The sequence below is a fragment of the Meles meles genome, chromosome 14 (assembly GCF_922984935.1).
Source record: "Meles meles chromosome 14, mMelMel3.1 paternal haplotype, whole genome shotgun sequence".
Taxonomy (NCBI): domain Eukaryota; kingdom Metazoa; phylum Chordata; class Mammalia; order Carnivora; family Mustelidae; genus Meles; species Meles meles.
In genome coordinates, this window is record NC_060079.1 from 12,417,119 (window position 1) to 12,705,476 (window position 288,358).

A 288,358-nucleotide genomic window follows, 5' to 3' on the forward strand; every position below is an offset into this window, starting at 1 on the left:
GTGTGTGACCAAAGCCACAGAAAACACACAGAAAAAATGTACACGGAATAAATGCCCCGAGCCAGCTCCTCCCCTCCTCTCTTCACGTGTGGAGAGGGAGAACAGTTCTCCCTGAGAGCCTGGTTGGGTGAAGGAAGCAGGCGAGGGACTGAGAGCGAACAGAAGCTTTTTATTAATGGAATTTACTTTGACAAGTCATTCCCACGAGATGTCCAGATAAGCAAGCTTGCCGCAAACAAGGATCTTTGATTCTGGGACCCAGAAAATGACTCCCTGAGATGTATATATTATGCACCCGGGGCCACCAGAAACAGATTTACCTTGAAGCTGATGAAAAGGAAGCTGCAAGCCTCTCACCCACGCAGGAGCCCCAGCAACACATTCATGACCATTTGCTTTTGTAAACTTGGCGGTGGTAAGAGACTCTGACCTTGATTGCTTTGATTGCCTAAGATCGCTGCCTCTTTCTACTCTGACTTCCTTTCGGCCACATTCCCCCTCCTTTTAGGTGACTCTGGAGCAGCCATAGGCATTTTGGGGATCAGGCTAATTAGAGCTGGAGTCAGAGATACCCTGACTTTGGGTTAGGAGAAATTCATAAATTTATAAACTATATTGACAGGTTACTCCTGGCTGTTCTCAAGTGGGGAAGGTTTCCAGCAATATTCCTATGGCCCACTGGGCTCACCCACCCGGCGTGAAGATAAAAAGGCTCAGATCCAGAGGTCATATCGAAACGATGAGTGTGCTCTGCCAAGTCTGGCACCAGAGGTAATGTGGGCCAGTGGAGGAAAATCAAGATGTGGGATAGACACAGCCAGAACAGATAATCAGAAGCTGGCCTGGGAAGAATTCTTCCAACCATCAAATTTGTACAAGTAACTATAGGCACATTTAAAATGGGTAACTGGTCAGGATGAGTTTGAGACCGCCTAAGAAACGTGTCCCCCAAAATAGAGGACAAAAAGGCTATTAGAAATGTGCTAAGCGAATATTATGTATTATTCTGAATTTGGGGATACTTTAACACCTAATTTTGTGTACGTAATTTTCTATCCTCTTCAAAAGGGTTTCTCGGGCCCTACAAAACCTGGGTCCATCCCTTAAAGTCACCTACTTTTATCTTTTTCAAGAAGGTAGAGTGGGGGAGGAGGTGAGAAGAGAGACACTGAACTCCCTAACAAACCAAATTTCCTGAGATAGTTGTATTTCAGTCAGAAGTGAGCCTAGAAAACTGGATATTCCTTCTGTATCTGTTCTTTCCGAAAAGATTAAAGTAAGTACGTAAGGCTCCACACTATACCAGTGGCTTCTCTCACCAGGCCAAGTCCGTATTGCGCCCTGTTTTGGGGAAAGTACCTTTTTTATCATGTGAAATAAAACACACCTAGCTTTAAAAAAAAAAAAAAAGGTCAGTTTCTGCCTGTCTTTTATCTGTACTTATCTATCCCTCCCCTCCAGCAGATTCTAAACCCTATTCCCGCTCAGTCTGGTGGCTTCTACACCCAAATCAAACCAACTCAGCTGGCTAATTAGTTTTTGAAAGCACAAAGTAACACTATACAAGTTGGGAGAAAGTGAAAGAAGTTCTTTCTAAATTCAAAGGACTGAACAAGGAAACATTCAGGTAGGCAGAGCCCTTGCAGTTCTGCTCTTAACCACATGAAGACTTAAAGGAACCACATTCCGGAGGCAGGTTTTCGTTTTAATGAAAACGCCAGGAAGAGCCCCCCAATTCCCCCTGCCCTTGACCGCCCCGCACCCCCCCCCACACACACCCGAACTCCGCCGACCCCTGGAAGCACGAATTGCACAAGGGAGAGCAAACGGAGCCTTGTGTTCATTTCAGAACTGTGTCCTCCATTTCGCAAATGCCCGGGCCCCGCGCCCAATCTGGCAGCCCCTCCCTCCGCGCGCCCCCGGGATGCTCGGCCCCGCGGCCCCTCCAGGTTGGGGAAAGGGGGTGACTCCGGGCAAGTTTGTGCAGTGAGAGCGGAACAACGCCGGTGAGGATCTGTTGGTTCTTTTCCTTTCCTTGGAAAGCCCTCAGCAAGCTCAAAACACTCCCACACACCGCGGACACCTTCTCTTCTAGGGCTGCGGGTTTTACAAAAACAGACCTCGGGTCTTTAAAACCCTGCATTTTCGCCCGGGGAGGAAGCATTAGTTAATGATTGCCAGCCGGTCGCTGGGTCTCGGCACCATGTGACCGGGCCACGTGACTTGGAGCCTGCTGCGGCTGTTCCTTGTATTTGAATAAAAAGATCAAGCTTATTATTGCACTAAAAGCCTGCGGATCTCGTCAGTGCAACGTGATTCCCAGGCGGGTTACACAACGCGCTGCAGCCCTGGGCTCCGGCTTCCAGCGCCCTCCCTGCCTGCCTGCCTGCCTCCGCCCGGCGCAGGGAGCTGTTTTCTAAGGGACGTGAAATAAACATGGTTTTATGTTTTCCCAAAGTGAGAGCCAATGTTCCCTTCGGAAAACGGAGAGAGACCCAGTTCCTCCGAGCCTTCCGAATTAGCACCAGGTTAGGAGCCCTACTGCACGCGCACAGATACAGAAAAAAAAAACAGGAGATCCAACGCCCTTTGCAACTGAAGATTTAAGATTGATTTGACCTTTGTTTCCCTGTCTCCCGGGCAAGCCTCCAAAATACACTTTTCTCCCTACAAAAAGCTGTAAACTAAAAATAACATTTTAAAAATTTAAAATGTAAATGGCACTTTTTTTTCATTTTGTAGGGCTTTTTCCCCCTTTAAGATTTCTAAAACATGGCAGTTAAATTTTGATTCAGCACATCCTCAAAGGAGAAAGCAGGAGGATTAGTCTTTATAGGTGGGGAGAGCTGGGTGTCCCTTTGTCCGTTAGGGTGTAGGTGGGCACAGGCATGCAAATATATGGAGATTTGCCTCAAAAAGGACCCCTCCTACTCAGAAGGTGACAGCCTTACTTAGTGCATTGACTCCCCCCCCCCCCCACCCTCCCCAGAGGCCACAGAAGCCCTGCCATATTTTGCTTTCTCCTGTCTCTAAGGATAGCCTTCAGTGATGACTCAGGAGCGGGAGAAGGACCAGGGAGGAACAATAACACTGGTTATCTCTAGTCCAAGGCCTTCTCTGAATGGAGCTGCAAAGCGCTGCTGCCCGGTGGCAGTCCCCTTTCCAGCAGTGTCTGTCTGCAGAACAGGAGGCTGGCCTATTCTCCAGCCCAGGCCAGATTTCAGCTGCGGATTCATTCATTCTGCAAATACTGACTGAGTGCCTCCCAGGCCTGGCACTGTTCCAGGTGCTGAGGAAGCAGCCGTGAACAAGGCAGCCGGATCCCTGCTGCCAAGGGGACTCACTCCAGAGAGGGAGAGGCATCTCCAAGGGGCCAAGGGCAGGAGGCCTGGCCTGGCCTGGCCAGCAGGCAGGCCTGGGGGCGGTGGGTAGAGTCAGTGGCACACTCCTCTGCCAGATGACAGGGCCACTGAAGACCAATTAATTTGCCAGTTGATGCTTTGAAAACAGAGGTAAATCTTTGCTGGCAGATACAGGTGTGACCTTGTTTCTGAGACACCTTCCAGTCAGCCCTGAGGAGTCCTTGCTCCCGGTTTCTGATCCTTTTCTGACAGACAAGAGTCTTTGTGTAGACGGCTGGCGACGGCCAGCGGCATGGCCGAAAATACAGCAGAGCTGCTTGGGCGGGTTCCCTTCTAGAGCTGTGACGACTCATTGCAAGATTTCCAGCGGGAGCATCTGTGCCTTCTGCCTCCCTGCTTCTCCACAGCCCCAACCCCTTTCTGAGGACACGGCAGCAACTTGGACATCAAGCCCCGAAAGGCCAGCCCATCCACAGAGCCAGAGGGGTGACGTACAACCTTGGGCAGACTTCCCAAGGACAGGATACCCATTCTGCTTCTGTTTCTCGATGATGGCTGGGTAGGGGGCCTGCCCTTCTTTGACAAGCCCTGATGTGAGGATCAGAGAGTGGACATGTGTTCTAGAACTGGCAGAGCTTTGGACATTCTGGATAAGAACCGACCAGGGCACGGGAAGGGAGAGACAGAGAGAAAGAATGGAGCTCTCACGTTCTGAATGAAATCGTGATTGGATTTCTGTGAACAATCATTCGGTGGATAGTCTTCTCTACAGAACTGTATGCCTCACCAAGGGAAAGGGAATGGCGCAAGTTGAAACAAAAGTCAGAAACACAGGCACAATGGTCTGGTGGCTGAGGATGGTCCTTTACACCAGGGCCTCAGAGAGGGTCCTTGATATCCATGTATGATAAGCAGGATATTGGACCCTGGCCACCCCAATCATCGCCACCGCTGACCTGTGCACGAGGAAGGAGGAGCAGCTCAAGCTGGAGAAAGGAAGGGCACGTCTGGCCCTAGAACTCAAGGCTTTTAAACCAAATTGCTTCTCCTAACCAATTTCAGTAATACTTCCCACAGTCCCTTGTTTTCCTGAGAGGAGCGGTAACCGCCATCTTCCTTCTGCCCGTGGGGAAAGCAAAAGCATAGCAACACCCCCCAGCATTAGAAAAATCAAAGATACTGGACACCTGGATCAAAGATAAGATTCAAGTCTTCCTCAGGTTTGCCTCCTATAAGGATCTATACTACCGAGATCATCTGAATAGTGCAGCCTCTTCAGAAAACCTTATGGCAGTTCCTCAAAAAATTAAGCATAGAATTATCATAGGACCCAGCAATTCTACTTCTGGGTCTATATCCAGAAGAACTGAAAGCAGGGACTCAAACAGATATTCATACACCCATGTTCATAGCGGCCAAAATGTGGAAACAGCTCAAGTGTCCTTGGATGAATGGATAAACAAAATATGCTGTACCCATACACTGGAATATTATTCTGCTTTAAAAAAAAAAAAAAGGAAGGAAATTCTGGAGCACGTGGGTGGCTCAGTGGGTTAAGCCTCTGCCTTTGGCTCAGGTCATGATCTCAGGGTCCTGGGATCGAGCCCTGCATCAGGCTTCCTGCTCAGGATGGGGAGCCTGCTTCCCTCTCTCTCTGCCTGCCTCTCTGTCGACTTGTGATCTCTCTCTGTCAAATAAATAAATAAATAAAATCCTTAAAAAGAAAAAAAGGAAATTCTGATGGGTCCTACAACATGGGTGAACCTTGGGGACATTAAGAAACCCATCATAAAATGACAAATACTGTATAATTCCAGTTACATGAGGCACCTAGAGGCATCAGATTCTTAGAGACAGAAAATAGAATAGTGGTTGTCAGGGGCGAGGTAGAGGGGAGAACGGTTGGTTAGTGTTTGCGGGGAACAGTTTCAGTTTGGGAAGAGGAAAAAATTCTGGAGATGGATGGTGGTGATTCACAAGATGGAAATGTAGTTAATGTCACTGAAGTACATACTTGCAAATTTCTTTTTTTTTTTTTTTTTTTAAAGATTTTATTTATTTATTTGACAGAGAGAGATACAAGTAGGCAGAGAGGCAGGCAGAGAGAGTGAGAGGGAAGCAGGCTCCCTGCCGAGCAGAGAGCCCGATGCGGGACTCGATCCCAGGACCCCGAGATCATGACCTGAGCCGAAGGCAGCGGCCTAAACCACTGAGCCACCCAGGCGCCCCCATACTTGCAAATTTCTAATGTTAAATTTGATGTGGTGTATATTTTGCCAAAATAAGATTTGAAGGGTATTCAGTATCACCTGCACGTTTTTAGAGCTTCATGTAGTCTCAGAAATCTTTGCCCTGTGTTGTGCCCTGTGGCTCCGCAGAATCCCTGGGAATTACCCACCAATCCTATCCCATTTCTGATGTCCAAGGGGATAAAATTATATGCATCGTCCTGCCATCTCTCTTGTCCTTTACCCTTGGTTCTGTGGTGTCCACAGCTCAGAGAAGCGAAGGCTCCGCCTCCATCAGACCAACCTCATCCTCTCCCAGCCACTTTAGCCCATTGATCTGATTTGCCAGGAAGAGACTTGACCACACGGAAGAAGAAAGACAAAGGATTAAACTCTGTTGCGCAACCCGTTTTCGCTGCCTCTGGGGAAAATGTTCAAGATTTGGGATCAACTTTTTTGCCTGCACTAGTTAAGTTTTTTCTCACCTATTAATAGACAGATTTTGCAGGTCACAGGAAATACCCGATGGAGAGTTAGCAAAACAGTTGGGCTTCGAGGGATATGAGAGAAGAATGAGGGGAGAGATTATAGACACCAAGCTTTTGAATGTTCTCTGCCCTGGCTTTATGACTTAACACACAATAGACTAGTGCATCTTGCTGGAAACCATAAAGAATATTTTATTCTTAAAATGGAAAACAAAAACAAAGAAGCATATTCTATTCTTACATAAAGCTTGTACTTCATAATTCCAAGTTTGAAACAAGGTCCATTGAACTTCTAGAAAAGAAGGATAATCCTCATTGGGGAAAGGCCCTAGGCCTCCTTGGAAGAATTAAAGCTGGTGGTTAGCACGGCCTCAAATTGTTGTCTGTATTAGCTGTTGATGGTCTCGACGGGCGATGCATAAACACAAAAACAGGTCTATATGGGGGACTTCTGGTGCACCTCTCCGGCAAACTTGGCCCCCGCCTCCTCCTTCATCAGGTCGGACCCATCCTGAGCCCACGGTTAAGAGCTTCAAGTTGGCTGAAAACTCTTTAGGAAAAATGTATGAATGACAAGGCCATAAATCAAGATACTGCCTAACGTCTCACAGACCTGGTCCCTTGGTGATCATTGCTACATGGAAGAGTGCTTACTTAGCTCTGTGCTTGGCACTTAACAAATGTTCACTTTATTGGGTGGCATTATTATGTTCTTATTGTTATTCTGGCTGTCCCACAGACACGGCAATCACATTTTTCAGGTCCCAAATTAAGAACTTTCGGTATAAGATTTGCACAGTATACTCAGGCAGAGCGCAAGTTAGGTTATTTCAATCCAAGGCCATCAGGGAAAATTCCAGGCTGCGTGTAGCCGGTCTCATGGGCTCCCTGTGGACAGACCACTCCAGCTAAACTATGAACTCTGTCCAGGTTCCCATATCTTTTGGGATCTACAAAGGTAGTTCAACCAACTACAAATCCTTGTTGTTGCCTTCAATTCAATTCACGAAAATACTTCGAGCGCCTTACTGTAAAATATTGATTGAGTTGAGTGCCACGAGGAATAAACAAATAAAAGAGATGGCCCTATCCTCCCAGAAGCTCAGGGACTTGAGGAGATGGGAAGGGCTGCCCTTGTGCTGAGCATGGGAGACTCAGGGGAGCTCTGATTCACTATTTTTAAAATTTTGCAATTGGAGTATCATTGACCTATGATTTGACAATTATATACATTATGAAATGCTCACCATGATAAGTACAGTTACCATCTATCTCCATCCGAAGTTATTACAATATTATTGACTATATTCCCTACGCCGTAACTTCCACACCTGTGACTTATTTACTTGGTAACTGGACTTTTGTACCTCTTAATCCCCTTCATCTCTGCGGCCTATTCTACACCCCTCCCCTCTGGCAACTGCCAGTTTACTCTCTACGTTTATGAATCTGTTTCTGCTGGTGGTGGTTGTTGTTTGTGTATTGGTTTGTTTGGTTTCTCAGGTTCCAAATACAAGTGAACTCACAAAGTATTTGTCTTTCTCTGTCTGACTTACTTCATTTCGTATAATGCCCTCTAGTTCCATCCATGTTATCATGAATGACAAATTTCAAGAGAAGAATGGATAAAGAGGTGTTATAGCTACACGATGGACTAGTACTTGACCATAGAAAAAGAATGAAATCTTGTCATTCGGATTCTCTGTTGGTCACTGAGAATACCTAACCAGTGCCTCCGAGGTTTTGATGGCATCTTAAGGTATCTACACTGATTAGGCCCCAGCAGATAGGCACAACTGCAGGGCAAAATGACAGAGGGAGAGCCTCACCGAGGCCTCCAACATGACCAAGAGAATGACCATGGTCCAAGCTCAGATTCTCATGCTGCCCAGAAGTTTCTATTCTTCCTGCACTTACAGATCGTTCGGGAGACTTCTACATGGTTAAAAGGGTCAAGAGCCTCCTACGGGAGATTTCCTGTCCTTGAGCAACAGATTTGTGCTCATGTGTTAGCACAAATAGTAGGTGAGGAGACACCTACTTCTATAAGCCCCTCTGACTTTGGATTTGGCGGCAGGCTGATGGAAGTCATCTCCTTTGCCTTCGCGCAGAGCTGCCTCTGAGGGAAAATTCTCTCCCTCATAGCTGTGTCTTGCGTAGCCACTAGCACGAGAGCATTCCTGCACCCCTTCAAAAGGCAGGCAGACAGCATCGTTGGGGCCCAAAGGTAGATGTGAGAGAACCGGCAGATGGAACATTCCACAAAGCTGATCCAGCTCAACTCCTGATCCCAAGGTGAGAAGCAACATCACTTCTTCAACACAGGAAAGTAGAACCTTCTTAGGTTTTTTTCTTTACCGCAGCCCTGGCCAAGTTTAAAACCAAAGACCTTAGTACCTACTTGGGGGTCCTTCTGACAGGACCAGAGCTGACAGAGGGGCTCATAGCATCAAAAATGGAGAGTTTGAAGAATCTGGAGCAACCTGGCAGAGTGGTGATGCTATGGGACAGGGTAGCTGGCCGCAGACATGGGCTTGCAGCATTTCTGGCTCCGCTCATCCCAGGCCTTCTATATTCACTAATTAATCTCCTGACTTGAATTGTTTCCCAAATAGGCTCTGTCAGAAAGAAAGAGTCATTCATTTATTCAACAACTATATTGATCCTGTACTATCAGCTAGAATGAATTAATAGTTTAGTGGGAAAGGTAGACCAAGCAATAGAAGAGGCCTCCATGCAGTGCGTGTTACGATGCAGGGAAGCCTGGGATATTATGGCAGCGTGGAGGGGACATCTCAATCAGAGGGCTGGGTCACCGAAAAATGACTGGATACTGAAGGAAAAGTGTAATTCTGGAGTCAAAGTGAAGAAAGGCAACCCAGGATGAGGGAATCCACATGAATTAAATTAATACATGGAGGCATAAAATTAAGATACTTCATTCCCCCTATCTCTGTGGGTTTGGGCTGCCCAAGATGGTCATCTTAGGACCAGATCCCCCATCCTAGTCTTGTTTCTAAGTCTCAAAGGTGCAGCCTAGAGGAAGTAGAAAACCAAACCTTGGAATTCTGAAATGTGGCCTCAACTGACCTTTTACCCACCTGGAATAAAAAAGGTACAGGCCATCTCATATAGCTGCAGGGTAGGAAACGGCAGGTACTAGATCTAGAAAGAAAAGTTGGATACTAATTCCATTCTTTCTTATTTATTTATTTTTAAGTGAGCTCTCTGCCCAGCGTGGGGCTTGAACTCATGCTCCTGGAGATCAAGCGTCAAATGCGCTACCAACTCAGCCAGCCAGGCAGGTTGGGGACTAATTCTGAAGGTCCTCCTCGGTCATGCCAACAGGCTGCCACATGTCTCATAAGCACAGAATCGTCTGTATGCTATCAACTTGTTCCATATTCAGCTTGAGCCACAAGGCCATATTTAAGCCAGAATGGACGCTGTTGAGAGCAGTGATATGCCAAGCATTCTTATCTTTAGGATAAGTGTGGGCTAGTGAATGGGGAGGTGGTGGGGTGGGGTGGCCATACTAGGATGGAAACCCTGCAGAAACGATAGATGGCTGGACTTGCCCTCATCAGCTTTCAGCTACATTAATGCAAAATGTCTCCTTACTCTTTACTCTTCAACTTGACTGCTGGCTCCCTTCTGTACCTGAGGCTGGAATCCCAGATGGGAGGTGATCTATCTTAAGCCACGTTCAAGGGAGGAACTTGCTTCCCAAGTCTCAATTCCAAGATAAATATGTCGTTCCTGCTATACACTTGGCTTCCAAAAACACGGCCATGAGTAAATGCTTCGTGCAGGGCAATGCCAGAGGTATAATTAAACTTCAAAGGGGTATCAATTGCATCATGTTCAAGAAAAGTGTAGAAAAAGAAAGGCATTACTGAAAGGCAGTCTCAAACACCCCACCACCTAAATTCATCTTTGGGAGAAGGAAAATAGACCGAAGTGATCTCTTGGGACACCCAGTTTGCTCAAGCAGGCCTTCCGTTGAAGTTGTGTTAGAAAAGGGAGTGTGTGTGCTCTCTCTCATCTACCCATTTTCAAATCTAATCTTCGTGAGAAGACACCTGCCAGGATTCCAGTTACCATCATGCCTCCTGAGCAAAAGAGGGAATCAATGCGAAGATAGCCTGAAACATTTCACAAACCAACCATATAATCATCACATGCTAATCTCACTCAGGTTTTTAAGATCATGTTTGTTGGGAAAAGTCAAGAGCAAGGCCCCTCAATGGCTTGTTGCAAATTCTAGGGAGTCTTTCTGTTCCATGAACTTGGGGAAAGTCCCTGACCTCTCCAAGCCTCAGGATCCTCAACTGGGATATAGAAACTCTAAGTAACACCTTGGTTGCGACTGGAGTTGCGACAAGGCTGAAATGAGTCACTCAACAGAAAAACCTGGGACTCAGGTAGGCACATACTAAATAACCAGGGACTGTGAACTTTTTTTTTTTTATTTTTAAGATTTTATTCATTTATTTATTTGACAGAGAGAGAGATCACAAGTAGGCAGAGAGGCAGACAAAGAGAGAGGAGGAAGCAGGCTCCCCGCAGAGCAGAGAGCCCGATGCGGGGCTCGATCCCAGGACCCTGAGATCATGACCTGAGCCAAAGGCAGCGGCTTAATCCACTGAGCCACCCAGGCGCCCCGGGACTGTGAACTCTTAATGTGGTTTTGATTACTCCCACCAGGAGGTCGGATCTCAGGCTCTGTCCACAACACACCAGTTAGTTGCTTTGCAAAGACAGACTCTGCCCCCCTGAATAAAATTTCTGCTTCTCCCCTCAGCCAACACCTTCAAAATGCCGATTTTGGAGGACCTAGACCAGAGTATATGGAACAGGCAGCTCATAAAAAAATTAAAGTCAGTGGCATCTTAGCCATTTACGAAAGGCAGTACTTGTATTATGAAATAATATGGATTTTTAAGGAAGAATCGCTCCAGGAGAGTCTCCATTCCAAACCTACTAAAAATATCAAACAGAGAAGCACCCTATATCATTATTAATCATCCCCAAAGTCATCCTTTGCCAAACAAAGCTCTAGGAAACTAAGGATGAGCTCGATACAATCTTTTAAAGACAGAAATCCTAGGGAAAATAAACAAACCTTAAAAAAAAAAACAACTTTACAAACGAAAGAAAGAACACCCAACCTGCTCTTCGTCTCCCGTCTACCTGTCTGTAGCTGCCCAGGCTTGTTTAACATTAAAATACTATTTCCAAAAAAAAAAGGCCAAGTCAGGTTACACAAACTGATGAGTGCATTTCATAAAAAGGCAATCGTTTGGTTTGTCAATTAGTTAGCAGCCTGACTTGTGATTTTAAGTTTTGCTTCCCTGAATTATTATTATAAAGCTTTAAAATGTAAGGAAATACCGAGGGAAAGTCTTGCCCTTAACTTGTCTTGGGCTCTTTTGTTTGCTTGAAGCGAGTCTCTACTTAATGCCTTCAGAATTCGCTCTTGCCTTGAAGCAACAGACAAGTTCTGTGCTGCTCTGTTCTAAATATGGGAACAGCGAGTACAAATACAAGATTGAAGACTTGCTTTGAAGCTCAGTGTTGCCAGTGCCGAGCCTCTCCCAAACGCCGGGAGCAGGCGGCAAGGCCCTGCAGAGGGAGAGCTCCCGGCTTCTAACGGCTAATATAATAATTCTGGGTGGTGTCTGGTGAGACTGCAGGATCACGAATCTGCTCTTGACCCTGGTACTAATGGCAATCCCGTGGGAATCCCCAGAGTGGCTGTAATAGTCCTAGTAATTAATGATGGCGATAACATCCTAGGTTTCTCGTTTTAGTGCTTATCGCCCAAAGATTTCAAATCACTTCAAGACCAATTGTTTCGCCCACTACGGACCTGTAAACCAACTTAGGCACAGAATATTGCCCTGTTGTCGAGAATACAGCCACCCCAAGCCTGTTTAAGCACGAACTGAAGAAAGATACCCATTGAAAATTAAAGTGTAAATTTTAGGTAGGCAGGTTATAATTATCCACTTGAAATGAAGCCAAGAAATGAAGTTTAATACCCTTCCTTTGTGAGAAGCAGCCAGGCAACGTTCCTAACCATAAACAGACCTCAGATCTTCATCTCCTCTAATTCAGGGTTTCTCAACTTTGGCACTATTGACATTCTGGATAATTCTGTGTTGTGGGGCAGCAGGGCTGTTTTGCGCACCATAGGATAGTTAGCACTATCTTTTTTTTTTTTTAAATAGATATTCTCTCTCTCTCTCTTTTTAATATTTTTAAAATTTATTTAACAGAGAGAGAGAGAGTGCGCGCACGCAAGCAGAGGGAGAAGCAGGCTCCCCGCTGAGCAAGGGAGTCAGATGCGGGACTCGATACCAGGACTGTGACCTAAGCCAAAGGCAGATGCTTAGCGACTGAGCCACCCAGATGCCCCAGTTAGCACTGCCCTGAGCCTCCCCACAAATGCCATCAGTGTGCGCGCGCGCACACACACGACGGTGACCACTGAAACCATCTCCAGACAATGCCAAATGCCAGAATATTCCGTTCCTCCAGGTTGCTTGAAATGTCCCCGGTGAAGGAGGGACAGTGAACTGCCTAGGGCTTTCAGGATTTCAGAGACGCTTTAATTATAGGTCTTCGATCATAACTCTGATTACGAAACATAGACTATGAAATTAGGTACTCCCCCCAACCCCCCAAAACTGAACAACAAAAACCCAAGAAATAACACAACCTTAGACCATCGAATGCCACCCTCCCCTGGATAGCAGGAGATCTTGTCTCTGGCACATTAACGCCCCGGCTACGTGGCTGTGGTGGGTGGTGACCGGATACTGCTATGAGAGCTTTACAGTCCACATTGTCTACCCACCTCTTAGGCTTCCTGAGGTCAGAATTGCTCTCCTTCTGGAAGCCACAGGATCCGTCCAGCAGAACTGAGGCCTGCATCTATCGCTTGTGCTCACTGTGATAAGCCCAGTCCCCTTTCTGACCATGACCTGCAGCTTCTCACCCTCCCAGATGCCAGGGGAACCTTCCAGGACCTCAGCTGCGCAAGCTTCCCCTCACTGCCTGGTGCACCTTCCCCCCACACCCCAGACACTGATTGTGGCTCTCAAACTTTTTTCACCAAGCGACCCTGAAATTTTATGTCGTGTCCCCTCCCCCGCCCAGTTCATAAATATGCAAATTTATTGTTTTTAAGCTGTGTTCTGAACTAATTCTGGACTTGCAAAAACGTTACAGAAATCCTGCAGAGGATTTCCATATATCCTTTGCTGTGGTCCAGAGGCTTGGGTCCCCCCAGAATTCCTAGGTTAGAATCCTCATGGGCAGGGCGCCTGGGTGGCTCAGTAGGTTAAGCCGCTGCCTTCGGCTCAGGTCATGATCTCGGGGTCCTGGGATGGAGTCCCGCATCGGGCTCTCTGCTGAGCAGGGGCCTGCTTCTCTCTCTCTCTCTCTGCCTGCCTCTCTATCTACTTGTGATCTCTCTCTGTCAAATAAATAAATAAAATCTTAAAAAAAAAAAAGAATCCTCATGGGCAAAGTGATGGTATCAGGGGGCGGGGCCTTGGGAGGTGACTAGATCATGAGGAGGGAGCTCTCATGAAAGGGATTCATGCCGTTACAAAGGAAGCTCCAGAGGTGTTCCCTGGACCCTTCCACCCCATGAGGACCCAGCAAAAAGGCACCATACCATCTGTGACAGAGGAAGTGGGCCCTCACCAGACACGGAATCTGCCAGCAATGATCTTGGACTTCCAGCCAACAGAACTATGAGACATAAATTCATTTTATAGGCCACCCAGTCTGTGGCATTTTGTTATAGTCACTGGAATAGACGAAGCTACCTCATCCCGCTTCCCCTAGTGCAATGGTCAAAACCGGGAAACGAACATTGGTGCTATACAAAAAACTGAACTAAAGACTCCAGCTTTCCACTAATGTCCCCTTTCTCTCCCAGGACCCAATTCAGTGTCTCACATGGCATTTCATTATTTCTCCTTATTCTCCGAATCAATGAAAGTTCATCAGCCCTTTTTTTGACTTTAATGACCTTGACACTTTTAAAGAGTATCGATCAGTTACTTTGTCAAATGTCGCTCCATCGCAGTTTGTCTGATATTTTTTTCAAGATCGCACTGAAGTTAGGCATTTTTAGCAAGAATGCCACAGAAATGATGTAAACCCCCCTCCGCCAAATATATCTTTTTTTAAATTGAAGGATAGTTGACACCAAAATATATCTTACACAGAAGTTTCATGAAACCGTATCCTTGCTATGTGAGATACAATCTGACATTTTCTGTTATTATATTAAATGCTGGCTTTACATCCATATTGCTTCACAGCCCTCTAATGGGTGAGAAAACACTGCCTGAGGCCAGCTGACATTGAACGTCTTCTCCCTCTGGCCTGTTCCTTCTTGAATCTCTTTCCTTTCTCTGCCTCAGTGGCACCACACTGATTTTTTTTTTCCCCTTCCTCTCTGACCACCCCTTCCCTGTAGGCTTTTGGACTCTCTGTCCTCCACTGTCTATCTGATCACAGCGACTGAACCCCTCTTTCATTTCCACTGTATACAGGAGACCCCATCCCTGCTCTCCCTGCCATGGCAGGCCCTGACTTCCAGCTGCTGTGAGGAATTTGGATGTGGCTCCCCTGCTTTCACACTAATCTCAACAGGCCCCAGATGATCTTTGCTTAGCATTCTCCCCCTCACAAACTGAATCCCTTGTCCCATATCCTGTATCTGTCAAAGGTATGCCTTTATCCCCATGGGGAGCTCACAGCCTTGCATCTGAGATGCCATCCAGTCGGCTCCTTTCTTCTCTATTTGCCAATCCAGGGGTTCCTGAACTCTAGAGAACATCAGAATCACCCACAGGGCTTGTAAAAGACTGATCATGAGGGCCCGCCCACAGAGACTTGATTCGGTAGGTCTAGGGATGGGCTCTCAAATTTGCATTGCTGACAGGTTCCCCAGTGAGGCTGAACTTCTGGGAGACAGACTGCTTCCACAGACGAATTCCAGAGGTTCCATGCACTTCCTGAACTGTGGAGAACCAGCAGTGGGAATATCCACATACCCTACTCAGCCACTAGCATCTCACCTTAAATCACTGTTTGTGACCCCGAAATGGAAAGCCCTGTTCATCTCGTCTTCCAAGGACTCAAATCTCCCTCCTTCTACAGGAATTCACTCCAGACCAGCAGCCCCCAGAAGACTTTCCCTTCTTCAGCCTTCATGGAGTTCTTTCTTGTGGTACTTGGTGGGCAATGAAAGTTGATGATTAGAATTTGCCAGGTAGTCTTTTCTTTCCCACTAGCCTGTGCAAAGTGAGTTATTTGTTCTTACTGCACTTCACTCCCTTCTTTTGTTGTGACTTCTAGCATATCCAGTTTTTACCTTGCATGCCCTTCCATACACACGCAGGAATGCAACACACACACAGACACACACACACACACATGAGCAAGCTCTGGTTTGGGGCTCAGCCTGAAGCTCACAGAGCCCATGCAAATGTTTCCCAGAGAGCAATCTGGCTAACCTATGTAGGTGAAGTTAAAAGAAGCCTAGCGAGGAGCGTCGGACCGGCTCGGTTGGAAAAAAAGCATGTGACTCTTGATCTCGGGGTTGTGAGTTCAAGCCCCAAGCGGGGTGCAGAGATTACCATTAAAATAAATAAATTAAAAAAAAAAAAAAAGCCTAGTGAGACTTTGCCCTCTCTTTCGAGGACCCGCTGATTGCAGAGGCCCGTTCTTGTATTGACTTGGCCCAGCAGCCCCGAGAACAGGTGTGGGGAGGCTGGCGGGCTGACGATGTCCAGAAGGGCCAAGGCAGGGAGACATCTGGGCTCCCCTATCGCTGAACATATGTCTGCTTTTCCAAGTCTTTTCGAAGAAGGTCCGGAGAAGAGATCGTGTTGCGTCCTTGGAAACGTTATCAAGAAATGGCTTGCCAAGGAGCCCCGTTCCGGGTTCTTCCAGGCGGGGCCCCCTCCCCGCGGGCCTCCCAGGGCCGGGCCTCCGGCGTGGCCTTCCGAGGGGCTCTCGGGGACCCGCACTGCCGCGTGCCGCCGGCAGGTGTCTCTCTCCTGGCTCTGCAGCCCACGGTGACCTCGCCAAATGGAGGCCCCGGGAGGCGGGGGCAGCACTGGGCCGGTGCACCGCCGCCCCGCCCTCTGCCCCAGCCGCATTTCTCCAGATCCTCACGTTTGAGACACCAGGTGGCCGCGCGGGAGCTGGCGGGAGCCAGAGCAGTTACCTAGCCGCCGGCGGGGGCGGGGGCCTGACGCTAGCCTTCCCGGCCTCCGAACCTGCCCGCTCTCCATTCTGGGACTCTTATGGTCTGATGAGCAAGGCCAGGGTGGGGAGGTGGGGTGTGAAACCGATCACCTCTGAAAGGCCATCGGTCAGTGCGGGACTAGGACCTGGGAAGTTTTGTCCCATGTTTGTGCTCACCTTTCCAGAAAGCAGTAGGAAAAAGGGCCTGCTGTCCTGACATCTTTTCCCTTTTGGGAAATTCAGTTTCCCAATATGTCGTGTTTTGAAAGAGGCCCATTTATTGGGTAATGTCAGCCGCCGGTAGCCAGTAGGTGCAAGTGGGGACATAAACGATTTCCTTCTTTCTTTCTTTTAATTTTTGTATTTTACTTATTTAACAAATGTTTACTGATCATTGATTGGGTGCTGGGCACCGTATGGGAGATTCCGTGGTGAGCAAGGACACAGACCCTGCCCTCACTACCCAGCCCATCAAAGAAATGAGTTTTCAGGGGACGAGAGGTATGAGGTGTCTCTTACTGGAGATTCCAAAACAATGTGGAGGAAGAAAACCGCGCTGACATACCAAAATACGCCATCGGTGCCGCTGGTTAGAAGGAGGTTAATGTGGGCATGCATTCCTTTGGACCTTTCCACTTCATTTAATTGTAACAAAAAACCTGAGGGCTGGGTTTGGTGCTGGGGCTGGACTAAGAGCTGGGGATATGATGTCCCAAGCCGCATCCCTGTCCTTAAGGAACTGCTCCGCCCTGCGTGCATTAGGCCAGTAAAGGATAGAGAACAATTGCAGTGAATTTCCAACCCTGGCTAGCTGTCTTGATTCCACTGTTTTACTCTGTCAGGCACCAGAGGCTCTAGGAGAGGCCCAGCCAGCAGCACTAGGTAGGACCCAAAAGCCAGCCCCGACAATCTAGAGTCCCATAAGAAGACGCTGACCAACTGCTGATGCCCAGGGGAAAACATCCAGTATTCCCCTCCCCAGGACAGAGGAATGGAAGCATCCCCATTTCTCATCTTGAGTCTGCTCTGGCTTCACGAACCCCATTTCTGGACAAATTCATTTCCTGGGAAGTTGCTAAGAGCAAGTTTCACACATCCGTATCCTTCCCTTCCCTTCTCACAAAACTATGTTCTAGAATCTGACTGACATTGGCAGAAAAAGAAGTTTGACCCCTGTGTCTGCCTTTATATAGCTCAGTAGTTGTTGTTTTAAGGTGCTGAAATTATGTTTGGGCTTTTTTGGTTTGCTTTCTGAAATAAGTTTTGCACATTTAGAATTTCAGGAAAGACTTTTTCTTTTTAGGTTAACAGAACACTAGCCGTGAGGTTCCAACCTCAGACATTTACAGACAGCAAAAAATCCCATCACGCAGCCAGAGAAACAGTCACAAATTCCCATGACATGCTTTCAAGCTCTATCTCTGTTTTGGCCTGCTTCGCGACTGTGGGAGTAAGTCAGTGCTAGAGATATTAGCTGGAAGACGCCTGGAGTCCCTCCACACTGATAATTTGTCCCTTTTTCCCCAAGTGAGAAACACAGAGTCCTCTGCAAGGCCTGTTCTGGTTTTTCTATTTGTTTTAATTTATAAAAATACACAGATCTCTGTGCTCAGCGTTCTCTGAGCTCTGTGTTAAACATTTAGTGCTGTTTTCCAAAAGAAAACTTTCACCTCATTGAAAAAGCATACCAAGGTCTTGTTTATTCTTCGTCTGCCTGTCCATACCAGGATAATTCCTGACTACCTAAATTGCCCCACTAGTCACAATGGGATAATTCATTTCCTTTCTTAGCTATTGCGTGCTAAAATCATTCTCCTTGGGATAGATGCCATGTCTTATCTAGAAAGATACTGAGAAAGCAACATTTGTGATTATTTATAAGGCTGGTGAGCACACTGGGTATGTGAATAAGAAAAATTAGGTACATTTTGATCACTTGGGGGATGTTGTCAGAGAATACAGAATGACGCACAATTCGCAGGAGATCCGTCTTTCTCCTCTAAATCTCACATATTCCAAACCATATTTCAGAAAATGGGCATCGTTTCTACAAATCGAATCCCATTATCACATTCAAAACATTGAAAATGTGTTCATATAGGAAAACTATTTCAGTAGACCAAATTCAGAAATGTTCCAACAGGAAAGAGGTGGCCTAACCTGTGATGATCTCATAAAATTTGTAACAGAAAAAAATCTAAGGTATCATTGAATTCATGTCCCACACAATGCCTCTGACAAGTGATTTTCTCACACCTGAGGAAACGCGCCCTGTGGCGGGGAGGTTCCAAGTGGCCCACACTTTCCAGCTTTTAGAAATATTTCTTTATATTGAGCCTGAGATTCCCCAAGTGCCTTGCCTTGAGCGCCTACTCATCATTCTAGCCCGGTCATGTGGGTGCAAGAGGCCTCTTCCATGAAATAGCTCCTCTAGTGTTTGGTGGAGCTCTCAGAGTCTACTGTGGGTTCGCAGTTGGTCTCTGAGTTCATCAAAATGGGCTCACCGGGAACCCAAAGTGTAACAAGGACCAAAGGATGGATCAGGGACACAAAAAGCTTCAGCCCACCTGCCAGTCCAATGGGGCTTACATTCTATTGATGAAGACAGAAAAGAAACAGTTAAGTAAATCCGTAACATAATGCTAGGTACTGATAAATATATTGAAGGAAAAGCAAGGTAAAGAGACTGGGAAAGGGGAGTATTTCTTTAGATTATGGGGTAAGGGAGGTCCAAATGAGGAAGTGACATTTGAGCAGAGATCTGACTGAACTGAGGGGGTGAATGATGGGAATATGTGGGGGGAAGAGCAAAGATCCTGCAGGGATAAATGTTTGATGTTTGAGAAATATCAAGGAGGCCAGCCATGCTGAAATGGAGAAGGGGAAAGAAGTCAGAAGGGAGTGTTAAGAGGTAGCCAGGAGTCATGTGGCCTCGAAGGTCAAGGGCCACACTTTGCAGTGTTGAGAGCAGGGACATCATTTCAAGACCTTTCCATATGAGTTGCTGTCTTCTCTACATATTCTAGCTGGTCAAAGTCTCCATAAAAGATAGTCATCCAGAATTGCCTCCAATATTCCAAGAAAGGCCTAATTGACAGAGTAGAGCCAGACCATTCCCTCCTCTACTCTGGACATAATATTTCTATTAATACAACCCAAGGCCTCTCATGTAGCATTTTAAGAAGTCATTTTTTTTTTCTTTTGTATATTGCACTCTTAAACCACACTCCCCACTGAGTTTCTTCTCCACTCTTACCTTCCTGTTCCCTGGACTAAAATCTACTGTTATCATGGAGCCTCGGGAAATATCCTAGATGCCAAGTGGTGGCCTACTCATAACAAAATTTTTACAGGTACATTTTTGTATTTGCCTAATCCTGCTTTCATTTAAATATGCCAGGTTCCAAACATCCTGAACTTGTTTGGATGATTTTTAGGTGCATAACTGTGGGATACTTCCCTATTAAATTCTATCGTATTAGACTTGACACATTGTTCCAATCTTTGAAAATATTTTTGGACCCTGGCTCTAGCATCTTAAAGTATAAGCTATTCTCCCGTATTTGTCACGATCAAATTTCTTCAGGATATCACTTATAGCAATATTGTACTGAGTGAGACTGAAGGTAGTTTTCCGGGGCAAGTCACTAGGGACCTCCATCAAAATTGAAATGGATCCATTTCAAGACTTTTGGGAAGTGATTGTTCAACCAACTACAAATCAGTCTAATTTGCCCTACATCTATCCTACATCTCTCCATGAATTGACAAGGACACTATAAAGATTTTTGTCTAATGCCATACTGAAATTTACATGCATTGCCTTGACCCTCCAGCCCAATCATGCTGTCAAACAAAAAAGTGAAGCTCTACTTACACTTCACAGTTCATATTTTCTTTGGCACCTCTCTTTTGCCAGTTCTGGACTTTTCCTCCTGGCCTGAGCCTCAACTATCATCACTTGCTGGCAATAACTAGAAGCTCACTTTCTCCTTATTTACTGTAACTGTACAATACAATTTCATCTTCCTAAATGTATTCTACATGTAACAGAAAAGTTGTGAATCAATTGTGCTGATGTGAATCAAATTTTAAGTATACAATGAACTGTTCATTCCATCAATAAGGTTATTGATCACTCCCTCTATAAGTCCAGTATAGTATTTCCAAAATGAAAAAGCTTTATTTAATGCAAGTATAATGCTTTCTAATGTAGATTTCTGTTTACCTACACTGAATTTTCTCAAAACATATCATACACCATAATAACAGACTAGGGCCGTTGTAACTTGAATCACCAGTAAATCAAATACCTGTCAAATGACGTCCTCCTACCAGGAAACTCTTCAACCTCAAGTCTTCAGACTCAGTAAAATAAATAGTATTTTTTAAAATTGGTAGTTTATGTGAATATAAACAAAAGCAGATTCCATCTGGTTTGACATTGATCCTGAATTTTCAAGGCATCATTTCTCCTTAGCAAACTGGATTGCAGATTTCCAGGAGGACAGGGATCTGTGTTTGTCTTACCTTTCCCTATCTTCCCAGAATAAGGAGCTCAATAAATATTTCATGAGAAGATAAAACGAGGAATAAAAAAAAGTACGTGTAAAAAATGATACTTCTTCTTCTGCTTATAAAGTGATTTTAGTTTTGCATGGGATCAAATGTAGCCATGACCAATGCCTTCTAGAAAGAAACTTTGGGGGCAAAAAAACTCACCATCTTGGATGCATAAATAATTATAACTCTTGATCAGCAGTTCTTGAACATTTGGTCTCAGAATCCCTTTACATTCTTAACAAATTGTTGAGAATCTGAGTTTTTTACTTATCTGGAATATATCCACAATGTGTAGCATACTAGAAATTAAAACAAAAAATAAATATTTTCTAATTCATTTAAAATAATAACAATAAATCCATAATATACCAACATAATTAATGTTTTGTGAAAATAGATTTCCAAAACAAAAATAAATGTGAGAAGAGTGACATTGTTTTAAATTTTTGCTAATCTCTTGCATGTCTGGCTTAGTAGAAGAGAGTCAGATTTGTTTATCTGCTTCTGCATGCTGTCTGTGGTAGTATTACAAGACATGTAGCTTCTAGAATACTCCACAGGGTACTCATGACAGAACAATGTCTCAGTGTTAGGAAGACAGTTTTGATCTGTGGACCCCAGAAAGGGTTTTGAGGACCACAATGGTCCCCGGACTGTATCTTGGGAATTATCCTAGAGGTTTACACTGTTTAAATAAGAGCAATTTGATTCATAACATTCTCTTGAATATTAGAAAGTTCAGAACTAGGTTTAGTAATCAGTTGAGGCCAAAAATTATAGCCTGTCCAACTTTTGTCACTCTGTTCAGCTGCAAGCTGTTTGCTAGATGGCTTTTCTTTTCTTTTTTTCTTTTTTTTTTTTTAAGTGTTAATGGCTTTTGGTCATATTTCTTCTGTGGTTTTTGTTTTTTTTTTTAATTTTTAATTTTTTTAATTTTAAAATATTTTATTTATTTGACAGAAATGACAAGCAGGCAGAGAGGTTGGGGGGGAAGCAGGCTCCCCACTGAGCAGAGAGCCCGATGTGGGGCTCGATCCCAGGACCCTGGGATCGTGACCTGAATTGAAGGCAGAAGCTTAACCCACTGGGCCACCCAGGCGCCCCTCTTCTGTGTTTTTAATTAGAAGTTGCTTCCAATCCTTTTTGGAAATAGGCTGGGTTTCTAAACACATATATATGTATTGCATATATGTATCTCAACACACACAAGTTGAAAACTGCACTTTTATCTCATGTTCTTATCTAGCTAGCTGGCACACGTCAACAGAATGAAAATAAATATGACAGTCACATAAAAGATTAAGATGTTTGTTTGATGGGCTTTCTTAATAGAGCCCAGAGGATAGGAGTTGAGTCGCCAGGAAACTGAGATTTAAAAAGATAGAGCTCTATGCCAGACAATTTATCACTCAAGAAATTAGGCTCCAGCATCTGAATTATCCCTCGAAACTGCCACCTGCGCCGTACATACCACTTTTCCTATATCTATAACTAATTTGATTGAAGCCTCAGATAGTCACACTTTATAAATGTCTGCCCACCGCACTTCATTCTTGTGTCTGGAAGGGCTGCCCTACCCGTCAGACACCCAGGAGATAGGGCACCTACCTGTGGCCACCTTGATTGTGCACCTGATCCAGGCTGGGCCACTCACACATTCTCTCTCGGGCCAGCCTGTGGCTAATCTCTTCCATGGAGTGATCAGCTTTAGCCCGGCTGTTAGCCCACAGAGGAAAAGAAAGGAAAACCGATTGCAGAGAGACCCGAAGCAGAGATAGAGGCTGGAGAAGGAATCCTGCCTTTTAGTAGCCATCTTGCCTTCTAGTAGCCATCTGTCCTTGGACTTCAGGGACACATTTCCCTTACTGCCTAACCCAGCTTGAGCTGATCACTTGCAAACAAGGTCTCAACCTTGTCTCAACCAAGGTCTTAACCTTGTCGCAACCAAGGTCTTAACCCAGGCAGAGAGAGAGCCAGAACTGTCTGTGAGGTATTTTTTCTCTACAACCCGGTCCCATAAAAGATCCTGGAGAGCTAGGTCCTAAACACACGTTTACTCTCTGAGGGTTTTCATCAGGCAAAAACATCTTTCCATCCAAGGCCAAGTAGATTAGGAAATCGCATTTCCTCCAGCTTTCCATCCCCAGAGGGTAAATGTACAGATGACTGGAGTTGGCAATTGACTCTGTGGGTTAGTATTTGCTGAGGGCACACACCCAGGGACTTGAATGACAGAAATCCCCAGGTGCCAGGGAGAAGACTGGCAATTACACTTCCAATCACCTGTCTGTTCTCTGCGCCTCCAAATCAGCACTCCCCAGAGCGCTGACCCTCAGTGACTGGCAGGGCGACCCACTTTTCACGGTGCCAATTTTTAGCAGCTGGAAACAATCAACGGAGAAGGAGGAGAAGATCCTGGAGGCCTGATTTCTCCTTAACCGTCTTCGAAAGTCAAAAGCTACCACCGCGCGACTAGCGACTAGCAGGAAGGCAAGGGCAAGGGCGCAGCGCGCCAGCAGCCCTGGGATGGCGGGTTGGTTCACACGCTTGCCTGGGCCTCAGGTTTCGCAGCTTCAGGCTGAGGCGATAGAACTAGATGGTCTTTTATATGCCTTTCATCTTCAACTTTCTACAATCTTTGTGAGCTGGAAAGATTTACACAGAACTTCATCTTGATTTTATTACTTGTAGTTCGTCTTCTTGTGACAGAGCCAGCAGCAGCCCGTGCGTGTGGAAGTAAGTGGCTTGCTCTCTGGGATGATTTAAGAGGCGCTGAAAGCCCAGAGTACCTCCCTCCTTGTTCTGCCACTGCGAAGGCCTGAAGCTCCCTGGCCCCAGAGCCAGACCTGGCATCCAAGCATTGTTTGTAGATGGTCGCAGTCAAATGGCAAACACATGCCCATGGTTTCTCATGGAGAACATTTCGCCTGGACTTGCCTCCGGATTCCCTAGGAATGATATCTGGAATGGCATCCAGCAGAGGCACAAGTGCCGGGAGGGGTCTGGGGCGCAGGGCCTCCTGGTGGCTGACTGGCCAGGCCAGTAGAGTCTGAGAGGAGACTCACAGGAGCAGAGGGCTCAGAGGGCCAGCTGACAGCCGAGTCAAGTCAACTGCATATGCGGGGAGGGAGGCGGCCTGTCAGCTTTGGTCACTGCCCTAGGCTTTGCTTCATTTCAACTTGCCCTGCTCCTCAGGGTGCCCTGTGGGAAGGCAAAGGTTCTTTGACCATGTTCCATGGTTCGGTCTTCAGTACTAGGAAAGCAGGACATTAGGCCCCTGTAGAAGGAGGAGGCCCTTAGAGGTAACGTCCGCTTCATCTTCTACCACATAGTCTGTGGTGATAAAAAGATTAGGGCTAGATAGCCACCCGGGAGAAAAGGGCCCGATTCTGTGGCAGAGCAGCGGCCTGGTGGGACCAGAGGCGCCTTCCAGATCAGGGATTCGTGACTCCTCCTCACAGAGCCGGCCCGTGGCACCGTTTCCTTCTTCAGTCTGTTGTCAGTCTAAGGAGCCACAGGCCTCCTGCCTCACGCGCGCACCACCAGAAACAAGGCTTGGGAGTCAGGTTGTATGCAGTGGGCCTCCTTTTGGTGGCTTCAGTTCTTAATCTCTAAAAATGGAGGAAGGATAAGCAGGAGGGTAAGTTCCCTGCGCTCCTGTAGGGGATCTATTTATCAATATGGAAGCTGTACGAGGTTTAGAAATAAATGAACCGTCAGATGGCACCCTGAGGTATTATTCCACGACGCAGCCTTTTAAACACCAATTCCCTCCGCACTCCATTGGAACATGTGTAGAACATTATATTGAAGAACCAGTCGTCCCACTGACTTTCTTGGAAGGCTGGGCTTGTCAAAACTGTATCTCATTTTTTGGGTGAGGATTAGGGTGTGTTCCAATGACATATGTCATATAGGTATCAACTAGTAATGAAAATACAACTGAAGCAAAAAACATCCTTCGTGGTATCTTGAAACCTAAAAAAAAAGAAAAAAGAAAAAAGAAAAGAAAACATCAGATGAACCTAACAAAAACAGGTGTGTTTCATATTTGCTGGGGATAAACAGGAAAGGAACACACATACATGCTGAACCACAAAGATCCATCACCCTCACCACCAAGCAAGCCTCTCCTCAGTCTCCAGAGTATGTCACCCCGTTGCCACAGTTACCACAGGAACAGAGAATTCCAGTTTTTCCCAAGGAGTTTTTCATAGTCCAGCAGAGATTTCTGACATGTGGCAAAGGCCCCATTAAACCCTCAAGTTTAACTTGCCTTGTTGTCTCCCCCTCCTGCTTTTTATTTCCTTTGTAGGAGATTGGGAATTTAGAGGATAGTTAAAAATCCTATTGGAGAGTCCAATAATTTTGCATTGGGATACCAGCCTAGGGCCTAAGAAATTTCCCTAATAAGCCAAAAGGAGATTTGGGTTAACTAGAGACAATGGTTCCATAAGTACCCACTCTGAAGAGGGCCTGGGAATTCAGAGATTCCCCCTAATGAAAGGCCTCAGGAATATCCTGGGGGGTTAAAAATGCCCTGATTATGACCCTTGTGAAACAGAAGTCCGGAGGAACTGTAAGCTCCAGTAACTGTAAGCTCTAAACTGTCCTCCAGACCACTCTTGTTTGAGCTGAACCTGGCAAACCTATGCTATCACTGGAAGTACCACAGTCCTTCCATGGGATTCTGCTGTCCCCACCACCTTACCTTTACATCTACCTACCCCTCCTCCTGCCCCCCAGGCTGGAGTACTGATAGAAGCTCCGCTCTAAAGGATCCCATCCAGCAGCACACCAGCGCCCATCTACTCCCCCGTTTTCTTGCCGCCTCTGGCCTCCCTCCCTCTCAGCCTCCTCTTGAGCCCTCATTTCCCTAACACAAAAAGTACCCGTGCGCTTTTATCTGTGCTAAACTTCAAGAGCAGAGTCAACGTTAAACTTCGAAGAAAAGCGGAGGGCACTGCCCTTCAGGCTGGGACAATCCGCCGGGATACAAGCGAGGCGACTTCGCGGCGCAGACGCGAAGGGGAGCCTAAACGCCACCTCCAGGGGCACCCCTGCCATGGACGTGCCAGTCAAGTTTTGTCAGCGGAATTCTTGACTGCCGGCCTCGAGGCCACGTTCAGCACAAATGTGCGTTCGCCCCGAAATGAAGGAGGGGCCGCTCGCCTGGGGGCACCGCGAGGGGGGAGGCGGCCTCCGTGGCAGGAGGTGGGAAACGCGGTGAAAGGTGGGGGAGGGGCGGAAGGGAGGATGGAAGTGGGGTAGGAGAAGATGGGAGGGGAAGTGAGGAAGCAGGTGGGAGACCTGGGGGTTTGGGAGAAGAGGTCAGGGAAGTAGGAAGGGGGGATGAGTAAGAAGAGGGGTAGAGACAGGTGGAGGAAGGAAGGGTTGGAGGCGGTGGGAGAGGGAAGAAGTTGGGAGGCACTGGTAGGAGAAGTGGAATAAAGTGGGAGGGTGGGAGGTCTGAGGAGGTGGGGGTAGGAAGAGATGGGAGGCAGGGAAAGTGGGGGAGGAGGGGGAAGAAGTGAGGGAAAAGGGGGGAGGAGGGCAAAGGGGAGAGAAGGTAGGGGAGGGAAGAAGTGAGGGAAAGGAGGTGTGGGGTGAGGAAGAGAGAGAGGGGGACAGGAAGAAGGGGTAAGAAAAGGGTGAGGGGCGGAGGGGGAGGAGGCAGTGGGAGGAGAAGAGCAGGGGAAGTAAAGGGGTGGGGGAGGAAGTGGGACTGGGAAGAAGTGAAGGAGGACGGGGGTCAGAGGTGGGGGAGGGGCGGAGGTGGAGGAAGAGGAGGTGGGAAGAGGCGACAGCAAGAAGGAGAGGGGAGATACGGAGGGGAGCTAGGGGGAGGGAGGGGCAGAAGTGGAGGAAGGAGGCGGTGGGGGTAGGGGGAGAAGGGCCAGGGCGGTCGGAGGAAGGGGTGAGTAAGAAGAGGGGGCGGGGCGGAGATGGGGGGGGGGACGGGAGCGGGGCTAGGGCGCAGAGCCAGCTCGGTGGCTGGAGCACCGGGAGCCGACTGCGAGCACCGCTGCTGGAAAATCTGGGCGTGCCCAGCAAGTTCTCTAGTTTTTCTAAAGCCCCGCAGCCGGCCGGCGGGATGGGGGAGTACCGCGGAGCTCCGGTGCGAGAGCAGAAAAAGCCTCCGCCCGCAGCAGCCCGCCGGCCCCGCCCAGCCCGGGGCAGCCCCCGCGGTAGCGGCCGCTGCCGGGGCGGTGACTGCAGGCGCGGGGCGGGCGGGGGCGCTTCCCTGTGGCCCGCGGCCGCGCGGCTCCGGGAACTCGACTCCGTCACACTTCCGGGAGAGGGGAGGCTTTTCTGCTCAGAAATCCGCCAGACTCCTCTGATGGCGCTTTGCTTTTATAGTGGAAAACTACAATTAACAATTAAAAAAAAAAAAGCCATGAAAATAAGTGAAATTAGAACCTGCCGACTTCACTTCCTGGAGGCTTTTTGTTGGGTCTTGAAACTAGGAATCTTTGCGGGTCATCCTTGTAAGTGCCTTTTTTCATCCGTTCACACAGATGCTCGTGCGTCTATGCTGCGTTTAACATCCTTAGACTGGTGACGTTGTGACATTGTACGAACTTGATTTAATGCCGATTTTCTGCCTGGGTCGGTGAACATCGCCTCACTCGATAACCTGAACTGAATGCATACACGTTGCAAACAGAAAAGCACCGAGGGAGGGGTATCTTTTTAACCCTGCCATAAAAGAGATAAGAAAATGTCCCCTAAGACAATGCCCGCATGAAAGGGTGGAATATTAAGACCGTGGATATGTTAGAAACGACAAAAACTCATTGGCTTGTTCATAGTCATTCATAAATTAACATTATAAAATCATTAATAATAGGGACGAGAACTCTTGCTGTAAAGTTGCCGTTTTAGAAAGTATATCCTATGTAGTAAATCACTCCTTACTAGGTCTGTATGGAGGAGAGAATTTCTGCTCTGAAACAGAGCAGCATCAGTGCTTGGGTACTGGAGAAGTTGAACTTAGGAAATCAACAAATGCGGTTGCCATAAAGCAAATGCAGTATGGGGTGCTTACTAAAACTGAAGGCTCTTCTCCCAGAGTTTACTTCATTGTCCTTTAAAATGAGCCGAAAAACCAGGGGATCGCGAATTTAAAATTGGCCAATGCCAACAGACGATCACTCCCAAACCCGGGATGATAAGGTTGTCATCCCTAGGATGGTAGGTTAATAGGTCCAATTACAAAACCTGGACCTTCGGGCCACATATGATATGCCCATATAAAATCAGAAGATGATGCAATGCACGTTTTATCACATTAAACCAGCAGTAGTGATAGCCAGGATGTAGCTTCTCGAAACATCCCTGATCTAAACCATTGCACACTATAACAATATCCCAGTTACTCTATGTAGCTTAACTCCCTGGGATTTGTATACTCTAGACTAGAGATTTTGTTTCCCAGACTGTTTGTTTGACCTGTGAGTTTTGGAAGTTTTTTAAATGTTTCAATTAGTTACCTGTATTTAAAAATCAGGAGAGTTCACATGCAAAGCTGAACATTTGGCTTTTCTTTGAAATATGAGACCTGGTCCCTGGGGAGGGGTCTGCTGGCTAAAGCCAAGCATATGTAAGAGATATATGTATGTATGACTTATGTACATATGCCAAGCATATGTAAGGGACAGTGTCCATCGCCCCTGCTGTCTACCCCTCCTCACCCCTGCCTTCCCTCTTCAGGTACTTATCTGCCCTGTGCACCTGAGTTCCTTCTGGTTCTTCCCCAGACAAACCACTTTACCCAGTGCTCACCTTTTTCTTGGGATTATTATAGTCATAGATAATTTAGTCATGCCTAAAGCTTGTATAAGTTAAAACCTCAAATCTTGATGTCCAGAAATTCATCTTGACAGATTCATCCAATCAGTAACTGATTCTATGTACATGTCTTGAAGACAAATCCTATACAGTGTCCCCGTTTCCTGGATCCTGAATTTCCAAAAGATGCAGCAAGACGACGTCAGGCAGCATATGATCTCAGGAATTAAATCTGGTCTGGAATCCCGCAGGTACTTTTGCAATGTTAGGAAAGTTATTTATTGTCCTTGAGCTGCTTTCTTTAAAAATAGATGTAATAACACTACTGCTTTGGGCTTTTGAATATTGAATTATACTATGTGACAGCATCTTGAATAGTACCTGGTTGACAGTAACCACCCAAAATACTAGTTTTCCTTGCCCTTGGGATTTCAGTTGCTAAAGTGGGTACTTGAGAGAGAATTCTTATTAGATCTTTTTACCTGCCTACAAAATCCTACTTTAGTGGAATCCAGATTTTGACATGTGGGAGACTTACCTGGATCTTTGGTTAAAATGCTAGTTTCTGGGTCCCCCACCCAGGATTGTGATTCAGGAAGTCCCCCCCCCCCCCCCCCCCGCCAAGGTGTTATTTATTTATTTATTTATTTATTTATTTATTTATTTTAAAGATTGTATCTATTTATTTGATAGAGAGATCACAAGTAGGCAGAGAGGCAGGCAGAGAGAGAGGGAGAAGCAGGCTACCTGCTGAGCAGAGAGCCCAAGAGCCCAATGCTGGCCTGGATCCCATAACCCTGAGATCATGACCTGAACCGAAGGCACAGGCTTAACCCACTCAGCCATCCAAGCACCCTGAAGATTTTATTTATTTATTTGACAGAGAGAAACACAGGGACACAGGGAACACAAGCAGGGGGAGTGGGAGAGGGAGAAGGAGGCTTCCCGCCAAGCAGGGAACCCAATGTGGGGCTTGATCCCAGGACTCTGGGATCATGACCTGAGCCCAAGGCAGAGGCTTAATGACTAACCCCCCAGGTGCTCCTGATTCAGGAAGTCTTAAATGGAGCCCTGGGGTTTCACATTTTGATATTTAATTCTAGGACTGGAGTTCTCAGACTTCACTCAGACCATCTGAGGTCTGGACTGGCTATGGTCATTCCAGTGAAGAAGGTGGAGGAACAAAGAGGGAACCCCTGGTGGATTCCCTGGCTGGGCCTGGCCAACATGCTGACGCTACAGCTAGATCACATACCCTCCCTGAGTCCATATTTCCTGCTCAGTCAATGCACAGACATTGTCTGAGCACCTGCTAGAACACTGAGCTAGCACGAGGTATGAGACAGTGGATACGGTCGATGACGTGGTTTCTGTGCAGGGGACAGAGCTCAGGGAACTGAGCACCGAGCCCGGGGCCTGGCACAGGTTTCAGCCTTTCCTACCAATGCCATTCTTTTTTTTTTTTTTTTAAGATTTTATTTATTTATTTGACAGACAGAGACCACAAGTAGGCAGAGAAGCAGGCCGAGAGAGAGGAGGAAGCAGGCTCCCTGCTGAGCAGAGAGCCCGATGCGGGGCTCGATCCCAGAAGCTGGGATCGAGCCCGATGCGGGGCTCGATCCCAGAAGCTGGGATCATGACCTGAGCCGAAGGCAGAGGCTTTAACCCACTGAGCCACCCAGGCGCCCCCAGTGCCATTCTTTCCAAAGACACTCCTTGATGCCATCACTGGCCTGTCCTCCCACGCGGCACTGTGCATTTTCATGTCCTATCAAGGTTCTGTATGTCAGTTACCACACGCGGACACTTCACATCGTACTGCTTAGGTACTCACTAGATATTTGTGGAATTTAATTTCCTTTGACAAAGATATCTTCGGCAACTTAGTTGATGTTCATTCAGTCATCAAATATTTGAGTCAGGAACTGTTCCAGAAGCTCGGGGTACGATTGTGAACAAAATTTAAAAATCCCTGTGTACGTGGAGTTTCTCTTCTAGGGGTGGTGGTGGGAAAGAGAGACCATATAAACAACCTGTTTGGACATCTTGTGTATTTGATGGCTGTCTGTAGCCTGAAATTTGCTGCAATCTTGTTTGTTCTGACTCTCACCTTAGCTCCCTGCCAGATGGACTTCTTGCCCAACCCTGGTCTGTCTACACAAGCCTTGCGCTGTGGCGTTGCTCTCTATGGCTAGAGAGCTCTCAGATACCCTATTGTATTTTGAATCAAAGTGTCTGCATCTCCTCTAGGCTTTAACCAAGATTAACCAAGATTGACCATTCAATTCCAAGACAGGCTAATTTTTTTTTTTTTTTTTAATGCAGCCTGTATATCCTCTTCTCAGGGAATATTAAGGACAGACTTGACAGAAGCGAAGTGACTCCCCAGTCTCTCATTTGTTTTGCTCTGTTGCAATATTGCTTTCCTTTTAAGCTTCTTACACCAAATATAAAAATAACTCTACTTAGCATGCATATTCCATAACTTATTTGGAGTAGTAATTTCAATAATTTATCAGTGAAAGATAACCTTACTTTTAAATATGTGCTTTTGGGGGGGACATATGTTTGCTGCATTCTTCCTGAGCTCTTCTCTGGGTCTAATACTGGCTTTAGAGGAATATAAGTCCAATTTTATCATAAAAATGAGAGGGGATTTCAGTTTTCCAAATACTGTGAAGCGCGTTATGTCTGAAAATTCAGGTAAAGAAGTTTAATTTTAATTTCTTCTCTGAAGAGGCAACTTTTTGTGAAAAATGCCCTCAAATATCTTATTCCTTTCTGTCTGTGTGGGTAGATGCATATATTTGACCTATGTTTGTTCTCATCTTCGGCTCTCTATTGCCTGTCTTTTGTCCTTTTTCAAGTCTATATGACTTCCTGTTGAGAACTATGAACTGGGTTAATGGAAATTCTTTGAGGAACAAATTAAGACACTGAGGATTTCACTTTTGGCTGTGAAGTACAAGATAAGCAATTTACTTTGGACATAGCTTTAGTCTTCAGTCATGCAACTGGTGAATATGCATGTAGTGTTAAAACGCGATGAACCAAGGTTGGTCACTCTAAGAAGCAGGCAAGTGGCTGTGCTGAGCACTCAAATTGCCATGTTAGAACTTAATTTGAGAGTCTGTGTATATGCACCACTGAAAGTGGCCATTACTAGGTGGAACTACCCATCAGAGCAGTTGGAGTTTTAAAAACCTCAAGCTCACGGCGCCTGGGTGGTTCCGTCGGTTAAGTGGTTCCGTCGGTTAAGCGGCGGCCTTCAGCTCAGGTCATAATTCCAGGGTCCTGGGATCGAGCCCCACATCAGGAGCTCTACTCGCAGGGAGCCTGCTTCTCCCTCTCCTCCCTGCTTATGCTCTCTCTCTCAAATAAATAAATAAAATCTTAAAAAAATAATAAAAAAAAGTAAAACCCTTAAGATCTGGCTACTCTGATACAAGGAGAATTCAGACATCATGATACTGACATGCCATCCACCAAAACCCAGGGTTTACTTAGAGAACCTGAAAGAAAAGAAATTACGTCCTCCATTCCTTTCTATTCCTGCCCCTCCACTGCGGGGTGAAGGTTGAGAGGGAATGTGGGGTAAAGGTGAAAAATCTGAACTTGGATCCGTGCCAGCCACAATAATTGTGAGAAATCCACTTTTGTTTTAACTGGATGTTTTCCCTCACTGAACTGACATTTAGCGATCGAGACACCTGGAATGCACACCGTAACTTGGTATCTATTTTAGGCCAAGGATTGAGGCAACTGAAGATGAGGCGCAAGGGGCTTGGAGGGCACTAGAAAAGGGAATGGAACAAATGCAAACTTCACAGACCAAAAAAAAAAAAAAAAAAAGTATGGGGCGCCTGGGTGGCTCAGTGGATTAAGCCGCTGCCTTCGGCTCAGGTCATGATCTCAGGGTCCTGGGATCGAGCCCCGCATCGGGCTCTCTGCTCCGCGGGGAGCCTGCTTCCTCCTCTCTCTCTCTCCTGCCTCTCTGCCTACTTGTGATCTCTCTCTCTGTGAAATAATAAATAAATAAAATCTTTAAAAAAAAAAAAAAAAGTAGTGTCTCCAGGTCCTCTGGCAAGGCTAGGCTGCTCTGAAATGCTGTATTTTTCTTTCTTTCTTTCTTTTTTTTAAAATCATGCCTAGGCTTTCATTCTCCTTAATGACATTTTCATGCTCCCCACCCGCCTTACCTCTCCAATAAGATCTTTAACAGGCACGCTGGGACTCCTGCCCTGCCCTTTAGTAATTGGCGATAAGATTTCTCCTGTAGTCCGGATACGTACAGATTTATTCCCTCTCCTGCTTTTATGATACTATTTTAAAAACTGAGCTGTTAAAGGTTGTGTTTAAACACATTTTCTGAACAAGAACTTTAATTAAGGCATCAAAAGGCTTACGCTCATGCTTTTTAATAACTGAAACCAGTATCTATAATTTTTCTTGTCTAAAATCTTTGGAAATCATTATCAGCCTCGCTTCTTTTACTTTCAACTTGTGAAGAAACTTTTCCTTCAAGCTCCATTTTTTTTTTTTTTAACATCCAGTAGAACCAGCTCCTGTGATTATCATCAGCTAAAGGAAATCCACACGTCTCAGTGAGCAACATTAAATTGCCAACGTTGCCAAGGACTCCAGAGATTTCTTCTCTGGTCATTGTCACAGCCAATTTCCTCTCAAAAGGCATGTTTTCATCTCATTGCCAGATTCGGTGGCTAGGAGTTTTCTGGTTATGTTACTAAACTTTTGACTATCTTAGACTTTAGTTTGCTCAGTAAATGGTCAAAGAAAGCCACAGATGACTACATGTACCAATACGTATGAAATAAATAACATATGCCAACTGGGAAAGGTGAGACACACCTCCTGTTAGTCTGGGAGAATGTGCGTGAGTTGCTTTGTTTTTGTTTTGGAGGGTGAGGGCCACTGGTGTGGGGAGATTTCCCAACTACCAAAGAGAACCCAGTCGGGAAGCTCACAGCAGTCCCAGAGAAGAGTTCTACAGGGGGCTGGAGAGGGAGCTAGGAAATGATTGGGTAACTGAGATTATTTGGCATGCAAAGAGCAAAGTGGAGACAGGAGAACTGTGCCCCACCTGAAGTGCAAATTCAGAGAAAACAGGAATTTTCAACCACAGCTGAACATAAAAGGGGAAACTTTAAATTTAGAACCAATAATTGCCATGACTTGACTTATGGACAAAAACTGGCCTAAAGGTGGTATCCCAAGCTACAGGAATGTGGAAGGAGGGTGTTCCGTTGCCTTCTCTGCGGCCCCTGGGTGGCTCAGTCGGTTAGGCATCTGCCTTCTGCTCGTGGTGGCTGCTCCTGCTCCCTCTCCTCCCTGCTTATGCTCTCTCTCTCAAATAAATAAATAAAATCTGAAAAAAAAAATAAAAAGAAGTAAAACCCTTAAGATCTGGCTACTCTGATACAACGAGAGTTCAGACATCATGATACTGACATGCCGTCCACCAGCCCGGCATCGGGCTGTCTGTTCGGTGGCAAGCCTTCTTCTGCCTCTCCCTCTGTGAACTCTCTCACTGTCCTGGGGAAGAAAAAAAAAATCTTTAAAAATAAATAAACAAATAGCCTTTTTGTTCTGTTAATTCTCTAACATTTTGTCCATAGTACAAGCATCTAGGAAAATGCCCAAAAAAAGTGACTACCAGATACTTGGAAAGTCAGTCGTAAGAAAAATGGTAAAATGTCAAGTGGTCCCAGATGTGGGTCTTACCTCTTGGGGTGTTTGGCTCACAGGGGCGCTGTTGGGATGGGGATGGGGCTGGTCATGAGCGTGCAGACCTACTCCCTGAAATCAACTTGTAAAGCTGGTGACATCTTTCAAATACTTTTCTAGCTTAATCATAAGATTTATCAGAAATCATAGATAAATCATAGATTTGTCATGAGAGAAACTTTCTACCAACTTTTTTGAATGTATTTTTAGTTTCACTTTGTCGACTTGGGGTAGTGAGTAAAAATGACGTGATTTCCCCCCACCCCAAACTAGATGGTGACCATTGAGAAACACAGCCTGAGAGGCTTCCAGAATGAGTAAATATCTCCTGCTGTTTAAATGGCCAGTCAGGCTGATTCCTTCCGAGAGTGCCCAGGCAGTCAGGTACTCTGAGTCACCGTGTGATTCTGGACATGTCCGCTGACCTCTCTCCAGGCTTTGGTGAAGTTAATGTTTTTCCTCCCATCAACTCACACTGGTGCCTTTTGGGATGGAAAAAATGAATGTGGCAAAGTCCAGGGCAGATTTTTTAAATGCCGCAGGAAAAATCAGGTAAAAAAGAAACCACTTCTTTTTTGTGAAATGCAGCTGCCGTGTGAAAGACACAGGGCATACAGGCTCCTTGGCTTGGGGACAAACATATCTCTCTTTCTGTAACTCCAAACCAGAGGTAGGAAAACACGGTGGAAGGTTTTAAGAGAGGAAGCGGAGTGTTCTTTTTAGGCCTATGAGGCAAGTCCTGTTCTTTTCTCACGTCTCTGGGAAAGAAAATGTGGTCAACATAAAGCTGTTTTATTGCCGATGCTTATGTAAAGAGACCTCAGTGTTCAAAATCTCAAAAACATGTTCTTTAGATGCCAATTTCACCTCTGAAAATGAGCAGAACTGAGCTTTCCCTAAAGGAGGGTTAGTGGTGTAATTATAGGGATTGGGAGGCTGCCCAGGCTATGTCTTTCGTCCGTTCTCAACTGTTGCTCCTTCCTTAAAACATACATATTCATGCCCTGGCGTGGTCTCTTGCCAGCGCTGACACACACATCGTCTGTGCTGGAATGTCTTTCCCGACGAGCAGGCCGCATGCACAAAATAGTGTCACAACACATGGTTGTCTGAATGGCCATCTTTCAAGTGGCATACACTGTGAAGTGTCTTCCTCCCCTTCATGGAGAAATTTACCCAGAAATCGGGCTGGCTGGGACTCTAATGACAGAGAGGCAAAGACTTCATTAAAGAGGAATTGTTTAATTCTTTTTTTAAAAAAAAGATTTGTTCATTTTGAGAGAGAGAGAGAGCACACGCACACAGGGGGAGGGGCAGAGGGAGAGAGAGTCCCAAGCAGAATCTGTGCCAAGCACGGAGCCCAATGTGGGGCTCAATCCCCCCGGCATGGAAATCAAGACCCAGGCCAAAACTAAGAGTTGATGTCTTAACCCACTGAGCCACCCAGACGCCCCAAAGAGGAACTGTTTAAAATGTCAGTAAGGAAACAAGTGTTCATTTCTTCTCCACGGGAATACCATACTATAAACACACCCACTAAGATGAGAAACTTGGATGTGGCCTTTGCCATAGTTCAGCCTGAAAAAGGTGAGGTGATTCCAGCAGCTGGCCAACTGGTCTCCATTGTGAACAGAAGACAGATGCCAGCCTTTTTGAATAGCATGGCATTCCGAAGGGGGTAGAGGCGTGCTGGGGTCCATTCCCAGGTCATCCACTAAAGTTCAAGGATACCCCTTTAGGCATGGAAATATGCTTGGAGTGTCTTCCAGAAGCAGATGGAAAAGTCTTAAAAGAGTGGTTTTCTGTTTGTCTGGTTGGTTGGTTTTTTGGTCTCACCAAATTATCCCCTAGCCCATCAGGCTTGGGAAACACAACTTCAGAAAGCGCCAATGCCTGCCCCCACATGAAACTACTCTTCTATTGCCATGGAAAATTTGGAAAATAAGAAATTTAATTTGCTTCTTCTTTCATTAATTTGTCCAACAAACTTTATTGAGCACTTACAATGTGCCAAGCACTGTGCATAGTGTTGGAGATATCACCATGAAGGAGACCCAAATCCTGCCTTTAGGAACCTCCAGCCCTTATTCCATTGTGGATTCTGCAAGTGTGATTTTAAGCTAATTTACCCCAACAGGACCATGCATTCTGAACATCGGAATCAGGGGTAAGTGATCTCTTCAGGTCATCAATAATTCTAAGAACATTGTGTCTAGGGGTGCCTTGGTGGCTCAGTCAGTTAAGCGTCTGACTCTCGATCTCAGCTCAGGTGTTGATTTCAGGGTCGTGAGTTCAGGCCCCCCAATGAGCTCTGTGCTGGGTATGGAACCTACTTAATAAAATTAAATTAAATATTTTAAAATGCTGTGTCTAGATATAAGAAAGAGATTTCTGTGACCTATTTCAAAGACCTCACATAAAAATATACTTGGAAAACAAAAGTAAAACTGTGGACATTTTAATTCTAAAGTGAGGTGATGTTACTGTGCACCCGTATATCCTGGATATCGACAACAGTAGATCAGAAAAGGTGAGGTTAAAAGGATACTTGTTGGGGCCCCTTCGGTTCAACAGTCTTACATCATAATCCGTGTTCTCCTTATCTGAGAGGCTTATAAGGTCATCACCCACAAGAGACCAAGGAGGCAAATCCAGCCGTAATGGCTTCACACAGACTCAGTGTAATCAGACAAGACTTGTTTTTGTTGTTGTTTTTCAAGGGAAGAAATGCCTTACAGATAATGAGAACCAGCAGACCCTGGATACAGAGGCAAGAGTCCACTGCTGGAACGACCCCTCTGAAACTGACCACGTGTTCTGGCCAGTCACCCTACTTCTTTGGGCCCCAGATTCTTCCCGTGTAAGAGGAAGGCATTGTGCTGGATGATATCTGATGGCCCTTCTTTTTTTTTCTTTTTTCTTTTTTTAATTTAAATTCTAGTTAGTTGACACACAGTTCAGTGTTGGTTTCATGAGTGGAGTTCAGTGGTTCATCATTTACATAGAACACCCAAGTGCCCTCCTGAATGCCCATCTCCCATCTAGCCCATCGCCCATCCGCATCCCTCCATCGACCCTCAGTCTGTGCTCTACAGTTGTGAGTCGTTCATGATTTGTTTCTAAAGGCCCTTCTGATCCTAATGTTTTATTATTCTGTGATAAAGGTGGCACTGGGCAGCATGTTCTGTGATTTTTAATTCATTAATTAGGTATTTCCTCAATGGCCAGAGTTGCTTCAATGCTCTGACTAGAATAATTGTGACTAGGCTTCTGGGTTAATAATTCACTGAAATAAATAAGCCATTTCACACCTCCTCTTGTGTTCTCCTTTCCAACTCTCAACACGAAAACAAACAGCAAACGGCAATGAATTAATTCACAAGCAAAGATTATTTTTGGCAGTTAGAAAAGCTAGGCACTTCTCTGTTTATACATACCCATTATATACATAAATCCATATGTACATTTATAAATATGTAGAGACGCACCACCATTTTTTATTAATTGTGAATATCCCAAATAATAAAGTTAAAATACCTAACATTATATTTATTGAGCACATATTATGTCCCAAGCACTGTTAAAGGCTTTATTTACATTATCAGCAACTTCTTTCAATTAATTTCTTCTATTTCCATCTTAACACCCACAATTGGGGTTCTCAAACTATGGAAGTTTATAAAGTTTATTGCAAACATCTTGTCTAGTAGGCATAACTGTTAGAGTGTGGGAAATAATATTTCAAAAAAAGCACCCTCAGTGTTTCTGATCTTTGGTTAAAGGCCTCTTTAAACATGAGGCGTTTGACCATGTTCAGATCTAGGGGTAGGGGCTGTGTCTCCAAAAAACTCTCCTCTTTTGGAGTGGGAGGGAAAATCTTGGAGTTTATGGAGGGTGGGAGACATGGCCATCTCGACTGGGATCAGGAAAAAAAGTGTCCATAAGGCTCCATTTAAATTTTCCTGGCACTGTAGGCTATATTTGATAAACCACTATGATATTTGAATCACGTGTTCTGGAAACAGTTATAGAATAACTTTTCACGTATCCGAGACAATTCAGGTGTGCTTCTTCCAGTCTGGGCCCTGCCAAAATGCACACAAGTACTGAAATGTCGTAGGATTCCTAATTTCCACATGTTTTGCTCATGCAGCGCTCCCAGTTATGAAACATTAAGTAGCAGAAGGGATGTGGTTCATGTTATGATGATTAAAATTCTTCTACATGTTTCCCTGAAATGTACAAATATAAAATATGCTGGGTTCTACTCATATGCTTGCATATGGAAAACAAATAAAAACTGTTTACTTTGGCTACAACAAATGTCCTTTTCTTGCCTGGTGGCTTTGGATATTCCTCAGCCAAACCAAACATGCAGCTTCTCAGGATACCAGTAGCTGTATTTAATGTAATAATGAGTTTCTCGTTCCCAGCTTCCCTTCTCGCTCCCTTTTTTTTAATGACTCCATTGTTAAATAAGAAATGGATAATGTCAGCCTTCCCAATAGCACCTGTAGTATTTGTTGCTGTTTCATAAGTAATTTAGGAAAGCGACTGAAGCATAAAGAAGCTAAATTATTTATTACTGTATTCTCCTCTACTGGATATCACTGTAATCTTCAATATTAATGCCTTCCTTACAAGTGTAAGGTTGGAAAATTGAAGTCAGGGGGTTAAATTGATAAACTAAACAATTATGAAGTGTTTTCAGGTGCATAGTTGATTCTGCTTTTATCATTAAATCAAAATAGTGCTTCACTTAATGCATGAGTTATCTAAATATTTGTCTAATATGCATTTACGTATTCTTTGTGTGTGTTTATGTATTCTTAATCGTTGTAATACCATCTTTAAATGATTCTCTTTTAGGGTCAGAAGCAGCTCGATTCAGCTGTCCTGAGTCAAGGGCAAGCTTACCGATCACCAATTCAGCGACTAGTGTGGCCAGGATTGAGCAACGCCCGAGTAATGGAAATCCGTTGCCAGAACCCACCCTTGCCAGAGCTGGTGATTCAGGCAGTTTATGGGTTAACTCCAAAGCCACGATTCGGAGAACCTAGTGTTCGTGGAGAAGCGTCCCATGTGCATGTTGTCTGCAAGTTTGTGTATGGGGCAGCCAAGGGAAGTCAGAGGAGACAATGGTTCTAATGCGTTTCTCTTGGGTCAAACACAAAAGAGTGTAGGCAGGGGCCATTAAGGAAATAAATGGACCTCCCCCCCAAAAAAAGAAGCAAGCATAAGGAACCCCTTTGCCAGACTCAGCTCTCATCTCTGTAAGGGTGCTCACTTTAGCAGCATTTATGTTACAATTGGAATGATACAGGGGAGATTAGCACGGCCCCTGCACAAGGATGATATGAAAATTCTCAATGCATTCTGTATTTATTAGAGCTTACTTTAAAAAAAAAAAAATCTGCACAGGAAGCCCTGATCTCTCACCTGCTTGCCCAGAGAACAGTTGTATTCAAAAGGCATGAAAATACCACAGGTTCTCAAGCTAAAACTTGAAGTCATCTTCATAAATGAGCATCCCCTCTTTCCCATTTTTCCGGAATTGGTCACACTACCGTCATCCTCCTGATTCCTGGGGATTGTTTTGGGACCCTGTCCTTTACTGCCCATTTCCACTGCCACACTGTGCCCCCGTCTCCTGGCTCCAGCTGCGCGGACACCAGTGGGACACCCTGCCTACAGCGGTATTTTGATCACTGTCCATGGTCTCCTGCTTGAGAACACACAGTGGCTTCTCTGTCTGCCGTAACAATTATATCCTCCTCAGGACCCTGAGCTGTCTCCAAAGGCTGAGCGCCTGCCTCTTCGCCTGCTGAACTAGCCCATGTCACAGCCTCTCAGCATGGCCTACCCTGAGCCCAAGCCTTCCCAGTTGCTCTCTGCCCCCCAAATTTACATCTCCTCCCCATCCCAGCCACTTCCTAAAGTCATGCCCGCTATTCCTTTTGCATTTGAGGATATGTTGGTTGTACACTTCTCCTCTTTGGGGCATATCTGTGTTTAGGGCATGGGGTATCGAACAACCTCATATATTTTCCCAGCCCACATTAAAAAGAAAAGGCTATATTGACCCCAATGAGTGTATCTGAAGTTTACATGGTGTGAGTGCAATAGGAATGCTTTTTTAAATGGTGTTTGGAAATAGAAGTTGAAAAGGCAATAGAGAAGTGAACATGACAAGGAAGGGATGTAAATTTGTGATGGGAGGGACGCCTGGGGTGTATGCCTTCGGCTTGGGTCAGGAATCCAGGGTCCTGGGATCGAATCCCTTGTCTTGTTCAGTGGGGCAGCCTGCTTCTCCCTCTGCCTCTCCTTGCCCCTTATGATCTCTCTCTGATAAATAAATAAATAAAATCTTTTAAAAAATAAAAAATAAATTCGTGATGGGAGATTCCATACTGCTCCTTCCCATAGCCACACGCTTCTGGGGAAGGATCAGAAAAGTCAGATTTGATCACTGGCAAATAGGCACGGCTAACTGCCCGATATACGGGTCCAAAGACAGCTTCCAACAGCCTGCGGGCCCTATCCCAATTAAAGTAACTTCCAGAAATAATTCTTCTTCAGAAATGCATTATCTCCGCAAAGGATTCTTTACAAAAAATCTGCATCAGGATTGGACAAAATATCCACTGGCCAAATCCTGCCCACCTCTGGTTTCAGTAACTAAAGTGTTCTTGGAAAGCCCTGCCTGTCTGTGTTTGTACTGTCTGTGGCTGCTCCCTGTTACAATGGAGGAGTTGAGTGGTTGTGACAAAGATCCTGTGACCCACAAAATTTAAAAAAGACCCTTCAGGAGGAACATTTGCTAACCTTTCACCCACATGATCTAAGGATATGATAATTTGTCTAGAAGTGCCATTAAGTTGGCAATATATTATGGTCAGATATATTATTTTCGGAAATAAGGGAGAGAGCCCTGGTGTTCCCAGGGGCAAGGGGCAGGGGCCGACTGATCTAGTCTGAGGGGTGGTTATAAAGATTAAAGGAGATTATGTGTAGAAAGAGCCCAGCACATAATAGGCACTTACTATATACAAAATACTCATTCCATCCTACCCTTTTGACCACTATGAATTTTCTTTTATTTACTCTTTAGCCAAAGTTCCTTTTTTCATAAAACTATCAGAAAGGAAATTTATTTATTTATATGATTAAAGATTTTATTTATTTATTTATTTGACACAGACAGAGAGAGAGAGAGAGAGAGAGAGAGAGAGCACAAGCAGGCAGAGCTGCAGAGGCAGAGGGAGAAGCAGGCCCACCCCCAGCCGGGAGCCCGAGGCAGGGCCCCAGGCTCCATCCCAGCACCCCAGGATCATGACCTGAACCAAAGGTAGACACTTAGCCAACTGAGCCACCCTGGGCCCCCCAAGAAAGGAAATTTTTAAAGACTTTTCTTATGTCCTTCATTTTCTAGTGATGTCATTCCCGAGAACTTTATCAATAAATGCTCTAACAAGCAAATACCTTGCTCTGCAGTGCGGGAAGGAGCCCATACACAACAAATTGCCTGATTTTTAACTTTTTAAATATAAATACTTGGAGGGCGCCTGGGTGGCTCAGTGGGTTAAGCCTCTGCCTTTCGGCTCAGGTCATGATCTCAGGGTCCTGGGATCGAGTCCCGCATCGGGCTCTCTGCCTGCCTCTCTGCCTACCTGTGATCTCTCTCTGTGTGTCAAATAAATAAATAAAATCTTAAAATGTATATATATATATATATATATATATATATATATATACGTATACATATACATATATAAATATAAATACTTGGAGACAAGTGATTTTTGAATTTGGTTTTGTCCAGCTGTGGGTACATCCCAGGGAGGTTTGGTCTGCCTAGCTATTTTGAAAGAGCATGATCCCCAGGTTCATGGCCAGACACAAAACTTCTGGGGTACGAGGTTCAGGGGCTTTTTTGAATCTAACATTTGGTACCTGTAACGGAAAATGTTGACAGGATGTTGACAGAGGCTGTGAGTGCTGCCCCACTCATGATTCATCAGATGGATCATTATGACCAAAGCACTAAGTGGACCAACACACTCATTAATTTTTTAAAGAGGTTAATAATACACAGACAGCAGTGTGCAAATCCAATAGCAACCTACATGTCTTCAAAGGCCCCCAGGACGAGATCAAAGGGATGAGACAACATTAATCTTGTTCCAACTATCAGCATTTTGATTTAACATCCACTTGGTTAGCAAATGTGCAGGATGGAATTAAATAATGTGTACTTCTGTAGGGATTTATATTCTAAATTACACTTAAAATCCTAGCTCGTTCCCAGCAAATCCAATTTTCTTTAGGCTATGGCTCCAGGAGTTTGAAAAATCAAATTTTTATTAAATGAATTGGCCAGATCAATGCAGAACTATCAGCATTTTTATTTAATATCCAGTATTTTAGCAAATATATAGAATGGAATTAAATAATGTGAACTTCTATGGTGATGTATCATCTAAAAGTTTCCAAATACCCTCTCAATCATAGCTGGTTCCCAGAAAATTCAATTTACTTGAGGCTATGGCCATATAATTATAATGAATCAAACTTTTTACTGAATTAATTCGTCAAATCTATCAAAACTTATGAATTCGGTGAAAAAATAAGTCGGATTGATGGGCTGATTTGAATGGCTAATGCAGCAAAATGAGTCACATTATTAGCTCAGAAGACATGCTGCTTTAATTTGATTTAGACTATGCATATCTCTTTGTCTTTTTGAGTAGAACCAACCAAAAAGCCCTGATTTCCAAACTTGGCTGTATGTTAGAGTCACTTGGGGGAGTTTCCAAAACTTCCAAAGCCCAGGCCACACCCAAGACCATTTAAGTCAGAATCTTGGGGGTGAGCAACAGGCATCCATACCTTTGTAAGCAACCCAAGTGATTGAGAAGGCCTGACATCAAGTTCAAATACTTAGGAATGAAGCCGCCACACTATGTTTGACCTCAGGGTGAAGCCCAAACTGGAGAAGGAGAACAAAATGGGACTAGGTAGTGATATAATAGTGGTTTTTTATAAACTAATAATTTGTTATATCATTTGTTATTATTATTTTAAAATATCATTTATTACTATTATTATATCATTTGTTATTCTTATTGTATCATTTATTTATTATATCATTGTTATTATTATATATTTGTTTTTGTTATTATTATTATTAAATAGCTAACTATTCACTGAGTTCTGAGTGTCAAGCACCGTGCTGGGGTATTACGTGATTCTTTTTTTTTTTTTTTTTTTAATCAGAGAGAGAGAGTATGTGAGAGCGAGCCCACGCAGTGGGGAGCAGCAGGCAGAGGGAGAAGCAGGCTCCCCGCTGGGTAAGGAGCCTGATGAGGGACTCAATCCCAGAACCCTGGGATCATGCACTGAGCCGGAAGGCAGATGCTCAACCGACTGAGCCACCCAGATGCCCCTACATGTATCCTTTTACGAAATTTTCACACGTGCTGGTGAAGCCTCATGAAATTGATATGATTATTATACCCATTTTACAAATGGGGAAACTGAGGCACAGGAGGTCAAATATTTGCCAGGAGTACCCAACTAGCACGTGGCCAAGTGCCGGCCGGCACTGTGCAGCATGTGACTCCGCTTGAATTGTTTTGTTTTTTCTTTAAACCAGTCCCTTAAAACTCTCTTTCTTTAGGTCTTTGGACGTCACTGTCTTAACTCTTTGGGGCATGGGGTTATTTCACTTTTCTTCGCTTCTGGATGCTGAGGCCTCTCCAAACAGCGCACCAAAGCAGTTTCTGACGGCCCTGGAAGAGAGGTAGGCCTGGCTCTATGGACATACCAGGCAGAAGAGTTCATGTTCCTGTTCCACATTGTGATTTCCCGCTCTCTCAGGGGCGTCTTGGGCAGACTTCATGCACTCTTAAGGCAGCCTGCGGAAACCTGAAACAAAACTCCCACTTGAAGGAAACAGATGTATTTGCTAAAGTGTGTTTAAAATTTAATTGAGAAAGAGTCCAAATGTAATGGGACTTCCCATTCATGGCCAATCTAGTTATTTCGTAGAAACTTCCATGGCGACCACTCAATCAGCATGGGTTTTTTTAAAAAGTTGTTTGGGGTTTGGTTTGGTTTGGTTTTTGAGGTAGGTGCCCTAAGGAACGTGTATTAAGTACCAGCAACTAAATGCTTAACGTTTAGATGATATACATCAGTGTTTTTTGTTGCATAATGAAAAACAAAACAAAAGGAAGAAAGAAAGATGAAAATGCAACACAGCGTCACGGTCATTCGCATCAGTTTCCTGTGACAATTACGGGGCTGTACACTCATTTCTGAATTATGTCTTATTTCTCCTTTTCACATTAAAACAGAGAGAGGAGCTAAAATTGCCCTCAGAAGCTCCCCCAGGACCAAGGCCAACTGTCAGAGCAGAATCTGGGCCAATCTCTCAGTCCTGGTGCTTTTTCTTTAGTCCACTGACCTCAGGAGAGCAGGATTTCTCCTTTGGAGGCAGCCCGCACCCCACTATGCCACTGCCCAAACCAGCCTGGGGGGACAGCACACACCCTGGGCTCCTGCCACCCTGCCAAGGCATCTGAGCCTCAAAAGGGACTGGCACTCCCCTCCAGCACCAGGCAGGGTCTCAGAGGAAGTGGTCCATGTCCTCACCGAAGGGTAGGTCCCACACTGGTCAGTGCTCCTGTTTTGGGGCAGAGCTACATACCTGTGCAAATGTGCCCCAGCCTTGGAGAAAGTCAAGCCCCTGGGCAGGTACCCATGATGCTCCGCTTCCCAGTGTCCCCTCTCCCACTTTCCTGTGGGGCAGGCCGACTGGGGCTGTGCATGACTGGGCCCGTCTCTACTCTGACTGCGTGTGGCAGACCAAGGGGGTCTATTTTCATTTCCTTTTGCACTTCCTTCTTTAAAGACAAATTTCCCATGATGCCTTATAAATCATACTTAGATTTTTGAGTTTAGGAATATGGCGAGGGGAGAACGTGAGTCTTGAAACTTGTGGAGAACTCAGGTGGAAAATATTTTAAGGTGATAATGTAGACAGACTGGACGAATCCTGAGGAGAAGACCACGCACCAAGAACACAGAGGGTTGGATTTGATCCCCGGGTCCCTGTGAATCGTCTCTCCTCAGACCTGTCCCCCTCCACCTTGTACAAAAGCTGTCATCATTGGTGCTGAGCCACCTCTGAGTCTGTGTTGAAGATAAACAGAAATCGTTTCAGGGCACACATTCCTTTTCTCCTTCGCCTGCCTTCCATCATCACGCGTGCACAAATTGGAAAATGAAAGCCATAATCTGCGCTAGTGGATTGGCCGCCATCCTGATGGGTTCTGCTAGGCTGCCCACAAGGGCGAGAGGAGGCCCTTGGCCGGCCCGGTGGGCTTCCTGGCAGCTACCTCCAAAGGCCGCTGTGCGTGCTCTTTGTAGCTCTCCACATCCTGAGAGCTGGATACCGAGCCCTCTCCTCTGAGGGAGTAAGACGCACAAGCAGACATTGGGCAGGGGGGGGCTGGAAAAACTGGGAGGACCGGTAGGGCCCTCCTGGGCCAGGGAAAGGCCTGGTGAAGTTGGGAATCAGGGACCTGCGAGTCCTGACGGCCTGCCCCCACGGGCCACCGAGCACCTCCAGACAACTGAAGAACTACTAACAGCAGTTTGGAAAATAAATGAATTGACCTCCTGCTACCATATCCCCAGAGACCCTTCTAGACTCCTAGGGAGCCAGCTGTCTCATTCACCCTCTGCCACGGTCCCCTGTTTTACTGTCTTCATGACTCTTAGCGGCATCTGAAATTATCTCTCTTGTCTATTAGAGTTTGTTTGTTGGTTGTCTGTCTTCTCTGTGAAACTCTAAGCTCACAGACATGTGGTGAGGGAGACCCTGGGTCTGTTTGTCTCCTGCCAAACCCAGTGCCTGGCTCGTTTGTAAATGAATGAACAGGGCCAGAAGGAGCCCGCTGCCTACTAATCCACAAAGGAGTTGAATTTCTCCACTGCCCACCCTCCAAGGGGAGGTGTTGTCAGAAACCTCCGGAGAGAAACTGGATTTATTGGGGGTAAAAAAAGAAAAAATTGGTTCTTCGTGGACCTACATATTTTCCAAACCATTGAGTGGGATCTGACTAAATAGTAGTGGTCTTTCCCGTGTCTTTACGTGAGGGGTGCCACTTGTCACTCTTTCATGTAATCGTGTCATTTTTAAAAGTTTACATTCTACGGTGACTAGAAAGTGACACTAATATAATCCTGAAACTTTTTTTAAAAGAGTCCTTAAACAGATACTTGACTGATGTAGTTAGCCAAGTGGAACCAGGAGGGAGAAGACTGTGCCCCTCAAGACCCCTGGCAACCCACGGGCAGTAGAAAATTGCATATATACTTTTTTGGGGGGGCAATCATTGAGAGGAAGACTTTCACCTAAAACTTGATTAAAATAAAATTGAGAACGACTCAGTTCAATCCAATTCAACAAATTTGACTTAGTGACAGATTCAACACTGTCTGTTGTATTTAATAAGAATTCAGCCCATGAAGGAAGATTTAATGACATTAACGAAATTACCTTCATTCATTAATGGAACCGAAGGAGTCTTAACACTGAAAGCAAATGTTCTCTAAACTTAAATATTTTACGCTCAAGAAGAAAATCAGCTGAGAAGAGAAGGCTTGTCAAAAGTGACAGTTATATGGAATGATGATATCCACAGTCTGGAGACACTGTGAAAAATTATGTGCAGTGGACGTATTAGTGTCCGTTCTTCTCAAGATCTCAGAGTTCACCACCCATTCCTCTATAATGACAATGACTTGTCCCCATTTTTTGCAATCCTCCTCCCAAATCCTTCCAGGCAACTGAATGGCAGGTTATGTCAACCTGTTTCTAGAAGGGACTTGTGTCTTGTTCAGTATTAGCCCCCAAATATTAGAGTTTGTAGTTTGCCACGGAGTAGAAAATAGTGTTTCTTCATGTAGATGCTCTTATTTATGACCTACACGGGTAAGCCAGCCGTCTGCAAGACAGGAACCATCCCAGCCCTCCTGAAAATGACAGCCTTGTTGAAAATGTAACCACACCTCTGAACAAGGTCACAATCAACTAAGTATTGGAATTGCATTTTTGACTCCCTCCTTGGTTTCTCATGAAAACTAGAAAATAGAAATCTTGTGCCCAAGGACTTTGGCCTGAAGGTAATGTGCCTAGAGATAGGGAATCCAACACCACTGCCTACAGATTTTTGGAGTCCAGAAGTCGGGGCGGGGTGAGGGCAGGGTGGCTATCACGGCTGTTGACGCCATTGGAGAATTCCGTGGGATGTGCACAGGCCCTAGAGGTGCCTGAGGTTCTCACCAGCTCCCTCAGTGCCCACGGACACCTGTTGCTCTGGAGATTTGTGTCAGGGGAGGAAGGATCTGGAGGGATCAGCGGAACCATACTGAGTGGAAAGGAGAGACCAGAGTCAGCCTCCTCACAGAATTCACAGATCAGGCGACGTTCTTTCATACCTCAGACTTCCTCTCAAGGAAAAGACGTTTGATTGTTTGCCCTGTTTCTACCGTGTTTTGTTAGAAATCATGCCAGGCCTGTTTGAGTTAGCAAGAGGACACCTCCATAGAGTAAAATCACACAGGCTGATGGTGCCGCATATGCACTTAAAGCGGCCATATTTTGGTGAATAGAATTTTTTGATCTCTTTATGAAAAATGGAAAGACTTCTTCGGATTCGGTGTGAACTAAGATTGCAACCAAAATTTTGGTCGGCTTTATTATGAAGCTATTTTGCTAGTTTCTCTCTTAAAAGTTCTCTTCAGGCTTTCTCCTCTTAACGCTCTGGAGTGATGCTACTGGGTTTTATTTGACATTTTTGGCTAAAATTGGGTCCTGGAAAAGAATCGAGGTAATGACAGTTGTCTGACAATTTCTGTTACTTACCTGCCTGCCTTCCTCCCAGGAATTAAAGAGACCAGAAATTATGGAGACCCACATTCCCGAGCCCTCAGGAGGAAGAATAACAGTTGTAGGAATTTCTTTGTATTTCTGAAAACCAGTAGAAGCTACTCTGGGAAGTCTATTGTGGTGAAATCACAACGTACTGAACCTAGCGGCAGGTTGCCTACCTCTAGCAAACCTGATTCCAGATATTCTTTTCCTGGAGCTCCAAAGGGGCTGTTCCATCTTAAAGGAAGAGCTTTGACGGGACGCTCAGTAAGTCTCATCCATCAAGGAAATGCTAACAGTTGTCCTAAAGGTGAGAAAAAGTTAGATTTGGCCTAACAATGAAGACATAGCAAAAAATAATAATAAAGAAACTGTATCTCCCCCTCTCTCTCTCTCTCTTTTTTTCCTGGTTAGTTGATCTTAACTGCAATTCTTTAAAAACCCTTAGGACCTTACTGTTTAATTAAAAAAAAAAAAAAACTACTTCAAGTATTATATTTACAATGGAGGTACTGTACAGTAGCATATCTCTAATTTTTAAAAATAAAATTAATTTATTTCTGATGGTCCATTATAATTACCTGTAGAAGAAGCTCAGTGCATAAAAATTCATGACATAAAGTTTTAGAATGTTGATCTCTAAATTTTAGTTTTTTTTGTTTTGTTTTGTTTTGTTTTGTATTTTACAAGTAGGCAGAGAGGCAGGCAAAGAGAGAGAGAGAGGAGGAAGGAGGAGAGAGGAGCTCAGGCCCGCTGAGCAGAGAGCCGGATGCGGAACTCGATCCCAGGACCCAGAGATCATGACCCGAGCCCAAGGCAGAGGCTTTAACCCACTGAGCCACCCAAAGTGTTCTTTTATTTTAATAATTCTTTTATTATGTTATGTTAGCCACCATATAGTACATCATTAGATTTTTTAAAAAAATATTTTATTTATTTGACAGAGAGAAATCACAACTAGGCAGGCAGAGAGAGAGGAGGAAACAGGCTCCCCGTGGAGCAGAGAACCCGATGTGGGGCTCGATCCCAGGACCCTGGGATCATGACCTGAGCTGAAGGCAGAGGCTTTAACCCACTGAGTCACCCAGGCGCCCCATCATTAGATTTTGATGTAGTGTTCCATGATTCATTGTTTGCCTGTAACATCCAGTGCTTCATGCAAAATGTGCCCTCCTTAATACCCTTAAAAGAAACATGAAAACTATATTATTTTTCAGGTTTGAGCTATATAGTGTAAAGTCCAATACTCCTCAGTGTATGAAATGGATTCCGATGGGATTGACTAGAAGATGCACTTTTTTTTTTTTTAAGATTTTATTTATTTGACAAACAGAGATCACAAGTAGGCAGAGAGGCAGGCGGAGAGAGAGAGGGAGGGAGGAGGAAGCAGGCTCCCTGCTGAGGAGAAAGCCTGATGCAGAACTCTATCCCAGGTCCCTGAGATCATGACCTGAGCCGAAGGCAGAGGCTTTAACCCATTGAGTCACTCAGGCGCCCCGAAGATGCACTTTTTAAAATTAATCCAATTTTGTGTTAACCTGTTGGCCACCATTCAGTAAGACATGGACTTCCCAGAAAAACTGTTGATCTATATGTTGGTCTTAAATCATGTGGGAAAATACAGTTTGCCTTATTTAATGAAAAGAATTCTGATACAAATGATTAATTAATATGTTTTGGAAATTATGTCGATTATGTTAAAGAACAGTGATACAATGAAATATAAAAGCAAGAAAGCGGGGCGCCTGGGTGGCTCAGTGGGTTAAAGCCTCTGCCTTCAGCTCAGGTCATGATCCCAGGGTCCTGGGTTCGAGCCCCGCATCTGGCTCTCTGCTCAGCGGGGAACCTGCTTCCTCCTCTCTCTCTGCCTGCCTCTCTGCCTACTTGTGGTCTGTGCCTGTCAAAAAAAAAAAAAGCAAGAAAGCTCTAGTGCTTTTGTGAAATTTTCAGTTTTTTCACATATTCCAACTGCTCCACACATTCTCTTTTTGCAGTCCTGCAATTACTTGAATATAAAAGCTCTTTCTGTTAATCTTCAACCTGAAAAGTAGTAAAATAACAGAAGTGTAAGGGGGAATGGACATTTCAACCCAATGCCTTGCCAGGCTTTTGAGGCTTTTTATCTGCTGGCTTTTGAAGGTTTACCCCTTTCACAGTTTTCCCCATGGCTGTAGGCTTGAACTTTTATAAAACCTTAGAAACCATACTCTGTATCCCTTATATGTAAAAACTGTCTGAATAGCCTTTTTAAAAAGTTATTACATTTGGGTGAAAACTTTCCTAAGGGAGCTCGGTAAAGTCCCCCAAATTGGACTCACGCTTTGATTCAGTAATTTCACTTTGAGGAATAGGTTTAGGACCCAGAAAATTATCACAGGCACTAAGGTACAGGTATAAGGGAAGGATAGACATCTTAGCCTTTTTCAGGACAGTAAACAATCGGAAATGACACAGGAGTCTAAGAATATGGGATGAACTGTATCATTTATGGGTATTTTGCATTCATTTGGTGGGATACCATGCAGTCATTAAAATAATGCAGTACAGAATAAGAATATATGATGACATAAACGTTTGTTTAATAAGACTGTTATGCTCAAAAAGTAGTTTATAAATAGAATGCTTGCAAACATAGCACCATTTCTGTAAAACAGAAAAATAACTGTAACAACCAAAAGATGACCAAATATAAAAATTGGCAAGGGACTTGAATTAGATGGTTTTCCAAAGAAGGTGTACAAATGGCTAACAAGCAATGAAGAGATGCTCAACATCATTAATAATTAGGAAAATAGGAATCCAAGCCTCAATGATATCACTTCACACCCACTAGGATGGTTATTGTTATTAAGGGAGGAAGGAAAGAAGGAAGGAAGGAAGGAAGGGAGGGAGGGGGGGAGGAGGGAGGGAGGGAGGGAGGAAGGGAGGAAGGAAGAATCAGACCAACCAAAACGTAGGAAGTGTTGATGAGGTTGTTTAGAAATTGCAACACTTGCACATTGTTATAGGGAATGAAAAAATGGCTCAGTTACTGTGGAAGGTTTGGTGGGCCCTGTTAAGTTAAACCTAGAGTTACTGTATGATCCAACAGCTCCACTCCTAGCTATATACACCAAAGAGTTAAAAATAGAGATTCAAGCAAATACGTGTCCACGTATGCTCATAGCAGCACTAGTCACAATAGCTAAACGGGGACAACAGGCCAAGTGTCCATCACTGGATGAATGGACAAATGAATTGTGATACATACACACCAAGGAATATTATTCAGCTGTAAAAAGGAATGGAATACTGACACATACTGCAATGTGGACAAATCTTGAAAACATTATGCTAAGTGACAGAAGCAAGACACAGAGGCCATGTGTGATTGAATTTATATGATATATCCAGAATAGGTAAAACCATAAGGATGATGAAGATCGGTTTCTGCCAAGGGCTCAAGGGGAGGGAGGAATGAATAGGTAGGAGATCTCTTTTTGGGGTGATGAAAATGTTTGGACCTAGACTCAGGTGGTGGCCACACAATATTTTGAATGTACTGAATGCCATTGATTCATTCACTTCAAAAGCGTTAATTTTATGTCACATAAGACTCACCTTAGTTTGTAAAATTACATATAATTATATATATTAAATCTATTCATACCGTGTTATATATATTAAAATCTAGAAGGGCACATAGTATAATAGTCTGACTAGTAGAACTGTACATTTTTATTTTCTTGCTTATTTGTTATCTTTCGTGAAGGCCAATTTCATTTATAAGGGTAAACAGTTTTTCGGAAGTTATCGTACTATGTAGTGTATTGCAATCCTTTCTCCTACTCGTGTTTAAGTTCATGCTGCAATTCCAAGGACACACCAGCAGAACACATTCTTCTGATGCTTCCTGGCTCTTTTGAATCAGGTAGCCTATAACTTCCTATGATTGGCAAGATTTTTGTTTTGCTTCATCTGCAAGTGTTCTGAGTCCCAGTAAACAGGAGGAGGTCCTGAGAAGAACCACAGTGGTGGCCAAAAGTGCTCTCACTGTGCTTGCATATTAACTCTAGCCATGGCAGGAGAACCCAGGCATGAAAGGAAGAAGTAGGGACGAAGTCTTCCAGCTGCTTCCTGCGGTCCTTAAAGGAAAGGGGAAGGAGCTCACAATTTTTTTTGCACCTACGATGAACTTGGCACTGCTAGATCATTTGGATGCTGCTTTTGGTCCTTGGTCCTTGAGCAAGCCGCGGAATCTCTACGGGCCTCTTTGGCATTCCTTCGCAAAAATGCCCAGGGACCATGGGAGCCCTGGGAGCCTTTTACCACTCATGTGCTCTGAGCCTGCCCTGGTGCTCTGCTTTATTTGGTTGAAGGCCCCCAAAGCAATGGCAACTCTGGGTCCTCTTGTGATAAGGGGCTCTTCTCTGGTCTGCCTCCCCACTTCTTAGCCTGAGCATGCCTAGCCCTTCTCCGTGCCCAAATCCCAGGAAAGCCGACTCCAACGGACGGAGCAGGGCCCGAGTCTCCCTGAAGTTCAGATTGGGGAGTTGAGGAGGGCTCTGGATGTCCTGGCTCAGAGTAGCCTTTAATCTTAACTCTACAACTTTCTGGGCATTACACTGGCACCTGAGGGTGTGTAGTAATTAAGCTTCCTGTTTTTAATTTTAGTAGTAGTATTCTCGCATACCGAATAGTTACTTCGTTTTAGGACTTTTATTCTCTTAACTGGTTTGGTTCAGAACCCTTTATAAGATGATCTCTAATTGAAAGCCAATGAACAAAAATATGGTGAAGCCTGTAATGAGAGTCTATGTAACTCTAAGGGTGTAAGTTTAATTCCACTTTAAAGCCTCTTAATACACTTGCATTTATAAATGCATTTGGAGTATGACCTTCTTCCTAAAGTACCCTCTCCAGCAAGGAGGTGAAGCAGTGGTCAAGTTTATTCCATTTAAGGCAGATTCTCAATATCCATTTCACTTTTCGAAATAGCAGGTCATCCTTCTAATGCTCAGGACCTGGTCCACGTGATTCTTGACTAAGTTTGTTGCAGACTCTTTGCTTCCCAAAGCTGCTGACTGCAGCTTTTGCAGACTGATGCACCATCAAAAAAAAAAAAAAAAAAAAAAAAAAAAAAAAAGCCCCCTTATCAAACGTTCAGATACTTCCATTTAGGATGAAGGGCACCAAAATGTAAGGAAGTTTCTCATCTTCACCCAATGGAGAACTTACTTTTGCAGTAACTTTCAAGAGAAATTACTTTGTTCAGTAGTTTAATAATCAATAGCTAACCCAAGAGTCTTTCAGTTCTGATTCTGCCTTCTTGTATTTGGGTGGCTCTGAATAAATGACAGTATTTCAGTATTTGAAGTTCTCATCTTTAAAAGATGGGTAGTATTTCATGGACCCAAAGAATAACCAGTCAAAATCGTAATTTATCATAGCAATTGTTAAGATGTTTCATGCTAAGTATAACTTTTGAGGGAGGCAACTTGTCAGTATCTGCCAAAAAAATTTTTTTTTCCTTAAATATTTTTTATTTATTTATCTGACAGAGGGCACAAGTAGGCAAAAAGGCAGGCAGAGAGCAGAGGAAGCAGGCTCCCTGCTGAGCAGAGAGCCCGATGGGGGGCCTGATCCCAGGACCCTGAGATCATGACCTGAACAGAAGGCAGAGGCTTTAACCCACTGAGCCACCCAGGTGCCCCAGTATCTGCCAAAAATTTTATTTTTTTGACGTTTTTATTTATTAGTCAAAGACAGAGAAAGTGCACACACAAGCAGGGGCACTGGCCGGCAGAGGGAGAAGCAGGCTCCCTGCTGAGCAAGGAGCTGATATGGGACTTGAGCTGAGCTGAAGGCAGATGCTTCTTCCACTGAGCCCACAAGGTGTCCCCTGCCAAAAATTTTAAACACACCTATCTTTTGAGTTAGCAATTCTACTTAGAGGTGTCTAGACTTACCCATGCCTAACGGTAATGTACACAGATGCTTGCTGCAGTACTGTTATAAACAGCAAAAAGAAACATGAATATCAATAATGATCAAATAGATTATGGGGCATCATACTATGCAGTCACTTATATGTCTGAATTGTGTAACTGAAGAGTAAAAGTACATCATTTACAAGGATCTCTAATCCCTTTTCACTGATTTTCTGGCCACTACTGGCTTTCAGCCTCCACACTGGGCCCCTGCTGACCATTCTTCCTGCGGCCACTTAACAGGTCTATGGTGAGTCCTCCTGTCATTCCAGATCTCTATCAGTACTTCCTCTTTTTCAGTGGGTGGCCAATAAACCCGGCTTACATAGAAGGTCCGAACCAATGGACACGCCTGGACACGCCTAGAGACCGAAGTGCTTACACTTCCTCCTGGCTGATATGATCTCCTTCAGACTGGATATGGGCATTATATATTTGGTGTGGCATTTATTTCTACACCATGGTGCATGGTTTAACAGCAGCATTCCTACAACAGAGCAACATCTTTGCCTCTTAACTCCAGGCAACTTGGCTTACAACCAGGGAATTTCCCAAGTTGTGGCAAGTGTTAGCACGGCTGTTCAGTCTTTGCTATTAGAATACAAGAGAATGAACCAGCCTGCATCTTTTGTTGCATAGGTATCCAGACCATTTGCTGGCTTTTATGTAGTTTTAAGAGGCATTTCAGGCCCTTTGAAAATAAAAAAAAAAAAAGTGAAAAAAGCTTTAGCTTACTATGATCTCTAATTAAGTACCCTAATAACTAGCCAAGAGTTCACACTTGAGCAACAGGTAATGCCAGGATATAGGCCATTATTTACTTATGCACATTTGTAGTGATACCATCATATGTAAAAAGTGCCTGGCTGGTACTGAAAAAGAGCTACTTCAGGCCCTTTCAGAAAGCGCTGACCTTTATCTGAACTTTATCACAGATTATGTGATGCCAAGCAAGCAAGTTGGCTCCATTTTTCATTCAGAAAAATAGCTATCTTGTCTCTCCAGTGTAGTTTTCAATAGAGCTAGTTGCTACCCTAACATCTGAGCAATACTTACAATTTTCTTGGCAGTGAGGGAAATATTTGTCAAATGGCACTGTCTCACGAGTACTTCTCATCTTTATAATTTATCATCCCTGTGGCGCTCAGGACACACAAAATATTTTTTTTTCCAGACTTTACTCTAAGAAAATTAATAAATATGGCGAATGTATCAACACCTCGACAATTACCAGAACAATTACAACAACCTGTCACAGTGCCCAAACTTTAAAAGGGAAAAGTTAGGGAGCAGATTAGTTAGGTTTTAATCCATACTGATTTTTTAAGTGCCCCAAACTTAATACTCAACTTTATACTGGTTTTCTTAAGAAAATCTTTATGCCCATAGTGCTGTAACTATCTCTAAACATTAAAATAGTTCCTGTCCATTAACTTTAAAACAAATCATCCCAATTATATCAAGGCTTTACACTGAACTACCTAAAAATTTCAAGCCCTAGGGATACTGCTGAACACTGAACAGAACTTTATTAGCTTCACCAAATTGGTTTTTGTCTTTTTCCTGTCAAGATCTGAAGCCAGTTAACACAAACACTTGTTCCCATTCTCAGCATCCTATGAGACTGGTAGTTGTCATGACACACCCACTGAAGTTACAAGTTTCCTTGCGGCAGAATTCACTTTTAATTGGATCACTTACTAGCAACAGATGTTGACAGTTGTCATGCTGCAGCCATAAGGGGAAACATCCAGGTAAGGATACGGACTTGTTCCTCTTGACTAAAAACGTCCATTTTTACAATCATGGCCTTTCTATTGAGGTCCTCCATCTGACTTAGAAAACTGATAAATTTAGATTTATGATCACTTTAACTGCATGTGCCTTGCTTTGAAAAACTATCTTGTTCAACCCAACATTCTGGAAGTAAGCTCAGTTTTTCTGCACTTATATATACAACATCCCCTGAGAACACTGTTCAACAAAAACTTGCTTTTATCAAATCATTAACCTATTTATAAACAAAGTAATTTTAAAGGGAAAAACTCTGCCAGACTTTAGATTTGTTTAAATGGTGTTGCTAAGTTACTACTGGAAAGATTAAAATATGTATGTAACAAAATCTTAAGTGAAAGCCATTTAACTAATATTTAAAACCTCTGCAATTATTAGTTTATTAGTATCATCCAGGACTCAGATGTTCAGTATTCCTCCTGAAATTACATAAACAAATGCAAATGGAAAGAATCCAAGTCAAAATTATATAACAAAACAGCACTCCATCACAAAAGCGTGTAAAATTACAAGAACGCTATTTTAAAACACTGGCACTTTAAGAGAACGATAATCTCAAAAAACCACAAAATTGCCAAATTGTTCCCTAAACTGCTATGTAGATAAACATGAGTCTAATGAATGGGTTAGGGTTTTGTAACGAGAAATCAAAATTCAAATCAGGTAACTCATACTGAAATACAAAGTTTTAAGTGTCTTCTTCCCTCAGGTCTATTTGACTTACATAAAGGAGCAAACTATAATGTAGGAAAATACACCTGATTTTAAATGTGGCATACATTTTATAAGTTGGCCCAATTAATTAAAAATACCTTTAATGAAAGTCAGGTTTCCTAAGAAATCTATATTCAGATAAATAGGAGAAGACATTTACAGCCAGCCCTTTTTTTTTTTCCAGAGCCTTTGCTGGGACTAATGTCAACAAAAAATTTAATATGGCAGTCTTGTATTTTAAGCTCACGCTTTTGGGGATACATTCTCAGGTCTTCTTTAATGTGGGAACTGCAAATATAACTGCCATTACATGGTAATGGGAGTTAAAGAATGTAGAGTCCTCAAGTAAAGATTAGAACATACTTTTCTCTTAGTCCTTCAAGGACAGACTTTTCAAAATGTTTGATTCTACTAATCCCATGCTGTGACTAGACTGGTTACTCTTCACTTTATAAACGTGACTGGGCTATGTGAGATCTGGTATCAATCGATCAAGATTTGAGTTTCAGTTATGGATGAAAACTGTCTCAATTCAACTTTTATTACCCTCATCATGAGTATGCAGGGTGCAGACAAAAGCTTTTTTATCAGCTAACTATATGAAAAGATAAACACTGTAATAATCCATGTGATCCAAAATGGGCAAAAGCAAAAGACTAGCTTCCCCTCAAGAAGAAAAATTTCAGACCTATGAAAAGGACAACAATACTAATAAAAAAAATTGTATTTACTTAGAAGCATTCAGAATGTCAACAAAACAGCTGCAACTTTTTTTTTTTTTTTTTGCAATTACAGAGTGGTATTCAGTTAACAGAACAACAATTATTTCGTAGAAGCTGCATCAGAGACAACTGAAGATGAAAAACTACCATCCCCATATATAACTAATTTGTGCTGTGCACCAACAAGAACCTGCTTTAAGTTTCCATGCCAATTTACAACCCCCATACTGTACCAGGCAAGGTTAGTGGCTATTGAAAATACCACCAGGACAGGGCTATCTAAAGACACATTCGGTAGTGTGTTAACTATACAAAAAAAGACACTGTACAGTTTAAAAACAAATCTTACACAGCCTTACATTTCAATTTTTTTCTTTAAAAGGAGTGAGTTGTGTACAGGGGGGTTAAATGCTTTATAGACAAGAAAAAAAAAAAACTGCGCTAGAACCAACTTATTCATCATCATCATCTTCTTCTTCATCTTCATCTTCTTCATCTTCCTCCTCCTCTTCATCCTCTTCATCTTCCTCATCCTCCTCCTCTTCCTTCTTTTTCTTGCTCTTTTCAGCCTTGACAACTCCCTTTTTTGCCGCATCAGGCTTTCCTTTAGCTCGGTATGCAGCAATATCCTTCCAAAATAACAGCAGGAGAAAGTGAAAGAAAAGACAAAACAGTTAAGTAAAGGGAGAACTAAAAGTAACACTGAACTTGACCAAAACTTCATGAAAACGTCAAGACCCCAGTTACATGAAAATACTACATATCTAGACTCACCCTGACTTCATATATAAGGAGGACTGAAGAATATGCATATAAAAACACTAGGAAATAACTACAATTAATAATGCATAACCTACAGAATGACATGATCTAATATCTGCAATATTATGCCTCACTGAAATACAATTATGTACCACATCTTAACTTTAGCTTTATTAAAACTAGAATGCAGTCTTTGATTAAAGGGTAGACACTGCCACCTTCTGAATGCAAAACAGCATTCTACAGGTTTCTATCAGACCCTAATCCATAGTAGAAAATTTTGTCTTAAAAACAACAAAAAAGGTAATTTGCTAATAAGCATGCAGTCAGGTTAAGAAACATCTAGCAACCAACATTTTCCCAGACACCTAAATAAGCTAAAATTCAACTTAATACTCCAATTCAAAGTATAGGAGCCAAAATTTTTAATCAATTTATACAGATCAAGAGACTTCCAACTTTTTTTTTTTTTTTTAACTAAGTTGGGATTTTTTGTTATCTAAGGAGGCAATAAAAATGTTTCAGGGTAGCTTTACGAAGGATATAGTCTTTATTACTTTCCCCAGACTGTTTATAAATGTGTCTGATCATTTAAAGTAATCATTTGACTCAAAGGGACTACCAAAATCTCCACAAATTTGGAGGTATCAGGAGTAATAAAAGCTGCTTAAGTGTACGGCCTTTGCACCCAAGTGTTAAAAAGAAAAAAAAAAAAGTTTAACAATTTATTTGATCTTCTGTACTCTTTGAATGATGGAAAAGAATTAAGACTATAGCCAGCCAATGGCACACTGAATGTAGCTGTACCCCAAACTTTTAGAAAACTACAAGAAAATAGGAAACTGAGATGAGGTACCAACTATAATCTAACATCTGGCATACCCTTTCATCGTTACACTGAGCAAATCCATACTTCTTACCTTTTCATATTTTTCCTTCAGCTTAGCAGCCTTCTTTTCATAAGGCTGCTTGTCATCTGCAGCAGTGTTATTCCACATTTCTCCCAGTTTCTTTGCAACATCACCAATGGATAGGCCTGGATGTTCTCCTTTGATTTTTGGGCGATACTCAGAACAAAACAAGAAAAAGGCCGAACTAAAAAGATAAATTTAATTTTAGGATTTTAAGTTGACTATCAAATGTGTGTTGTACTATTACATAAAAGCTGCTTCTAATTTCTACCAGATACTAGACAGGGTGCAAATGTTATATCTAAACAGTCTTCATAACCAAAGCTTAACTTAGAGCTATTTAAACTTATGGCACTACTAGTTGAAGATGCACTAAATCACCCCAAAGTATTTCGGGTAATTGGTGTTTCTCAAAAAAATAAAATAAAGTTACATTTAGGAGTTGTATCAAGTGAAGGAGGCAAGAGTCTTAATTCAAATGCTCTGGCTAAACCTCCCATTTGATAGGAATTTTACTTACAATATTCAAATATACCAATGTGAACTACTTACCAGCTAAGGAACTTTGATCATACACTCCAAACCCACAAGGTGGCTTGCTTAACTTCTGAGACTACTACAAAACCCTCCCTGAAAATAAAAACAGGCGAGATACTTACGGAGGCCTCTTGGGTGCATTGGGATCCTTGAACTTCTTTTTTGTTTCCCCTTTAGGGGGAATATAAGTTTTCATTTCTCTTTCATAACGGGCCTTGTCAGCCTTTGCCATGTCTTCAAATTTTCCTTTCTCTTTAGCAGACATGGTCTACAAAAGAATTATTTGTAAACTTAAGTCGACAGAAAATTTTAGTAAATTGTCCTCAAAGTATTAAAATGACTAAAATTGGTATTCTTTATTATTTATTCAGCAGTCTGTTCTAATACCACTACTCATGCAAATAGCACCGATGCTTTTTTAAAATCTTAATTTCGATTTAACCTTTAAAAGAATCTCCTCAGTAATTTCCAAGCCCCCTTACCTTCCACCTTTCTGAGCACTTCTTAGAAAACTCTGAGAAGTTGACTGAAGCATCTGGGTGCTTCTTCTTGTGCTCCTCTCGGCAAGTTTGCACAAAGAATGCATATGATGACATTTTGCCTCTCGGCTTCTTAGGATCTCCTTTGCCCATGTTTAATTATTTTCTAAAAAGAGATAAAGTAAATGTTTGATGTTAGCAATGAAATTATAGCATTTTCAGAGCACTTTAACTTCCTGGGGGTGTGAATGAAAACCCAAGCATTGGTTATTTAACGGTAGTGACTTTAACCTCCTCTAACACTAAACTAGAAAATGGCAGTGATAGCCAATTCCTACAAGAGGCTATGCCAAGCAAACAAAACAGAACAAAACAAAAAACCCCAACAAACACCCAAAACGGTCCTTCAGGGAACTCAGGAAAGTGTAGACACAATGGTATCCTCATACAGTATTCTTTACTCATCTGCTTGTATCTGTTCTGAATGAATACCTAACCGGTCATTTTTAAAAACTTTTTAAATGTACAAAACCATTTTTAATCAACGAAGCCAAAGCCCACAAAACCAATGCTACCAATTCGTGGATCTGCCAACACATAAAAAATAAATAGGTAACAGCCCAAGTGAGCAGTCTCACTCCAAATTACGGGCCTAAATCACCGTCTACCTCAAGTTTTCCCAATGAGGGCTTTAAAAATACTCTATCTGCACAAAACTTTGCTGGGAGGAGTAGAAAGCTCCAGCGCTCCGACCCAGGCTGGGGGGTGGCGGTGGTATTTGTACGGCTGCCACCGCGAGGCAGCCTCGTTTCCTATCGGTTTGGCCCCGAGATGTATTTCAGTTCTGACTAAACACGTCCGGTCTGAAGTTTCTTCGAGTAAACAAGGATGAGGGACAAAAGCCACTCCTGCTCGTTGCTCTGCCTGCCCCCCCAACCAGGGGAGTATTTTTTTTTTTTTTTTAATTTGTGAAAGTCGGGGCGCCGCGCGAGGCGGGCTCCGCACACCTTCCCGCCACTCGGCCCCCACCCCCAGAACTTCGGTAGCGGCGGGGCGGCCGAAGAAACGCGGGACCACGGCCCGGCCTCCAGGCCCCGGCCAGCCCGTGCCGGGCCGCCACGTGCGTCCGCCCGCCCGGGCGCCCGGCCGCCGGCGCAGGCCCCGCAGGCCTCCCCCATTTTGTCAGCTCCGCGGAGGGAGAAGCCCCGCTCGAAATGGGGGCTGGCTCCGCCCGCGGCCGCCGGGGCCGGCGCGCACGGAATGGCCGCTGCGCGTCTTCCCCGCCTGCGCCGCCGCCGCCGCCGCCGCCGCGAGGGCGAGCGCGAGCGCGAGCGAGAATATGGCTCCTTCCCTTTGTGTGTGTATGTGTGTGAGTGTGTGTGTGAGTGTGAGCGCAGGCGGGCGGGGTGCGCGCCGCGCTCTGGCGCACACACTCGGCCATTACAGCCGGGGGGGAGGGGCGGGGGGCGCGCGGGCCCGGACCCTCCCCCCTCCCGGCCCGCGGGGGAGGGGGCCGCCCCGGGAGGCGCCCACCGGCCCGCCGCTCCCCGTTCCCCTCCGCGCGGGCCCGCGCGCCCCGGCCGCCCCCGCACGGAGAACGCGGGGCTGGGAAGAGAGGAAAAAAAAAGTTGCCTCGGAACTGCTGCGCCCAGCTCCCCCGCCCGCTCCCGCCCGCCTTGTTTTCTCTCCAGCCAGCAGCGCCGGGCCGAGTCAGCCATGTTCCAGCGAGCGCAGCGGCGCCGCTCCCCCCGCCGCCGAGCCGCCGCCGCCGCCGCCGCCGCCGCGCCCGGGCACAGGCCGGCGGGCCCGGCCCCGCGCCGCCGCCCCCGGCCCACCGCGCCGCCTCGCCCGCAGCGCCCGTCCGCCCGCGCTCGCCGCCGGCGCCCGTCTCTCTGCGGCGGCCAATGCAGCCCGTGAAGCGCCGCCGCCTGCCCGCCTGCCCGGCCGCCCGCCTGCCCTCCCGCCGCCGGCCCCGCCGCCCGCCGCCCCCCGCGCACGCCGGCCGCCCGAACATTGGGCCCGGGGGCTGAAAACACGTTAAAAATTTTTTTTTAATTAAAAAAAATTTTTTTTGCGCCAGTCAGCGCGGACGCCGCCGGGGGTGGAAACTCGCGGGGCTCGGGGTTCGCAGCGCCTCAGGCAGCCTGTGGGCCGGGGTTCCGGCGCGGGGCAGGGCTCCCGGCGCCCGAGAAGAGGCTCGCTCCGTGCGCAGTTCCCCCCACGGTCCCCCCTCATTTGCCTTTGTGTGGATCCTGACCCGCCGGCTCCCGGCCGCGGGGATCCGGCCACCGCGCGGGGTGGGGAGCTGCCGGAGGCGCTCTCCCCGCCGCGGCGCTGCCCCAGACTCACCCTCAGCGAGGCACAGAGTCGCCCAGTGCCCGTCTGGCTCTCACTTGCCCCGGCGCTGTCTCTATGGAGCTCAATGTACTGCAATGGCTGTGAGAGCGGGAGCCAGACGCAGCCTCCTCACTCTCTCCGCTCTGTAACATTACTCTCCAGCCAGCGCGGCTCCTATTGGCTACCGCCAACTCACGGGGCTCGATCATTGGCCCGATACCTCCCATTGTCCTGACCAGAGCCCGTTTGCTATTGGCTGTCTCCGGGGACACGTCATCAAGGATTGAAACAGCGCGCAAATCTGAATGTGTGTGTATGCCGGGCAAAGAGGCTGAGGCGGGAGAGGCAGAGGCAGAGGCAGCAGCTGCTACGGGAAAGCAGAGCTCTATGGTGTATGTGTGCATGTGTCTAACCCAAGCCAGCCCCACACCGGAGCGGCCGCCGGAGCGAAAAGGGCCTGACTTTTCCACAAGTGTCTCCAACTCCTCAGGCAAAAGAGACACTCACAGGCCTCCCCCCCCCTTCTTACCCCAAACTCACTTCCAAAGCCATTGAGATAAGAGACCCCAGAATTTTAACAGACCTTCAAAAGTGAGGGCGACAGTATGAGATCACGTCCCCTGAAAACTGGGGTATGGGCTAGTGCAGAGGGGCGAAGACAGCCAAGATTCGAGCCCCTCAACAGCATACGGTTGCATTACACTTTAGATCTCTGGAAAGGCAGGGCTTTTCCTATAACAAAGTGACACGATCCAGTCAGCCGGTTTTAAAATACCCCTTTTCTGGGGTCATAACCCATAACGTCAAGCTTGCTGAGCAGCTGAAATCTTGACTCACTGAGGAGGCATTCAGTTTCACTCTTTTTCTTGGTTTGATCGAGTTTCACAGCATGTCTAGAACTTTTTATTTAAATACAAAGCACTGTCTTAACTTCCTGGAAATCAAATAATTATTCCATGTAATTAAAGCACAGCTACTTGGTCTTGATATGGGGTACTCTAGCAGGAAATGTTTGTGAGGGCCTGCTAGAATTAGCAAATTCATTAGAGACCACATTTTTAACTGTTTGGCTATTTTATTTGACTTGGTGTGGATTACTGTTATAATCAAACGAATCCTTGTGATGCTATCTTTCCCTCCCATCACACCACTTAGTGCATCCATGTAACTGCTCTAGGATTACAGCAGTTGTAGGTATATTGTTACCCCGAGGATTAGATGCAGGCAGAGAGTGCATATGCCCAAATCCACAGGCTGTGGTTTCTCTAACTCACCAAGCTGGCTGGTATTAATAGGCATACTTATTAAGTCTGTAAAGAAAAAGTACTAGCTATAATGGCCAGTTCTGAAGACTATAGCTCTATCAGTCTTTTATGAACCTATTATCTATTCCTCCTTAGCCTAAGCAGACCACACCCCTATTCAGTTATAACAGACTTCCCCTTTTTCACTCTCTACTGGTGTGTTTATACACTTCTAAGTCCACCAGCCAATTCCTCCCAGTGTAATAGATCAAAGTTAAAATAAATCATTTTATTATGCTAATTTCATTTCTTATAGCCACTTCAAGCATCCATAACCTAATGTATTTGCTCCCATTTATTAAGCTGTTTGAGAATAGGGTTAGATAACCTTTCCTGACCTATGGTTTTAATGCTTACTCCTTTTCTTAAAAAAAAATACATGACTGGGCCCAGGGATTATAGTCTCTTTGAATGGACAGTGCGTGACACCTGCATGTGAAAATGAGTATAATATTAAAGAATATATAAACTAGTATAATGTACGTGCAGTAATTAAAAAGTAACCATCTAAAGTTAACTTTTCTACTGTTATTTTCAAACATATTTACTCTTGTCTACTTCCTCTACGAATCAAATTTTGCTCTCTATTCAAATCTAGACATTTACTTCAATTCTGCTTTACATTCTCAGTGCCTATATTGCAAAATAGTCATAAAAATTGTTGACATTTTAAATGGCATCGAAATTTGACTATTATTTGAAGATAGCATCATCAATATTTTTCAGGAGCAATGTTGGATTTGCACTGTCCCAACCACACACTTTTACCAGTTTTCTAAAACAGCTTACTCCTGCCAGGCTAAGTTCATGGTGACAGAACCACAGGAAAGCAATGGGCCCACACAGGTTTCCACTTAAGCAGAGTGGTATAGTAAGTAATAGGCACTGGATTTAAATAGACCTGGGTTCAAATCCCAGCTATGCTACTCAGCTGTATAATTCTGGGTTTTTTAACCACTTTGTGCTTCAAGTCGCTCAACTATAAAATGGAGGTGATTACTGGGTTGTTGTAAAGATTAAACTTTTTTTTCAAAGGTTCCAATGTCATGTTGATCCCTTCAAACCCATGACTTAGAAAAACATCAAGTGCAATTAAACTTGAGCTTTTCTTGATTATTTTAATTTTATTTTTTTTTTAAAGATTTATTTATTTGACAGAGAGAACTCACAAGAGAGGCAGGCAGAGAGAGAGGAAGGGAAGCAGGCTCTCCGCTGAGCAGAGAGCCCGATGTGGGACTCGATCCCAGGACCCCGAGATCATGACCTGAGCTGAAGGCAGCGGCTTAACCCACTGAGCCACCCAGGCGCCCCGATTATTTTAATTTTATATGAGGGCAGTGGTTGCAAATATAATTAAGCTTTTTTTTTTTTAAAAGACTCAACACTAATTTTCATCCATTCTAGTGATGATGCCTTTATATACTCCCAAGTGTAACAGAGGCCATGTCAGAGAGAAGAATATAAAAAGCTCCACTTAGGCACAACATTTCTCATATTTGTTTTTCCACAACTTAGGGAGGGTAAAACATAAAAAGGAAGGAAACTTTTAAATAAACCTACAAACTTCTAGCTCTAGTTCTGTGACTTTGATGTTCACTTATTCATGATGTTAGACCCCTTCCTTCTTCAACATGAGTCATTGGCCAGAAATTAGCATATATTTTACTTTAGAGTTATTGGGTGTTTTATTCTAAATTACAAAGATAACTAATTCTAAAATCCTGAACACTCTCTCCCTACCTGATTTAGCTAATTGACTTACAGATTTTCATTAATATAGTTTACATCCTTCCTGAAGCCTGCCTCGATCTATAGGATAGATGAAATGCTTCTTTTCTGTGACCCCATACTATTCTGTACATTAATTACCGTGCTCACAAGTGTACTATCCCATTCTGTGTCTGCTTGTCCTACTGTACTGCATCCCTTAAAAGCAGGGACCCTAGCTTATCTTTGAATCCCAAGCACCTAGCAAGCACTAAATAAAGTCTGTGGAATAAATGAATTAACAGCTGAAAGAGTACTTACTGCAAATTATTGTTTTAATCTTCCTCTTCCATCTTTGGAGATAAGCATTTGGGTGTCTCTAAATCAAAAGGCAGGAAAATAGAATAGTAAGTAGTAAGTAAACGTTAGGATACTAAGATGAGGATAGGTGCCAAAATTGCATCTTATTCTTATAACTTAAAAGGGGGAAGGTGGGGTTGGGGGACTGGAGGGGATCTTGAATTTACGCAGACACATACATTTTTAGCATTTATAGCAGTTTCCAACTAGGCCAAGGTCATTCCTTGTTGGATACCGTGAACTATGGCAAGCCAAATAAGAATTTATCACAGAAAACTGCAAGAATGTCTACCCAAAGGTTGCTTCTAACAGGCCTTTGAAGCTTAACTCTAATGTAAATATATATATATTTATATATAAGAAATATATAAATATATATTATACATATTACATTTTATAATATATTTATATATTATATTTATATCATTATTCTTATATATAAAGATATTTTATTATATATTTATATACAAATATATATTTTAATTATATATTTATATATAATTAAATATATATATAAATATATATTTATATAATCACTACAAATATATGTGTATATTTATAAATATAAAAATATATTTATATAAATATGTTTATATAAATATGTGTATAATAATATATATAAATTTTATAAATATATATAATTATATATAATTTAATTATATATATAATTATATATATAATATATAAAAATAATATATAATTATATATATGTGTGTGTGTATGTGTATATATATATATATATATATATATATATATATATAATGCAGATGGGGCTGCTAAGTTTTTGGCTGAAGGATACTGATTCCTTCCCAATGGAATAAGTCCTAAATTCAAGCTAGGTGAATCTCTTGTCTCTCCTTCTTGAAAAGGGTCATGTTCTGAAAAAGAGTAGAAATAGTAAACCAAAATGTCTGATGAGGTCAACCACACTACAGATCATACATACTTAAAGCCTTTTTTGTTCCCCCCAAGGGTGCTACAAATAAAGGAGAGAGGAATTCAGGAAAAGAAAAGACAGGTTTGTGAAGTCTGGACCACAAGTTAGGACACTGAGTTCCAAGCCTCCCAATCCCCCATGCAGGGACTTCTAGGTAGCCCCTGAGGTCTGTGCTCCATTTCCACAACTCTGGGGACTAGTGATACCGTATCCAAGAGAGACAAAAACACGTCCAACACAAAAACTTGCACATAAACATTCATGTTCATTTTGTAAGAATCAAAAAGTGGAAACAACCAAACTCCCCTCAACTGGTGAGTGGATAAATGAAATGTGGTCATCTATACGGCTCAATATTACCAGCGACAGAGCGGAACGAAGGCCCGACTCGTGCTACAGCATGGGGGAACCTTGGAAACATGAGGCTAAGTGAAAAAAGCCAGTGACCAAAGGCCACATATTGTACAACTCCATTCACATGAAACATCCAGAATGCAGAAATTTTATAAAGATGGAAAGTAGATTAGTGGTAGCCAGGAGTTGGGAGTTGGAGGGAAGGGGAGTGATTGTTAATGGTTATGGGGACAAAAATGTTCTAAAATCAGATTATAGTAATGGTTGCATAACCCTGTGAATATACCATCCATCACCGAATTGTGAGTTATAGCTCCATAAAGCTATTTTTTTTAAAAAAGGAATAAACATTTTAGGAGTGGGTTTGGTTAACCAAACAAACGTAGATGGGATGACAATATTACCTACTAGCTAATTTTGCCGGGTCCTTCCCTGCTGCCCCCACTATCGAACACCTTGTGAAAATGGTGGCCTTCCTCTTCAGTAGGTGGACATTTCATCTATTATTGGAGTTACAGATTATGTGCTTACCGTATTTTTGCCACAAAATAATGTTAAGAGCACTTTCCAGGGATACCTTGGGAGGTTTTTTTCTTGAGAGCCTGGGGTGACTGAAATAAGTCATGTGAGCCGTAAAGGTTAGGTCAGAGGGAAAACTGGCCGGCCTCTGGCCTCTGGCCTCATCAGATACACGGATGTTTCATTCAGCCAACACAGTGTTTATTAAGAGTTGGATTTTTTCACATTGTAGAAGTCCAGATATTTGGCTTCTTTTGTAAAATCAGAGATCTGATAAGGTTTGCATCCACACTTCGACAGGGTGACAATCTTGCAACATGAATCATGGCTGCCTCCCTCGAAGGGGGTGTCCCTCCTGTGGTAGGGACACAATCCCCACCACTACCTAAGCTTTCTACTTGACTCCTCCTCGACTCACGCTTCCTGCCTGGCAGGTGACCAGGGTTAGACACTTGAGCTTGCAAGTCCTGAGTTAGGTCCTTATTATTTTATGGCTAGGAGCTGTGATTCTGAAATTTTTTTGATGAACAATTCCTTTCGTAGGAAACACTTATTATCACGACAAACCACACAGAGAGCAGGAGACTGAAGTAGAGGGGTCCCTCGGGTGAGAAACAGAACCATTTTTGGTGATGTCATGGGTAGCATGTGTTCTTGCCGAGGAATGAGGAGTCTGACTGTGCTGTATAGAAGACTAGAAAAATAAGCTTTATTTATCACATGTCTCCTGTGTGGGGAGCGCTATACACCAGTCTTTCATTTAACCCTCCACAGTGATCCTACAGGCCAGGATGCTTATTGCTTTTTTTACAAGTCATGACAAGGAGGCTCAGAGAGATTCCTTACGTCGCCCGAGGTCACACAGCTAGAGAGAAAGGAACAACACTGACCAACTTCTGACCCCCAAGCTCAAGTTTTCTCCATTAAGTCACATGACCTTCCAGTTATTAGCTTAGCTAATGAAATTTTTGAGAAGATCACACTTTCCCACTTAAGTATACCTCATAACCTCACAGGAATCCTGACCTGAGTTTACAGCCTTGGCTTTTAAGTTTTTGAATAGGGCCAATACAGTTTGTATATATAACATTTGAGGAAAGGTTTCATGAGACAATACCTACCACTGCTGTGATAGAGTCTGATTTTTTTTTCCTAAAATCCTAAATTTACTTCCCAGCCCATCAAGGAGCCCCACAGTTGTTAAACCCCGCATTAGAACTATAGTAAATGAGCCCCGTTTCCCATCAAGGGTACCAGCAGCTCTAGGTGACAAGTGCAGGTGCTGCAGGCTGACTGAACAGGGACTGAAGGGGGGTGGGCAGACCAGGAGACATGCCCAGCATCCACCACCTGCAGCCAGAGTCCCCTCTGCCCCCAAAGGAGTTTGGCACCAAGACTATGGGACTGTCCCAAGCCCAGAGAAAGACTCTGGGGACAAGAAAGGGGAGTGCTTTGCTCTGCCAGGGAGGCCCAAGACAAAAACTAGTGCTCCAGGCCAGAGGCCTCTGGGAAATGCCAAGGAGATGCTTGCACATCATCAGACCCTAGAAGAGCCATCCAAGCAGCCCAGATAAATGTCATCCTCACCTGGGTGAGGTCCCCCACCTTGGATTTGCCTCTAATGACAGTCAGAGGCCAGAAGCACAGGAGTCCCTTTGCCAAGCAGGAGCTGGACTAGGAGGGAAGATGGTTTCATCTCCCCAGGGAACTAGGCCTTTTTGTTTAAAAAACACTAAGCCCCCAGAATGGCTTGTGGGGCTCCACAGAAGTTGATTGTGACCCATACCTGCAGCTCATGAAGATGTTAATTAAAAAAAAAAAAAGACTGACAAAAATACATGTATGCTTTTTCTGAAGGGCTGCTGTTGATCTTTGCTCTAAGGTTTTGTTTTGATTTGCGAGAATGGGGATAAGGAAGTAGGAAGGAGATAACCCGATTTAGCATATTCTAAGGTAAGTACTACCAGCAAATTGATACCACACTCAGAAGTGGAACTGATTTGGAAACATTCATGGTTTACGACCAGGCATTTTGCTTCTAGGAAATATTTAGCGAATAATCAGAAAGAAGTAAAAAGTACAAAGTTTGATTAAGAATAGGAACTGCAGCATTATCTAAAATGTGGTAACAACCTACATACGCATGACAGGGGCTTGGTGAAATAAATTCTGGTCCACCCTTATGACAGATTACCATGATGCCACTCACTATCCAACTGTTATGAATACTAAATTCAATGCCACGGAGAAATATTCATAATATCTTAGGAAGGATCCCTGGTTTGGAAAAAAGCGTGTATGTAAATCCAAAAGAGAACAGAAGGATATACTAACAAATGTTAATAGTGTTTATTTCTGGTGAAAGGTTATCTTTGTTTCCTTCTTATTCCCTCCAGTATTTCCCCAGTTTTCTATAATCAATTTCTATATCTTCTGTAATTAGAAACAAAAGCCCCAGTTTTTTAAAAGAAGAAATTTGCTAATAAAGGACTCAAAGATTCAGATCATTTTGAAAAATTCAGACCTCATTACTCCAGAAACACTTCCCTATAAGAAAATATACCAAATATATATAATTATATATTATTATACATATAATATACCATATATACTATATATAATATAGTATTTTGTATAAAATATACCATACATAGTGTATTATATGTATATAGTACATTGTACTGTATACACATAAGTCATGCACATTTATCATAGCCTTGAAGTAAAGGCGTCTCCACTGTTATCAAAAGGGGACCATCGCGATAATGCAAATCAGAATTAGGTAACAGGTGGAAAGAAAAGTTATCAGCATCTACTTGAAACACCTTTTACCTCTCATCTCTACTGATTTGTCTCCTTTAGTGGATATTCCTTCTTTCCCCTTAAGTCAGTCCCCAGTCGACTTTCTGCTTCTCTGCTTAGAGACCTAGGCAAGCCCCACAGTTTAGTCCTACGCTCTATCTATCTCTTTGTAAATGACCCTAAACTTCCCTTTCAGCCTAAGGCTCTCTCCTGGACCCCACCACTTACCAATTTCTCAAGTTCACCTACCTGTTCTCTAGGGTATGCCTCTTTCAGATTTCCCCCCTCACTCTGACTTCCCACGTTAGCTCCAACTCTGGGAATCTGTGATTCCCCCGCTAGCTCTTTCCTCACATTAAATTCTATAACATCTATGTCACAATGCTTTAAATCATTTCCTTTCTTATTTTTTTCCATTTTTATCAGCCCCAAATCTAGTTCTGGCATTTGCTATTTTGTGGTTCAGAAAGGAGAGTTTGGAACCAGACCCCACTGTTTAAAATCCTGACCCCGGCACTAACTAGCTGCGTCACCTTGGACCAAGTGAATTAACCTCTCTGAGCCTCAATACTCCTGTAAAATGGATAATACTCCCCTTTCCAAAGGGGAATTGTGAGTTTGAATTAACTCATATACCGAAAGAGCTGAGCCTAGTATGTAAATTGCTTAGAACACTATAGATGATCAACAGATGTTGGCTGTTTATTTTAGGTCATTTTAAAAACTGGTATTATTAGTATTTTCCTAATGCATATAACATCACTGCTTAAAAAGTTTCCACTTAATTACAACATTTTCATCCAAATTAACTACATAGACCTCACCTGACCTCCCTAGTAAGGCACATTTCTCTCTGCTTCCCCTTCCGCTGCTCGCCTATTTTCCAATCCACCTGGACCTTGTACTCTCCTACTTTGGAGCTTCTGATCACGTTGGTTCTTTTGCTGGCAGTGTCCTTCCCCCACCTCTACTGCTATGATCCAACCAGTCCTTTAAAACTTTCCCAACCTTTTGTACTTCTTAACTCGGTGGAGCTTTTTTTCATTTTTGAGTTCTGCCTTTCCAATGGTTCTATAGTGTTGTACATAGAACATATGTATATATGGTCATATATTTTGTAACCTATATAAATATATTACATATTATGCTCTCTGTCTGTTTCTCCAGCCCTTTGTTCATCACAGGTACTCAATGTCCGCTGAATGTAAAGGTGAGGTTTGACTTTCTGTCCATACCTACCACGTTGTTCATCCTCAATTTTAAGAAATGATGTCTAGAATTCCCTTCCCTTCATAGATCAAATTACATTCTAGTATGTTGACTTTAGGGACATGCAGGAAAATATTGTCATGTTGTCATTTTTGTTGGTCAAAGCCGGTTGATTGAACAGCTTCGTGTTCAATTCTGTTCAGGGTGGGCCCTCTCTTCATCATTTGGGGCAATGATTTTATGAACCGCTGTTTTAACGGATTTTCTATTCTGCTTTTTACTGTGTGAGGTATTGTTATAGCTCGTAAGCATGTAAATCTATTCATATTTTGATTCACGTAGTTTATTAAAAATCTTTTAAGTCCAAACAGTAACGCCAGGTTTCGAAATGGTGAGCTTGTGTGGCAACAAAGATGATTTCTGAGGTTAACACACATTTTTTCCCTCACACAGGGCCAAGATACCACAAAAGTTCATAAACTCCCTTAAAGTGTTATCATTGCTCTTGTGCAGAACATCTACTTTGACACCAAAGCGTGTGCTCACTGAATTCAAGGAATTTAATCTAGATTTCATATTTGGAACAACAGCAACAACAAACCAGTTTAGATTTGCCTGAAAGTACCCAAATGTAACAGGAGCAGCGGATTCCACCCCCCACCTTCACTGGTGGTGGTAGGAAGAGGGCTTTCGAGGTCTCTGGAAGGAGCTTCTCTCTCTAGATTTTGGCCTCCTCCACCCAGTGCCCCGTTCCCTGTATGGTCACTCTTCCTCTCCCTCCCTGCCTCAGTCCCTTTCTCTCCCCTCCATCCCCACCCCCACTCCCGCCGGCTCTCCTCTGCCCCCACCCACCCCCTGTTTCTCTCCCAACAATAGTTGCTGCTTCACAAACACAGTGCTTGAAGCACCTAGTTCCTGGGATTTACACTTGCCAAGTGGCTTTGGGGAACAAGCTTTTCTCAAGCCTAGGCATCAAAAGGCACTTATTTCAACACTTCAGGGAAAAATAGTAACTAAGGAAATTAATAATCTCATCCCACGCAGAAGAATAGATTTTGAAGAGGCTATGTCTCTGGTTTCCAGCCTCTCTTTTTAATAGAGGTAGAATATTAGTCTCTTCAATCTTTTTCCTTTTGTGTTTTCTTACCTTACCTACAGAAATGTAGACTTCTGGCAGTTAGAAACTGTGTCCTGGGGCGCCTGAGTGGCTCAGTGGGTTAGGCCTCTGCCTTTAGCTTGGGTCATGATCTCAGGGTCCTGGGATCCAGCCCTGGGCTCTCTGCTCAGCGGGGGACCTGCTTCCCCCTCCCCCTCCACCTGTCTCTGCCTACTTGTGATATCTCTCTGTCAAATAAATAAATAAACCCTTAAAAAAAAAAGAAAATGTGCCGATGTAAGCAGTATATGGTGGCAAATGGTTTTCATAAGCTATATGTTCATTAATGTCAGAAGACGCAAAGAACATTTTATGTAGCTCTTAAAATCTTCAGTGGCTCAAAGTGCACAATCTTTCTCAAAGGTTTTTTGTTTGTTTATTTGTTTATTTTGGAGCAAAATAATGCAAATGAGATTAGAAGAGGAACTGCTAGGACAACAGAAGAAAAGAATGCCACGGAGGGGTAGGGGAAAGCTGTGGATGGGGAAGGCAGTGCCAGAGTGTTCCACTCAGAAATGTTCCCTAAATCCATCCAACATCTAAGAAAGGTGGCCTGAGGGAGTCCGTGAGCCATAAATGCCAGGGGTAGATGCTATCTATATCCAGGAAGAGCAATCAGAAAGAATTTACATCCGTATCTCCGAAAGCTGAACCATTTGGAGTGGACTCAAGGCAGGAGACCTGCATTTTTCGAAACCGAGATGCCAATTGCAACAGAGCCGCAAAGAGTGTTGGGGCAGAGTCCGCCTACGAAAGGAGAAAAGCTACCGTCTCACCCAGGAGCCAAACATTCCAGCTTCATTCAAGTGTTTTTAGTCTTGAGTGTGCTACCATAGACACCCATGATTGTCACAAAGCCGCAGGTTAACTGATGTCAGTCGCTGGAAGGAACTCTTTCAGGCAAAACTTCCGTTCACTTAGAAAAGCGGCTAAATTGGATTTGGATCCCTTCCCCTATTCTCTCCTCTCCCTCCTTCTCTCCATTGTCTACGAAATTAAAAGCAAGGACAACAGCAAACCAGTTATCGGCAGGATGGTAAAGTTCAGAGCAGCACGGAGCTTCCCTGATCAGAGTGAGAAGGCGGTGCTGTTGGGAGTGTAAGGGCCCATGGATGGGGGTGGGGGAGGCAGAAACTAAGATTTATCGGGCACCTACCATCAGCTGGGCGCCATGCATGCTTGATTTCCTGATAACTCTTGCAGCAAGTCCTTGGAGTTGGGGCGACTTTCCTTGTTTTACAGAGGACGGAACTATCAGGGCTGCTGAAGGCTTACCCAGTTGGGTGTGTCCGGCTCCCAAGTCCTGACCACCCTGTAAGGATGTCTCCTTATATTCTCTGCTTTGGCACTAAAACCCAACAATCACCAAGAGAGATGTTGCAAAGGCAGAAAGATGACAGCTGTAGCAAAAGGGGAACAGCACTGCCTCCTTCCAGGGTCTCTGTGGGACATGAGGAAACTGACTGTTCTTCAACAGCTATTGAGGAGGAATCATAATGGACCAGAGGAGGGTGGGTCAGAGCCAGGGGGTAGCGGCTTGAGGCCGCTCCAAAGGTAAGTGGGCCAAGTAGGCACAGAAAACCCACTTCATTCTTAGACTCCTCCCTCATCCTTCCAGGTGCGCCATGACTTAGAAACTCCATAATGCTTGAGGGTAACCCTGAGAGTCAGGATTTCACTCGCCTCTGCGCTCCCCATGAACACCCGCTCGTGGTGCTTTCCAGCTCAGTCGCCCTGGCCCCCCAGCCCACTCGTTTCGTCACTGATTCCTTTCCTTAACCCCCAACAATCAACAAACCATCAAGTCCTGTGGATCCTGCCTCTTTCATTTATGATCTACCCACTTCCTTCCATTTCCAAGGCCACCCTCCTAGCTGACCCCACTGTCTCTTGCTTGGTCTACTCTAACAATTTCAAATTCTCTCTCTCTCTCTCTCTCTTTTTTAAAGATTTTATTTATCCATGAGAGAGAAAGAGAGAGAGTGAGAGAGAGAAAGGATGTGAATGGGAGGAGGGGCAGAGGCAGAGGGAGAAGCAGACTCCCCACTTATCAGAGAGACTCCATCCCGGGACCCCAGGATCAAGACCTGAGCCAAAGGTAGAGGCTTAACGGACTGACCCACCCAGGTGCCCCATTTTCTAACTATCGAATGTCCTTGGGCCTTGGATTTAGAAAATTCCAGGTGGCTTTTCTTTTAAAGTAAATAGGATAATATGATCATAAGATTTCCCTACTTTAAAAAATCCCTCCAGGACTTCCCGTTGTCTGCGGAATGTTCAAGCTCCTTAGCAGAGCATTCTAGGCCTTTCATGGTCGGCACCTGCTTCTCCCTCTAGCCCTACACTCTGTGCCCCCCGCCATTTTGAACCACTGGGAGGTCCTGGGAGACACATGCTTCCTCAGCCACTTTCAAGTTCTGCAGTTAGGATAATCGTCCACCTGTGCAACTCCTGCTTGTCCTTCAGCTTTGAAGGACACTGCTCCCAAAAACCTCCCTTGACCCCTGGGATCTGAGCCCAGCCCTGGGTGTGGCACTCCCTGCAAAGCTCTTATTGTACGCTGAGCCCCTTCCTATCTCAGCTCTCACTTAGGCCTGCAACTGCCCACCTTCCAGTGTGTAAGTCCTTCTGGGGCTGGGCATGCTTTATTCACCATTTTCCTCAGCATTTAGCCTAGAAACCAGCCTCTAGGAGTCACTTGGGTCATGAATAAACACTTACAGAAAAGAAAGTGGAGAAAGTAATGAAGAGATGTGAGTCTAATCATGACTTTGCCACCAACTACTACATAACCTGCTAGTAAAATCCATCGTAAAATGAAATGCTGTTTTCTCATCCTTCAAGAAGGATCTTCACCTCTTCCTCATTCACATCCTCTACCAACTGCTACCCTCTCCCAGAGATCAGGATGAGTAGGAGAGTTTATTTTTAATTTTTAATTTTAGTTATTAGAGGGGGGAGGGACAGGGGCAGAGGGACAGAATCTTTTTTTTTTTTTTTTTAAGATTTTATTTATTTGAGAGAGAGACAGAGAGAGCACAAGGCAGGGAGGGGCAGAGGGGAGACAGGGAAGCAGACAGGGCTCAGTGAGGGGCTGGGTCCCAACACCCTGGCTTAGGTCATGGTCTGAGTTGAAGGTAGGCAGACAGACCCTTGACCAACTGAGCCATCCAGGTGCCCTGAATCTTTTTATTTTATTTTTTTTAAGATTTTATTTATTTATTTGGGAGAGGGAGAGCACGAGGGAAGGAGCAGAGGGGAAGGGAGAGGGACAAGCAGACTGCACTGAACACGATGCCTGACTTGGAACTCCATCTCATGATCATGGTCCTGATCATAGTCAGGACCATGACCTCAGCTGAAATCAGAAGTCGGAGGCCTAACCAACCGAGTCACCCAGGTGCTCTGAGAGTTTATCCTTTTAACCCGCCCCACCCCACCCCACCCCACCCCACCCCCCCCCCACCCCCGCCCCCAGCCAGCATTTAAGAAAATGACATGCAAGTGGTAATACACAGAGGAGGGAGCCTTCCATTCTGTAGATGATTCTTCAAGGTGACAATGGGCCAAGGGGATAAACAGCCGAAAGATCTCTCGAAGCTCTGGGAATGGACAAAAAGTGGAAGATGGCTCTTCATGGGGCAAAGAGTAAAGTGTCTGGGCAGCAAGATTCCAGACAGACGTTTAGAAGATGATGGACTGTGAGCTCCTGTGTATAGTACAGGAAAGGCATCTTGGGATACAGGGTCTGTAGCCCCAAAAGTCCCCACCTTGGGGCGTGGCTGCCATCACAAGGCCTCCAGACCGGAGCACCATGAAGAAACAAATGGAAAACACCATTAACCTGGCCTTCGGTCCACACTGCTTTCTTCGGGGCTGGGTGTCTAGAGATGGGTAGCAAAGACACTTGAGCCCTTTCCTTCTATCGACTTCTAAATAAAAGTCGATTTACGAAGACGAAAAATAAAAGACAACAGATCTGCAGTCAGTAAAGCTGAGGAGAAAGAGGGAACCCGAGGAAGTTAATTCAGTCATGAAGAGACTGAACAGGCAGGCGAACCTAGAAGACTAGAAATCGCATTGCTCCTCAGAGTGCGACCACAGTAACAGGGACAATAGTGAGGGAAATGACTAACTTATGGGAGTGTTTTAAACACTCTTGTCCATCTACTATACTATTTAGTAGCAGTTTAAAGAAGATTCGTGGACTTTTAGAACATGGTTGTAATCAAAGTCAGCTGCTCCCCCCGCCCCACCCCGCAATCATGTTCTACATGAAGGAAGTAGGCCCAGGGAACTCGGAACCAGGCCTTGCCAGGGGTCACCCTCTGGCAGAGCGAGAGAGCAAACCCAAAGCTTCTCGCCCCTCGCCTAATGAGTGCTCTTTCCTTTCGATTATTTAATATAAAAACACGGCAACAGATGACGGAGACCAAAATAGAAAAGTTGGAGGAGAGGCCAGACAAATAATGTATCGGGAAAGAAAGCCAGAATGTTGTGTGCAGTGACCTTAACAGTTTGGGGGCTGGCATGGGAGAGAGCAAGTGTTTTCTCTCAAAATACCCCTTCAGGCCAGGCTCAGAGGCAGGAGACTAGCCTGGGTGACCTGCGGATCTATAAACCGATCTGAGATTCTCCCTCAGAGCGCCTATTCCCTAGACTGCAGGATCCACACTGTCCACAGGGGCCGAGCGTAACAGGCTGGTTCACTGGGCCGCATTCCCTTCAAGGTTGGATGTCCAAGCCAACTGCAGCCACTCTAGGAATGTTGAGGTCAATGGAATTCTACCAACACTTGCAGGGTGGGGAGGGGAGACAGCTGCCAGTGGCAGTGGATGGAGGATGGGAGGGCCGTCCACCCCAGAAAATTCTGCTGCTGCCTCTGCCCAGAGTCTGGCTGTCAGAATGCTTAGTACCCAGGGAGACTGAGAGTGGGAAATATCTTAAGTATTCCAGTCCTCCTCTCTTGGCACTGCAGAAGCAAGAGAGAATAAAGCAGAGGAACCTGTCGGACGAGACGGTCAAGGTCGCTTCTCTTGTTGTTGGAGGCCTCCACCTGGTAGACAGGCCTGAAGAGAAGAGCAGCAGAGAAGTGAGCCTGGGCTGGAGAGACCCGAGTGAGCGGGATGCCATTTGCCAAGATCTCCAAGGAAGTGCTGGGAAACACTCCCGAGCATGCTCGAGCTTCGCATTCTGTGCTGGGGGGTGGTGGCGGGGGCTGGACACAGATGCCTTAACAATGTGATCCTGAGGAGAAAAGGAGGCTGCTCAGACAGACAGACAGACACGGGCTGCCATAGATGTGTGCAGCTGAGGCCTCCAATTCCCAAGTCTGGCCCTGGAGGGGAAAAGAGCCCAGTTTCCCCTTCTTCATGCTGGTCTTTCCTCCCATGGCTCATTTTCTTTTCATGAAAAGATGGCTGTAATTGGGAGGAAAAAGGGATATGAGGGCTATGAGAGTGAGAGAGCCCGGCCTGGAGCTTGCCGGGCAGAGGTAAGTGCAGGTGAGTGGGGGATGTGTGTGTGCCTGTTTTGGGGACAGGTCTGGGTGTCCTTTCCTCGGACACCTTGCAGAATGAGGAAGGGGCTGTTTTCAACTATCAACAGCGTCTCCACACCGTCAGCCTTGACTCGGAGGTGGCCAGGGCCTGCCCGCCTGCTGCACCCGGAGGCTTCTGCCTTGAGCACTTTGCCTGGTGTCCCTATCTGCAAGGGAAGAGAGTAAGTGTTTGGCACAGAGCAGACTGCGGGAGATGGCTTCGTAGGACACAGTTCTTGAAGGGGTGACCTAATGGCGATGCTCTTTCCCACGTTTTTCTCAGAAAGAGGCTGGAACTCATTTGTCTGTATGCAGAAATTTGCAGGAAAGAGGAGTATCTGAATTGAATTCTGACTTCGTGATTCCGACCAACCTATACATAAACCTCATAGAACTCGGTATCTAAGACATATGCTATTTATCTTTTCGTTGAAAGGAAGAAGCTAAATGACTACCCACCCCCCTTGCCACTCTCCCTTCTCTTTCAAAAAGCTGCCATATCTAGTTTATTTTACAGTCTAAAAAAGGTTGCATCACATTTGGTATTCCCTAAAAGGGAAATGGGAAAAAATTATTAAAAAGTGAAGAAAAACAGTACTTGCTTGCTTAGAAAATAAGATGTATGAACCCTTAAGAATGGGAAGACACCAGCTACTATGGCAGGGAGAAGACATTTTGCCAGATTTAGAACCCACTTGAAAATCACGGGCTCTAAGTTTAGAACTGAACTAAAAAACTTGAGCTCACATTGCATTTGGCATTGGTTAAAAAAAAATCCAAGATACTAATTAAAGGGGAAAAAATTTATACTCTTAGTAGTTCTAAAAGCTGGGAATTATTTTCAAACAAATTCTTTATTGGCTCAATGGAGGGGCCTGCACTTAGAAGGAACCATTTTTTTCCTAATTAGATTTCCTCACAAAATCATGATTTACAATTGAGGGAAGAAACATGTTGCCAAAGTCTTTCAAGAGTTACGGAATTGTTGTGTAACCTTTGGACCCCAGCGCACCCACCAGGTGGTCTGCAAACTTGATGTTTAATACATTAAATGGTGTCCAAAATGGAAGCAATTATATCCTACTACTGGCAAACTTGAAATAATAAAAATGCAATCGAAAACTATCATTCTAAAGAAAACAAAAACAAACTACTACCAGCATTAGTTTTATTTTCTAATTTAGATGCTAAGATAGTTATTGCAACATCATGAAGAAATGGATTAAAACTGCTATGGAAATAAACTACAAAAAGTTTCAGATTCAGAGTATGCAAAGTAGGAAGTCATGAACTATCGTGAGTAAACAGTGCTTACAAAACATCCACTGGCTCACCGGCATTCAAGGCAGCGAATGACTTTTGCAATTATAGAAACTTAAAGATACCTATAAAATTTCTGCACACCTAATACACACACACACACACACACACACGATAGCCTAAGCAGAGGATCTGAATTCCAATAATTAAACAAAAGGTTAAACATGAACATTCAGTGCAAATATTCACCACAGCCCATATTCAAAAACATAAACGTTGGGGAAAAAATTTTTTTTTCCTTTCTTTTTACGGCCTATGAGTTTTACTACGTTTTCGAGGACCTTTAAGGGATCAGGCTTAGCAAATGGTGGATTTGACCCTCTTCAGAAAATCATTAACAGTTCCAAACCCTGTAACTTTAATTTCCAGGCACCTCGAAAACCTCTTGCTGAAGGCTATAAAATTAATTCCCAAGTTGACTGACTTTTTCTGCCAAGAAGATGTGATTGTAGTCGTGGAAAGAGGGTCAAAATTTAAAGTGTGAAGGCAAAAAAACACTGCATGTGTAAGTGGAAAAGATTTGTCTAGAATATATTTCTAAATTTACTTGCCATTAAATAAGCATACTGAAGAATCATCGTGTCCTGCTCCTAATAATAGCATTTGTAGCTCTCATTAAGAGAAGGGAGAGAGGTTAACCTTTCTAAGATGGGTGCCCAAGTCAGAATACAAACTTAGACTCTCTGGGTCCCCAGGCCCCATGCTTCTGAACGCACGTTCTTCAACATACTCTTCTATCCCTTTAAATGATCCGCTAAAATTGAACTTCAAATTTAGTCTCTTCCACCCTTATGTCCTCAAAACTGCTCTCGTATTTATTTCAAACTCTTACTTATATTAACTTGGACTAGTGTCCTTCTTTCCTCAGGCCATTATACCCAGATAAATGGAGGGAAATAAGGAGACCCTTGATAGGAACAAAAAGTATTTCTTGAACCACCATGACATGGGATGAGCACTATTCTTGGATGGTGGTTGAATTCACTTCTGCCAAGCACTTGCTTCTCTGGGGCTCTAGAGACAGAAGGGCCCACACATCTACACCAATGCCAGGGAAACACGGCCAGGGATCCTGGTGCCCTGAAAGACGACTTTTTGAGGCATGAATTGGAATAAGAAAAGGCTGGGTAGTTTGCCAACGTCCAGATTCCTGATTGTCTTTGCAGAGAAAGTTTCCCAGATCCTTGAGCTGTTTTCAGGCATTTTCGGTTCTTTAACCTGTAAATTTGTCCACAGAAATAATACATGAGTAAATTTAGTGTTGTAAACCACGAGGTCTCCCAAATACCTTGTGACATGGTGCATTTGACCAAGTCTACATCCAAGTTTTCATGTTTTCCTTTGCCTTATAGTTGTAGGTCTTACCTTTAATGTCAGCCCATGAGAAATATGCATTTCACTCGAGAATTTAAGAATTGACAAGCAAATTTGACAGTGGTAAATAAAGATGCTTTTCTCCAGGGGCTGGGCAGAGATACACCGGTAGTGTTCAGCAAAAAAAGTATCTCTAATTCCTTTTTTCAATCATCTCATTAGATACCTCCACATGGAACAGAATAGAGACTCCAGAAATAGACCCACACATAAATGGTCAACTGATTTTCAACAAAGGTGGTTAGACAACTCAATGGAGAAAAGGAAAATCTTTTTAATAAATTCTGCTGGACAACTACATAGTCATATTGGGGTGAGGGGATGAACACTGACCCTTACTTCATTTAGAAGAATTAGCCAATAATTTTTTAAAAAGATTTTATTTATTTAAGAGAGAAATAGAGCATGAGCCAGGGGAGGGGGAGAGGGAGAAGCAGACTCCTTGCCAAGCGGGGAGCCCAATGCAGGGCTCTCTTCCAGGACCCTGGGGTCATGACCTGAGCCGAATTCAGAGGCTTAACCTACTGAGCCACCTAGGCAGCCCTAACTAAAAATTAATGATAGACCTAAATGCAAAACCTGAAACTAGATGGCCCCTAGGGCTAAACAGAGGAGAAAATCTATTCAATATTGAAGACCAAAAAATCCAAACTTTCATAAAGGAGAAAATTGATAAACTGAACTTTATCAAAATTTTAAAGTTCGCTTTCAGAAAGAAACTCTTAAGAAAATGAAAAGATAGGCATAGAATGGGAAAAGATTTGCAATACATAAAGGTGATAAGGGACTGGTCTCCAGAATATATAAAGATCATAGCTCAATAGGAGGGACACAACCCATGCAATATTTTAAGTGGGCAAGGATTTGAACAGACATTTCACAAAATAAAGTTAGGATGAGTGGCTGATAGCACATGAAGAAATAGTCAATATAATTAGTCATAGGGAAAATTGCTAATGAAGACCACACGAGATACCAACACATACCAATTAGAATGGCTAAAGTTAAAAAGCTGACAATACCAAGCACTGCCAAAGGTATGGAACCTGGTGAGAAAGTAAGATAGCACAAACACTTTGGAAAACAAACAGTTTCCTTAAAAAGTGAGAAGTACACCTACCATTCAACCTGTTCTTTCTTTTTTTTTTTTTTTTTTGTTTTGTTTTTTTAAAGATTTTATTTATTTATTTGACAGAGAGAGATACAAGTAGGCAGAGAGGCAGGCAGAGAGAGTGAGAGGGAAGCAGACTCCCTGCCGAGCAGAGAGCCCGATGCGGGACTCGATCCCAGGACCCTGAGATCATGACCTGAGCCGAAGGCAGCGGCTTAAACCACTGAGCCACCCAGGCGCCCCAACCTGTTCTTTCTACTCCTGGGTATTTACCCAAGAGAAATGAACATTGGACATGTACCCAAACACATTACAGAATGTTGATAGTAGCTTTATTTGTAATAGCCAAAAACTAGAAATAAACCAAATGCCCAATGAGAGACATAGGCATGGACAACCCATTCATGCTGATAGTAGACTATTAGTCAGTAATAAAAAGGACTGAAGCACTGAAAGGCGTAACAACATGATGGTTGTCGAAATCATTACGATGAGAGAAATAAGTCAGACACACAAAAAGTAGGTGTTGTATGATTGATTCCATTCATATAAAATCCTAAAACAATGTAAACTAATCTATAAATGGCAGAAAGCAGCAAATCAGTCATTGTCTGGGGCAGGAAAGGAAGAGGGACCAGGGAGGCCAGAAAACTTTTGAGATGATAGAAATGTTAGGTATCTTGTTGTGATAGATACCTGGGTGCATGCATTCATCAAAAGTCTTTTGAGTTGTACCCTCTAGAGGCAATTTACATTGTATAAACTCCACAGAGTTTTAAAAATCTCCACGAATGGTCTTCATGCCACTCCAATTTCATGTTTCTAAAAACAAGCTCATAGCCCCTCCCAAGTCTGGTTCTCTCTCTCTCTCTCTGTGTCTCTCTCTCTCGGCTAATGATCTCTTTCTTGACTAATGGCCCCACCTCTACCCAGTCAGCTCAGCTAGACAGCATGGCAACCACACATTCATTCCTCCCTCACACCTTGACCGTCATTCTCAAATGTATCTCTCTTTTAAAATAATTCAGAACAGTGTATTTTAAAAATTGTGCATAACATAAAACTGACCATTTTAACCATTTTGAAGTGTACAATTCAGTGACATTAAGTCTGCTCACATTGTTAGGCAACCATCACTACCATCCATCTCCAGAGCCTTTTCTCCCCAAACTGAAACTCTGTCCCCGTTAAACAAGGATACCCCATTCTCTTCCCCTCCCCAGACCCTGGCAACCACCACTCTCCTTTCTGTCTCTATGAATTTGACTCCTCAAGATACCTTTATAAGTGGAATCATACAATATTTGTCCTTCGTAACTGGTTTTATTTGACTTCAATGTTCATCCATGTTGTAGCATGTGTCAAAATTTATTTCCTTTTTAAGGCTGTGGAATATTCCATTGCATGTACACAGCACGAGTTGATGATCCAGTCATCTGTTGTTGGACATGTAGGTCATCTAACTCTGAGTGCCCAATGCTACTACCCCAGTTTCAGGTCTCATCAGCTCTCGCCTGGATTATTTCAATGGTCTGCTAATTGGCTCTCACTGCCTTCTTCTCTCATGCCTCTTATAACCCTACTGCCAGCATCATTTTGCTAAAGCAACAATCTGGTCCCTCCATTACTCAGAAGACCTTGGGGCACAAGTTCAAACTAAAATGGAATCCAATGTCTTGTGCCATTCTGAAACGGCATAATTTTTTTCCCATTCCACTTTTTTTTTTAAATTTTATTTATTTATTTATTTGAAAGATGGAGATCACAAGAAGGCTGAGGGGCAGGCAGAGAGAGAAATTTTTTTCCCATTCCACTTTTTTAAAAAAATTTTATTTATTTATTGATTTGAAAGACGGAGATCACAAGAAGGCAGAGGGGCAGGCAGAGAGAGAGAGGGGAAGCAGGGTCCCCGCTGAGCAGAGAGCCCGATGTGGGGCTCGATCCCAGGATTCTGGGATTATGACCTGAGCCGAAGGCAGAGGCTTAACCCACTGAGCCACCCAGGCGCCCCTTTCCCATTCCACTTTTGAATGACTCTGATCAGTACAATTTTTTCTTATTTTAATCCAGTACATATTTCCTCATCAATTCCTTCCATTGCTCCTAGTTCTGCCCTCCAGAGTGACACTGAATAACACTACTTCTCTCTTCCCCATGGCAGACAACTCATGAGATACCTGAAGACGGCCACGGGGCCCTCCTTATCCAAGCCTTTGCTCATTCCTCAGATAACATGGCGGCCCTAGCGATTCTTCTCTGATTGTGACCCAAGTGGGTCAGGGTCCCTCTCAAAACGGGATGCCTAAGACAATATAATCCCACAGACGGAAGGTGGGACCACCGTCTCCTTTCTTCCACTGGTTTACTACTGAAATGCAGCCTAACATACCATGAGCATTTTTTATCTCCAAAACTGATGCTATACTAACCTGCAGTAAATTCAAACATTTAGTCTTTTTTCCCCCAAACAAATTTTGATGGCGCCATTGGGCACCTGAAGAAAGGGGTAGGCAAAGGAAGGAAGACAGTGAGAGCTGAGATAGGAGAGAATTTTGTCCTCACCAGTTTTGCATATTTATTTAATGTTTACTGCTCCTGATAGCAAATGCAGGTCACCACCACACCCTTCAGGCCTCCTTCAGGCCTTCTATCGGTTCCTTACCAAACTCCAGCCCCTAGTAACTGTCTTTTCAACAATCTACCAACACATACAATCTTACACATGGGCCTCCTCCTCACACCGTCAGTGCTGTCCCTGATAGCTACTGGGCATTTGTGGCAAGTGATTAGAAGCAGAAATTGGTTGGCAACGACCATGAAACATACATATTCTGGAAATACATTACGCAAAATACTGGAAGTTCAGACACTGCGTCTAATAAAGGCCTTACCAAAAAATATGCAGAGGGATGGACCAATCAACCAGTCTCCTGGCTTGCTCTCTCTGTGTAGTTAAAAAGCTAGGCTATCAGGGGGAGAAGATTCTTTGGGAGCATTGCTTATTTTTGTTGGATTTTCAATAGTAAAGTAAAACATATTTCAACAGGTGAAAAGAAGGCTTGCTTTTCCAGGCAATTTCCTTGAAACTCTGAGTTAAGAGGAGAGACAGTGGAACAAAGTTTTGGCACATTTCCCCCTTCATGGTCAACCTCAGGCTGATGGCCGTTTGTTCTTCCACAAAGACATGCCTTCCACCCTCCTCAGACACACACCACCAATCGATTCATCATTCCCCGAGTCTTGTACGTAACGTCCCTTCTACTCTTATAAATTCAGTGCTAATATTCCCCTACACAGGAAAACCATTCCTTCTCCTCCTTGGCCTTCCTTCCTTTCAATCCTGAAGAGAGTCCATAAGCTCCTCGGTCACCTCTTTTTCCAAAATTATCCCCTAGCTCTATCCATTGGCTCTTTCCTCTTCCCCTTGAAATATAACCAGGACTCTCCAGTGTGGAAGAGGTATTTCAGTTCAAATGCACCCATCTCTCTCTTTTCACTTGCTGAACACTTCAAATGATTATCTAACGTTCATTCCCGCATTGGATTCACCACTTAAACTCTGTTTTCACTAACCTACAAAAACAGATTTCCTAAGGTCGATAAGGACCTTTGGTTGGACCAAATCAATGGTCTTTTGGAATTTATCTGCTCATTATACTTTTGCTTATTCTGTTAAGATCCAGCAGGATGGGAAAGACTTGAGAGGAGTAATAGCTGCTGGGGGTATGAGTTTGTTATTCTCTGAAGATTATCATTTTTCACTCTTTCCCCTTAGGGTTCCCCCGCCCTTCATTACGGAGCAGATACAATTCCAATAATTTTGCTCCAAATGCCACAAATCTAGAGAAATTTTTTAGTGTAGGAACTCAACAAATTATTTGCCCTAAAGACGGTGTCAGTTATTCTCTAACCCCTTCCATTCCCTGCTAACAGAAGAAATGAGACCCACGCTTGGGACTGTGATGGGCCCATTGAATCTCTCATCTCTAGATTGGGTGGTCTTTACCAGAATGTCTCTGGATCATCAGTTCAAGAATTGCTGCTCTCACCCGTCCTTGATCCTTAATCCAGTGCCTTCCCTGGTTTTCTTTTTCTTTGTTCTGAACTGAGTTTTTCTCTGTATCATTGTCTTTCATGAAACCTCCTGGTCAGTCCCAACATGGACTTTTCCATTATCATGAGCATTCCCCAAACCACTTTTTTTTTTTTTAAAGATTTTATTTATTTATTTGACAGACAGAGATCACAAGTAGGCAGAGAGGCAGGCAGAGAGAGAGGGAGAAGCAGGGTCCCCGCTGAGCAGAGAGCCCGATGCGGGCCTCGATCCCAGGATCCTGGGATCATGACCTGAGCCGAAGGCAGAGGCTTTAACCCACTGAGCCACTCAGGTGCCCCCCCAAACCACTTTTAAAAGCCACGATACCCCTCTCTTGTTCACACAGGAGCACAAAGTATGAGAAATAACCTTTCATTAATTGTAGGTTCCCTCTTCTTTCAAAACTAGAGTTGCTAGTTTTGAACTTCTTAGGATCATAAGACCAAAAAAAATCTTGAGAAGCCAAGTCTTTAGTTATATTATCTTTAAATAATTATGTAATGACTATCCGGAGAGTTCAGAAAACAACTGAATTCACTTAAACATAATTAAATTCTGTCTGAAACCACTGGGCTTTGGTTAATGTGAATGTGAAGTCCACCTGCTAATCACCCTAGAGTCACCTGGGTAGCTCATATCTGGAGAAGTGAGTATGATATTCTAATCAAGGAATTTTTAACTTGAAGGGTCACAGGTTAAAGATGAAAGTCACCATCAATACAAAAGCTAGGAGCCTCAGTTAAATTACATGCTTTTAAGTTAAATGTACATATAAATGTATAAATGGAAACTATGGGTGTGAAGAAATCTATGGATACTTCCATGCATTTGAATGATTTAGAACAGGAGTTATTAACCTGGGGTGTGGACCATCTTCAAACGTGTACATTTTTCTACTGCAAAAGTTCATCACTTCTCTCAGATCCTTAAGGGGTTTACGGCCTCCAAAAGCTTTAAGAAATTTTGTTTTAGAGAAACGGCAAGGGTAAATTCAAGACATTATTTTATATACTTACGAAGGCAATAAGATAGCAAAAAAACTTCCATTTTAGCAAACAAGATAAAACATTTCAGATACTGTAAATTATCATAACACGATCAGTCACCATGTTTAAACAGTAATACAGACATATTATTCCAGCATAAACCAAATTTTTCTGGGAAGGGAAAGTTCAAATACATATTTTAGCCTAGACTGAAAACTACTGATAAGTGTATTTTCACTATTGCCTAATGTCCACGAAATACTCTAATCAAGTAATTCAAAAGTAATATTTCATACAAAGACAATCGCATCTTTTCCTCAGTTACAGCATTTCATCTTCCTGTATTAGATAAGAAAAATTATTTTTCATGCTTTATAACAGATTGATTAAAAGACATACTGTGGAAACTCCTTTCATAGCCAAATTTCACAGCCAAAAATCAAATTCAGAGCCTGAATTTTTTAAACCAGGATCCATTCAGAGTAGTCCAAGAATAGTTCTCAAATTGCTGGAAAGCACCACTTCCATAAATCTATCTTGGAAATGGATTTTAAAAATTAGCAGGTTTGCGTCAGCCATACACAAACCTATCAAGTTATCGTGCACACTATTCGGTTTCCACATTCATAATGTAATTTACTTATCCACTCATTTGACAAACATTTATTGATCCTCCGTTATATGCAGGCACTGATCTAGGTGCTAAAGTAACAGCAGTGAACAAAACAGATGAAAAATATATAAAAATACATAAATATAGGCTCATTATAAAACATTCAGATACAGAAATACATAGAATAAAAAAATCAAAGTTGTCTTCCAGAAGGCCCGCCCCATCTCAGTTCTTCCCTTTATAACTGTTATAATAATATATATATAAATAATACTGTTAACAGTTCAATGTATTTTCTGCTGGATTTTTTTTTTAAAAAGATTTTATTTATTTATTTGACACAGAGAGAGAGATCACAAGTAGGCAGAGAGGCAGGTTGGGGTGGGGGAAGCAGGCTCCCAGCTGAGCAGAGAGCCGGATGAGGGCCTCGATCCCAGGACCCTGAGATCATGACCTGAGCCGAAGGCAGAGGCTTAATCCACTGAGCCACCCAGGCGCCCCACGTTTTGTTTCTTTACAAAGAATTTCTTACACAGGATTTTAAGACCGGCTCTATTGTGATGCAATGTACATACTGTATATGTATACACAGTCTATAAAATTCACTTGTGTCAAGCATACAATTCAATGATTTTCAGCAAATCTGTAGGTCTGTGCAACCATCATCAAGATCCGGTAAGTGGGTTTGAAAATTTTAAATATATGATATTGTATACGTAATTTATTAAAATACAGTTATCTGGATTATGGTGGTACGTGGATATACATGGATACAGAACTTTCATTTTCCAGTTAGTACTAAACCTTGAAGATGTTCTCTCAATGTCGCCATGTATAGATTTGTGATTACCTTCTAAAAAGAGAGGCTATCTTCCTTGTCAGTTTCCTTAGAAAAAGAATGCTCAAAGACTGCAATTAGATAGGATTGCTTTTGGTAATCCTATGATTTCAATAGACAGAGAAGCCAGTTGATTTAAATGGTCTTAAGAGTCCAAAAATGAACTGGAAAATGGGGGAAGAACGGGGCAGAGAATATATTTTAAAACACACACACACAAAATAGCAATTTTGAGTATGTATCTTGAATTACTAATATGAACAGCCGACAGTTACATAACCTTGACTGTGGGCAAGACGCTGTTCTAAAACCTTAACGTACAGGTCCTGACAACTGTGAAAGTTCTTACAATTCCACTAAGTCTTTACTGTTATTGTACCCATTTTTACAGACATGGAAAGTAAGGCACAAGAGGTCAGGTAATTTGTCTACTAAAGTATTAAGCTAGAAAGAGGCAGACTGGGCTTCAAACCCAGGCGGACTGGCTTCAGAGCCCACATTCTTAACTGATTGGATGGAATGTGGGGGTGTAGGTGGATGGAGGAGAGGGAGTAGTTCAGGATAAAAGTACTTGAGGTGAAGTAGGCTAAGTGTTTTTGCACAACGGCTGGCTCCTAGTAAGCACACCATAAACGTGAATAAAACAAAACAAAATAATTACATTATGTCACTTATTTTAGGGTGAATGTTCTCTCCTATTAGAAAAATAATATTTGTTTCTACCCTAAGGATTTGTTTAATAAGCTGTCTTCATTTGGAGCCTCTACCTTTCTGTAGGGTAACTGATGCTACTGGGCTTTTTGGGGAAACCTGGTAGGTGCCAAATACGGGTGCTATGAAGGTAACCAAGACTAAACCTGAGCCCAAATGAAGGATTTTGATCAAAGCTTGGAAGCACCAGCGGAGCAATCAGTATGATTTCAAGGCGTCAAGAAGGGCTTCGGGAAGAAAAGCTACAGATGCAAGGGGACAGATAGATAGAGTCCGATCTCCAGGAATCTGATATGCCCTTTATCCTAAAGAAAATGCAGAGCCATTTAGGCAGTGGAATGGAATAGGGTAGTCTTGGACAGAAGGACAATTAGAAGGCTGAATGTGAGTGACTCTGCCCCAGCCCACGACACAGGCTCCACCCAAAACATCTGCCGTTCTTGCTAGTCGGTTCCTTATCTTTTGACTCATAAAGTTACTTGCTTTCAAGTTTCTCAATCACAATGTGGTCTCAACTGAAAATTATCTTTTATACCTGAAATTTGTTTTGCATGCTTAATATCATTAAGCATCTTTCCAGTGTTGGAGAACTTCTAGACCCTTCTTTTTTAAGATGTCAGAGACCTGTGAAAAAGCTGGACAAGTAAGGTTTAATTTCAAGACGCCCAAGGGGACAGTCATTGAAAAACAAGTGGGGCAGCCAGCAACTCCCCATCACATCAATTACATGATTGATGAAGCAAATGTTTATTGAGACTTTACCTAGAACCAAGCCCTTCTTTAAACCAACCTGTAGTCACACCCACCCTCACTTCTTGTCCTCCACCCTCTCCAGAGCCTGCGCTCCTCTTTGCTCCTGGCCAGCACGTCTACTTTTGGCTTTCCTGGTGTCCTCCCACCTCCTCCAGGGCCCTGCTCCGTGGGGTCACCCTGCACTCACTCTGCCATGCACCCGAGTACCACGCATGCGCATGCTCTCCAGCTCCTGTCCTCCCTCCCTTTGCTGCACCGCCTTTCTCCTCTCTACCAATGCTTCCCCTGCTCTCCTTTGCCTTGCTGGACTGCTCATTCTCCAAAGCCTCACCTTCTGCAGGAGACCCACGACTCGCATGCATCCTTTCCCAGGGAAAGTCCAGGGCGCTCCCCCGGGCCCCTGCCACACCTGAATGCTTGGGATTTGAACCCCTACCCCACCAACCACGTCCTGCTGATCCTTGAAGCCGTGGATTTCTGTTAACCACTCGTGTGAAGTATGCCCTGATCCTAACCCTGGTATTGTCTTCTCCTCTAGCCTGGAAGGTCCCTAAGAGCAAAGACTTCCTCTGTGTATTTCGAGCAATCAGCATGATGTCTGGGCAGACAAACACCTCAGTAGATGCTGGAGGAGGATATCAAGTATCTAGTTCCTTCACTTTCTGTCATTGCAGAAACACAAATAAGCCAACACTTACATGCTCACTTCTGTGGTCTGAGGAAGACAGATATCACAGTTTGAGTATCTGAGGTCTCAGAAATTAAAATCTCAGGAAACTACCCACGGCGATTTGGTGGCAGTGGAGTAAGCACATTTCTAGCACACAGGGTCCCATCTTCCTTCCCCTGCGGAACATCAGAGACAGAGTGCTCGCTGCACCGTAGACCGACGTGCCCAGGCCCTCGGTCATCAGTCAACAAAAGCCAGAAAACTCCATGGCACGGAGCCACTGCTCTCATACCACACAGTATAAAAAATTAAAAACTGGGTGAAAATGTGTTCCTAAATATACCCGGTCAGGTTCCAATCCATATAGTTAGTTCATCTAAAACTCACTTGATCATCTGAAAAATGAAGAAAGTTGTTTTTATTTTTTTTAAGATTTTATTTATTTATTTGACTGAGATCACAAGTAGGCAGAGAGGCGGGTGGGGGGTGTGGGGGAAGCAGGCTCCCTGCTAAGCAGAGAGCTGATGTGGGGCTTGATCCCAGGACCCTGGGATCATGACCTGAGCCGAAGGCAGAGGCTTAACCCACTGAGCCATCCAGGAGCCCAAGAAAGTTGTTTTTAAACTGTAGTCTTACAGAGCTGAAAATGGCAGAAATAAAATAAAATAAAATAAAATAAAATATAAAAAGCAGATCTTTAAAGAAATCACCTATTTCATCCTGCACTCAATCAAAACAGGACTCCTAAATTTAGTCTCCTCCAAATTTGCTTTGAGTATTTTTTCTAAAGGTATCCTGGCTTTCCCCCTGGCTTTCACTTTGACAGTCAGGGGGTTTCCTGATCATAACTTGAATTTTCCTCTCAAACGTCTCTAAATTTCCCCTCTTCCTTGCTCTTCGATAGTCAGAATATTTGAAAGTATTTCTTGCCTATTAATTATTCATTACTTGTGTTTTTAGAAATCCAGCTGAACAAAAGTACAACCTTCTGCTTTGCATTATCTTCCTGTCTTTGTTCCTCCTCGGACACATCTCTCATCTCTAGAATATATTTATGAATTAGTCTAGTATTCTTAATTTCCATTCAAAGCCAAAATATCCAGACCTGTTCATATTTAGCTCTTGACCTCTGCCTGGAGGTGTGACGATAGTAAGATAGCAGAGGGCGATTAGTGCAAAATTTGGTCGTCTTCTTCCTTTTTTTTAAGATTGATTGATTGATTGATTTGACAGAGCTAGCACAAGCGGGGGAGTGGCAGGCAGAGTGAGAAGCAGACCCCCTGCTGAGCAGGGAGCCCAATGTGGGACTTGATCCCAGGACCCTGGGATCGTGATCTGAGCTGAAGGCAGACACTTAGCTGACTGAGCCACCCAGGCGTCTCGGAATTTGGTCTTCTTAAAGAAATTTCCTCAGCTGTTTGGTTAGAGAAGGTGCTGATACTATAGTAATGAAATATCAGTGATAATATCTTTAGTGTCTCTAATGTTGTGCTATTTTCCAGGCCCACTCACGTTCATCCGATCGAAGATGCTCTGTATGGAGTATTGTCTCCACCTCTCACAGAAGGAAGCTGAAAGCTCAGAATCATTAAATATTTTAACCAGTATCTCACCAGGTCACCTAACCCACTCTGTTGTTTTTTTTTTTTAAAGATTTTATTTATTTATTTGATAGAGAGATCACAAGTAGGCAGAGAGTCAGGCAGAGAGAGACGGGGAAGCAGGTTCCCTGCTGAGCAGACAGCCCTATGCGGGGCTCCATCCCAGGACCCTTGGACCATGATCTGAGCTGAAGGCAGAGGCTTTAACCCACTGAGCCACCCAGGCGCCCCCCTCCACTCTGCTTTTAACACTCACCTAGAGGCTAATGATTTCCAAATCCTTATCACATCCCAGCCCTCTTTCCTGAAAAAATCAAACTTTTTTATAAAATCACCTACTTGCCAGTTTCACCTGGGTGTCCCATGGCAGCCCGAATTCACAGGATGGAAATCCGAAGGACAATCGGGGATCAGGCATTCCCTCTTCACTGCTGTCTGCGGCAGGCAAGGGCTCTCTAACCCACCTGGTAACCCCAGGCAGGAATCTGGAAACCCAGCAAGAGAGCGTACAGCGGACACGTAATAGACCCCCCGAGAAGTCCTTGTACGTAGAACTGATTTAATGAGTGAATGAGTGAGTGGGTGGGAGCGGGTCATCCTTGGCTCGTCCTTCACCCTCAACCTGAAGATTAATTGGTCATAAAATCCTGCTGTTTCTACAGCATAAATCTCTCCCAAATTCTTTCCCCCTTTATAATCCCTACCTTGCCTCCCTTGCTGGATTGTGTCGAGGCTAAAATGAGATTAATACACATAAAAAAGTGTTCTGTAAAGAATAAACCTCTGGGGAGTTGGGGGTGGGGTGAAGAAGATAAATCCCTCCGGAATCTGTTACTAAACTTACCAGCCCTAGTTTGCCTACTCCTTTCAAGCTAGGATTTTTTGTCCTCCTAACCTTGTTGTTTTCTCTGCTGTGGCTTCCAGAGGCCGGTCACTCGGCCTGCAGGTAAATACGGCTAATCTCCGTGCACGGTTTAGGGGCTCAGTTGTAGGCTCTTTTATGTTGCTTGCTTCTGGTTCTTTCTTTTTTAAGATTTTATTTATTTATTTATTTGACCGACAGAGATCACGAGGAAGCAGAGAGGCCAGCAGAGAGAGAGGAGGAAGCAGGCTCCCCACTAAGCAGAGAGCCCGATGCGGGGCTCGATCCCAGGACTCTGGGATCATGACCTGAGCCGAAGGCAGAGGCTTTAACCCACTGAGCCATCCAGGCACACAGGCACCCCTCCAGCTTCTGGTTATTTCTTATAGTAGGATCTGGCTCCAGAGAAGGCATTAAGCTCTTAGGAAAAGGAGCTGTTACTACCCTCACACCACCTTAGGCATCTAGTAAGTGCCTAATAAACGCTCACGGAATGATTCTTTCTCCTCACCCCCACCCTCCCCTTCTCCACTAGCCTGAGTTTCTCTCGGAATTCTATTCCTTATTCTTCCGAACCTACTGCTTATGCTCAGAACGTTTCCTCCTAAGAGATCTGAGAAATGAAAACAGTCTAGATTAGCCTACAGGTTGGAGGGTTTTGCTTTTTTAAAAAAATATTTTATTTATTTATTTGACAGAGAGAGAGAGAGAGAGATCACAAGTAGGCAGAGAGAAAGGGGGGAAAGCAGGCTGAGCAGAAAGCCCGATGCGGGGCTCGATCCCAGGACCCTGAGACCATAACCAAAGGTAGAAGCTTAACCCACTGAGCCACCCAGGTGCACCTAGAGTTTTGTGGGTTTTTTTTTTTTTTAAATTGCTCATTCCATTCAATGTCCTAAGTAAACCAGGGTGGCAGGGCCAGACTCTGACAGACTGTTGGTCACACTGAAACCACAGTTTTACATACACAGTGCTTATAAACAGACACCTCAAACGAGTTGAGTTAAGCACCCGAAACATTGCCAGTAACAATCATACAATTCAAGACATTAGTATTACCAGGGTCTTCCTCTTTTTTATTCTCCCTAGCCCTTCCGTCCCCAAGTCTTGTTGCTTCTGTCTTTGCAATGACAATTCAACGTGGCATTTCCTTTCCATACCTTGTCACTGTTTTGGTCCTGGCCTTGCATATTTCATCTCAGTGTGTTGTCTCAGCTTCCTAGCTGGGCTCTTGGCTTTTGGTTTCTCCTTATTTGAATGCAGCTTACTGCCAGCCCCAGATCAACTTCCCTCCAACATGGATTTCATCAAGCCATCCAAGCGCCCCCATCCCCATCTCCAGGGGCTTCCTTGTGTTCCAGAGGACAAGGGACACACCCTTTAGCCCGATACTCAAGGACTTTTAAATCTAAGCCCGCGCTCATGGTCACAGCTCTCTGTCTCTTCTTTACAGGGGAGTGACTGTGGACTGTCCTGTGAGTCCCGGGAAGCTGTTATCATGATTAACCTGGATAAAGCTCCACACAATGGATATAACCAGCAGAAGTGAACTGAAAGAATGCCTCCTCCATAAATGAGTGACTGCGGAGCTGGGGATAATGCCAAACTCCAATCAAAACCTGGGAGTCATAGCATGGAAGTAGGAAGGAAAAGCTATTGTCATTTGGCAAGCAGAAGCAAACAACGCGCCTGGGTTAGAGAAAGAGTGTGACTAAAAGAGCTGGCAAAGGGAGCCTAAGGAGTAAGAAGTGGGCAACGCCTGTTAGGTTAACCAGAACGTGGTTACTCTGGCTCTGACATAGTGAGCACTGGGGTCACCTAGCGATCCTCTTCTCTAGCCCACGGCCCCAGAGCAAGCTCCTAGCAGACTGGCTTCCCGTGGACTGGGTTCTGGTCAGCTCGGCAGACAGACGACTATAGCTCCCCGCTGCAAGCATGCCACTTCCACTCCGGCAACAATAATAATTCACAAATAAAATAAACCCAATTTCTGAGCCTGAGGAAGAGCTCCAGGACCACAGGGAACTAACCAAGGTAAATGCGTTCAGGGAAGGCCTCAAAGCAGAGTCTGCTCACCATCCGGGCACAATGTCTGCATCAGTCCATGCTGAGTGCACCCCGGGAAAACCACACCAGAAAACAGAAGAGTCTCTATCGGGATCCCATCTGCTCTCCGGCTACCCCATTTCTGGCTCTCTAGTCACTGTTCACTTGCTCACAGAAGATCCCTGCTGGTCTTCTCTCCTGGTTTTACTTCTGTCTCCCTGGAATCACCTGTTTTAGGAAGTCGCTGCCCACAAACGTTCTCGTATGCTGTGCACGTACCCATCTGGACACTACGACATCCACACGTGCGTTTGGATGTCTCTGCTTGGGTGTGATACAGATAACCCAGACTTACATGAGCTGGTGCTGAATTTACTTTTCCCTCCTTAGGCCGGTTAATGGTACCATCCTCCAAAGACCGTGCTAAATCAGACCCAGGAGTCATCCTAAAACCCCTTTCTTATTCATGGCCCACTTCTCCTCAGCCACTAAACCTCATCTACCCATTGCCCCTTCACATTCCTCTGTTCTACCTCTTAACCTCAGGCCCTTGATGTTGCTCCTCAAGACTATGATGGTCATCTTCTAACTGGTCTCCCTGCTCTACTCTTGTTCTTAAACCATCCTCCGCATGAGCGCTAAAATTATCATTTGGGGGTACAACACTATCCACGTTACTCTCCTATTTAAAACAACCCAACAGATTCCCACCTATGGGGTAAATCCCAACTGGCGATTATGGCACGCAAGTCCCTGTATGATCGGACTCCTGGCCTCCTTTCCAGCCTCATCTGTCCTTCCCCGTTCTCCGAGGTCAGGCCATACAGAACCACCAGGTACATGAGCATTTCTCTAAATGGGCCACATGGTTTCATTCTTCCATGCCTTTGCTCCTATCTGGAATTTTCCCTCCTCCATCCCAATGCTCCACGTTCTCCTAGAAAACTATTCATCTTTGGAGGTAGCTCAAGAGCCCCCGCTCTGAGAAGCCCTTCACGACCCATTCAAGTGGAGTCGATCATTCCTTGTTTTGTGATGCCATTGTACTGGACACATGCTCTTTCACCGTGTTTACCATACCCTAGGGGGATGATTTGTTTCCCTGACCCTCTCTCTCTCTCACTGTGAAGTCCTGAGGACTGGAAGCGTAGTTTACTTTTGTATTAAAGACCCCTAGCAGAGTGCCTAGCACGGGGTGTAAAGACCTACCCAAAGTCTGTCGCACTGAATGGTGACAAGGAGCAACGGACTTGGCACCGTTCCCGGTTCTGCCACTTGTCGGTGCTTTTACCTCCCTAAGCTTCTGGTTCTTTGACTTTCAAACAGGGATCATTGTAGTTGGACTTTGTAAAGATCCAATGAGATAATACACATAAACAGCACAGTCCCCAGGGCTCATAACTCAATAAATGTTGGCCATTCCAACTATTATCCCGTAGGGTCGAGTGTAGTTTCTTTTTAAACTCTATCTGACCTTTCTTAACCAACCGATTCCACTGATGTCGCCCTTCTATGAACTACTGCTGTACTAATTGTAATATTTATTTAAAAATGTATATTCTGCTCCTGTTTATATATCTACGTACTAATTTTTAAAGGTTGGATAACTGGCACATGTCTCCTACTTTGTGGTAGGCAGAATTCTGTGATGACCCCACATCCTCCCTCTTACTTGTGGAATCCCCTCCCCTTAGAATGTGGTGGCACCTGTGAATGTGAGATCATTCTCACAATTAGGTTATGGCAGAGAGCACAGCTGACTTCAAGAAAGGGAGAGAGGTGGGCCAGACCTCATTACATGAGGTCATTAAAAGCAGAGCGTTTTCTCTGACTAGAGGCAGTAGAGGAAGTCAGAGATTCAAAGCACAGGAAGGACTTGGGCATGCTCTTGTGGGCTTGAAGATGGAGAGGGCCACACAGAAAGGACCTGAAAGCAGCCTTTAGGACCAGGGAGCTATGCTCTAAGACAATCAAGAAGAAAATGGTGACCTCCGTTGTGGAGGAGCAAGGAAGCAGAATCTAACAATAACCTGAATGAGCTTGGAAATGGGTTTTTCCCAATGCCTCCAGACAGGAGCTCAGTTTGGCCAACATCTTGATTTCAGCTTCTTGATACCAGGAGCAGAAAACCTGGCTATGTCTAGCTGGATTTAACACCTGCAGAACTTCGAACTGATCGGTGGGGGTCGTTTGAAGCTTCTTTTTGTGATAATCTTTGTTATGTAGCAATAGAAGACTAATACTTCTTTCCTAATGTTTTAATTATTAACACATTATTTAACAGTACAGTCGACATATATTCATTGAGAAAACATTAATACCTGAAATAACTTTACCTTATCACCAGTAATGTCAAAATGTCAACTACTCTTCTCTATTAAAATTTTTTTTAAATTTAGCAAAGATTTTAATTTGAGCAATATCTGTCATGTTCGTTTTATATTTATTAAATTGCTTGGACACATTATCCCAGAAGTGATGTTTTTATAAAACATAGAAAGGAATTACTTAAAGTGGAGAGGGCCCCTAGATACACATTTCATACACCCAGGAGCTATATTTTAGTTTCAGGACACCAAGAGTCCGCTAGCAAAATATTTTACAAACTAAGGTAATCATCAAAGGAATTTATAGGTAAAATTTCTTTGCATAAATTACCATTAGAAAGGATTCCACGGAACAATTCTATTTGCATGTCATTGCAGAAGATCCTTAGAAACAATGCTTTGTTGGTTTCCAAAAAAAAATTCTTTTTAAGAGATGTTATTTATTTGAGAGAGAGAGAGTGAGAGAGAGCATGAGAGGGGAGAAGGTCAGAGGGAGAAACTGGGAGCCCAATGCAGGACTCGATCCCGGAACTCCAGGATCACAACCTGAGCCAAAGGCAGTGGCTTAACCAACTGAGTCACCCAGGTGCCCCTCCAGAAATTTTTATTTGAAAAAACCTGGCAAGGGCTGTGTGCTACACACCCTTTTGGAGAGTTACACCACATATTACCACACTAAGAATTCAAAGAAGTCATGAAGTGAATCTACTTAATTTTTTTAAACACAGCATTTCCTAGATATATTTACCACAGAATCTTTGCTTTGAGACATGACTTGACATCTTGACACCACTCGGGAAATGCCGACCTAAACAAATTCTTCACTTCCCCAGACCAAATATCAAGTCAAAATTTTAGTAGGGAAAGAAATGTTTCAGAAGCTGAACTGATTAAAGATATTCAGGGGTCGGGAAAGTGTCCCCCCTTTTTTCCCTATTGGCTATAGCAACTTCTCACTATTTTTTTTTTCTTGCGGTGAAAAATTGGAAAAATGATTTTTTAACAACTGTATTAATAAAATACCTATATAGCCAAATGGATTTCCCAAGGAATTTTCTAGAATAGTTTTAGTGATATCATACTTATTTGTGCATCTCTGAAATGGGTATGTTTCAAATACAAGTGGAACAAGGTGATTTCTGTCATCTAATACTTTATAACTGAATGCAGAAAACACATCAGACTACAGAACTTTTTAAGAAAAGGTACTTTTGGTCAGTGTTAATTGTCAAGTCGAGGAGGCCCCAAGGAGGAGAGTAGGAGAAAAAGATCAGAATTTTAGGCTAGGATTCTTGTGCTTTTAAATATTCCAAATTCTAAAAAAGATTTCATGTATAAAATATGAAAACAAATATTTTTTTTAAACTGAATTTGAAATAGAGCCGCAATGTACTTCAAAAAGGAGGAAAAACCTTAGAGTCCTACCCACATTTTTGCTCTAGGTCAGTGGTTCTCATACTTCAGGAGGCTTCAGGAACCACTGGAAGACTTCGTAAAGCACGGATCATTGGGCCACAGCCCCAGAGCCTCTGATCCACAGCTCTGGGGTGGGACGGGAGAATCTGCATTTCTAATAGGTTCCCTGGTGATGCTGAAGTTGTTGGTCCAGGGTATTTTGAGAACCACTGAGAATCTAGTTCTTATCCCAATTCCCTTGAGATTCTCACTCAACAGGTCTGGGAAAAGCCGAATAGGTGGTTTTGATGTGTGCCGATCTCTGAGATCCCACGTAGCTCTAAAGCTCCGTGTTTGGGGATTTTGTTATAAGATATGCTTGTTCGGGCTCTGCACTTCAAACCCTTTGCAGTTCTCTCCACGGGCGTTTCAGCACACAAAAGCAAAACCAGAATGTTCAGAGAATGAAGGTGGAAGACAGAAACTTAATTAGTTTTAACAGCTGATCGGCCGAACTTACAGAAAGAGAAAGTTGGAACCTTTAACTACAGATTCTTATTTCTCTTGCTAGAACATGGGAAATGCAGTGTTGGCCTCTCTGACCATTAGAGTAATTACAGAATGCCCAGAAGTCTGCAACTACCATATAACTTCTGTGTCCATTTGCTTCCTTGTCTGTGATTTTAAGATTCAATTTAAAATCAGCCACAAATGTGTTCTGGCACAGCCATCAAAAGCATGATCTTTTTGGTCAAATGGATTCAACTCCTATCATCTGTTGCTGAACGACAACAAATAAATAAATAATAATGATGATAATGATAATAATATTGCCAAACCTCAGTTTCCTTTACCGTAAAACAGGAAATAGTACTACCTTCTAAACATCGTTGTTGTTAGGCACCAATGAGAAAACGCAGGAAAAGCGAGCAGCATAGTATAGCATACGGCGCACTCACAGCGGCGTAAGGGCTTACAAACAGCAAACAACTCTCACTACTAACAAAAATTCTGTGAAAGTCCTAGAACAGGTGTCCATTTTAATGCTTGAGAAGCTAGAATTATACTATATATTTATTTGTTTCTTTTTTTTCCCAAGATTTTATTTATTTATTTGAGAGAGAGTGAGAGTGAGTGAGGGCTTGTGTGCATAGTGGGGGGGCGGGGGAGGCAGAAGGAGAGGGAGAAGCAGGCTTCCCGCTGAGCAGGGAGCTGGATGGGCTGGATCCCAGGACCCTGAGATCATGGCCTGGGCCAAAGGCAGAGGCTTAACTAACTGAGCCACCCAGGCACCCCTTGCTTTCTCTTCCTGATGGATGCCCAGGTGGGCAGGGCTGGCCTGGTACCACTATAATATTTTTCAGTGCAACAGCTAGAGACGTTACCTTCAACTTAGAGGTTCCCACCACCCTCGTGAACGACCTTTAGTAAGTACCAAATATTATCAAATATAAGACCTCTGATTCTAAGATGCAACGTTATATTATGTAGCACTTAGAAAAAATGTTGCCAATTAATTAAACTATCAGATGATGCTCTCTTATCACTTACGACTTTCATTGCATACATTATGAAGCTGCTCTTTCAAACTCTGATTTTTAAAAAGGAAACCATAAAAAGGAAAGCACGGGTAAAATAAATTGATTTAAAATATTTCTTTGGGTGGATGGGAGGATGTGGTAACTGGGTAATGGGCATTAAGGAGGGCACGTGATAAGATGAGCACTGGGGGTTATATGCAACTGATGAACTACTGAATGCTACGTCTGAAACTAATGATATACTATACGTTGGCTAATTCATTCAATTAAAATAAAATAAAATAAAATGGAAAAAATATTCCTACATTGTCTTCACATTCAGAGTCTTTGTCTTCCAGATCATTTGTTTGACTCAGAGTCCATGTCCCTGTTTATTTACTCATTTTCACCCTCGGTACCGCTGGGGGCATTGGAGAAGCAGCATTTCTTAAAAGAATCCTAAAGTACGAAAAGCTCTTGGGGCTGGGCTCTTTGCTTGCCTATTTTTGATTCCTGCTTTAAGAATACTGCCAAGCATGTGATGATTTATCACTTTCCCCACTCCCTCTTTCATAAACATTTGATTCTTGGGATTTAAAGAGTGCTTCACTCTTTCTTCTGGGAGTTAACTGCAAGCAACGGACACCCATTTCCCAAGTTTGGACACTGGTGCATTTGAAGGTCACGGCCATGTAGGTCATGACAGCTGTGGCCTGGTCAACACACTGGGAGGCATCTTCGATTATAAGATGCATCTTGACCTCACAAATGCTGGTAATAAGTCAACAAGGCCCTGAACAGATCTTCAACTGAGGTTCAACTGTTTGGTAATTGCAGGAAACACAGTATTACTATGAATGGCCTTTGCATTACACTTAATTTTTTTTCCATAACAGCTTTATTGAGCTGAAGTTCAAATACCATATAAAATTCTATGGTTTTTAGTATATTTGCAGTGTATACCAACACATCAATTTTAGAACAACTCATCACCCCAAAAAGAAATCCGGGACCCATTAGTAGCCACAACCCATTCTCCCCCCAACTCCCAGCCCTCCAAGAGTTCAGCTACCTTTCACCTCTATGGATTTGCCAATTCTGGATATTTTACAGAAATGGAATCACAATATGTGGCCTTCTGTGACTGGCTTCTTTCATTTTGCATAATGTCAAGATTCATCCATGTCAGTTCTGTGTCCCCCTCCCTCGTTGAACAATACGAGGTATATGGATACACCACATTTGATTCATCCGCTCGTGAGCTGATGGACACTTGGGTTGTTTCCACTTTTGGGCTAGGAAACGCTGCTACGAACATTCACGTGTGCGTTTTTGTGTGGATGTCTGTTTTCATTTCTCCTGGGCACATCCCCAGGAGTGGAACTGCTGGGTCTTACGGTGACTTTGTGTTTAACTGTTTGAGGAACTGCCAGACTGTTTTCCAAAGCAGCTGTACCATTTCACAATCCAGCTGGCAAAATACGAGGGTTCCAATTTCCCCACATCCTTGTCAACATTTGTCATTATCTTGCCTTGTCGCTTACTGCCGTCCTAGTGGGTGTGAAGGAGTATCTCATTGTGGCCGCTGCATTTATTTTTAAAAGCATTTTCCCTTGCATTTTCCCATCTGATCTGCAGAACATCTGTCACCATTCCTTACCCACAGTCAAGGAAGTAAACACGAAGACTGATTCACTGACTTGCTCAAGATAGCTCAGTTCGGGACAGCACGTGAACTAACACGCTTCTAGATTCTGGGACTATTGCTCCTCCTCCACACCCGGCTACTGGAACCACAGGAGAGCTACCTGCTTCAGAGTGCCGGCAGGACTGACGGTGGAGCCCAGGTGAGCTGGGGGGCTGGGCGGTGGGGCGGCGTATGCTGGTGGTGGGGCGGTGGGGGCAGGACAGAGTTCTGCGCCTCCTCGAGAGTGGCTGTGATGTCGCTGCTGGCCTTCATGAGGCAGCAACAACTAGTAAACTATGTTGGCCAGCAACAGCTCATGAACAGGAGTCTGATTTGGGGAAATGGCCCAGCTGTAGCTTGGGAAGTCTAGAGGCAACCAGAGTCTACAACTTGCAGGGAACGTCTCTGCCGTGGCCTTCACAGCTTGTACTAAAAGGCTGTACAGTCCGGGTTAGTCTCTTTGGGGGACATCTGTTCTTGGACTTATGACACTGAGGAAGAATACTATTCTAGTTCTGCCCACCCCCCCAGTATGAATAGCAGATGTCAGCCTCCATTGGTAAAGCTGGATTCATTACTTTTCGTGTTCACGAACGGAGATAAAGAAGGAATTTTTGCTTATGCTTACATTTTCTATTCATGAACTATCTCCTTTATGTGCAAAAAAAAAAAAATCAATATTTTATGAAATAATCTCCTCGGAGGTTAAGCGCTACAGCACCACTCTTCTCTAGTCAAAGAAAATCCACATGTTACTAAACCCCGGCTGAGCAAGGGAAAAGGCCTTTAAACAGAGAGCTCCCTTCCTCCCTAGGAAAGTCCGCTTCTCCGCATTGGACCATGACATTTTACTGGGTTTACGGAGTCCAACAGTTGATTAGCATGCGGTATAGATCTACTGAAACCAAAAAAATAAAAATTGTTTTTCGGGATTTCGTCCCAAAGATGTGTTCTGTTCTTAGTGTAAGAACAACAAAGCGATGTCATTGATAGGGCGCACTCTGCATGTGCTGGTGTGGTAAAAAGGACTAGAATCCTTTTTGTATCTGATACCTGCGAAGGCGATTGCTATCACGCTGACAACAGCTGCTACATGTAGCCCCTGGCATGGCCTTTGTTTTTGTTTTTGTTTTTTTAATTGGAAGGCAGTATATAACAACATGAAAGAACCTATGTCTAACAACTTCTCATTATTCCATTTTGTTTCCAAGTCCTTGTCTACGCTTTAATTTGTATAGTTGTGATGAATGTACACACCTGCAAGTTTGCATTTTGCTTCATTGATCCGACATAATATTGTAAACACTCTCCATTTGATATTTTTCTCATAAATATTTTAGTGGCTACGTAACATTCTGTCATAATCTGTTAAACCCTTTCCTATTTTTGGACATGAAGGTGGCTTCCACCAGACCCATAAGTGAAGGGATGGAAAAAGACAGTCCATGCAAATGGAAACCAAGAGAGTGCTGGGGCAGTTATCCTTACATCAGACAAAACTTGAAGACAAAGACTGTAATAAAAGACAAGGAAGGGCACTACACAATGACAAAGGGGGTCAATCCAACAGGAGGATATCACGTCTGTAAATATTAATGCGTCTAACACAGGAGCACCTAAATATGTAAAGCAAATATTAACAGACCTAAAGAGAGACGGTGGCTTCCAGGTTACGTCCTTATACATAAGGAAGATCTTCTGCTTCTTCTTTTTTTTTTTCTTAAAGATTTTATTTATTTATTTGACAGAGAGAGAGATCACAAGTAGGCAGAGAGAGAGGCAGAGAGAGAGGAAGGGAAGCAGGCTCCCTGCCTAGCAGAGAGCCCGATGCGGGGCTCAATCCCAGGACCCTGGGATCATGACCTGAGCCGAAGGCAGAGGCCCCAACCCACTGAGTCACCCAGGCGCCCCTCTTCTGCTCCTTCTTATTATTTCATTAGGATCTGTCCTCATAGAAGAAAGTTTACATTTACTGAACAGCTCTTGTAGACCACCGACTCGAGGGAAACTATTCCTTATTCCTCCAGCTCTATAAGATAGTATTTCTGTACTCCCATTTTGCAGATAAGAAGGTACCTAACACCACTTGGCATGGACTAAGTCCTAAATACATGTAAAAAGGCAAAAACTACTAATGCAGTCCTATTGCCACCATCACTATTAAGGCACCTGTCCCAGGACAGAGACCAGAAGGGGGCCTGGTCTATCAGATGCCACAGCACCTGCTTTTCCCCACTGTAGCACTCTGCCTTGCTGTGGCAGGGCTAGGTCAAAGGACTGACCGTCTTCATTCTCTTGCTATTGTTCACAATCGTCCGAGTGATTTAGAAATACTCAGTGCCGTTTTGTCTCAGCTTCTCAGATCACAATCAGCCTGAAGTCTTTGCTCCCACGAGCCACTCATTTCTTATCTGTGTTTTCAACACATCCTACTGATGGTCTTTCTCTTTGCATTCCACAGCCATGCAGGCTTCTGGGCCAGGTAGGTCACGAAGGGGGCTGGGAGCCTGCACTTCTGCAAGTAGCCTGGGTACTGGCAGCTCAGGCATCCTCCCCAGGGCAGGGTCTGCGGTGGCTGTGTGTCAGGCTCTGAGCTTCCTTGCTCTCCCGGGAGGTAGGAGAGAAAGCTGGAAGGAGGACTTAAAGCTGGAAGGAGGACTTACTTCAGAAAGGGGACAGGACTCTGCCTGGGGAGGCTGTTGCTGGAACCAGGACGTAGGTCCCTGCGGTCCTGTTTGCCAGGACCGAAGCTTCGATTCTAAGAGAGACTTCAGGGAGAGAAAGTGTTGGCCATAGGCAGGACGATGGACAGAATTCTCAATCAGCTCTCACCTGGCCCTTCTACCAATCCCGGGAAGTGCGGCTTCCCCTTCCCTACAGGGAATGACCGGGCCACATCTGCGCTGGAGGTGCGTCCTGGTGAGTCATGCCTGACTATGATGAGAGCTTCCTTGGCTGAGCCTCTTCTGACCTTCCTCAGAGGTCCTCCAGTCTGTGGTGGTTCAGGGGACTTCCTTCTATGGGCAAAATAGCACCACCTGTCTGCTACCCACTCCTGCCCTCATGGACCATCACTTCCGCACTCAGCATCATCCCATAGCATCCAGGGTCCCTTAAATACACACCAACTAGATGGCTCTGATCCCAAGTGACACACAAAGAAATGGGAAGGGAGACAGGCAAGCGATCCCTCACTGAGCCTGGACCTGTGCCGGGCACTAGGCTGTGCCGTTTCATATTTATTTATTATTCACAACAAGACCGCGAGGCAGTAGTATTCCCACTCACAGAGAAGCAAATTAAGGCTTCAAAGTAACTTTCCCAAGGTCACAGAGCCAAATACTTGGTGAAGCCAGGGTTCAAAGTCAAATGTACGTAATCACGAAAAACTTGTGTTCTTTTCTTACAGTGCCTTCCATAACCCCTAAATCCACACACTTCCCACACTCTACACCTCACACATCAAACTTAAAAAAAAAAAAAAAAAGCGAACCAGGTGTTAATTATTTTTAAATTGCATTGAAAGTTGAGAACGACTGTTTAGAGAAAACTGTCAGTGGATTTATGGACTCTGGTAAAACTGAACTGGAAGAGGCAGACACTTTTACAGCATCTCATCCTCACGTGGTCTTAACAACCTGATCCCAGACAGGGAACTCCGTGTGCTCCAGCGCCCGTGACCGGGCCACTCACTTCCGAGGCTGTTTTCTATGTAAAACCTTCCACTCGGACCTTCCGTTGCCAGCAAAATGTAAAATGTTCTTTTTGCGGGTGCACGGGTGAGGTGGGTGATCTTGAACCACGTACCCTCTCACGTGGCCAACCGTAAATGACTTAGGAAAGTCAGAGGGGTGGGATAAAGGAAATTCGTACCATGTAGAAGGGGTAACTTAAGGCATTCTCAGCCCAGAATCTTTCCCTTTTCAGGAAAACAAGGAAGGTAACTACTGTGGTGGGGGGAGGGTAAGATCATATTTACCCACAAAAATCCTAACATAGCGCCTTCCCTTGCCTTTGACTGAGTCTACATCAACTCGTGAGGTAACGCTGGTCGCCACAGGTTGGCCCGATGTCCTGTGCGCAGTTGTATACACATCTGCTTGACTTAAGAAAAAAAAATGAACTAGTTGTGAATGCAGTGTGTTTGGAAGACATGCAAGCTCAAGACATGAAGTCCACAGGGGAAAGTTGATAGGTGTAAACACAGGTGAGAACCATTAGGCTTATCTCGGGGAAGCTACAAAAAAAAAAGAAAAAAAAAATCCAAAACAGGGAAATTTTCTTACCTGAGGTTTGTGTGAGATTAAAATGCCTGCTTGCTTGCTTGCTTGCTTTCTTTATTTCTTTCTTTTTTAAAGAGAGGGAACAAGAGCTTGAGTGGGGGCGTGGAGGGCCAGAGGGAGAGGCGAGAGGAAATCCCAAGCAGGCTCCATGCTTAGTGCAGAGCCTAACGCTGGGCTCGATCCCATGATCTTGAGATTATGACCTGAGCCCAAATAAAGAGTTGGACACAACCGACTGAGCCAGTCAGGTGCCCCGAGGTTGAAATGCTTTTGGAGGGCTGGAGTATTCAGAAAGAATCAATTCCTTTTATAAGTAGGTGTCTCTGGATCCTAAGATGGCAAAACCAATAAATATGTCCTAACTGGTGAACAAGATTGTGGTGGCCATGAGTTCCTTCTCTGGTCCCATCACAGTGTGCCCAGAGGCCAGTCTTTACCTGTCCCCCTCCCCTTAGTGATGTCCCTGCTCAGACAGGCTTTCACTTGAACCAAGGCTGCTCGTTCTGAAAGGCGGAAATAATGTGTACAGGGACAAACTTAATAGTTCACCTCTGCTGGGCAATACAGGCCTTGTCTAGCATTGACAGCTAAGGAGATAAGAAGTGACAGAGTTATCACCAAAAATCTGATTGTAAAGATATCTGAATGCTTTTTTTTTAAAAGATTTTATTTATTTATTTGACAGACAGAGATCACAAGCAGACAGAGAGGGAAGCAGAGAGAGAGGGAGAAGTAGGCTCCCCACTGAGCAGAGAGCCCGATGAGGGGCTCGATTCCAGGACCCTGGGATCATGACCTGAGCTGAAGGCAGAGGCTTTAACCCACTGAGCCACCCAAGCACCCCCTGAACGCTCTGCTTCGAAGGCTCTGCCTACATTTTGCCACACTGACAAGGCTCTTTACAGAGGTTTAAAACGTGACCATTTCAAGGCAGTAATTTCAATGAAGTCTTATGAAATCCCTTAGGCATATGAGACACCGCTAGCCGAAGCATGCAGGCTTGATAAACTGATATTGGCTCTTCCAGATGCTGAATCAATAGCATGTCAGATTCAGTGGGAAAAGGTACATAGAGAATAATGGACAAGATTTACGTAGTTTCAAAAAAAAGTTGAACTGGAATAAATGACCTATTTTCAGTTAGGTGAGCAACTCAGGATTGCTGAATCAGCAGCCATACAATAATTGATTTCTATGCATAGAAATAGGCCATCATCCAACCTGCCCCCCATCCCTGCCATGGAAGTCCAAATATGAAACCATGACTACACTAGATTGTACTGTCTGCTCTGACTATTCTTCCTAATATTCTAGTCTGGACCGTGTTTCTAAGGATTCTTTCTCTTTTCTTTTTTTTTTTTTTTTAAATAGAGAAGTAGGAAAGGAGTTTATTTCAATGAGGCCAACATCGGGAAGACTGCAGACTAGCGTCTCAAAGTTTGTCTCTCCCCATTTCTAAGCATATTAATATATCCCTACCACCATTTAACCAAGACTGCAAGCCAGCCTTCCCACTGGATCTGCAGACACGCATAACATTTCCAAATAGATGTGGCAACAAAGGGATGTTTATCTTCAATCAAAGAAAATTCAAAATAAATGAAAGGATCCATTTTACATATATCAGAGTTTAAAATAACAACAATTACAATCTAGGTGAAGGGGTGTGTGTATGGGGAAAAGGAACTGATACGGTCACTGCTGGTAGAATAAATTAGTGCGACACGGTAATTATTATTTGTGTAGGTATCCTCTGAACAACATTAATTCCACTTGTAAGAATTTATCCTACAGATGTGCTCACTGAAGTGGGCAATCATATGTGTAAAAATATTTGGGGGGGTCTGTTAGCAAAAGCAAGAACTGTAACAATAGAGGGAGTGGTGAAATCAATTATGGACTATTATGCAGTTCTTATAAAGGATGCACTGTATCTAAATCTATAATATGGGAAGACATTTACTGGCATACATGACATGGTCTTATTTGTATAACAGAAATATACACACAGACATTTGCATACGCACAGACGTTTTAAAGACCATACACTGAACCGTCTCCATTCTGGGGTAGTGGGAATGAAGGGCAGGGGTGAGAATGGGGACTTTCAGTTTTTACCTGATAAACTTCAGTAATGTTTGAATATTTAAGAGGAGCTTACATTGTTATTATAATTTTAAAAATGAAATGAATGATGGCATGCCCTATGAAGGGTGCCCTGGGCCCACTGACTAAAAGGGAAAAGAGAACAGGCCTCAACTATAATAACTGGGAAAGAAAAATAGGTACATTTTTACACAGAAACGCCAGGTACAATGGTCCCTCTGCTACAGAAATATTCCATTTAAAGATGCAGAGCACCCATGCTGAAAGTGAATACTTGTAAATAACCACTCACTACCAAGAGGGTCTAATTACTGTGCTAACGCGAGCATGTACATGCATACATGTACCTCAGCTAATTTTTTTTCTGAATATAAGATTCACATACGTCCACCATAAAAACAGAAAAATGGACAAAACAGAAATTTAAAGTCCCTTGTAATTCTGACTTCCAGAGATCACTACAATACCCATCTTTAGGCTACTGTAACATTTCTTTATGCATATCCAAAAAATCTATGTATTTTTTAAAATGGGGGGGCGCCTGGAGTGGCTCAGTCAGTTAAGGGTCTGCCTTTGGCTCAGGCCATGATCTCAGGGTTCTGGGTTTGAGCCCCCCATCACTGGGCTCCCTGCTAGGGGGAAATTGGCTTCTCCCTCTCCCTCTGGCCTTCCCACCACTGGTGTGGCCGCACGCACGCTCTCTCTCTCACACAAATAAAATCTTTAAAAATAGATAAATAAATAAATAATTATGGGATCATGGCTTTACAAGTTGTTTTTTTCCACTTAATAGTGTTGGAAATAGGAGGCACCTGACTGGCTCAGTCAGTTAAGGGTCTGCCTTTGGCTCATCATGATCCCAGGATCCTGGGATCAAGCCCTGCATCCGGGCTCTCTGCTCAGCAGGAAGCCTGCCTCTCCCCCTCTCTCTGCCTACGTGTGATCTCTCTGTCAAATAAACAAATAAAATCTTAAAAAAAAAAGTTTTGGGGGGTGCCTGGGTGGCTCAGTGGGTTAAAGCCTCTGCCTTTGGCTCAGGTCATGATCCCAGGATCCTGGGATCAAGCCCTGCATCTGGGCTCTCTGCTCAGTGGGGAGCCTGCTTCTGCCTCTCTTCCCTGCTCATGCATGTGAGCTCTCTCTATCTTAATTTTCTTTTTAAAGATTTTGTTGATTTATTTGTCAGAGAGAGAGAGAGAGCACAACCAAGCAGAGGGGCAGGGAGAGGCAGAGAGAGAAGCAGGCTTCCTGCTGAGCCAGGAGCCTGATGTGGTACTCCATCCCAGGATTCTGGGATCATGACTTGAGCTGAAGGCAGCCGCTTAACTGACTGAGCCACTCAGGTGTCCCTCTCTGTATCTTAAATAAATAAATAAAATCTTTAAAAAAATAGTGTTGCATGTACCTTCCATATCAGTGTACACCTCATTCTTTTTAATAGCTACACAGTATTGCAATTTACTGATATATCATAATTTTAAAAAAATCAATCCCCTATTAAGGATTTACGTGCTTCTAAAGTTTTGGTTCCGTAAGTAAGATTGCAAGACTGCAATCAACCACCCACATATATGAATGTTGGCCCATGAGTACTTACATAGATACACTCCTAGAAGTGAAATACATTTAGTTTGTTTGAAGGGGAGATCAAATTGTCACTACGACTCTCTCTCTCTAGGTGTTATCTCCCTCCATTTTTACTGAAGAGGCAACTGACGCTCCGAGTGGCTTCACAGCTCTATTAGTGAGTGACCGAGCTAGCTTCAAGCCCAGATTCCCTGAGTCTAAGGCAGGTACTCTTCCCACTACATACTACGTGGATTCACATTCAGGAAGCGAAAGCAAAGCATTCATCAGAAGTAAGGAGTGGGGCTGAGCCAAGGGTCTTGAAGCCAGTACCGCTTGCAATGTCCCTGCTGGGAGGAGCTGGGATTGGACAGATGGGGGGACGTGTGTACCACAGCCCAGAGACTCCACAGTACTGCGCTGTGCTCTCACGTGGTTCAACATGAGGGCTTCCCATTTTAATCTCTACCAGAACCACAGAATCTCTTCTACACCCGTGTTTTTCCAACTTTTCGATTGCATTTCACCCTGTCACCCAGCACGTACACACACACAACTGCAGCAATACTTCTACTGGCTATCTGCAAAGCATTGTGAAATTTTCTCTTTCATAAAAAAAAAAAACAGTGCTGGTCAAAACCCCGAGTTTGAAAACTCTCCACTATACCCCAGAAGAGGCTATCTTGATCTCTCCCCAGGCAGGCAGGTGGGCATGTAAAAAAGATGAAGGTCCATCTGAATTCCTCATTCTGGTTTGCTTTCCTGAGCTGGTCCCCTTTCAGCTTTCCATTCCTGGCCACCTTCCACATCCTCGCTCAAGCCACATCCTCTGGCCCAGGCCAGGGTCAGTCCTGCCTGTCATTTTAGCCTTACAAGCCTCCCCCCTTTGAGGGAAAGCTCTGTTTTATCTACCCTCTGTGGCTATCAATCCAAACAGTAACATTCCTTGGACATCCAGTCCAAGTGCAACCTGTCCTGGACCTTCTGTCCATGTTGTTCTCTTCCTTTTCTATCTCCCAGAGCTTAATACGTGCTTCTGCACGTGGCAATGCAGATTCGGTCTTGCCTTGTTGCACGTGTGAGGCTGTGCCTCTGCAATGAGATCGCCATCATTCCAGCGGCTGTGAGTGATGGGCTGCCTTGTTCTATCCATAGAGGATCTAGGGCCCTTCACAATAAGAGCACGGACCACAGCATACTAATAAAAAAGGAATAGGAATCAAGAATCTGGACGAGGAAAAACTTAAATAAGAGACAAAGTTCAAGGCCATGGCAAGAAAAAAAGAGAATATCAACTTTCACATCATGAAGGGCCACATCAATGTTATCGTTGAGTTCTGAATTCAGCTGGGAAGCTTCCTGGCCATCAAAGGTAAAAGGGGATTAAAGATAGATATATAGACCAATGGAATAGAATAGAGAGCCCAGAAATAAATCCTTGAATATATGGTCAAATGATTTTCAACAAGGGAGCCAAGATCATTCAATGGGGGAAAGGACAGTCTTTTCAACAAATGGTGCTGGGAAAACTGGATATCCACATGCAACGAAACAAAATTGGAAGTTACCTTACACCATATATAAAAATTAACTCCACAGGAATAAATACCTAAAACTGTAAAATTCCTAGAAAAAACGGGGGGTGGGGGGAGCTTTGCAACTTTGCATTCGACAATTATTTTTAAAAAAGCACAGACAAGAAATCAAAATAGACAAAATGGGACCTCAAACGTATCAAAATCTGTGCATCCAAGGACACAATCAACAGGGTGAAAAAGCAATCCACATAAAGGTGAAGATATTTGCAAATCATATCTGCTAAGGGGTTAATATCCAGAATATATAAAGAAATCCCACAACTCAAGAACAACAAAAACAACCTGACTTAAAAATGGGCAAGAAACTTCGATATTTCTCCGAAGATAATATACAAATGGCCAAAAGCGTATGAAAAGATGCTGAACATCACTCATCATCAAAGAAATGCAAATCAAAACCACAATGAAATTCCACCTCACACCCATTAAGACGGGTACTATAAAAAAACACAGAAAATAACAAGTGTTGGCAAGGATGTGGAGAAATTGCACCCTGTGCATTGTTGATAGCCACGGTGCAAAATGGTATAGTGGTTCCTGAAAAAACCAAAAATAAATTCACAAAAGAACTCAGCAATCCCACGCTGGATATAGGTCCGAAAGAGCTGAAAGCAGTAGCTCAAAGAGATATTTTTACACCATGTTCATAAAAGAATGCTTCATCTTAGTCGAAAGATGGAAGCAACCCAAATATCCAGAAGCAGAAAGTGGCATATCCACACAACAGAATATTATTTAGCCTTCAAAAGGAAGGAAATTCTTTCACTTGCTACACCACCGATGAACCTTGGGGACATTATGATTGGTGAAATAAGCCAGTCCCCAAAAGACAACTACTGTAAGATTCCACCTACATGAGAAATCTAAAGTAGTCAAACTCATAGAAACAGAAAGTAGAAGGGTGGTTGCCAGGAGCAGGGGTTTGGGGGGAAATGGCTGCTGTTGTTTACACAGAGTTTAAGGAGTTTCAGTTTTGCAAAATGAGAAAGTTCTCGAGATCCCCATCTCGAGATGTAATGTGAACATACTTAACATTAAAGTATACTTGTACTTTATTAGTACTAAACTGTACATTTAAAAATGGTTAAGATGATAAATTTTATGTGTACTTTACCACAATTTAAGACAAAAGGTAAAAGGGAGACAATCACATAATTTTATTAGAGAAGAATCATATGCTTACCCCCAGGGTCTAGGGTTTTGCCTATGTTTTCAAAGAATCTTAAGTACTGAGCTGTATTCCCGTCCCATCTAGTCTAGGGCCACGGCCACCCCTAGTGAAAATAACTGTAGTTATCCTCCTGGCTGAGGAGATTGCTCTAGTTTCTGCCTCCAACACTTTGTGAAACCTCTGTACTCTTCTTTGGGCCTCCTCTTCTGTCCCCTTGGCTTTGTAGTGCATTCACCCTTCTCTCTTGGCCCTAGAGCCTGTGATATGCACCCCTGCATTCAACCCAGGCTTTCCAGTTAGTGCACCTCGGGGCAAGGTGTCTACATCCGGGGCCCTACGTAAACCGGGTGGGAGGGGATTGGAGGCAGGGAGTAGATTTCACAAAAATGATGGAGAAATCAATGTTCTAAACTGTCTTCCTACAGCAAATGCACTTAGAATTTAATTATATATGTAAAATTTATTTCTTACAATGCCAGTTAATAAAAGCATTCATTAAAGGGCAGAACATCAAAATGCAAACAGTGAAGACAAAATAATATTCAAAGAGTTGTATTTGGAAGCAGCTTTTTTTTTTTTTAACAATTTTATTTATTTGAGAGACAGAGAGCACACTAGCAGTGGGGGAGGGGCAAAGGGAAAGAGAAGCAGACTGCCCACCAAGCACAGAGTCTGAAGCAGGGCTCCATCCCAGGACCTGAGATCACCATCCAAACTGAAGGCAGGCTTTTAACTGGTTGACTGAGCCACCCAGGTGCCCGAAGTCCCTCTCTTCCAAAGAAAATACTTCCTCTGTGCACTCAGATAATCTTGTCTTCTGTGCCAACTATGTACATTTTACCAAGTGCTTGCATTGTGGTGATTTGCATCATTTTGCTTTCCCTGTTAGAGTGTGAGCTGTATGAAGGCAGGAAATGTATCTTACTCATCCCTGTATCTCTCATGTTTAGTACAAAACTATGTTTAGTGTTGGCTGTGCTTTAATCTATAGAAAGGTGTTAAATATTATAGGCTATACTATGTGTTCTTTAAATATACACATCAATCAATATGAAAAATAATAGAAACACTTACAAAATAACACATTTTAAAAGCACTCTAGGAGATCCTTATATCCAAAAAACAGACACCAGAAAATGTCATATAAATGAATTCACTTAGTGGCGCCCGGGTGGCTCAGTTGGTTAAGCATCTGACTTCTGCTCAGGTCATGATCCCCCTGGGTCCTGGGACTTGGCCCGTTGGGCTCTCTGCTCAGCAGGGAGTCTGCTTCTCCCTCTCCCTCTGCTCCTCCCCACCTCCCCTGCCCCTCCCAGCACGCCCCAACCCCCTCATATAAATAAACAAAATCTTTTAAAAAATGAATTCACTTAAATCATGGCTAAATTTTGTAAATAAATCTTTTTTTGGCAGATAAGACTCGATTGATGAAACTTAATATTATGAAAATGTTGACTTCTTTTTATGTTGATCAAAATTTAGATATTATTGCTATCTCATGCTAGTTCTCAGAATGAACAAAGTGAGTAAATTACTGACTTCAGGGGATACATTTCATCTGACAACAACATATGCGGGCACAATGTAATAACCCTTCACTTCAGGTTTGCGTTGTACAGCTTGATTACTAAAATGATTGTTTTTCCCCAAAAATATTAAAGGAAAGGCTCCTCAATTTTCCAAAGACCTCCCCCAAATTTAAAAAAATTCACATCATCCTTTTTGATGCATCTCTCATGGTATTATCCTTAGTGATTCTTTTTTCTGTGAATCTCTTTCCTGTGATTTAGGCGGTTTTTGAACATCACTTTCAAGGACTCCGTGGGATCTTCCATCTTTTTGAAGATTTGCATTTTCACCCTGCTACCAGTTCGGTTTGCGCTGTCTCCTGTTCACAACACTGGAGAGACTGGCCAATGGCTGGCATAGATGATGAGACGGAATGTGAATGAGCCCAGATTTCCCAAGTCTGCGTCGTGTTATTTGGATTTTCTGTGGGGCCCCTGATCATGACAGCTTGGATGAGAAGGCTCCTTTTCAGAGCCTCCCCCCATCGGGGCTTTCTCTGTCTGCCCCCTCACAAAGTGATCACAAACCCCAAACCCTGTGTTGACAAGCCTCCAACGCAAACGGAGGGAGTTCATCAGAAGCTCTGTTTTGTCAGCCCTCCGAGAAGATAAGGGGGAACTTCCATACTTGCTCAGTTCATTCTGAAGTTTCATAATTGTCAAGATTTGGAAAAAATAAATTGCTTCTCATGAAAATGATAGAGAACTTCTTGAGAAATTCACCATTCTGGGGGGAATCAAAGACTTCATTGAAACTTGTGTGTGCATGCCTGTGTATGTTGCTACTTTCTTAAAGCCAAAAGGACGAGTAATGCTAGTGAGGAGGAAAAGCATCTTTTCCCACCAGGCCCATTTTAACCACCTGGGCCTTGGAAAAAAGATAGTTTCTAGGATTAACTACCTTAGCAGGAACACTGCAAAGATGTCAGGTGCTGTGCTTACTAAATTTTATTATTCCACTTATTTGAACTAATGTACACCCCCCCCCATTTCCCTACACAGTTGTGAAAGGAATACACTCTAAGCAAAAGCTAGGCAACACACTCAAATAATGTAAGTCCACTTTTGTAATTATTACAAAGAACATTAACTCAGAAAACAGAAGCATGTTTTAAATTTGATTTTCTAACATTGTACTCTAAATTTGATTTTCAAACATTTACAGAACTGGACAAAAACACTGAGGGGCACTTTATGATCAAGAAATAGAAAACTTTAGGGGCGCCTGGGTGGCTCAGTGGGTTAAAGCCTCTGCCTTCGGCTCAGGTCATGATCTCAGGGTCCTGGGATCGAGCCCCGCATCAGGCTCTCTGCTGACCAGGGAGCCTGCTTCTTCCTCTCTCTCTGCCTGCCTCTCTACTTATGATCTCTGTCTGTCAAATAAATAAATAAAATATTAAAAAAAAAAGAAAAGCTTTAAAAAAAAAAGAAATGGAAAACTTTATTTTCTCGAATTAAACAGAAGTTACTGCAAGAAACAATTGTCATTGTGTTGCAGATGGACCAATTATTTTTTCTTCTGATGATTACTGTTTTGCAAAAATTAATTATTGAAGGATTATACACACAGTATACATAGAAAGACCTCCTTTCATAGCCTATTAGGACTCAGACCTTGTTCCTAACTTCTTTCTCATGACACAATGCACTTTTCTTTTCCCCTTAATTTCCTAATAGGAAGGTTTAAAAAAATTAAGTCATTTTTCAACACTTATAATACGTAAATATTGCTCACTGTAGTGTACCACCAAGACATTTCCCTCCCTGTACATCCTTGTTTTCCTATAGTCAGTAATTATCTTTTCTGTTTTCATTTGCTTACGTTTCTATGCGCTCACCACCATTGATCACCCGGCTCTACAAGAGACCTAGTTGTTAACCTCCTCCCACACCTCAGACTACTTTTTGGCAGTGCTGCTTCTAGAGCCCTGTTCTCCTGCCGTAAGCCACACAGATGCTTGACTAGCCTGTTGCAGGATGGTAGTTTGGGGTTTCTTTTTACCACCATTTTGGAGATTCTCTGTCTTTTCTGCTTCCTGGATCCTGTCTTCCCTGTTCTCTTACTTTCGTGAAGTACCATCTTCTAGAAACCACCTGTGAAAGGATGCACGGGTGCACATTTTTTGAGACTGTGTTTCATGAAATGTCTTTCTATCACCTCCTCACCTGACAAAGTTGGAAATAATAATCCCCTGGGAATGTTTCAGGCACTCCTCCCTTGCCTTGTAGTTTCCAACATCACTTTTAAGAAGTCTTAAGTTATCTTCTGTCTTCACCCTTTCATCTCCCCACCCCCACCCAGTCACACTGGAGGCTTTTATCTCCGGTTCTAAATTTCACTATGCTGTGCTTGGGTATGGAACGTTCAGAAATGTCAGCTTTTTACTGAGGAGTAATATACTTGCAGAAGACAGCACGAATCATAAGTATCAACTTGATGAATTTTTTACAAAATTCACACATGCTGCAGAACTAGTACCTAGAGGAAGAAACAGAGGACTCCCAAGATCCTGCTTCCAGCCCCTGCCTGCCCCTAGTGGTAACCGCTATTCTAATTTGTAAGGCCATAGATCCAGAGTGTGCCTGTTTCGGGATTTTTGTAGAAATGAAGTCATACAATATGTATTCTTTTACTACTGGTCTCTTTCACTCACCATGAAGTTTGTGAGATTCAGTTGTGTCTCCTGTATGTAGTGGTCATTCATTCGTTCTTGTTCATTAGAGGAACACACTGCGATGAATTTCACCCAACGCTCATGCTGATGGGCTTTTCATTGTTTTCAGTCGGTGGTGCCATAAACATTTCTGTACACGGCCTTTGCTGAAGAGATGTATGCATTTCTGTGGGCTGGCGTGACACTTTCCCCCATTTTCTTGGCTGGGGACTCAGCCTTTTCAATCTGAATACTTACTTTTTTCATTTTAGAGAAAATTTCTCGAACGGCTTCTTTTTCTTCCATTTTTTTTTCCAGCTCTTCTTTCTGTCCTTCTGGAACTCTAACGCTCATAACTTTCTTCATAACTTAACTTTCCTTTCCTATTTATTTTGGGCTTATTTTCTCAGAGGACATCTCAATTCTACCTTCCAATATTTCTACTGTGTTTTTGTCTTAGTATTTTTTTCATCTCCAAGAGATTTAAAATTTTTTCTGATTTTTAAATAGCATCCTGATCTTGTTTCATTGTTTCAACGTCTTCTCTTCTCTAAGAAATTAAAAAAAATTTTTGTTCTTACGCTCTCTGTAGTATCTTGTGTTCAGCTCCTGTTTTTGGTTTATTTGTCTTTCTGTGACTGGGCAAGCTTTCCTCAAATGTGTGGTGATCTTTGGCTGCCTCAACATGTTTAAGAGTGAGGAATTTAAAAATGGGTTTGGAACTCTAAGGGGTGTGTGTGTGTGTGTGTGTGTGTGTGTTGCGGGGCGGGGGGTGGTAGTGGTGCCTGCCACACCATGGGGGCATGGGGGATACAGAACTTTCCTCTCTGGCAGGTTGATTTCCTCAGGCAGGAATCCTCCAACCGGGGCCCCGACCAGTAGAAAGGGTTGAGAGATCTTACTAGTCACCATGAAGGATTTTACTTAATTTCCATTACTCAGTAAGATAATCCATCCCTGTTCTCAGCAGAGCCTGGTTGTCCCTGGGTCTAGAGCAGCGGCCCTGCTCGGTAGCTGCCAGCCACGTGCCGCCATTTGAATTTAAATTAATTAAGATTAAATTAAATACTTAGTTCTTTAGTCACACTAGCCGTACTGACTGTTGAGCCACGTGATGATGGGCAATGCTGGTATCAAACATTTCCTTCATCCCAGAACTTTTTTAGTGCTTGAGACTTAACCTCACATTTTATGCTTTGGGAGAAGTGGTTTCTTTAACTGTATTGCTGGATAAAGGGATCTGAAAGTTTGATGTCTTTTTTTTTTTTTTTTAAGATTTTATTGAGAGAGCGAGAGCAAGAGAGAGAGAGAGAGAGAGAGAGCACGAGCGCAGGGAGGGGCAGGGGAGAGGGAGAAACAGATTCTCAGCTGAGCAGGGAGCTCAACGATTCGAGGCTCGATCCCAGGACCCCGAGATCACGACCTGAACTGAAGGCAGATGCTTAACCAACTGAGCCACTCAGGGACCCCTTGGTGACTTTATAATTTTTTTAAAAAGATTTTTTTTTTATTTATTTGATAGAGGTCACAAGTAGGCAGAGAGACCCGCAGAGAGAGGGGAAGGGAAGCAGGCCCCCTGCCGAGCAGAGAGCCAGATGTGGGGCTTGATCCCAGGACCCTGAGATCATGACCTGAGCCGAAAGCAAAGGCTTTAAACCACTGAGCCACCCAGGCACCCTGACTTTGTATATAATTTTTTTAAAGGTTTATTTATTTATTGGACAGACAGAGATCACAAGTAGGCAGAGAGGCAGGCAGAGAAAGAGGAGGAAGCAGGCTCCCCGCTGAGCAGAGAGCTCGATGTGGGGCTCCATCCCAGGACCCTGGGATCATGACCTGAGCCGAAGGCAGAGGCTTTAACCCACCAGGCCACCCAGGCGCCCCTGTATGTAATTTTTAAAATTAATTCTTTAGCTTTCAATCTTGCCCCAAACCTAACCTCACAGGTACTTTAAGGCTTCCATTTTTGAAATTTGACTTAACCTCTTCCCACTCGAACGAACACTCCTGAAGGCAGGTTTTGGCTTTCTGCTGTTCGTTGCCACTTGTCCATCTGTCTTCCACCTTTCAAAATGTGTTCATGCCCATTTTACTCATTTATTATCCTTTTCCTGGGTTTTAGGCAGGGAGCAGAGATACACATGTTCACTTGGCCACCTTAGACCTGTGATCCTCCAGAGAATGTTTTGAACATAACTAACAGCAAAGTGAATGGTACAAAGTGATTCGCTGCTTTGCTATGTTGAGCAGAATTTCCCCAGGCTTTCTCTTAAGTGTTGTAGTTGTCAGAAAAGTTTTTCATTTTTGAGTTTTTTAATGCTCCATTCCTTTATATTTTTTCAAATATTATTCATTTATTATAGAGTAAGGCATTGCTCTGGTTACAAGTTTTCGTACTTTATCCTTTCATTTCATAAAATACTGTTGCTAAACACTGTCAGTGAAAGTTTAATAATAATGTATGGTGATAAAACCTAATGAACATCATATAGGGGAAGGTTATTTTCATTTGACTAAATATTAGTGTCCTTTCCCACAGCCTGAAGGAGAGCAACCCAGCTGAGCCCATCCTATATAAACTACCCTTGATCAGACCCCTGAGTATGAGAATAAATACATATTAATGTAAACCACTGTGTTTGGGGTAACTTGCATTATTGTTGCAACAGCTGTCTAGTAACTTGGGATAAGGGTCTTTACCAACAGGCCTTCAGCATTAAATAAATAAAATAAAGGTCTGCGTTAGTCACTTATGTTTAGGAGAAAATAAAAATAAATAAAAATTCTCACCTTATAATGGAAAGCCCTTTCTCATCCTTTTTTTTTTTTTTTTTTTGCATTTTCTCTAATGGTGTTTTCTTATGAGAACTTGCCATAAGAAGTATTTCATGTTTTTAAACAGGGACATAAGCATCTGTTATGGGAAACTCTGAAATCACTAATATTTTTTCCCTTTAACTAAAAAGGATATTTAATTAATAAGCAGTGACTAGTATACAAATTACATCAAGATCTGTGTGCTTCTTTCCCAAAAAATGTATTATATGCATGTAACAAAATTAGAGAATTAGAGAATATGAATTGTTTGCAAAAATTTTATGAGAGTTCTTTGCCCAGAATTATGCTTGCCTGCTTTTCAGTGTTTCCACTGAGTGATGATGTCACTCAGGACCTACCGTTGTTGCTCTAGGGGACATATAAAAGAGTCAGAACATGTCTCCCGTGGAAGCAGTTGCCCACAAAGCCGTGCTGTGAGTTGTGAACTAACTCCCCAGAGTCTGTCCCTAAGATCAATCGGGCATGCTGGCCTTGGACAGCATTGTGCAGAGAGCGGGAAACAGTCACTATTAACAGTGTCCCTGATAGTAAATAAAGGGACAGTGTGAGCTCCTTTGACTGCTTTCTCACTTGGTGTCCTGATGTTTTATTTTTTTTTTAATCAAAAGAATCAGAGAAAGGTCTGGCCCTGCATCTGAAAGGTCTGGGGTGACAGCCCTGTATTTGGCAGATCCTGAAATAACACTTTAAGTAATAAATACTAATTTTTAAAGCACACGAGCTTAGATTTTTTTACAAGTTAATTTTCACATTTACTAGAAGAACCTGAATGGAATGTGTCTGTGTGTGTACTACTAAAAAAAACCTGTTTTCTTTAAAACACTAAATTGAAACCCATAACAAAGCAAGGGTTAATCCTGTTTTGACTCTTGGGAGCTGTGATCCTTTTAGGAAGTCATGTATGTGCCTTTGTCCATTATGTTGATTCATACACGTAAAAACTCTGGGGCACTGACCTTGTGCTAGGCACCCTATTAAATGCTAGAGACACAAAGGTGGATGGCTTCCATAGCACTTACGTAAAGTCAAAGGGGAAAAGCAGGCAATTATCAACTATTGTAACAAGTGTGAAAAGTCTGTGGCTGGGCGGGATGGGAGCACATGGTCTCCTGAATGAGGGATGTCAAGAGCAGAAAATCTAAATTGAGGCCTGACATCTTCAGTGTTTCCCTGACTTAGGGAGTCTCTCTCTGTAACAATCTACGATTTACTTGTCTTCTGTGTTCGGCTCACCACCCACCAAAGGAATTGCTCCTATCCCTAGGGATCATCTGACGACAACCCCACCTCTTTTGCCAGGGTATCTGCAATGTCTAAATGAGCTTGGCTTCAGCACCATATCTGTTCTTTCACTGCTTCAAGCACAGGAATCACGACCGGTAGGAAATTATTCCATTTGAACATTGATGTTATACGAAATAGAAAGTTTCCTACTTTGCAAAATCTGTAAATGCACACTTCACATATCAAGTTTACTAAGATACAGAAATATCTGTACTTTTTAAACTGAGACAATCAACTAACTGATCGAAGGCAAAGTTAATTCTAGATACATCTGATAGATTTAAAAAGTGCAGGTGCTTTAAGTGGCCCTATCCTGGCATGTGTTCATTGTAGACTGCATGTAAACCAGTCCAACAGGTGTCTGGAGACGGATGTTCACCAAATGCTTAACCCTCGGGGAGAAAACATTAACAAAATACAGAGCATATTTCCCCTGAGTATCAGCAACTGAAGGAAGCTCGTTACTATCCAGTACCGTGATTTATAGAAAGAATTAAAAAAAAATTATTGAATGCCTACGATGTGCCAAGCAATACCAGATACGGAGATGAAAGAGAAGTAAACCTCTGATGTATAAACCAATCTCCTTAATTTATCAGTTGTGGCTAGAGAAGCTCGACAATTTTATCCCTCCACAAGTCTTCCTTTTCCTTTGGGTTTCAAAGAGTCATCAACAGAACTGAACCATGTCAGCCTTCTTCCTCACCGAGTGAACTTGAAGGTCAAGTCCTGTTGATTCTTCTGCCGTATCTAGTTGCCAACGTGTCTTCTCCACTTGATCTTTGGCACCATTTTCCTCTAGGCCTACAGAATTTGTCCCTGGAACTACTGTAATGTCCTATGAACCAATCCTTCCACCACGATTTTGCCTCTTTCTAATCTGGTCTTGATAAACTCCTGCTGATGTGACCAACCTAAAACACAAAAGATGCGTGGAACCCTTCAGTGTCACCAGAGGCCTTCAGGACGCAGCCTTGACACGCGTGCACACTCACCGCCTTCTCTCGCTTCACTTTTGCCATTCTCCCACCATCAGCTGTCTCTGGTCTGGTCATACCCAACCACTCGCCATTTCTGAAAAGCCCCAAGCTTCCTCCGGCTTCGGTGCCTGTCACCATCCCACTCTAGACCGCTCCTCCTCACCTTTCTCAACCCCTACCCATGCCGCCCAATTAATTTTTTCCTCTAGTTTTCTTATCTTGGAAAATTTCCCAAGTTGTAAGATCGGTGCATAAACACTCTTTAGCCTGTCACCTATATATATCAGTTGTGAACATTTTGCCACATTTGTGTTCATTTGCTCTCCCCTCGCTGCCACACATGTATTTGCTTTTGCTGAATCATTTGAGTAAGTTGCAGACATTATGACACTTTACTCTTAAATTCTTCAGCACGTATCTCCTAAAAATAGGACATTCTCTTACATAACCACAACACAATGATCTCACTTGGGAAATGTAATATTAAAATGTTAAAATTTAATTGGAACATACAATTGATAGGTAAATTCCTCCCCAATTCCCCAACTGGCGACTACTATGTGTTTTAAGACCAAGCTTGAGGAAAATGACATGACATTCTAAACATACACACACTCACACACACACACACACACACACACACGCACACTATGTTAGGTGTCTGTCTCCTGTATTTTTATTCTTTCGTATTCTTCTCCTGAAGCACTTACCACGCTCTACCATATTGTCTATTTCCTTTTTCGTTCGTATCTGAAACTCAGCTCCACTCACTTCAATTTCTCTTACACTTCACATACTACTTGGTACAGCTGATGGCTGAACGGACGAAGGAATGGTGACATCTGAGACTCCCATTTCACATTCTCATTCTAACCGGTCAATATGTCTCAGAGCCTTCTGGGCATCACTCTTGTCTTCTCATTTTCACCTCTCATTTCAAAAGCTGTCACTGGTACCCAGTCCCGCATAGGCCTCGATCAGGCTTGTGTAGATGCAGCCTGACAGCACCTGGCTTTAAGCCTGTGCTGGGAACTCTTGTTTCTGGGCCCAGGGCTACACTAGTGCATGGCAAAGCATTTCCATGGAACCAGCAGGCCCTGAGGCATGCACAATCTGGAAACCAGGCAGTTAGGGACTCTAGGGCCATCCTTGACCACTGAGGGACAGAAGCTCATGCAAAATGCCTCCCCACTTTTGGATCCCCAGGGTGGCCAATTCTGAGACGCATTTTGGGGGTTCCTCAGAAGCTGCTGCAGGATCAAGTAGTGGATGTTCATAATGGTTGCCAACTTAGAAAGGATCCTTGAATTGGCTTCCCCCCTTCCTGGGGTCATCCCTCTGTTTCTCCCAGCTTATTCTCTGAGGTCACATTCCCAAACTAGCTATCTGATGGAGAGCCCAGACTAACACAGTATAGTAGAGTGAACAGAACACAGGCTTGGGCATCAGGCAGACTTGAATTTGAATCTAAGTTCAGTTGTTCACTACCTGTGATCTTGGGCTGCTAATTTAACCTCTCAGCCTCACTCTCCCCAGCTCATAAGAAGATAATAATACTTTGCAGTACTGTGATAATTAGAATTAGAAATTTCCTACAAACACACACACACACACACACACACACACACACACACACACACACATTCCTAGAATAATACTTGACTATAATAAAACACACTGGATGTCTGCCCAGCTAAGGGTGATCTTCCCCCTTTTTATTTCTCTTACAGCTTACTAGTCCCCCCGTCAGTTCCCTGGAAGTGGGCTCATGTGTCCACATTTTTCCTAGGGGACTTTGTCATCCTCCCCCTCAAGCCATAGCTAATTAAACTATGAGTAGATTCTTTATCTGGGGAAATTGAATTTGAGATCAAGAAAGAGGCACCTCTCATATGGCTTTAGCTGTAAAATTAAATCCAGGATCATGGAGAGGGCCGGTCAGACGGCATGTGAATGAAGCAGCACAAACATCTGATTTATAGAAAGAAGCAAAGATAAAGCCCCATACTTCATTATGATACTTCATGAGGAAGCAGAGACAATAGACAGGATGTGAGAAAGGACTTCTTGGAGTTCTGATGGCTTCTAGTTCCAGGGGCCATTCCCTTCTTGAGGCCCAGCTGTATTCTTGGACCTTTATCCCTTTTTTGTACTGGCTAATTTTAGTCAGCCACTTTTATTAGCAACCAAAGTTCTAACGAATGCACTGAATACACTAATACCCTAACAAATAATGTCCAGAATTATTTTTTTAAATAATCATCCTAGGGGTACCTGGGTGGCTCAGTTGGTAAGTGTCTGACTCTTGATTTTGGCTCAGGTCATGATCTCAGGATCATGAGACTGATCCCTGCATTAGGCCCCATGCTGAGTGTGGAGCCCAGTTGGGATTCTCTCTCTCTCCATCTTCCTCTGCCCCTCTTCACACCACCCTCCCCACCACGGGCTCGCATGCAATCTCTCTTAAAAAAAAAAAATCCTAAATTTAGGAAAAGACAAACTATATTTCACAATACAGTGTGATATAATAAATCTACATTTCAGGAAGAAAGTCTCAATCTTTAAGTGAGAAACTTAAGAAAACTGGTATGACATCAATATCTCATAGGAACATGTTGTCTTATTTCCATCTACGATTTTTGAAGCTTTGGAACCTCAAAAGTCGTCTTAATTCAAAACCTTCCACCCATGACCATAATCTCCAGTCAAACTAGGATGTATAAGGATTACGGTGCTTAAATTAAAAAATTAACCCATATGGATCTCACAAAATACTCTAGGTTGTTTACACACTTAGTAGGAAATGGGAATTACTCAAAAGAAAGAATCTACTTTCTCAATGGGAGAAGTGTCAGAAAGCCACAAAGACCTCAGAAAAAAGCAGCTGCTGGAAGCTGCTGGCATGGCGGCCAATAAGCAGGACACACCAGCGAGTATTTAGAAAGAATTCATTAAAACAACGTATTAGATTCTTAAGACAGCAAAATTAATTTACTTACATAACAAATTAAAGACAGATTATTTCTTATTCTTTTTTTTAACATTATAGCTTTTTATGATTTTAGGTAAATATTTCAGATGTGTATGGGGGAAGAATAATACTGTATAAGATGTTTTTTATAGGCTAAAAAATTTGCCCTAAATTTCACATTTTTTTACAGTTACCTTTCTCCCTGTTTTCACCTTTACTTTTATAACAAGCAGGGTTCTAATGGAAATAAATCCCCCAATTCTAATATTTAAAAAAAAATCCCTTGGTTGCTACGTATCAGTCTAAATAATGTAGCCTCTAAGATTCAAGTCCAAACATCCTCGTAGTGATCCTTAACACAAGTTCAAGGGTTGAAAACTAATGAATTATTTGGCACTGTTGTTCATTTTTGTGTGTGTATATACGTATATACCTCTTGAAGGTAAAGACTATGCTTTGGGGCGCCTGGGTGGCTCAGTGGGTTAAGCTGCTGCCTTCGGCTCAGGTCATGATCTCAGGGTCCTGGGATCGAGTCCCACATCGGGCTCTCTGCTCAGCAGGGAGCCTGCTTCTCCCTCTCTCTCTCTCTCTCTCTGCCTGCCTCTCTGCCTACTTGTGATCTCTCTCTGCCAAATAAATGAATAAAATCTTTAAAAAAAAAAAAAATAAAGACTATGCTTTATGTCTCTTGTGTATGCCCAGTGCTGGCACAATGCTCTGTCCACGGCTGTGCTCCAGTGAATGCTAAGCAAAGAATCCTAGAGTTAGTGATTCACCTTGGAGTTAGAAGGCCTTTGGAGGTCATCTAACCCAATTTTCCAGCTACCACCCTACGCCATGAACAGCCAGTCTCTGCAAAAATACATCCAGGGAAAAGAATGCCTCTGTGCCCAATTTCATTAACTGCAACAGAGCTAATTGTCACATCATCATCAAATGGAGTTAAATCTTGCCTCTTTTTAATCTTTTGTCCATTGGTTCTAGATCTCACCTTGGGGATCGTATCGATACAGTTGTGGACAGAGCAGGGAATCTCAGGGAGAGAGGCAGGAAGGAACATTACCCCTCCATATTCAGAGATGGACTTGAACCACAGGTCCATCAATTGAAGTGGCTTTTGAGTTTGGAATATTGTTATACCAGTGCCCCCGAGGTTCCTGTGCTTGGCTCCCTCCCCTTTTCACATGTCTGGCATATCTTGTCTGTGCGGGGAAGGATCCATGCTAAAACTGTAATGACATATATACCGGAATTAGCATCACACAACTTCCAAAAATCGAGTCTATGCAAAAGCTATTAAAAAAAGGATAATGAAGGGAACAAGAATTTGAGTTGCTGCTTCTTGCCTTTCCCTTGGAGCAGATATGAAACGGAGAGCTTTTCCTGTCAATTCTGACTTGTGGCAATCTGGCAACTTAACCCTTGCTAGCTTGAGATTTGCTACCTTGATTGCCTGACTACATTCTTCAATGAAAAGGTAAAAATGATAAAATAAAATATTCTAGATACTGTGTTCTCTGTAATTTGATGCAATTCAGTTTATGTTCACTTGGCAAAACTGAGCACTGCTGAATTTTAAGAACGAGTGTCTATATCTTGCATTGCATTGTTAGCCAAAATTGTGGAGTTTAAAACCATTTGCTCACCAAGACCTCAGGAGAAATATATAAAAAGATAATTGAAATGAACACGTAACTCACATAAAAAAGAGATAACACTTTAAGATGAAAAAATGTTCAACCTTGCTGGCTATGGACAACTATAAATTAAAACAGCTGGGCTTTTAGCAAGAATACTAGTTCTCAGTGAAACACCAAGTCTATCTTTAGCAGCCATGGGCTATGAAATCTTCCTTCTTCCAAAAGACATTCTGACAGATAAAATCAAATCTTTCAAGTGTCCACAATTACTGCAAATGTTAATCCTCAAAATCTGTTTTAGCTCAGCTGCCATAACGAATTGCCACAGACTGGGAGGCTTAAACAACAAACATTTATTTCTCACCGTCGTGGAGGCTGGATGCCAGCCTGATAAATTCCTGGCAAAAGCCCTCTTCCTGGTTTCCAGGTGGCCATCTTCTTACGTATCCTCACCAGGCAAATAGCAGAGACAGAGGAAAGAAGCTCTCCCCCAACTCTTCTTCTAAGGCATTAACTGTACCATCATGACCTACAGTTAATCACCTCCCAAAGGCCTTCCCCTAATACTGTTACACTGGGGGGTTAAGATTCCAACCTATGAATTTGAGGGCAGGAGGACACAGACATGCAGTTCATAACAAACCACAGGTGTCTGAACAACTTAGTGCAATGGTTCTCAAAGTGTTATTCTGGACCGGCTTCATTGGCACTCCTTGGGAACTTGTTAGAAAAAATGCAAATTCTTGGGTCCCACCCCAGACCCACCTGGGAGGCAGAAACTGGTGGTGAGGGGCAGCAATTGATTTTAACAAGCCTCTAGGAGATTTTGATGCACTTTAAAGTTTAAAGACTACCACTGCAGACTGGATTATGCCCTTGCCCTATGCCCTTGCCCTCTGACCAAAGCTTGCTGAGTTGAAACCCTGGCACATGGCTCCCAGTTGAATGACTGGCCTCCACATTTTCCCCAGAAAACTCTGAATCTATGTTCTTTAAAATTAAAAATACCTTTTGAGTACTTCACTAGAAATAAGTGAAATCTGGTTCTTGCATCTACTTTTGGTCGAGTCACTAAATTATTACATTTCCATTAATCCTTAGATTAGGATTTTTCAACCTTGATATATATATATTTTTTCTTCTGCCTTGGTATTTTGGACCAGATCAATTCTTTGTTGTGGGAGTGTGTCTCCTGTCTTGTATGTTTAGCAACATTCTTGGCCTCTACCTCTACACCAAGATGCCAATAGCAGTCAGGAGAATCAAAAATGTTCCCATGCACTCCCAAACGTACCCAGTGGTGGGGAGCAAAATCCTCCCTGTTGAGAACCATTGCTTTAGATCATTCCTTACCAGCATAGATTAGACACCTGCCTCTCTCCAAGACTAGCTGTTTTCCCTGCTTTCTCAGAACAGATAGGATAGCGGAGAGCAAAGCCCACCAGGGGAAAACTGCCTTCTAGTCACAACAATGATCATTTACAAAAGAATGGACTATCTTACATGTTAAATCCCCAATCTCAGTCAGGATGCCAGAGTCTTAATGCTGACTTTCAGTGCTTCCTTGAGTCACAAATTCAAGTAATTTGTCAAAATTATGAAATAATGCACGTCAGACTCAAACCAACTGTGTACTCCGTCCAAACCTCTTCAACAATACGGCATACTAAAAAGGAGTGTTCTAGATGTGAGTGTAGTAGGCTGCCCACTCTCACGCATGAGATTTAAATTTAGAAAGCTACATGTGGAAAAACCACTTTTTAAGACAGAGGATGGAGTTCCCGTTTCAAATAGATGGGCACCTAGAATGCTGCGGAGTTGTTGCTGCTCAGGCATGGCATAAGCGAGTTGAAGAGAATTTATGAAAATGTATTTAAGCTCAAGTCTCTACATAACTACTAATAGGCTGAGGAGACTGTACATAAAAAGGCTAAAAATATCTCCATTTGGAAACAGCAGATTGTGAGAGAGTACGTGACTGACAGTTATTAAATAATTAAGGGTATGACTAAGATGAATATGCATTCATTCACCAAAATCTCATATTGAAAAAGTAAGAAAAGTAGTACAGTATGATGGGCGATGTCTATAATGCTTCAACTTTCAGGTGCACTAAGACTAGATCAGGCCCCAATTTGCATTCTTCACATGCTCTCACAGCACTTACCAAAACTCATAATGATTTCTAGTTATCTGTCTGATTATTCAATTGTCTCTCACTCCTTGTATCCTATAAACACCATGAAGGTAGGGATTATATCCTATTTGTCATTGGAGCTCCAAGGGCTAGCTCAATAGATATCTGCTAAATCAATAAATGAATAAAGAGGAGCCCCAAAGAGGCTGCAAAGGAAAAAGCAAGAAAGATGGGAGAAGTACCAGAGAAAAGCAGGATCAGGTAAATCAAAGGAGAAACAACTTTCGAGGAGGGGTGGTCAGCAGTGTCTAATATTACAAAGGTATGATGTAAGGTAAAGCTAAAAAGCTGCCCATCAGTTTGGCAAACATGAAGCTTACTGGCAAGTTGGCAAGAACCATTTCATCAGCGTTTTAGGAACAGAACCTAATGGCAATGGGCTGGGGAATCAAACAGGCATAAGGAAATGGGGATAACCAATTATAGGCCATTCTTGTAAGAAACTAGATTCTGAAGGGAAGCAGAGCTAGGTCAGTAGCTAGAAGGAAATACGGAGTCAAGGGATTTTTCTTTTCCAAGGAGTATTAGAATATAATATTGGACCAAACTACTTGAGACAAAAGCCGGTATCGACAGAGAAGTTAGAACACATTCTTGAAAAGTTGGGAAGGGACTGGATTAGGTTTCAAGAAGTAGGGACGTCTGGGTGGCTCAGTGGATTAAAACCTCTGCCTTTCGCTCAGGTCATGATCCCAGGGTCCTAGGATCGAGCCCCGCATTGGGCTCTCTACTTAGCGGGTAGCCTGCTTCCTCCTCTTGCTCTCTGCCTACTTGTGATCTCTATCAAATAAATAAATAAAATCTTAAAAAAAAAAAAAGTAGAAGCACATTTTTTACCCTGGGACCAAAAGTAAGGAAGAAAGGGTAGATTCCCATGGAGGTAAATTTCTAAGTATTAAGGAGGAGGAGGAAGATGAACAAATTCTGGTCTGATGGCTGGAGAAGTCTGAAAATCACTGAATTTATCATTTATACTGAATACATATCAGTGAAATGTTCTAAGTAGGAAAGTGACTGATTTAAGAAGACTGAAGAATATTTGCGCACCCCCCCCCCCCCATAGGAAGCAAACCAAGGCAAATTGAATAATCAGACAAATATTCTGGAATCAGGAAAGCCCATAGGAAGAGAGTATTTTCACAAAGGTGGGGATGTCAATGACTTCCTTGTCTGGAGCTCCCAACGAGGAGGCAACTCTATCTGACGGTATTAAAGTCATAGCTGAGATTGCCCAGCCTGGGAGTGCTGAAGGAAAGGAAAAAAGGAACGGAGAAGCCCCCGAGGAACACACACTTTAAATACGGCAGAGTTGTGGGAATACGGGAGAGGCTCGCAAAGGACACTGAGCAACTGTCAACAGGGAGGTAGGATGTGGCCTCAGGGAAGCCGAGGGGAGATGTTTCCAAAAGCTAGGATGAGTGAATAACAGCGAGACTGCTGTCAAATATCAACCCACTGGTCACGAGGAAATCTCTGAAGACCCTGCTGAGAGCAAAGTCAGTGAAGTGGTGGGAGAGCAGGCAGATGACATTGGGTTGAGGAGTGGGGAGAGAGTGAGAAGTGTGTGAGTAGAAACACAGTACAGACCACTCTCCTAAGGCATTTGAGAAGTGCAGTTATGCAAGAAAGAGGAGTAGCAGACAGGAACATGTGGCTGAGAAAGATGATTATTTTTTTAGTGAGATAGAGGAGACTTAAGCACGTTTAAATGTTGGTGGGATAGAATTCATAGGTGCTGCAGACAGACCTCATTCTTGGAGACACTGGGGTCAGGACTGGCCAACACATCTGAAGATGGAGGCCGCGTCCCCAGGTTGGCTGGAGGAGGTACTACTACCCAATGGCAGGGGCGTGGCCTCCACCACCGGGAACAAATCAAGAGGAAAGATTTGGTTTTAAACTAGAGGATTCCCAAAACGTAATGGTTAAGATGGTTTATAGAAGGCATAAGAGCAGTAAACCATAAGATTTGCTCAAGAAGAGAAAAGGGAGTAGATTAAGCATCAATGACTGTATCAATGACATGTTCAAGGTAGAAGTGGAATGCATGTTCTACACAACTCGGGCTATATATAAGTGTACAGTCCTTAAGATCCCATGAAGCAGTCATAGCACGAAGCCTGCTGGCCTTGCATGCTAAGGGCAGTTCTCAAGCAAATTTTACTAAGAAAGATTTGTTTCAAGGTCAAAATAGATTCCTGCATTGACAGAAGCATTCTAAAAGTTTTCTTGTTAAAGAATAGGGGGAAAATCCCCACAAATTTAATTTCTAACATGGTGTCCCTCTACCACTACCTGGCCAATATTAGTAATATTGCCTGGGTATTAATAACAAAATATTTCCTTTCATTTAGTACATTATAGCCAGGTGCTTCAAAGTCTAGTAGAGCTATTTTTCTGCAAATCTACATTGAGATTCTAGCCAAAAGGAATATAGGGCCTTCGTGTTAGAGGTGTCTCTGACACAAATGTTGCATGGGAGAAATGTATTAATCAACTGAGAATAAAGATACCTCTCTGCTAATGAGACATGGTTTGAGGATTTTTTGTATCCAGTTCATTTATAAAAAACTTCCTTAAGCTTTATTAGCTGGTTTTCTACTCTGTAAGTGCGTTCCTCTTTAATTTACAAGGCAATAAAGATTAAAATAGTAACTGGAAAACCTACCTTGCTTTTCAATAAAGAGTTTATTTTAATAACTTCAGGGGCACTGTGCCCAAAACATTTTAGCTATGGAAATAAATTTGACTCACATTTTTAAAGGATTGATTTTATTGAGGTGATAGATTCTCAAGGGAAATGGAGACAAGTGATCAGGACAGTACACACTCAACATACTAACCACTGCCTATGCTTGCAAAGATCTGTTCTTTAGTTCTGAAGATCGTTGGAAATAAATTTTCATAGGTTTATGATAACGAAGAGTAATCATCTCTGTCCTGCAGAAAGGTTCTGCTGAGATTTTTCTATTGTAGTCAGTAGTGGCAATATTCCAGAAGTCATATTTAAAGAATACACTTAGTACACTCAGCAGTTTTTCAAACAGGTACTTTTAGCCCTCTAATATTCATGATTGCAATTTATCAAATTGACCTGATGGTAAAAACAGCTGTACTCTCTGTGCCTCATGGTGACAGAAACTGGAGGCAAAAGTAGAAACTGAATGTCTAAGTATCTGTAATCCCAAAACTCAGCATGAGTTGTAACAATTCTACCGTAAAATGAGTGAGCAAGCACTAACACTTTGGTTAAATAAATCATGAAGTACCATTGTCTCCTAATGCTACAAATTAAAACAAATAATGATCGCCATAATTGCTGGCTGGTGGTATCTTCTTCACAGAGATTCCCTCTCATATTATTAACCCCATTTTACAGCTGAGAAAATTTTGGCTCAGGAAGGTTATATATACATTATAGAAAAATCACAAAATAGGCGGCAGATCTGGAACTTTAATCCAGCTTTGACTGGCATCATATTAAACTTGTATTTCATAATTTCTAATTGGCCAGTCATTCACCTTTGGCCCTGTGACCTACACATGCAAGGCATCACTTACTTACTAATAAGCCCCTGCTCTCCCTCCCTACCCACTTTCACTGTAGGGACTCCGGGTGGTGCACTGTCATGGGAAATGCTACAATTTTGGAGCTTTCAGATCTGAGGGTTTAAGAAAGAAAAATACCAAAAAGCAGGCCTAGCTTAGGTGAGGACATTCCCAGATAGAGCTGGCATTTTTATGTCACCTCCCAGGGCCAAAAATGCATGCCCCCAAATTGTCTATTTGCTTTCACTTCACAATATCGCCTGAAATCCTGCCAAATTATAACTTTATTTGGATCTCATCTCAATTTTTAATGCACATACCCTAATCACCTGGAGATCTTGTTAAAATGTGAATCTGATTCAGTAGGTCTGGGGATGGGCCTGTGGGGTGGCCTTTCTACCACACTCCCAGGTGAGGCCCAGTGATGCCTGGTCTTTGCTTAGAGTAGCAAAGGTGTAGAAGGCATCTGATTTATATCCTCTAGCTGCCTAGCATGGCCTCCCATTTGGGGGAAATTTTCTCTTTTTGCATCATCCTGGGAGGGATGGGTTGAAAATTAGCGAATTAGAATGAGTACCTGACTCTCCCATATCCTGACAATGAGGTTTGGGGATGTGGTCTAGGTCTGGCCAACCAGAAACCTCCTTTCCAGGGCCACACTCTTTAAGGCTACATCGCAGAGATGCAAGGACAATTTAGAAATCATTCCCAGCGCCGGTGGCATTCAGAGTTCAATGTCAGTGGTTCCAGAGGCAGTGATCTGTTCAGATAATTTCTTGGCTTGCCTGCCTAGCAATATTTGACCAGTTTTTGAACACTGCGGAACGTCTGCCCACCTTACAAGTGCCTACACACTCTTCTTTCAGCCCGCAGGAGGGAAGCTTGGCAGCCCTGTGATACAATGACCTGAAGTCAAACTACGAAGTGAGGAACAAACTCAAGTTCTTAATATTCTCAAGTTCAAAAAATCAGCATTTTGATAGACACAGCACTACAGCAGATAATGACAGAATGCAAGATTCCTTCTGTAAAAGGTCAGAGAGTCAATGTTTTGGGCTTTCTGGGCCACATATGGTCTCTACTCCAACTACTCAACTTTGCCACTGAGGGCAAAGGTAGCCATAGACAATATAGAAATGAATGAGCTATGTTCCAATAGAACTTTATCTGTGGACCCTGGAATTTCTGGATTTCAGACTTTCCACGTGTCATGAAATCTTCTGATCTTTGTCCAACTGTTTAAAAAGGTAACAACCATTTTTAGCCTGCAAGCTATACAAAATTAGGCAGTGAGCTGGGTTTGGCCCACAGGCCATCGACTTTGCCAACACTTGTTCTGAAGTAATACCTTGATCTAATTTGTACCAACCAATACATTCTCTCCTTGAAACCATGCATTTTTCTTCTTCTTACCAAGTCAACAGGAAGTTATTGTGAAAAATGAAGAGTCTGTACTTACTCAATCCAGCGTTTAGATCATGTCATTTACTTTCTCAATATTTTGATCTTTATGGAAATCAATCATAGCAACTTAAAAGATGAGCAGCAATGGAATATACATGTCCTAAACAGGCACTGAAGTAGGAACCACAGATGCAAAAAAGGAACAAGGTACTAATTAACTTTGAGGATGCCTTGGTCAAGAGATCTGACAAACAAATGATTTTTGATTTTAAACATTTGTGCAAGGCTTACTCTTTTTATGGGCAGTTTGCTATACATACTGGTAGAAAATTTTTTAAGAGAGTTACAACTCTCTGTAGTCTGGGTTTTCTTGAACTACTGCTCTAAACCATTTTAGGTAGAGGTACAAGGACTCTTAAGTATTCAAATTCTAAGTCTCAGGCAAAGGGTCCTCGTATGGGCACACTACTGTGGTGAAAAAAATTGGTGATTTCCTATCTTTCCTTATCCAGAACCGGGAGACAATTCCAGTGCTCCATTCAGAGCAAAATCCAAAATGTCAAAAATACTCATCTCCACTCATCTGTTGCTAACCAAATTTCCAAATATGCCTGCCTGAGGCAAGGTAAGTTCCTGCTGAAAAGGGGAGATTGAGGTCAAGTGACTAAGGGGCCAACAAGTAGAGAAAGCTATTGATATCTTCTTCAGCTGGTGTTTCCTAGAACATTCCATCATGGCTTTCAAGCCCAAACCACATGCAAGTATTTCTAGCTCCACTGCTTGTTCTTTTCCCAAATATGGTTAATGGGCTCCAGAAACTACAGCACTGACATACTTGAAAAAGAAAACTGGATTTCCCTTCATCTTCAACAATCCCACAGTTGAAGATGAAGACCTGCCCATTGGGCAGACATTTAATTTTAACTAGAAAACTGACCTTTAGGGGTTCCCTGACAATGCTGAAAATGAAGCTCCAGTATGTCCACTGGGTGGAATCTTCAGGAAGTACAGTTTTCCTTTACCAGGTCATTCTCTTTTTCACCTGAGATTCTGGTTCTTTTCCTTACACTGTGGTCTCTCATACAGTGGTTGAATGGCCGTCCTCCCAAAAAATATGTGCACGTCCTAACACTGGAACTCGTGTCTTTATTTGGAAAAACGGTCTTTGCAGATACAATTAAATTGAGGATCTTGAATGAGATCACCTTGGATTTAGAGTGGGCACTAAATTCAAAGGGAGAACTGAGATGGCCCCCAATGGGAAGGCCGTGTGAAAAGAGAAACAGATTGGAGGAATGCAGCTACCAGCCAAGGAATGGCAGCAACACTACAGGCTGTTGTCTAGGAGCTAGGAGAGATGCATGAGACAGTCTCTCCCTCAGAGCCTCCGAAAGGATCCAACCCTGCTGACACCTCGATCGTGGACTTCTGGACTCTAGAACTCTGAAGAATGAATTTGTGTTGTTGTAGGCCACTAAGTTAGTGGCTAATTTGTTATGGCAGCATTAGAAAACTAATTCACAGTATAAAAAAGTAAAAATGGTTCATCCTAGGATCTAGCCAGGTTTTAAGCAGCAAAAGGGGTTAATCAAGGGCTCCAGTTTTGTATCAGCAAAATAGGCATGAGATTACAACTACAGGGTTGCTGGGATAAGTTCTTTTAAAACAAAGCCTTTTCCACCAATTGTGTGGGATTCCTAATTTCATATTTGGAGATTATGTCATTGTACCCTGTTCAAAAGGTGCATTTTTTTGGAGGCAACATATTACAAGTTAAATGTATGAGTCTTCCTGTAAACAAGTCTAGTTCCGTTTTCATGTTTAGTTATTTAGGCTGCATTTCTATAACTCTTGGCAGTATACAGAGCACTTGAAATATACTACCTTGTTTAATCTCTACAGGATTCTGTGAGGTAGGCATTCTACCTATTTTAAGGATGAGAATACTGAGAAAGTAATGTCATTAAATGCCTCACTCGTTTGAGAGGATATACTTACTATGCAGCAGAACCAGGTCATAAGATACTCTGATCTGATTCCCAAAGCCTCCATTCTTTTTTATCTTTTTAAAAAAGATTATTTATTTATTTTGAGAGACAGAAAGAGGGCGTGAGACAGAGAGAGAGAGCGAGCATGAGAAGGGGTAGGAGTAGAGAGAGAAGCAGACTCCTCACTGAGCAGGGAGCCTGATGAAGGACTAATCCCAGGACCCCAGGATCACAACTTGAGCTGAAGGCCTAACTGACTGAGCCACCCAGGTGCCCTGCAAAACCTCTGTTCTTAATGAACATTATGCCTTTTCTATATTGCCTTCAGAGAGTGGGCTTTGATGGAGGAAGAACATAAGCATGAGTCATGAGATGGGGGCTAGGGGAGGAAAAGAAAATGAAAAAATGAAAAAGGCTTGAAGACAACAAAAACCAAATGCGTATACAACTTGAATCAGTTCTTGTGCTAATGAGGCCAAGGGCCATGCATTTCATCTCTGTATGTTGTTCATCCTTGCTTAAGTCTGGAGAAAACTAAGATGGGTCTAGGCAGAGCCCAGCCATCCACAGTTCTCTAACCTGCCAAGAAGTTTATAAATGCATGGGCTTAATTAGAAGGAAGACTGGGTAAAGCAGAACATATGATTGCAAATTCAGGACATTCCCTGATCCTGATGATGGGTGTTTGTGTGTTCCCCCAAACCCCCAACCCAATTCATAGGTTGAAGCCCAGTTCTCCAATGTGATGATTTTTGGAGGTGGGACCTTTGGGAGCTAATTATATCATGAGCATGGAGCCCTCATGAATGGGATTAGTGCCCTTCTAAGAAAAGACAGGAGACAAATGACACAGATATAGAGATTTGAGGATACAGAACTGAGAAGACAACAGCCTGTAAGCCAGGAAGAGAGCCTTCACCAGAACTTGATCATGCTGCCACTCATCTCAAACTTCCAGCCTTCAGAACTGTGAGAAATAAATGTGTGTTATTTAAGCCACCCAGTCTATGGTAATTTGTTACAGCAGACTAGGCTGACTAAGACAATGGGTCAACAGCATTTTCTTTGTATGCGAAGGACAGGACATTGGTCTTGATGACTCACAAGCAGAGAGTGGGAGTGAAAAAGAAGTCTGAGGCACTGCACAGAAGCAACTCTTCTGCTTAAACAAGTACACTAATAAAGAAAGCATCAAATGATTCAAATTCTCATTCTTCAAAAAACTCACTCGCACATTTCTAGAGGTCAGTGAAAACTTTTACATGTTGCAAAATTGCCTTAGTGCCTTTTTGGGTTCTCATTTTACTCTTCAGGTTAAGGTACAACTTTTTCACTCTGAACTTCGGTACTTAATTTTATGATCACTTAAGCTTTCAAAAAGTAATTTTAGTAAGTGCCTAACTCAATCAATTTGTGTGCAGACACTGATTCATGGGACTCTACTTACATATCCTTCATATGACTGGGCCCCCATAAATCTTGATCTTTCCATATGGTATACTTCTGATTTTGTGTGCAGCCTTCTTGTTGAAGCACTGTATTAAATGTTCTGCTTCCTACACTTTTAGGGACAATAGGAATAAAAGCAGTTTTGGTTACCTCTTTATATCAAAAGAAGTTCATCTCCTGATTACTAAAAGCTTTTATTAAATTATGTCCATCTTTTCCTGCTACTGTGGTAGGTACTCTACCAAGATGCATCAAATAGTGAAGGCCCATGCTCTGTAGAGATGATTATATATTCCATATTTTCTGGGGGAGTTCTGATTTCATGTATTTCTCTCTTCCTAAATAAATTTTCATTTTCATATCCTCATATGATTTTAATATAAATTAATTCTCAAAATTTAGTATCATAGGCATTTTACAAATGGTTGTGTTCAAAAGTCATTCTCACGGCATGAAGCGTGTATGTGATATAAATTATATTTTCATAAATTCAATCTTAAAAGAGTAAGAATAGTAGGAAGGTGGTAGAAAAATCATATTGTGACTAGAAATGCACAACCATAAGGAAATTTTTGACATAGACAGACATTTTATTCTGCATTGTTTTATTTTTGATTGGCAGGCAAAAAATGATGTAGGAAGTCTGACAACTTATAGAAGTAGTAGAAATGTAGAAAAGCATCTTTCTAGGATTAGCAAAAAATGAGTATATTCTGTTTTGGACAATTAAGCTCAAGAATAAAACTCCACTTATAATAGATGGCATAGTATTTTGTGGTTTTGAAGCCACAGACAGGGTAATGAAAAGCATTTAAATCTATTCAAGTCTAGAGAAAACTAGGGTTGTCTAAACAGAAAGAAAACAGTTTAAGATTAGTAAGAAAAATTAATACATTCAAGTATATTCTGCAGTTATAAATATTTTATATTGTTTTAAATATGATAATGATACTAGCTAATATTTATATTCGAACACTTCTTATGAGTTATATGTATATTTTTAAATAATTTAATGGAAAACTGCTTATACTTGCTCTCAGTAAATTTAACATGCCATCGTCTAGCTATAGGGACTGTGAGACTACACCTGTGTCTGTATTGATATGAACTGAATAGCAGGTGTCGCTTGGGAGGAAATAAAGTAGCTTCAGGCAAAGTTTCACAAGCTTCTGACTTGGGAGTAACGTGACTTCAAAGAGCTGACTCTGAGTTAAAACTTAAAAGGACAAAAGTGATGTCATCGTGTATGGAACAATTCCTGGACTACTCATGAGTACGGGGGGGTAAGTGGTGCAGATAAATACTCCAGTGAGAAGGGAACTTTCTCTTCTCTCTCTCTTTTTAAAAGATTTTATTTATTTAATACAGAGAGCGAGCATGCATGAGAGCACAGGCAGGGGGAGTGGTTGAGGGAGAAGCGCTGAGCAGGGAGCCCCACATAGGGATCAATCCCAGGACCCCAGGATCATGACCTAAGCCAAAGGCAGACACTTAACTGACTGAGCCACCCAGGTGCCCAGTAACTTTATTTTCTCGTATGCATTAGCAACAGACTGCAAAGACACACTAAAGTGTTCATCTTGGCCTTTAGACACTGTTCAGTTACATTTTGTAAAGGCATATGAATTTATTTAATTTTGAAGTCCACTCTAAATGCAAACTCTCCATTTTATTGATAGAAACTGGGCTGTGCGTTTATTATAAAATTTTTTAAAATTAAGTAAAATATATTCACATTTACACTAGCAAAAGCAAAATTAGAATTCAAGACTTCACAATCATGGTGAGATGATTTTAATGCATCTCCGTTCATTAACTGTAATTTCCTCTCATTCACATCTGCCTTTGATTTCTTTAAAACATTTTTCTAGTATTTCACCAGAACAAGGTATCGGCTGGGTAAAATCTCATATTGATGAAATTTGGTAATTCTTCGTAACTCTGGCATAAAGTTTAAGGAGAAAGTGAATGAAATTCTCATATACTTCTGCTTTCTCTAACTCCTAAGACTACTGTAGAAAATAAGTATTTATAGCTTTATTATTTAAAAATTTGGAGTAAAAGAGACCATGATTACGTTTCATGGATTTTAACAGAACTTAAATGGTTTCATTAGAAAAGCACGGAGACCTCCCACTCCGTTGGTTTAATCTCACAATTACCTAGATATCTATCAACAGAACTCTTAAGTAGGTTTGTTAACTCTGGATGCCAAGAGCTGACAGTTTCACTTTCAGCTTTCAGAATATCTATTGTTTCAGTGGTGTAAGAACGTTATCAGAGCCTCTACAAAATAATTTGTTATAATTGTAACTTGTATTAGAGTTAGTGCCAGAGAAATGTGGAAGACACAATTCATTAATTATGGGAATTTCACTAACAATTCTTCTGGGGGGGAGGGTGTCTGAATTTTAAATGGAGGCATCTTTGCCAGTCAGACTCAACTCCTCATTACTCTGTGATGCAGGCTCCTCCAAATGGCAGCAGAAATGTACTACTCTCTAGAAATTCTACAGTAGTGCTAAAATTTTATGGTTTCGGAGATAGGCACAAATTTAAAAATATATATATTCTTAGAAGAATAGCTTATATAAAATAAAAACACTTCTGTGACTGTAAACCAGGATAGATTTTCTATAATAGTAAGCTCTTTACAATTTTCTGTACATTGTTTTTAGATAAAACTGTATTTTTTTCAATGTGGAAAAAAGTGGATTGTTTGAAAATATGACTTTTTATGTATGATTTAATAAAATTTAAAATGTGTAATTATACATGATACCCTCACATATTTTTGCTAAGCTTCTGATTATACACAAAGTATGTCTATTGTAAAAAACCATCAATTAGTCAAAACTTCATGTAACCATAGTGACCAAATTTATACTGGAGGGGAAAAACACAGAATCCAATGATTTTAGCACTTCCCCAAAAGGAAGTCTCCAGGCCAGGGCTGTATCAGTAATCACGTTCAAGACCAAGATGATCAGACAAGTAGATCTACAACAGACGGGTGGAAGGGAAAAACAATGAAGATACCAAATGACCCGGCGGATCTGAGACGCCCAAGATCAAAAGTCACCTCCCCTGTGAAATCTTGTCAAATACTCCTATCTCCAACTGGAATTAACTTCTCTTGTGAGCTCACACAAGACTTTCTTGGTATTTTGATGATCACATAACTATATTTTGTTTATAGATATTTCTTACTGTTGCATTGCTATTTTATAGTTGTTTTCATATTTCTCCTGTAGAGTCAACCATCTTTATCATATCTGGCTACAAGTGTTCCCCCCAATACCACTGCTTGAAGGCGTGTCATACTCATTTTCGTATTCCTAGTGCCAACACAGTCAGCATCCACACATAGATGATGTCCAATAAACGGATGCTAAATAAATCTTATGATAAGAGCAGTATGTTGATATATAATCCCCAGCCAAAATTTCTTACTGTTTTACTTAATAAACAGAACATATTCATTTAATAAACATTTACCAAAAACCTGCTAATTTCCACACACTGCTCTAGGATGGGAATATTAAGATAATTATGGTAAGCTCCTCTTTCTACTCAAAGTCTCAATGGTGCAGCATTATGGGTCAAACTTCCCATGAAATACCTTCAGATTTCGTATTTGGAATACCACATATTACCAGTCAGGCGAAGATTCTGCTATGCTCCGAAGCTATGCTTTACCTATTTCATAATTTTGTGAAGGGCCCTCCCTGATGCAGAAACTTACCACACATGAAAATTCTTTTGATGATGCTAACTATGTGCTATCTAGTTCTTCCATATGAATAGCTTATGCATACCAAGTTTGCTTTATTTTCCATATAATGTACTCCTTGTAATATGCTTGCACCACATAAAAATCCTGTTAATGGCCTAGTACCAAAGTGTGTCTGTTAGTGAACCGGTTATTACTCTAGATAATTCTATCTCTGTCAATATATTAAAATCAAAAATATAAGTACAAAGCAAGAGTATCTTTATGGTATACATATACTTATTATTTTAAGTGTTTTCTTATACATATGAAACTACAGTTATAAAATGGAAAAAATAGTGCTATTAAGTCAAATTCATATTAATAAGTCAAATTCATCTTTGCTTACTTGGTAACAAACAAGAAAGCAATTCATACACAAGGCAAGTTGGTTGCTAAACCTGTTTTCATTTTTGTTTTTTAAAATTTGGGAGTGATAAATATAAGCCAGAGTGAGCTCACGTATTTCCCATCATCAGTACCAAAGAGTACATCCTAGCACTCTTGACTACACTGATTCCATTAAAATATTTGTGAATCTAAAGGTTCACATGACATTGTTCCTACGCAACAGGTTCTACTGGTCTTACAGAGGGATGCTATTCAATTCATTAATACAACCTGAAGTGCTTAACCCAGTGCTTTACTTACAGTACATACTCAAAAATACTTCACTAACTGATTTACAAGACAAACTATTCATGGACAGAAGTCTTCACTGAGGGGGTTCTATATGGCTGAAGGCAACTCTGAAATCCTGTAGAGAAGAGAACCACTCTTCCATAAGTAACGAAGTCTGTCAGTTTCAAGGCCCTACGAAGATACTGACTTAAAATTAATTTTCTAATAACACAATATCATTCTGTATCTAATATGGGGTTAGTAATAGGAAAAAACATAAGGAGTCACATTTGAAAACACGTGCCCCCCCAAACCAAACACAACACCACAACAAACGAACGTGGGTGCCCAGAGCATTTGAGGCGCCCCTGGCCATGTGCCATTTTCACTCACAATGTAGCAGGGACAGTCCGTCTCCAAGCCCTCTTCCACCACAAGTCAATTCTCTTATCACTATCCAAGGCCAACATTATCAATCTCTCGTATATCAATGTTGTGATGCTTCTTTCTCGACTTTATTCAGTGGCTTTTTTTTTTTTTTTTTTTTTTACAACTTAGACCTAATTTTCAAACGCCACAGTGATGAATTCCACTTCATATATTGTGAAAAGCACTGGACTGACGTCAGAGGCTTGGGAACGAAATTCTAGTTCTGCCTATGCCATGAAAGAGACAAATAACTATGCTTTGCCAGGCTTCAGCTTCCTTGTTTGTAGAGTGAGAGGATTATAAAATCATCTCGCTGGTCCTATTAGGCAATGAAATGCTGTGGTTCTACAACTGTTTCCTTTTTTCACTAAGAATACAAATCTGACACACAAGAGGCTACAGAATCTGAGTGTCAAAGTCTCTGTTGTTTGAAATCCTCTCTTGCTTTGGATTTAGCCATAAAGGGTTCATATTCCTTAAGTCTCTCTTTGCTGTTCTCTTGTGTACCTGGCACATATTTTTCCCTCCTTTTTACCCTACATATTTTCTCTACATGATGTGCCCGCCTGTGGCTTCCCCAGCCATCCAGTGCCTCCCCTCACATCAGCACTGCCAGCTAGCTCCTGGACACTTCCAGGCCCTCCTGAGTTCCTATAACCACAACTGAACTATCTTCCCCAACCGCCCCTACCTGCTCTGATTTGCTCCTTTTTCTGTGTCCACCCCCCACTTTTTTCTTTTTTAAAGATTTATTTGAGACACAGAGACAGACGGACAACAGGTTCGATCTCACAACCCGGAGATCATGACCTGAAGCCGAACTAAGAACCAGCTGCTTAACCTACTAAGCCACCAAGGCGCCCCTTTCTGTGTCCTTTGTGAGAAATCTGAGTCACCCTAAACTCTTCCTTCTCTCTCACTTTCCACATCAAACCAATCACCAGCTTGTGCTGATTTTATCTTCTAAATGGTTTCTGGAATGCGGGTATTATGGACTGGATATTTGTATCCTCAGCCCCTCATTCATGTTGGAGCCCTGACTCCCCACGAGACTGTATTTGGAGATGCAAAGCCTCTAAGGAAGCAATTAAGGTGAAATGAGGTCCTAAGGGTGGGGCCCTGATTTGACAAGATTAGAGTCCTCAGGAGAGACCCTGGAGAGTCTGTCACAAGCATACACAGAGGAAAGGCTATGTGAGGGCACAGCAAAAAGGCGACCTGTCTACAAGCCAGAAAAAGATCCAGAACCCAATCCAGACAGCACCCTCATCTTGAACTTCTAGTCCCCAGAGCTGTGAGGAAATAAACCTCTGTTGTGAGGCCACCCAGTAATTTATGATGGCAGCTCAGGCCAACTTCTCTCCTTCAGGACCGCCTCTCTGGGGCAACCCTCCTCATCCCTCCCCCACAGTCTGGTCACACCGTCATCTCACTTCCCTAATGACTGCATCCCACTGTGGATTAGTCGGGTCACTGGTGACCGAGTCCCTGCTCCGCCACTGACTCTGTACTCTGGGCCAGCTACTGAATCTGGGTGCCAGTGACCTCCCTGGAAAATGAGGCTGTGGATAGGAGGGCCGTTTCAACAAGGTGGCTCGGTGAAATGCTGAGAATACTGCTTGGCACATTACTAGCATCCAGGGAAAGTCGGCTGTCATCACCATCTATGTGACCAGAACAAGCCGTCTGAACCACAGAGCTGCCCATGCCATCCTCAGGTTTTAAAATTCTTCACTGGGCTCCCTGCCACCAACAGCATGAAGTCCAGGCTGGTCAGCATGACTCGGGGCTCTACAGGAAACTGCAAGTTCCACAGCAGGAACTCATATTCCCCTTCCATTCCTCCTCTGGCCTCATTTGTACCACTCTTCACCCACACTCTGCTCCAGCAATACTAAACTCCACGGAGGACCCAGCTGTTACATAATGCTCATGCTGCTTCCCTGTGCCCTCTGCCTGGTACACTCTTTGTCCTTTGTTTCACCTGGCCAATTCCTACTCATCCTTCTAGATTCCACTTGGATGTTTCCTTCTGAGGAAATGTCCCTGACCCTCTCTCAGTCTCCGTTATGAAACCCTCACCTTTGCTCTTTTCATACTTTATACAAGCCTTTATTATAACACTTAACCATTATAATAATGAAGTGATCTATTTTCCTGCCTTCATTTCTCTCTAGACAGAAAACTTCTTTAGATCAGAGACCATTTTTTTTAAAATTTTTTATATCACAGCATTTAACAACCTGACATACAGTCAGGACTCAGTAAGTATTTGACAAACTGGAATTGAGCTCTGGGATCTCGACGGTCCTTTCCATGCCCACCGCTGCTGTTTCAGTTCAAGTCTTAACTTCTCATGGGAAGCAACACAAGGATCTCCTGCCTCTAACCTTTCTCTTCTCCATACTTTCCTTTAAGCAGCTGTCAGAACTGTTTTTCTTTTCTTTTCTTTTCTTTTTTTAAGATTCCATTTATTTGACAGACAGAAATCACAAGTAGGCAGAGAGGCAGGCACAGAGAGAGGAGGAAGCAGGCCCCCTGCCGAGCAGAGAGCCCGATGCAGGGCTCGATCCCAGGACCCTGGGATCATGACCTGAGCCGAAGGCAGAGGCTTTAACCCACTGAGCCACCCAGGTGCCCTCAGAACTGTTTTTTCTAAAGGCACAAATATCTTATCTTACATAGCCTGGATTGAAAACCTCTCTGGGTTTCTCCCTGCACAAGAAGAATCTAAACTCTTTAATAAGGCACACAGGTCCTTCAACACACCCCTCTGTCTCACCCCTCTTCGTGCTGCTTCTTGCTACACTAAATTTCTTACTGTTGCTGGAACGTGTCCAGCCTTTCAAACCTCCCTGCCCATGCATACACAGGTCCTTTTGACACGAATGCCCTGCTTTCTTACACCTGGAAAATCCTCATTCATTCTACATGACCTATTTTCATTAAGTCACCTCCCTCATCAAGCCTTTCTTGAATTTCGGCTGGGAAAGTTAGTTGCTTGCTCCTCTGTTCCCATAACACATAGTTCATATTGATATTATAATACAGGGGACCTTTGGACAACACAGTTTTGAACTGTGCGGGTCACCTTGTACATGGATTTTTTTTTTTATATAAATACTGTACAGTGCTCTAAATGTATTTTCTCTTTCTTATGATTTTCTTAGTATATTCTTTTCTGTAGCTTACTTAATTGTAAGAATACAGTATATAATATATGTAACATACAAAATAGGTGTTAATCCCTGTTTATGTTATTGGTAAGGCATCTAGTCAACAGTAGAGTACTAGTAATTGAGCCATATGTCAGAAGTTATATGAAAAATCAGAGGTTATACAAAGATTTTCTTTTTTTTTTTTTTAAGATTTTATTTATTTGAGAGAGAAAGAGAAAGAGAGAACCAGCAGGGAGAAGAGGGAGAAGCAGGCTCCCCGCTGAACAGGGCGCTCAAAGCAGGGCTCGATCCAGGATCATAGGATCATGACCTGAGCTGAAGGCAGACTCTTAACCGAACGAGCCATCCAGGTGCCCTTATATGAAGATTTTCAGTTGCACAGAGGGTTATTGCCACTAGCCTCCTCCCTGTTCAAGAGCCATCTGGAATTAATAAAAGTCATTGTAATTGTTGTGTATCTTAATTTGAGTTCAAAGGCATGGACTGAATCATACTCACCTTTGTAGATCCTGGGACCTAGAATTGCATCTGACATGTAGTAAGTGCTCAAATATGTATAAACATATTTTGAGATAAATTTATGAAGAGAATAGCTAAAAAAAGAAGAGAGGAAACTCAGGCTTATTACCCTACTCTCATAATAGGAGTACACCCTCAGTAGACGCCCATTAAATCACTACTTTTCAAACCGTAGGTCCCAATCCATTATAAAAAATAATTGGAATAACAGAAAAACTCAGAGGGCATCACATATAGCAAAGTCGGGCATTAGTTTGCACAATTTTTGTTTCAGCTCCGTGTGTGTATGTGCACTGGGTTGAAATGTAAAATTCTTATCCCACAACGGGGTGTGATTTTTTTTAAAAAGCTTGCGAAACATGGCCTATGGTCATTTCTTAGTTTATTAGTTTTTCTAATGACCTGAACTATAATACAATGTTCACCGTGTAGAGTTTTGGGAACATTCAATGAGATGTGAAAACTGGTGGGAAAGACTGCATCCACTGCATAGATCATTGGGGCAGCTTCTGAAACTTACTTCTTTCTTTCACCTTACCCATAGTTTTCAGTTTCCTCATCAAAATCACCCAGAGAGTGCTGCCTGGGTGGCTCAGTTGGTTGAGTGTCTGCCTTGGGCTCAGGTAATGATTCCATGGTCCTGAGGTCAAACCCTGTATCAGATTCCCTGCTCCGTGGACAGCCTGCTTCTCCCTCTGCCTGCTGCTCCGCCTCCTTGTGCACTCTCTCTCTCTCACTCTCATTCTATCTCAAATAAATAAATAAAATCTTAAAAAAAAAAAAAAAGAAAAGAAAATCACCCAAGGACAGTAAGAGATAATGGAGTGGAGATAATGGGATACTGTATGTAAATGTATGTAAAGGCCCCAAGTACCAAGCACCATGCCTTTTTTTTTTTTTTTTAAAGATCTTATTTTTTTACTTGACAGAAAGAGAGATCACAAGTAGGCAGAGAGGCAGAAAGAGAGAGAGGAAGGGAAACAGGCTCCCCACCGAGCAGAGAGCCCAATTCGGGGCTTGATCCCAGGACCCTGGGATCACGACCTGAGCCGAAGGTAGCGGCTTAGCCCACTGAGCCACCCAGGTGCCCCAGCACCATGCTTTTTATTCAATAAATCTTAGCAATGGTGATGATGATGATGATGATGGCATAGTGGCACCTAAGACATTAAAAAAAATGTTAGTTCCTTCCTTTGATCAAATAAACTTAAATTGACTGTGGGTACTAAATTAGGCAGGAGGTCATTGTTGGCATCTAGGAAAGGTAGATTAAAATTAAAAATGACTACTGTAGGGGTGTCTGGGTGGTTCAGTTGCTTAAGTGTCTGACTCTTGATTTTGGTTCAGGTCATGATCTCAGGGTCCTGAGATTGAGCCCCTCATTAGGCTCCGAGCTGGGCATAGAGCTTGCTTGAGATTCTCTCTCTCCCTCTCCCCCTACTTCTCCTTCCCCCGCCCTTAAAAAAAAATGACTACTGTATAAAAGTAGTGAATACTTATTAACAAAGCTAGTTCACCTGGAAGATAGTGGAGTGACTCAATTAGAAAGAAGAGGAAAATAATGCAAGTAAATATATAACCTTACATATGACAAAAGAAATAAAACATCAGACTATCAGTCTCCTAGACCAAACCTTTACCTCCAACACAAAGAGACAGCAAGAAAAGAGGGCTTCTCTCAAATAAATGACTTTATCTCTCTCGGATTCAGTTTTTCATTAGTAAGAACACAGAACTACAATTTCACAGAATTTTTCATTAAAAACAAACAAAAAAGTCCTAGTACAAGAAACCAGAACTTAGTAGGTGTTCAAAAAGAACTATTAGCTTTGCTTTATTAGTCAGCAGATATCCACCTGGTTCTAACTCCCAAATTAGCTCTTACTTCTTTTCCTAAAGAAGTCCACTGTATTTATTTAATTCAATCACTTCCCTTTACGTATTTCAGTGCAGTATAAGAGATATTTCAGTAATCTTGTTAAAATAGACATCTTCAGGCTATTTGGAATCACCCTGGGTTCATGGTTGGACATTAGCTGTGGCTTGTTTTACTTATCAATTCATCCACTGATTCATATTAATTGAATCCATTAGAGAGTGATTTACAAATAATACCAATCTATTGATTTATAATAGGAGATATTAATTCAGCCACAAATATTTTTTGAGCATCTCCTACATACCAAGGAACGAACTCTTTATGTTGGAAAGCAGATACTAATAGGTATTTCTTCCTAATAAAAAAATATTCTCAGGAGACATTGCCGAACATTATGCCTTGCACATAACAGACATTTAACAACTATTAGTTGAGTAAGATTAGAGACTAGAATGACACCCAACAGTCAAGAAAGAGTCAAGCTGGCTTGTTGAGAATTTCTTATCATGTTTTGCTCTTGACGTTGTCTTCCTAAAGACAACCAAAGTTTGCCTTTATCTATTCTCCATGGTTTTCCATTTAGCTAATCACCACTGGTTATTATAATTAAGACACCCTCTCCCTAGGAACTATGGCTAAATAAGGACATTCGTCCTCTTCAGCATTTCTGTCACAGAAGATGCAGACCTACAGCTGCATGTCTACCTGCCTAACACCAAAAGGAAAAAAAAAATTTAATGAACAAAAGAAACAATCAAATCCGAGAACTGAATCTTAGAATTTGGATGACTTACAGGAGTGGATCTATGATGGCACCTTCTAATTTTATTCCATAAATAGCACACCCAGGTTTTGATAACGGATGAAGAGTGTACCAGTTTGTCTAACAAAGGCCTAGAAACAAGGGTTCAGCAAACAGTGGTTTGTGGGCCAAATCCTGCCTGCTGCTGGTTTTTGTAAATAAAGTTTTAGTAGAACACAGCTATGCCCCACTCATTTCTGTATTGTCAGTGGCTGTTTCCAAGCAGCGGAACTAGGTAGTTGTACCAGAGGCCATATTTATCACGTTCAAGCCTGTATTAGACAGCTTGGGCTGCTGTAACAAAATACCATAAATTGGGTGGCTTATAAACAACAGAAATTTATTTCTCATAGTTCTGGAGGCTGTAAGTCTAAGACTGAGATGCCAGCAGGAGTCAGGTTCTGGTGAGAGCCCTCTTCCAGGTAGCAGACTGCCAACTCCTTTCTGTTTCCTCCCATACCGTAGAGTAGACACAGGAAGCAAGCTTTTGACTAAGTAATTAGGATTAAGCAGGTGATAAAGACACTAAGCCCATTCATGAGGGCTCCACCCTCATAACCTCATCTAATTCTCATTATTTTGCAAAGGCTCTGCCTCCTAATACCATCACATTGCAAGGCAGGGCTTCAACGTATGAATTTGGGGACAGAGAAACATTCAGTCCATAATAGACCCTTTACAGAAAGTCTGCTGATCCTTGGAGAGGACACGTATTCTATGTTGCTGATTAAGAACCAAACTACATGTATCAGAGGCCAGACAAGTAGGTGATAAGGCTAATACTCCATAACAGAAACTAAGGTTCCTAATTAGGGCCTCTTGCTTTGATAGAAGGTTATCTTAATGAGAAGGGAGACACATACAGGCAAAGTCAGAATTTTCTGCTGGAAGAAGTTCTGAGTCCATTTTAACATGTGAACAAGTGCTCAGCTGTATTTAATTTGTTGGCTGTGCTTCTACAGATGGTTCACCTTAGCAGAGATTGCTTTCTTCAGTAGGCTCCAAGACTTCCTGGGATGTGGGCACCTGGGTGGCTAAGTGGTTAAGCAGCTGCTTTCGGCTCAGGTCATGGTCCCAGGGGCCTGGGATTGAGGCCCACACTGGGCTCCCTGCTGAGGGAGAAGCCTGCTTCTCCCTCTCCCACTCCCCCTGCTTGTGTTCCCTCTCTTGCTGTGTCTCTCTGTCAAATAAATTAATAAAATCTTAAAAAAGAAAAACCTCCTGGGATGTGGGGAAGATGGGTTAAAAAGTGTCTCAGGACTTACTAAAGGGAGTGTTTCATGATTTTCAACAAAATCACCATCTCATGCCAGAATAAATGGGCACCCAAACTGGAGCCAACAGCAAGGAGGGAAAGCAAAACAAGACAGGAGGAGTAAGAGAGATGGCGTGGTTTAGAACTGTCTGTGGAAGCTTTTATGTTGTGGTGTGTTTCAGTGTGCTAGGAACTGGACACTTGAACAAGAAGACATACATTGGAATGTTGACAAAACAATGGCCTCTATTGGAATTGGCACAATTTCTCTTTGTTTCTTTGTTTTTGCAATCAAAACCTTTAAAATTGCTTGAAATAACATTTTTTTCAAGTAGCAAGAAAACTAATATTATACAGTCATTTAAGTGTTTAAAAAAAACAACCACCAACAAAGCACCAAAATGGGAAGAAGCATGAGGAATTACTATCCAAGAAGGAAGGGATATAGCTGCTCAAATCAATTTGTATATTTGTTATCTAACATGACACCACATCAGGACAGGTACTTAAGTCTCTGTTGAACATGACAATTCTCTTTCCCTTGTGGTTCCCATCCAGTCCACCTGTGCATCCTAAATTTAACCATTCTCTGCCATCTCCAGGTTTACAGCTCAGGAGGAAGTATCATAATCTTACTGGCCTGGCAGAGATGCTTCATAGTGAGTCTGTTCCACAGGGCACTCAGATTGATCTTTCCAAGCGTAAATCTAAACTTGTCCCTTCCCTGATTAAAACCTTTTCAGGTCATTGGTTCAGTGTCCCACTCTTCATTTCAGCTTAGGTCATGATCTTAAGAGTCATGAGACTGAGCCCGTGCTAAGCTCAGTCATGAAGCTTGTGAAACCTGCCTAAGATTTTTTCTCTCCTTCTCCCTCTACTCTTCTCCCCAGCTCCTATGTGCACAAGTGCTCTCTTTCTCTCCAAACAAACAAAAACACATTTCAATGGATTCCTATTAAGGAAAAAACCCAAACCCAAGTTCCTTGTCCTAAACAACAAAACTCAAATAATCCCAATGAACTCTCTGAAGATCTACCATTCTACCTTAGATGATTCCATATCCCAGGCACATCAGCCCTCTCATCTCCCCGTTACCAGTCCAATACAATCCTGCTTCAAGACATTTGTACTTGAACATCCTTCACCCATTATTCAATCTTAACTCAAAGGTCACCTCCGAGAGGCTTTTCTTGACTACTTAGCAAAAGTTGTCATCCCAGTCACTCACTACTACATTATTCCATTTTATTTTATTCATAGTTCATAGCACTTGCTAATACTAAGTACTGAGTAGTTTCATATTAAGTACCAAGTATTTTGTACTATACTAAGTAGTATGTGCTTTTTGTCTTCCTTCCATCTCCTAAAGTGTAAGCATTTCTGGGAAGCAGAGACCTTTTCACTCCTGTATTAACAGCAACTAAAACAGTGCCTGGAATATAGCAGTCATTGAAAAAAATTTATTTATTGAGTAATTATGAAACATTCTACTTAATTTCATTTTCTCAGCAAAACATATATGCATTGAAAGGTAATTAATTAAATATTGGTATTTTTGCAGGTATGTTCCAATTATTTAAATAAAATATTACCATTTTGGTCAGCTAGATACATTACATAGTAAAGTCTTTTAGCAGATGGATAGCTTCTAAAAATGCTTACATTAACACAAGTTTTTCTAGAAACATGTATTCGTGACTGGACAAAATACATTGGATTTTTTTTGTAAGTTTGGACAGAATACAGTGAACTTTTTTTCATTTATAAAAAGCAATGCAGGAGTGCCTGGGTGGCTCAGTGGTTTAAAGTCTCTGCCTTCGGCTCAGGTCATGATCCCAGGGTTCTGGGATCGAGCCCTGCATGTGGCTCTCTGCTCAGCAGGGAGCCTGCTTCCTCCTTTCTCTCTGCCTACCTCTCTGCCTCCTTGTGATTTCTCTCTGTCAAATAAATAAATAAAATCTTAAAAAAAAAAAAGGCAATGCTATGTGGAAACTCTAAGTCCAGTATGTGTGTATGTGTGTGTATATATATATATATATATGTACATACATATATATACATATGTATATATGTATGTATATATACATATATATACATATATATATATATAATATGTACACAGTTGATTCTGCAAGGACTTTTTTTTTTTTAAAGATTTATTTATTTCACAGATAGAGATTACAAGTAGGCAGAGAGGCAGGCAGAGAGAGAGGAGGAAGCAGGCTCCCCGCTGAGCAGAGAGCCCGATGCGGGGCTCGATCCCAGGACCCTGGGATCATGACCTGAGCTGAAGGCAGAGGCTTTAACCCGCTGAGCCACCCAGGCGCCCCTGTAAGGACCTTTTTTGTTTTAAATTTTAAATTCTTATTTATTTTTAAGTAATCTCTACACCCAACATGGAGCTTGAACTCTCAACCCCAAGATCAAGAGCTGCACTCTCCACTGACTAAGCCAGTCAGGTGCCCCATTCTGCAGGGACTTTTAAAGTGTAAATACTTCTTTTAATACCAACACAAAGCTCCAGTATCTATAGATTTAAAACTGACTGCTAGTTCATTCCCATCAAAATGCTATCCTTCTTACCTCTGTCTACTTACTTCTTACCTCTGTCTACTCTTTTTCACAGCAAAACTTAGGATAATTGTTTCCTCCTAATCCACTCACTTTCCTTTAGCCCACTTCAATATGGCATCAGTTCTTAGTACTCCTCCACTAAAGCTGCTTTTATGAAGGCCACCATCAATCATGTCTATGTTGCCAAATCCAGTGGACATTTCCTGTTCTCATCTTACCCAATCTCACAGAAGCATTTGACATAGCTGATAATTCCCTCCTTAGAACACTCTCTTCCTGACTTCTAAAAATATCCAATTCTACTTTTTCCCCCAGCATGCCCTACTCTTCTATTGACTTTTCTTTCTCTGACCTCTAAATATTAAGAACAACTCAAGGACTGGACCTACTTCCTTTTCCCTCTGTGTGTTTCTCCTGCGTGATCTCATTCATTCCATGCCTTGAATACTACCTATAGGCTGAAAAAACACTGTTATATCCTGATTTTTTTCCCCTAGACTCTCTTAAAATAATTGATCTACCTGACATACCCACTTGGACTTTTTTTTTTTTTTTTAAGATTTATTTATTTTAGAGGTGGGGGTGTAGGCAGAGGGAGAGAGACTATAAAGCAGACTCCATGCTGAGCCCAGAGCCTTATGCGGGGCTTGATCTCATGATCCTGAGATCACGACCCAAGCCAAAACAGAGTCGGACATGTCACTCAACTGCGCCCCCCAGATGCCCCTCTCTTGGATATTTAATAGGCCACTGAAACTTAATGTGTTCAACAAACCAACTTGACTTTGTCTCCTAAATCTATCCCTACTTCCTTTAATAAATAACATTACCATTCCGTATTCATATACTGAACAAATGCTTGTTCCATAAGTATATGCTGTTGTAAAATTACTAAAAATTCTTTTCTCCGAGGGTGCCTAAGTGGCTCAGTCAACTAAGCATCTGCTTTTGGCTCAGGTCATGATCCCAGGGTCCTGGGATCAAGCCCTATGTCAGGCTCCCTGCTCAGCAGGAAGCCTGCTGATTCTCCCTCTCCCACTCCCCCTGTTTGTGCTCTCTCTCTCTTTCTGTCAAATAAAATCTTTAAAAAAAAGATTAAAAAATTCTTTTCTCTGTAGTTATCGTGATTAATAAATATTTTATATAAATAAATATTCATTATTATTATTTTATCTAAAAACTTCACGCATAGGATGATGATGATGATGATGATGATGATTTTAGTAGGCTCCACATCAGTGTGGAACCCAATTCAGGGCTTGAACTCATAACTCTGAGATCAAGACCTGAGCTGAGATCATGAGTCAGACACTTAACCGACTGAGTCACACGGGCACCTCCTAGGATTATTTTTTTATTTTTTTTAAGATTTTATTTATTTATTTCACAGAGAGTGGGCACAAGTAGGGGGAGCAGCAGGCAGAGGGAGAAGGAGAAGCAGGCTCTTCACTGAGTGGGGAGCCTGACATGGGGCTTGATCCTGAGCCGGAGGCAGACATTTAACGACTGAGTCACCGAGGCGTCCCTAGGATTATTTTTTTAAACAGAGATCAGGGGCGCCTGGGTGGCTCAGTGGGTTAAAGCCTCTGCCTTCGGCTCAGGTCATGATCTCAGGGTCCTGGGATTGAGCCCCGCATCGGGCTCTCTGCTCAGCAGGAAGCCTGCTTCCTCCTCTCTCTCTACCTGCCTCTCTGCCTACTTGTGATCTCTCTGTGTGTGTGAAATAAATTTAAAAATCTTTAAAAAAAAAATTAAAAAAAATTTAAACAGAGATCAACATTAAGTAATATAACTTTTCTACTTTGTTAAACTCGGTTTTCTCTTTGTGTCCACTTAGTATTTCTTTGTAAAAACAATGAACCAAACCAACAGTGGTGTCAAAAAACTCACAATCTTACAACGAGCATCGTGTGTAGCAACGGATTTTGCCATCTTATATTACAATAAAATTTTTTCTTGAACACTGGCAATCGAAATATGGACTGCTGAAGATAAGACTGCATTTTCCAGCTTCCCTTGCAGCTAAGGGTACTGCTATATGAACAAGTTCTAGCAAATGACATGTAAATAGAAATGTCATGTGATATCTTCAGGATGCCTACTCAAAGGAGAGAGAACACATGCATGACTTTTCCTTTATTTTCATAACTTTACCCTGATACCTAGAATGCAAATGCCAACATCTTCAACTATGAGTTTGAGGCCAAATACAGCGTGGCAACAAGCCAGAAGTTTAGTTCCTTGATATCTTAGGATGTTATACTAATCTTAGATCCCGTATGCAATCTTACATGGTCAAAGAAATAAACTTCCAACTTGCTAAGCCATTGAAATTTAGGGTTTTCTGCCATTCAGAACTGAATCTATTTCTAAATAATTAGCCACAATATCTACGTTCATGCTCTACTGTGGTGTTTTCCATAGACACATCGTATAAGTCTAACAACCACCTTAGGGCAGTTATCCTTTTCCCCATTTTACAAATAAAGGAAACTAATGCTCAGACTGAGGAACTTGCCCAAAGTCAGCCAGCTCTTCATGAGAGAAGAGTTACTAGAAATTAGTCTTAGACCAAAGCCCATGCCCGTTATCCATATGGCATCAGACACAACTCTTGTTACTTCCTACTTCAAAATGATCATATAGGTAATACTAAATGAATATAGTTTATGCCAAATTTCCGTATTTCTATTATATATACCATATTGTTTTATACAACATACAATGTAAGTAAAAACTAGGAGACAGGACTGAGCATGGCATATTAATGGGACAGTAAAAAAGATCTGCCTCTGTAGTAAAAAAAGAATAATAGGAAGTTAGTTGGTTAAAAGATTTGACACTTAAGGTAGACTGAGGATACTAAAGGTCTTGATGTTGAGGCAAAAAGGTACAATGATAACACAGGAAATAGAAGGTTAAAAAAATAAGACAAGGTGGGGCACTGGGTGGGGGGGGGTGGCTCAGTCAGTTAAGTGTCCAACTCTTAGTTTTAGCTCACATTGTGGTCTCAGCATCCTGAGATTGAGCCCTACTCTGCTCAGAGCAGAGTCTGCTTGTCCCTCTCCCTCTGCTCCTCTCCCCTCCACTGCCCCTCCCCCTCCTTTCTCTCTCTCAAATAAAATCTTTTTAAAAAATGGAGAGAAAAGGGAGTAACAAAGATTTGTAAATGTGGCATAAAGGATGGATTAAAACAGGGAGGGCCTGGAGTTGGGGAAGTTAGCTAGAAGGTTACATAGTAAGGAGGGCTTGGATGAAGAAGGTAGCAGTAGACATTCAAGAGGAAATGTTGGATACATGGTTGGTGATATCAGCTGTGAAGTACATGTTTGGTAGAAGTACATTCTGAAATTTTCACAATGCAAATGGGTACCTGTCTAGGCCCAGAAGTTCTTCATTAGAGAGTCTCTCTTTCTATAAAACTCAAAGAACTGAGGAGGCTGGATGTGTAATTGTTTAGAAACAATTAATTTAATAAAAATTCATTATTTAAAAATAAATGAGAAAGCAGGAAAAAAATAGGTCATACTACTTAATTATGTGCTTTCCCCTCCTATGCTGCATTTTTCTTTTTCTAATTATATATATTTATCTATATCTTATATATATATATATATCTTTTCTAATTATATATATTTATGACCTCTGTCTTAGTTCATGTGCTATGACAGAATACCACAGACTGGCTGGGGGGCCTTATAAACAAGAGAAATTCATTGCTCAGAGTTCTAGAGGCTGGAAGTTCAGCATCAAAGTGCATGGTTGGGTTCTGGTGAGAGCCCTCTTTTGGTTGGACTGTTATTTTCTTGTTGTATCCTCCCCTGGTGGAACGAGCTCTCTGAGGTCTCTTTTATTAGGAAGCTAATTCCATTCCTGAGGGCTACACCCTCCTGACCTAATTACTTTCCAAAGGCCTCCCCTCCTAATAAGACCACATTGGGTGTTAGGATGTCAACAAGGGAATTTTGGAATTTTGGAGGGACACAAACACTCAGTCCATAACAACCTTCAATCATAAAGTTGAAGTTTACCATTTCTATTTTATACATGAGTAAAGTAAGGCTGGACAAGATTAAAGCTAAGATCACAAAGGTAGTCAAGGGAAGGGCCCAGGATTTAAAATGAGATCTCTTTGATTCCTAAGACTATACTGTTTCCGCTATATTTAGTGTGAAATAGATGGACTCAAGAAATGTTTAAAAGGTGGAATTTGAAAAGTGTCCAGTCTAGAAGGGAAGACATACATGATATAAACTTAAATTTTAAATAGTAAAGTGCCTTAATAATGCAGGCAAAATGTTAAAGGAGAAATCTAACCCAGACATTGGGAATGAACACGACTGGCCAGAAATGTTTCTTGCATTAATGATACACAATATGAATCCTGAAGGAAAAGTAGGTTTTAAATGGACAAGGAAAAAAATAGATGGACAAGGAAGAAGAGAGAGCTGTAGTGGGCAGAGTATGGAACAAAAGGCTCTAAGGACACTGGCCAGTAGGACTTTCTGTGGTGATGGAAATATCTGCTATCTGTACTGTCCAGTAAGGTTGCTACTAGTCACACGTGGCTTTGAGTTTCTCATACATGGCTCGTGCAACAGGAACTGGAGTTTTAACTTAATTTTGGTGCATTTAAATTTAAATTTAAATGGCTACATGCAGGTAGTGGCTATCAGAGCGGACAGTGCAACTCTAAACTGGAAGTTAGATGCAAGCACAGAAATGACAAGCTGTTTCATGTTGCTAGGAGATGAAGTTCAAGGTGGGCTGAGGCAGAAGAGGAGGCCAGAGAGGGAGGCAGAAGCCATGTTACAAAGAAACCCATTTTAAGGTTGAATCACATAAAATTTCCAATATTCAACTAGCTTTCATTTTAAAAAGGATCACCTGGCAATCTTATAGCACACTATCTGTGCTTAGCAATTTAAAACACTTTGCATTCTGCTCTCTAAGCTCTGTGCAAAGCAGCAGGGATTTTTAAATTTAAGGTAACCTAGTCAGTTCTTAATCAATATTAACAATATAAATAAGAAATAACTTCTATGTAATTTACATTCCATATAATCAGATTCAGAGCTTACCTTATGCTTCACAATACAGTCCTACTGTGGGAAGCCCAACAACTAAGGTAGTTTGAAAGATCAATTATATTTATAAACTATAGTTAATCGCATTTAAACTACATAAGTTAAAAATATCTGTGCCCCTTTCCTCTCAACGTTAATAAAAGGAAGACTGTCAAAATTAGCTTCTTTGAAAGTCTTACCAGGGAATTATTTTGACTAAAATATATATTTATCAATAAAATATTTCTCTTTGTCAGTATTTACCGACATAGGATATATACAGCCACTTAAAAAAAAATCTTTTCCAATCTTACATTAGATTTACAGATTCCTGAATTCTTGAATTCCTTTCTGTTCTCTGGGTGCCTTTTAAAGTCATATTCCTGACAGTATAAAACCACAGATCCTCTGCTTCAGCCTGGTGTTTAGTTACTGTGTTAACAAAATATAACATAGAATCTTAAATAAATCACATTTTCTTCATTCTTATATTGAGAATTCCATGAAAACATCACTCTCTCCAGGTAATTGCCTAAGACACTGTCACACGAAGAGTTAAAAATAAAGCAGTAACTATGATCACAGCATCAGAAGATAAAAAACTGTTTTCTCTTCAGACTTAAAAAAATTTTTTTTTCACCTTAAAATAATGTTGAACCATTCACCTGTGATACTTGGAAATGATGCATAAATAAATAGAAATACAATTAAAAATTTAGTGCTATTATTTTTTTACAAGTGAATTCCTGGATATTCATATATACAAAACAACTGACAATTCAGGAATTCAAGCATTAAAAGAAATTATCTTTCCTGCCGTCTTTTAAAGGACCGCCTGCACTAAACTATTCAATGTGACTTAGTCATTTTCAAAGCACTGGCACAGGTTAAAAATGCCATGCAGCAGCAAGCTTAGGTTTTTCTTGAAATGGATGTGACTATTGTAAGAGCAACAGGGATTCCTCCTGGGCAGAAAGGAGCACCCCGCACAGTTAAAGACTATCCCCAGGAGCAGGCTCCTGTCCTCTCTGGCGTACCAGCCTCTCTGGGGGTCTTTTCAATACAGTGTGGCATAGGAAATCTGTGTCACATTCTTCTTTGCTTTGTATCCCCACAATCCACTCCAGTCACTGAGAGATGGTAAGAACTTCACAGGTCCATTGAAAATACAGCTATAGCTTGAAGAAAATCCTTTGTTTCCATAGAAAGATATCCTGGGCTTTTTGGGGTAGCTAAGTTCATCATGAAGCTAAGTAAAACTACTTAAGGTCATCCCAATGCCAAGACATTTCTTGACTTTTAAAAATCCAGTTTTTGGGCCAATAAATACTACTTATAGTAACATGAAAGACTGAAAATGCTCTTATTCTAAACATTTTCTAAGAAGTTGATTCTATAACAGGTTTTGGGTTTCCATTTCAATTTCCAATAATTCTTTCAAACTAAGCATGACCTAAATTTTTCTTTAAATTGATCCTCGGAATGGAATACTGTTTTCTCATTTTAGAATATTTAAGAGGATACTGAATCCTTCCAAATAAGCCCCAAATGAGGAACACTCAACCAAAAAAGTGTGTGTGGTGGGAACATGTGTTCTTCCAAAATGCCAGTGCCATAAAAGATGAAGTCTGTGGAAAGATTAGTTTAAAGGAGACCAAGGAGAGACTAAATGCATAACCCCATACTAGGTCCTGTACTGGGAAGGGGGAAGATGGCAAAAAGGACATTAATGGATCAACTGATAATTGGATTACAAACAGCAAAGTATCACTGTTCAATTTAATCCAAGTTTGTTAACTATAATTCCTAGGAACTAAACACGTAAGAATTATATATACGTGAGCTACTCTGAAATGATTTAGAAAAAATATTGTGTATGTAGATAAATATATATACATAGACGTACACACATACCTATACATGCACATACACATACACACCTACAAACACATCACTGAGAGCAAGAGGACACAGGAACATAAATGATAAAGCTAATGAGGCAAGATCTTAATAGGTGAACCTAGGTAGAAGGTATACAGGTGTTCTTCATGTTTTTTTCAACTTATCCATATCTGAACTGAAAAAAGGAGCTTCTTTTTCTCAGGAAATGTTTTAAGCAGGACCAACTTTAACAGCTCTTCCTGGTTCTGAGATTTTCCCTCTGTTTGTTTAGATAATTGTTAAAATATTAAGTCCCATATAAATAACTATTTTGGTTTCACTTGCATCTTTTAAATGCTCCAACTTCTTTTTAAGGAAACCTATTTAAAATACCACATTTACTTCCAAATAAAATACTAAAGATAATTTACATCTTTCTAGCAAAAGCCATAGGTACAACTCAGGTGTTCTAGCCTTTATATAAGTCAATCACATTGAATTAAATACTTTCAGAGCCCTCTAATAACCTCGGTTAGGGCATATAAAAGTGAGTTAAGACATGAACTCTGTCCTTCAGTAGATAAAGATATAAACAGTGATCTGAAAATAGGAGAAAAATTAACTAGGGTGGTATTGTTACCTATTTTTGCATAATATGTTTGCCCCAAACATAGTAGCTTACAACAACAAACATTTATTATTAATGTTTCTGCAGCCAAGAATCCAGGAGGACTTAGCTCTAAATATGGCTCAGTAGCAGACAAGATGTTGGCTGGGCTGTGGTCCTTTGAGTGTTTGACAAGGGCTGCACAAGCCACTTCCCAGGTGGCTCCTTCATCTGCCAGGCAAAGATAGCGCTGCTTGTTCAGAGGAGGGCTTATTGCCTCATCACTTGGACCTCTCCACAGGGCTGCTTGTGTCTTTATGACATGGCAGCTGAATTTCATAAAGTGAGTGATTCAAGAGAGCAAACTGGAAGCTAAAGTATCTTTTAAGACCTAGCCTCAGAAGTCACACACTGTTATTTCCACAGTATCCCACTAGCATAGGTAAGTCCTATTTGGTACGGGAGGGGACCTCTCAAGGAAAGGAATAACCAGGGGCCATCTTGGAGGGTGACTCCCACAAAAGGCTGTAGGAGAGGTAAGTAATACCAAGAGTGCAAAGGAGGTGCAATCAAACTCTGTTCCTTGGGATGCCAATGTTAAGACATACTAGGTTATCTCTGGGCTATAACCTTTTATTTTTTTTTAAGGATTTATATATTTATTTTAGAGACAGAGTGTGTGTGGGGGGCATGCATGCACACACACACAGGGGTAGGAGCAGAGGGAAGAACCTGCAAACAGACTCCCTGCTGAGCACGGAGCACCATGAAGGGCTTGATCTCACAACACATGAGATCATGACCTGAGCTGAAACTAAGAGTCAGACGCTTAATGGACTGAGACATCCAGGCACTCCTGGGGTATAGCCTTTAAAGTTAGTTCTTCACTCAGGAATCTGGCCCATAACGGAAAATACGACAGTACAGCAATATTCCTCCCACTTGTAATCTAGCGTGTCTTTGGAAACACTAGAGTGTATCCAAAGAGAACTTCACGAAGTTTTTATAATCAAATACTGGGCCCCACAATTAATGCTCATCCAACTACTCGAGATTGGCTAGATAAGTCTTAATCTATATAGAGATTTACCATGTACTCTTTAGTACAAAATTAACTGTATTGTCCCTAACCAACTGATACCCCAAATGCAAGAGAGTCTCATACATTCACAGAATTAGAATCTTGGAATCCTAGACATACAAGGCACTTTTGAAGACCTTATCCCTTCTTTTAAAGAAACGGGAATTAAGGCTTAACGTGATTTGTCACAGGCAAAAAATGAGTCTTGAATCTTAGAACCTGTAGCAGAGTTGTGACTAGAACCTCTGAATGAGCCACCTGCCCATAAATGATATTGAAACAGGCAAAGCACAGCTCTAAACCAATGCACACTCTCTACAAGTTTTCAACAACTACTACTATACTGTATGTATACGCTTATTCTCTAGTAACAAAAGACCTTCAGTAAGTTCTTTGTTAACTAAATATAGAAAGATTTTCTAAAAATTTAATTCCAGTATAGTTAACATACAGTGTTACTTCAGTTTCAGGTATACAATGTTTAACTTCAGTAATTCCATACATTACTCAGCCCTCATAATAGTAAGTATATTCTTAATCCCCTCCACTTATCTCAGCCATCCCCTCATCTACCCTCCCCTCTGGCAACCATCTGTTTGCTCTCTATAGTTAAGAGTCTGTTTTCTGGTTTGTCTCTTTTTTTCCTTGTTCATTTGTTTCTTAAACTCCACATGAATGCAATCATATGGCATTTGTCTTTCTTTGACTGACTTATTTCATTAAGCATTATACAAAGTTGGTTTTAACCTAAAATTAGTACATGATGTGTTTATTTCTGTAATGGAAATGATGGATGAAGTCTAATCCATCTATAATTTATTATTCTTCTGTGATTATTAGAAGGCACATCAAAGATGACTGGAATAATGCAACCAGTACAAGCAAGTACTACACTCAATTTGAACCTCATTATTCTATTATCAATTGTGTATTATGGTTTAAAGCATGTAGGTGAACAAGTAGTGGACCAGTCAGAGGATCTACATTTTAATACTAGTTCTGCTCCTAGATAGCTATAGGACCTGAATGACTTCTTTGCACTTTCTCAGTTTCAGTGTTCTTATCTGCACAACAAAGGCTTACAAAATGTTGTGGGTTGATTCGTGTTCTCCAAAAAAGATGCTGAGGTCCTAAGCCCCAGTACCTATGAATGTGACCCTATATGGAAATGGGGTTTCAGCAGATCATAAAGTTAGGATGAGATCACTAAGGTGGGCCCTACGCCAATATGATTTTATCCATGCAAAAGGGGGGAAATTTGGACATAGAGACAGAAACAGAAGGAGAACACCATGTGAACATGAAGACAGAGATCAGGGTGATATGTCTACAAGCCAAGGAAGAGATGTGGAACCTCATGGCCCTCACAATGAACCATCCATACTGACACACTGATTTTGGACATGAGCCTCCAGAACTGTGGGACGATGTATTTCTTTTTTTTTTTTAATTTTTGTTTAAGATTTTTATTTATTTCACAGAGAGAGACACAGTGAGAGGGGAAACGCAAGCACATGGAAGGGGAGAGGGAGAAGCAGGCTTCCTACTGAACAGGGAGTCAATGTGGGGCTCGATACCAGGACCCTGGGATCATGACCTGAGCTGAACGCAGACTCTTAATAACTGGCCTATAACTGGCCTATATTTATGTTCTTTAAGCCACTCAGTTTGTGGCACTTTGTTACAGCAGTCTTGTAAACTAATACATGAAAGATGATTTCTCAACTTTCTATAGGGTCTAAAATTGACTAATTCTATGAAATACTACAAGTGTTCAGAAAAAATTCTCATATTCAACTCTTTACAAAATACCACCAGTCTTTCAACAGAAAACACAAAACAGATCCTCTATAATGATATGCAAGGAATGATAAACTTTCTGCAGAGACAGATAGTAAATATTTTTGGCTTTGTGGGCCATATAAAGTCTTCATCATATTCTTATTTTTAAACAACTCTTTAAAAATGTAAAATTCATTGTTGGGCCAAGGGACATAAAAAAACAGGCTTCAGTCCAAACTGAACCCAAAGGTCATAGTTTGCTGAACCCTGATGTGTACAGGGCTACTAAGTAAGCTTCTTTACCCTTAGGCTCCTTTCCTTCAGAATCCCAAGTCCAAGGAAACCATTTCAAATTTTTTTAACAACTAGGTGGAAGACATTTTACACAAAACCAAGCATGCTTCCAATGTCCTTAGAGCTAATTGCCCCTTCTTGACTATTATAACTATTATAACTATCATAGATAGCATTTTTCCTCCTGTTACTCTCCATTAAGAAAGGGGCATGCACATGAAAATTAATTATGACTGCCAGCAACATACTCTCAGAAGCACTAGCACTCCCATGCTATTTCCAGGGCCATGCCCCAAAGGTACCACAAGGATATGCAGCTTTCATATCTCACAAAGGGATTTACATTTAGAGATTTCAATAGTTAAGGTACTTTTCAGAACCATCAGTTATTGTGGATCTGATAATGGCAGAGCTAAGTATATAGAAACTAGGGCAATGGCCAGAGACTCAAAGTTCCAAAGTGATGTCACAAGTCTATTACTGTTGCTTTTCCTTCTCCTTTTCTAAACTGGGCCATTGCTGTTCTCTCACTGAAGTGTATGGTTTATGTAAAGTGAATAACACTGTACCTAGCATAAAGCAGGTGCTCCATAAATGTTAAGTCTCTCTCCTTCTTCAACTGGGCTACTCCAGTGTTTATTCTAGAGAGTAAAGGCAGAGAAACAACATAAATAATTTTCTTGTTATTTAGAAAATAACTAAAGCTTGTTAAGAGAATATATCTGGAAATATAAGGACTGAAGGCAAAAGAGTCAGCTACCTAGTATGCAAGTGTGTTGGATAGGGTGGTGTAGGGTAGGGTGAAAGGCTAAAGAAATAGAAGGAAAAAGTTATAGCCATGGTGGTAGGCTAAAGGGTAAGAAGACACTTCTAATCTGTTCTATTTCAAATGCTAGATCATAATTTGGCTACTTTGTAAGAAAAGGTTCCTATAATCCATTCCTGATTTCTGCTCCTATAACAAGAAGTTTTGGTTTCCAAAGAATTCCAACTATTAAATACCATGTGTAAGGGTGGAAAATAGCCTGGTCCCTGTATTAGTTTGCATGGGCTGTTGTTACAAAATACCACAGACTGAGTGGCTTATATAACTGAAATTTATTACTATTATTTTTAAAGATTTTAAGTACTCTCTACACCCAACATGGGGCTCAAACTCATGAGCCCAAAATGAGTTGCATTCCCCACTAAGCCAGCCAGTCAAACCCAGAAATTTATTGCTGAAGGTTAAAGTCCAAGATCAAGGTGTCAGCAGGTTTGGTTTCTTCTGAGGTCTTTCTCCTGGGTTTGTAGATGGGCACTTTCTTGCAGTATTCTTGTGCGGTCTTCCCTCTGTATGTGTGCAGGTCTGTGTCCTAATTCGTTTCCTCATAAAAACACCAGTCATAATGGATTAGGGCTCAACCTAAAGATTTAATTTTAACTTAATCACCCTTTTAAAAACCTTACCTCTAAATATAGTAACATTCTGAGGCATGGGGAATTAAAGCTTCAATGTATGAAATTTGGGAGGGGACACAATTCACCCCATAACAGGCCCAAATCTTAATCTGTCAGCACTGTAGTTGGCATTTATAGTGTAGTGATTGCATCTGTGTTTACCTAAATGTCACACTTGCAAGTGAAATAATACTGCATGGCAATCTGAATTCATTAAAAGGAATCTCTCCTTTTTCTCTATACAAACCCAAATCTATGAATTGTATATATGACTGACTTGATCAATTGCCAGAGCTGGCTCATGGAGGTAGGCAGACCGCAAAGAACACCACTGAGAAATCTCTCTTTCCTCCTCTCACTTCTCAAGTCTCCTCACTGGCTTGTCAGAAAACCTAAAATTGTTTTATTCTATTCATTCATTGGGATTGTAGTACCTCTGAAAATGTAAATAATGTCTGGAAGAGTGATATATTAAGTGATCATCATCCATTAACACCTTAGGGTAGAACAGCTAAGACTGCAATCTTATAACTAATTCCATCAGAGGGAATTTATTACTGACCTACTATTAGAATGCTAATGATGGTCTCCTTTAATAATAATAATTCTAGTCTGGGTCACTGAAATTTTTTCTAAAGATAACAAATAAAATAAATAAAAACATTTCCTAATAAGGAAATCTGAGAAGAGTATGAGAAAGGTGATGAAATTAACATTTTTGAGTACCCGGTTTGAATCATGCACTCTACTAAGTGCTTATTTTCATTATTTTTTAAACTGAGGTATAATTGGCAATACAACACTTATTAGTTTCAGGTGTACAAAATAATGATTTGGTATTTGAATACACTGGGAAATGATCACCACAATAAGTTTAGTTACCATCTGTTACCATACAATAATAAGAAAATTTTTTTCTTGTGAAACTTTTGAGATTTCTTTTAGCAATTTTCAAATATGCAATACAATATTATTGATAATAGTGACCATGCTGTACGTTACCTCCCATGACCTACTCTACCTGCAAATGAAGTCTGCACTTCTTATAACTGGAAGTGACCCCCTTCATACCCATTTTGCCCATTTCCCAAAACCCATCCTCTCTGGCAACCTACAATCTGTTCTCTGTATCTATGATTTTTGTTTTGTTATGTTTTAGATCCCACATTTAAGAGAAGTCATACAGTATTTGTCTTTCTCTGATTTTGCTTAATTTCCTCAAGGTCCATCCATATTGTCACAAATGGCAAGATTTCCTTCTTTTTATGACCAAGCGGTATTCCATTGTGTGTGCGTGTGTGTCTGACACTTGTTTCTGTATCTTGGCTGCTGTAAAAAAATGCTGCAATAAGTATAGGGATGCATCTATCTTTTCAAATTACTGTTTTCACTTTCTTCAGATAAATACCCAGAAGTGTAATTTCTGCATCATATGGTAGTTCTATTTGTAAGTTTTTGAGGAACCTCCATACTGTTTTCCATAGTGGCTGCACCAATTTACATGCCCACCAGAAGTGCACATGGGTTCCTATTTCTCCACATCCGCAACACTCGTTATTTCATCTTTTTGAAAACAGTCATTAGTCACAGGTGTGACATGATATTGCACTGTGGTTTTGATTTGCATTTCTGTAATGACTGTGATGTTGAGCACCTTTTCAGGTGCCTGTTGGTCACCTGTATGTCTTCTTTGGAAAAACCTCTCTTCAGATTCTCTGCCCACTTTTTAATTGGATTGCTTGTTTTCTGCTATTGAGTCGGATGAGTTCTTTATGTATTTTGGATATTAACCCCTTACTGGATATGTGATTTGCAAATATCTTTTTCCCATTCAGTAGGGTGCCTTTTCATTTTGTTGGTTTTCTTTGCTGTGCAGAAGCTTTTTAGTTTGATGTCCCATTATTTATTTTTGCTTTTGTTGCCTTTGCCTTTGGGAATCAAATCCAAAAAAAATCACTGTCAAGACTGAAGTCAAGGAGCTTACCACCTAATGTTTTCTTCTAGGAGTTTTATAGTCTTAACACTTAAGTCTTACATTTCACATCTTACATTTAAGTCTGTCATCCATTTTGAGTTAATTATTATTTATGGTATAAGACAGCACATTACTTTCATTCTTTTGCACATGATTGTTCAGTTTTCCCAGCATCATTTATTGAAGTGACTCTCCCTTCCCCACTGTATATCCTTGGCTTGTCATAAACTAATTGATCATATGGTCTTTATTACTTTGAGGTATGTCACCTCTATACCCAGTTTGTTGGGAGTTTTTATCCTAAATGGGTGTTAAATTTGTCAAGTGCTTTTTTTGCGTCTATTAGGTGATGAGATGATTTTTACTCTTCGTCTTGTTAATGTGGTGTAGCATGTTGACTGATTTGCAGATGTTTAGCCATCCTTGCATCACTGGAATAAATTCCACTTGATTATGCTATGTGCTATATGATCCTTTTAGTGCATGTTGAGTTTGGTTTGCCAATACCTGGTTGAGGATTTTTGCATTTACATTCATCAGGGTTACTCGCCTTTAATTTTCTTTTTTTGTGGTGTCTTTTCTGGTTTGGTATTAAGGTAATGCTAACCCTGTAAAATGAGTTTGTAAGTGTCCCCTCTTTTTCAATTTTTTTTAAAGCATTTGAGGGGGATAGATATTAAATCTTCTTTGAATGTTTGGTTGAATTCACGAGTGAAGCTGTCTGTCCTGGACTTTTGCTTGTTGGGAGGTTTTTTGATTACTATTTTAATCTTCTTGCTAGTAACTGGTCTATTCAGATTTTCCGTTTCTTCATTATTCAGTCTTGGAAGATTTTATGCCTCTAGGAATTTGTCCATTTCTTATAGGTCATCCAATGTGTTGGCATATAATCATTCATAGTAGTCCCTTATGGTTCTTTTCATTTCTTTGGTATTAGCTGTTAACTTTTCCCTTTTCACTTCTGATTTTATTTGAGCCCTCTCTCTTTTTTCTTAGTCTGAAAGTCAGTTTTATTTTTTGAAAAGATATCAAAAGATAGCTTTTCTTTGTCTAAAAGAAATCTAACTAGCCCAGCTTTCTTCTGATTTCCATTTGCATCAAACATCTTTTTCATCCTTTTCTTTGCAGTCTGTGTGTGCAACCTTACACCTCAAGTCTCTTGTAGCAGCATGTATAATTATTGATAGGTATGTATTTATTGCCATTTTGTTAATTCTCTCCTGGCTGTTTTGTAGCTCCTCTCTGTTGCTTTATTCTTCTCTTGCTGTCTTCCCTTACGGTTTGATGAGTTTGTAACATTATATGTAGATTCTTTTCTCATTATCTTTTGTGTAACTTACATGTTTCTGTACTATGGTTACCATGAGGTTTACCTTTAACATATACATATTATATCTAACAGTCTAAGTGGATAGCAAGTTAAGTTTGAACACACCCTAAAACTCTACATTTTTATTCCCCTGCCCATGTTTAATTTGATACATTTTGTATCTTCTAATTTTGTGTATTCCTAAACTATTAGTTTTAGTTACTTTTACTACTTTTGTTTTTTAACCTTCATACTACGTTTTAAGTAATTAATCCACTACTTTTACCGTATGTTTTTACCTTTACCAGGGAGATTTTTGCTTTTATAAGATTCTCTTAGTGTCCTTTCTTTTCAGCTTAAAGAAGTTCCTTTAATATTTCTTTGTTTGTTTTTAAAATTTCATCCATTTTATTATACTGTTTTCAGGTGGTACAGGAAAATTTTAAATTACACATGTGATTCAAATCATATTTCTCCAGGGTAGGGTCCGTTGAAGGTCTACGGCAGTCACGGGGTGGAGAGAGGGGAATGGTCAGAGCTTCTCTGAATTCCAGGAGTCCTTCTTGTCCGTAGTGGGCAGGTCAGACTGAGCACAGAATTAAGTGGTGGTCACTTCTCCAGAACCCTCTCCAAACCTCCCCGGCAGGCAGGAAGACTGGATTAGGGGCTACAAGAAGAATCTCCATGCAGGCATGAGGCTTGGTCCTTTTGGGCGATGACAGTCTTAGGAAACTGCCCTTTGGTTCACCTCACTCCACTGTGAACACAGAAGAATGTGCTAGGTGTCACCAGGGAGCCATCCTGGGTGGGCAGGCAGCCAAAGGGTCAGCTTCTCCCAAACTCAGGGATTATGGTCCTTCCTTTCTCCCTCCTTCTTTCCTTCCTTTCTTCCTTCTTTTTGTTCTTCTTCCTTTCTTTTCTTCTTTCCTTCCTTTCTCTTAGTAATGTTGCTCCCCATCTCATCGAAGGACTCATCTCATCATCCAGGGGCTTGAGGGTCCCAATCCAGCCACGAACAAAATGATCGTCCTAGCTCTGCGCATAGAAGCATCTTCATAAGGGCCCGGGCACACCCTCATCATCTGTGTTTGTCAAGGAGGAAGAAAAGGAGGTATAAGAGGGCAACCTCAGGCTAGTGGCCATGTGAGATCTCTCCCAATTGTGACTTGCTACATTGGAGTTGGGGTTTTTAGTGAGACCACACCTCTGCCTCTTCCACCAGTCTCTATGTAGTCTTTTTACAGGTACTGTTGCAGAGGAACCGTTGTTAATTTTCAGGTCTTTTCCAAAGGCAACTGTTCCATATGTAGCTGTAGATTTGGTGTGTCTGTGGGAGGAAAAGACTTTTGGATTTTCCTGTGCTACCATCCTGAACGGCTTCTGCTAGTTACTTCAGAAAGCAAATCATTCAATCCTGAAAATAAAGAAGTATTACTTTCATTTTACAGATGAGGAGTCAGGCTCAGATAAATCAACATTACAAAGTTTGCTGATTGGTAAGGAGAGACTGAAACAATGTTTGGTTCTATGGCTTGCCCATTTGGTGCCTGTGATCAAACTACTAGTGCTGAGCTTTAGTTTCCTCACTTTAAAAATAAGAATATTAACAGTACCTACTTTTTGTAGCACTGTTGTGAGGTTTAAATGAGAATCTGCTTACATAATCATGGTAGGATGCAACAGAGCTGATCTTATGCAACTTCTGAGACTAGGTATTAAGAAGCCTTGTAGGCTTCTGGTTTTGCTCTCTTGGAATATTTCTGGTGCCATCTTACAAAACCCAAGGGAAGTTATGAATGAGGAGACCCTGCTTGCAGACAGAGAGAGATGCCCAGCTGATAGGGAGCACTTTGGCCTTAGACATGTCAGTGCGGCCATCCCTAGACCATTGAGTCCCAGGCCAACCTGCCAACTGACTGCATCTACATGAGTGAGATGAGGTGAGACCAGCAGAAGAACTTTACAGAATTATGAGAAATAATCATTTTTTAAAGCCACCAGATTTTGGAGTAGTTTGCTGTATAAAAGATGGCTATCCTTTAGACTAAAACATGCTCGTTTTCTATCCCAAGTTAAAAGTATAAGAATGAGATGAAGAGAACACTTCACTATCCACACTTTAAAGATTTTCCATCCCCAAATTTCCACATTTGGAAAACTGATTTTTCTAAGGCATAAAAATTAAAGAGTCTTGGTACCTATGACTAGTCATAACCAGCAGGCTCTGTTTGCCTGATGTAATCAAAACTTTGATAAACCCTGAGGAAGAACAATTATTCAGTTTAAACCAGACTGAAGTAAAGGAAAAAGTTCTAAAGTATGACCAACTGACCCTATCTCATTTGTTTCCCTTGTCTTAGAGAAGTATCAGGAATCTCTTACTTTTTCTCCCCTACATTTTCCCCTGTGGCATATGATTAAGGAATTTCTGTAGGTTACCAGACTACGTTTCAGCCTATCCTTCCAATTATGACATGTAAACATTCTATCATTTCTGCCTATTTAATGATTATTCCCAAATCTGTATCTCCAACCCAAATGTATCTCTTGAGATCAAGATTCATCTCTCTTAACTACATGATGGAATAATCTCATGGAGGGACCCTGGAGTCAGTTCAAAACAGAACTAATCATTTGCTCCCCTCTTTCTCTCCTCCCTCTACTATTAAATACATTTCTCTCTTTCTATATTACCAGACTACATCCTATTTAGGCATCATTTCTTCTGAAAGATCTTTTAAGAATCTCTGAGCTAGGTTAGGTGCTAAGACTTTCTTTAAATTTCAGCACATATCTTAGCACATCATTACAATCGTATCTATTATTAAAACTCTAGACTTTGTATATGTTATTACACTTATACTTCTAATTTTACTGATCACTTAATATATAAACTGATAAATGTTGTAGTAAAGAAAAATAAAGTAGGGTAAGTGGCTCCATCTACTTAGTAAAAGGGGTGTCCTTTCCAATTTGCATAAAGAGAAAAAGCTTTGAACAATAGGAATAACCTGCTTTTCAACAGGGGTGTGTATGTATGTGTGTGTGTGTGTTTAGGGAAGGAATCTCATTGTGCCTAATGAGATGGGAAGCTAATGGAATGTTTTGAGCAAAGGAATGACATGATCTTACTGATACGTTTACATGATACACTGGTTGCTAGATGGAGAATAAATTGTGGGGAGGCAAGGAAGTAGACACAACAGGAAGTTATTGCTATCATCCAATGGTCCTCAACTGGAGGCAATTTGGCCCCCCAGGGGACATTTTAGTGATGTCTGTTGACATTTTTGGTTATCAAAACTATGGGAGAAGCAGTTGCTATTTGCATCCAGTCGTAATTGCTAGGGACACTGCTAAGCATCCCACAATGCACAGGACTGCCCATCCCCTCAAAGAACTCCTGGCCCCAAATGCCAAAAGTGCTGGAGTTGAGAAACTCTGCTATAATGTGTTGTAGAATGGTGGCTTGGATTAAGATGGCAGTGGTGAGTTGAAGAAGTACTTAGTTCTAGATATTTTTTAAAAGTAGAGCTGAGTGTTACGTGCTACAGGATTAAATATATAGTGTGAAGGGGAAAAAAGGAGTCAGAGACGACACTAAGCTTTCTCACCTGACCAGTTAGGAAAATGAAGTGTCTAGTACTGAGATGAGGAAGAATGTGGGAGTGGTAGGTAGTGAACAGGTACTCTGTTTTGTTTTGGAGTGAGCAGATATGACTGATGAGACTCAGCCATGGTTCTAGACATAGTAAATTTGAATTTGTCTATTTAGTTGGCATCAAATGGATATATGTGATAAGCAGACTGATATGTGAGCCTGAAGTTCTGGGGAGAAGTTGGGGCTGGAGACAGAAACTCGGAAGTCTTGGGATCTATATAGTACTAACAGCTACGGGACAAGGTAAGATTAGTTAGGGAATGAATGAAAACTGAGAAGAGATTTGAGTTCTGAGCCATTCCAACACTTACACAGAGGAGGGGAACCAGCACAAAATACTAAAAAGGCAAAGGAGAAGACTTGGAGAGTACCAACAGTAAGAGAGAATCAACAACTGTGTCAAATGCTGCTGAGAGGTTAAAGGAAAATGAGGACTGAGAAATGACTATGAGATCTGGCAACCTGGATGTCAAAGCTGATGTGGAAATGAACAGCGCTGGTGGGGAGGCAGGAACTGAAGCTTGACTGGCCTGGATGCCAAAGAGTAAACAGAAGAAGGTAAAGACAATAGTCTACAAAATGATACACTCCCTTGAGGCCTTTGTAAAGTTGAGTAAGAAAACAGAATTAATATCTGGAAGGAGATTTTTTTCTCCCAACTTCTTATAATACATGTTCAAACATCCAGAAAACCAAACTATGGCAACACTCTGCCCAGTATATCTACCAGAAATTCAACATTTAACACTACACACGTTAACACATGTTGTTTTTCCTATTTGTACATATGTATACACACACACACACCCTCTGAACACTTCTAAATATTTTTCAGATACAGTTTCTTAAAAAAAAAAAAGGGCAATTCTCCTACATAATCATAACAACCATTAACACAAGTACAAAAGTAAAAAATACACTCACCAACATATTCTATAGCTAGACATATTAAAATTCCCCCCAAACATATTTTGCAGCAGTTTTTCTCAAACCAGCATTTAATAAAAGTCTATGCACTACATTTGGTTATCACGGTTCTTTGGTGTCTCTTAATGAGTTTTTGAAAAGACCTGTCTTACAGAATGGATCTTGGTGAAGCCACTTAACTTGTTCTTCTGTCTTGGAAGAGACTTTCTGAAAGTCGTAAATATATTCATTATTCCTGATACAATATCCTAAAATTAACACTTCCCAACTCTCCTGTATCTCTCTGCCCTTTTATTTTCAGAAAATTGTCAATTTATTCTAGGTTTTTTGTTTTGTTTTGTTTTTTTTTTCATTTAACTGCCACTTCATTTAACTCTGAGGACTTAACTGAAAAACATTCAGGGTTTATATAATCCATAGTCAGAGAAAATATACTACCACTTCTCATTTACTGTAAGAATCATGGGCGATCTCATCCTAAAGCTAATCAGTACCCAAACCAAACATTTTATTGATTAAGCACCACAAACTACATTTGGAAAATAAAATGAATTCTCTGAAATTTCTTTCCTGCCAAGTAAAATAATAACTGAGGGTGAAAGCTGCTGTCAAATATGCCTACATGACTGGAAATTACAAGAGCCAAATGAGTGCACTGGGTCTTGTGCTAGTCTGCTCCATACACGCCTCTACGTAGTAAACAGCTTAAATATAGATGAAAGATTTGCTTATACTTGTACTTGGGCTTCTATAACTGGTCGTTGACACATAAATTCTTTAAACAACTTAATGGATGTTCTTTAAGGAACTTAAAATGCAAACTTAGCCAACAATGTTTATGACTAGAATTCTAAAGAACATTTAGGCATTGTCAATTTATCTTAAACCATTTTCTGCCACAATATTCAAATTATCTTTTCCACAATGTTGGAAAACCTTAAAAACAGTATGATTTTTACATAAATGATTTTGTGCAAATGAACTTTATACTGTTTAATTCAGTAAATATTTCAAATTTCTCAACTTATATTGCTATTTGTTTTGCTCTCTTACTAAACCTGCAATTAGCATATTATTTTACAAATTATGATAAAAGTTCATTTATGAGTTCATAATGAAATAAAACGGTTCACCTCACATGGTGAAATAAATGACTAAAATGAAATGGTTGATCACTTTTTTCCCAAAGATTTTATTTTTAAGTAATCTCAACACCCCACATGGGGTTTGAACTCATAACCCCAAGATTAAGAATCACACACTTTACTAAGCCAGCCAGGAGCCCCAAAATGATGAATGATTTTAAACCATTTCATTTCACTAACTTGGACTTGTTTAGTGCTTTGGCATTAGGATTTTAATCAAACCAATGATGCTTATTTAAAGTGGTGTTTTTTAACTCCTTAGGGCCTATCACACCACCTTCTTGCTAACTCCTCCTTAGAGCAGGAGGGAGTAACTGGTCTGGTAAGTCTGAAAGAAAAAATTCTGAGGCTCAGCCACTTTCTCTTCCTTTTCCATTTGGGATTTGTCTAACCGAAGAGAGCCATTTGTTCTGGGCTGTTCTCTATCGCACAGTAAACATAGTGGAACAAGCTCCATTCTTGTAGACAGAGAAACTTAAGGTTTAAATCAGCCTAATTCTGGAATGCAACACTAGGAAGTTCACTGTTGATGCAAACCTCAACCGCATTTCCCCCAAACAACTTTTTCGGTAATTAAACTTGTATATGATTCTTCATCTACATGATTTCTGCATCTTATTTCTTAACTGGATCTATACTTCAGCAGGAAAAATCGTGGGGCATTACTATCAACATCTAAACTAAGTACATAGCACTATTATGAGTATTTTGTGCCCATATGAGGTGTAGGGTATATTTGTTGTGTAAAATAAGACAACCTAAAGGTTAAATAGTAATGTAATAATTACTTAGCAAATATAAACTGTAAGAAGCATATAATTATTAATAAGTGAGAAATTATGATCACTGGTAAGCATCAGAAAATCTGAAGGAGAAAGGCAAAAATCAGAGATGCCCAGATCCCAAGCCAAACCCACAGAATCAGGAATAGGACCCAAGCAATTGCATTTTTTAAAAAAAGATTATTTATTTATTTATTTGACAGAGAGAGAGAAAGATCACAAGTAGGTAGAGAGGCAGAAAGAGAGAGAAGGCGGGGGGGGGGGGGGGAGAAGCAGGCTCCCCACTGAGCAGAGAGCCCCATGAGGGACTCAATCCCAGGACCCTGAGATCACGACCTGAGCTAAAAGCAGAGGCTTAACTCACTGAGCCACCCAGGCGCCCCTAACAATTGCATTTTTAATAAGTTCCCAATATAATGCTGATCCATACAAATTTAAGAACCAAGGTATACACAGTGAGTGCAAAAAAAGAGACTGCTGTGAACTATCAAAGGAAAGATTATAGCAAACAGAACTTGAAGCAAATTTTCAAAGACATGCAGGGTTTGGATGAGATTGAAGATAATGGAGGGAAACCAACATTTGCTGAAGGCGTATTAACTGTCAGGCACTGTTCTACGTATCACCTCATTTAAGATAATTTCATTTCATACATGGGAAAACTGAGGATCAGACAGATTAAATAATTTACCTCAGGTCACAAAACTAGTTAAATGACACAGTGGGATTAGTGGATATTTTCATCATATGGATGAAATTGAGCCTCAGGGAAGTTAAGTATTTTGTTGGAAGAAACAAAACTGAAAGTAGCAGAACTGTGATTAGTAAGTGGACAAGCTGAAATCAGGTCTGTGAATCTAAAGACTTTCTTTTTTTTCCTTTTTAAGGAAAAGGGGAGGAGAGAGTCTATTGCTCAGGAAAACACACAAGAATAGGAAAGCAACAGTAAAGAAGAAATCAAATTAGACCATCAAAAAATAGTCTACATTTTAATTCATGGTTGGTCAAAGAATCACACATTAAAGACCACAATGGCTTAAAAATCACTTTAAAAAAAAAGAGTTAAGGGGCGCCTGGGTGGCTCAGTGGGTTAAAGCCTCTGCCTTCGGCTCAGGTCCTGGTCCCAGGGTCCTGGGATTGAACCCCACATCGGGTTCACTGCTTAGCGGGAAGCCTGTTTCCTCCTCTCTCTCTGCCTGCCTCTCTGCCTACTTGTGATCTCTATCTGTCGAGTGAATAAATGAAATCTTAAAAAAAAAAAAAAAAGTTAAAAATGATCATTCAGGGGTGCCTGGGTGGCTCAGTAGGTTAAAGCCTCTGCCTTTGGCTCAGGTCATGATCCCAGGGTCCTGGGAGCGAACCCGGCATCGGGCTCTCTGCTCGGCAGGGAGCCTTGCTTCTCCCTCTCTCTCTGCCTGCCTCTGCCTACTTGTGATCTCTGTCAAATTTAAAAAAAAAAAAAAAAAATCATTTGACAGTTTTGTCTGAATTGATCAGTTTACTAAATAATTACTAACTGCAATTAGCAATCAGAATCTAATTATTAGATTGAACTGATGACTTAGCACCTTGCTGGAAACCACCAACCTAGTCAAAATAGTCAAATTAATTTTAAAGTTAGTCTCAATTTAGAAGTATGATGCTTAAGGTGACAGTAATTTTATTTATTACTGAAATTTTTAATGATTGCCTTATGACAATGTTTTGTAAGAGTTCTTTGTGATAAACATTACTATTTTAAAGACTTTCTAAAAAGGGAAGCTGAACATTTATTCATCCCTATTCACCTCAACTATTTCTCTATCTTTAAGACCAAAGTGAAAATTCAATTCTGTGAGGCTCTTCCTGTAATTAAAATTAAGCAGTTTTCTTCATTGTTGCTACTGAATATTTCTTGCACATCTCTATTTAGTATTTATTTCATTTTGCCTTTGTATGAAACTATTTGTTTACAAATGTTTCTACTTTTCTTTAGGGATAAGGATTATGCATTATTCACCTTTGTATTCAGCCAGCATTTAGCACAGTGCTTTGCATATTCAATAAAAGCTTGGTGACAATATTGTTCTCAGTAAGAAGATGAGCATATAAATTACATATACATTTTCCCCAAAAAACGCTGAACTAACAAATATAAAAATACAGGGAAATATACTATTGAAAACATTCCATCTTAAGAGTAGGGTTTGTCAGCCATATATGAATTGGGAACCATGAAGATTGCTTATTGATCAACAAATTTGTACTATGTATTAGGTAATGTATACGTAACAGGGAACAACACAGATGTAGTCCTTGCCCTCAGAGAGCTCACAGCTTATTCAGCACACACACACACACACACACACACACACACACACACACTGAAGAAAACAAACAGAAGGTGATAATTAAGGAATTAAGAGTAGGGATGGCAGGTAGAGGGTTGCTCAGATAGGGTGGACAGCTTGACAAGAGAAACTGAGGCTGACACTTGAAGGGTGAGTCAATTATGCAAGGAAAAGGGGAACAGCCCCAGAATTAAGGCCATAAAGCAAGGGAAGTGGTTATATGCTACAAGGCCAGCTTCAGGGGAATGTCGGACTGTTTCTAAATAATCCTAATTTCCTCCCAGTCCGTATGTCTGATAAATTGACCTCCAAATGACAACTGTGTTCCAATTAGGAAAGAAGAGTGTTTCTCTAGATCAGCTTTAATTTTTTGATTTGGAGTCTTCCTGATTGCTAATCAACATGTTGTGTAATTACTTCAATAATTGCTTATAGATGTTCTTTTGTCTTCAGAAAAACACCCTGCTGCTTTCTGAACTCTAGGCTGCTCTAGAGCCTAGGCAGAGAAGATGGACTGAAAGCAGTATTTAACCACTGGGCGTTCTCAGATCTACTGCTATAGCTATACGCAAAATTATGAGAGGATGTGCTATACTGGAAAAAGCCCTGCATTAGAAATTAGAAGACATTGGTTCTAGTCCCAGATCTGCCACTTTGTTACGCGAATTTGGGTCAACTGTTTACTTTTAGGTTTAGTTTTCTTAGTGGTAAAGTCGGAATACATACATAAAAGTCGCATCTCAGATAAAGCAACTGTATGTGCCTGGCAAGGAAGTTTAACAGAAAAATATCAATTTACACAGTAATCAATACATATATGCCCAGAAGCAAGCATGAGCTGAAAAACGTAAGTATGTTGTTACGTCAATTAGTCTCCATTCCTATAAGCCTCGTGTTGAAAATCATGCTCTGCTGCAGGATTTTAGTGTTTAAACATTACATACTTATTTATATAAACTTACATATACACTTATTTGTTCATTTAGGACAAGGTCTCTACATATAATCCACTTGCTTCATCTATGGCTCAAAGAAAGAAACAGCTCTTAAGATGACGTGATTTATTTTGTATGCTAACTTTAGAATCAAATAGGGTATTGAGTCCACTATACCACTATACTATTCTGGCACAGACAGCACGTAAGTCAAAGTTGATGGAAATCTGGGAATATAGTGTTGAGACCCTGAGCCATCAATTTTTTGTTATTGTTAACTAAGTAACATATTATATAACTATTGTTATATATAACTATTGCTATTATTAACTAAATAACATTATATAACTATTAATAACTATTATATAACTAAATAACATAATATAAATGACATGGTTTTATCAATTATGTCACTAACCCAATAGAGCTATGCCACTGTTTACAGAAAAGATATTCACATACATGGAAAATGAGGAATGTACAAAGTTATTCATCGTATAATCCTTTTAATAAAGACCAGGAAAAAATCTAAATGTCCAAAAGGAGAGGACTAATGAAGTGATACATCACATGATGGACTATTATGCTGCCATAATGATGAATAAGGAACTACCTTATATGATACAGAACTTCTAATATAAATGAAAAAAAATAAGGTACATAAACAGCATAGTACCATCTATGTAAAAAAAGGCAAAAAATAAAATATGTGTAGTATTTGCTTATATACATGTGAAAGTTTTTTTGAGAAATATACAAGGAAACTGTTAGCATTGGTTGCTTCCTAGGCAAGGTGGCTAAGGGGCAGGAGAAGAAGTAAAACTTTTCACTGCATATTCCTTTTTACCTTTTGAATTTTGAACCATATGAATGTATTACCTAATCCAAAAGAAAAACATAAAATTTAAATGGGCAATAAAATAGTTTGAGATGAAATAGGATCATGTTCTTAATGGAAAACACTTCAAAAAGTAGGCATAGTTCTGAGGTAAATATTTGCAGGTAGAATACTGAAACTGTGACTATCTATTCCAAACTTCTCACTTTATAGATCTGTAAGCCAAGGCCTTGAAAATTATGTAACTCATGTAAGATCACACAGCAAAAGAGGACTAGAAATCAGACATTCCAATATCTACTCTATGCATACCATTTTCTCATTTTGTGGGAGGAAAACACAAACAAGTTTAGGCTACATAATGGGTTGTCGTGTTCAGTCTAAATATAGAGTCTGAAGTACGAAATAACCTCAAATCCTGAGGCTACTAATTTCTTGTGTGGCCTTGATGTGGCTACACTTAAAAATATGTGACTGCACATATTACAATATGATAAATGTATTTTTTCTAACCTATCTCAACTGAATTCACTGAGGGCAAGAACTAAAGTGTCTTATTTTAATTTTCTAAATATGCAAATGCCTAGTACAAGTGTACTGCCAAAAATATTTATATAGGTTCACATTCCTTAACCAAAACCCTGAGTCTGGATGTGTTTTAAAAATAGTAATTTCTTGGGATGTGTGGGTGGCTCATTTGGTTAATCCTCTGCCTTCAGCTCAGGTCCTGATCCCAGAACCCTGGGGTGGAGTCCCTGCATCAGGCTCCTTGCTCACTGGAGAGCCTGCTTTTCCCCTGTCTGCCACTCCCCCAGCTTGTAAGCTTTTGTGCTCTAACAAATAAATAAATCTTAAGAAAAAAGAAAAGTAATAATTTCTTGAAATTTAAAATGTTACAAGGTACACAAACCATTATGTAACACCTCCCATACCAGTGGCCAACGGCAGTACCCCATAATCAAACATATTTCTTCAGCAAAATATACGGGATAAAAATTATATACAATTTCTCATTTGCTCAGGTCATATTTTGTTACCAAATGCACTTTATCTCCAAGCTTAAAAAGTTTCTGGTTTGTAAAGCCTCCCGAATGTTGGAATTAAACAAGAGATTATATAGACTATACTCGCAAAGGTGCTGTTAAAAATATGGTTAGTCACCTCAGCTCTCATCTTTTTGATGAGATCAGAACAACCAATCACAGCAGGCAGCTTTTACATCCCAGGTTTGGGCTGAAGACTTGGCTTGTGATTACAGAATTCAACCTAGCAGACAGTACAAAACCTGACACTATAAGAAGAAAGAAGGTAAAGAAAGGAGAGAGGTAAGAAAGAAAGGGAAGAAAGGGAGGTAAGGGAGGTAAGGAAGGAAAGAAGACAGGCAGACAGAAAATCCTAATTGTACATTATATTCCTATTGCACCTGTTCTAATAAAAGCTCCCTTTGATTAGACTGTGTTAGTTTTTAATTCAAAACAGGTAAATAAAACTTCTGTCCCACACTGCTGACAAGACGGCTTTAATTCTCCTGTAAGGTAATTGCCCTATTTCTGGGACCAGTGTAAATAGAAAAAGGCATTCCAAATATATTGGTAAAGAAAAAACAGAAATGCATTCAATTTTTTCAACGTGGGACTGTTACTTTAATATAAACAAAAGGAGACTTTCTAGTCAACCTCTTCTAATTGACTCTCCTATATAATCATCATTCTTTTTATCTTATAAAGTCTTGCAGAACTTTTTCTTTTTACAAGGAAGAAAAGCTCTGAGTCAAAACACAGTATATACTAAAATCCTCTTTTCTTTCCACAACCCAAGCCCCACATCCATTTTGCTTGTTACTATTAAGATATTTTTTCCTGGCAAAAAAAATCAAATTTGCGCTAAAAGACTGTAAATCAACTTTACAAACAACGTTTCATTGATACAGTTCAGTTTGGCGATGTTGATTTTTCAATCTTAAAATTTTAACTGAATCAATTATTTTGTTCCATTTATGCAGTTAACAATGCAGCAAACATTTATTACAAATAAAAAATCTAGTGTATTCCATCCTAAAAAATGGAAATAGCAATGATGAATAAGAAAAACTCTGAGTTTGGCTATTATTTCAAGGTGGAAATACTAGGTTCTCGCATTTTCATAATTCATTTAAAAAGAGAAAACTTAACTAGTTAGATCTTACAACAAATAAACCAGTATATTAATAATCGAGTACAACAAAAAAGGGTAAACAAAAATTAACCAGCCTGGTTTTCGGTCTAGAGAAAAACAAAATAAACTCCCTATTGGATTTCTCGGCCATACGCATTCTTAAGTAAAACAAATCTTTTACTGAGGAATTTTTGGTATATGGGACTTGTTTCCTCTATACCGCCCTATCAAAATCACCAGCATTATTCCAGAATATAGCTACATACTTTGAGACCACTAAAAATACCCCACAGCCCAAAATGCCAACGGTGGTTACTCTGCAAAAAGTAACGGTCAGAAACTACATATTACTCTAGGACATAGAACCAATCGACCAAAAGGACTTCTAGAATATGCTGCCCCAAGATTCAGAATGCAACTCAGAAATAGCACACGCGGTCACGATGTCCCTTAAACCACAAGACCTTCCTAAGAAAGCAGAGCCTTAAACTTATCAACTAAATGAGAACTCCCCCTTTCTCTGAAGTTAAAGCAAGGCAGGGCAGCTGAAACGAGCGCAGCAGGGGCAGATCGGCTGCTGACTACTTAGAACGGCTCGTGGATAGCAAAGTCCCTGTGCTTTGGCTACTCCCCTTACCGTTAGAAGATCTGGGAGGGAGGAAAGGAGGAGAAACACCCCCAGAATCCTGGCAGAAAAGCCCCTGGCCTCGAAGATGGGGTTTAGGGAGACAGGGAGGGGGCAGCTCCGCGTGTGGTGACCCTTTGTGAACACACACTCTGTGACTGCTCGGCTCTCACTGAGGCTTTAAGAGAGCGGACTACGGGGGCCTTGCGCGACCCACAATCGTCGTGGCGGCCGCAGCGCTGCAGAGACGCTCCGTCCGACAGGCTCCATTGCACCCCCCGTCTCTGCAGGCCACTGGGCCCTTCCCTCACCCACCCACCCAGGTCACTCTCCGCCGCGTCGTCTTCCGACCAGGGATCCCGCGGGCCAGGCCGCAAAGTTGCGCGCGCCAGGCTCTTCCCTCAGCCTAATCCCTCCGCTGCTGGACGCGCACTAGTTTTAATCACGCCCCACCCCCTGGCCATCGGCGTCACCTCCGCCACTCGAGCGCTTTCCAGCAGCTTCCAGAAACGTCGTCTCCCCAAACCCAGCCACTCACAGATGCCGGGCTCGGCAGCCTCCGGCCCCGCCCCTAGCCGTCGCGGCTGCTGAAATTCCGGCGGCGACACCGGGCGGACAGCCACGCCTCTGCAGAGGCCGTCCGGAAGTGCTACGGTTCTTGTCTTCCCCACCACGTAGACGTACTTTCAGGCCCCGCGCGGAGCAGGAAGGGGAACTTTTTTGCTGCGGACTCAAACCGGAAGCTGCTTTTCCAGTGGAGAGGCCGGTGGGGGAGGAGCAGGTCGAGGGGAACGTGGGTTGAACGTTGCACGGTGGAGTGTGGACCCAGTCTGGAACAGGAGTTCGGACCGACCCGGTGCGAGCAAGGGGAGTGCACTCGGCAGGTAAGAGAGGAGAGAGTGTAGTTTCCTCTGGCTCCTGAAATCGGGAAGGGGGACAGAGCTGGGGAAAAGACACTGCTTTTGGGGTAGTGGGCGCGCAGAAAGGTGGACTATGCGGGGAGGAGAAAGGGGGCTGGGGCTGGGCTCGGGTGGGAGGCTTGGTGACTGAGGTGTGGAGATACAGTTACTGATTCGTTTTGGTTCAGAGAGGTAAATGCTGAAGAGAAACCAGAGTTGTTTGTTTTTCGCTCTTCTAAAGAGCGCGGAGGTGGAGAGGGTTAACGGAATCCTACATCTCCTTGGGTGTTCAAGGTTGGGTTTTGAACCTGAGATGCCTTGGTCCTGTGCGTCTGTGATTCTGGAGGGCTGGGTTTGGAACCAGGCAGGGCTGGGCACCCAAAGCCGCCCCATTCCTCGGCTTTAAGTTCGCTCTGGTAGTACCTTTGGTAATTCATGTGCTGAGCCCTCTTGCTCTTGGAGGGCAAACTCAAAATGGGTTTAAGGCTCTTCTCGGAGCAGCTGGTTCTGTGGGTCTCCCCACAGTGCACGCGGGACTGTGAAACAAGCTTAACTGCATATTTTTCGTCATTCCCAGGGCAACCTTTACACATTCATTGTGCTGTAACTGCGTTCCTATGGGGCTAAGTAATTCACATTCGGGGTCCGGGAGTATCAGTGATTCCCTGAAGTACTGAAAAGAGGGCATCAGAAGAAAGGTGCTGAGGGTGAAGTGGAGTAGAGGAGGGTAAGATTGGAAAGTCAGGTTGGTCTCAAGTATAGTGAGCTTTAGGTCATATACTACTTTCAGGTCCGTACTGAGGTGTTTGGACTTTCCTGTAATCGGGTTGGAGTAAACAGGTGATTTTAATTTGAGCTGTCTCAGCTTAAAACTCATTTTGTACAAGCGTCACTTGGGCAGTGTTACAGAATTGAAATGGAATGGAGAGGTGGGGATTTGAGGCTTCCAAAGAACTGTCCACAGAATTTGGTGACTTACTGCATGAAGAAGTGGGAAGTGAAAATTTCGAGGACCACTCAGATTTTCTTGGGGGTGTGTGTTTGGAAAGATGAAGATACCAAAATATAGGTCAGATACAATAAAAAGGAGCAGGTTATGTTGGTAGGGAGAACAATAAGTTGAGCGTTGAAGACAAATTTGTAAGAATCACCCCAAGGTTTGTGTAGAAGACAAAGTTAATTGTTTTTGAAAGATCTGGATAGCTCACCTCTGGTATTTTTTTTAAATGAATTTTCTTTTGTGGGGTTTTGCATATTTGAATTTCCATCACCAACCGATCTGCTTTTCCCGCTGAAATGTTGGCTGCTGGGATCAGGATCAGAGTAGATTTGAAGGCTTATGTTTTACTTATATAATTGAGAGAGAGAAAAAAAAAAACAGGCCAAGAAAGTTTTTTAGATCCCTCCAGCAGATGGAAATTTTCATCAAAAACATCTTACTCAGGTTATATAGGGCACCAGTTTTTCTTTTGAGAATACCGCAGAATAATACAAGATGTGCAGCAGATTCTATACATAGAGTGAAGTATAAAATTAGCACTGAATGAATAGTAGTTAAAATTTACTGTCTCTTCAGGTGCTAAGCATTTTACATGTATTGTTGTATTTAATTCTTAGTACAAAGCGGTGTTAAAAATTTTTGAACCCACACGTGCAGCTGTAAAGCCCATGCTTTTAGCTACTCTGGAACCATAAGCAGTTTGACTCTTTCCTGTATAGTTCTCTTTTGTAAGTATATTATAAATAGAGCCAGCCAAAAATAAGAAATTTGGTGTTGTCTTTGAGGAGCTGAAGAAGTAAAAGTTATCAGGCTTATTTTTGTCAAAAAAAAAAAAGCAAAAAGCAGTGGTTTTCAGTGAGGCAGTTTTGCTTCCCCTGGTCATTTGGCAATGTCTGGAGACTTTTGGTTCTGACAGCTGGGTTGTGCCCATGGCATTCCCTTACTATCTAGTAGGTAGAAGTTAGTGATGCTGCTAAACATCCTACAATGTGCAAGACAGTCCTCAAAACGAAGAATTGTCTGGTCCAAAATGTCTGTAGTGCTGTAGTTCAGAAATCCTGCCTTAGCAATATTTCCTCAGGTGTTTGAGATTCACTTACACTTTTCTTAGAAGCATTTTTATTTTTGAAATTATTCCATGGCTTAAAAGATGTGTAAAGTTTATACATCTGGAATAGAATAGCATAACTGGTTTTTAAAGTGAATCTAACCCACAGTTTCCCAGGAGGTGGGTGTCATAGAAATTCATAGATTTGGGAAAGACTTTTTGCTTGAAGTTATTTTACAGCATCCCTACTAAGTGGTGATTTACTCTGCTTTAAGGTCTTTTGTATCTGGTTTCCCTATATTTTAAATCCATATCTAAACTACTCTTAATAATTAATTTTCCCTTGTACTGAGCTCCAGACTTATAATTTTGACTTGACTCTATGTGATTCTGTTCTACGGATTTAAACTCAAAACAAGCTTGTTACATGTGTAATTTGTACTGTGATAGTGTTTATATTTTTGTGTGATATAGTTTGTTTATTATAAAATAGCGTATTGTTGGAAATTTTAAAAAAATAGCATAATTCTCTTGATGACCTTGATGGTTGAAAGCAGTAAAAATGTATGGGGTTCTTTTGTCCCTGTCAAGCGATGGCATAATAGATCTGGCGTCTGTAAAATGTATTCTTAGTATGATGCTGACATGCTTGTTTCAGATTATGCATAGGCCCTAAAAACCTAGGTTTTTAAACTCTGGTTAGTATAAGTTGTTACTTAAATAATAGCTTATTTCTATTATAAGTTTTAATTAATTTGCTTATGAATGAGTCCAACTTGGTCCTGTTGCCAGTCTGCCCTCTTCCAACAAATTTACTAGGATTATAAGTAAATACAGGTAATTTGTTTTTGCTTCAAGCTTACAATTTTAGAATATGTTTATTTTGGGACATACAGTTTCAAAACATACTTAATATATATGCAGCTTATAAGATAGCATAGCTCTTTTTCAAAGTAAATAGGACTTTTATTTAATTGTTTATTGACTTTTTTTTTTCCAGGGTTCATTGAAAAATCCTTAGTGATATTGACATGTTTCAAGTGACATAAATTAGCCAATGACTCGGAATGATGGATTCCCCGAAGATTGGAAATGGTTTGCCAGTGATTGGACCAGGGACTGATATAGGGATATCTTCACTCCACATGGTGGGGTATTTGGGAAAAGTTAGTGAACTTATTTTTTGCCTCAGTGCAAAGTTGGTTTTTTCCTCCTTTTTTGAGACTGAAATTTGGTTTTAATTTTACCAATTAACTTTTAAAAAATGGTATCTTCCACGGAAATCTTACAGCAATGGCGAAAGATTATTTTAATGTATTTACCTCTCTGTGTTTTATTGATATGTGAAAGTAGAAATAAAACATAGACCTTGTGGTTTATTATTCTCTGAAAATATGGAACATATATTTTCCCTGGCAGCTGACATTACTTTTTTTCTTGCAAATAAAACTGATGCTATTTTTAAAACTTAAAATTTAATATTTAAAACTGTAATATATTCTTTTTGGAATAGTAGTTGTATTTAAAGCATATATGCATTTCTTTTATTTGCCATGTTTAAAATATCTAGCCAGGACACTTCCAGGTGAAAATTGTATTTTTTTTCTGGGTTACTTTTCCATATAACTTTTTGTAATTTGATACAATCTAGGAATGTCTATATTTTAATTTACTTTATTTCTTTTTTAGAATTATGATTCAGCTAAAGTCCCGTCAGATGGGTATTGCCCTGCTTGTAGAGAGAAGGGAAAGTTAAAAGCCTTAAAGACTTACCGAATTAGTTTTCAAGAATCTATCTTTTTGTGTGAGGATCTGCAGGTAAAGTATTAATCTTAGATAGTATTAAGGTTTTAGTTTTTTTCTTCAGTGTTTAAATTTGTACTCATTGTGTATTTTTTAGACTGTACATTTTTAATACATAGATAACCAGAGTTTCTAGATCTGTCTAGTATACAGTTTTAAATATTTTGTTATTTTCCCTGAGTTATTGCATGAAGGTACTTGTTTTTATTATCATTAGACTTGTGAGAGGAAAAAATACATTTCAAGATGGATTTTTTTTTTTCACCTTGTTGGGGTCCTCTTAGTTGTTGGTATATAGCGGTTATCCTTCCATCTCTTTGATTTATAAACTTTGGAACTTATTGGAAAAGTTATTAATCTCTAAATATATATACTTAAGAATCTAAATATCTAGTGTATCCAGTGCTACAAATTTTTTAAAAAACTTTTGAGAGTGAGAGAGAGTACGCGTGTGCAAGATAGAGCACAAGTTGGGGTGGGGAGGAGAAGTGGACTCCCTGCTGATCAGGGAGCCCCTACTCAGGGCTCAGATCCCAGGAACCCAAGATTATGACCTAACCTGAAGTCACTTAACTGACCAAGCCACCCAGGCACCCACAGTGGCACTTTTATATAGGAGTTCATTAAAATTCATAATACTCCCCATTTTATTTTACTTGACAGTTTATGAAACTCTTATATGTATGTTTAGTTCTCAAAACTTTGCGAAGTAGATATTTCCATTATGAATAAGAAATCAGAGTTTAGGAGCATAAGATCTTCATAAATTTTGCAGAACTGTAATTGGGATATAGTCTTGTAATTGCAGGTATGTTTCATTCCAAGTAAACTCGCAGTTCAACTGCATCAGAATCACGTGGAGTACTTTTAAAAAATTTCCAGGTATCACCCCCAGATGCCTGTTAGTAGACTTAACCCAGAATTATATAGTTCTGTAACTCTTAGGGATGAGTCTGATGATTGGCCAAGTTTGCAAAATACTAAACTAAATCAACACTGATAGTGATAGGTAGTTTTCCTGAGTGTAACTTGAAGAAAATCCCAGGCATTCCTACAAATAGAAATGTTTCTTTTTGCATTTATTCAGTAATTTTTTTTTAATGGCATCACGTTGGCAATGTTCCAAAGGCTAGGATACAATGTATAAAGCAAAAAATACCTTACCCTCAAGAAGGTGGTTATGGGAGCACCTGGGTGGCTCAGTTGGTTAAGTGTGTGCCTTAGGCTTAGGCATGTCCTGAGATGGAGTCCCAGGTCCACCTCTGCTCAGCGGGGAGCCTGCTTCTCCCTTTACCTCTGCCTGCCTCCACCCCCCACCCCCCCCACCCCCCGCTTGAATTTGTGCTTGTATGCCTGCTTTCTCTCTCTCTGCCAAATAAATAAAATCTTTTTTTCTTTTTTTTTTTTTAAGGTGGGTATGTTCTAGAGGGAGGAAAAATCAGTAAGTAAGTTACATTTTTTGTGTATGAGGTAATGAAAAATAAAGCCCAGGGACTGGAGTGTTAGGGAGTGGGTAGTTAACAATTTTAAAGAAGAGTGGTGAAAGGATCTCTTCATTGAGAAAGTAACATTTGAACAGAAACCTGAAAGGGATGAAAAACAAGCCATGTGGATTTCAGATAGACAAGCATTCCAGGCAGGGAGAGTAGCAGGTATAAGGCCCTGAGCCAGTAAAGGTTGCCTGTCCATGTTTATTCTGCTGCAAGGAAACTACCAGAGCTGGATCTGAGTTAAGTAAAGCGGAGTAATAGAAGATGGGTTAGAAAAATAATGGGGAGGGGACTGGACCAAGTAGGGTTTTAGAGGCTATTGTAAAGTCTCTGGCTTTTACTGTGGCTGAAATGAAGAGCCATAACAGGGAGTGTCATTATCTGATTTAAATGTTAAAAGGTTCAGTGTGGCTTCTCTCTTGAAAGTATATATAATGGGCAGGACCTGACGTAGGGAGACTGGTTGAAAGACACTTAGAATATTCCTTGGGGAGCAAATAGTGGCTAATGCAATAAGATGTGGTTGGATTATCTATGTAATTTGGAAGTAGAGTCAAAGAGGATTTGCTGAAAGACTGGGATGCATAGTAGGAGAGCAGGAAATGAAGAATGATTCCCAGATTTTTGGCTTGCATAATTGGAAGAGTGGAGTTGCCTGTTACTAAGATGAGAAAGACTTTGGGAAGAGGAAGGTTTTGGGGGGAAGATAGGCCAGGACCAGTCAAGCTTGAGACAGCCATCTGGTACTTGAGGGTATATGGAGTAAGTGGTTGGATCTGTGTGTCTGGTATTAGGTAGAGAGTGTTGTTAGAGAAAGATAATTTGGGAGTCATCAGCATGTAGATAATTGAACCATGAAAGGGGGTAAGTTTACCTAAAAGTATTGGTGGCAATCCAAGGACTAAGCCCTGTTACACTCCTGCATTAAGAGATTGGGGAGATGAAGTGGAACCAGGAAAGGAGTAAGAGAAGAGTTGGACAGTGAGGTAGGAGTAAACCCTGAAAAGGAAGAGTGTTTTGTTCTGGAAGTCAAATTACTTACTTTCAGCTCAAGGAGAATGAAGACTCAATTCACCCCTCGGTAGAGTGTTGTGGGTGTTGTTGAGAACCTTGATGAGAATATTTTGGGTGAAGTGTTAGTGATAAAGGAAAGCTTGGTTAGAGTGAGTTACAGAAAATTAGAGAGGAAGAACTGAGAAATACAGATGTGAGGTGGTACTTGGGGGAGGAAGTTTTTAAGTTGGAAAAAATAACAGCATGTTTGTATGCTGATTATATCCAGTGGAGAGGGAAAAAGTGTCACAGAATTGCGAAGAGCTGCCCCTGAAGCAGACCATTGGCTCTGTCGAACAACGAGCTTGGTGTTAGGATGTTTGACAGCTTATCCTAACAGCAGACTGTATAGGGTGTTTATTCAGTAACTAGCTCAGATCAAAGTTGTAGAATGGTGACCATAGGAAAGAGAAATCTTTCTAGAAAAAAAAAAAAAAAACTATTATATTTTCCCCTCTTCCAAACAATGTATAGTATTTCAGTAGAGTTCTTTCACGATGGACTGCCATAATAAAGAAGTCCTTGTCCTTAGGACATTAGCTTTTAGCTATTAAAGTTAGAGGTATTATTTGCATTTTTAGTTTTGAAGCATTTTTTTTAAAGTGATGAGAAAAAAATAACCAAGAATTTTAAGTATATTCTTTGCAGATTAAAACAAAGAACTGTAATTTTTTATCTAATTTTTAGGAAGTATTCTATTCAGTAAGAGCCCCGTGTATTTTATGAAGTAGATTGGTTTACACCAGGAGTCAGCAAACTGTATGACACCCACAGGCTAAGAACAATAGTTAACATTTTTATTTTATTATTTATTTTTAAAGATTTTATTTATTTGACAGAGACAGCAAGAGAGGGAGCACAAGCTGGGGGAAGTGGGAGAGGAACAAGCAGGCTTCCCACTGAGCAGGGAGCCTGATGTGTGGCTGGATCCCAGCACCCTGGGATTATGACCTGAGCCGAAGGCAGAAGCTTAATGACTGAGCCAGGCACCCTGGTAGTTACATTTTTAAATTACTAGGCAGAAATGAAAAGAATGCTATTTTGTAATACATTAAAATTATATGAATTTCAAATTTCCGTGTCCAAAAAAAGTATTATTGGAATGTAGCCATACACAATCATTTTTGCATTGTCAATGGCTGCTTTTGTATTATAGTGGCAGACTTAAGTAGTTATGACAGAGACCTGGACTAGCCCACTTACCTGGCCATTTACAGGTAAAGTTTGCTGATCCCTGGTCTTAAGACCTTTGAATCAGTTTTCTAATTTGTTAACATTTTTATTGTAAAATTTTAAGTCCACTGAACATTCTGCTTTCACTTGCCAAATTGCAAAGAATCACATGGGAAAACCCTCTTAGCCAGAAGTTTCTTGATTTGAAAAAAGCACTAAGGTTCAAACCATGCTTCCAAATTAATAAATTGAAATTCAAGTTTTTTCAAACTGTCGGGAGTTTTATCTCTCTCTCTCTCTTTTTTTTTTTTTTTTTAGTATTCCATTGTAGTCTTTTACTGGAACATTTATTTAGGGGTTTTTTTTTTTAAAGCATGAAATTTTATAAGGCTCTTAAGTCTTTAGTTAAGTCGTCAGAGAAAACACTCATTTTCTTGGTTTTCTTCATTGGTAAAATGAATGTAAACTTTTTTGTAAGTATTTTTATAGTTTGTTTTTGGCATACCTTATAGATAATTTTCCAAATACAAGGTAATGTGCAGTGTTTTCCTTTTTCTGTGTTATAGGAAAACAAGACTGTATTTTAAGCTGCTCAAAAAATCAGTGGAAGAGGGAGCATTAGATTTTTTTCAACCTAAGATTTTAAATGCTCTTGCATGGTTGGGCTAGGTGAAAAAATTAATACTCTGTGTAGTATCATTTATGATTTTCCTTTGTTTTTTTAAGATAAGCTAAACTTCTAACAGAAATGGCGTGTTCATTATAAATATAAAGTAGAAACTAAAGTCGAGGTATAAAAAGATAAAAGTCTGAAAGCAGTGATTTATAAGAGGGATAAAATGGGACAAGGACAAATTGTACTTTAAACTGGCCCTATGACTGGAGCACAAATTATAGATAGAAAAGTTAGTTGAGACATTTGCAAATAGTGTAGGAGGAAACCATCTAGACCACTAAATTTTGCAGCTCCAGGGCCTGTTAATTGTTATTGATTTTTAATTAAGTAGGGGTGCTGCTAGGATATGCACATCATGATCTTGACTCTGAGATCAGTAAAGCTTTTTTATATTTTTGTTTTTTAAGAAGTTTTTAATTTAAAAAAAAGGCATGACATTTACCGTCTTAAATCATTTGTAAGTGTACAGTTTAGGTGTGTTAGGTCTATTCACATTATTATACAACAGATCTCTTGAACTTTCTCATTGTGAAAAACTCAAATTCTGTACTCACTGAATAACAGCTCCTGTTTTCCCCCTTCGCCCATGCTTTGGAACCACCATTCTACTTTTGGTCTCTATGAGACTACTCTAGGTACCTCATATAAGTAGAGTCATACCATATTTCCTTTTTGTGACTAACTTATTTTACTTAGCATAATGTCCTCAATATTTACATATGTTGTAGCCAGTGAACAGATTTCCTTACTTTTTAAGGCTAATTAATATTATTAATTCATTGTATGTATATACCACATTTTCTTTATCCATTTGTCCATTCATGGATATTCAGGTTGCTTTCACCTCTAGGGTGTTGTGAATTATGCTGCAGTGGATATGGGTGTGCAAATATCTCTTTGAGGTCTTGCTTTCATTTTTTTGGAGTATATATCAGTCTGTGACTATGAATACAAAAATTATTGCTGTTTTAAAGCGTTCTTTATTTTCTGGCATATGGTAGGATTTAGGAAATAATCTCGAGGTGTAAAGTTGAGGGTCAAGTTCTTAGTTGGTGAGTGCATTCCTAGTTGGTAACAGTGAGAACAATCTAGAAACTTACCTATTAAACTAAAGAATTTCATAAGTACAGTATTATGAGCATAGTGTTCATTTGTATAGAAGAACCTGTACTTGTAAAGAGGACTTAGTGCATTTCAGTATCTGTTGCTTACAACCTAGTGACTAAAAAAAGCTTAATGGCTTGACTTAGTATTCCTCATGATTCTGTGGGTTGTGCAGGTAGTTTTTATACATCACCTGCTGTTGGCCAGGAAACCTAAAATGTCCACATAGCTGCCAACTGGGAACTCTGCTCAGGCAGTCAGCCAGGATCTCAGTTCTTTTCCATGAGGGTCTCTCCGTGAGGCTAATTGGGCTCCTCCCAGTATAATGGATGGGACCTTCAAGGAGTGTTCCAGAAGGAAGGCTCCAAAGGACTAGCCTAATGAGCCTTTGCTTATCAGGCTTCCGCATGCATTGTGCTTGTGAGCGTCCCATCATAGCTGCTCCCATGGCTAAGCCAAGAGTGGTGCAGCACAGGACTGACACTACCAGGGCATGAATAGCAGGAGGGTCGTTCTTTACTTATAAGAGGCCATCAAAGTAGCAGTTACCATGTTTGTGTAGAAGTAGGCATTTATTTTAAATGAGGACACATAGTATATTAGATTTGTCTTTTAAAATATTTTCCTAGGTTTCAAACTTGGGGAAAATTGATTATTTTGGTCATTTGTCTATACTTCTGATATTTGGCTGAAGTTGTTTTAATACATAATAAGATTTGATGAAGTTGTTAAAATTCAGCCAGTTTGACTCTTAGATCCAGTAAGAATGTAAAATTGGTAACACTTATGTGCTGTCAGATTAATACTCAGTTTTAAAATTAAACAGAAATTACTAATGCATATTTTTTTTTTATTTGAAAATGCTTCACCCCGAAAATGAAAATACTTTTCCGGTTTTTAATGTTATGCAGTATACCTGTCCCAAAAAGAGTAACACTCATCATAGAATGTTTCTTTAAATTGTTGAAATTTGTTAACTCACTCAACATTAGGTTTTTATTAAAACAGAAGTATGTATGTTTTCCTTTTAGCTTCCTCTAGTGTGGATCCGATTAAACCCTCGATTGTTCAAATTAACTAGGGAAAATTATACTTTGGGGGGCCAAAGTTTTGATTTAATAGTGGCTTATTTCTAGTTCCTTTAAATTTAGATTGGTACAGTTGTACTGATACTAAAATTTTATATGTATTTTTCATGACATAGAAATTGTAATATAAAACTTGAGCTTTATTTGAATATTTTGTAGTTTTTATCATTTTCTTTTTTTTCCCTAGTGCATCTATCCTTTGGGCTCTAAATCACTTAGTAACTTAATTTCTCCTGATTTGGAAGATTGTCATATTACAAATAAGCCTCAAAAAAGGAAGTTCTCAGAAACCAACTATAAAGATTCACCTCCTTTAGCAAATGCCAAAAAGACTAAAAATCATGTCGTTGGTGAACAAGTTTTGAACAGCAAACATGATGGAGAAGCATATGATGAAACCTCGTCTCACTTACCTGGTTTACCACACAGTGGTCCACAGAACCCAGTTAGGACAGCTGATTCCTTGGAACAGAATGAGATTTTGGAGGCTGGTATTGACATGGCTGCTGAAGAAAATCCTACTACAGTTGATGTTTCTGGAACTGGAGAGATTTCTCCTCAGAATGAAGGATGCGCATCTGAACTGGAAATGGCATTGGAGAGCAAATGTACATCACTTTGCCAGTCTTTATGTGTCCAGTGGAAAAATGCTAATGCTCTCTGTTGGTTAGATTGTATTCTGTCAGCATTGGTGCACTTGGAAGGGTTAAAAAATACTGTGACTGACCTGTGCTCTAATGCGAACTCTGTGTTCTGGCAGTTGTTTATGAAGTATGATCAAGCCAATAAACTTCTGCACACCAGTCAGTTGGAGGGAATTAAAGGTTGGTAATAATAATTTATTTCTCTTACTTATAAAGAAGTTAATGTTCAGGCATGCCTGGGTGGCTCAGTCAGTTAAGCGTCTGCTGGCTCAGTTCATGATCCTTGGATCCTGGAATTGAGGCCTGCGTCATGCTTCTTGCTCAGCAGTGAGACTGCTTCTCCCTCTTCCTGCCACTTCCTCTGCCTGTGTGTGCGTGCTCTCTCTGACAAGTAAGTAAAATCTTAAAAAAAGAAGTTAATGTTGGAACAGTTTTGTCTCATAACATGTGGAAAATATACACACACAAATCACTCATTATTCTACAACTTCTCAAAAATCTTGATTCACAATGAGGGATATATATGTAATTTTTTTCTTAGAAAATGGGATACCGATGAATCCATCTCCCAACACAAAATAATTAAAATATTTCCAGTAACTTAATCTACTTACGTTTTCCTCCCCATCCCATCTTCCATCTCTCCTGCCAAAGGTAATTATTAACCTGAAATGTGTTTTATCATTTCTTCTTTTTTGAAATTGTTTGTTTTGCATATGTATTTCTAAATCATATATTCCTACTTTAGTTTGTTTTGAACTTAGTAAAAAGGATATTGTACAGAATGTCTTCTGGGACCTTTTCTTCTTTCCTTTTTAATTTTTAAAGATTTATTTATTAGAGAGACTGTAAGCAGGGGGAATAGCAGAGGGAAAGGGAGAAGCAAACTCCCTGAGCCTGATGTAGGACTTGATCCCAGGACCCCATGATCATGAACCTGAGCTGAAGGCAGCTGCTTGTATTTGTGGTTCATTATTTTTCATTGCTGAAGATGTCCATTTTGTAAATGTATCAGTATATTTATTTACCTATCATTGAGTTGGTTTTTTTACCATTATAAATAGTGTAGCTGTGACTATCCCTGGGCTCAAATAGAGAGTTGCTCTTGGGTATACCATAGAAATGGAATCAAATCATAGACTCTGGGGCATCTGGGTGGCTCAGTCAGTTAAGCGTTCAACTTGATTTTGGCGCAGGTTATCGTCTCACTGCCACGGGATGAAGCTTTGTGTCAGGGTCTACATTCAGCACAGAGTCTGCTTGAGATTTTTCTCCCCCCCCCATCCGCTTAGGTGCATGTGCGCTCTCTCTCAGATAAATACATCTTAAGTCATAGGCTCTAAGTTCAGATTTACAAGATAACCATCACTACTCCCGTTAGCAATATGTGAGAGATCTTCCTGATATATTCTTCTTGGTTATTTTCATACTTGGAGAATTTTGCTTTTTGAATGATGTAAAATGGTTTATGGTCTTGATTTGCCTTTCCCAAATTTTATTTTATTTTATTTCACTTTATTTTCTTTTTATTTTAATTCAATTAACACAGTGTTACATTAGGTTCAGGTGTATACAGTCTAGTGATTCAGTAGTTCCATACAGCACCTGCTACTCCTCACAAGTGTACTCCCTAGTCTCCTCACCTATTTAACCCATCCCCCACCCACCTCTCTACCTTCTCAAATTTTAAAGAGGTTGGACAGCTTTTCAAACATGAATTGATCATGTTTCCTCTTTTGGAAATGCCTGTTGGTGTCTTACCTTATTTGAGTTTCTGTCTTTGTTGCTATCTTTTTTTTTTTTTTTAAAGATTTTATTTATTTATTTGACAGAGATCACAAGTAGGCACAGAGGCAGGCAGAGAGAGAGGAGGAAGCAGCCTCCCCGCTGAGCAGAGAGCCCGATGTGGGGCTCAATCCCAGGACCCCTGGATCATGACCTGAGCTGAGGCAGAGGCTTTAACCCAGTGAGCCACCCAGGCACCCCATCTTTGTTGCTATCTTTATGTCACATGTGTTGCTAAATTGTATCTTGTGTATTTACTTTTTAAAAGATCTTTTGATGTACAGAAATTGCTAATCTTTCCTTTTGTAACTAGTAATACTTCTGACATTTTAAAGGAATCTTTCCTTTTCCAAGATCAGAATCCATATTTTCACTGAAAAGTCCAAGTTTTGTTGTTGACATTGAATTTTAATTCAGCTCAAGTTAATTTTTTTTTATAAGCACATTAATGACTTTTTTTTTAATTTATTTGATAGAGAGAGATCACAATTAGGCCGAGAGGCAGGCAGAGAGAGAGGAGGAAGCAGGCTCCCTGCCAAGCAGAGAGCCCGATGCGGGGCTCGATCCCAGGACCCTGGGATCATGACCTGAGCCAAAGGCAGAGGCTTTAACCCACTGAGCCACCCAGGAGCCCCTCAAGTTAATTTTTGTATATGATAATCATCCCCTCTTTCCCCTGTTGCCTAGTCAGCTTTTCCTAGCTCCTAACTCCACATTTTTCTTCAACTGATCTGCCAGGCCACTTTTGTTACATCGTCTTCCATATATGTGTGCAGCTGTTCTTTAATTCTCAGTTTTGTTTTCTTGGTCACTTTCTCTGTCTCTGTGTCAGCACCACACTATTTTAATTACCAGGGTTATTGCTGTCTGGTAGTATAAGAATCCTCACCTTTATTCCACTTGTCTTTGGTCATGCTGTGTTTTATATAATTCTTTTTTCCCCATTGTTGACTGTTCAGGCTGCTTATTATTTTTTACATTTATGAATAAACACCATGACAGATAACCCATATATCCTTTGAATCCATCCATTGCCAATTACATCTTAGAAGGGATATTAAAATTTGAATATAAAGAGTCTTTGTAAATGGCTCTCTTGAAGAGTTAGATCATCATTTTCATATGTAGAAGAAAACATCCCAGAGCACTCAGATCATTTTTGAGTATAAACATTTTAAAAGTTATAATTTTGTTAGATAAGAAATACTGTTTCAACTTGAATTTCTTTGAGATTGAATTTTTTGCAAATTTTAAATTCATTTTTTTACAAGCATTTTTGTTATTGTCTTTTCTTCACTGTATTCTTGTACTCTGTAATTATAGGAACCCAGTACTGAGTTAGGTGACAGTTCAGTTGATGATTACAGAAGAGTATATTTCATGTTCAAATTTTGACTTCAGTGTTGACTTAATTTTAATTATATTTTTTATAAAGCATAGCTACTTTATTTTTTGGTTTTTGTGTTTTTTTTTAATAGAACTATAATTAACATACAGTGTTGTCTTAGTTTTGGGTGTACATTGAAATGTTTCAGCAGTTCTATACGTTACTCAGTAAGTGTACTCTTAATTCTCTTTATTTCACCCATATTACATATTCAGTCATACTAATTTTTAAATAATAATTATATTTTTTATCATGTGGTTGTAATTGCATTTAGTAAGTTGACTTTTTTTTTTTTTTTTTTTTGTTCTCTGAAGGTCTCTCTTTTTTTTTTTTTTTTTTCCCTTTTTATTTATTTATTTTTTTTTTCAGCGTAACAGTATTCATTCTTTTTGCACAACACCCAGTGCTCCATGCAAAACGTGCCCTCCCCATCACCCACCACCTGTTCCCCCAACCTCCCACCCCTGACCCTTCAAAACCCTCAGGTTGTTTTTCAGAGTCCATAGTCTCTTATGGTTCGCCTCCCCTCCCCAATGTCCATAGCCCGCTCCCCCTCTCCCAATCCCACCTCCCCCCAGGAACCCCCAGTTTGTTTTGTGAGATTAAGAGTCATTTATGGTTTGTCTCCCTCCCAATCCCATCTTGTTTCATTTATTCTTCTCCTATCCCCCTACCCCCCCATGTTGCTTCTCCATGTCCTCATATCAGGGAGATCATATGATAGTTGTCTTTCTCCGATTGACTTATTTCACTAAGCATGATACGCTCTAGTTCCATCCACGTCGTCGCAAATGGCAAGATTTCATTTCTTTTGATGGCTGCATAGTATTCCATTGTGTATATATACCACATATTCTTGATCCATTCATCTGTTGATGGACATCTAGGTTCTTTCCATAGTCTGGCTATTGTAGACATTGCTGCTATAAACATTCGGGTACACGTGCCCCTTCGGATCACTATGTTTGTATCTTTAGGGTAAATACCCAGTAGTGCAATTGCTGGGTCATAGGGTAGTTCTATTTTCAACATTTTGAGGAACCTCCATGCTGTTTTCCAGAGTGGTTGGACCAGCTTGCATTCCCACCAACAGTGGAGGAGGGTTCCCCTTTCTCCACATCCTCTCCAGCATCTGTCATTTCCTGACTTGTTAATTTTAGCCATTCTGACTGGTGTGAGGTGATATCTCATTGTGGTTTTGATTTGTATTTCCCTGATGCCGAGTGACGTGGAGCACTTTTTCATGTGTCTGTTGGCCATCTGGATGTCTTCTTTGCAGAAATGTCTGTTCATGTCCTCTGCCCATTTCTTGATTGGATTGTTTGTTCTTTGGGTGTTGAGTTTGCCCTCACTGAAATGGACAGATCATCCAAGCAAAAGATCAACAAGGAAATAAAGGCCTTAAATGACACACTGGACCAGATGGACATCACAGATATATTCAGAACATTTCATCCCAAAGCAACAGAATACACATTCTTCTCTAGTGCACATGGAACCTTCTCCAGAATAGATCACATCCTGGGTCACAAATCAGGTCTCAACCGGTATCAAAAGATTAGGATTATTCCCTGCATATTTTCAGACCACAATGCTCTGAAGCTAGAACTCAATCACAAGACGAAAGCTGGAAAGAACCCAAATACATGGAGACTAAACAGCATCCTTCTAAAGAATGAATGGGTCAACCAGGAAATTAAAGAAGAATTGAAAAAATTCATGGAAACAAATGATAATGAAAACACAACAGTTCAAAATCTGTGGGACACAGCAAAGGCAGTCCTGAGAGGAAAATATATAGCGGTACAAGCCTTTCTCAAGAAACAAGAAAGGTCTCAAGTACACAACCTAACCCTACGCGTAAAGGAGCTGGAGAAAGAACAAGAAAGAAACCCTAAACCCAGCAGGAGAAGAGAAATTATAAAGATCAGAGCAGAAATCAATGAAATAGAAACCAAAAAAACAATAGAAAAAATCAATGAAACTAGGAGCTGGTTCTTTGAAAGAATCAATAGGATTGATAAACCCCTGGCCAGACTCATCAAAAAGAAAAGAGAAAGGACCCAAATCAATAAAATCATGAATGAAAGAGGAGAGATCACAACTAACACCAAAGAAATACAGACAATTATAAGAACATACTATGAGCAACTCTACGCCAACAAATTGGCCAATCTGGAAGAAATGGATGCATTCCTAGAGACATATAAACTACCACAACTGAACCAGGAAGAAATAGAAAACCTGAACAGGCCCATAACCAGTAAGGAGATTGAAACAGTCATCAAAAATCTCCAAACAAACAAAAGCCCAGGGCCAGACGGCTTCCCAGGGGAATTCTACCAAACATTTAAAGAAGAACTCATTCCTATTCTCCTGAAACTGTTCCAAAAAATAGAAATGGAAGGAAAACTTCCAAACTCATTCTATGAGGCCAGCATCACCTTGATCCCAAAACCAGACAAGGATCCCACCAAAAAAGAGAACTACAGACCAATATCCTTGATGAACACAGACGCAAAAATTCTCGCCAAAATACTAGCCAATAGGATTCAACAGTACATTAAAAGGATTATTCACCACGATCAAGTGGGATTTATTCCAGGGCTGCAGGGTTGGTTCAACATCCGCAAATCAATCAATGTGATAGAACACATTAATAAAAGAAAGAACAAGAACCATATGATACTCTCAATAGATGCTGAAAAAGCATTTGACAAAGTACAGCATCCCTTCCTGATCAAAACTCTTCAAAGTGTAGGGATAGAGGGCACATACCTCAATATTATCAAAGCCATCTATGAAAAACCCACCGCAAATATCATTCTCAATGGAGAAAAACTGAAAGCTTTTCCATTAAGGTCAGGAACACGGCAGGGATGTCCATTATCACCACTGCTATTCAACATAGTATTAGAAGTCCTAGCCTCAGCAATCAGACAACAAAAAGAAATTAAAGGCATCCAAATTGGTAAAGAAGAAGTCAAACTATCACTCTTCGCAGATGATATGATACTATATGTGGAAAACCCAAAAGACTCCACTCCAAAACTGCTAGAACTTGTACAGGAATTCAGTAAAGTGTCAGGATATAAAATCAATGCACAGAAATCAGTTGCATTTCTGTACACCAACAACAAGACTGAAGAAAGAGAAATTAAGGAGTCAATCCCATTTACAATTGTACCCAAAACTATAAGATACCTAGGAATAAACCTAACCAAAGAGACTAAGAATCTATACACAGAAAATTATAAAGTACTCATGAAAGAAATTGAGGAAGACACAAAAAAATGGAAAAATGTTCCATGCTCCTGGATTGGAAGAATAAATATTGTGAAAATGTCCATGCTACCTAAAGCAATCTACACATTTAATGCAATCCCTATCAAAATACCATCCATTTTTTTCAAAGAAATGGAACAAATAATCCTAAAATTTATATGGAACCAGAAAAGACCTCGAATAGCCAAAGGAATATTGAAGAACAAAGCCAAAGTTGGTGGCATCACAATTCCGGACTTCAAGCTCTATTACAAAGCTGTCATCATCAAGACAGCATGGTACTGGCACAAAAACAGACACATAGATCAGTGGAACAGAATAGAGAGCCCAGAAATCGACCCTCAACTCTATGGCCAACTCATCTTCGACAAAGCAGGAAAGAATGTCCAATGGAAAAAAGACAGCCTCTTCAATAAATGGTGCTGGGAAAATTGGACAGCCACATGCAGAAAAATGAAATTGGACCACTTCCTTACACCACACACGAAAATAGACTCCAAATGGATGAAGGACCTCAATGTGAGAAAGGAATCCATCAAAATCCTTGAGGAGAATGCAGGCAGCAACCTCTTCGACCTCAGCCGTAGCAACATCTTCCTAGGAACAACGGCAAAGGCAAGGGAAGCAAGGGCAAAAATGAACTATTGGGATTTCATCAAGATCAAAAGCTTTTGCACAGCAAAGGAAACAGTTAACAAAACCAAAAGACAGCTGACAGAATGGGAGAAGATATTTGCAAACGACATATCAGATAAAGGGCTAGTATCCAAAATCTATAAGGAACTTAGCAAACTCAACACCCAAAGTAAGTTGACTTTTAAGTTTTTTTTTCTTGGCATGGTTAAAGAAAAATTCTGGTTATTGCTTCGTATTCCAGGGGAATCCAGATACTTTCATAGTAAAACATATCAGCAGTATGATCAGGCTATATGAATTATTTGTAAGAGATTTTGGTGAAATCTTTTGTAGCTTAAGAGTAACTAGAGTCATGGGGCACCTGGGTGGCTCAGTGGGTTAAGCCACTGCCTTTGGCTCAGGTCATGGTCTCGAGGTCCTGGAATCCGGCCTTGCATTGGGCACTGTGCTCAGCAGGGAGCCTGCTTCCTCCTCTCTCTCGGCCTGTCGCTCTGCCTATTTGTGATCTCTGTCAAATAAATAAATAAAATCTTAAAAAAAAAAAAGACAGATATGGGGGCTGGTATTCTGACATAATAATTCTGAGGACTTTAATCCTAAAGAAATGAAAAAAAAACATGGATGGGTATGTGTCCAAAAGATATTTGTCATGATAGTATTTATAAGAGTGAAAAAAGAAACAATTATCCAGCACCAGGAGAATTGTTAGTAAAACTCCGATTCAGGTGGAGTGTAGTAACTAGCCTGCAAAGTTTTTAATGAAGCAAATTCATGTGAAGTAATAGAAGTAATAGAAATAAATGAGTAGATGTTGTCTCTAGCATGAGTAATAATCATATGTAAAGACATAGCTTCAGCTGTTTCAGAGATAGGCAGAATGTCTGAAAGCATCGCTTTCTTGCTAGGCCTGCGATTATTTGGATGAGAACGGCTCTTGCAGTCGGGACTGATGATACTGGGCTGAGGGAATATTAGGGCAATGTATGCTATAGCACAGAGAGAGGAGTAAGAATTAAGGAAATTTTGTGGTTTTCATTTTGTCTTTGCTAAATTTTTTGACTGATGAACTTTCATTCTTGGTAATGTCTTAATTTTCTGTGGAAAGACAGATTGATAAGAAATTGATAATCTATTTCCTTTTTAGATGGAGATTGTAAAAAACTTACTTCAGAAATACTTGCAAAGATAGAGTCCTGTCTGAATGAAGTCAGAGATGAAATTTTCATTAGGCTTCAGCCTCAGCTTAGATGCACATTAGGTAAGTAATTTGTATAATTTAACTGTATTACTCATCTACCATAAAGAAATACTTAAATCATAAGAAAATATAATACTGTTTTATTAGTTTGGGTGACTAGATTCTTGGGAGAGAGAATCTGTGTAGTTTCATTTAGGAGCTTACCACTGGTTAAATCATTGGTGGACAAGGTTGTTGTTTCTATATAAACAGACAGTCTCGTTGTTTATATCCTTGAAAGTGGATGCATTTCTCGGAAGCAGGTGGATACTTCAGTGGACACCATGGGTTGCGTTTCCAATACTTTCCCCCTATAGACTAATTCAGTGTCGTCAACCTTGGCTGTGCATTACAAAGCACCTAGGCAGTTGAAAAGTGCATGGGGTCCATTAAATAAGAATCTCAGGGTTGGAGTCAGGTATCAGCAATTTTTAGAAGCCCCTGCGTGATTCTTAAGGATGGACAGGGTTGAGAATCTCTGATCTAGGCCAACCATAGTAATTAGACTTCCCTTGCTGGTGATTGGTTTAGGAATAGACATATGGCACAATTTTCGTCAGTGAAAAACAAGGAGAAATATACTGATGACCTTATAGGAAAGCTTGCTTACTTTTAAAAAGGGCAGAAGAATGAGACCTGCTTTGTTTTCTGTGATTTGGCTTTTGGCCTCAGAGCAGAGGGAGCAGAGGGCGCTAGAGTCCTGAGACTTTTGAAATTTTTTCAGTGTTGCAAAAAAGAGTCATTGATGATTTTTTTTATGGGTAGTGTCTTTTTGTTTCATTTCTCTTTATTGTTGTATTGACTCTTCTGTTAATACTGTGTCATAATAAAGAATATATAATACCTCTATTAAATATATTACCCATATTGAATTACGTAAAATATCAATGCCTTCTAATTTTTCTCTCAGAAGATTTATTTCATCTCAGACATGTATCTGGAAGCAGTGTCTTTTTTGCGTGGTAATATCTTTGCCCCGTCGTGCTGTTCCTTCGTTTTATTTGTTTTCCATGAACTCCTACATATATGTTTATTCTGTTCTTAAAATAATAAATGAATTTCCATATGCCAGATCTTTGGTATTGTCTCCTGTAGGTCTAAAGGACTGTTCTCATTTATTATCATCAGGTAGGATCTCAGATGGGATGAATATTCTTTTTTTTCCTTTTTAACAAAGTGTAATTTCTGTAATAGTAAAACCCTTTTTAAGTGTATGTAGTGTATTATCACTACCGCAGTCAAGATAGAGAACAGTTCTGCCACCTTGAAAGTTTTCTTCAGGCTCCTTCAGCCCCTGTTCTTAATCCAAACCTCTGATCTGTTGGGTGGATACTCGTTTCAAAGGAGCCTGTTCTACAAGATTACCAGAGTATAGATCGAGCATGGTGCATTTTGCAGGTGGCCTTTCCCTCCTAGAATCACCTGAGATAATTTATTCAGGGTCCCTGCTCCAGTTCCCATTTGAATTAAAGAGCGGTTTCTCCCCAGTCTGAATCAGCACTCCTCTTAGCCCTGATAATTATTTTTGAAACAAGGTTGTATCTTGTTCCACTGCTGCCTTGGGCCGTGTTTTCTATGTAACAGACAAGGAATTTTTAAATTATTTTTTTGTGCAGTCATAGCAGTTGGGCAAGCATAAAGCTCTTCTAATACAATGGAATTCCTCTCTCGTTTGTGTTTATACTACTCATTCAACAGTAATAGGTGTTGGAGCTTAAGATCTTACTAGTGAAATCGATCTTTGCTTTAGAGAACATTTTAAAATCCTACAACATATGTGTCTTTATTCTGAATGTTAATGTGTACTTTCAAGTACTAAAGGAAGAAATAGAATCCGTACTGCCCCTGAGTGTTGGTTAAATTTTTCAGATCAATCATTGTATCATTTTGATAATGTTTTTTAAAAATTCATTATAAACTATCCTTTCTGTTCACCCTCCCTGCAGTTTAAGGAATAAAATATTACAAATAAATGTGAAGCCCCCTTTGTACTCTAATTCAGTTCTTTCTTACCTCCCTGCAAAGGTAACTGCTCTCTTCAATTTAATTTTTTTCTTTTTCTCTAATTTTTTAAAAGAAAAAGCTCATATTGCGGTTTGTACTAATTTATGTAATTTTAAAGAGTGTTTAGTCTTTGAGATATGTGTACACAGACCTGTAGAACAGAATAGAGTCCAGATGAAAACCCTCACCTTTTGCTTACGTCATACTGTGTGGTAGAGGTGGTAATGCAAGTAAGTGGGGGATAAGAAAGGCTGTCCAGTAAATGATGCTGGGACAGTTGTTCCTGAGACAGGAGCAATTGGATCCCTATTTGACACTGTAATCAGAAGTAACTTCAGCCTATTTAAAGACCTAAACATGGAAAAGCGGAATTATAGAACTTAGGGAAAAAATATGGGTGAATATTTCAGTACTCACTGGGGAAGAATTTCTTAAATAAGGTCCATAAAATAGTGGTAGATATGATCACATTGAAGTTTGAAACCTCCGGGCAAAGATAGAACAAAGAAATAATATCCTGGATATCTTGTAAAGAATTCTGTACATCAGTTTCGAAAAAGGACAGCCTCATAGAAAAGTGGCCAGAAAACATTATCGAGCACTTACCAGAAGAGAAAACTTGACGAGACAGCAAAGAGGTCCTGAAGGATTTGTATTATGGCAAATTATGTCATTTTAGGGAAATATGCAAACTAGGTAGTTGGATAGGTGTTGGGGTGAAGATACTGGAGACAAAGAAATCAATTCTATTGGTGTTATGCGTTCTCTAGTGGATGGTTTATGCTTAATACCCATAAAATTTGTAAACAAAGGAACTGGAATTAAGGTCAATTAGGAGCTATATAAATTCCCTAAAATGATCTGTATGCATATAACTTAACAGTGTACTCATCTTTGATATTTTTTCTTTCATATTTTCATTCACTGAGAACTCTCTGTATTTTTAGACCTGAAGATTCTGTGTTGTCATTATGAAGTGTAAATTACCTACTTTTTGATTAATATTCAGTCACAATAGAGTACAGTTCAAATGCTAGTAACTGTTAAAACTCCTGCTGTACTGTGTGCTGTTTATGTGTGTGGTGATGCTATGTGTGTTCCTGTTTAGGAGACTGATTTGTATTTCTTTCTGTTTATAAAAAAAAAGGGATTATTTTTATTTTTATTTTTGTACAAATGTAGTGGTGGGACTGTTTCACAAAGGCGACTGTTAAAATACCCTTTGTAACTACTGGTATTTATAGAGGATGCTTAGGCAGTAATGCCTCCCGCTCTGCTGTTGGGTCTTGCCAAGGTGGCTCCTCCTGGCCTCATTCCAAGCCACTGTCGCTCCAGGTTACGGGGAGAACTGGACCATGGAAGTGAGACTGTCCCAGGGGAGGTAGGGGAGGGAAAGACTCTGATTCTTTTTAGAGCTGAATCTTAGCATCTTAAGCTCCCCTGAGAACAGGAAGGTGAGAAACCAATTCAAGAATAAGTGTAAGAGGGGAATGTAAATCCTCCTGTTTAATTTGCCTGTTGATCTAAAAACTGGAAGACTGGATCCACTATTCAGTTTTTATTTTAATGACACCGGAATCAGATCTTCTCTAATCTTAAAGTCGTTGAAGTTTAATTTAAATTGTTTTTTTGTTTTGTTTTTTGCTTTTATTTTTTTTTTTTAGAGATTTATTTATTTGTGGGGGGAGGAGAGAGAGCAGGAGGATCTCAGGTATACTCCCCATTGAGCTCAGAGCCCAGTGAGGGGCTGTCTCACACCCTGAGATCATGACCTGAACCGAAATCAAGAGTGAAGGCTCAGCCCGTTGAGCCACCCAGGCGTCCCTATTTTTAATTGTTAAAAGATGAGACTGAAGACTTTACAAAGAGTGGTAGATGAGGAGTAGGGAGATTTTGAGGCTGGCCCTTTAACCCTGTGTGTCATGTCATCTCCACACAGAGAACAAGAGAGTTGGACCAGAAACGGCTTTTTAATGGTTTCGTCCACCTCTGACATTATTCTACAGTGTTAAACTGGATATATTATTTTTAGTATTTGTGGTGAACTATATATATATTCTTACTCTGTTTTATAATACTTTCTTATAATTTTTATAAATCATATTATAATTTTGTTTTATATCCTAGGGCTGTTATAGTTCTGAGGATTTTTTTTTTCCCCCAGAGAAAAGCTAAAAAAGATCTGAAGAGATAGTATGGGTCTTTTGTCCTTAAAACATTTTCATAAGCGTCCACCAAGAAAAATGAGAGACAGGGACTGAAGTAATAATTAAATCTTTATGATGGACATTTTTAGAAAAATGCTTTAAAAACTCCTAGCCTGGGTGGCTCAGTTAGTTAAGTGTGTGACTCTTGATTTCAGCTCAGGTCATGATCTCAGGGTTGTGAGATCAAGCCCAGCATCAGTCTCTATGCTAAGCCTGGGAGTTGGCTTGAGATTCTCTCTTTCTCCCTCTCCCTGTGCCCCTCTTCTCTGTGTACATGCACACTCTCTCTCTATCTCTATCTCTCTCTCAAAAAAAACACAAAAAACAAAAAACTTAAAAACTTCCCCTTGTCCAACTGTGAATAACTTACTCTTCATATACTCATATTTTCACATATATTCGTACTGTGAACATAGGTGAGAAAAGATAACAGTAATTTTGTTTCACTTTTTTCAGTTAATGATGAGTAACAATTTTCCCTTTTCTTTTTGAAGGTGATATGGAAAGCCCCGTGTTTGCACTTCCCCTGCTCTTAAAAATGGAACCTGTCATTGAAAAGCTCTTCATGTATTCTTTCTCTTGGAACTTTGAATGTTCACAGTGTGGACACAAGTATCAAAATAGGTTAGTTTTTCTTTTTTAAAAATGGACGTATTTTATTGAAAATGGTTCCAAATAATAAAATTTGAATAAAACTTGCTTCCATTTATAACACTGCTCTCTCCTTTGTTGTTCTGCACTCAGTAAAATTTGCTACTGTATCTTGAATTCTCCCCACCATTAAGATTAAAAGGAAAAATTTGAGCTCCAAAAACTACAGTTGGCTTGCTTTTTTAAACTAGAAGAATAAAAATCCATGGTTTGCTGGATTATTAATTAGTAGGAGTTTTCTTAAGAAGTTCTTCATTGGAAGGGGGAGACAAATGGGAAGAGTAGTATATTCCCCTCACAGCTCCCCCTCTGGATTCCCTGCTGCATAAGAATACTTCTTAGAATTCCTTGAAATGATATGTGTCTCGTTTGTTCCTCTGTTAGCAGCTAGGGTTTTTGTTTGGTTATGTTTTTAAACATCATGGAAACTGATCTGAGGCTCCCAGAGCCTCAACAGCAGTTTTGAGAAGTAATTTAGGCTCTCCCATTCGTCCATGAAACACCAGCCACCGCCAGAATCCTCTTGCATATGAGCTCTCTCAGCCTGCTTTCTCATTTCCCTGCTGCCCTTAGGTGAGATTACAGGGATCACGATTGATACACTTTATCATTTTATGCCCTGAGATTGGGACTTGGGAAGAACTATGGAGAAGAGACCAGCAGCGGATTTCTTTTGCTTCCTTATTCTGACCACATAACAGAGAGTGTAGATTTTAGAAGAGGAGTCAGGGAAAGTTTCCATCACGCAGAGAAAGTTGCTGGCTGGCAGTTAAAAAGATTACCAAACTGGTTCTGTTGGTCACTTATTCAAATTACTATAATAGAGATCAGTCCTTTCCTCTTTTCTTATCTACTAGCAAATTAGAAAATTTAAATAAAAATGTGAGAGAAAACTATTGCTTAGATATTCATTATCTAAATTGAGATTATTTTTGGTATGTAGTGGTAAGTCAAGGAGAGTCAAGCCTGAGAGGATGTTCCAAGGAATACACGCAACAGAACCCAGAATTTTTTTTTTTTTTTAAGATTTTATTTATTTATTTGACAGAGAGCAATCACAAGTAGATAGAGAGGCAGGTAGAGAGAGAGAGAGAGGGAAGCAGGCTCCCTGCCGAGCAGAGAGCCCGATGCGGGACTCGATCCCAGGACCCCGGGATCATGACCTGAGCCGAAGGCAGCGGCTTAACCCAATGAGCCACCCAGGCGCCCAGAATTTTTTTTTTTTAACATCAGTTAACTCAAAAGTATTACAACAGAGTAAGAATAACCATTTCAGTCTCATCTAGGACTTAAAAATAATTTTCTATGAGTATAAGAATGAGTATTTCCTGGCCTTCTATCACTGATTTATATAAATTAATCTGATTTTCCCTCATTTGACATATGTGGAAAATGAACCTTAAAAGGTGTTATAAATAGGTGGGCAAGGCCTGAGGTGACACACTACTAAGTGACAAAATTCAGGCTTAGGTGTCCTGGCCTCAGACTTTCCTACTCACTGTGGTCTACTCCTTAATCACCACCTGGATTTTAAATGATATAAATGAGCTTGATGATTAAAATCAGCTTAATTACAGCTTTTCCAAAATCCACATCTGAGTTGTTGGGCTTTTCATTGAGTATATTTTATGTGCTAGGAACTCAACAGAAAAATAATCTTTATCTTGGCCAAATTCAGACTAGTTAGTTAGGGAGATAACATATAAATACATAATTGAGGGCCAGCGACTTAGTAATTATTTTTGATCTGTTGGATGCATTAAGTTACTTTGAATGCAAAATGTTAAGTGCATTTTGGAGGAGTATATAAAAAACTGACGATTCATGGGAAAGAAGCCACTGACATTTGGGTTTGCTTTTTTTTTTTTTTTTTTAATTGCTTTGTTCTAAAAATAAATAGAGGAAAAGCTAAAATGAAGTGGCATTTCATTAAATACATCTTAGTATATCATAGTTTAAAACATTTACACTAAATCTGATGGAATATCCAGCAAACTCATGGTTTTGTGCTGCTGTTTTTAGGGCCAGTTTAAGATCTTTTACTTGATTTACAGTGTACATTTTGGAGGCAGTTTAAAAATGTATTTGGAGTCAGACTCCTAATCTCAGGTCTATCAATTATCATCTGATACGCTCCCTGTATTTCACTTTCCTCATCTCTAAAATGGGGAGAGGAATGGTACCTGCCACTTAAGGTTGTTTGGGAGACGAGTGCTTAGCACAGAACCCCACTTTTGCACATAGTAAGTGCTCAAAAGTGTTCGCTCTCATGTGGAGTATTAACATTTGTTTGCTGAGACAGACTCCTTTTTATAGACTAAAATACAGGAGCCTTTACTCAGCAGTCGTCTGTGAGAAGCAAGAATTTAGTAGAAAGAAGTCATTCAATTTTAGTGATAACTTTGTCATTTTGCTTTTAAAATGTTAGCGTCCCTGAGAATTGGTATATTTGTAACAGCCTGTGCTTATTTCACTTATGATTGAACAGTATTTGTTATTGTTTATTAAAAAAGCCAGTGCCTTTTAGGTAATTAATTGCTCTTTTAAAGGTATTTTTATCAAGGTGAATCCAGTTGAGATACAGTGTACCTCTTTAAATACCATCTTTTTAGGTGCCTGTTGCTATCAGGTATTTTGGCTAAAGAGGAAATTTACAACTTCTGTACCCTGTGGAAACAAAATTATTTCACTACTGATATTCTAATTTTTTAAGATCAGGAGAATTGAGGTGTATGTATTCCTGATTGTATATTTGGAAATGCCTTTTTATCTGTTTTGGTTGTCAATATGGATAGCTGGATTGTGAATTTTCTAAGTAAGGGTGAGCTCTTAATAAATTTGTTAACAGTGGTTCTCAACTGGGTTAATTTTGCACCTCCTGGACATTTAGCCGTGTTTGGAGCTAATGGTTGCTATACTTGGAGCAGCTCGTGGGTAGAGGCCAGGGATGATGCTGGACATCTCAGAGCACAGGAGAAATGCCTCACGGCCAAGAGTTACCCAGTACAAAATGTCAGTGGTATTGCTCTTGAGAAACCCTGCTTCGAACATTCTCTTCATCTCAGAACTGAAAAAATAGTATGTAATTATGGTGGAGAGTCCTCACAGAGAGCTTTACTGTGGTTTGGAAAGAACATTAGCATATTAATTTATTACATGGGGGGGGGATAGGAAAGCATAAATAAAAGCAAGGTTTAGGCCTTTGTTTAAATTGAAGTAAATGAATTTAAATGAATTTAAGTTACGTCTTCTTTTTTTGCAGACATATGAAGAATCTGGTCACTTTTACAAATGTCATCCCTGAGTGGCATCCACTTAATGCTGCCCATTTTGGTCCGTGTAACATTTGCAGCAATAAGTCACAGATAAGAAAAATGGTATTGGAAAAGTGAGTTAAAATTGCCTTACTCTTTTTAGAACAAAATGAAGGTGGATTTAATGTGTAGACTTGCAAGCGATGACTACAACCTACTTTTCAGAAGTTTGAGTTAAATAACATAGTTACAGATTACAAAAATGCCTCTCTATCAAGAACTCTGGCCAGTAAGCAAACTGTCCAGACAAAATACCCCTGAAGAGCTCTCTTACGGTGATTGTCTGACCCCACTCTACTGGTGCCTTTCCTTCGTTTGCCTTTTTTCTCCCTTTAAGGATACTAATCTTCAGTCTTTCTCTCCTCTGCCAACTGCCTGGAGTCTCTAGAATTCTTAGATTTCCTTAATCTAATTTCAAAAACTAAGATGACTCAACAATGAACCACAGGCTCATCTGTCTGAATTCCCATCTTCTCCCAGAACTCAAGCTGCTAATTCTTTATCCCCTTGTAAGCTTTCTCTCCCTTTGAGCAGATGTGTTTTTACTATATTTTGCCAGCTTTTCTGTTTGTTTTCAATGGGACCACTGGTCGGAATTACCTTGTTCTGAATTGTTACCAGAAGCCCCATACTTCAAACTCAGAGGTCGGGTCCTCCTACCTCCTCTCCGTTAAGCATCTACTTCACACCTTTAAGGTAGTATGTACTTTGACATTTCAGAAAAGTTCTTACTCTACCTTTATATAGTCTTCTCCTTTTATAATAATTGAGTACTAGGGTTCTGACACCAACACCTGGGCCCTGTTTCTGTGTAACCTCTCCCTGTCCTCCTTCCTATAGGATTACATTTTTTGTTAAATCAGTACTCACTGTTTATTTTTATGAACATACATATATTCCCTCTCTAGCCAAGCAGTATACATTGTTATGTTTCATTTCTTTTATAACTTTTCATTTTTCGTGGAATTACTGATTTACTTGTGTTTTCATTTGCTTTGTTTATGTATTTTTTTTTAAGATTTTATTTATTTATTTGACAGATAGAGATCACAAGTAGGCAGAGGCAGGCAGAGAGAGAGAATGGGAAGCAGGCTCCCCACCGAGCAGAGAGCCCAACGAGGGGCTTGATCCCAGGACCCCGGGATCATGACCTGAGCCGAAGGCAGAGGCTTTAACCCACTGAGCCACCTAGGTGCACGTTTATGTATTTTTTAAAAATTTTTATTTATTTATTTGATAGAGAACACAAGCAGGCAGAGTAGCAGGGAGAGGGAGAAGCAGGCTCCCTGCTGAGTAAGGAGCCTGACATGGGACTCTATCCCAGGACCCTGGGACCATGACCTGAGCCAGTGGCAGTTGCTTAACCTACTAGCCACCCAGGCACCCCTTTGTTTATTTTTCCCAAGTTCTTTGGACACTCATGAATAAATTTTTCAAGCACTTAAGTGTTTCGCAATTTTTTAATCCTCCTCTTCCCCCCCACCACCCTTTTTTTCTAGAAACCTTTCTTCTGCCACCTTCCATCCTTCTGCTCTAGTGTTCCAGTTTATACTGGTTCCTCTCTGTGTCTGGTACATGGGGTGCTCTTTATACACTCTTTCTGTTCCTATCCCAATTTTTAGCTCAGGACCTTACCCCACATCTGTCCCCTATCAGTATTCATCTGTCAACATCTGTCACCTATCTGTATTGCGTCTTCTGGAGGTTCTGTGGGGTGAGTAAGTTCTTTTATCAGTATGCCCACTCCATAGCTCTCATGTCATCACTTTCTCTAGTCTGCTAAGTCACCACTTTACCATTTGCTTTTTGCCTTGAAAATATTTGTTGTTTTCTTGTATGCTTATGTCTTCTTTCCCTTTTGGTCCTTTTGGTTTATTACCCTTTTTTTGGTCATTCACTATCATTTGGGGGCATTCGAGTGGAAAAGAAGAGAATAAGCGGAAGTCCACAGTCTTTTTTGGCTGTCTCAGATTTCAGACTTTGAGATTGGAATGTTGCGGGAGCCTTTTTTTGTTTGTTTAAGCCCTTTCGTTGATGAGAATGAGGTAGAAGGGTGGTAAGGTATGAGTATTTGCCATCCTGTACTGGACAGTTGGGTTGCTTGAGGCTTCCTGGCTTATGTAATTTCATCTAACAGTTATACCTGCTTTTTCTCAAGCGCCAGCATTCAGGATAAACTTACACTGCTATTTTGTTTGATGTGTTATTTGGTTGCATTGCAACGTACAAATTTTAATTACACAAATATATTGTTTTACTTACATTAAAGACTCGTGCTCTGATCTGGCAGTGTATCCATTAGATAAAAGTGTTTCACTGTGAAATGTGTTTAGAGTTCTAATGGGTCAGTTTGTAAACAGAATTGATAGTTTGGATATTTACTATATTGAGAAGAAATTAAACTAGTATGTCAAATTTCCCTTACATTTTATTTTTTTTTTATTTTTTTTTCCATTTTATTTATTTTTTCAGCGTAACAGTATTCATTCTTTTTGCACAACACCCAGTGCTCCATGCAAAACGTGCCCTCCCCATCCCTTACATTTTAAATGATAAGGTCTTTATAAAGTTTTCTGTAGTTTTTTATTTTGAAATTCATAGTCTTAATTTGTTGATGTCTAATGGAATTTAGAAACAAATTTAATACAGCCTTTAAGGATAACTTAAAAGTAATTAGGTCCATCATGATATCGTGCATAATTCCACTTTACAGCATTCTAAAAACTAATAGTATTTATAAGTTCCCTGAACACCTTGTCTCAGGCAGTCCTCATCTCTAATATGTTTCCATTAGAAAAAGTCCATTGATAAATGAATGAGATCTATCAAATTCAGGTCTGCTACTTTAAATTATTTAGGAATTATACTAAGAGCATGGTAACATGAGGCACCAACTTAGAATCTGATTCAGTTTTACTTCACAGACTCTTAAGATGAACCTCATTACTGCCATGATCACCTCTAGGAGTCCGGTCACACACTATCCTGGATTGTCATTTGAAAAGTTTATTTATATAAATTTTTTTATTTTATTTATTGTTTTTTTAATATTTTATTTATTTATTTGACACAGAGGTCACAAGTAGGCAGAGAGGCAGGCAGAGAGAGAGGGAGAAACAGGCTCCCCACTGAGCAGAGAGCCCGATGCGGGGCTCGATCCCAGGACCCTGAGATCATGACCTGAGCCGAAGGCAGAGGCTTAAACCACTGAGCCACCCAGGCGCCCCTATAAATTTCTTTTTTTTTTAAGAAATCATTTTTAATAGTAATTTTTTTTAAACAACTGTAAAGGTTAGGAGAGGGCAGGAGGAAAAATTAGATGTTTCTGATCTGTGCTTACAGGCCTCTTAAAGTGTCATCATTAGGTATTAATGATTTTGAGACTTTCTTCCAGGCAGATGAACTGAACCATCCCCTACAAAAGTTTGGATGGAATATTGATACATAAAATAGTTAAAATTGTATTTGTTAATTAAATCTTCATTGTGTGGCAGAAAATGATTTATTATTTTATGAGATCCTCGAACTTACCTCCAAAGAATAGAGTTATAAACCTTTGTTGAGCAATTGAATTTTTCTGAAGTATTTTGTTTATAATTAATATGAACAGTTCTAATTATTTTAATTACATCTGATTTTACTCATATATTTCATCTTTTGTCATAGAATCTGAAATAGGAAATCGTTCAGTGATGTAATTAGATCTAAAATGTAATGAGGTTTAAAAATTATATTTGCAGATTTTTTTGCCTAAAGCCTACATTATTACAGTTCGGAAATACATATATGCACATTGTTAAATTTGCATTTTCTAAAATATGAGTTACTACTTTACATTAGTTGGGATAAAAATAAAACACACGTCCTCCAGGCCATTTGCACAGGACTGTGACTGCTCTTTGTGGGACAGGGATTTGGTGTTTGCCTGCTGTCTGTGGGTGGTAGCAGGGCAGTTGGCACAGTTCCCCTGTGCTGCTTTCTCTAGTTCTGTTTTCTCTCTTTTCCTAAGGGTAGATCCGTATAATAGGAGGAGTTTAACCTAAAAGTTGGGGAGGTAAATGCAAATGGAGCTTGGCTTGAAATCTCTTGTGACTTTCACTCCAGTTCTATTAACTCATCCCACCCAGTTTTTTATGGTTGAGTCAGTACCTAACTTGATCCTCTCATGTCTGGGCATCATCTTTGACATGCCAGGCATTGTAGGTAGGAAGAAGCCTGAAACAAAATCTATTACCAAACTAGGAGTAAAGCTCTACCCTCAACTAAAGGGCTTCAGTATGAGCTAAGCTGGAATTTGGGGGGGTAGGAGAGACCTGTGACTTTTAGGGAACACTAGAGTCTAGGGGACCCAGAGAAGAAAATGAACTAGAAAAGGATGAGGGGGCATATGCTTTATTTTGTTGAATCCAAAATACCATCATTTGTAAGTTGCACCAGGTTTTAAATACGCCATTAAAGAAATGCTGCATATTTAACACTTTCTGTGTTTAACTCACACAAAGAAGGCAGGAAGTTCATGAATTTGCATAGTCTAGTGATAAAAAAGAGAACTTTTTAGTAACTAGACTCAGAAGATATCTTGGGGGCACCTGGGTGGATCAATCAGTTGGGCATCTGCCTTTGGCTCAGGTCATGATCCCAATTCTTTGGGAATGTCCGGCTCACTGCTCAGCAGAAAGCCTGCTTCTCTTTCTCCCTCTCTTTCTGGGTGTGTGCTCTCTCTCTAGCTCTCACTCTTTCTCAGATAAAATAAAGATATCTTGAAAAGGTATCTATCACATGAGACCAGGAGAATTAAATATTAGTACTTACAAAGTCATGCAGTTGCCTAAGCCCTGCATATCCAGCTGTGAGAACAGATCTCTAGTTTCATTGTAGATTATTGATTCAGAGACACACTCTTCACATGTTAACTCTTGAAATGGGAGTACATCTAAGAATTGATGGCAGAGTAGAGTTTAGTTGGCAGTTTTTTTTCCTAGTGGTATATGCTATAATGAGTGGTATCTTAGATCAGTTAAGTAGATACAATTAAAAAAAGGGGGGGGTTAGCATTATAGACAATTTTGCAGGACTTTATTTATAGGTACTTAAATTTTGAAAAGTTGATTATTCTTCTAACATGATTGGCAAGAGATAACTTACTAATTATTCTTTATCAGTCGGGGTGATCTGCATTTTGGACATTGACTCAGGTTCATCTCAGCTGAATAAATTTTGATAAGCTAAGTAAGTTTGACAGCTATTTAAATATTGGGAAAAGAAATACTTGACATTTTTCTTAAATCCTGAGAATTTTGTTAAATTTGGTTATTTGAGGCCCATCATTAGAGTCTGTGTTCTGGTTTGGTATGTTAGTATAAAAAAGTGTATTTTTGAAATTATGAATGTCTTAAAGTTCATAGTAAATCAGTCAGTATGTTGTATTTTCTTTATTTTAGATACAAATTAAACTTTCTACGTAAAAGTTTTACTTTGATGGATCTCTCTGCTTCTGGAGATAACAGTGAAATAGGCCAAATGATTAGCATTGAGGTTTTTTTAAATGTTTATTTCAATGTCTTAGGTTTGTTATTCTGTTTCCAATATTACTTATATAACAGAAGTAATTCATTTGGGCACTAGATGCCCAAGAAAATTCTAAAAGGTCTGGATTTTTCCCTGTGATTTTACAGAGTAGTTGTTATCAAGAGATCTTTAAGCCAAAACAGCATTGTGGCTTACAGAGCAATTTTTGTTTAATGGTCTTGTGTTAGAGCCTTATTGCATGATGGCTCCAACTGTCACTGATACCATTTTGAGAAGGGTTTACTGTTACATACTTCACAGAGTGTGTTCTCCGTTTCTAATTAAGGCATACATCTGGAGGTTCTCAAGAAAAATTAGTGCAGTTGGCCTTGAAAGTGTTATATGTGACTCCTTGCTTCAGACCATCTTTTTTATAACCAGGCACAGAGCGTTAACATTTGCTTGACTTCCCTTGCCTTTCTCTCCCACAGAGTGTCTCCCGTATTCATGTTGCATTTCGTGGAAGGCTTGCCACGTAATGACTTGCAGCACTATTCATTTCATTTTGAAGGCTGTCTTTATCAAATAACTTCTGTAATTCAATACCAAGCAAATAATCATTTTATAACATGGATTTTAGATGCGGATGGTAAGTTTTTAAACCTTTTTCTTTTGTGATAATAGGCATGGGGGCCAAACCCTAGATGATTTTTTTTTTTTAAGGCAAACTTTACTTTGACTCTTTTTTTCCTCTGACTTATTGCCCTTGTCTTTAATTCTTTCTCCCCCTCCTCTTCTCTGTCACTCTGGTTTAAAATCACTCCTGTCTTGCCTTTGTATACATATGGTTGTACATATGCATATTTCTTTTCTAGACAGAAAAAGTGATCATACAATACTGTTGGTTTACAGCTTGCTTTTTCCCACTTAGTACGTTTGCTTTTACTCCGTGAGTAATACATGTTCAGTATAGAAAAATGAATGGTGGCGATTTTGATTTTTTTAGGTAAGTGACCATGTGATTCTTTTACAAAGAAAGTGCATCATACTGAAATTTTTTAATTGAGAAAGAACAAAAACAAATTTTGCTTAGTTTGCAGTTGTTAGTAATATAAATAAAAGTAAATATCTACTGGGTGCCTGGCTGGCTCACTCATTAGAGCATGTGACTGTTGATCTCTCAGGGTCATGAGTTCAAGTCCCACATTGGGCATGGAGCTTCCTTGAAAAGGAAAAAAATACTGAAGAAAAGAAAACATCTGTTTCTAGGACTATGAAATAGAATATTTGAAATCCATAATTTATTTATCCAAGATAAAGCCTTTATTTAAATAAACATTTCAGTAGAAGGCTAAATAATACAGCTCATCATTTTTGCTAAGTTTTTCCTTCCACTTATCTAATATGATTTAATACTGAGTTTGCTTTTTTTTACAGTGTTCACTTTGTCTTAAACAAGGTTACTCAGTCCCATAAAGAGTTATATCAGGCTGTTGATAAGAGGTCTCTTTGATATTTTTCTTTTTCTTTTTTCTGTTTTTTTGGACACTTTTCATACTTGATATTTTCCTCTTGGGGATAGTTGGGGTGGATTTTATAACACATTTTATAATGTGTTATAAAAGCACCTTGCAAACTGAAACTCCCATTATAAATACTATCTCCTTAAAGTTTTACCCTACTTAAGAATTTGGGGGGAAGTGGTTCTCAGTAAATAGGCAAAAACTAAAAAAGTAACTTAATTTAATTTTTTACTGCATTCCAGGGAATCTGAAATCCTCTTCAGGTAGGTTAGATGGTTATATGGTTCCCCTCCCTGACAACATATAAAAATCATGGTTACTTTATTAAAAATGTCTTGGCTCTCCCCTGTCATTGAATCAGTGTCTGGGGATTAGGCCCAGCTGTGACTCAGATAATTCTAATGTGCATGTGTGGTGGTGAACCACTGAAGGAAGCAAACAAAAGACTCAAAGTTTTAATGGGTTTAGAAGAGGAAATAGTAGGTTTGTGTGGTTTGTAAAGGTGTATCCATATAAATTTAGTGAATGGTTTTCTTTGGGGGGTTTTTGTGTGTAGGAGGTTAACCTCTTCCTTTATAATCCATCACCTCATATTCAATTGACAAATGAGAAAATAGAAGCTCAGAAGTAAAATAAACACCTAAAAACCTCTAAGTTTTCTTTTAACAAAAAAAAGAAAAGAATAATTGAATTAAAATAAGAATTTAAACAAATGTGGGTACTTGAGGATAATAGGCTTCATTTATCTTGAAAATGCATATATATGGAAAATTAATCCACTTTCTGATGTTGGATAAATTGGGTGATATACTGTATTCTAAGTAACAAAAGTTAGATAGACTTCTGTCCTGATTTTTGTGGGTATTTTAGGAAAAAGTAAAAACTATCTCAGTTTTTCAAATTTCTGGATGTTAGTCTATAACTTTTATTAGCCACATAAGGACTTTAACCTTGGCAGAGAAAAATGGTGACATAAGCATAAGGCCTTGTTCTCGAGTGTTCTCCTTTGGTGGATATTCAGGGATATAGCAGATAAAATGGCCAGAAGAAAGCGAACCTCGGTTGGTGGGTTTTGAAAGTCTAACCTCATTTACTGAACTTTCCTCATCCCCAGGAAGTTGGCTGGAGTGCGATGACCTAAAAGGCCTACGTTCTGAAAGGCGTGAGAAATTTGAAGTTGTTGCTTCAGAGGTACATATTGTTATTTGGGAAAGAAAAACATCCCCAATGACAGATAAGGCGTCTGCCTGCCCTCCACTTAAGAAGACTAATGATGAGCCTCTTTTCGGTGATGAGAAGCCAACCTCTCCAACTCGGTGTTCTGTGGGTGATGCTGCCTCTGCTGACTCTGCTGAGCCATTCTCAAGGACGCTCCCCACCGGTGTGGCGGTTGGACCTAGCACTCTCTCACAGGGTGAAGCTGTAGCTCTAGGTCATGGGCATCATTTACTTTCAGGTCCAGAAAGTTTGGTTGACAATAGTATTTTATCTTTGACGCTTGAAGAAATACAGGTTAACTCTGAACGTTTCCTCTTAGAAAATGAACCTGTGGCAGAAAATGCAGGAGTTGGCAAAACAGAAACTTTGCAAGCACAGGAGTTACTAAAGGCTTCTTTACTATCAGCCCCATGTGTTGGAAAGCTTACCCCAGACCAATTCGTGGATTTCAGCTTGCCGTCTCCAGTTGTAGGTGCAAACATGCAGTTGGCACAGCCGAGTACAGAAGACACTGTCGTCGTCAAACCTGTGGATACTGCTCATGCTGCTGACTCTGTAAATGGGGTAAAGCCGGTAGAAGTTGAGGATACAGTTTCCCTAAAGAAGGATACTCCATTAAAACACTTTCTTTCACCCAAAACTGAGAAGTTCAAACCAGAACAAGCTGTTACAGTTCAGGTATCTGATTGGAAAAAAAATGAAACTGTGGCATCTTCTCAGACCATAACAGCGAAATCAGGACAGAATCCATCACTGAAAGAAACTCAGAAGAAACCATTTGTAGGAAGTTGGGTTAAAGGCTTATTAAGTAGGGGTGCTTCTTTTATGCCACCTTGTGTTTCAGCTCATAATAGAAACACTGTGACAGATTTGCAACCTTCAGTTAAGGGGGCAAGCAATTTTGGTGGCTTTAAAACGAAAGGCATAAACCAAAAGGCTAACCGGGCATCCAGGAAAGCCAATAGATATTCAAATAAGCCGCCTGTTAGAGTTAGTAACCCTCCACCAGACCATCCATTGTCTGGTAGCACGACTTCTCGTGTATGTGCTGATGTTATTGCTGATACAGATGCTTTGAAGAAACGTGACAGTACCTCCTATGGAGCTCACCGGAGTCATGATTCTTGTGTGAAGGAAAATGGTGTTTCTTCTGCAAACCATGGAGACTCAGTTGAGGGTCAGATTCATAAACTTCGTCTAAAACTTCTTAAAAAACTTAAGGCCAAAAAGAAGAAATTAGCTGCTCTTATGTCTTCCCCTCAAAAAGGAACACCTCCAAGTGAAAATTTAGAACATGTGTCCCACTGTGGGTCTCCAAACGATTGTGAATCAATAGAAGACTTGCTAAAAGAACTACAGTATCAAATTGATACTGCTGATAATAAATCTGGGTGCACAGTTCCATACAGTAGTCAAAGTCATGAAGAAATTTTAGCAGAATTACTGTCTCCTACAACTGTTGTCTCAACAGAGCACTCGGTGAATGGGGAGGCTGATTTTAGGTATTTAGAAATGGGAGATGACCACATCCCAGCACCAGTGTCTGCTGAATTGAATGATATTCCCCAAAACACACACCTGAGACAGGACCATAATTACTGTAGCCCCACCAAGAAAAATCAGTGTGAAGTTCAGCCAGATTCACTGACAAATAATGTCTGCATTAGGACTTTGAATTTGGAAAGTTCCATGAAGACTGATATTTTTGATGAGTTTTTTTCCACGTCAACATTAAATTCCTTAGCAAATGACACATTAGACTTACCTCATTTTGATGAATATCTTTTTGAGAGTTGTTGAGTGCATGTTCTCTCTTTTTAGTTTAGTATTTATTCCTGCTCTTGGAAAAAGTTAATATGTTAGTATAGTGTTTACACACTGGCCTTGTCATGAATAAAATGTAAGCTGCTGAAGGTTTTACCTTTGCTTCTACTCACAAAGCATGTAATTCTGTTATAAAAATTAAAATGATCAAGAATTGGTTTTCCTTGTTTGCTTCATTTTGCATTGTAGGAGAAGGAGGATTTCAGAATGTTAAACATGAAAACTAGTGTCTAGTTTCTGGCATTTTTTATAGCTGCGTACATTAAATTTCTACATTTTATTTTGGTTACACTAGTTCAAGAAAAACAATCGTTTGTACAAACTTCAGTCATTGTATGTGGGATATCGCATGGCTGACTGGTAATGGTTGTGTGATCATTTTAGACCCTAAGCCTGTTTGTTACACCAGTTGAATGCTGTGGAATGTAAACTGCCCCCTGTAGAGAATACAACTTCTCTGTTTAGAAAAGATGGTAGGAAACCTTGTTAATTGAAACCTTGTTAATTGTTAAATGTAAGTAATGTTACATGATTAATAAGTCATCTCTAACAGGAAAATAATCCATGTTTGTGTTGATATGCAAAGAGTTCACATTATCATAAATACCCTCTTTCTCCCAGCACAGGTATTTCTGTAAGCAAAGTGGGACACCATCCAGAGGTTCTGTTTTGGGAGAAAATAATAACCAGGTGCTTACTAGGCTTGCTATACGTTGGGTTCTGTTTTGTATGAAACACTAATTCGAACCCCAAGATTTCTATGAGTGAGGCCCTTTTTATCACATTTGACAGATAAAGAGCACAGAGCTTAGTAAATTGTACAGCTGGGATTGAGGAGTGTGGTTACCACAGTGCTTAGAAGCATGTGTTCCACCTGTCAGTTTTCATTAAAAGTTTGGATGCTTGAACAGCACCGCTGCTGTAGTGATTTGAGTTAGTGGGCATGGTTGCTAAGGTTTGAATGGTGGCAGTCTTGGGATAGCATACTTTGCCAGGGACTCAGCACTTCATGGTTGATTTGTCCAATTTACTCCCAACAGCCCCCCCCCCCCCCCCCCCGCTCGCTAACCCCCCATTTTCTGATTCCTAAGTACTGCATGTTTCTTGTCAGGAGAAACTGGGCAAATACAGGAAAATAGGAAGATTTTGGATCATCCATCTTAACATTTTAGTGGTAATAACTATTACAGACCTTTCCATTTTTTTAATACATGTAGACTTTTTAAAAAATTCTGTTGTACCTATTTGTACAATCTTTTTAATGTTTTTTTGTGGTTTTTTTTTTTTTTTCCGAAGGCAGATGCTTCCATTTTATTTATTTTTTCAGCCTAACAGTATTCATTCTTTTTGCACAACACCCAGTGCTCCATGCAAAACGTGCCCTCCCCATTACCCACCACCTGTTCCCCCAACCTCCCACCCCTGACCCTTCAAAACCCTCAGGTTGTTTTTCAGAGTCCATAGTCTCTTATGGTTCGCCTCCCCTTCCAATTTTTTTTTTTTATAAACATATAATGTATTTTTATCCCCAGGGGTACAGGTCTGTGAATCGCCAGGTTTACACACTTCACAGCACTCACGATAGCACTTACCCTCCCCAATGTCCATAGCCCCCTCCCCCTCTCCCAATCCCACCTCCCCCCAGCAACCCCCAGTTTGTTTTGTGAGATTGTCATTTATGGTTTGTCTCCCTCCCAATCCCATCTTGTTTCATTTATTCTTCTCCTATCCCCCTACCCCCCCATGTTGCTTCTCCATGTCCTCATATCAGGGAGATCATATGATAGTTGTCTTTCTCCGATTGACTTATTTCACTAAGCATGATACGCTCTAGTTCCATCCACGTCGTCGCAAATGGCATGATTTCATTTCTTTTGATGGCTGCATAGTATTCCATTGTGTATATATACCACATCTTCTTTATCCATTCATCTGTTGATGGACATCTAGGTTCTTTCCATAGTTTGGCTATTGTAGACATTGCTGCTATAAACATTCGGGTACACGTGCCCCTTCGGATCACTATGTTTGTATCTTTAGGGTAAATACCCAGTAGTGCAGTTGCTGGGTCATAGGGTAGTTCTATTTTCAACATTTTGAGGAACCTCCATGCTGTTTTCCAGAGTGGTTGCACCAGCTTGCATTCCCACCAACAGTGTAGGAGGGTTCCCCTTTCTCCGCATCCTCGCCAGCATCTGTCATTTCCTGACTTGTTAATTTTAGCCATTCTGACTGGTGTGAGGTGATATCTCATTGTGGTTTTGATTTGTATTTCCCTGATGCCGAGTGACGTGGAGCACTTTTTCATGTGTCTGTTGGCCATCTGGATGTCTTCTTTGCAGAAATGTCTGTTCATGTCCTCTGCCCATTTCTTGATTGGATTGTTTGTTCTTTGGGTGTTGAGTTTGCTAAGTTCCTTATAGATTTTGGATACTAGCCCTTTATCTGATATGTCGTTTGCAAATATCTTCTCCCATTCTGTCAGTTGTCTTTTGGTTTTGTTAACTGTTTCCTTTGCTGTGCAAAAGCTTTTGATCTTGATGAAATCCCAATAGTTCATTTTTGCCCTTGCTTCCCTTGCCTTTGCCGTTGTTCCTAGGAAGATGTTGCTACGGCTGAGGTCGAAGAGGTTGCTGCTTGCATTCTCCTCAAGGATTTTGATGGATTCCTTTCTCACATTGAGGTCCTTCATCCATTTGGAGTCTATTTTCGTGTGTGGTGTAAGGAAGTGGTCCAATTTCATTTTTCTGCATGTGGCTGTCCAATTTTCCCAGCACCATTTATTGAAGAGGCTGTCTTTTTTCCATTGGACATTCTTTCCTGCTTTGTCGAAGATGAGTTGACCATAGAGTTGAGGGTCGATTTCTGGGCTCTCTATTCTGTTCCACTGATCTATGTGTCTGTTTTTGTGCCAGTACCATGCTGTCTTGATGATGACAGCTTTGTAATAGAGCTTGAAGTCCAGAATTGTGATGCGACCAACTTTGGCTTTCTTTTTCAATATTCCTTTGGCTATTCGAGGTCTTTTCTGGTTCCATATAAATTTTAGGATTATTTGTTCCATTTCTTTGAAAAAAATGGATGGTATTTTGATAGGGATTGCATTAAATGTGTAGATTGCTTTAGGTAGCATAGACATTTTCACAATATTTATTCTTCCAATCCAGGAGCATGGAACATTTTTCCATTTTTTTGTGTCTTCCTCAATTTCTTTCATGAGTACTTTATAATTTTCTGTGTATAGATTCTTAGTCTCTTTGGTTAGGTTTATTCCTAGGTATCTTATAGTTTTGGGTACAATTGTAAATGGGATTGACTCCTTAATTTCTCTTTCTTCAGTCTTGTTGTTGGTGTACAGAAATGCAACTGATTTCTGTGCATTGATTTTATATCCTGACACTTTGCTGAATTCCTGTACAAGTTCTAGCAGTTTTGGAGTGGAGTCTTTTGGGTTTTCCACATATAGTATCATATCATCTGCGAAGAGTGATAGTTTGACTTCTTCTTTACCAATTTGGATGCCTTTAATTTCTTTTTGTTGTCTGATTGCTGAGGCTAGGACTTCTAGTACTATGTTGAATAGCAGTGGTGATAATGGACATCCCTGCCGTGTTCCTGACCTTAACGGAAAAGCTTTCAGTTTTTCTCCATTGAGAATATTTGTGGTGGATTTTTCATAGATGGGTTTGATAATATTGAGGTATGTGCCCTCTATCCCCACACTTTGAAGAGTTTTGATCAGAAAGGGATGCTGTACTTTGTCAAATGCTTTTTCAGCATCTATTGAGAGTATCATATAGTTCTTGTTCTTTCTTTTATTAATGTGTTCTATCACATTGATTGATTTGCGGATGTTGAACCAACCCTGCAGCCCTGGAATAAATCCCACTTGATCGTGGTGAATAATCCTTTTAATGTACTGTTGAATCCTATTGGCTAGTATTTTGGCGAGAATTTTTGCGTCTGTGTTCATCAAGGATATTGGTCTGTAGTTCTCTTTTTTGGTGGGATCCTTGTCTGGTTTTGGGATCAAGGTGATGCTGGCCTCATAAAATGAGTTTGGAAGTTTTCCTTCCATTTCTATTTTTTGGAACAGTTTCAGGAGAATAGGAATGAGTTCTTCTTTAAATGTTTTGTAAAATTCCCCTGGGAAGCCGTCTGGCCCTGGGCTTTTGTTTGTTTGGAGATTTTTGCTGACTGTTTCAATCTCCTTACTGGTTATGGGCCTGTTCAGGTTTTCTATTTCTTCCTGGTTCAGTTGTGGTAGTTTATATGTCTCTAGGAATGCATCCATTTCTTCCAGATTGTCGAATTTGTTGGCGTAGAGTTGCTCATAGTATGTTCTTATAATTGTCTGTATTTCTTTGGTGTTAGTTGTGATCTCTCCTCTTTCATTCATGATTTTATTTATTTGGGTCCTTTCTCTTTTCTTTTTGATGAGTCTGGCCAGGGGTTTATCAATCTTATTGATTCTTTCAAAGAACCAGCTCCTAGTTTCATTGATTTTTTCTATTGTTTTTTTGGTTTCTATTTCATTGATTTCTGCTCTGATCTTTATGATTTCTCTTCTCCTGCTGGGTTTAGGGTTTCTTTCTTGTTCTTTTTCCAGCTCCTTTACGTGTAGGGTTAGGTTGTGTACTTGAGACCTTTCTTGTTTCTTGAGAAAGGCTTGTACCACTATATATTTTCCTCTCAGGACTGCCTTTGCTGTGTCCCACAGATTTTGAACTGTTGTGTTTTCATTATCATTTGTTTCCATGAATTTTTTCAATTCTTCTTTAATTTCCTGGTTAACCCATTCATTCTTTAGAAGGATGCTGTTTAGTCTCCATGTATTTGGGTTCTTTCCAGCTTTCCTCTTGTGATTGAGTTCTAGCTTCAGAGCATTGTGGTCTGAAAATATGCTGGGAATAATCCTAATCTTTTGATACCGGTTGAGACCTGATTTGTGACCCAGGATGTGATCTATTCTGGAGAAGGTTCCATGTGCACTAGAGAAGAATGTGTATTCTGTTGCTTTGGGATGAAATGTTCTGAATATATCTGTGATGTCCATCTGGTCCAGTGTGTCATTAAGGCCTTTATTTCCTTGTTGATCTTTGGCTTGGATGATCTGTCCATTTCAGTGAGGGGAGTGTTAAAGTCCCCTACTATTATTGTATTCTTATTGATGTGTTTCTTTGATTTTGTTATTAATTGGTTGATATAGTTGGCTGCTCCCACGTTAGGGGCATAGATATTTAAAATTGTTAGATCTTCTTGTTGGACAGACCCTTTGAGTAGGATATAGTGTCCTTCCTCATCTCTTATTATAGTCTTTGGCTTGAAATCTAATTGATCTGATATAAGGATTGCCACCCCAGCTTTCTTCTGATGCCCATTAGCATGGTAAATTGTTTTCCACCCCCTCACTTTAAATCTGGAGGTGTCTTCGCGTCTAAAATGAGTTTCTTGTAGGCAACATACTGATGGGTTTTGTTTTTTTATTCATTCTGATACCCTGTGTCTTTTGATTGGGGCATTTAGCCCATTAACATTCAGGTTAACTATTGAGAGATATGAATTTAGTGCCATTATTAGCCTGTAAGGTGACTGTTACTGTATATTGTCTCTGTACCTTTCTGATCTACTACTTTTAGGCTCTCTCTTTGCTTAGAGGACCCCTTTCAATATTTCCTGTAGAGCTGGTTTGGTGTTTGCAAATTCTTTCAGTTTTTGTTTGTCCTGGAAGCTTTTTATCTCTCCTTCTATTTTCAATGATAGCCTAGCTGGATAGAGTATTCTTGGCTGCATGTTTTTCTCGTTTAGTGCTCTGAATATATCATGCCAGCTCTTTCTGGCCTGCCAGGTCTCTGTGGATAAGTCTGCCGCCAATCTAATATTTTTACCATTGTATGTTACAGACTTTTTTCTCGGGCTGCTTTCAGGATTTTCTCTTTGTCACTAAGACTTGTAAATTTTACTATTAGGTGACGGGCTGTGGACCTATTCTTGTTGACTTTGAGTGGGGTTCTCTGCAGCTCCTGGATTTTGATGCTTGTTCCCTTTGCCATATTAGGGAAATTCTCTCCAATGATTCTCTCCAATAGACCTTCTGCTCCCCTCTCTGTTTCTTCTTCTTCTGGAATCCCAATTATTCTAATGTTGTTTCGTCTTATGGTGTCACTTATCTCTCGAATTCTCCCCTCATGGTCCAGTAGCTGTTTGTCCCTCTTTTGCTCGGCTTCCTTATTCTCTGTCATTTGGTCTTCTATATCACTAATTCTTTCTTCTGCCTCATTTATCCTAGCAGTGAGAGCCTCCATTTTTGACTGCACCTCATTAATAGCTTTTTTGATTTCAACTTGGTTAGATTTTAGTTCTTTAATTTCTCCAGAAAGGGCTTTAATATCTCCAGAGAGGGTTTCTCTAATATCTTCCATGCCTTTTTCAAGCCCGGCTAGAATGTTCAGAATCGTCATTCTGAACTCTTGATCTGACATATTACCCATGTCTGTGTTGATTAGGTCCCTAGCCTTCAGTACTGTCTCTTGTTCTTTTGTTTGTGGTGATTTTTTCCGCCTTGTCATTTTGTCCAGATAAGAGGATATGAAGGAGCAAATAAACTACTAAAAGGGTGGCAAAGACCCCAGAAAAATGCGCTGTAACCAAATCAGAAGAGACCCCTAATTGTGGGGGGGAGAAAGGGGATAAAAACAGGTTCTGAAAAAAAAAAAGAAGAAAAAAAAAGGAAAAAAAAAGAAAAAAATTTAAAAAATAAAACAAAAAAATATAAAAAAGAAAGAAAATATATATATATTTAGATGAACTAGTCAAAAAACGTTAAAAAAGAAAAGGGTAAAAGTTTTAAAAAATTTAGCAGAAGAAGAAAAAAGAAAAAAAATTGAAAAAAGAAAAAAAAAATTGAAGTAGCCGCAAGACTAAAGAGAGAAAGCCATGAGTTCCGTGCTTTGCTTTCTCCTCCTCTGGAATTGCTCTGCTGTCTTAGGAATTGAACCTGCTTTCTCCTTGATAGATGAACTTCGTCCTGGCTGGATATTTTGTTGATCTTCTGGGGGAGGGGCCTGTTGTAGTGCCTCTCAAGTGTCTTTGCCCGAGGCGGGATTGCACCGCCCTTACCGGCGGCCGGACTAAGTAATCGGCTCGGGTTCGCTTTTGGGAGCTTCTGTTCCCTGAACGCTTTCCGTAGAGTTCCGGAGGACGGGAATGAAAATGGCGGCCTCCCAGTCTCCGGCCCGGAGGAGCCGAGAGCCTGGGGCCCCACTCCCCAGTGCGCCCCCAGAGGACAGCACCCAATCACTCCCGTATCCCCAGCCTCTAGCCGCGCTCCGAGCTCACCCAGCCCGCGACCAGTTCAAGGTAACCTCGAGCTGAGAGTTTAGTCCTGGGCTCTGTCTCTCCAGCTGGCTTCTCCGTTCTAATACCTGCGAGCTCTCCGACACTCTGACACCCCCGATCCTTCTGTGACCCTGCGGGGCCTGGGGCCACGCTGACCCCGCGTGGGCTTCACCCTGGTTTAGCCTCTGGAGAACTGTCCCTCAGTGGAACAGACTTTTAAAAGTCCTGATTTTGTGCTCCGTTGCTCCGCCGCTTGCCGGGAGCCGGCCCCTCCCCCCGCGGTCTATCTTCTCGTCGTTTTAGATTCACTTCTCCGCCAGTCCTACCTTTCAGAAAGTGGTTGATTTTCTGTTTCTAGAGTTGCTGTTCTTCTTCTCTTTGCTCTACCGTTGGATTTGTAGGTGTTTGCAATGTTTAGATAAGCTATCGAGCTGATCTCCTGCTACCTGATGTAGTCTCAGGCTGCTACTTCTCCGCCATCTTGACTCCTCCCCCCTCTTTTTTAATGTTTAATGAGCATTTTTCCGTCTTACAGTTTTGACAGCTTTTGGATAGCTATGTTATATTACGTTGTATGGATTGTCATTGTTTCACCAGTCTTTAGATTTTGAGGTGATTTGTACCATTTTATTAATTGTGCCACAGCGATGATTAAGTTTTTGTATAGACCGAGGTCTTATTTTTGGGGAGTGGAATTGTTGTGCCACAAGGTATGCATTTTAGTCTTTTAATGATTGCACGATTGTCTTTTGTGAACCCTCACCACCAAATAGTAGCATTGGGGGTGAAAAAAACCTTGGCTGTTTTTATTTACATTTTCATGATTACTGGTGATTTAAAATATAACTTTCATAAAGTTATATCTTTATATAACTATAACTTTATTGGCCAGTTGAGTTTCTCTGAAGACTTGCTTGTTCATCCTTGGTATTAATTAATCATTTAAGTATTTGTAGTTTTCTGGTAAATACCAAGCAGTGTTGTAAACCTCAGAGATCAAGCAGTAAAAAAATATCTTGCCTGTTGGAGGAACTTGTCTTCTAAACCAGGAAATACAGGGGCGCCTGGGTGGCTCAGTGGGTTAAAGCCTCTGCCTTTGGCTCTGGTCATGATCCCAGGGTCCTGGGTTCGAGTCCCACATCGGGCTCTCTGCTCTGCAGGGAGACTACTTCCCTCCTCCCTCTCTCTGCCTGCCTCTCTGCCTGCTTGTGATCTCTGTCAAATAAATAAAATCTTAAAAAAAAAAAAAAGGAAATACATAATGTTAAGTGGTCATAGATACTGTTGATTCTTATTTGTGGCGGTTCTGTTCTGTAGTTTCCAAGAGCATTCCATGAACATGAAATACTGAACCATTGCTCCTAGGGGAAATAGAAGGTTAGGTTCCTGTGAGCCTCTGGTCACAACATTATTGTCAGCTGATCAACACATAACCTTGTTTGCGGGTTTCTGTTTAAAGATACCTTATGTAATACATATTGTTGGTTCATTCCCATTGGATATTAAGGCCAACAGCACTATAAGTCATGCCCAAATGAAACTTATCTAACACACGAGTTCTTTTCTCTAAGGCACGTGACAACTTTCTTGTGCTAAGAAACACCAGATGGCATTTAACACTATACTTGGGGGGCATTTTAAACCATGAAATCAATAAAAAGCACAAAGCAAAAAGATGTGGCACTAGGTATGCCGTAAAAAACATATTTACAGTATGAGAGCTGAATTAGCAAGGTGTACTCTACAAGTTGGGTGACCGGGAGTGTCCATAATGACCACAAAAAGCAGTGTGTTAATTTTTTTTTAAGGATACTTAGAAGGAGGGGTGAGAAGCAGAGTCTCAAGGAGACTTCATGCTGAGGGTGGAGCCCGACACGGCGCTGATCACCAGGACCTGAGCCAAGACCAAGAGTCTGAAGTCCAACTGTGCCACCCAGGTGCCCCCGTAACTTGATTTTTAAGGTTCCAAATAAATCTTAGCAAGTAGGCAAAATCACATACAGAATCTAAATAATGAGGATTGACTAGATGATGTCAGCACCAAATACTATTGAGGAAAACAGCAGAGGAGAGAACTCTTAGACTAAAGGCCCTACGGAAATTTCTTGGAGGTTGGGTGTCATGTGAGCAGGGACTTAAAGTGAGGTTAAGGAGTTGGCCGTGTGACTGGAGGAAAGACATTCCAGGAAGAACAGAAGGTCCTGAAGAGGGAAGGTCCTTAGCAAGATTGAGGACAGGGAAAAGGCTTGTATGGTTGAGCAGAGTGAGAAAGGGAAAGAACACGAGATTTGAACATGAGGTTGGCAGAAGCCGGCCTTTGTGTAGTTTTGTAGGCCATAGTGAAGACCTTGTCTATGCTTGAGAGTAATGGAAGCTACTGAAAGTTTTCAGGTAAGGACATAACAAGATCTAGTCAGAATTTTGAAAGGATCACTGAAGTGTGGAGAATGACTACGACCAGTGGGAGTGAAGCAAGTTTTACAGCCTCCCCAGAGTTGAGGGTGATACCTGTGGCAGTGTTCAAGTAGCTGGATTACTGTTGCATTTCAAAAGTATAGCCGGCAGGATAGGTTGTTGGGTTGGATAGGAGGCAGAAAGAGGAATCTCAGGTTTTGTTGCCTGAGTAGTTGGGTCATGCCATTTGCTGAGATGGGACAGACTTGGGAAGGAAAAAATGTAAAGGAAAGCATTCTATTCATTCAATTTTGGATATGTAAGGTTCCTATCCTATTAGACTTCTGAGAGGAGACAATTTAATAGGAAGATGGACCTGCAACTCTGGGGCTGAGGAGAGGTGCACACTAGAGGTTCTCATTTAGGAATTGTGAAGGCATGAATTGTATTTAATGTCACAATAAGGGATGGGTCATTTAGGGAGTTAAAATAGCTCTGGGAACAAGAGAGATCGTGGGAGGAAGACCAGATGAGTGTGGTGTCCTGGAAATCAAGGGAAGAAAGGCTTTTTAAAGGAGGGAATGATCAGTTTGTCAGATGCTGCCGAGAATGGGAGGACTGAGAATTGACCATTGGCTTTGGTAATTGGAAAGTGCTTGGTAACTTGGTAAGGACAATTCAGTGGAGCTGAGACAACAAGAGAGAAGGGATGGTGAGAAAGTGCAGAGAGCTACCCCTTTGAAGCATTCACCTGGTTCCTGGTGAGGGAGTGTGGGATCAAGGTTTTTGTTAATGTGTTTAAGATGGGAAATGTCATAATGTGTGTATGTGTGGACCTGAATCTCTTATGAATGTTGTAGATGAGAGGAAGGACAGTTGCAGGAGTAAATTTCTCCAGGGCTGAACACCAGTATAGAAGAGGAGGTGTGACCATAGGAGCTGGAAGAGTTAATTGATGTTACTGGGGAAGACAGTATGTGGATACAGATATTAGGAGATGTGATTGGAAAGTGAGAAAGGTCACATTTTAATTTTCTCAGAGACATAATAAGATTATCAGCTGAGAAGTAGGGGAGGAGTTGAAAATTGAGGAGAGGTTAGAATTTTCAGTCTTGAGAGCTAATTGACAGGGACGTAGCATAGCTTGCTAGCCTGTGCTGAGAATCCACCAGAGGAGGGGCGCCTGGGTGGCTCAGTGGGTTAAAGCCTCTGCATTCGGCTCAGGTCATGATCCCAGGGTCCTGGGATCGAGCCCCGCATCGGGCTCTCTGCTGGGAGCCTGCTTCCTCCTCTCTCTCTCTCTCTGCCTGCCTCTCTGCCTACTTGTAATCTCTATCTGTCAAAAAAAAAAAATAAAAATCTTTAAAAAAAAAAAAAAAAAAAGAATCCACCAGAGGTCTGTGGCCATAAATTTAACTGAGATGAGTTAAATTTTTTTTTTCTTCAATCATATTTGCTGCTCAGAACAGAAAGAGTAGATGAGAAGTTGGATTCATCCAAGGTTAGAGGTATTGCCAAGCAAATGGGACAGAGGAGCAAAGGAATTAAGGTTTTATGAAAGGAAAATGATGATAGTGATGTATGAGGAAGGATGTAGGGACATAAGACGGGTGATGAGCATTTAAAAAGCGGTGGCAGATCTCAGTGGATTAGTGGATTGAAAGAATGCCAGAGTGGGATTAGTAGAGCAAGTAAGCTGGTTTGAAAGTAGGGAACAGGGATGACAGGGTCTGAACTATAACAAGGGAAGTACATGGCCAAGGTTGGGTGAGAAGTTCATGAAAAGTGAGTAGATAAAGAAATCAAGAATCCAGGGGTGCCTGGGTGGCTCAGTCAGTTAAGTGTCTGCCTTCAGCTCAGTCCTGGGATTGGGCCCCATATCCAGGCTTTCTGCTAAGCAAAGAGCCTGCTTCTCCCTCTCCATCTTGCTCTCTGTCAAAGAAATACAAATAAAATCTTTTTTAAAAAATTAAAGGGGCACCTGTGTGGCTCAGTGGGTTAAAGCCTCTGCCTTCAGCTCAGGTCATGGTCCCGGGGTCCATGTGGGAATCGAGCCCCACATCGGGCTCTCTGCTCTGCAGGGAGCCTGCTTCCTCCTCTTTCTGCCTGTGACTCTGCCTATTTGTGATCTTTGTCAAATAAATAAATAAATAAATCTTTAAAAAAAAAAACAAAACCACAAGAAAGCAAGACGCCAGAAGGATATATGGATAGTCTTTGTGGAAGGCAAAATCATTTAAATGGCAGCAGGAGTCCTGGTGGAAAGAAATCCACAGTAAGCCAGGAGCTAAAATCCTTAAAATCCTTAAGGCAGAATACCATGAGAATGGGCGATGGCAGCGAAAAGAGTCAAGTGGGTAGGTCAATCAAATGGTTTGTGTTTCTAAGGCACTGGAGGGTTAGAAAGAAGATGGGGAGCAGTGGCTGAAAAGCAACAAGGAACCAGGAACACAGGACAGCCACCACTTGAGCTGTGGAGGGAGCTGTTTCTTCAGTTCATTAGCACAGGGCAGGGAAGAGAGTGTTGAGGAAGTTGAGGTTGAGGACATGGGAAGGCCTGTCTGTAACAGACCTTGCATCCCAGAGAACACGGGAGCCCAGAGAGTGGGGCGAGCAGTGGAGGGAGGAGGTGGGTTAAGGTGCTGGATAGGAGCAGAAGGTTGGGAGAAGTGAGATCTAGAGTTGAATGTCCCAGGAAGCGTGGAGTCACAGGGTGACCGAGACAAACTGCAGCTTGTGATAATTTCTCTCTGGGAGAGGAGACTGGGAGGATCATGGATTCTAACTGCAGCGTTCCTCTTGTGAGGGGGGTTTTTTGAAGAGGGAGACTGTGAGAAAGGTCTGTGAAGGAACATGAGCACCGTGGGCCTCCCTCCCATCCTGTGGTGGTGGAATTGGAGTCTTAATCATTTACGTCTGCTCTTTAAGCATAAAGGGATTAAACTTTTCTCTGCCGTGTGGCAATTTTGGTCTCTAGTTGACCATTTTTAATGGTTTAGCAGAAAATTTACATTATCTTATAGTCCTTTTGGTATTATAATTTAGCAGGGTTATTTCCACCCCACAAAATATACTGATATGTATGTATATCTTCTGATGAAACCATGTTTCTTTTCTGCATTTTTTTTTTTTGGTCAAAAATCTTTAATTCCTTTGGAATGTATTTTGATATGTTGCACCGTTTCTTTTTCTCCCCCGACAGATAAATCTGAACACCATTCACTGAATCACCTTACTGTTCTTTAACCATCCACAACACACCGTTCACCCTTCCCATTAAATTTAACAAACGTTCGATTCCTGTAGTAAATGGAGGTTATGTGGGAAAACATTTTGGTGCTCAGTTACAGAATGCCAATTAAACAGTGTTTAATTAATAGTTTTCCAGAAGAAAATAGGCTGGGAGGAAAGTATATTACATTTGAGCTGGTTTTTTTCTTCCAGTTAACGTTGCCGTGATAATGCAGTGTGCAAATCAAGCACACTGTGAGAAGTGGGAGATAGGATTTATTAGAGTTTGCTTTTGTTTTTGTTTGCTTCCATTTGTGTTGTGACATAACCGACATGCATCCCTGCATGAGCTTAAGGTGTGCGGCATCGTGGTTGGACTTGCACATACCGTGGAATGATTGCTGCAACAGGTTCAGTTAACTTAGAGCATCGGCATCGGCACCACCAATGCCAGCAACACAAAACGGACTGGCTTCTCCAAACGCAGCGCCCCGGGGGCCAAAAAAAACCCATCAGTATGTGTTACCACGGAGGACAAAGAGGAGGAAGGGCGGGGTCCACCTGGTGGATGAGAGAAAGCATCCCAAAGAGTCACGTTCAGTTAGTGGCTTCATTCTTAAAGTTTTTCCACTTTTCTTAAAGTGACAGCTCCTGGGTGCCCATAAAGAGCCACTCATCCTTGGCTGGTCTGACACGGGTCTGTCCAGCGAGCTTCTCTGAGAATACCTTTCTGACTCTCTTGTGCTTTCGAGCACCAGCAGCTCCACAGCCTTCTCACCAACCAGTGTTCTCTCAGAAAGCCACTGAAGAGGGAAGGGAGGCTGAAGGGCACACCAGAATGCTTCTAATTAAAACAGATCCGTGAGAAGGGGCTTACTAACTTCCACAACCAGCAGAAGTGCTAATGTGACCGAAAGTCTGGTACTGGAGAAGTTTTAAATACAGTAATCAGGAGTTTCAGTGCACCCACAGCAGGAAGAGGTCATCAAGAGAAAAGGAACTCCTACAAAATACTTCAGATCACAGAATGAAACGTCATTTTCTGTTTGGTTATTGCAGACACTTAATAGCTCGGTAAAGCACCCTCCTTACCAGCCTTCTATGACAGCCTTCCCCACCAGGGCTGGAGGCAGATTTGATTTAAATGCACAGAGGAGGTTCAAGCGTCTCTACAACACACCAGATATTTGATTCCCACCAGCTGTAAGGCAATGTAAACCAGGCCAGTTCAGCAGGATGGCAGTTGTACGCTGCTGTCCCCACTGGCTATGTGAAGAATCCCCGTGCTTGGTAATTAGTGAAGAAATTCTGTATTTCAAACTTCAGTTCCATGTTGAGTCCTTTCCCTTGTAGATTTTCATCTCTGTCGTATTTATTCGAGTGAACTCCAGTGATCAGACTAGCCTATGCTCTAGTACAAGTGAATTTGCTATACAATTAAGTATAAATAAATACCACTATGCTCACGCATACATATGATAATCTATAATAATCTATTCAGTTTATTACTAAGGTAGTCAAGGATCTCCTTAAAGTGTATATTTGATTTACTCTGTCACTTTATCTTTGCTTGGGAATAACCAGTTTGAGTCCTCTTTGACAGACCATAATTTCTGTTGTTTTGTTTTTACTAAAAAAAAAAAAAAAAGGCAATGAAAAATGGCCAATTCCTGGGGAGGGGGGTAATAAAATATGACAGTTTGCTGGGTGTTATTAAAATGAGTCGCAAGGAAAGAAGCACAAATTAAAATCTGCTGTTGCTGCTGTGAATCCCTATAGATGCGACCCCAAATGGATCAATATAGTAAAGCCCTTCACACCCAGTCATTCCAGATTAATAAGGTATTAAGTGTTAAAACTCCAAAGCAGCTTTTGTTGTCTCAAGTCGTTTATTATTAATTTTGCATATCTACTTAATTGCTCAGTAAAAAAAAAAAAATTGGTTTCTTTGTGGCTTGTCAATAGTGTTAGACTATTCTAGTTCTTTGTATTACCTTAAAATCTTCAGTTTAGTCATTTTCCATACCTAAACACTCTGGATTTGACACCCTTTATAACCTTTACCAGTAATTAGAATACACATAGGATAAGTACAATACAAAAGCCAGGCCTTCCAAATCGGGCCGGGTGGCAGGGGGCATAGCAGAAATCTGTTTCAGACTCTGTGACTCCCTCAGATACTGTAAATAAATTTTTTTCTGTGAATGTGTACATTGTGTACTTAGCTTCCCATTCAGGTTTTCACAGGGCTTCGTGGACCCCTAAAGTATTCTCTTGGGAACTTTACCTTAAATAAATGAAATTTAACTTAAAATGAAATTAAGCTTAAAAAAATGATGATTGATTCTGGGACTAGGTTTTAGATGAATTCCATGGTGGAGAACCAGCCATAAGTAAGTAAGTAAGTTAAAGATATGGGGAATTTATTATTTCTCTAATTTCAACATTTCTTTAAGACCCGGTATCAAACAAAATCACTATCACTATTTCCTGGGGCATCGAGGCTCTAAATATAAACATTACCTTCCCCAAGTTCCTCCTGTTTCAGTCCCTAAGTCTTATACAGTCTTTGCTGGAATTATATCCTTCTTTTCTAGACCCACGTCATTGCTTCTCCTCTGCAATGTATTTGCCTTGTAACTGTTCTCTGATCTCTCATTTCCCCTATTCTGCTGCCAGATCAACCATCTAAAATAAATTTCTTATGTCCTGAAACAAACGTTTAACAGTTACTCCCTTGCTTTATAGGGTGAAGTCTAGCTTCCGGCCTTGTTCTTCAGGGCCCTTCCACAAGCTAAGAACATTTTCAGTGCACTCTAAGTATATTTGTTCTATATTCTGGTTATGCTCATCTCCTACCCACCCCCTCTTGCCTCCAAATCCTCCGTGAAGACACAATACATCCTATGTTGACTTCCTCCTTTACCACCCAGGAACATTCTTCTGTGGCCCTCATGCTGACATTTCATCATATGCATTTTTATCTAAGTGTCCATCTCTGTTAATAACATACTCAGAGAAGGCAGGGGATGCTTCGGTCCCGAGAATGTGCTGTGTGACAGACCTGAGCTAGATGAGCGAACAATGTAAATAAAGACCTAGTCCTACACTCAAGGAGTTCATATGCTAGCGCAGGTGACAAGGATCTCCCTGGTTTCAGGGTCATGTAATGAATGAATAGAGGAGGGGGCACCTAAATCAGAAAGAGGCAGCCTCAGGGGAGGTTTCCCTGAGAAGGTAACTCCTCACAGATGTTACTCAGGTAAGTACAGAGGAGGTGGGGGCGGGCACATCAGGGCAAAGGGAAAGACATCTGGGGTGGGTGGAGGGTGGTACAAGCCAGCCTGAAGCAGGAGCATTGAAGCTTTTGGTAAATGCATATAGCCACTAGAGGGTTTCATGCAGGAACATGGTAGGGGAAGACCCTGCGTGCTAAGCTCGGGAACTTGAACTGTATCTTGAAGGAAATACTTTGGGACCTAAAATGATCATTAATAACAGAAAATGGTCTCTTCCCTTAAGGAGCTTACAACCTAGTATAAATACACTCAGCTTAAAGTGGAAGGTTGGGGGGGGGTGCTTGGGTGGCTCAGTGGGTTAAAGCCTCTGCCTTCGGCTCAGGTCATGATCTCAGGGTCCTGGGATCAAGCCCCACATCAGGCTCTCTGCTCCTCAGAGAGCCTGCTTCCTCCTCTCTCTCTGTCTGTCTCTCTGCCTACTTGTGATCTGTCAAATAAATGAATAAAATCTAAAAAAAAAAAAAAGAAGGTTGTGCTAAGTACTCATAACTTAAGTTCTAGCAAATTTTATGTGTTCCTCATCTTGAAATGTTAGACTAGATTTGAACAGTATATAAATTATCGTATGACCTAATTTCCTCGTTTCTGCTGTAGGCTATCCTTAAGTATGAGTGGAGAGTTTGGAATTTTGAGCATCAGAGAGACTCCTACCCAACAACATTTTTGGGGGGGCTATTCCTTACTTTGTCTAAAATTCTGTAAGTGCAACACTGTGTCTCTCTTTTTACGGCTCCTAATTAGACAACAGGATTTTTTTTTTTTTAAGATTTTATTTATTTATTTAACAGAGAGAGAGATCACAAGTAGGCAGAGCAAGAAGGGGAAGCAGGCTCCCTGCTGAGCAGAGAGCCCCATGCAGGGCTCAATTCCAGGACCCTAAGACCATGACCGGAGCCGAAGGCAGAGGCCTAACCCACTGAGTCATCCAGGCGTCCCCAACAACAGGATATCTTTATTATCAACAATTATTTGATAAATAATTATCAGCCAGCATTTGCCAAGGCATTCCCTAAAGGACAACTGAGTGAGGCAGTTTAACTGTTTCTTCTTCCAAGTCACTAAATTCTATCCATGAATTTACATCACAGAGACAAAGCACCTGCCCCATAACCTCAATCTTGCCAGAAATGAATTATATCATCATGTTACCATGTTATTGTGTGGTTCTCTATCTTTATTAAAAGTCTCATATGAACCATCTGCTTGAAAAATGTGTGTCTTCTGTGGGGCCAGAGTTGAAAATACATCATTCAAAACCTTTTTAACAGGAACCCATAAAAACAATTTCTGCCCGGGGTTTAATTTCAGGGAAACCCCTGTGGGCGATCTAAAAGCAAACATGAACACCTTCATCTAGGTTCAAGTCTACTGTCCAAAAGCGGTAGCAGAGCTTCATTTAGCAGACAGTTACATAGGGTGATCATGTCTCCACACACTCTTAGGTGACTCCCCTTGCACATTTTCATCGAACAGCTCCTCAGATCCGTTTGCCAGTAGAAAAGGCAATATCGAATAAAGACATTTCCCTTCTGGTGGTATCAGGTTTTCTGAGAAGAAACCAGTGGCATTTATTCACTCACTTGTCAAGGAGCACATTTCCCCCCTCCCCTCCACTACAATGAGGGCTGTTGTAGCAAATCTTTGGGCCGGTTTCCCGAAGAATGTGTGCAGATTTCCTGTGGACATAACAGCGGAATTGAATTGCCAAACCCCGGGCTGCCAGTCCAGAAGCGGGGTCGCTCTTAGATCCAGCCCCGCTGGGCGACAAATACTGAGAGAACGTGGTCTTTCTCCGTCCCAGAGGTACAGGAGCGTCGTACTCCTGTTGGATTAAAAATCTCACGGTTGCCGTTTTAAAACGAATCCGTCTCAGGAAAACATGCGCCTTCGTCCCTGGGTGGGCTCGAACCACCAACCTTTCGGTTAACAGCCGAACGCGCTAACCGATTGCGCCACAGAGACCGGGCTACGAAACACGCCGCGCGATGTGTACAGATTTCCGCGGCCGCGGAGGCTCTCGCCGCCCAGGGCGTTGCCGCGCCAGCCGGGCGGAGGAGCGCGCGGAGGCGGCCGCGGGAGGGGCCGAGGCTGCAGGCGGCCCCCGCGCGGGCGCGGGAGGGAAGCAGCTGAGCTCGCGACCGCGCGGAGAGAGAGAGGGAGGGCGGGCGGCCGGAGCGGCCGGCACCCCTATGGGGAGGCAGCGCGCCGCCGCGGCCGGCCGGGGCTCGGGAGCCCGCTCCAGCTGGGGTGCGAGCCGACCGCCTTCCCGCGCCGGCCCGTGGGGCGCGGAAGGGCGCACCGTGAGTGTGTGCGCTGGCCGCGTGGGGGCACCGCCGGGTGAGCGCGACCCCGAGGAGGCCGCCCGGGTTCCGCCGGGAAGAGATGGGGAAAGGGGTCACGGTCAAGCCTGGGCGAGAAGAGCCAAGCGCTGTGCGGCCTTGAAACGGGGGGGCTCGGAGCGTGTGTTAGGCCCCAAACTTTCGGGCTGTGTTTCTCAACCTTTGTGTGTCTCCCCGCCCTCCTCCGTACCCCTCCCCCACTGTCAAATTTTAATTCCACAGATAGACCGTGTATCCGAATTTGTCGAGCGTTTATCTGTGCTTGCTCCTTAAAAAAAAAAAAAAAAAGTAAGATTTTTTTCCTCCTCCTAAGAACCAACTTCTGCCCGCTTGGAGGGAAGATGGCCTCCGTTGATAACGCACGGTTTGGGGAACATCAAAAGGGGCTTCGTGGAGGGTGTGGCGATTAGGACAAGGCTTTCAGTTCGAAGTGGCCACTGGAGGCGTCCCTCTTTCCCCGACTTCTGGACTGAGCCCACTGAAATCGAGGATGCCGCAGTGTGTCAGAGGGGGGGACGGCCGCAGCAGCAGCCTGGGCCAGACCCGACGGGGGCGAAGAAAGCACTTTCCGGCTTCAGTTTTCCTTCTGGACGCCCAGTGGCAGGCGCTCCGCGGGCCCCCTCCAGCCTCCTCGTCCTACAAAATGGGGGCACTCACTCCAGCACTCCACGGGGTAAATAAATCCAGTCCTTGTGTGTTCCGCGTTTCCATCCGATTGGACCCCAAACCCAATCCTTCTCCTAGGTCTTTTTCCTACCCTCTTTTTAAAAAGCGCACAGTTCGGGGCCCTTAAGGACATCCGTATTGCTGTGCAGCGGTCACCGCTCTCCATCTGCAGAACCTTGTCTGTCCTCTTCCTCAAGGAGGCTCTGTGCCCGTTAAACACTGAGTCCTCATTCCCATCTTCCCCCAGACCCTGTCAACTACCCGTCTACTTGGTGGCTCTGCCAGTTCAACTAAGCTGGGTAACTCATGTGAGCGGAATCAGACCGTAGTTGTCCTTTTGTGCCCAGCTTATTTCACTTAGCACGATGTCTTCAGAGCTCATCCATGTTGTAGCAGGTGTCGGAATTTCATTCCTTTCTAAGGCTGAATCATATTCCATTGTATGGCTACGCCACATTTTCTTTACCCAGCCACGTGTCAGTGGACGCTTGGGTGGCTTTCACCTTTTGGTTATTGTGAATAATGCCACAATGATCATGGATGTGCAAATATCACTTTGAGACCTTGCCCTTAATTCTTTGGGGTGTATCCCCAGGTGTATAATTGAGGAATCATAGGGTAGTTCTATTTTTTAATTTTTTGAGGAGCCATTGTACCACTGTGCCACAACAGCTGCACCATTTTACATTCTCACCAACAAGGGTTTCTGTTTCTCTACATCCTCACCAACCTTCCTCCCTCCCTCCCTTCCTTCCTTTTTTTTTTTTTTTTCCAGGAGTCATCCTAATGGGTACAAAGTATTACCTCATTGTGGTTTTGATTTGCAGTTCCCTAACGATTACTGATGTTGAACATCTTTTCTGAACCCTTCCTTTGAATCTGGGTTCTATGACCGGTCTTCTGTTGGTTTCTCCTAGCAAGAGCCAGTTCTGCCTCATGGAGGAAGAAACTGAGGGTGACCAAAGGCAGCTTCTGATAAGGAGGGCAGCTTGTGATAAAGAGCAGAGAGAAGAAGCAAAGTGGAGCCCGCAGTTCAACCTGAGCGGTGCCAGGAGAGGAGATGAAGGGGGAATCTTCAGGAATCCAGAGATTCTGTTGTCAGGAGGTTCTTACCCTCTGGGCTGGGCAATTTTTGCAGTTATGTTTATCCTGGCTCTGTAGGGATGGATATTTGTGTGTCGCCTGTGAGTGGCCAAGGGTGAAGAAGGACTTGTTGGGCTCCCCCCTGTACATACTGGAACACATGTTTTTGGAACTGCGTTTGTGAAAGTTAAGTTAAAATGATGCTCATTTAACAGAATTTTCCATTTGCATTTTCAGTTTCTTCTCAAGAACTCTGGGGATGCTTATTTAAATGTTTAAATAATTATCTCTTTTGTATGTGTGTGATTGCTCTTAAAAACACAAGATCTTTTAGATGTATAAGAAACAGAACTTTCTATAATTCCATTCAGTTTTTTATTTTGATTCCTGTTCTGCTGCTGCCAAAACCACAATCTCGGTTAATTTAGGATTCTCTCTGTCTGCTTCCCTGGAGTTGTTTCTGAGGGCTGACACTTTGGAGGGGGGTCGTTTATCTGGTCCTTGAGTCAGATGTGCACACAGATTGCTGGGGAGGCCATTTTGCTCCTGTCGTAGGCCCCACAGCTGTCCTGTGCATCCACTGAGGGGTGGGAATCTCTACAAAATTGATGTTGGTGCTGTGCTCGCTTCGGCAGCACATATACTAAGATGTTGGTGCCTCAGCCATTCCATAAAGTCATTCCTGGCACAGTGCCCTCTGCTTATGGGACCTCTTCGTGTCCTCCCACAAATTCACATATTAAAGCTAATCTCCAGTGTGATGGTTTTTGGAGGGGAGGACTTTGGATGAAACCGTATGAATAAGATTAGTGCCCTTTTAAGAAGAGGCCAGAGAGCTAGCTCAATCTTTTCCCACCATGGGAGGAGACAACAAGAGGGCTTCGGTCTGCAACCCAGAAGAAGGCTCTCGCCCAGACCTGACCATGCTAGCACCCGGATCTGAGACTTTCAGCCCCCGGAATGGTGAGAAGTAAGTTGTTGCTGTTTACAAGCTACCCAGTCTGTGGTACTTTGTTATGACAGCCCAAGCCAACTCAGCTAGGACCCCAACCTTCTCTATTTTCCCCCCTCACAGTCCTGTTTCTCCCGCCCCCAGCTATGAGATGTACAAGTGAGATACCCGTGTGAAAAGAAAAGAAAGCAAAAAAAGAAAAGAACCACCAGGTATACTCCTGATGCCCCAAGTCCCATCTGAAAGTCTGTGGCTGCCCTTTCAGTCAGACTTCTTTGAAAATATTATCTAATTTTCTCTATCAGGCTAAGCCCTGGGGTCGCCCTTCCTCTGTATTCATGTGACTGCCATGGTTTTCTGAAGGGAAAATGCCATTAATAGGCCAATTGTTTCTAAGAAATAGGTACTTAACAAAACTCTAAACCAGACATTCCAGGAATTAGATGGCTCTGTTGATTGCAATTCTACTCTCAACTAGAAGCCCCCACTAACAGGTAAGGTCACCGAGGACAGAGATTTTAGTTGACTTTGCTCCCTGTTTAATCCCCAGCAACTACAACAGTGCCTGGCACATAACAGCCTCTCAATAACTATGTGCTGACTCCATGAGGAAATGAAAGTCATAAGCCATAAAGTAAACTGGAAAAGATAAAATGGGACAGAAAAATTAAATTCCTAATATATAAAGAGCACTTATCAATAGCTATGAAAAAAAATCTCTTTGCAGCTCAACCAAAAAAAAAAAAAAACTCCGAAACAAATGCCAAAAAATTGGGACATGAATGGAATGTTCCCCAAAGAAGAAATACCAATATAATCATGAAAGTTGGGCTACACTAGTAATCAAAATCAAAATTAAATCAAATAAAAATTTCCTTTTTCCCAAATAGCAAAAAAAGAAAAAAAAGAGAATGCTAGAACACCGTCACCGGCGAAGAGGCCACTTTCACACAGGACTGATGGGAGCAAACGTGGAATGTTTTCTCTGGATAGCAGTTGGGTAATATAAACATTAAACGATGTTTATACCCTATTGTTCTAGAAATTCTATGTTAGAAATCTTTCCTAAGAAAGCAAGCAGATTGTGTGACTCGAGTTTTACGTATATTGTCACAGTATTCTATATCATAGTGATAAACAGGAAACAACGTGAATGTTCCGAAACAGGAGAAAGTGATAAATTGTGATATATTTAGAAGATAGAGTGTTAGTTATGCAGACATCAGAAATAATTTTTTAAAAGATTAAAAACATAGAGGCGTGGTAAAGCATGAAGTAAAAAGTAGGATAGAGAAACATATCATCGTAAAAACAATATTTTCAAAGAAGATTTGATGGCAGGGTCCTGATAAAATGTGAAGTTCAAAGACACCATGGGGAACTGTATAATTCAGAGCCGCGTCAATTCTTTCTCCGCATCTCGCTGATGGAAACACCGCATGACTATCACCTCACCTGAGCCCACGGCAACCTTCTGAGGCTGATACTATGATTCTCATTTTACAGGTGAGGGAATGTGTGCGGGGAGCAATGTGTTCAGGTAACAGAGCCATTGAGCTGTAGGGCCAGGTTTCAGACCTGGAGTCAGGCTCCAGCAGCCACGCTTGTTTAACCTTGACCCACACAGCCTCTCACCGCACAGGGAACATGAGCCTGCAGCGTAGCAGGCGTGTGTCCACGTGTGCGCCGTAGCGGGCAAATTCTCCACAACAGTATTAGTGGCCATCCCTGGGGGGTAATTTTTCTTTTCCTCTTTACCCCTTTTCACCATTTCTCAAGCATTTGCAGCAAGCAGTAATACCTTTAAGGAGCCAGTGAGGAAGGGCGGCAGCAGCAGTTTCCCTAAATTACAGATAGAGGGTGGTAGGTGGTCATTCTCCGCCCGACCTTCTGGGGTTGGGGCCAGAAGAGTGTCCCTGCGAGGTAGGGACTAGGACAGTCCAGCCTGTGTACTCCAAGGTCTCTGCCAAGCGCAGTGTAACCGTTAAGGCCCGCCTCTCTTCTCCAAGTCTTTAACCTCCTGAGAAAAGGGTGTCCAAGGGCATTATAAACAGTTTCTGCGGGGAGTTTTGCAATGTGTGACTCTTTCAGCAATGAATATGCTTTCATTTAAAAAGAACTGGAGTGCCTGAGATTTTTAGGTGTCTTTTATATTTCTTCTGAATGTTTAAAGACACCTCTTTGCATTGATTTTATTTTCTCTTTTACAACGAGTTGTTTTCCTTTAGGAAGTATAACCCAACCTACAGGAGAATATTAAGACATTTGTAACATTGGTAAATATGCTATGAGATATGTATACATTTTGGGCTAAACGGCGGTCTGCAGATGTTTATTGAATCCTGTCAGGAACTCGGCTAGATGCCTCAGGGACCTCCCTTCTGCCCAAGACATCATTCCCGCCCACAGATCACTTTAATCTACTTTGGGAACCAGGAGATATCTAAAAACATTTCAGGCAGGAAGTGCTAACAGCCTGGCACAGACGGTAAGTGTTTCAGGAATCTGAGCTGGGAATCATCACTGAGCCGTCAGTAGAACCTATGGAGGAAGTGGGTCTTGCGCTGTGTCCTTGGCAGGATCCTTTGGTTGGGAAGGAGAAGGAACAGAGGCTGGGAAGAGAAGATCAGCCCAGAGGCAGCAGAGGATTTACATGGGATGTGGTGGGACATAAAGAAAGCTAATGGGGGACGGAGCATGGAAGGTCTTAAATACCCGGTTAGAAAATTCACATTACAAATGATATTGTTCTTAAGAGAGGACACGTTTTAATGACTTAAATACTCACCAAAGGGGCAATGTCCGCATTTTTATTTATATTTATGGCATATTTATACACTTGCACTGAACATTTTGAGAAGAGAGACTTGATGATGGCCAGGTTTTGAGGAGGCTTCGTCTAGCACGTGAGGATGGGGGAGCATCTGGAAGTAGGATGACTTAGGTGACTGTTTCACTCAACCAGATGTGAAGAGAGGAAGCCTCATTCGGACGGGGCCCCAGGGAATGGAGAGGCGAGGAAAGACAAAGGCATAAAGGAGAGAAGCAATAGGATGTTATTGATAAACACACGTGTTGGAGCTATGGTGCTACCCATGGCAATGACTCTGGCTTTGAGAATTTTATTGTGCCATGACATCTAACAATTGCTTACATTGAGTTTTTTGTTTTGTTTTTTTTTAAAGATGGAAGTTCCACAACTCTCCTTACAGGTCTGCCATATAATCGAGGCTTAATACAGTTTTTGACTACATGGGCTCTCTCAGGGGCCCTGTCCTATTGCTGTAGCCCTTACTAACCAGATGGCCTTTCTGATTTCTGATCTAAATATTGCTATATATTAAAACCCCATTTCTCAAGTGTATCTTTTGTGAAGAAGGGGAATTAGCTATTCCTGCCAGTTGTCAACTTTCATATCTGTAATGGAAGGCAGCCTTCAGTTTGGTTTCATACTGATAAACAGCAGCCAGCCCTGTAACCTTTGTCTTTAAGTCCAGTTTTGCAATACAAATTTGCCTGTATGAGCAAGGTGCTTGCACAAAATAGAAGCTGGATTTGTGTAGGGTCCTGGAGACCAACAATCTGGAAAGAATTTATTTGTGTGTTAACTGAGGCATTACTTTGTGCCCCGAGGAAGACAGAATGATGACCTCCGGGTGAGAGGGGATTTCATAAACACAACATAATAAGTATAAATGGAAAAGAAAGGGTTGATGCATTTGATTAAATTCAAAATGTAGTAAAACTCATGTTAAATGAATAAAAAGTAAACACGTTTAAAAAACAAATTGGAGAAGAATTTTCACTGCATATACCCAACAAAACCTTAGTATACGAAATTCATAAGGAATGCCTACCAGTTAGTGGAAGATAAACAACAAAACAGGAAAACATCAATGGAGAGCAATTCCATATTGCCAATAAACTTGTGAGAAGACACTCAACTCTTCTTACAATCTGGGAACCAGAACCATAATGAGATGTTATTTCACACCCATTAGGTTGGCAGACTTTGAGAAACTTGACAAATCCAGTTGATGGGGATGTGGAGCACCAGCACTTTCATCTGTTATGGATGAGAATGGGTGCACCTGCTACGGAGAATGACTTGTCAGTTTCCTGGTGACATTAAAGAGACTCATTCCCTCCCACACAGAGTTTCCTTCCTAGAGAAATGTGTACAAGGATATATACAAGACTATTTGATCCAATATTGTTCCTGATACTGAAACATTTTAAATGACTCAGATGCTCATCTGAAGGGCTGTGGATAAATAAACATGGTATATTTAGATACCGCAACACTGTATAGCAGTTTCAATAATGGATTGGACCTTTGTTTACCAATGTGTATAAATCTAAAAATATAATGTTGCAGAAAGCTTAGGTATAGTAGTCCACGTGCCCATGCAGATCAAATAATACAGAGCAGGTTACAAGTGGAAAATCATGGTCTTCCACATTTCCTCCCTTCCTTGAATCCACAGCTCAGAAGATGTTTTCATTCTTTTTCTTTTCCTTCCTTCCTTCCTTCTTTCCTTCTTCCCTCTCCTCTCTTCTTCTCTTCTCTTTTCCTTTCTTTTCTTTTCTTCCTACTTTCTTTCCCCTCCCTCCCTCCCTTCCTTCCTCCCTTCCATAGAAACAGTTTCTCTACTAAGTTCTTCTTGTGGTTACTGTCATAACTCTAGATTATATGTTGTTATCTTTACTGAAGTTAGCCTCTACTTATTTAGACTTTAACATTCCCTTTTAACACTTCCAATATGAAGATATTACTTCACACTCTCCCAGTCTCCCACCCTCTTCCCAGTATTTTTTTTTTTTAAGATTTTATTTATTTGAGAGAGAGACAGTGAGAGAGAGCATGAGTGAGGAGAAGGTCAGAGGCAGAAGCAAACTCCCCATGGAGCTGGGAGCCCGATGCAGGACTCGATCCCGGGACTCCGGGATCATGACCTGAGCCGAAGGCAGTTGTCCAACCAACTGAGCCACCCAGGTGTCCCCCAGTATTAATATTTATATATGTGGTAGGCAGAATTTTTTAAATGTATAAGCACTCTTTTGTGGTTCTCTGAATGTTCCTTTTTCATAGCAACTTATTCTTGTTGCATGGGTACAACAGGGCTGGGCAGGGGGGTGGCTATGGTTGAGCCTGCAGGACTTTCACTCAATGCTCGGCTCTGGGTGTGGCACCATCAGCAATTACACCTGATCCTGCAGGGGAGCCCCTCATTTGTCTGGTAAGCCCAGCAGTTTGCTCACCTATAAAACAGGAAGACTGTGTAGCCAACGTGGGCTTCCACAGCCGTTGTCGATTTTCAGACAGGGTATCTTTACTGAGTAGACTTTGGATTCGGAGCTCTGGGTAAGGTGGTAAGAAGTGAGCTGTCAGGCTGCAGGGGCCTCCAAATAAAGGCCTCAAGAGGGCTGAAATATTGTGTTCAGTGTCTTTGGGTTTGGCTTGGTTTTGTATGGGGGTAAATGCTGACAGCTGGCTCTCTGGGCAGTGATGGGTTAAGATGGTGTCAAGGGTAGTTGTTCATATAACACCTTCCCATGTTCTCTCGCTTGTCATCCCACTTCTTTCCTCTGCCCTCTAACACAGGTGCTGACTCTGAGCCCAGAAACATGTCAGGTCCTATCAGGTGGATCAGCTTGCAGCTTCTCTGCAACAACCACAGAAAATTCTAGACTATGGTTTCTCTTTGAGTTTCATCAGGCAACTTTCTTCATGCTGTCTTGCAGCTTCCAAACACTTAGAGATGTTTCTCTTTTGTTGGAGCGGCAGAAGCTGCTAGCTGAACATCCAATATTCATATTATCTTGGTTATTAGACAAAACCTCTCTATTGTTGGAAGTGATGGCTGAATAACACACCCCAGCTTTCCTTGGGGAGAGAAGCGAATGGCCAATGAAATGTAAGTGGAAGTCATTAAGAGAAGCTATCAACAAACAAAAATACACAAACAAAAACCACAACTCCTAAAAGAGATAGACGGGGTGCCTGGCGGGCTCAGTCAGTAGAGCATGAGACTTTTGATATCGGGGTTGTGAGTTCAGGCCCCATGTTGGGTGTAGAGATCACTTAAAAATCTTAAAAAAAAAAAGAAAGAAAGAAAGAAAGACAGATTCAACCAGTACTTCTTCCTGTTTGTCTTCCCCCCTTTCTTTTCCTTCCTGTGTGGAACAGGGCTGTGTTTCCTGGAGCTGCAGCTGCCATCTTGGCACAATGTAGGAAAGGCCAAGAACTCTCCCAGGCCTCAGGCCTGGCATTTTTGTATATTTTCAAATATTTGCTCCTCCAAAGGAGGATTAGGTATTGTTGCGTGGTGCCTTGGGACTGTGGCAGGCATATATTTCCCTGCCTCATTGTCAGGTTTGGCCACGTGACTTGCTTTGGCTAATAAAATGTTAGTGGGAGAAACCAGAAGAGCATTGCATGTTTCCACCGGCCTTTTTGCTCTCTTCCCTCTGCCTTTAGAAAGGCACAACCAGGAGAGAGGCTGTTCCTTTAGCCTGGATTCTGTTATGAGAAGACTGCTAACATATACAATGAGTAAGAAATAAACCTTTGTTGGGGCCCCTGGCCCACTCAGTCGAGCATGCGACTCTTGATCTTGGGGTTGTGAGTTCGGGCCCCATGTTGGGTGTGCAGATTACATAAAGTCTTAAAAAATAAATTAACCTCTGTTGTCGTAAGCTACAGAGATTCCAGGTTTTGTTACTACAATGTTATCTACTGGAAAGTTCACTTATACAATCTGTAATAGGATATTAGGTGCTGGGGTTTCAGAGCTGAGGGAAAAGGGGTGAAAAGTGCTTGCACATTCTGAAGAGAGATGCCAGCTCAACCTGCAGCCAGGTACCGTGATTGAGGGAAAACGGTTCCGAAATTCTGAAATGGTGACAGTTTGGATCCTCTTGGGAGCTGACCCTGAGCTGAAGTTAAAAGGGTAGGGGTTTATTGGGGGAGGAGTGGCTATAACAGATGATGGAGGAAACAGAGTTGGATGGAGAGACCCCCGACTTGGGGTATTGGCTAACCCCGTGGGGACTTCTGGACCAGCAGCCATCCACTAGAGGTGTGCCATATGGAGCCAAAATAGCCAGGCCCTGCTGTTCCTGTTTGAGGTTCCACAGTGACCCCTCTGCTGGGGAGTCTGTGCCTCGCTAGCCCTTCAAGTGGGTGGTCCTTCTCCAGCTGACCTTCCACCACTTGCCTTGGTCCCTGTCCCCAGAGGCAGGACAGCTCTGGACTCTGTCTTCTTATGTTTCTCGATGGCAGCAGTTCTGTGGGTAGGGATCCTTTTGGGATCACAACAGGTACCTACCACAGGGCCCATCGGGGCCGTGGAAAACCTTTTTGTGAAATTTTGTGAAATTGCAGTCAAAACCTTATTATAAACTTTGACATCTTAACCATCTTTAAATGTCCAGATCAGTGGGGTTAACTAGATTCCCATTGTTGGGCAACGGGAGACCCGTGCATCTTTCATGGACAAATTCTGGAAGTGCAGGCTGCTCCCATTGTAGCCCTCATCCCACGTCCCTGGCACCAGGCTCTATGCCTCCCAGACTCAAGAGACACAAATTAAGCTCTTGCAAGAACCATCCCGCAGCCTCCTGCCCACCCGACAACAGCTCCGGGCACACGTCCTTCTGCGTGTGAGAAGGGCTCCAGCTTCTTCCAGCGGCTTCCTTAACCCTCCTTTCACTTGTCGCTTGATCTGGGGAGGAAAGTACCCAGTTCCTGTCTCCGGGGGGAGAAGAGGGGACTATGTGTTAGAACTCGGACGCTAATGTTGCTGCTCAAAGAAATCTCCATTCCTGGATCCCTCAAAGCAGGTTACAGCAATACAGGTGCCCTGGATTCTGTCTACAGGAAAGAACTTGCTGCCAGAGGGGAGGGGTGAGGGAGAGGAGCCAAGTAGGGAAGGGGATTAGAGGGACACACTTCCACTTAGAAAATCAATAAGCTCCAGGGATGGAAAGAATCAGTAATATTGTAAGAACGTTGTAGAGTGACAGGCGGTACTACGCTGGTGGCGGTGAGCATTGCGTCATGTATAGAATGGTCCATTCACTGCACCCGAACATCGGAAACTGATACAACATTGTATGTCAACTAAACTCCAATGAAAAGAAAAGAAGGAAAGAACTCGCTGTCCCGCTGTGAAGAGTGCGGTGAGCCTCCAGTCTCCAGCCTCCGGCCATGGCTCCTCCAGCATCTGCCACAGTATTTGAGCCAAGGTCATGTGCTTCCGGGGAGTTCCCCATGGAGGGATCACATGGACCCTCCTAAAGCTGACTGAGATGAGAAGGAGGCAGCGTTTGGATGACGTGTGCTGCCATGACAGCGGGCGCTGGACGGGGGAGAGAACTTAGCAAACAGTACCAACCCAATAAGAAAACCAACGCAAGCACTCCCTCTCCACTGGAGTTTGCCCGCCCCCCCCCCTTTCCCTCAGATCCTGGGAGGAAGGAGGGGGTGGGGAACCCATGTGGGGGATGGAGTCCACACACCCACTGCTGGCCTCGGCCCGTGGGGGTCCCCCATGAACAGCCTCGGAGCCTCTGCTCTTGTGTTTTGTTTCCCGTGCTCACTCCCAGCGGGGAGAGGATGGCTGTCCCGCCTGCACAACGAGCGCTGCCCTTTGGTGATGTCTCACAGGGAACAACTGGCTTCACCCTGGAGGACTTGGGGAAGTCTCTCACAGGAGGAACATAAACAAAGCAGGACTCAGCTGACACCAGAGAAGACACTCGGAGGACAGATGGTTGAAGTCTGGCTCAGGGAGAAATCTACTTTGGAGCAGAATGAGGATGGGCTTTTGATAATGTGGTTGAGGACAGACACAGGGACAGAAGAAAATCTGCAGCAAGGGGGAATGGCCAGAAAGGAGATGAGAGAGAGAGAGAGAGAGAGAGAGAGAAAGCCTGCAAGGAAAGGAGAATTTAGAATGGAGATGTGTCAGGATGCCCAAATCCCTGGTCTAACACTTGCATCCCTAATTAAAAGGCAAAGGGATCTTTGGACTTCCTGTGATTGTTGCCGGCTAGTGTTCAAGAATCTTGACCCGAATGACAGGCCTGCCTCCATTGCTGTGTAAGCACACTCTTTTGCATAATCACTCCTGCATAGCATTTTTTCATTTTTATTGATTTGTCTTAATTTAATACACATGTAAGAATATCTTCCATTTAAAAAATTTGCATCTCTTTAATTGCTTTGGAGGCTGTGCACTTTATTCTTTAGTGATTTACTCTGCCAATAAATCTGTAATCCTACCGTGAGCGTGTTTTATTTGTGTAATAAGCCAAGATAAAAATATACACAAGAGGCACTGACTATGAATTAGATGCATTGATGGGGATCAGGATGACCGAGGTGAGCAAGGTCCCGTCCATGTTTGGAACAGCCTGCAGTTTGGTTGGGGAGACGGGGCTTGTACATCAAAAGGATCGAAGTAGTAAAAGGCAGAGTTTATTGGAGGCTGGGCTTGTGCTACAGAACATGGATGCTGAAGGAGTTTCCTGTAGGGAGAGATCAAGACTATCCTAAGTGGTAAGAATGGATACATTTATGACATTCGTTTCAAAACTCACCCCTCTCATAGCAGGATGTGTCTTTTTGGGGTGGGGATAGAAGGTCTGCCGGTCTCGCTTCTCAGGGAGACTGAAGGGGGCGGGAACCCAAAGGACAAAGGACCAAATGGAGGAGGGTGGTGTCAACCTCACGCCTAGGACACCTCCTTAGCAGCCTGCTCTCCTTTAGGAGCCCTCCCAACGACCGTGTTCTGTCAGGGTTCTTTCAGAAGCTACTTCCGGAGAAGGAAGGCAGGAGGAAGTTTCCAGCAGAAAAATCCAAAGGGAAATCTATCCTACATGCACAGGATTGTGTCCCATCTTTCCATATGGAGCGTACCTAGAAAAGCCTATTTCTCTGACAAGGTTCTAAGAGGAGGGAACATCCTTTGCAACAGGATCATTCATTCTCTCCCCTTTATCCGAGGCGCTGATGGAGTACCCGCGTCACACCCTGTTCTTGCTGCTTCCTGGAGGGTCCTTGGCTTCTGTCTTGCAACAAGCATGCTTAACTAACTCTTTCTTGGAGCCTTAACCATGATTTAAAAAAAAAAAAAAAGGAGACAGTTTGCTCAATCTGGTTCTGCCAGCCTTTCAGAGATTTTAAATTCCCTTTTGCAAGTCATGGGGTTAATGGCTCTTTCTTGCAGCCGCTAAGAAATCAGAGGGCTCTCACGCAAGTGCTGAGCGGTTTGAAAGCCCTGCTTCCTGTCTCTGTGTGTGCAGCGGTGGGGGAAAGGGGCTGGGGAGCCCACTGAAAGCTCTGGGCAGAAGGAAGGAAGGGGAGCTGAGAAGAGCCGGCCTCCAAGTTACAGCAGCATGGACTGCTTCCTCCAGAGAAGCCCAGGCAGGGAAGCGAAAAGCCACAGTTTTGAGAAAGAATGCATAAAGGAGAGGAGATATGAAAAAGAGCCTGAGCAGGGTGCGGTGGGGAGGGGGAGAAAGAGCTCTTGCCCAGCGCACAATGACAGGACAATGATAGGTGGCAGGCAGTGGACGACGGTAGGCTTCCAGGAACTGGGAAGCAGCCCTTTCTCATTGGAAGAGGACCATATACAGAAGGATAGCAGGAAGGAAGCAGAACTCAGCTGTCACGTCTGGGCTGGCAAGGGCCAGCGTTCTCATTTTACAGATGAGGAAACTGAGGCCCAGAGAGGGGAAGCGGTTTGCTCTAGAGCAGATTCTTGAAAGGATCATCTGCTTTCCCTCTTCCTCTCTACTTCCTCACCTCCCCTGTGGTCCTGAGTCAGAACTGAAGGATGGTAGGCCAGAAGCACTATGTGGAGAGGCCTAGGGGGAGGGAGTGTGGGCATGAGGCTCGCAGAGGTCCTGGGTATGCCTTCGATTCTTCATTCCGGGTCGGGAAGGGAAGATCTTTATGATCATCTCTGCTCCCTTGGAGCTCCGCACCTCTAGACAGAATCCTGAGGAGTGCAGAGCTGGCAGTGTGAGCTGGGAATGGGAGCCAAGAACGTGTTGTGTTCAGACCTCCGGCTCTGGCCGTTAAGCAAGTGAGTACTGAAACTCTCAGCCCTTTCTCCTTGCCCCTGTGAAGACATCTCTATAGAGCATCCTCACAGGAGACTTCAGAGATAAGAAAGGCAGGGCGCTGCCCTTCTGCTCAGTTTCTGCCTCCTCCAGGAAGCACTCCTGGTCTGCAGAATGAATCTGGGTTCCTCCCAGGGTCTGCTCACCCATCCTATTAACTCTACACTTATGCCTTAGCCCACTCAGCCTGGATTTCAGTTCTATGGGCCTCTTTCTGCTTCCTTCTCTAGACTGGAAGTTGTCTGAGGCCAGGAGGACACAGTCTTGTTCGTATCTGCACCGTGCCTACCTACATCCTTGCACCGGTGTGCTCCGTGCGTTGGCTTTTGGAAGCAGCAACGGCGGAGGCACACTCCACATCTTCAGCAAGAGGTCTGAAGGGTGGAAAGAAGAGGGATTCTTCTCTCTTCTTGGTGTGGAAACGGAAGGTTATTCTAAGAATGGGTGTGGAAGGAAAGATAAATGTAGCTCTTGCAGTGGAGGGCGTGTGGGAGGAAAGGAAGTGGAAGTCAGAAGGGAAGGGCGGAGAGGAAGAGAAGCATCACAAGAGCAGGAGGGGAAGGGAAGGAAGGGGCAGACCCCGCCCACAGGGCTCTGCAGCAGGCTCCCCGCTCACCCCACCCCTGCCATCCCATCCGAGGGTGTGCTTGACTGCTGCCGACAGACAGACCTTCCTAGTCTTTTGTCTGGCATTCTAAAGCTGGGTCATTTCAAAAGATCTTTTCTTTCCACCAATACTCTGATTTCAGACATTTTTGGGGAAAAAAAGACCATGGTCCCTTGCATGCCATTCCACTGAGATTAAAATAAATACATCCATTGAAACCATTTTTTTCCCCTCAATAGTTATTTGTGGAATTAAACATTTCCATGATCATTGAGGCTCTAAATATCCTTTTCGGCTCTTTCAGGATAAAGTTTGCATCTGATGCGAAATAACTGTGAGGTGTCTGTGTCTGTAGGCGTGGTGACGGGATTCTCTTCATCATTATGTCCTCTGCCCTGTGCTTCTGCCCCTACCCCTTTCACCCGTGCTGCTGTTTGTCAACCATAGCGTGGGTCTAAGGGGTTTGTTGTTGTTAGGAATGAACCCCTGGTTGGCTCCCGGCTCTGTGACAGGGTCCTGGGCAAGCTTTTCAGGAAAATGTTGCTGTAAGTCCTGGGCCAGAGGCGTCTGTGGCGTAAGCTGCTTGAACCCCGTTCAGAACCTGAACATTCCCTTTGACATTCACAGTCTCCAATACTAATTATTAGTCCAAATGTGTTCCAAGGCAGTTTTTTTTTTTTTTTTGGAAAGTGAAACAAAGTCCATAACCTCTTCTCAGGGACCCACAAAAAACATGTGGCAACTGTCAGCCAGCACAGGCCACTGCCCGCCCTTCCCCCCATGCCCAGCAGGTGTGCTGGTGGGTCCAGTGCAGGTGGCTAGACCCCAGGGCCCCTGCAGTATTCTGTGCCCCCTGAAGGCTGCCGGGAAACCTCACAGCTCCCCACCCCTACCCCCCAGCTTTGGCTGGCTAATCGTGTTCTCCAACACCTTGTTTCAGATGATGGCTCCCAGTCAGGGGCTTCTGCCCATCTGGAGAGCCCCCGTCTCAGAAGGATCCAGCTCATCAAGGAGACTCGATCTGGGTCCCATTTCCTTATAATAATGAGGACATCGCTTCCCTGTGCAAAGGCTTCCTGCCAGTCTATGAGTCACCAAGCTCTTCCAGCTCCTCCTTCAAGCTGTTATCATGAACACCTGTTGGGTCAGATGATCTCTGCGGTTCGGGGACAATTCCCTGCCTTGGGCCTCACATGTGACATTGACTGGGGGATGCGGCTGGTGATGAGGAAGAATCTTTGCTCTCCCAACCCATGGCCATTCTGGAGAGTAGCGGGAACACTTACTCTTGGGATGATGTTGACTTTTTCACTAAAATGAGGGAAACAAATTCCCCCAAATAAATATTTGTAATCAATTATGAGCAGAGAGCCAGTAAAAGAAGAAACATGGAGAAACATTGGCTTGAATGCCCGGTTCAAATCCGGCATAGCTGTCCTTCGATGGGCACCGAGGCGCTGCTAAATCATAGTGCAGTATATTCTGTGAGCCAACATACAGAAAGAAATGAGCCACATTGCCAAAAATTAGCTTTCTCTTCTCATTCACTCTGTGACTCCAGAGGTCCTCTTGTTTGTGTGTCTTGGTAAGAAAAGCACAATGCTCTCATTACTTGCAGAGAGGAGGGTGTTGTGGGGAAAGTTCTGTGGGCAGAAGGGTGAAGTATTCAGAAAGCTTTGGGGGTCATTTTAAAAAATTATTTATTTAAGAGAGAGTACGTGAGACGGAAGGGGGACAGGGGAAGGGGAGAGGGAGAAAGCACTGAGCACCGAGCCTGATGCAGGGCTCAGTCCCAACCTGAGATCACCACCTGAGCCGAAACCAAGAAAGAGTCCGAGACTTAACCAACTGAGCCACCCAGGCCCCAAGAGGTGGGGGGCGGTAATTTTTATAGGCTTCTCAAACTAGTGAACATTGATCTTACCTTTTTAAGGACATAGTCACTGAACAATTGGGATGTCAGTAGCATGACCATGAAAGGAAAGGGTGACCACAGAGCCTGACACAGATGATCTGTCTGTATACACCACCCTGCCTGTCCTCTCCTCCCTCCACATGCCTTAAGCCCCGCTAAGCCAGGGCTTCTCTGCTGGTTCTACCCCCCAACTCATCCTCCATGTAAAAGTAGGAGTCAGTGGAGACATTTGGTTTGCAAACACATTTCATTTTATGGTCCTTTGTCCCAATATTCTGTACAACGAAGGACCTCTGCATAGTGTAGTGATTTAAAGTGTGGGCTCTAGAGGCAGATGGCCTAGGTTTCTGTTTCGGCTCAACCACTTATTATCTGTGCGTCCTTGGCCAAGCTCCCTCACTGAGGCTTGTTATCCCCTTTCTGAAATGATAACAGTAATACTTACCAAATAAGGTTGTTGTAAGGAGCCATCAGATAATATATGTACAGTGTTTAGAACAGTGTCTGGCACATAATAAGTGCTCAGAAAATATTAACTCTTATTATTCATAATAAACTGACATATATTTCTTGAGTGGGTGGTGGGTACATGGTGTTCATTTTATTAAGCTTTAAACTGTGCATGTGTCTTATAAATCCCTTTTATGCGTATGATATATTTTGCATGCATTCAAATAAATGCATTAAAAATAAATGAGCATTTATGAGGTTTGTTTTAGCAATCGTATGTCCCAGGGTTCCAGGAAGACAATGAGGTAAAGTATTCCATCCGTTATTAGGTCCAAACAATGGGACGGCCCAAGTAGTCTTATTCATGATTCAGAAAAATACAATAACTACACAAAGAGTATTGTTTTTCTAGGAATTACTATATGAGTGTGTTTTTATTTTTTCCCTTCCTAGGTGCTCAGCAGGTTCTGGATTCATAGAGTCACTAAGAGTGGATCGCCAGTATGCCTGTGCTCTCCAGGCTGGTTCAGAGAGAGGAGGGACAGTGCTGGACAGCCGGACATGAGGACTGATCCATTTTCCAGAGAAGCCGTGCTGCCGAGAATTCTCACCTGGCGAACTTCAGCGTTGCCATTGAGACTGGCAATCCCATTCCTGTTTCCTTCCGTGGCTCTCAATTCTCCGCAGGGAAAGAGGTTGGTAGGGTGGTTTTGCTCTAGGGACCAAGAGGGGGTGTCCAGAGCTTTCTGGGCAAAGAAAGACGCTGCTCTTTATCTCTGGTGTAGTTTGTGGAGGATATTCTTGATCTCAGAAGCTTCTAGAAGCTCTGCCCCGCACCGTACACGCTGAGAATTTCTGTTGGGATATGCTGCTTCATTCTACTCCATTTCCTCAAGCTAACAGTTGTGTTACAGTCTTTTGTGTACCCGTTTATCTCCTCTGCTGGATTTCAAAGGTCTTAGAAGGAGAAACTTTATCTTGTTTATCTCCAAATACCCACGGTGATATTGTCAGTGAATGTTTTTAAAGTATATGATTGGATGAGTAGGTAGGTGAATTGAATAGGAACTATCATAAAAAAGTTGAGAATAAAGTGGAAAGATGGAGTCACGAAATCTAGGTAAAATATTTTTCAAATCCTAGGAATATTCTGATATGTTGAATTGACGGAGTAGAGAATTTTAATTGTGGCTTCATTTTTCCAGTCATTTATGAGAATATGCAAATGTTTCACTAGGCTGTAATGCTACGCCAGCAAAGACCACCCTTATCCCCAGCCGCTAGCACACAGCAAGCACCTAGTACCATGCTAAATGAAATATTCTCTTCTCTTAGGATTTAGCCCAACCAGTAACTCTCACAGGAAGGAAGACACATTCAATTCAATAAACTCGCACACAGCATCTTCTGAAAGTTCTTTGCCAAGGACTGGTTGAACGTGAGAATAAGTCACAGGCTCTCTCTTTCAGGAGTGTTTGGAGGTAGATACATTCATACCCAACTATAATACAAGGCAGACTGTGGTAAGTACTATAGTAGAAGTAGAAATGCCAAGTGGACCAGGAGAGGAGGAATTTATCAAAACTTACGGGATCTGGGAGGACTGCACGGTAGTGAGTTCTGGTGGAATAGGTAGGATTTTGTCAGGTGAAAGTGGGAGGAGGATCATTTGTGTGACTACAATGCAAGATGCACAGGGTTAGAGGGGGAGGGTCAAGGTGGGAAACTGCCTCCAAGATGGCACCCAGGGTTCCCCACCTCCTGGGACTCCTGCTGTTTTGGAGTCCTCCCAGTGTTGTATGTGGGTTGGTCTGTGTGACCCATGGAAGCTGGTAGAAGTGATGGTGTGTGGCTTCTAAGACTGCATCACAGAAGTTATGGCCACTTCCCTTCTGCTTTCTGGATTGCTTGCTCTGGGGAAGCCAGCTGCCTCCATTGGAGCCCACGCAGCAGCCTAGGAAGAGACCTGCACAGGGGGGTAGGAACAGAAGTCTCCTGCCAAGAACCAGCACCAACCTGCCCTCGGCGTGAACGAGCCATCTTAGAAGTTGATCTCCTGGCCCCAGACTGGGGCTTCAGGTGAAGGCAGTCCCAGAGGGCATGGTGACTGAAACTTACCCAAGATCTTGACCCAGAGCCACTCAGCTAAGATGGTCCCGAATTTCTGACCCACAGTAACTGCGAGATAAGAAGTGTTTCATCAATGCTTTAGGCCTCTAGTTTTGGGGGCAATTTGTTAGGCAACAATAGACACACCAGACAGAAATGAAGGCTTGGGGAAGAGTTTGGGATTCGATTTTCAAGGAGCTGTACTTGGCGTGGAGCGGAGGGACGCTGTGTCTTTTTTAAAACTTAAAGGATGATCATTCTGATGCTGTATGTATAAGTTGGCAAGGGAGCGTGGGGGAAGAAGGTAATTTAAGAGGCCACCGCAGTATTCCAGACAGGAGGAGATGAGGGAGCCTAAGTGGGAGCGCTGCGGGGTGGGGGTGGGTGGGGCTGAGGAAGCAGGTGCATCGGTATCAATGTGGGGGAGTGAGGGCAAAGAAGCTGCGGAGGTGACTCCTCGGCTTTGAGTGCAGGAACACGGGGAGCTGCGATCGCATGTACCCGAAGAGGAAACACAGACGTGAGCACCGGTTTGGGGGCCGGGATGGGTGGGAAGAAGCCGCGGCGTCCGTCTCCTAGCGAGGAGCGCTCCGCGGAGGGCTGACCACCAGGCTCCGTCACAGATCGGGCTGGTGGAGAAATATCTCCCTAAAGGACAAGGCTGTTCCATTTCACAGCACATCTTCCTCACTGCCAAGTGTTCCCTGGTGACAGCCTCTGCCATCGATATTTTTAGCATGTGGCCTTTCCGAGCCTGAAGAGCAATATCCACTTCCTGGAGCTCCTTCGCCAGCTGACAGCCAGTGACCCGCGGAGGAGCGAGCTTCAGCTGGCCGTGACAAGCGGGAGTCTGTCGCCGCGCCAGTCTGCTGGGGGAGAGGCCGGCAGACCCCACTTTTGAGAGAAAGCCTAGAGGCTGACCAACTTCAGGGCCCATTAGAAGCTGGAAAACAAAACAAAACAAAACAAAAAAGCCTGTCCATGAATCCCAAATGGAAGGAAGCTTCTCAGGCAATTTCCTTATAGAACAGTTCTATCAAGCCTGAAGGTATACCTGGCCAGGTAATGTCAGAAAACCGCCAGGACCTATGTATTGCTTTTATAGATCCTAGAACAGGCCTGAGCTAAAATCCTCTGGTATTCATAACATGTTCCATTGCCTCAAATGGAGCCAGATTTGGGGCAAAGCAAGAGAGCACTGAGGGAAGCTTGAAAAGGAGTGAAGGGTTTCTCAGATGGGGTCTGCAGTCCCTGGCTGAGGCTAGGGGTATGAGACTACAACTGGTGGTCCTCTAAACTTGCAAGAGTTTTCTGCAAGAATTTTAAAATTGTGTGTTTCTTGCTTATGGTAATCTAAACAAATTGGGACGAGCATCTTTGGTGCTGTCTGACTGCCCACCCCCCTCCTTATGTAGGAATACTGTCTTGCCACCTCGGGACCCACAGCCGCGAATGCGTTTGTGATCATTTTGATGCCAAGTGGCATTTTTGTTTTTTTAAAAGATTTTATTTATTTATTTGAGAGAGAGAGGGAGAGAGTGAGCACAAGCAGGGGGAGGGGCAGAGGGAGAGGGAGGAGCAAGCTCTCGGCTGAGCAGGGCGCCCTATGCGGAACTCCATCCAGGACCCTGGGATCATGACCTGAGCCAAAGGCAGACCGTTAACCGACTGAACCACCCAAGCGCCCCGCAAATGACACTTTTAAAGGTGGTTGCAGACTAGTGGAAAAGATGAAAGATGGCGTTAGTACAGAACAAAGCATTTGTGTCCCATGAAGAGCATAGGACATCTGTGTGCCCTGTCCGAACAAAGGTGTAGCAGCAGCTCAAGGCAGGAATGCCAGCAAGATTTCTGGGGACAGACAGGGCCCCCTTCTTGATGTGAGGATTAGGGTTCAGCAAAACAGGACCATTTGTCATTCTGAACTCATGTGATCCCTGGTATTTGGGGGTATTGGAGAAAAAAAGCCCCTCTTCAGGGCGTCTAATCACCGCAGAGATCACCATCATTACCACCACCGTCATCAAAGCATTTACCCAGTGTGTGTGCCCTCAGGGCGGCGGTGGGGCTGGTAAGAGGACAAGGTTGCTGTTGTTTCTTTATGAGGACTGCACTGGTGGGGAGGGGGTGTGGGGATCAGGAGACGACATTCTTTTGCTAATGAAGTGAAGGCCCCACGTGAATCTACCTTGGGGGGCGTGGATGAACGTAGGTCTACACTGGATAGACAACTGCAGGATTTTCTTCCGGAACCGCAGGAGGGCTGGGCTGGCAGGGATAGAAGAGGATCTGGGGAGAACGCCTGCCCTGGAGCCAGAGGTTGAGACTACACATGCTGATTGAGGTAATAACTGGGCAGGGCAAGAGATTGTCCACCGAAGGTCCAGTACTGTTGTGAAAACTGCCCTGAGCTAAACCGCATCACCGCAAACGTGGACATGTTGCATGCGGGGCGGGGACAGAAGCACGGGGGAGCTCAGAAGGAGTCAAAGCACCAGGGAGAACCCCCACCTTCTTCCTTGGCAAACCCAGCTCTTCCTTTATTTGAGGCCTCTTGGAACTTCAAAGCTTTGGGTACATTGACTCACACACCAGGTTTGCTGACTGGGAGTATCTAAAGCTGGTCTCGGGATGCCTGGAACATCTCGCTGCCCTTCCCTAAGGCCTCAGTCTCCCCTCAGGAATAGCTGCTTGTGTCCTATTTCCATGCAACTTGACTCGTGCACAAAGCTCGCCTACCAACACCAGAAGACCCTTTAAGCCACATAATTAATGCAGTTAAGGTTATGTACTTCCAGGGATTGAAGGACTTGTGCAGGGAGCTAATGCTGTGTTCTGTGCTTCCTGTACTTCCAGGGATTGAAGGACTTGTGCAGGGAGCTAATGCTGTGTTCCGTGCTTCCTGCTGTTGACTCTTCCTTTCCCCGTTACTATCTTTACATTTTTCTTCTAGTTTTTCCTTCCTGAATCAGATGGATTGCATTTGGCCCATTAACAGAAACCTGACTGCAGGGGCTTAACCAAATAAGGTACTTTTTTTGTTGTGTTTTTTGAGATACGGTTTGTAAAATGTAAATCCACACATTTTAAGTTTACGGTTCGATGAGTTTTGACAAAGGTACTGTAGCTCCCAAAACCATCCCATCAATATGCAAGACGTTTTTATCACCCTAGAAAATGAGCTCATATTCCTTTCTTGTGAATCCTGACCCCGTCCCCCAGGCAACCACTGTTCTGATTTCTCTTACCATAGCTTCGTTTTGCCTATTTCTAGACTTCATATAAATAGGACAATACAGAGTGTATTCTTTTGTGTCTGGCTGCTTTTACTCAATATAATAGTCGTGGGATTCATCAGCTTTGTTGAAAGTTTCAGCAGTCCTTTCCTTTTTATTGCTGAGTAGTATTCTATTGAATAAATATACCACAATTGGTGTATCCATTCATGGCTTGATAAATATTCTGACCATTTTCAGGTTTGGCCTATTGTGAATACAACAGTTAAAAAATGATTGTATAACCCTTTTGTTTATAAGTTTTCATTTTCCTGGGGTAAAGAACCAGAAGTAAATGAGTTGAGAAATAAATTGGTGCATATTTAATATTTTCAGAAATCACCCATCAATTTTTCAAAATGCCTATGCTAATTTATACTTCCAAAGTGGCGATGAACCAGAGTCATGCTCACTGACAATTAGTGTTGCTGGTTTTGACTACTCCAGCCATTCCGGTGGGTGTAAGTGTTATATGGTTGTGATCACATTCCTCTGATAACTGATGACATCGAACATCTTCTTGTGAGATTTTTGGCCATTTCTACAGCTTCCTCGGTGACACACTCATTGAACTATTTAGTTCATTTTTGAAAAACATTTGGTTGTATTTTTCTTAGTTTTCTTTTTAACATACAGCCATCTATATGTTCTGGATACAAGCTCTTTGTCGGATCAATGTATTGTGAATATTTCCTCTCAGTTTGTGGTTTGCCTGTTCATATTCTTAATGTCTTTGATGAGTGGAAACTTTAAATTTTGATGAAGTTCAGTAGATCAGGTTTTAATTTTATGGCCAGGGTGGATCTATTTCGGGGCTCTCTGTTTTGTTCTATTGATCTACTTGTCTACTCTTCTTTATGCCAATTTCCACCTTCGTGATTCAGAAAGGGTTATTATTTTGTTTCCAGAGGTGGGTGGGCTGGGGCTGGGGAAGCTGCCCCAGAGAGTTGTCTGCTCAGAGCCGGGTTCCTTGCAGCTCTCCTCTCCACCACTTTCAGCCAGCGGTTTTTGTTTTCCAGATAGCAAGATGGCCGCTTCCTCATTGACATCACATTCTAGCTTCTGGGAAGAAGAAGAGGACAAACAGGGTAACAGCCCTGCTGAGTCTGACCCTTTTTATCAGAAGAAAAAATAAATCCCCAAATCCAAAAAGCCAAACCATCGTAAAAAGCTTCCTGAACCCCCAACTAGAATTTTGTTTACATCTCAGAGCTGGTCAGGTGGCCGTCCCCCAGTGGCCGTGGAGACTGGGAAGAGGAATATTTGCATGCTATGCACTGCCTGCTTTAGTGACTCAGCCACTGAGGCAAAAGGGGAGGGATGGCATCTATCAGTCTGGGTAAGTCAGAACCCATTGGAACTGGAGGTGGTCAGTCTCACAAACCATGAAGATGCTACAGAATGTCTTGGGATGACAGTGAAGAGTGAGGACAAAGAGAAACATCCAGGAAAAAGAAAAAAATATAGATATAGATATAGATATCAATTGAGTGTTACTTCTTTGGTTAATTCTACATCAGTGCTTCTCTACCTGGTAAGGGACTACACAAGAAGGCATAAGATTTGTGAATGGAGTTTTTCAAAAGACATACCCTTCCTTCCACAGGGCTAACCCTATTTGCAGTATAAGCAGCAATGTCTCCTTCAGATCATTAATTAAATTTGCAAATTTTGAATCTTTAAAAGATAACTGCCTGGTTGCTATCATAAATGAATCAATGTCTTCGAAACTCAAAGCCAGAGAAAGCACTATGGCAAATGTTTGGGTCCCAGAGGTGTCCACGAGCATTGGCACTCCTGTTCAGAGCCTACCCTTCGTTCACGTAGTGACACAGTTCAAGGGTTGACTTATCACCGTGGTCCACATAGGTGCTTCTCAAGGTCCCAGGATGGATAGAGCGCCATTTCTTGCCTATGGCTCCTATAAGTCCGTTTATACTGCCCGCTGTTGAGTCATCTGTTTCACCTTTAATATTACCCCATCCTTGTTCCTGGAAGAAATTGAGTTGAGTGACAGGAACCAGGTAAGAGCCTAGCAGGCCTCAAGCCAGACAGTCTTCCCTTTGGTGGGATGACTTGAGACACAAGCATCTTCATCACCGTGATGGTTAGTGATCCTTAAGATCCCTTTTGAGCTGGAACAAGCCGTATTTCCTGCTGTATTTGTTCTCTAACAACACACCATGAACTGGGAGGCCTTACACAAGAGAAATGTATTCTCTCGCAGTTCTGGAGGATAAAAGTCCAACATCAAGGTGTCAGCAGGGCCTTGCTCTCTCTGAAGCCCTCAGGAGAGAATCTGTTCCATGCTTTTGTCTAAGCGTCTGGTGTTGCCAGCAATCCTTGGCTGGTAGATCCATCACTCCAATCTCTGCCTCTGTTATCGCACAGTGTTCCCTCCCCCCAGGTGTCTGTCCCTGTGTCTCTTGCCGTCTTCTTACACACAATGACGGCCCACCCTACTCCAGTGTGAGTCTATTTTAACTTCAGTAATTATATCTGCCATGACCCTATTTGCAAATCAGATCATATTCTGAGGTTCCAAGCATGAGGACTTGAGCATATCTTTTGGGAGGATGCAACTCAACCGCTAACAGCTGCTAAGACATAATGCGAAGCTTGTAAAGTAAGCCAGGACCAAGGCATCAGGATTATTACTCCGCGAGGTCCAGGAATGAAGCTGGGCTTCTTGTGATATGCTTTCCTCAAGTAGGGCCAGAGGGGGTTGCTACTCCAGCTGACAACAGAGGTGGTTTGCTGGAGCTCTCACTGCTGGGGAGCCAGAACTCGAAAGACACACCGACCACCTCCTTTGCTCTTGCATTAGAGTCGGGCTGCAGCTGGAGAGGCAGAAGCTGGCCTGCAAAGACACAGAGCTATAGGTAGGGAGCATTCTACCTAGTCATGTCCTGGACATGACTAAGGATGACTCCCTTGCCTGGCCATGCCTGGGTATATGAGCCCACAAATCTTTTTTTCTGCCTTTCATTTTCTCCAATCCTAAATTGGCAAAAGTTGAGCAGAGGAGAGGCTCTGTGTGCATTTGAGCAAAGCCCGAGGTGCTGGGTGTCCCAAGACACAAGACAGGACACGTTGTGGGCATGAGGGGTGCAGGGATTGAAGGTAGGGGGGCTAGAGGTGGTGGAAGGGAGGATTAACTTCCTAAAAAGGGGAAGGGGTGTGGACACCAGGCTGCAGGGGTGCAGTAGGAGGCAGATTAAGTAGAGAGACACAGAGGTTAGGAAAGAGGAAGTATCCACCCAGATCACTTGTCCTTCTGCAGACCTGAATTGACAAGCCTTCCTCTCTGCAGGGTACAAGGAAATGAGTAAGTGAGATAACGTTGCAACTTTGGGTCCTCTCCTTGCACTAACCCCACAGTGAGGAAACCATGCCTCCCCCATCCTGGTCTGGAGTGTGTTTGGTCTGGGGAAGGCTAGTGAGTCAAGAGGCCCCCAGCAAAGGAAGAGAAATCACTTCCCATCACACAGGGCTCTGGAAGTAAAGGTGGCAGAAATGGGGCAGAAGGGGCTCTAGCTAGGGGTAACTCTGCAGTTCCTGATTTCCCCACCCCCACTTCTGCCCCTCTCTCCCCTCCGCTCCCAGACCCTTGTGCAAAGGGGGAGTCCTGATATACTTGGATGATCGTGTAAGAACCCTGTAGAGTCAGTTTCCCTGCAAACAGGGCATTGTACTGTGGGAAGTCAAGCAAAAATGCCAGCATTTAACAGCAGCTCCCATGATATACACAGGAAAATCTGATAACCTCTGAATTTTGGAAATCTTTTGGCACCTTGGGGAGCTTTGAGGACATATAAGCTGTCAGCTTTCTCTGAGGGTCTAGTTGTGTGTGTGTGTGTGTGTGTGTGTGTGTGTGTGTGTTGGGAACACCTTTGGCAGGCCCCCTATAAAGCCACCTGGACCTTGGGGCCCCACGCAGCGGTTGCAAGAGCTGATGTTCTCAGAAGGGTGAAGGGCAGCCGGGTGGGGGAGGGGTGGTCCTGGGCTCTGTGGCCAACTCCACCTACCTCCGAAGCAAGTTTCTTCTCAAACCTTGTTCCATAAATCTGAATCATGGGGTCACGGTCCTCGTCAACAGCTAAGGAATTCTTACCTGCCTTGCATTAAAGAACTGTGTGTCCCTGAAAGGTGCCTTGTAGAGGTAACTCCCAGCCCTGGCTCTTTCTAAATGGATGCTGAATAAGCATCGCCTAAATGATGGATGAACTAACCTTAAAAGAAAAGACCTGAGCTGAGTGTTGAGAGACTCGTCAAGAGCTGAGAACACCTCTCTGTTCCTCTGGAGGGAGATGCCAGGGAGTCCCTTTTGCTCTCTCCTGAGCAGAACACCTGGGCAGGGAAGAATTCTCCTTCTCTCCTCACAGAGAGGCCTTTGCTCCTGCAGGGGTGAGGGGGAGGGGGCAGAATGAAGGAGACCTCCACAGGTGCGGAAACCAGTGGGGTGAGCGTATTGTCATTGATGCTGGGTGTGATCGTTTTTTTGTTGGTTTGGAGGCCTTCTAGAGCGCTCTCCCTGCCTCCCGCGGCAGTGGCTGGCCGGGGGCTTGGCAGGACGACCCTTGCCAGTCTTGCCAGGCTGCTGCTGCCCGTAAGCCCAGGGAGCGCTCTGGGGAGCCAGCACATGGTTTGCGGGCTGCTGACAGGCTCTTCGCATACGCTCCAGCAGGGAGGATCTGAGATGTGGGAAACACTGGCAGGTGCCGCTGGTGGGCACTTTCTGTGGCCTTTTAGAAGACTGCTTGCCGACGGGCCCTGGCACTTGGCAGAACGTCTCCACTTAGCTTACGGTCTCTGATTCCTGTTAGGAAATGTAGGGCTTGCCAAAGTGTTCATTTTTTCCTAAATGAACAACGCCGGGCTTGGCATCAATCTTACTCACTGCAGTACTGGGCCGAGCTCCCCCTTCTGAGCATGCGTCAAGCTTGTGAGAGAGCATCCCTTGGGGGACCGGGGCAGCTCCGAGGTCGGGTCATTTCTCAGCTGGTTAGGGCATCTCACAAGATGCAGGAGGGCTCTCCTCCTCCTGAGGTCTGCCGCCTTGCTCCTTCTCCTGGGCCTCCGTGAGACCGCTGGGCTTCACTGGCTTCGGAGACTCACAAGTCTGGCTCTGAGCATGATGTTCCACCTTGCTGTGTGATCCTGGACAAGTGACTGGGGGCTCTCTGAGCTGCACTTTCCTCATCTGTAAAAGGGACGCTCAGAATAGGGTTTTGCCCGTATTCAATGAGACGTGGCGTACGAAGCACTTGGTACAGTGTCTGGTTCATTTACTATAATTAGTGTATGTTATTTTTTGTTTTAGGAAGATTCTATGGTTCTGTGAGGATAGCTGGGCCACACCGCTCTGGCCACGGGGAAGGGGGTGAGCGCCTTCCTTCTCAGGCAGTGGGTGCTGAGAAACTGTCCCTCCCACCCCTGGCTTGCTCCTGAGCCTGGATGCTTCCCCATCAGTCCTGTGCAGGGGAAAAGGCCACAGTGAACTCCGAGGCCTGTTAGTCATTGTCATTACTGTTCTTACGATTCTCTACAGCCAAACCCACCTCGGCCGGGACTTCACATTTATCACGTACTCATTGTGCTACCCATTAGTCTCAGTGTTCTCATCTGCAAAATGGGACAATAATACCTCTTTGTAGGGTTGTTATAAAGATTCAGTGAAGTAACAGGCGTAGGGTTGTTTGCATTTATCTGCATTTGGTAAATGTTCCCATAACCTCACTCACATTTCCCCTCGTTCTTTTTCTGTGGGTATAGACTTCAGACCACTAAGCTCATTATAATCCTATATAATATGACCAGGCTTCCTACGGCATTTCAGAGACTCCGATACCGCCTAGTGAATATTCTCTGTGAAATCTATGCGGTTGCTCAAAGTTGTCTTTGCTGTGTCATACGTCACGGCGTGTCCTACATAAGCGGGGTTCACGGACAAGTTCCAGGTGAGTGAGGAGGGACGGTTTGAACTCTTCCGCGGATAAGACTGCAGCCGTGCATGTGATCCGAAGACAGCCGGAGAAAGCTCTGCTTCAAATGCTTTGTTTTCCTCCTTTTCAAGGATCCTCTTCCAATGGGTGCTTGCATTTGGAAAATGCGATTGCCGTTTGTTTTGAATTTTATAGTATTACACGTTATCGGAGGCTATGGGTTACTTAAACCTTAAACCCTCTGACCAACTAAAAAGAAAATCTCTAAGTGGTTCTCAGCAACCTGCATATACGATGCAAATTGTAATATCTCTCAGGGTATGTGAGAACATCTGTTTTTCTTCTAATGTAGTAAACCTATAAGGGTCTCTCGGGATGTATTGTAAATAGCCTTAATACAACATTCAGGAATGATAAGCAAAATATAATCATAGTCTTAAGGGAATGTGAACATTTCATATTAATAACATTGGAAACTTATGTTTAATGCAGTGTTAAAAGTTGACAATTAAGCATGTAAGAGTCAGGAAATTCAATTAAAATTATCACAGTAATATGAATTTAGCCACATCCTGTATTGGTTATGAAATCCATTTAACACCACAAACAATAATGTTTTCAGTTGGTTTATTCAAAAGGAAAACAGGAACAAAAACACTCTAATGCTATATATATTCTCTTACTGTGGTCAGGCTAATCTTGCTGGGGGAAGAAGTTTCTGACTAACTTCTGAATCTTTAAATGCCCAGTTATTTAAACTGAGTATTCTATTTCCTCGCTTGTTGCATAATTTCTTTCAACAAAATCAGAGAGAACAACTACCAGAGGAGCTTTCCTCTCTTCTCCCTGCTCCTTGCTTCTTTCCTGCTCTCTCCCAGCTCCAGGACTGGGCTGTCTGTGGGCTGAGGGCATCCTTCTGGGAGCCTGGCCACCTTCCTCATTATCCTGACCCTTCTCTGTGGGCTCTGTGATTGTAGGGATTGTGATTCTGTGTGCACGCTGCACCCTACTCTAGAGCTGGGAACCCCTGGGACCATGCACTTGGGGGGAAATGGAGCTTGTAATTCCATTCTCCATCAAGGCACAGCATTCATGGACCCTTCGCTGAATCACGCCTCCCTTCTTCTAGCTGCACTCACCTCCCTCTACTCCTTTCCTATCCGAGATGACGGAAGATGAGCATCCATTTTTAATACACACACATCTGCGGCAAGTCTAATTTTGCCACGTCCCAGGAGTTTCACCAAGCGACTGTTTGGAAGTTCTGGTGCTTAGCAAGCATTCACTCAACAGTAGCCAAAGTCAACCAGGCACTGGGAACTTCAGCTATAGACTAACACTGCCCCGGTTAAATGCTGTAAGGATAATGACAGTGAGAGTCTCAAGAGGAAATTCTCATGGAATGACACCAACATTCATCTGGAAGGTTAACAAGAATCTGAGAATCAATCTTTTTAATTTATTTTTTATTTTTTGAGCGAGAGAGAGAGAGAGAACATGAGTGGGTGGGGGAAGGGGCAGAAGGAGAGGGAGAGAGAGAATCTCATGGCAGGGGAGGGGGGCTCAGTCCCAGGACCCTGAGATCATGACCTGAACCAAAATCAAGAGTAGGATGCCTAAGTGACTGAGCTGGCCAGGTGCCAAATCTCTTCGGGGCAGTAATGCACCCAGCTTCAAGACTATAGGCAAACCATATTTGATTGCACTTTGCAGATATTGTATTTTTTACCAGCTGAAGTTTGTGGCAACCCTGCATTGAGCAAGTCTATTGGTGCCATTTTTCCTTTTCTTTTTTCTTTAGAGATTTTATTTATTTATTTGAGAGAGAGACAGAGAGACAGACAGAGTGAGCAGGGGGAGAGACAAACAAACTCCCCACTGATAAGAGAGCCTGACAACAGAGGGGTCGATCCCAAGGCTCTGAGATCATGACCTGAGCTGAAGGCAGATGTTTAACTGACTGAGCCACCCAGGTGCCCCTGGGGAGCCAGAAACCACAGCACTATAAGATGGTGAAATTAATCAATAAATGTTGTGTGTGTTCTGACTGTACCACCACCCAGCCGTTCCCCCATCTCTCTCCCTCTCCTCAGGTCTCCCTTTTGCCTGAGAAACAACAATGTTGAAATCAGGTCAATGAATATCCTACAGTGGCCTCTCAATATTCAAGGGAAGGGGAGAGTTGCACATCTCTCACTTTAAATCAAACACTAGAAATGGTTAAGCTTAGTGAGGAAGGTATGTTGAAAACTTAGATAGGCTGAAAGTTAGGCCTCTTACACCAAACATTAGCTAAGTTGTGAATGGAAGAAAAAGTTATTGAAGGAACTTGAAAGTGCTACTCCAATAAACAAACAGATAAGAAAGTCAAACAGCCTTTCTGCTGATACAGAGAAAGTTCGAGTGGTCTGGAGAGAAGAGAAAACCCCAGCATTCCCTTAAGCCAAAGCCCGACCCCGAGCAAGGCCCTAGGTCTCTGCGATTCTGGGAGGGCTGAGAGAGGTGAGGAAGCTGCAGAGGAAAGTCTGAAGCTGCAGAGGCTGGTCCATGAGTTTGAAGGAAAGAACCAGCTCCGTAACAGAAAGTACGAGGTGAAGCAGCGAGGGCTGGGGGAGAAGCTGCAGCGAGTTCTCCAGAAGGTCCAGCTACGACAGCGATGAAAGCAGCTACACACCACAGCAGGTTTCCAGTGTAGACAAGACAGCCTTCTACTGGAAGAAGATGCCGTCGAGCACTTTCAGAGCTTGAGAGGAGAAGTCAATGCTTCAGAGGACAGGCTGACTCTCACGTTAGAGGGATAACACAGCTGGTGACTTGAAGTTGAATTCAGTGCACATTGACCATCCCCCAAATCCTAGGAGTCTTTAAGAATTAGGCTAACCTACACTGTCTGTGCTCTAGAAAAGGAACAACGAAGCCTAGATGACAGCACAACTGTTTACAACGTGGTTTATGGACTATGGGAAGCCCCCTGTTAAGATCTGGTCAGAAAAAAAGATGCCTTCCAAAAATTTTGTTCAATGACAGCGCAGCTGGTCACCCAAGAGCTCTGATGGAGATTACAAGGAAGTTAAATTTTTTTGAGAATAATGCTGCTTTCATGTGTGCTAATACAACATCCGTTCTGCAGCTCATGGATCAAGTAGTAATCCTGATTTACAAATCTCAAGACATACATTATGTAAGCCTACAGCTGCCAGAGGGAATGATTCCTCTGATGGATCTGGGCAATGTCAGTTGAACACCTGGAAAGTACTCACCATTCTAGATATCATTAAGAACATTTGTGATTCATGGGAAGAGGTCAAAATATCCACATTCACAGGAGTTTGGAAGAAGTTGGTTTCCAACATCCTGGAGGACTTGGAGGGGTTCAGAGCATCCGCGGAAACCGTCACCACAGAGGTGGTGGAAACAGCAAGAGAGCTGGAGTTAGAAGTGGGGCGAGAAGATGGGACCACACTGCTGCCATCTCATGATCAGACTTGAACAGATGAGGAGCTGCTCCTCGTGGATGAGCCAAGAAAATGGTTTCTTGAGCTGGAATCTGCTCCTGGTGGAGATGCCATGAAGACTGTTGCAATGACAACAAAGGATTTAGAATCTTAAATCAACTTAGCTGAGAAAGCAGCAGCAGGGTTTCAGAAGATTGACTCCAGTTTTGAAAGAAGTTCTACTGTGGGTGGAATGCTGTCAAACAGCATCACACACTTTGGAGACATAATTCATGAATGGAAGAGTCAATCAATGAGGTAAACTTCAATCTTGTTTTATTTGAAGAAATTGCCATAGCCACTCCAACGTTCCTCAACCACCACTCTGATCAGTCCAGCAGCCATCAACACTGAGGCAACACTCTACACTAGCAAAAAGATTATGATTCACTGAAAGCTCAGATGATAGTTAGCCTTTTTTAAAGCAATGAAGTATTTTTTAATTAAGGTATATACATTTTTTTAAAGACATAATGCTATTAATAGACTACAATATAGTGTAAACATAACTTTTATATGCACTAGGGAACAAAAAAATTCATTTGAGCGCTTTATTGAGATATTAGCTTTATTGTGGTGATCTGGAATCAAACCCACAATATCACCCAAAGATGAAGACTTATATCCTCTTTTGGGGGGAAAGGGTTAGTGCATTTTCTATTTTGTGAGAGAGAGTTTCATTATGTTATACAGAAGCATGATTTTACCACTGTCTTTGTTGGATGTTAACTTCAGTTTGGTTAAAGGGGTGTACACGGATGTCAAGTTGACAGGGTTTGTAATGTGGTAGGTAGATAGGTTTGTATTGTATCAGTTCACCTAAGCTGGAGCCATGTTTCCCTCAATTCATTTCCCTGCATAGTTCTGGGTTAGTGTGACTCCAGGAGACATCCTACATGGGGTCGGAAGGTAGAAGTGAAGCAACAGACATCTTTGATGCTTAGCAGCTGAGGCAGGCCACATGGCTCTCTTGCACACACATTCTTGCTTATCTGTTGGCTCAACTGGTTGACTTAGGGCAGTCGGCTGGGGCCCTCAGTTCTTCTGCTTCTGCAGGGAATTCCTTCAGCTTCTCTGGACTGTGACAAGGGGACCAGAATCTCCTGTAGAAAGCCCTGATCATTGAGGTCTGGGCCTAGAGTCCGTGTGTGACAGACATGGGTTCCAGCCTGTCTTCATGGTTTCCTCGCAGATTTTAATGTCAGTTCAGTTCTTGCTTCCCCCGCTTCATGTCCTTCTTACCAGACCCTCATTGCTGGACAGTTCGCCCTTTCAGATTTTAGGCTTCAGCATCAGCAGCGGAGAACAGCAACCGTACCTTCTGGGGTTGAACGGTCTTCCAAAAGACCTGTCCAAGTCCTAACCTCCCTTACCTCAGAATGTGACCTTATTTGGAAATAGGGTCGTTACAAATTAATTAAGAAAGTTCATACCGGAGAAGGGTGGGTTCCTAATTCAGTCTGACTGATGTTCTTCCAAGAATTTGGCCATGTGAAGACATAAGGCGTGAGTACCATGGGGTGACAGGTGCAGAGATTGCAATGCTGTGGCTGCAGGCTAAGGGACACTGAGGACTTTGGTGACCACCAGAAGCTGGATAGATTCACAAAGACAATTTCACCAGCTCCCACAATTGCGTAAGCTCAGATCCCTATAACACATTCGTATAGGTATATGAATTGTATGTATAGTCTCCTAGTGGTTCTGCTTCTCTGGTAAGAAACCTTGACTGCTATGAGACATGTGTTTTCATTTCTTTTGGAAATTGCTAGGTCCTAGAGCAAATATGCATTTAGCTTTTTAAGAAACTACCCAACTTTTTCCCAAGTGTTTTTATTTCTATTTACCACTTTTACATTTACTGCTTCGCACTCTGACCAGCAACGGATCAGAGTCTCATTTGTTCCACATCCTTGCTAACCATTCTTAGAGCTTTGTGATGAGATCTTTTACTTTGCATGTCCCCAGTGACTAATGACGCTGAGCATCTTCTCATGCACTTATTGGCCATTTGTAGGCATCTTTCTGCGACAAGTCTATTTAAGTCATTTACTCAGTTTTAAAAGGGGGATTGTTCATCTTCTCATCATTGACTAGGAATAAATTCTTTATGTATTCTGGGCATAAGTCCTTCATCAAGTGGCTATATTACAAATATCTTCTCCCTGCCTGTGGCTTGCCCTTTTATTTTCTTAATGGTGTCTTTTGAAGCACAGACGTTTTAAACTTTAATTAAGTCTAACTTACCGATTTTTTTTTCTTTACACAGCTCACACTGTTTGTGTCTTAAACAAAAAACAACTTTTACAGCATAGGGAATCTAGTCAATGACACTGTAATAGCATTGTCTGGTGACAGACGGCAGCTACACGTGAGGTGAGCACAGCGTAACATATAGAAACGTTGAATCACTACGTTATACACCTGAAACTGATGTAATGTTGTGTGTCAACTATACTCAAATAAAAAAAAATTTAAAAAGCTACTTTGCCTTCCATACAGTCACAAAGAGTTTCTTCTATTTTTTTCTTCTAGAAGCTCTGTAGTTTTCTTTTTTATGTTTAGGTTGAAGACCCATTTCTCATTGTATTTGTGTGATTTGAGGGGAGGGTCAAGGTTCATTTCTTCCCCATATGAATACCCAGTTGTTCCAGCATCCTTCATTTGAAAGACTTTTCTTTCCTGGTTGAGTTAGTCTGTCAAAAATGAGCTGAGCAAATACAAGCCTCACAATTTTTAAATCTACTATTATGCCCACTGCTGACCTCTTTTCCTTAGAGAGCTTGTAAGACAGATTCAGCTGAGAGTCAGGGAAAGGAACCCACACGTAAGCTTTGTTTTTGTCTACGATACACGGCATGATGTTTGCTGTACTTCCAGGTTACTTGCTTGATTTCCCCTGCAAACTCCTAACAATGCACTGTGTTTGGTGTGTTTGTGATCTGGGAGGGAAGATGCTTTCTGGACATCCCCTGGGGTTCTTGCCGTCTGCACGAGGGTCTGTGGATTTCTACTTCCTTTTGTGTCCTTGCACTGGTATCAGTAGCTTTTAGCTCGAGTCTGAGTGATGGAGGTCATATCTGTAAATGTCGTTTTGTTCTGTGAAGCACCTAGCTCCGTGCCCTGAGCACATGTGGAATTTAACCAGTAGCATTCAGATTACAGCCAATTCATTCCCCTCGGTTTCCTCATCTATGTCATGGCATGAAGGCTCTTCTCTAGTTCATTCAGTTCAGTTCAGGACCAGCTGGGTGATTCGTGTAAAGAAAGGCCATTGGACCACGGCTGGGGAAGGAGACTTGGCCTTTTCACTGGGCTGATTTGGTCTCTTAGAGACTATGGGTGTGTGATATCTAGAACAGAAGACCACCCAGTCTTTGTTCATGTTGCTCATCTTTCAGATCAACGTTCATCTGGAGCGTTTTTAGGTCAACCGAAATGAAAGGAACTGCTTTGCACCCATGGATAGTTTGCGCCTGTGGCCCTGGGCTCTATCTCTATCTCTATCAGCTAGTGCTGACGCCCCAGCCCAGGAGAATTCCACACTTGCTCCCTCGCTCCCAACATTAACGTCCAGTCCAGGGAAAGCCTTGTGCTAACGGACACAGAGGGCAAGCCCGTGCAGAAAGCGATGGGAAGAGATGTCACGAAACGGCAGCAAGCCCCTGAGGTGAGATGAAGGATATGTGAATGTTGCGGTTTGACAGCCTGACGAAGTGGCCCAACGTTGCCATGGTGACGGAGCCTGTTGCCGCTAAGTGTGTGAGCAGCTCCCATGTTTTTTATCGCAGCTGGTCAGTGCCATTGCCTTCTCTGGATTGCTGCCGCCCTGAGTGGTTGCTTGGCCCCAGCTGTCCTGATCTCTGTTGACAAATGGTTGTCCTTCACAGTCAAACTACTAGCAGTACTCTAATTAATGAATGTGCTAATTATCCTTCCCGACTCCCAGCACATTTGTCTAACTAACCCGTCACCCTCTGTAAGTGCGGCACAGGCATGATCAGGGAGGTGGGGGGGCAGGGGTCTGGGAGCAGAGGGGTAGGCTCACAGCTAAGAGCTGGGGATGGGGGGGTTAGGGGGGTAGGGAGTGGGGATAGTTCTTGTTAAACCACCTTTACTTACAGTTGGGGGGTGCTGGAGAATCTGTTATTTCCTGTGACATGTATCTATTTTCCTTTCCATTCTTTTTAAACATCTCTCTTTAGGGGCTGGGGGCCATGTGGAAGGACCAGCGAGTCCTGAGCTCCGGAAGCCATTCCAGAAGCTCTAAGAGCAGCATTCAGAGCGGTTAAGGACCCAGACTTTGAAGCTAGGACAAACCTGGGTTTGAATCTTGGTTCTGGTCCTTTGTGCATGTGTGTCCTTGGGCTTGTGGTTTAACCCCTCTGCCTCTCAGTTTTATCCTTTGGTCGGTGGGAGGAGTAACCCGTCCCCAGAGGCCCCTGTTGAGGAGCAAAGGCGAAAGCTGCCCGGGGCCGCAGTCCTGTGCCTGGTCCGGCCTGGCTGGGCCCTGTCGGGACCGCTGGCAGGGCAGGAGACCATCTTGTTAGGAAGGGGAATGGGGAGCAGGGCCGCTGTGCTCCCCTCCCCCACTCCCCTGGCGCCCCTCGTCTTTTTGTTCCGTCTCAGCAGCTCTCTATTGAGATGAATGGCATTTCCAGAGGCTTCACCTCTGATAAGTGTTCCTCCGCGGCGCAGCCAGAATCTTAATGTGCGCGCTGTAATTTAATGGCCCTCGCAGCTGACTATTAAAACGTTCTTCCCGGGTGAAGTGGACTCGCTCCGTCGGCACGTGCTGTCCGCCCTGGCGGGGTGACTCCAGGGAGCACGGATGTGGAGGGCCCCCACAGAGGGGGGCGCAGCTACCAAACCTCCTGCCAGGGCCCTCCTGCCTCCTAAAGTGGAAATGGCAGGCCATTACCCACCCCTACCTCCCCCCATCCAACCTGGGCCCACCGCAACTCACCCCCACCCCAACCCCCACTTTGTGGGGTCCCTGGAGGTTTGGGAAGCAGGAGAAGAGGCTGCCCCTTCCTGGGTTCCTGCATTCCAGGAACCCAGGCTGGGATGATTTCCTGAAGCCTTGTTGGATTCTGTGGGTGCTGTTTTTGATGTGCTGCCCATGACGTTGCCCACCTACATGCCATAAACACACACATGAGCAAGAAGGAGGCTAGGCTGAGCCTTAAAAACATCAGGCTGTGTCATAGAGAAGCTTCTTTAATAACTGGGTGTTTCAGGGCGCCTGGGTGGCTCAGTCGTTAAAAGTCTGTCTTCAGCTGGGGTCATGATCCCAGGGTTCTGGGATTGAGCCCCACATCGGGCTCTCTGCTCAGCTAGGAGTCTGCTTCTCCCTCTTCCACTCCCCCTGCTTGTGTTTCCTCTCTTGCTATCTCTCTCTCTGAGTCAATTAAATAAATATAATTTCAAAATAAATAAATGAATAAATGAATAACTGGGTGTTTTGATCTGGAATTTTAAGTGGTGGACAGTCATGGCATGATGGGAGATATACCCGGGCATCCCTCCACTCCCCACCCCCACCCAATGCCCAATCTTTCTTTAGGGAACGATCTCCTTCAACATATGACAATTATGGAAACTACCAGGTTCTTTGATTTTCCTGCCATCTGGTTATCCTAGGAATGATATGTGACTAGCCAGGGCCGATGAGACTGTTCTGAGAATTTAGATGAGAGAAATCGGTCCTTTACACTGTGGAGACACGTGGTGTGCAGAGAGAATAAAGCTAATAAACCAAAAGAAAGCTGAGAGAGAAAGAGAGACAGTGAGAGACAGAGAACTCTATCCGGGAGAGACAGAGAAGGCCCGGCCTCCAAGGCCCAGCCACATATATCTCTGCTCTTTTCCACTTCTGGTTGTTCAGTTCTTTGGATTTTTTTGAGCCAATCAATTTCCCTTTTTGCCCAAGCTAGTTTGAGCTAAGTGTCTACTGTTTGCAACTGGAGTACTTTTAAAAAGGACCAGCCTTCACTTCTAATGCATTGTCTTTAGTTATGATGAGTATTCGAAAGGCTGCCTCTTCACCAGGGTCAGACTCCTTATCTCCTGGGACCTAAGCAGCCACTGAAACTTACCAGATCTCCCATACAAATAAGATCTCATCAAGGTCAATATGCAAATCTGGCTGGTGCTGAGCCCCGAACCAAACCGATCTTGTGACATCGCACTTGGCAGAGTGCCCCCGGCCCTCAGAGAATACTCCCGAGGGTCCAGACCCTGTCTGGCCTGCCCTTGCCACAGCCCTCCACGTGTCCAAGCTCTGGACAGCGCCTCCCCGGACCTCTGTCTCTCTCTGTTGAACAGAGGACGCTCAAGCTGCCAGTTCCCTGCTGCCACCAACTTAGTGGCTCATGCTCTCATGAAGAAAAGCTCCTCTTAGTCACTGCCAACTAGTTGTTGAGTCTGGGCTGAAGATTGCAGGAATCTTGCCTTTTCTGTGTCGCTTCTGAGAAACTGCCATTTACACGGAGAAAGCTATCCTGGAAAATGCCAGGCAACCACCTACCTTACCCAGTGGGCTCATTCTTACTCCTTCTCTCTACTCTTACCATGACATTGAAAAGACTCCAGAAAGGCATCTCAACAACGACCTCTGGGGAGCCAGCTACGGTGTTTAGTAACACTGCCCGTTTGGAAGTTTTCCTTAGGGGTCATCCGTATCCTCCTTTCTGCTCCTTATCTAAATTCTTTGGTTTAGTTTTACTTCTCTTGTTGCATTTTTTTTTTTCTGTTGAAATGGAGATGTCAGCTTGTCCCCCCCCCCCCCATTCATTCATTCATTCATTCATCCAGCCCTTATTACGTGGCTGTCACCCTGGACCCTGCCGTATGTGAAGTATTCCATTTTTTTCCCCTGGGAATTCAAGAAAAGAAAGGCAGCACTCAAAACCCAGATCTCTTGGGTGCTCTATAAATAAAACCCAAGCTTCATTTTTTCTTCCCTTCCTGCTTCTCTTCCAAGCTTTGCTTCTCTTGGCAGGTCACACGAGCCAGGGTGCTTTGGTGGCTAGTGAAAAAAAAAAAGAGAGAGAGAGAGAGAGAGAAAGAAGAAGTCACTGTGTAACTGTGCTGGGACCTTCAGAAATTCTAATGATGAAAGACAGCATGCGGGCCCTCACTTCCCCTTTCTGCACGGCGCAGGCCTGGGCGCCCGCCACCAGACGGGAGCAGTCCTCCCTGGGGAGCCCGAAGCAAACATGGATCAAGAAGCTGTGGGCAACATCGTCCTGCTGGCCATCGTCACCCTCATCAGCGTGGTCCAGAACGGTAAGGGGAGGTCCTCACTCAGAAGGGGGACCAAGGGCAGATTTTGTTTGCCTGTTGCTGTAAAGTCAGGCTCACACGGGTCTCTGTGTCTGTGCGCACTTTGGCCCACTCTTGTGCCTTATTCGTTATTTGTTTCTTGTTCTTTGAATGTATTGGTGTGTGCATGCCTTTGGGGTTTTCCTTCTGCTGGTATTACTTTCACTTTAATGGTGGTGACTAGCTGTGTTTGCAGAACCAGGTCAGCAGCCTAGAGGTTTTCTCCAAACCCTGATTGAAGTATCTTGCGAGCAGCATTTTAATCATTAATTACTGTGGCTGGAGACAGGGCAGGAGGCAAGAAGCCTAGACGGGGGTGGGGTGGGGGGGAGTAAAGTACATTTTTACTCAGGCACTGGGCTTTGGTAAGTGCAGCTGGGTTGACTTCAATGCAACTGAGATTATCTGTCACCTGTAGGCTTAAAAAGAAAAGAAATGTGAATTTGGAAGGTGGGAGGGAGAAATCACCTTACCATTATTTTATCTATGAGTTGCTCTTTTTTTTCCCCTTGTAATACTTCCTTTTTTCTAGCAATGTACAATTTTGAAGCATTTTTCCTATGCATGATATATTTACATGATAGAGGAAGCCTTTTTCTTGTGTGGGGTTTGCATTTCCATTAACCTTGCTGGCACTTGAAAAACCAAGTAAGGGACGCAGACCTGAAAAAGACAAGACCATGTAGAATTTTCTCTTTAGACTTCTAAGTTAAGACTGCCACAGACCGTTTTGAGAAATATTTCCAGTGGCTTCATGTTTTGTAGTTTATTAAGACAGAGGAAAAAAGAAGAGTGATTACCAAGGGCAGCTGCTGTAACCTAATGGTCATTACTGCATGACCCCACACTGTCACACTTGGGAAACTTGAGTATTTAACTGATTTGGGATATCCTGTTATTTCCCCCCACTCTCTTCCAACTTGAGTGGGGACAGAGGCTTCGACTTGGGCTTCTGAGCCCTAGAGAGTAAGGCTCCCCTGAGACCTCCCCACACCAGAGATGAACTTTGCATCCTCCCAGTAGTTTTCCTATATGGAACAACAGTTGGCCACTTTTTGACCCAAACATTTTCTTACTAAATCCACGCCATCAAGTTGCGGCTCAGAGTGGGAGCAAAGGGATTGTGTAGGTTGCTGTTCCTCAAGCCATTTCTGTTTCATGCAGGGACAATGAGCACCCTTGGACTTGCATATCAGCCAGGGATTCATTCATTCAACCGGCATACACCTCGCAGGACCCGCTGTGCCGGGCAGTGTCCTGGCTTTATGGGGACAGTGCTGGTGCAGACCCCCAGGAAGGGAAAAGATAGAACAGATGGCCAGCCATGGTCAACAGGAAGAATTCAAAGACCCTTCTGATGTCTGTGGAGGCAGTTTTGCATGGGGCAGTAGAGGGGTGGGCAGTGATTTTTCAGCTCTGTGTAGGGTCTCCCCTCTGGCTCTTCTCCTGATAAGCATCACCTTAGCCGACAATGCCAGTGGACTGGGGAGCACTGACCTTCCCACGGCCTGTGTGGATGGGGCTAACCTAGCTGGAGGGTTGGCGCTCACCCTGAGCCGCTCCCTCTCAGTGCAGAACTGACTTGAGGGAGGCTGCCGAGTGTCCTGTTATGAGTACAGAGTCTCTTCATCTCCCTGGGGATGCAGAACCCACCCTTGGTCTGTGGAGTGGGTCTGGGGCTTTTTCCCCTAGCGGCAGAACAAACCCTGATCGGACTTGAGGAGGGACGGTGAGTTCCTAATTGGTTTGGGCAGTGAGATTAAGTCTTCTTCCTTGGTACAGTATGGAAGGAGAGATTATAACTGGCTGAATGTCTGAGTCTTAACAACCACAGTCTAAGGGCTTTGACTTTTGACAGGCCATTTCAGATAGATAGTGACAGAACACCAGTGACCTCGCTAATAGAGGTCCACCAACTGAGGAGTGGATGGAGGCTTCCTGATGGGGAGGTACAAGTATGGGTTTGAGTGGAGCTCCCATTTTTGGACTGGAGACTTTTTCAGGCTGAGTAGACCCTACATGGTGGCCACATCCTGTCCTCTGCCCTCCTCCACCCGCCCTGAGCCGCTAGGGCAACATGGCTCCAAGGGTGACTTTGTAGAGCTCAGGCACACCCTTGCTTGGGGAAGGGATAACCGGCTGCTCTTTTGAAGCCACAGAAGCAGCCCAGCCACCCTCCCCTCTGAGGCAGAGACCTCCGACTACCATGTGATGCTGAGACCACTGTGTGAGGCCTGCCTTTTATTTGTAACTGTGAAATGTGCCCATGTCGGGCAACAAGAAAAATTCCAATGACTTGGGAGAGGACATCTGTACTTGCTTGCACCATGAGTTTTCAGGTAAACACAAAGGTTCAAGTGCACGCCCAGGGCCTCTCTTTGCAATTCTAATTAACTGCAATGTTGCAACCATAGGTCTTCCTTACAGAGTTCAGAACGTATGCAAAAACTGTGCCTCTCTCCTCCTGCCCTGCAAAATGTCATTTTGAGCCCTTCCTGTTAGTTTTAAGGAATATTTACATGTTGTTGCCAGGTGCCACAAGCTTTGTCTTTGTCCCGAGACAAAAAGGTCCTGTCCACCTGTGTCCATGATGATATCCAAGGTCTGTGCTCTCTGTACCCGGTGTGAACCTCATTTCCTGGGAAGAGGCCACACAGCCCAGCCCGCCTGGGGGAACTTCCTCCTCTGACTCTTAAACATTCTGTAGTCATCAAGATCTTTGAACCTGGGGTCCTCTTCCAGCTTGATCCAGCAAAACACAGATTTGGAAGCACAGAATGAGTTGAAAATACTTCATTCCAAGAGAGCTGGGCCAGAACCACCAAAGCCTGGTCTCCCAGGGAGTAAAGATAGAGGCGTTTCCTATGAATAGCATCCAGAGAGCCTCCAGCTTCTCCTGCCAAGGTGCCAGCAGTGCTGACATGCAGTAAACCTGAAAAAATGCAGTTTTGGGGAGAGTGATTTCCGTAGGAAGCCAAGCTAATGAGATTGAGAGAAGAGAGTGAGTTGGGGGGAAGGGCACTGAGCCTGGTGCCTGGAAGTCTGAACGGCAATAGCAGAGAAAAGATGTCCTCCAGCAGGAGAGCTGTTCCCACAGCCCTTCTGGTTGTAGGGAAAGGTGGGGGGAATTGGCATCATCCTCTCTCCTTCACTCTCTTCTTACTGTGAAGCCAAGAAGTGGGGGAGACACAATGGCCCCACAGATACAAGGGTTTGTGAGAATAGTGATAAGGAAGCTGGTACTGAGCGCCTACCTTCCCACACCATCCTTGGTACTCCTATCCCAACACCAACATTCCTAACTAATCTCATGGGCACCATATTGGAAGACCTCACAACCCAACCTAGGGTTGGATGGGCTTTAGAAACAGGACTCATGAAGTGCCCCAAAGCAGAAATCTGATTTATGCCATTCTCAACAGCTCCTACCTGAACTCTCCCGTGCTAGAGAGCTCACGACCTACCTAGCTTGCTTTCTCCTTGTTGGGTGTCTTGAGGTATTATTGCCAACACAGAGCTTTGTGTTGGCAATAATGCCTCACTGAATCCCTGAAGCCTGTGGAATATACACTATTATTATTCAGAGAAGCCTTGTGGGGCTTGGAGAGGCTAGACCATTGGTTGAAAATCCTAGAGCCAGTAGTGGTGAGACTGGGATTCAAACCCTCTCCAAAAAGCAGATGCTTCCGCTATGTATATTGCCTCAGATACATTTTTTCAAATGCACACCCCTTGAGAAGTCCTGCTGCCCTATAACTTCCATCCACTGGTCCTGTTTCTAGTCTCTGGAAAAGCTTGGACTATGCTTGCTGCCTCTAGATTTACAGAGTCAGCTGTACCATCCTGCCTTTAGTGTACCACTTCTCAGCTGACTTGCTTTCCAGGGTCCCTTGTCGTTGGGTTGCCCTCTCCCTCCAATCTTGCCCCGTGCTCTCTAAGATGCAGATGATAGATGCTTGATGTCCAGGGAAACAGTTCCTGGGATCCAGACAGCAATTCTGTGAAAATAATCATGGGCGTGTTATGCTTTGAACACTTGTATCTGTCTGCTGGTGCCTATTAACTTCGTGCTTAGCTGAATTCTCCAGATCTTTTTATGTGATCCTGAGAAAGTTAGTTGGCTTCTCTGGCTCTCAGTTTCCTCAACAGAGAAGCGGAGCTACGATAACTTCCACACGTGCTGGTCGGAGGCACTGCGTGGAACCCCCGAGCCAGCGGCGCCCAGTGTGTGTGGCAGGTGCTCAGGGATGGCCTGCAGCCTTTTCTCTCTGTGTCTATGGCTCTCTCTCTCTCTCTCTCTCTCTCTCTGTTTTGGTCTACCCTCCACAGCTGGCCAAGATAAGCGTGCTCGTGGTCTCTGCCCGAGAAGTTTCTGTGACACCATGGAGGATAACGTGGGGGATGGGGGGTGGGAGTGGGCGGTGAGGAGTGGGCAAAGGAAGCTAAATTCTTTCAAGTTTAGCTAAGCAGGAGGGAGAGGTAGGGCCTAGTGGAATGAGGCAGGCTGGCTTTACTTTCATTTGATGGGTGGGAAAGATCAGAGTCTGTTTCCAGGGTCAAGAGATGGAGGAAGAAAGAGAGGGAAGGTTCAGGAAATGGAGAGAACACCGATGAAACAGTGGGCTGAAGGGGTGGCAGGAATGGGCTCAAGGTCACAGGTAGAGAGCAAGCCCTGGCAAAGAGGAGAGGGTTTGTCCCTCTGAGCGAGGGGAGAAAGAAGAAAGGCTGATGCTCAGTACAGCCACGTGGTATGGCTGGTGGCAGAAATGACCTCTGACCTTCTTAGTATCTGTGTCACGTTCAGAGGCAAGGGCCATCCCACTGGGTTCTGGAAAGGCAATGGTAAGAATTTTCTACTGTATTCTGTGCCCGAAGAGACATTCAGAACAGACAGATGTGTACTCATGCCCTGTGTGGCTGATGGAAACCCTGCGGCGAGCGTCAGTGTGACAGCAACGGGAAATCACCCCCAGAGGCTCCCCCAGCCCCCGATTTGAATCCCCAGCTGCACTGCTCCCCAGTGGAGTGACTCCGAGAGAGCTATCAGTCCTCCCTGGGTCACTGCGTCCTTGTCTATAAGGTGGGGACAGCACTGCCGACTTTGCAGCCGTGGGCGCAATGCCTAGTGAGCGAGCAGAGGTCAGGCGTCCGCTGGAGAGCCCGGAGTTGGCCGCTGTCCCCTTCGGACCAGTGGTCCCGTAGCTCCGTTCCAGGCAGGCATGTTGCTGGGTGGGGGGGGCTGTACTTTCGCCCCAAAGAAAACCAGGGCAAGCTTTTATTCATATACACGCTTGATAAGGCATCTGTTTGGGCATTCTTTTGAAGAAACTGATAGGAAGATGATGAAAAGGAATCCCGTAAGATCCCTGATATTCTCAAAATTGGAGTAAAGGAATACCACAGGGCAGGGGGGAGGGGAGGAGATAGAGACCTTCATTCACACCCTTCCCCCACCCCCAATCTATAGACAAACTCTTGGGATTCTGGCCCCTCAGCATCCCTCACATCCCACAGCCATCCTAGTCAGCTCCCTCCTATTTCCCGCTGTCGTAGACCCTGACCTGGCAAAAGACAAAATGGCTCTCTGCCTAGCACCATTCCTCAGCTTACACCTGCCAGGAGCCCCTTGCTGTTCGTGAGATGGGAATAAATTCTAATTTTCTTAACACGGCTCTCATCAAGGTCACAGTCACGCTGCTAAATCCGGAAAGCACTTCTCAACGATCCTCTTCTTTAGGGCTGGGCTCACTGCTTCCTCACTCCATCCATCCTGGAAGCACGTCACAGGCCTCCTTACCTTTGGCCTCATTTGTAATTCCGCCAGTTTCCACTCCCTGCTCTCGATTTCCCCCATCATAAGCCAGACAGCAAACCAAAGACAGTTCTTGCTTCTGTGCCTTTGCACATTCCATGTGTGATCCAAGAGGTGATCTCCTCTGTTGCTCCCTCCATCTCGTTGGCTAATTCCTACTTGTTTGCAGATCTTACCCTAGAGGTCCCCTGTAGGGATTCCTCTGTGAACCCAACTCTGAATTAAGTTGGTTCTTGGACCCTCGATGGCTTCGTGTTCTCAGTCGGTTCTGTCTTTGTGTGAATCACTAGAGTCCAATTTCTGCTCTGTGTGTTTATTTCCTTCAACTGAAAGATCCTTGAAAGTGGGGGGCTGTGTCTTGGATGGCTTCACCATCACCAAATGCAGTGATTTGTAGAGATAGCTGCAGAATGAATTTTTGGTAACTGACATTTGACCGAAGACATTTAGGGCGGTTTGGAGAGCACACAGAGAGAACATGAAATGTTCTAGTAAAATAATGGGACACCAGGCTCACGAACGTGCCTGTTATAAACCAGATCCAAACTTTTCCCTCTGCCAGGGTTCTTTGCCCACAAGGTGGAGCATGAAAGCAAGACACACAATGGGCGGAGCTTCCAGAGGACGGGAACACTTGCCTTTGAGCGGGTCTACACTGCCAAGTGAGTCCAACCCTGATACTGCAAACGAGCAGAGTGGGGCCCTGGGCATAGGGGGCTCCTTACCAGAGTGAAGAGCACTCTCGAGGCTACCTGAATGTCCGGGCCAACCTTCAGAGTGCCCAGGAGGCAGAGTCCCCGGGAAGGTTGAAGCTCACGGGTGGGACGGAAGAGGGGATGGTTTTGTGGGACCCTTTGTCATCTTCATAAGTGCTAGTGCTTAAAGAAAGAATTGGGCGTACCAGGGGTGGGAGTGGGGAGTTGTGCAATCACCACGGCTTCCCCTGGTTCCAGAAACTCTGAGCCCGTGTGGTCAGAGTGTTACCAATTTCCGGGGGAATTAGTCCACAGGTACTACCATGAAAACCAACCATTGCTCATCGGCTGGCTCTGCCCCTTGTGTCCCACTCGGTGGACAATGTGGAGGCGTGGCAGGACCTTTCATAAGGCCCGGTCTCCTTGAGCAACCAGAACAAGGACAGTGAGAAGGGGGGGGGAGCTGTGCAACTGGTTTCCCTTCCCCTTCTCATTCTTTACTTTTGAATAAAAAGTAAAGACACCTGAACGGCTCAGTGAAGGAGATGGGAATTATTTGGGATGCAAATCTGGATGGCTGTTATTCCAACGCTCATTTTTTCCTTTATGCAGAATGTATCTGAGCAGCAGTTTCAGGCAGTGGCCTGTCTGCCTCTCTGTGCGTGAAGAGGGGCTGGTCAGAGGGGAAGTCTTCAGCTCTGAGCTGGCTAAGGAGCTGGCCTTCAGTCGTAACTCAGAAGTGACTCTGAGGGCCCCCAGAGAGCTTTCCAGAAGGGCAGTCGTGGACACCTAAGGAAATCACTGCAGGCTGATGTCCTGGTCCCCTCATGCTGTCTGGGCCCTCCGTCTTTTGGGCTTGGGCCTTCTGGTTGCTCCTGAGCGTCCACAGTCCCTCCAAGACCTCCCCCCTCTCTTGGGCCCTCGCCACCTGCTGTGGTCTTCCGTCCTTGGACTAAGCAGTCCTTGCCAGGGTCACTCCGGCAGTCGGACCTCGAGGAAATCCTTTGCTGAACTACCTCCATTTAACACTTAAAAAAAAAAAATTTTAAAAAAATGTTTTTTTAAACATTTGGGCCTTCAGTGTGTGAAGTTAGGTTTCCATTTTGCCAGCAGCGAAGAAATGGAGCAGGCCAGGCGGTTCAATGTCTGCCCTTCCCCCAAGGGTGGGCTAGCTCTGTGCTCGCATCAGTCCCCCGGGGCCAGCCCCCAGATTGCAGAAGTGACCTTTGGTGGTGGCTGCCCTGCGTCATTTGGAAGGGTGGTTTGGAAGTTCTGCAATGGTGTAGGGTTCCTGACAGAAGAAGTGGCCAGAGGAGAGGGGTGAGGCATTTTGGCTGCCCAGAGGTCCCCACGATGTGGATGCTGCAGCCTAGCTCCCCCGATCCATGTGTCTTTACCACTTCATCGCCACAAAACAGGAGCGAGAAGAATGAGGAGAAGAGGGAACTGTGGAGAGGTAGGAGCTCAGGTGGAGAAAAAAAACATTCTGTCAGATGAAGTTGGCCCAGACAGTGCTGTGGTTCTGTTACCAAGACCACTTCCTCCCTGACCCTGCCAGCAGCAAGCACTTGGTGTGCCTGTGGTGGTTATATAAGGGCGGAAAGACTGGGGATGCCCGCTACTCACTGTGTGCCGGCAAAAGCCAGGGCGCCGGCAAAAGCCTGGTCTGCTTGCACCTGCCAGGAAGCTACAGGCAAGGGGTTATGGGTTGGCCCAGCAGAATTTCTTCTCCAGCAGTAGCTTGTCTAGAGACCTCCAAAAGCACCAAAGAGCGTGCGAGTTGAGCCAGGGATTTGCATAAAGAAAAGAACATGTATTTAATCCCGCTATCTAAAAACTAAGAAATTAAGCTTTACTCATGTTTAATACACAGTTTGAAAGTGGATTGTGTGTGTATTATATCTGTCACAAGGTTGTGTGATCAAATCTTCTGGTTGATGGGGTGTGAGATCATAAATGTTTCCAGACCATGGCTATTGAGAAAAACTAGCATAACAGGATAAATGGTGCTGGTGGACTGAAAAGCCCAATGTGTATTTTTCAGCCTAAAATGTGACTGCTGACGGATACAGATGGTTCCAGATTTGGGGGGGCAGTTGGTAAACAGACACCGTAGTGAGGTGTGGCCCATCAGCTCCAACTTGGCCTCGGTTAATGGTCTGTCCCATCACTCATCACCCATCAGGGCAGAACTGAGTCAGGGCTTGGGAGACAAAAAGAATCTTAACCTTGACTCCCTGTTCAGGTGTATAAAACACAGTTCAGAGCTCTGTTCCCTGAGGAGGAGCACAGCTAGAGAAAAGTTTGATTTCTGGAGGAAAAGCTCAGTTAACAGGTCCACAATTCTTCCTTACGAGGCCAGGCAAGCGCAGGCTGTGGAGAGGAGAGGCGTCTCTGGAGAAGTGTGATTTTCTGACACGTGTTCCGTAGATTACCAGTTCATGGGCTGGTATCACCTGTTACAGACAAGAAAAAGTTCTGGACAGCAGGACTTCTGAGAACTTTTAATGTACTGAGGAACATTGTGATTCTTGGTTCTTTAAGAAAGGGAAGTCTTTTTTTTTAAACTACAGATACACACCCCATTTTTTTTTTCAAAGCATTTTTTATCAAGGGTTTAGTGTTTCACAAAATACATTTTCGGTAATGCCACCTTAATGTTCTTTCTCCTCTGCACCTCTCAAAATCCCCCTCAGCCTCCCTGCTAAGTGGGGTGGGCTTGTAAATAATTTGAAGGTGATAGGCCTGCCTTGATTATATTAATTATTAGTGATACAAAAGGAACATACGTGTCCTTTTCTCCATGAAAACAGTGACAGTGTAATGCATCAAATTGAACGTAGCACAGGCAATTGTTGACAAATCTGGCAAGCACCTCAGAATTAGACCTCAAGAAATGAGATCCAAGATGGGTTTGTCAATTTTGTCTTGCAGAAAAAATGGCACAAAACTCTCCACAAAAGAAAATTTAGAATAATGATAATTTGTCAGCAGGAAAAACATTTCTACCAGGGACTGTAAGAAGGAAGACATTGGAGCAGTCAATAGCTACCACTTCTTGAAAGCTCATTATGAGTCAGACGCTGCTTCGTCTCATTTTATTTTCACAAGCCAGGGTGGTAATTGCTAATGTCTCCACTCACCTCTCCTAGATGAGGAAAACCAAGGCTCAGTGAGGCTAGGAAATGCACCCACATTCACTCAGTGGTTGATTAGACAGCGGACCGAGGCTTCATGCCTTTAAAGACCATGTGAGCATCCGCTAGGCTCCATCTCCAGGGACAGCCTCGTCACTGACCAAAGCTACTTGAATTCAGCCCAGCGGTGGCCCTCTGTCAGGGACTGGCACCTTGCGTGGAGTTGTGGGTAGAAGATGTGTCAGAGATCCTGGAGCAGATAAGGACTGGTTTGAGTCAGACAGAGTGAGGAACGGGACTCTGGGTTTATTCTGGAAATCCAAAGGAGGAACCCATTCTCTTTTTTTTAAGATTTTTTATTTATTTATTTGATAGAGAGTAATCACAACTAGGCAGAGAGGCAGGCAGAGAGAGAGAGGGAAACAGGCTCCCTGCTGAGCAGAGAGCCCGATGCGGGACTCCATCCGTCCCGATCCCAGGACCCTGAGATCATGACCTGAGCCGAAGGCAGTGGCTTAACCCACTGAGCCACCCAGGCGCCCCGGAACCCATTCTCTTAAAGTTGGGAGAGATTCATTTAACTCCAGCCAGACCACTGTTACTGGAGACCAAGGTGACTTGAGACAATAGGAAGAATGAAGTCGATGCCACAATACTATACCATTCTAATGAGCAAATTCCTCAGATAATTAAGAAATTTTTTATAAATTTTGTATCACCCAGATGAAACCTGTACTTAAAAACAAACAAAACAGAGCAGGAGAATGAGAAGGAGGTAGGAGAGAGCTTGGTATTAATAAGTTTTCAAAGGATGTCTTCCCACATTTTCTTGAACTGGGAAATGGATCACATTCGGAATTCCAAGGCCGTGGCTTTGTGCCTCTGATATGTAGTAATAGATACAATGCTTGTGCTCCATACTGTATGTGGGACCTGTTTATTCACTAAGTACTTCATCCCAAATAATAAATTTGTTCTGCCGCCTGAACTTCAGAGTTCCTACCGTGTGCACTAGATACAGTGAACCCCAGGCACCGGGCAAGGCCAGCAGAGCTGTGCCTAGAGCCCAGGATA

General features: G+C 42.4%; 3 protein-coding genes, 1 long non-coding RNA gene and 2 other non-coding genes across 9 annotated transcripts in view; 3 read left to right on the top strand and 3 right to left on the bottom strand.

The window, feature by feature from the left end:
• Positions 1-39,734: 39,734 nt before the first annotated feature.
• On the top strand, positions 39,735-39,841 carry LOC123925357. The gene has a single exon (XR_006814964.1). It is a non-coding gene; the product is annotated as a U6 spliceosomal RNA (small nuclear RNA).
• A 17,739-nt stretch (positions 39,842-57,580) lies between these two features.
• HMGB1 (high mobility group box 1) lies at positions 57,581-62,778 on the bottom strand. Its single transcript, XM_045978241.1, has 5 exons — positions 62,635-62,778; positions 60,289-60,451; positions 59,929-60,074; positions 59,279-59,453; positions 57,581-58,225 (listed from the first exon to the last, which is right to left on the bottom strand). The coding sequence occupies exons 2-5, from the start codon at positions 60,436-60,438 to the stop codon at positions 58,049-58,051; spliced, it is 648 nt and encodes a 215-aa protein (XP_045834197.1). The 5' UTR covers positions 60,439-60,451; positions 62,635-62,778; the 3' UTR covers positions 57,581-58,048.
• Positions 62,779-65,954: 3,176 nt separating this feature from the next.
• On the bottom strand, positions 65,955-181,801 carry LOC123924994. The gene is made up of 2 exons (XR_006814883.1): positions 181,540-181,801; positions 65,955-66,012 (listed from the first exon to the last, which is right to left on the bottom strand). It is a non-coding gene; the product is annotated as an uncharacterized LOC123924994 (long non-coding RNA).
• Positions 181,802-182,255: 454 nt separating this feature from the next.
• On the top strand, positions 182,256-220,243 carry USPL1 (ubiquitin specific peptidase like 1). 4 transcript variants are annotated; one of them, XM_045978061.1, is made up of 9 exons: positions 182,257-182,411; positions 185,475-185,640; positions 186,164-186,292; positions 193,049-193,685; positions 201,743-201,856; positions 206,541-206,670; positions 209,960-210,085; positions 216,011-216,168; positions 218,157-220,243. In XM_045978061.1, exons 2-9 carry the CDS (start codon positions 185,542-185,544, stop codon positions 220,058-220,060), a joined length of 3,297 nt encoding a protein of 1,098 aa, XP_045834017.1. In that variant the 5' UTR covers positions 182,257-182,411; positions 185,475-185,541; the 3' UTR covers positions 220,061-220,243. The 4 variants fall into 4 exon arrangements, with proteins under 4 accessions (XP_045834019.1, XP_045834017.1, XP_045834018.1 ...); XM_045978062.1 differs by having other exon boundaries at positions 182,260-182,411; positions 185,475-185,622; XM_045978063.1 differs by lacking the exon at positions 185,475-185,640 and having other exon boundaries at positions 182,256-182,411.
• A 17,991-nt stretch (positions 220,244-238,234) lies between these two features.
• On the bottom strand, positions 238,235-238,308 carry TRNAN-GUU. The gene has a single exon. It is a non-coding gene; the product is annotated as a tRNA-Asn (tRNA).
• Positions 238,309-277,414: 39,106 nt separating this feature from the next.
• Positions 277,415-288,358, top strand: part of LOC123925280 (arachidonate 5-lipoxygenase activating protein) — a 24,618-nt gene continuing 13,674 nt past the window's right edge. The window contains exons 1-2 of the mRNA XM_045978532.1: positions 277,415-277,604; positions 284,015-284,114. Of these exons, the coding sequence (XP_045834488.1) occupies positions 277,535-277,604; positions 284,015-284,114 (170 nt within the window). The 5' untranslated portion in view covers positions 277,415-277,534. The remainder of the gene's footprint in view (positions 277,605-284,014; positions 284,115-288,358) is intronic.

Coding starts and splice junctions, on each gene's coding strand:
- HMGB1 (XM_045978241.1), bottom strand. CDS start 60,438: ATGGGCAAAGGAGATCCTAAGAAGCCGAGAGGCAAAATGTCATCATAT. Junction 60,075..60,288: donor AGTGCTCAGAAAGGTGGAAG/GTAAGGGGGCTT, acceptor ATTCTTTTGTAG/ACCATGTCTGCTAAAGAGAA. Junction 59,454..59,928: donor AATGCACCCAAGAGGCCTCC/GTAAGTATCTCG, acceptor TTATCTTTTTAG/TTCGGCCTTTTTCTTGTTTT.
- USPL1 (XM_045978061.1), top strand. CDS start 185,542: ATGATGGATTCCCCGAAGATTGGAAATGGTTTGCCAGTGATTGGACCA. Junction 185,641..186,163: donor TGGTGGGGTATTTGGGAAAA/GTTAGTGAACTT, acceptor TTTCTTTTTTAG/AATTATGATTCAGCTAAAGT. Junction 216,169..218,156: donor ATGGATTTTAGATGCGGATG/GTAAGTTTTTAA, acceptor CCTCATCCCCAG/GAAGTTGGCTGGAGTGCGAT.